Here is a 255,574-nt window from a genome sequence, read left to right on the forward strand (position 1 = left end):
TTGCACATGCGTCGTGCATGATGCGAGCACTGGCCATGAATCTGTTCAGGCGACAGCACAGCAGAAGCTGTTGCCGCCAAACATGGCAACCTTGTGGTGGGCGTACCGCACCAAAGGTTAGTACCGTACGGTACATGGTGTCGATGGGAGACACCTACACCACGGTTGTGTACCGTCACGGTACACGGTGTCGATGAAGGACACCTTCGCGCCGTTGGTATGGTGACCAAGACGCGAAGAGAGCGTGGCAAAAGCTCCGCCCGCAAGGATGAATCCTTGCTGGAGCCAAAGGCATGGCCCGAGGTGAGCTGAGAGCTCCCTCTAGTGCTGGGGAAGGTGTTGCCCTTCTCGGTGTCGTCCCTCGCGGGAGACACCATGCTCCGGACGCGTTTGCGAGGACTGTCGTGTCCTCTGGTGCGAACTGTGGGCGAATGTCACACGTTCGGATGCTATTGCACCCTGTGCCAAAGCACTGTGCGCGCGCTAGCGCAGGAGCTAATGCAGCTCTGAGTGTAGGCTTTGCGGCCAACACAGTTGTGAGCATAGGGATGCAAATCCCAATGAGCTTTGGCAGCACAAGTCACTGTGGGTGTGACTGAGAGCCGCGCCAGTCTCGTGGCTGCTCAGTGTGAGAATTCACCTGATGGTGTTTTAATTCTCTCACTTCTGATTGGAGAATCAGTTGTGATTGGAGAATCAGGTGATACTCAGTTAAGTGCGGGAGGATGTAACGGGGTACAATCCAGTGTGCCCCATGTTACATAAAGAGTGACCCGTCACTCTTGTGGACACCTGGTACACGGTACCAGGTGCTCTCGGAGCCAGTCAGTGCATGACTACTTAGCTCCACTATAGGTAACCTCTAGTTTGTATGAGACCCAAGCTTATCTTACTTATAAATACAACAGTCTTAAATCTACTCCTCTAAGTAGCAAACCGTTCCCACTGAGGCCGGGAACACGTGGACTTACGTTCACTCGGGTAGTTAATACCCTTAAGCACTTCCTCTGTGCAAGGTGCTGTGTGACCCCGTCACAGTTAGTGACAGGCTTGAGCAAAACTGACAAAGTAGAACGAGGGAAACGCAAACGACGTAACCGCCCTAAAGCATCTGTAACCGCTCCATATGTCTCTGAGGTGACACAGTTTTTTGATAATTGTGTAAATGACGTCATCCAACAGATAAGACCCAGTTTTTTTATCCCACCCACTTACAAAAAATTCATTACCCACCCACTCAAATCCGAAAAGCTGGGTTTTGGCGAACCCTGCATAGAGGACAACGCCGCCATTTCCAGTGATGTTTTTGTAGGTTATTGGGTCCCTGCCATTGGCTGAATTACCAAAATTTGCAGCCAATTATATCGCGAACATAGATGTCGCCCTGCCAATGTCCCTCCCTAAAATATGGAAAAAATCGAGATTTTTTGGATTTTGGTTCCCGCTCTTTGCGGCCACACAACCGAAGTCGCTTTGCCGCCAACAGAACGCCGCGTATCGGCCTTACTAAGCAAAGCTTATATCTAAACACTAGAGTCATCATGCCGGGCGAGGAGAACAAGGAGTTCGACGACGAATTGGTCGACTACGAGGAGGAAGAGGAGACGACGACGGATGCCTCCAAGGCCGCCGCTGAAGGCAAAGACGCCAAGAAGTAAGCAAAAAGATCTCGATATTGCGAAAAGGGGGGAGTGGGAGCCCGAGAGACGGGAGAGCAGCGCCGAGGAGAGAGAGCGACGCCTAGGGAGAAGACGGCGCTTTCTCGCTCGCCTGCCTGCGTGCGGAGGACCTCTTGAGAGGCCGACTATGCCGTCTTTTGACGCGATCGACGCTCTTACCGGCCGCTCATCCGCCCACCCAGCATCTCTCGGAGAGAGGAGGGTTAAAGCCCAGTTTTTTAACACCTTCTTCTGTATCTGTTCCGGGGGAATCGTGATCGCCGGGGAATCTTGTCAACAGGGGCCATTACGTCGGAATCCACAGTTCCGGTTTCCGTGACTTTATTTTGAAGCCTGAGTGCCTGCGCGCCGTCGTGGACTGCGGTTTTGAGCACCCTTCGGAAGGTGAGATCAGTTGCTTGCCTGGGATTACGGGAAAGATGGGATACCACTCGCTAACAAGTTATAATTCTTCTTTTTTGATACATACAGTCCAGCACGAGTGCATCCCCCAGGCCGTGCTCGGCATGGACATCATTTGCCAGGCCAAGTCGGGTATGGGCAAGACTGCTGTCTTCGTGCTTGCTACTCTGCACCAGGTACGAAACTGCTCTATAAGTCTAGCGGCAGTGCTTTTGCTAATACCATTTTTGCGCCCTAGATCGAGCCTGTCGACGGCCAGATCAGCGTCGTGGTCATGTGCCACACCCGTGAACTGGCATTCCAGATCGCCCACGAGTACGAGCGATTCAGCAAGTACCTGGTGGACGTCAAGACCGGCGTATTCTACGGCGGTACGCCCTGTGACCGTGACCTTCGATGGGTCAGTTGCTCACATTTCTGTTATGGTAGGTGTGCCTATTTCGCAGAACCGCGAGGCTCTGAAGAACAACCCGCCCCACATCCTTGTGGGCACTCCCGGTCGTATCCTCGGTCTGCTTCGTGAGAAGACCCTGAAGCTGGACAAGGTGAAACACTTTGTCATGGACGAATGTGACAAGATGCTTGAGGCCATCGGTAAGTCATGCGAGCAAGTTTGTGGAGTTATCGACTCAAACAGTTGATCCTAATGTGTTTTCCGGGCAGACATGCGTCGCGACATCCAGGAGATCTTCAAGGCCACCCCTCACGACAAGCAGGTGATGATGTTCTCGGCTACCCTGAGCAAGGAGATCCGCCCTGTGTGCCGCAAGTTCTGTCAGGACGTAAGTGAACGATTTGCGTTTGAATGCTCGATTGCACTGAACTAATCGATGCTATGTTGGACTGTTTTACTGTGCAGCCGATGGAGATCTACGTTGACGACGAGACGAAGTTGACGCTTCACGGCCTGCAGCAGTACTACATCAAGCTCGAGGAGTCGGAGAAGAATCGCAAGCTGAACGACCTGCTGGATGCGCTTGAGTTTAACCAGGTAGTGATCTTCGTATCCAAGAAGAACCGTGGACGCGAGCTCAACCGCCTGCTGAACGAGTGCAACTTCCCGTCGATCTGTATCACGGCTGACCTATCTCAGGAGGAACGTATCAAGCGCTACAAGAGCTTCAAGGACTTCCAGAAGCGTATCCTGGTAACTACGGACTTGTTTGGTCGTGGTATGGATATCGAGCGTGTCAACATCGTCGTGAACTACGACTTCCCGAACGACAGCGACCAGTACCTCCACCGTGTGGGCCGTGCCGGTCGTTTCGGTACCAAGGGTCTGTCGATTAGTTTCATCTCGTCGGAGGAGGACACGGAGATGCTGGCCAAGGTGCAGTCGCGTTTCGAGGTAAACATCCCGGAGCTTCCCGACCAAATCGATATCTCCACGTACATGAGCACTTAGGCGTACAGCTCTAGTCATGATGGGGGCGATGCAAAGGGAAGAAACTGGAGAAATAGGCAAGAGATTTGTTCAAACCAACCAACGTCGCGTTTTCAAAGCTTTGCTGCTGCTGCTGCGTGGCTGAATGAATATACCGACTGCGGACGGCGCTTTTAATGACTCGGCTTGCGCTGTTTCTACTGGCGTCGTCCCAAGTCGCCGGTTCCAAGTATTACTCTTTTCTCCGTCGCTTCGTCGACCCATCGATATCCTTCATGCCGCTGAGGTGGCTTTTATACTTTTCGCGAATGCCGTCATTGCGCGCCCACAGCGAATCACGACTGGACGTATCTTGGTCTGCCAGATGCGTGTATTTCGTGCTGTAAATCGAATTGTAAACATAACAAATTGGGGAACATTAGAAATGCTTGAAGCAGAAAGATGCATGGCGTTCGAATAATGTTCGTACCGGCCAGCGCGTCCGAAGTTCTTGACCTGCATCACCGTCGGGAGCATCTCCTTGTTGAACTTGTCTTCGAGCGTGGCTTCTGTGGCATCCCGTTTGCGCACATCGTTCTTTGAGCGGATGCTATCGTCGTCCACGTAAAAAGCACCCTTGTGGTAGTATTTCTGCATGAACTTGAGTTTTTTCTTCTCTTTGGGCTCGTTCTTTTTCAATTTACTGCAATTAAAAAAAAAGACTCAGGAACTGTTAGTCGCCGTGGGGTCTCGATGCCTAAACTGAATAGCAATCTTACGCATCCTCGACTGCACGCTCCTCTTCTGTCATGTTACGTCTTCTTTGAGTTTCTTCTTCCTCCTTTCTATGCTGCTCCTTCCGATCTAGGTCACTACAACGGCAAACACACAGGAAAAGTTTAGACTGCAATTACCAGCAATTACAAATCATCGAAAAAGCCGCATACCGTTTGATCCGACGCATTTCGCGGAGTTCCCAGTCGCGATATTCTTGAGCTGGGTCGAGGCCATCCGTATCATCAGGCATCTCCACGTCAGTCGAGTCATCCTTATCGGCCCCGTCCTGCCCGCGCCGAATTTCCTCTGCAACCAAACGACGAGACTCCATTTTTCGCGCCTCCGTCTTCTCCTGCTCCTGCTTCAGGCGGCGTTCCTCTTCTGCTGCCAGTTCTTCTTGACGTTTCACCGTCCCACGGGCCTTTTTAGGTACGAACACAGGCTTCATTAGCTCTTCACCAGGCTCTGAATCATCTGTGTCGGTCTCATACTCCGAGCTGCTACTGCCGCTGCTGCCAGACTCAGAATCACTGTTTTTGGCCTTAGCCACTGGGGCGGCCACTGTGCTACGCTTCACGATCTGTGGCTCCACAGGCTGCCGCATTCCCTTCTTATCAGATAAAATAGGCTGAGTCTCCTCTTCTTTCTGTGCTTCACGGGCCTTCGCCTTATTGCGTAACATGAGACGACGACGGTCAATGTCTGAGTCATCTTCCTCTTCCGAGCTAGAATCTTGCAACGCCTTGGCGACAGCATCGTCACTCGAACCTATTTCGTCTTCAGAAGATGATGGCGCTCTCTCTCTCCGGCTGTCGTTTGCTGCAGGTTTAGTGGCACTCAGGACCTGCGCCTCCACGCGTTTTCGTCCAGTGCTGATCACTGGAACAGCCTTTTGCTGTGCTTTGGTCTTTGAGAACGCACGCACCTTGCTGTTGGCCGTCACAAAACCGCGGTCTTCCTCATAGCCGTGTGCAAAGTTGGGTACCTGTCCTGCTCGATACCGTGTCACCTTTTTGGATGGATCCACCTTTGGCTTCAGTGGCTTGAACTCCTCGGTTTCCTCTCTTAGTAGAATATGAACAGTAGACAGCGGGTAAACACAGGCGGCAATTGCAAGTAGGAGTATGACGTAGGAGCACGTACTTTGTGTTCGTGTGACGCAGCGATTGCGGGTCGCCTGGAGTATCGTCCGGTAGCAGAAGCCCCAGGTCCTTCTTGGTGAAGAGCGACATTTGTGCAAATGCATGAAAATGTGGTATACATGAAAAACACAAATAACTCATATCAGTAAAGAAAATGAAATCCAAATCAGTGCATGAATTGAAAAGATTAATGATCAACAGGTAGTTTTGTATGTTGCAGAGATTCAATGTTAAGCTCTTAAAAGCTTACACCAGCCGCAGTAGCTTGTGAGGGTATTGCAACTTTGAGCATGGCTAACCAAAGAAATATGACTTGACCAATTGCTTTCTTCGATCGGCTGCCCGAAACGACCGTGATCTTGAAAGGACGCGGTGCGAAACGGAGCTCATCAAACCATATTCCGATAAAAAGCTTGAAGCATTAACGATTCAAACGGCAGCGGCAGCGATGGATGATGGCATGAGCGCAAGTGAACTGCGACAGCGCTACGAGCGCGGGGGAAGTGTCCGCGACAGCGACCTCAGTGCGGCCCAATTGCGGTCTAGATATGCTATCCCTGGCAACAGTACGGACACACAAGCGTGTCACGAACGCGCAGGCACACTTTGTAGTCGAGGCTAATCGGGTAATTTTTGTTGTTGTGTACCTGCAGCTTTCAAGGAGAAGCAGTCCGACTCAAACCCTATAATGATCATCGCGGCGGTTGTTGCTTTGGTGATCCTTGCTGGCGCCGCGTACGCATTCTCGGCTCATTAGCTAAGCAACCACCTATCTCTTTAGCCAAACAACGCAACGACGCTGCTGTGATGTACTTCATGAATATGCTTGAACGACTTCAAGAGTTGTTCACGTCGCAAGGTAGAAAAGAAAGAAGGCCGTTTAATATACCCCCAGCGACCTCAATATTTGTTCCCCAGTTTTCATGAAAGTTTTTTAAACAGCTTTTTTAAAACTGTTTTAAACACTTTTAGTATTTTTTTTTAGAAAAAGCAGATGTGTTTTTCTTAACCTCGTGGCAATTTTCAAGTTGCAAGATGGCGTTTCAGACGCCTACATGTATGTCAGCGCTGGGGCTTCCGCAATCGCGACTCCGTGACCGAGATGCCGCTTCTATGAGTGCCAAGGAAGCTGCGCTGTTCCGGCGGCGGCGTGCTATTGCCGGCGTGGTGCTCGTCGCACTGTGTCTGTGTGTCATGATGACCTGGCGCCTCTCCACGCAACTTCCATCGTCTGCGACGTCCGTGGCTTCTCCAAAGCCCACGCTGCATCATACTATATCGCACGAGGTAGACGAGCAAGAGGATTTGGCCATCAAGCACCAGCAGCGAACGACTCGCGGCTTTCGAGATGAGAAACAGATCGTAGTGGTGCTCACTCATTTTCGAGACAGCGACGCGTGCGCCCAAGCGATCGTTGATGCGCGCGCGACGGCATTCCTCCCGCGAGTCCACTTCCGCGTCTTTGAGGAGCTGTATTTGACGCAGGAGCAGACGTGCGTGCAGCGGCTCTGCGAGCTGAAGCCCAAAGACTGCAAGCAATTGCTTCGATCCGGACAGCTTCGCATGCAAAGGAGAGATGCGTCGGGCGCTCTTGGAACGACCGTTGCTCGATACATAGCAGAAGGGATGGTGGAGCACAAATTCGTGAATGACTTTTACCTTTCGGTGGACCCGGCGGTGGTAGTCTTCACAGAGAACTGGGATCTCGAGCTTCTCAAGGAATGGTATAGCGTGGGAAATGATATGGCTATCCTGAGCGTTGCCCCCAAGGCTATTCAACTGCGTGGTCTAACGAACTCGACTGTACTCGTGCAATGCTCAGCGCGCATCCACTCCAAGTCTTCAGACGCAGTGGTGGAATTTAATGCCCCCGAGCCAATGCCACGTCAAGGAGCTGCGCTTCTGTCGCCGGTGCTGCAGACGCAATACTCGGAAGTGTTTCACTTCGGTCCAACTCGAGCACTTTTCGACGTGCGCTCGGACCCCCACACGCCATTGATCTCGGTCGGCCACGAATACGCGCGAGCGACGCGCTTCTGGACTCGCGGCTACGACTTCTATGCACCTAACGAGGACGTACTGTTTGCTCGATACCAGTGGCAGGAGCCTCCACTTCCGATGGCCTCTGGGGCTATCGGCGACGATACAGACATGCAGCAGCAGAGCAGGAAGGACGAAGCCAACCGGCGTATTCGACGGCTGCTCGGACTGCCAGTGTCAGTCCAGGACAGGCAGCTGGAACAGTCCGATATTTTTGCTCTGGGCAGTCAACGATCTATGGAAGCATGGCAGCAGTTTTCCGGTGTGGATCCTCGCGCTGCCTACAATGAGTCCACGACCAACCAATTCTCGCTCTGCGGTGCAATTGCAAGTGGCAAAGTGCATTACGTGCCCTACTAAGTCATCTTGAAGCTGACAAGGATATGTATACATGTAGTAGACGCTCGTTCGTACTCTAAAACAAAAATATGTAATTGGTGGAAATTGAGGAATTCTATAGACTCAAGAGGTAGTGCTATGATTCGCTAAGAAAACGAAAAAGCTCAGTCATCAGCCAATGAGAATGCTTTCACTATGCCTTAAAGCCCAAACTCGAAATCCCGATCGGTGTGAAGGTGGCGGACGCCAAGGGACGACGATGAACGTCGACGTGGTGCGCCAGAAGCTGGTGGACGGTGACCCGGATGCCGTGCTTAAGGAGCTCGTGGACCTGTACCGGCGAGCTGAGATCCTGCACACGCCGCAGCTGGGACGCATCCTCGAGGCGCTTTTCCCTGTCTGGAAGGGACTACTGCAGACCAAGCTGCCGCCGCAGTTGCGTGCCACAACACAGAACCGCTGCCGCAAGGTGTTATTACAGATATTGAACCGATTGCCGAGCAATGAGGCTCTACGGCCGTACGTGGCACAGCTACTGCAGCTGCTCATGGATGTTTTGCAGAAGGACAACGAGGATAATGCACTCATCGCGCTCAAGACGCTGTTCGATCTGCACCGCAACTACCGCCCAGGCTTGCGCAACGAGGTACAACCGTTCCTGGAACTCGTTCAGCTAATGTACAAGAACTTGGAGCCGACTATGAAGAAGCAGTTCAGTGGCCCGCCAGAGACGCACAAGTCTAACAGTACCGTGTCGGCGGCGACAACACCTACTGCTACAAAAACTTCAGTGTCTTCAGCTGCAGCTAATACGGAAGAAGTGAAGGAAGCTGCAACAAGTGGGACAGAAGCCGCGAGTGCCGCTACGACGGAATCGACTCAATCTGAGGCACAGGCACCTCAAACAACGGAGAGTACAAGTGCTGATGAGACTAGCACAAAAACAGCAGCAACAGCAACAGCAACAACAACAGCGACCACGGCAGATCCAACGAAAACAACGCCAGAAGCGCCTGCTACCAGCGTTGCTACTGCTTCTGGTAGCGACGCCATGACGGATGAGCCCATCTGCAGCAACTTGGAATCATTCAAGACTATTTCTGAACTGCCGCTGATCATTATGCTGCTCTTCCAGTGCTATCCAAGCTACATTGAAAGCTATATCCCAGTGCTAGTGCCGTTGATGATGGCAGCTCTGGCATTACGCGCGCCCGACACAGCCGCTACTACCCATCCCTCTCGATATTTGGACTTTTTGGATTGCCAAGTGAAGACGCTGTCTTTTGTGACGTACTTGCTGCGTGGATGTGCTAACCTGATGCGTCCGTTCCAAGATGCTATCTGCGAAAACACTGTGAAGCTTCTTGTCGCCTGCCCAAAAGATGCCTTCGTGTTGCGGAAAGACATTTTTGTGGCTGCGAGACATATCATCTCGACGGATTTTCGGCGGGGATTTTATCCACAACTTGAGCTGCTCATGAATGACGACGTACTTATCGGCAAAGGACGTTGCAGCTTCTATCAGATTCGACCACTGGCATACTCCACGCTAGCAGATATGATTCATCACGTTCGAGACATGCTGACGCTGCCGCAGGTAAGCACCATTGTGGACTTTTACGGCAAGCGTATCCACGACCCGACGCTGCCAATCTCGATACAGACTACTAGTATTCGGCTTCTACTCAACCTCGTCGATATCAGTGCCAAGAATGAGGACACTGACGCATGGAAAGGACGCAATATTCTGTCTCGCATTTTGCTAATTATTTCCGGGAAGTTCGGCACGACACTTGCCAACCTGCCTGTGGCCCTCGCTACGACACTACGCAACAAGTCCAGCGGAGACCGAGGCGATCTATTGGAAGGAGGTGCAATGGATAAAATCAAGCAGTCTAGTCTGCTACCAAAAGAAGTTGTGCAAAAGACGCCGTACGAGAAGAAGCTGGAGAGTCTACTGCTGCCGTACATGCGAGTTCAGCGACCTGCGGATTCTATCTCGGAGGAAGAACCAACTATTCGTGACATTAAGTCACTGCTTCGGACGATGATCCTGGGTATTCGTGCTGTAATTTGGTGTACAGCTAATTATCGAAATCCTCTAGCAAAGGACCTGTCCACCGTTGACGCCACAATAGCAGACGGGAGTGGTATAGCCTCTTTATCGACTTCACAAGGGATTCGATCGGGGCTGAATGTACATTCTATGGACGTTGGAAGTGTTTCTGGTCGCTCGGCTGGAAGTGGAAGTGAACATGTGTATCCTCTGACTGATGACGAACGTCTGCTTATCGCGAAGGTGCTTCGAAACGGACTGCGCTGTTTTATTTTGTACACGTTATCGGAGAACACGTTGTCTGAGGAGAAACAAATGCTGGATCACTTCGCTGGTGCGTTCACCGTTTTAGAAGCAGCAGATTTCAGAGATCTGTTCATCGCAAACATCGAGCTGCTCTATGAGTGTATACTGCAAGATCATGCTATCCTGACGATTCCTCAGCATTTCTTGGCTAACTCAAACGTGAGCTGTTGGTTTGCTGAGATTCTACTAAAGTTTCTGATCACGCAGATGAAGGATCTAAGTGTTGAGGCCGCAGGAGACGTGCCTGATACGAAACGTGTGGATAAGGTGATGGCGATCGAGAACTTGCGGTTTGAAAAGATGCGGCCTGTGCCGCAAGTAGACCGTGCTTCTATCGTACTTCGGTTGTTCAAGATTGTCTTTGGTTCGGTCACATTGTTCAAGTCGAACGAGTCAGCGCTGTTTCCACATTTGCGTACGATTATCGAGTCGTGTTTGAAGCAAGCAACGTTTACGAAGCACTCCGACAATTACTTGTTACTGCTGCGCGCGCTGTTCCGGTCGATCTCGGGCGGAAAGTATGAAAACTTTTACAAGGAGGTCTTCCCGCTGCTGCCGGGTGTGCTATCGGCTTTGATGCGACTACAGAAACATATCGGCAAACCGGCGATGCAAGAAGTTCTTCTGGAGCTGTGCCTGACGATTCCTGCGCGCCTGAGCTCGCTGCTGCAGTACCTTCCGTCTCTTATGAAGTCAGTGGTGCGAGCAATATTGTCGCGTGGTGAACTGGCGTACTTAGGCCTGCGAACACTCGAGTTTTGGGTGGACAATCTGAATCCAGACTTTTTGTATCCGATCATGACTTCCCAGGACCGGCTGTTGACGGAAATAATCGAGGCGCTGAATACGCATCTCATCCCGCCGCCGTATCCGTACGGCGAATTGGCTATGCGGATTTTGGGTAAAATCGGTGGGCGAAATCGTCAGTATCTCATGGATCCGCTAAACCTCGACTACCATGAGCACTCGTTCACGGGGCTAACGTTCACGTTTCAGTGGGGTGGGGATGGTGACAGTATGGATGTTGACATGGAAGGTGATGGTGTCGCACTCGCTTCGGGCGGCAGATTTCCGATGAAGATGGATGTGTTAGTCGCGCAGGCCACCAAAGTACTTCGAACGTATCTGCGACATACATCTGCAGAGCGCAACAACGGCAGTAAAGCTTACTCGCGGCTTGCAGATGTCGATGAGTTTGAGGAAGGCGAAAACCTGGCGAGACCGTCGTTCTTGCTGGAAAAAGACGACAAGACGCTTCAGTTGGAGACAGATACGATGGCGAAAATCCGTGGATCAATTTTGCAGCACAAGCGCTGTGCATTTATGTTTGTTTCTCGCACGGCTGTAGTATCTCTCAATGTTAACTACGCTGATCATGAGGCGGTTGAAGCAGACGCTGGAGACGCAGGTGCTCACCATGTAGAGCCCATGCGGAAGGTGATGTCGCTAGAGGCTTTGCGAGCTACACGCTCGCAGTTACTGGAGGTCTTGTTCGAGACAGTAGTGGATGTTGACGTGGGTACGGAGGCGAGAAAAGTGCTAATGGCTATGGCGGGACACTTGACAGTGCTAGCCTTGGCCAATTGTTCACGCGATTCACCTGACTTCGCTGTGCTATCATCGCTGCATGCGTCAACACTGTATGCAGCGACAAGAGGTTTATCACCTGGACGGCATTTGGCGACAACGAAACGGATCGAAACACTGCGCCAAGCAGCGTACGGTACCTCGAAAATGATGGGAGCAGATGTGACGAACGACTTCTATTCGTTTGTGCAAGCTGTCTTGGATGCGCTGAGCTCGCCTGACCAACACGTCGTGGATGCAGCGAAAGAGGTTGCCACATTTATCGTCAAGACAACCATTGCTCGGTTCGACTCACTGCAGTTGGCCGTGGAGCGCGGAGGTGCATTGTTTAACTGCATGTGTGAAGTCTTTTCGCATGGATGCTACGATAAAGGAAGCTGGCGCCAGAAACTTGGTGGTGCGATTGGACTCCAGCTTCTTGTGAATTTGTTGGAACCTCAGTGGTGTCATGAAAATGAGCTTACTATTGTCAAGGCATTATTCTTCGTACTATCAGATCACCCCCCAGAAGTGAGTGCGACTGTTAGTTCTGAAACTGGTGAGACACTGGTGGATGTGGTGAGGACTGCTTGGAAGGTTCGTTCGGGATACGCGGAGCAGCTTGGTGACGATGATTCCAAGAAAAAAGACTTCATGTCATGCGTTGCCTTCCAGGATACAGAGGTGTTCCAGATGCTTGTGGTGGAGTTCCTGAGTCCAAAGGCGCCAACGCGACAGTATGCCAAGCAGTGCATTAATACGATTGCGTCACTCCAGGAAACTACGGCTTCAGCGTTGCTGTACCCGTACAACCAGCTGATCAGCAAACAGGTCACTGGGTGCAATCTCCGGATGCTGCCCAGCAACACTAGGACAGGTTATGTTGATTCCATGGCGTACGCGTTGTCACTGAAGCCACCAATCTTCTCGTTGACGAAAGAAATTATGGTATTCCTGCAAGAGGTATGGAAGCTGATTTCGGAGGACTCCCAACGCGACGGAGTAACGATGATAGGGGCTGAGAGTCCTAGTAATGCTGGAGGTGCGACGACAGGGATCCCAAGCTCAGGTGTATCGGCTCAGGAGTACCCGTTTGGGCTTTCACAAGCTTGTGAACTGCGTATTGCGGCTGCGAAGCTCCTTCGGTCAGCATTTCTTGCAGCACCCAACGACCTGAATCAGCACCCTGAGTACCGTAATCGCTTCGTGGGTGTGTTTTTCCGATACCTGACCGGTCAGCCCCCAGAACTGGTGCAGGTAGCTCAGGATGCGCTAACGGACGTCATTCAGCTGAACAAGCAGAACAAGGATGTGTTTCTTCCCAAGGAGCTTCTGCAGCAGTGCTTGCGGCCGGTGCTTCTTAATTTGGCAGACTATCGGAAGCTGAACTTGCCGCTACTAGAAGGATTGTCACGTTTGCTGACACTGCTCAGCAGTTGTTTCAACGTTACGCTTGGGGAGAAGCTGTTGGAGCACCTGAAGCAGTGGCGTGATCCAGAGCGTATCATTAAAGCTGGAATTTGGAAGCGAGGTGAGGAGCCTGCCGTTGCAGCAGCGATAGTGGATCTGTTTCACCTGCTACCTCCGAACGATGCGTTCTTGGAGCCACTCATTAATTGCGTGGTGGACCTGGAGGCTGTATTACCGAAGTATGGAAGCTACGGCAAGATGAGCTCACCGTATCGAATTCCTCTGACGCGTTTCTTGAATCGTTACGCGTCCATGACCGTATCATTCTTTCTGAAGCGCGAGCATTTGATTGAAGTAAAGTACTCGTCGCTCTTCCAGCAGCTCGTCAAGCTACCGGAAGCAGCCCCTCTTCACGCAGTCCTTATCGGCAACGGTGGAGCACAGTCGCTGGTAGACGCGACGTTTAATGCAGCGCTAAAGATTAATGCCTCTGGTGTCGGGGAAGTGAAGGGCGGCGTTGATGTGTCAAGTGACGCCAAGATGCAGGCTCAGATTCAACTGAATGCGCAGAAAGCGGCAGCGCAGGCAGTTGCGACCGCCCAAGCCCAAGGGATGACAGCATCTGCGGCGGAGGCTCGCGGTGTGCAAGCTCGTGCGGCGTATGTAGTGAAGGCGCAGGCCCAAGTGAACGCGCAGCAGGCATTGAAGGTGCAGTCTCAAGTTCAGATTCAGGCTAACGCGCAAAAGCTGCACGCGCAGACTCTAGCAGCAGCGCAGGCACAAGGATTGTCGCTGGTTCAAGCCCAAGCTAAAGCTCAGTTCGCCAGCAAAGACTACATCGCCAAAGCCCAGAGTCATATTTCGTCAGCAGCTATGCAAGCTCCGTTGCCTAATCCTGCGATGAGCTCGCTGGTCACGCAGCAGCAAGCCCAGCAGCTGCAAGCTCAAATTCAAGTGAATGCTCAGAAAGTGCATGCTCAAGCACTTGCGACGGCGCAAGCACAGGGATTGAAGCCGATACAAGCGCAGGAAAAGGCGAAGCAAGCGCAAGCGACGTACGTGCACCGTGCGAATGCTCAAGCTCAGGCAAAGATCGCTCGTGCGCAGAGCCAAGGCCTGACGCCATCGCTGGGTTTGGGAAGCAACACAGCTGCTACTAGCGGTGGGCCCTTCGCGTCTAAGGCTCAACAAGAAGCGCTGGAGCTGCATTACCAGGGATTGCGACTTGTTCGATCAATAAGCAAGCTGCATCCGACGTGGTTGGCGTCGCAGACTGTGATAGTCGATGCTTTGCGGAAGCTGTGGCGGTCGTCAGCTCGTGTTCAGCGACTTGTTGCTCAAGATCGCCTGCCGATCAAATTTCATCTCGAATCGAAACTGCTGATCAAGTGCATGATCACATACAGCCGTGCGAAACCAGAAGACGCGCAAGTGCTGTTGGACATGGTGTCTGTGTTCTTGCACCGAACACCCTTCGACTTCAGCTTCCTGCAAACATTCTATCGCGAGGAGGTTGCAACCAAGTACAGCGCTGCAAACAAATGCAACCTCATCCGGTTGTTCCTACGAATGCTTCGCGAACCTGGTGCGTCCGAGGAGCTCAAGGTGCATGCTGTTCAGCTGTTGATCATGCCCGTGCTGACTACATCGTTCGAAGACACGGGCGTGGACAATATCGACGTCATGGACCTCGACACAGTCATGTGGATGCTGCGAGAGATTTTGGCGAGCAAAGAGTATTCACCGGACGCGATGCAGAGTCTCCGAATTGAATTGCTTAAGCTTGGTACGTTGCTCATTCAGCACATGAGCAAATACGTTACGGACCACCGAAAGGAAGTCATCAAGTTTGCATGGAACCATTTGAAGGCACACGATCTGACGTCGAAGCTGTGGGCGTATGTGAATGTGTGTCGCTTCATCTCAGTGTATGATACTCCGCCCAAAATTGTGCTGCAAGTGTATGTCGCACTATTGCGCACACATGAGATGGATGCGCGTTTCCTCGTACGCAAGGCATTCGACATCCTTCTGCCCGCTTTGCCAAGTCGCTTACCGTCCAATGAGTTTATCAAGGCGATCAAGTGGACGAAGAAGATTGCTTACGAAGAAGGCCACGTACTTGGACAGCTTGTGCACATTTGGTTCTTGATTGTTCGACACCCAGCCCTGTTTTATCCGTTCCGCGGCCAGTTCGTTCCTTTGATGGTGAACTCGCTGAACCGCTTGGCGATTCCTCCTAGCAGTACGCCAGACAACCGGAGACTTGCTGTGAATATCGTGGATTTGGTCATTTCGTGGGAGCAGACGCGTCAGGACCGACTGGCGATACGGACAGCTTCTTCGACGCCCAAGACGACTACGCCAAGTGGAGAGTTAAAGCGAAGTCCGTCCGCCATGAGCGCAGCTTCAGAGAAATCCCCAGATGACCACGCTGCAAAGAAGAGGAAAGTAATGACAACTGAAGGAGCTGATACAGCGGAGGCAAAGGTGGTAGATACCCAGTCGAGTACTAAAACGGATGGGTCTACGTCGCTGCAGATTCAAGTGCCAGCACAGACCAGGTCTGGCCAACAGCAAGGACAAACGGCGGCGTCTCCTTCTTCGGAGGCCAATAGAGCTGCAAACAATGAGGACGACTTCGAGCTGAGTGGCGCGATGGTGGATCTGGTGATCAACTTTGCTTTCCGTTTTGCTCTTGCGTCTGCGGATAAGCAGGAGACGAGTCGATTGGCAAAAACTTGCGGTGAGCTGTTCGACAAGGCACTTCGTCTGTGGCCGTCTGCATCGATCCGCTTTTCGCTCTTCGACAAGCTTATCGCTGTCACCGCGGAGACAGTGATTCGGCAACAGCAACAGCTGCAGGCAAGTATGAGCGCTGCTGCGGCGGCTGCTGCTGGAGGAGCAGGACAACAAGTTTCAATTCCGGCACCACCGCCACCGACAGTGATGCCCCCGTTCTTTGTTGTTCCGAAGGGAGCGCCCTTGTCGTCGCTGGCGATTCTGGACGCTGTTCTGGGCATCTTGAACTCCTTAATCACCCCGGAGGTTGTTACCAAGTCTAAGCGTCCAGTACCGTATGTGATTCAGTACGCACCACGTATTATGAAGTTGCTGGAGCCGTGCTTCGACCGCCAGAACCATGAAATCCAAGCGAGCTTGATTAAGTTTCTACGGCGGATGGCGGAGGTACGCACTGCTTTATTGTTCAGGGAACATTCCCAATGTGCTAACCTCTTCATTGTTCTTACTATGCTTGATGTTTGTGCAGCTGTATCCTCCGTCTCGTGCTCCCCAACCTTTGGTTGTGTGCAAGTTCTATCCGTGGCTTCGCGAGATTGTCAACGAGCGACTTGTGAATGCGGCAATCTTCCAGCAAGATGTAGGCGCAGGTGGTGTGGCCTTGTCTGGGGGATCAGGTGCTTTAGCATCAAAGGCCAAGGGGAAAACCGCAACACAGGCTGCTGCTGGAATAAAATCTGAGAAGCAGGGAGGAGCAGGAAGCAATTCTGCGGCGGGTCATGCTGCAGACAAACATCAGAAGGACCCGAGTGGCATCAATCCGTTGATCAACCATGAGGCAGCACGTATGCGCTTGCTGTTTTCGCAACATCCGCGGGTGGTCGTGTCGCCTTCAAGTTTTCCTGGTGAATTTACTCTCAAGTTGCTGAGCGGTCTGGCCGAAATCACTCCTGAGTTCGTGGATCACTTTGCCCCAGCACTGCTAAAGCTGGCGCAGAGATTCACGCGTGAACATCTGATTCAATCGGCGGCTAGCTCGGGTGGAAGTTCTCACGGTGTAAAGCATGGAGGAACCAACGGTACTGCTATGGGTGTGGAAAGTGGACAAGCAGTTGTGGACTCGTTTGGACGCAATCGCGTGATGGCCACGCCGTCGTTGGCAATCGTAAACGAATGGAATCAAATGCAGGCGGGACGATCAAACCTAGCAGTGAATAATGTCGTGCGGCATGTCGTGAAGAAACGCGAGGTTCCAGTAGAGAAGGTTTTGTCGAAGAAGAAGGCCAGTGTCAACGATTCGCTAGGAAATGATGCGGCAAATTCTAAGCCTGGGAACGCGATGAAGAAGAAGTTGGGAACTGCTGTAAACCAAGTCGCAGTGCGAGGTGGGTTTGCTGGCGGCAGTGGCAAAAGGCCGATTGAACTACTTGTCTTGTGCTATGCGCTGTTGGCCAAGTGCACGTTTACAGCTGCTGAGCACCGTCGTCTGTACACGAACTTGCTGGTGCACTGCCTGGAAGGATCATACAACATCCCGCTTCTGCTGCAAATCACGAGGATTGTGGCGAAGATGATTGCTTCTACAGACCCACGTCACCAGGTTTTGTCAACAAAAGACAAGATGACTTTGCTGAGCAAGATGGCGACGTTCGACCGACTGAATGAGATCTCTGCTCTTTCTCTAAATGAGGAGTACTACCAGCTAGTTCTCAAGCTTTGCGAACCACCGTCTGGAGACACTAAACAGCAAGCGCCTCAGCTGCATCTGAGTCCTACGCCTCAGAGTCATAGCCTCACGACGCATTTCATGGCAGGCTTACTTGCTCCATATCCAGCGACACGGGAGAAGTTCCTGCAAATCTTCTTCGCGGTTACTGGTTCTGGGCCCGCCGCACGACTCCAGCTTGTGTTGCGTCAAGATTGGCAAGCTTGTGGAACTAGATACTGGCCTGTGATTGCGATTGAGACGGTAATGGCGGCAATCGCCCCGAGCGCGTCTCCTACTGTTACCACGATGCTGTCTTCAGAGAATGCAACTCGAGGAAACGCTCCAGACGACGGCGACTTCCTGGGGGCCTATGGCCAGGTGAAGACATCAGAGCTCACGTTGGCTTTGCGTGACTTAGCCCATATCGATTTGGAGCTAGCCAAGGAGCTGTGGGTGAATTTGTTCAGCGCAGCGTGGAGATTACTGAAGCAGGCGGATCAAACGCAAGTGTCTAGTCAACTGTTGAAGATTTTGGCCTCTAAGTACAACAAGCGCGATCTGAATGTGCCACTCGGTGCGTCTACGCCCCGTCGCACAAATGTGGTCCAAACTCTGATGAAGGGCATTGTGAGTACTAGCCCAACTGCTCCAGTAATGACACCGGAGCTTGTGCTGCACATTGCATCGGCCTACGACGTGTGGAGCTGTGCTACGAGATTGTGTGAGTTCCAGGTCGAGAAATCTGACTTGAGTGTTGAGAGCAGACTGCGGTGGATTGAGGCCCTCAGTGCTATCTACAAGCAGCTGAGTGAGGATGATCTTCGTATTGGATTGAGTCTTGAAAACATTGCACAGCCCGAGACGCGCACAGCGCTGACTCTGGAAGCGCTTGGCTGTGTGCACGAAGCACAGGAGGAGTATTTCCGCGCATTATCCAAAGCTCAAAGTGCTCGTGTAAGCGTCGAGGATGTGAACCTGTTCGAGCTGAGATTGTGGGAGGAGCGCTGGGTGGGGTGTGCCAAGCAGTTGTGCCAATGGCAGCTCATGAATGACTTTGCCAAGTCGACACAGAATCAAGAACTGCTATTGGACTGTGCGTGGAAACGCGGAGACTGGGCTTCAGCAAAGCAATTGCTATTGGCGCCATCGATGCAGTCGTCGGCAGAGCTCGGATGTCCTCAGACCCGTCTACAGCGGCTGTATATTTCGATCCTTGATGCAGATAAGCGCGGTGCAATCGACACGCTGGCTTCGCAAACTGCCGAGTTGGCGTTGCATCAATGGCAAGGACTGCCGCGTATCCTGTCTCGTGCGCACTTGCCGCTAATGCATTTGTTCCACAAGTTTGTGGAGGTGAAAGAGTCGATCCAGATGATGGAAGATATAAAGTCTGCAAGCGCACAGCACGCATCGCTGCCGAACCTCAAGCCGTCCATTAATACGTGGCGGGAGCGCTTGCCGAACAAGTGGGAGCCTATTCTTCTGTGGGATGATATCCTCACGTGGAGGTCGCACATGTTCCAAGTGGTCAAGACTACGTTTGCGTGGAGTGACGCTCAGGTACTTGCTTGCATGCATGACAGTCCGTGGTCTGTTATCAAGCTTGCGCACACTGCACGTAAGCAACGACTTCCCGATGTGTGCCTCGGTGCTCTAGCAAAGCTGTACTCGGTTCCAGCCATGGACGTACAGGACGCGTTCTCAAAGCTTCGCGAACAAGTGAGTATCTGCTACGAGAGTGCCACGGAGTACTCTGGCGGATTGAGTATTCTGAACACGACCAACCTGGACTACTTCAGCTTGCGACAAAAGGCGGAGATGTTCAGATTGAAGGCACTTTTCTTGGAGGCACAGGGATCTCTTGGTGAAGCCAACAAGACGTTCTCGCATTGCTTGCAGATTTGTGATAGTTACGGCAAAGGATGGCTTTCGTGGGGACATTACTGCTACCGACTGTTTCTCGTGCGGAAAGATCTCGCTTTGGCTTCGCAGACCATCGCATGCTACCTGCAGGCTATTCACCACCGCTGTAACTCAGCACGACTCATGATCGCGCGTGTGTTGTGGCTGCTGAACTTGGACGACCGACGAGGAGTACTTATTCAAGCCTTCGAGACGCACGGAAAGCAGTTGCCGATTTGGATTTGGATCATCTGGATCCCGCAGTTGCTTATGGCACTCGGTCGGCCAGAGGCACCCCAGATTCGAGGTTTGTTACGTGGCCTCTCTGCAAAATTCCCGCAGGCGCTGTATTATACAATGCGAGCATTCTTCCTGGAGAACCGTGACAACGCAATGCTTACCAACCAGCAGTTAGCGTCGGGTGTGTCGCCTTCTGCAAGTGCGTCGTCTCCGGCTGGATCGCGTACGTACTACAGGACCAAGTCGGGACATGTTGTTGGCGTTCCGATCACCATGCCAGTCGCTCAGGTTCAAGAAGTTCCAGGCCTCGTCGGACCCCCTCGACCATCTCCTGCTGCTTTCAACGCATCGCCTAGTGTTGTCTTGACACTGGAAGCTTGGACTGAAAAGATTCGAAGTAACGGCGGCGATGGACATTCGTTGAAGGCTGAAGTTGGTCCCGTGCAGTACACCGAAGACCTGTTGAACTTCTTGCGCAGATCACACGACTCGCTTACGTTTGAAATGGAGTGCATGCTGGAAGAGATGATCACCCGATTCCGACCAGAGCCTGAAGAAGAGCTTCTTACAGCTGTCCACGCGCTGTTATTAAAGTGTTATCAGCTACCGAGACTAACGAAGACGGAACCTGTACCGAAGATGTTGCGTGCTGCACTGGCGAGAGTCTGTCGCAAACTCTTCGTGCTGCTGCCTCACCAGAAGAACGAGAAACATGAGGCATTTGTGGAGGAATTCAAGGCGGCATTTGAACGCGACTTTACACCTCTCGAGGATGACGACACGCAGCAACACGACGGAGCTGCCACGACGCTCTATAATATCATGAACCGTTTGAAGAGATGGAAGGGTCTCTTGCAGTTGCGTGTTAAAAAGGTGGGCAAACGGAACGCTGGTAAGCTGTACCTGGAACAATGCAGCCGTCATTTGATGGAGCTTAGTAGCTCAAACATGGAGGTGCCGGGCCAGTACGTGTCGGACAGTGAGCCCATCAAGGATCTACATGCTCGCATCCAACACTTCAAGAGTACGGTGGATGTTCTACTGCGGAATGGATTTACTCAGCGACGTGTGGCGATGGGCGGTAGTGACGGTCGGACCTACTACTTCTTGGTGCAGTACGCGATGACACACATCACCCGCACAGATGAACGGATGATGCAGATGTATTTGCTACTGAATCGATTGCTACTCCGCCACAAGGAAACCAAGAAGCGCAATACGGTCTTCCACGTGCCAAAGGTGATTCCACTGACGCCGCGAGTACGACTGCTCGAGGACAACCGCGATTTCATCACGCTGGGAGAAATCTACGAGCTGGACTGCCAGATTGAGAACAAGGATCCAGATCTCCCGGTTGAACTCTATCGCGAGCGTGTTAGCGAGGCGTACGCTGCTGTGGGGGCAGGAAACGACTCCAGCAAGCAGGAAGAGGAACGTGTTGCGCAGGCTAAAGCTCGTGCTTTCCATGAAATCTGCAGCGAGCATGTACCTGAGACACTTTTGGCCAAGTACGTGCACGGCATTTCCGAGCACAGCGATGCGTATTTCCAGTTCCGCAGCGAGTTTACTAAGCATCTCGCGCTCTCGAGCTTCCTGTCGTATGCGCTGTTTGTTGGTGACCGCGCCCCACATCGTGTACTGTTCTCACGACGTACAGGTCGCGTGGTGAGCACTGAGTTGCGTCCGGGATATGCGAGTAGTGGAATCTTGGAAGCGGCGACGACGATGCCATTCCGTCTTACGCGTAACCTTCACAGTTTTATGACGCGAGCGGGTGTTCAGGGACCGTTTAGCGTGGGGATGACGGCAGCTGCAGAAGCTCTGATGAGCGAGGAGGACATCCTGAGCAACCAGCTGTGTCTCTTCTTCAGAGACGACTTGCTGTCGTGGCATGCGTCGAAAACCCGACTTCTCTCTCTTGATCCACAAGGCACTGGGCGCACGTCATCGTCTGGCGGATCGTCCGGTGCAGCTTCGCCTGCGCAGCGTCGCGTGGAGTCTCAGGTTCAACAGCGTGTGGAGGCCAATGTGAGTCTCGTGCTCGAGAGGATCCGCGGTGTCTCGCTCAAGAAGGAGAATGTCGAATCTCCGAGAGGAATGAACGTGCAAGAATTGTTGGAGATTGCTACGAGTCCAGAGCGCCAGCAGGATATGTATCCGACGTGGTCCCCATGGCTGTAAGTGATCAATTTGTAGGGTGCGTATTGCATGTGCACAGATTTAAGTTGTGAAAAGCACTTTGACAAACAACCGTGTTGGAATAAATACTACCTACCTCAACGTACAGAGAAATACAAACGCTGATAATCCTGTGCTCGAGCCGCAATCCTGTTGAGCATTGCGTGTGTAAGAGCGATCACAGTCGTCAAGAGCAAAAAGAAGAGAGCCATATCTGTTGGCTCACGCTGGAAAAGCCACCGAGAAAGCACCGCAACGAGAGAAAGAGCGGTCGTGTAACCCAGCGCTTCAGCTAACGAGATGGCACCTTGCACTGTACCAGTCCAACGGCGGGACGATGATCCGAAAGACCCTCGTACTAGATCATGGCATGCTTCCTGGAAGCTCACACGAAAGAGTGCGTCGGACGCACCTAGCAAGATCATGTATGGCGACGTCCAGATGAACGTAAATTCCGAGTGCACAGCTCCACAACTGCGTGACAACACGAAAGGGCTCACCAGTGCTTGACGACGGTAAAGTTCCACCACACTTGATAGAAACACGCTGACAAGGTAGAGCAGCATCGCGAAGCACATTCGTGTCACCGGTGGACACGACGCCAATGATGGAAGCAGCTGCAGAGAGAGCGATTGCTTCCAGGAATTCTGGACAGCGGTCACAGGCGTCCGTGGTGAGAATATATTGGCTTTAATCGACGCAAGTTCGGAGCCGATAGGCTCAGGATTTGGCGGAGTCTTGTTCAGCACTCGAAAGAGACCGATAAAAACCAGAGACGACGTTCCAACCGCAGTGCCCAGCAACTCCGGATTGAAGTATGTACTGATAGTGCCCGGAATCAATAACCGAGTTTGACAAACTTGAGCCAACATGGACGAGTACAGTTGCGCACGTAGGAATGCAACACATCCCGACACACAGATAAAGGCGACCGCAAAAATCGCCAAGTAAAGCTGACGGGAGCGTAAACCTAGACGACGGCTCACGCGAACAAGATGTTTTTTCGTTGGATTCAGTTGCCGTGAGCTCGCAACCATTGTAAGTAGCCAGCCCGTCACGGTAAGCAAGAACGCTACCAAACGAACAGGAAGTGAAAATCGGGTAGCCAGGAGCACCGCCACCAAGGAAAACCCGGCACCAATCAATGTCATTAGCACGAACGCTAGCAGCGCATAGCCCACCAACACGCGGTTGCACAGACGCACCAGATTCGTCCAGCTCCAGGTCCAAATAGTTTCATTTGAAGAGGTGAAACTCTGCTCCAAAGTAGCAAGCTTCCGCTCGAGTTTCTCTTCATCGGTGCAGCCCGTATGCATGTTAGACTCATCACTGTGACTGTAGTTCCACGATTGAAAGCAAAAGTAGATGAGAGATGCCATCAGGCCGAAGCTCATTAGAAGCAAACAGTGAAACCCACGCGAGTCCACAGTCGTCTGTTCATTGTCGGCTGAAAACGTTTCCACATCCACCAACACAAAGTAATATCCCTGCACAAGTGTAGAGCCCGCTAACCTCGCCGCAAAGCAGACAGTAAAGAAATTGTGACTTCCAGAGTCATAATGCTGCTGCTGCTCATCAGACATTGTACTTGAGACATCGGATAGGTATGACGCTTCACTTTCTGCTGAGCTTTCACTTTCTTCTTCGTCTTCGCTGCTACTGCTGCAGTATTCAGGTGAAAGAGGTGTGTGTACAGTCTCTAAGCCAAACAACTTTGATTCTACACCCAAAGCGATCACATTAGGGCACACGATACCGTGTGCGACTCCGGCACACAATAAGCCCGAGACCATACTTACTAGAGACACCAGCGACGACATCTGAAAGGCTGCAACATGAAACGCCAAAACAGCAATACCCCACAGCACAGCAGTGCGCCGTAAAAGTAGCACTCGATCTCGCACGAGATCACCGGCCAAACCGCCGAAGAAATGAATTAAACCAGCAAATGTCCAGCTTAGCAGCAACACTATTCCAAAGGGGTACATGTCGACTTGCAAGAACTGTCGTAGCTCCGAACTGAAGTTAAATATCGCACAATGCAGCACCGCAGTACTGGAAAACAGTATCAAATAGACCACAGACTCATTTATCTGGAAACCAAATTGTGCTTCACGGCTAGCAACGAGAGGACTGGATAATACTTCAAGTTCCAATTTGTGAGCCTCCTCCTCCATGTGCACTTTCAGCTCGAGTTGGCTCTCCGTGCTGCACAATTTGCTCTCAAAGTCTCGCTTTGGTCTGCTCGCGTTCATGCCAGGTACAAAGGAAGCCACGGGTTTTAACGGCGGTAATTTAGGTGTCGAGCTTGATTGGTGCTCAAACGCACTGGCTGCATTCACACCCACATCTACGTGCTCTTCGTCTTGTAATCGTCTCTCTAGATCCCATTTCCGTCTGTTCGCTTCCACTTCATCTGCAGACGGGATAACAGGATTAATTGCGAAAGGGTTCAAACTATCTAGCTTCCGTCTCAGACCACTTTTTAGCTGTACATTCATGGCACCGACTGACGCATCGTGTAGCCTCCTCTCTAGGTCCCATTTACGTCGATTAGCCTCCACCTCGGACGCCGGGGGATCAACAGGCTTGATCGCCATCGTACGAGGGTTCAAAGCCGGTAATTTTCTCGTTTGACAGCTTTGTTCAGATCCGCTAGCAGCATTTACTGGTGCATCGCTTCGGTGTGTTTCATTCAATCGTCGTTCAAGGTCCCATTTCAGTTGATTAGCCTCTACTTCAGCCACAGAGGGGACGGTGGGAGTCATCTTCATCGCAAAAGGATTCAAGCTCTGGAGCTTTCTTCTCAGATCACGTTTGCGATCGGAGCCGCCGATAGAATCCACCGATATTCCACTCGGCACTGAGTCCTGCAATCGTCTCTCCAGGTTCCATTTCCTTCGATTTGCTTTTACCTCAGCCGTGGTAGGAGCAACGGGTCTCACATTGTGCTTCCGTTCTAGTCCACTTGCTTCTTCTGAGTTAATTTTTCGATCGGCATCTTGTAACTTTCTCTCCAAATCCCATTTTCTTCGATTGGCTTCAATCTCACCCCTCGAAGGTGCGAACTCATTACCCGTGGTCTCGAACTCCGCGTCAATCTTGCACTTATCCTTCATCGTAGTACCACCACGCGTTATCTGCAAATGCTTACCTCCACTTTGTGATAACTGTGCTCGTAGCGCCTCAGCGTTCGAAAACCCAGAAAGGAGAGGCAATTTCCGCTTCCCCTTGCGAGCCGATAGTTCGGTTTGCGTTTTGGATACATTCTCCTTGAACTCACTCCAGGTATCTAACTCATCACTATCTCTCCTCTCCGCAAGCGTCATAATGAAGGGCACAGGTGTGTGCATTTGAGCCCAATTGCACGCGTCTGTATCATTGCGCTCGTCCTCCTCATTTGCGCATATAGTGGATCGACAAAGCCACGATTCGCGGTCATCAACGCTGCCATCAGCAGTAAAACTTGAGGCCGCCGAGAGCCTTTCGCTCGTACGGCGAGCCATTTTCCCGCCGTGGTTGAGATGGCCGCGTCGGAAGCGCACTGCTACCGAATTGAGGCTACGAGCCGGCGAGAGTTGTCGAATTTTCTTCTCTTTTTTTCAACTTCGAGATGCTGACTATCTGTTGATTCTCGACGCCACGGCACGACCGGCTAGCTAGTCAGCCGTTCAACAATGTTGCATAACGCTCATGAAGAGACGCGCACTTCATCAAGAAGACGCGACGAACTGCTCAGTTCAGTTCTTGATGAACACCTCCCAGTCGTCAGATATGAAGCAAGTTCGTGTCAAGTGATCTACCAGCACCAGTGGCCCCAGATGGCAATTGCCCACTCGGAGAAAAGCAACGTGTAAGCTTCTTCGGACGCTTATACCCGGACGTACCAGTCTGTTAAACCAGAAACAAATTAGTATCTCTCACTCATCAATCCTTTGACAACCCATTACACACAGCAACTTCTGAACTTACCCCAACCGATGAGAAGCCTCGAAACCCACGACATCAGGCGAAGTATCACGAACACCTCCTTTCTGTGAAGGGAGCACTAGGGTCAAGTCAAAATCGGTGCGTGTAGAGCGGTTCACTACCGTCACACACACCGTGACTGCGCTTCCAACCGCGATATTGGCAGAAAGCGGTGCTACTGCGACCTTCAACACCGAGTCTGGAAGAAGTCGCACGCATTTGAAATCCGCATAGGGTTTCGCGTTTTTCTTCGAGTTCCCCGCTTGCACATACGTCACAAGCTTTTGGACGTCGTCACTTGAGAGAGAGGAGAACGAGCGCGGTGGAGACCACATGATCGTACGATTCTCCGTGATTGTATCCATGGAAACAGCGGCCGCTTGCCAGGACATCGTTAATAAAGTAGTAGATACTGTCGAACGACGAGGTAGGGGCGACTTGTTTTTCTTCTGCGTATTGCTCTTCGCTTGCTTGATATCGTCACCTTCTGGCCCCTCAAGCGCCTCGTCTGGCGTTGTTATCTCTACTGGCTCCAACACGAAGAGAAAGTTGTAGCGTTCTTGAGGTTGCAGCACAACTGGAAACGGCACTTTATCGCCGCTCACGACGCGATAGCGTCTGCCTGACGCTTTTTGTCGTAACGACTGGTCCAGATGGAGATGCAAGTCTCGCACAGCTAACGCCAGCGTCGAGTGAGCGTTTAATACTCGAGCCAAGATTCCCACACGTCGTGTGGCCAGCTCCCGAGTCTCGACCTCAAGTTGCAACGGCTTTGCGACGACAATATGCTGCTCAACACGACGAGTCATTACGGGTGTCGGCTGAGCTTCTTCCCTAGTTAAGGACAATAATTGGGAGGTAGCCCACTCATCTCGAAGGAGTGAGGCCCCTATTGATTCTCTGGGATCGAAAGATCCATGTTTTCCATCATTACTGACGTCTCCAGGAGCGCCAACCACGCTTTTCTTGGGTGTGATGTGCACAATGAGGAGCACTTCTCTTCCCCAGAACTCGTGACGGATTTTAAGGTCGAATTGAGCCTTGAGCTTAGCGCTAGGCACACCTCCGTCCTCTAATTCGTCCACTGACACATGAGAAATCTGAGTTTCCTGTCGAAATAATGTAGTGGAGGACGGAGTGGAGCTACTCGCGTGAGGGTCCGATTCTGAGACTTCCACGACCTGAATTTGCACGCGAGCACCTTCACAATGTTCTCTCCATCGGTGTAGCAATCGTTCTGCAGTTTTGGGGGCTTGGTTCTTGGTAGAATGAGACTTTGAGCTACTGGATAGAGGCGTCACGTCTGCGATCACTTGCACGTTTACGCTCTCTCCTACCAACAGCAATACGATCGCTAATGTTATATAGGCCATACTATGACCTGCACTATCATTCCAGCTATCATAATACCCGCCACTTACCCTGGAAGAGCTCCTCGTCGCGGAGATATAGCTGCAACCGCGCACACCTCCATTCGTCACTCCACGCCTTCATTTATGTCAATTGTTGAAATGTATTCAAATAATGACAATACTATTTATTAGAATTAAAATAATGTCAAATGCTAAAGCTGACAATGCCGAAAATTGCAACTTATCTCCTGATGCTCCGCGTTCTGCTAATTCATTTTTGTTTAACTGTTGGTGACAGGATCCATCTCAATGCAACTACAGTAGCTAGCTATATGGCGTTTTAATCTGCATGATTGAGCTGCGTAGACGAAAAGCAAAAAATATATACTTCAAGTAGCTCCAGGTTGCAGCCCCCTCCCACTCCCTGCATCGTTGGCTTCTTCATTTTCCAGCCGCTTCTTTCGTATCTTCTGGAGATGCTGCAACGCTCACTATCCACCGTCGCACCGAGTGGAAGCGCGCCTTCTAAAGCAGCACACGCCCGCTGGTTACGATCGGTCTGCCCAAACGCCTTATAGGAAGTAGTCCGGAGCCGGCTTCTTTACAGGCACACCACGCGCGTCTTGCGGTGCAGCCTCGAAAATCTGTAGAAAATATCACCAAGCATATGCGTTATGGTTAGCTTCTGATTTTTCGTAAAAAGTCGCTCTATCTCACCTTGAATCGCTGCTCCAGGTTCTCATCGAGCTCCAAGATAGCCGCGACATTGCCGCATCGGTAGCAGTAGTTAGGCGCTGACCAGACCGTCACCAGTGCGTTGTTGAACATGGATTTGTGTCCCTCCATCACGAGCTGATGCGCTCTGCAAATCAGTTGTATATCGTTCGTTTGGTTGAACTGTCATGACACGAGAGTGTTAAATAACGTGTTAGATCACTTGAGATGCAGTGCTATAGGGTACTTTAGGTCCTTCTTTACCTTCTCCACGACGTCTCCGCCGAATAGGTATCCAGCACCACGAGGACTCAGTCCCCAACCGTCAATGTCCTCTGGGTCGGACCACATGAGGTCACACATAGCGCCATCGTGCGGCACTTCCTGCTTACGATCGATGATACGGATCTGGTCGAGCGTATTGATCGACGGAGACAACCCGCCGTGCACGCAGAAGATCTTGTCCTCGATAATAGCTGACAGACTTAAATAATCGAAGATTTCCGTGCAGTATCGCCACACGTTCACCGAGCCGTACTTGCGGAGACACTCGTCGTAGAAGCCATACACTTGCGTGATCTGACGGCTCTCGTGGTTGCCACGGATAAGCGTGATGCGGTCCGGGTACCGCACCTGAGGACACCAGCAGAATAATCCAATGTTAGAAACTTTTCATCACTGCGCGCTCTCTTCAGCTAAGACGCACCTTGAGTGCGAGAAGCAGCAGGAACGTTTCGACACTGTAGAAACCGCGGTCCACAAAGTCTCCCATAAACAGGTAGTTGGTCTCAGGACACTCGCCGCCCACATTAAAGAGCTCCTTGAGGTCGTAGAACTGGCCGTGAATGTCACCGCAGATCTGTTCCCACAGTGAAAAGTGCATGAAATATCAGTTCTCCCCCCTTGTTTTCTTCCTTAAAATCAAGATGTTCCCCCCTACCGTCACGGGGGCGTCGATACGCTGCACATTGCTCTCGTCCACGAGGATCTCGCGCGCCTTCTGGCACAACGCTTTGACCTCCGACTCCTTGAGGTACTCGCAGCGCTTGAGCTGCTCAATCTGCCGGTCCAGCTCGCTTTGACTCGCCGCCATGTTCTGCTGCTTCGTTTATTCGCAACTGTTTTGGTGGCGGGACTCTCCCCAATACAAAAACCGAAGGAAGCTCCCCTGCCCAGCTTTCTCACTGTCTTTGTCTGACCCAATGTCGACCGGTCGTTTTTGCCTATCGAAAAGAATGCAAAACTTTGGAAGAATATACAAAATCATGAAACAGAATAACGGTAACGTTATCGAAATGGGTACATTCTGACATGGTTATCCATGTCTTACGTTCTGGGCCAGAACTTCGAACATGCCAGATTCTGGCATCTTTCGAAGCTTAGTCTTTGGATCCATGCAGCGGCACCTTGACGTGCTCCATAAGGGCTGCCAACTTGAGCTCCGTCTTCTTCCGCTTGGTCTGCTCCTCGCGGATCCACCCCATGTACAAATCGTTGAGGCTCTTTAACTCACGCTCGAGCTTCAAGCGACGCTCCTTCTCCCGACTCAGCCATTCGTTCACGTCGGCCGCGGCAACTGCCTCTTGAGATATCGGAGCATTGATACTCTCATCGGCCTCGGACACTCGAGTCTGCATCAGCTGACGGGACGACAGCTCCACTTGAAGCGAGGCCTTCTTGCGGAGCCATGCTCGCTTCATGCGGCGCGCTTCAACCACTGCACCCGTCGTGTCGGGCACGAACATTTCCACGCACACCTTCACAGTCACCATTGCGTGTTCCATTATAGCCACGGCCACTAGCGACCCGGCAAACGACATTTTCGGGAAAAGTCTGTGCAGGAAACCTGAGTGAAGTCCGAAAATCGCACAATTCGTCATCACCGACAGGTAGCCCAGAGCACTGAAGGCATAGTACCAAGTGCCGATGCCTTGCGTGGACGTTCGATGGCTTCGGCGGAAGCTCACGCAGAGCTTAAAGCCGTCACTTCGGATCTCCATGATGTTGTTAAATAGACTCCACAGCGAGGCAAGAGGATACGCTGCTGCAAATAGCGTCACTTGTCTGCATCACAAAAGGACCAGCGGTCATGGTTAGTGGTGAAAAATACCCGTATCAATTCGCTTGGATACGTAACGTACCCAAACTGCACGAACATCTCCAAGTAGTCATCAAATGTCCCGTCGTAAGTTGGGAACAGGAGCTCCGCGTCAATCTTGTCGACAATCGCGTTCTTGTTGTGAGTTTCCTTAGCCAACTTTCCCGCCTCAGCCTTCAGCGATGACCTCTTGCTCATATAGGGCATCAGCTGCTCCTGCAGATTACCCAGAAGCTGTCTTGTGATCAGCAGAGAGCTTAGCGTTTGCTCCAACAAAACCATATCGCGAGTCTTGAATGCCACGTAGAACAGGAATCCAAAATTGTTCACAAAGTAGAACAACGCTAGCTTCAGCACGCGGGCGTTTGCAAACTACAAGCCAGTGAAAACACACAAGTCAGCCAGTGATTCTGCACAAAACGACATAAAAAATAATGATAACGTACATCACTCTCCGTGCGGTGGTTCTCGAACTGTGTCAGGTAAGACGCGAGCTCGGAATACTTTGCATCCACATACAGCACTACAATGGAGTAGATGATGGAGGGGACAAGGTACACATACTCCCAAAATCCATCCCACCCAGTAGCGGGAATAAACGCAATAGCGAACCATTCCTCCATATAGCAGTACAGGATCATCAACACCGTAACAACCGCCATCGCAGCCATTGTCGCCGAGATCGTCACGAAGTAGCGTTTAGCACGGTCCTTAGTTGAAAAGAAAGTGTAGTAGCATCCCTCGACGGGGTCGAATCGCTTTTCACCGAAAAAATCTGTGCGTGTAGGCTCCAGCGCCAAAGAGTCTGACGTAGAGATGCCCCACTCATTGCGAAGTGTGTTCTCGCGGCGCTTCCAGAACTTCAGAAACGCTGTCGCCCAACTTGTCACCAAAAGTGAATATAATCCACGGCCATAGGCTGCCCAGCTTGGGAAGAAATCAATCACAAAAGTCAACAGCCCCACCGCTGCCAGTGGCATCAGCCACTGTGTGTACATTCCTAGGAAACCGAAGTAAAATCCAACTTCATCACCAAAGTACGACCGCACAGTATTAATCGGTTGTGGCTTGGTCCACTCCTTCACCCACGTTTCTACCAACTCGCTGCGTTCCTTGTCGTCGTGCAATGGGAAGTGGTCCGTTAGGAGCTTCGAATGCATCGCTTGCTGAAGGAGAAGTCCATGTTCTTCATCTTGGAACGGCTCCGGCATCGTATCTACATCATCTCCCACCTTCTCATCTTTGCCATTAGGGCGATAGTAAGTGGGTTGCACTTTCAAGCGTCCCAGCTCAAACAGGAGGAGGTCGATCCGATCTCCGGAAACGAAGCACTCGGGCACCGGCTCCTCGCTCACGTCGCCATACAGAGCTCGCTCTTTCTTCTCCTTGATAGCAACCAACGTTTTGTGCTTGGCACCCAGCAAATAATACGTTTCTTCAGGTTTAGCGTCTTCCTCGGCTTCAACGTGTTCCTGGAGCACGTTCTTGGACTTGGGGACGATGATCAGGTGGCTCTGCTTCTCCACCATCTGCACGAAGAAGTCCACAGCATCCTGCGAGAATTTCTTCGTGTTGAAACACAGCACTACATCAAGATCGTGCTCGGCTTCTCCACGTGGCGCGATTTTCTACATTTCAACCAAGACACGTCAGTTGACATCAAAAGATCTGCTCCTGTTTCAGAATACTCACCACGGGCGTGGCCACGATGAACTTGGTGAGCGTGTAGGCGCTGGCGAGGAAGCCGGCACCTCCGATGGCGCCCTTGATCACAGCATCCGCCACCGTAGACATCGATATTCTGTCTGCGTCCGGTGTGTTGTCTTGTCAGCTGGTCGTTAGTTCGCTTGAGTTTTGGCGTGGGTAAACTTTATCAATTGCGGATCCGAAAGTTGAGGATTCCTTGTGGCAGCAATAACCGTGAAAGATTATGCTTCAATAAGGTTTTGACACCTTAGTGAAACCAAGTGTAGCAACTGGTGGACCAAGTTGCCTTTTTTCAACGCCGATCGGAAATGGCTGAAGTGCCTGGGTCAAGTGAGCAGCCGGAGCCGGAGCAGCTTGCGGCGGTGGACGAGAATCCCGTTGATGAGAGTGCCAATACACTTTCGAAGCGCGCAATGCGCAGGGAGAAGCGTCGTTTGCAGTATGAGGAGCGCAAGGTGGAGAAGAAACTCAAGCGCAAGGAACAGAAGCGCATTAAGAATGCCAGCGGACTTATTCCGCCGCCCAAAGAGCTGGACATGAGCGAAGAGGCCGTACTGCGCCGCAAGGAACGCGCAAACGCTAAACGCGAGGCGTATCTTATGGCTGCAGAAGAAGGCGTCAAGGTCGTGATCGACTGCGAATTCGAAGAGAAGATGACCGACAAGGAGAAGAAGAGCCTCTCGCAGCAGATCATGTGCGTGCGGGCCGTTGGATACAGAGTTTGAGTGGGCCAAGCTAACTTATTTACTTGTTTTTGGCAGGTTCTCCTACGGAGTGAACCGAAAGAGCCGCACACCCATGAAGTACGTGTGCATTTTGCAGTGATTACTTCTGAATATTGGTTCTAACACCGTTTGTGTCTTTTCCAGCGTGTATATTACCTCTTTGCACGGTGATACCAGAAATAATTTGGAGAATATCTGCGGCTTTCACGAGTGGCTGGCGGTACGACCAATGCTGTTTGTTGAAATGGTAAAATTATCCAATTGCTTATCATTGATTGTGCTTTGTAGTTCACTGAGTCGTCGAAGAGCTATATGGATTTCTTCAAGAAGGAATCGCTCGTGTATCTTACAGCAGACTCGCCTAACATCATTACGAAGCTGAGCCGTGACAAGGTGTACATCATTGGCGGTATTGTGGACCGCAACCGTTTGAAGGGTATCACGTACGAGAAGGCGGTGGAACAAGGCATCGAGACTGCTAAACTGCCGCTTGATGCTGTCGTCGAAATGGGCGCTGCTACACGCGTGCTGACTGTCAACCATGGTGCGTCTCGCTGATACTTGGTGTATTGAGCAGGTTCTAACGCTTAGAAAATGTTGTGCACTCCAGTATTCGAAATTCTGGCGCAATTTTCAGAGATAAAGGACTGGGCTCAAGCCACTTTAGCTACGCTTCCGTCGCGCAAGGGTGCCCATTTAAAGCAGGAGTAACAAGGAGTCTGTTAGACCTAAACTACCAAATACAAGTACGTGTAGATGAAGCGATGAACAATACGCATGCATTCTGAAAAATATCAAACTTGCGGCATGTGTCAACTGCGGCTACGCTCCTCTAATATTGCGCAGGGCCATTTCCAAACGCTCTTCTGCCAGCTTCATGTCTTTCACCTGTAAACCATACAAAAAGTGAGTAACCAGTTGCGCCAACAAGCTGTACTTAGTATTGCGTACCTTGAGGGCTGCAACGGCGAATTTGGCGTACTCAATCGCGTCATTGATCTCGTTCTGTGATACGGGAGTATTACGCGTGCAAGCAGGTGTGCTCTGAGGCGTATAACTGGGCGGAGGTTGATATGGCGGTGTTGGAGCAGAAGGAGGCTGGTAGGCTGGTGTTGGAGCAGGAGGTGGTTGGTAGGCTGGTGTTGGAGCAGGAGGTTGTTGGTAGGCTGCTTCTGAAGCAGCGGGTGGAGGTGGGGCTAAGGGGACTGAGTATGCCGGAGAAGGAGGAGCGGCCGGTGCAGAATGGCTCGGGGCTGATGGTGCGGGGGGCGAATGGGTGGCACTAGGTCCGGCCCATGTATTATCAAGTTCACTTGCACTCATCGCACCCGCCGATCTCACCGACTCAGTGAGTGAAGGAAATGATGTTGGGTTGTACGCTGGTTCTGATGGTTGCAGCGGTGGCGTTACCACGGCTGGCGCAGGTGGCTGTGAAGTAGAGGGCTCGGGCGTAGGTGCTGGCGCTGCATCCTCGCTTCCATCTTCTATCTAAATGAACGCACCAAAAATATGTCAGAGATTGAGTGCGTTCGGCGATGCATGTACTCACAATTTTCATGTCCAGACCCTCCGGCGGGCCGGGTGTTGGCGTTTTTCCTTCCTTAATAGCCTTCAATATTGTCGCTGCTTTAAATTTGCAATAGCGACGCTTCTCCACAACCTGAAAGCAACATTATGCATAAGATACCTCCATATCTAGCACTCCCAACAAAGTTCCCTTACGTCCTCGGACAGGTCCCCAAACTGGCTCAGAATGTCGAAAAACGTGCCAGCAGCGTAGAATGTGCGAGCAGTGCTCCTGTCACACTCAACAAAGTAAGCAAAACCAGCTCCGTCTAGTACTCAACATTGTTACTATCACCACGCACTTAGTTGCCATCCCCGCGCGATCCTCATCGTCCGCTTTTGAAAAAATTTCCATCGCAAAATCCTCGCAGATTTCCTATTGCCAGAGAATGCACTCAGCGCCATTGCCCATAACCTCCATATTGCGCTGCCCACTGACCTTCCCTTCCTCCTGCGTAAAGTCTGGCAGCTTGTTCTTCTCCTCTTCCAGGCGGTCCATTAGCGATAGCAAGTAATCTGTCGCCTCGTTGGAGGAGTCGTTCTCGCGCAGCTTAATGCCCAGCTCCATAGCATACTGGCGGCAGAAATACGCAATCAGCTTGGACTCTGGGCGTGATGTGTCCCTATCCAGCTCCTCGGCACGCCGGATGAATGGCAGCAGCGTCTTAAAAGTTGGTGGCACTTTGACGGGTTGCGGATCCATTGTCTTGTTCACGTCTTCTTCGACAAGGTTGAAATGCGGCACTGATTGACCCAGAGTTGTAAAGTTAAAAGCGCCGAAAATCCAGCCGAAATTTCAACCAAGTTTTTTTATTGAGATATTCGCTGCTCGTAACGAAGTTTGAAAGTCGTTTATCCCACATTTTGTCAAAGACTGTAAAAAGATCGGTTTCCAGCGTTTTTTTTCAATGAAGTAGCGCTTCCATTGACGAAATGAAACATATGTAGGCTTCGCACAAATACTTATGCTTTGTAAAGATACCCTAGCCCTACAGACGCCCCTGTACGAACTGCAAATCTCAGCTGCTTCCGACTTACTTGATTTTTGTAAAAGTCTCTGTCTGAAGTAACTTCCGCGTCCAGAAACAACAAAATATGCAACTCTCGATTGCATGTCCAATCGGAGCACTTTGTTCTATTCGTTTTCGCGAGCACAGAAAAGGTGAAAAAAATATTGCATGTGCAAAAAGTTCGAAGGTGAACAAAAATAAGTTGTAGAAGGCCTAAAGGAATTGACAAGATCAAAAGTACTATGTCGTTTTGACGAGACTGAGAGTACTATGTCAGGACTAAAAATACTACAGCAAGACCAAAAATACTGATGAAAGAATATATTACTTGCACTATAGGTGGGTATATTACGACTTAACAACCCGACGCTTCCTGTCCAGGCGAATGCACCATGCTAGCGTATCGATTGTAAGAACATTCAGGTTAAACTCGGCGGTGTCTTTCAGACAGTGCTTCGTGTAGTATGCATTATACATTGTCAGTATAGAATCGGTCGCGTTTTTGGCATCTGAAGCTCCCATTTGAACAGCAAAATCTCTCACATCACTCCCAATCAGCTTGGCAACACTCAGCCGGCTAGCCAAAACACCAATCCGCTTTCTCTCCAAAGCCGTCCACTCAATAACAGGCTTAAATAGGTGGCGGGCGGCGTCAGCGTTCCAGTACATTTTGTACATATCCCTCCAGTTCTTTGCCGGCGGAAGACTTGATATCGGCTCTTTGCAGGATTCACCGACCGTATATTCTTTTCTAGTGCATGCAGTGCGGTGCTCAGTCGGCTGAATCATGGCCACAAGCATGTCGATCTTGTCTTCAATAGCTTTTCTTGATTTTCTTAACGGTTTTTAGTCTCGTTTCGATTGATGAGGGGGGGGGGGGGGGGCGATGGAGCATGAGTCGCTTTGTTACGTTTGCGTCGAGAAAATGTAGTAAGGCGCCCTACATGAGCTTCGCGATCCGGGGCTAAGCTGTCGGCATTTTGGGTGTCTTCATCAGCTGCTGCTTGATCCAAGAGGTATCGCCTAAGGGTTTCTGCTGACTCGTTTTGAGTCCACCCAGTCCACCACTTTACCATGCGAAGTGACCATCGTCGTTTAGGCGGCGCGAACATAAATCTGTACTGGGTGCCAGCGCGGCGGAATGTGTGAGAAGTGAACCAGATACCTTGCCACTGTTGTCGAACGTAGCCCCGGGTGGTCACCCCATTGCGATTGATATCTCGAACTGCACAGTTAAGCAATGTGATGACTGCCTGTTCGGACATCTTCTTACCCCACTCGACCCGTGCATTCTCGCAATATGTATATACAGCGTCTGTTTTGATAACACTCTTCGATATTTTCGATACTGCAGGGAAAATGTAGTCGCCGTCGTCCCACTTGTGATCGACCTTTGTTTCAACGTACGTCAGCCATGTCGTCAGATGAATAAGTACATCCAGCGGACTCTCGCTGTCATCCAGATAATGCATGTTGTAACAGCGGCCTTCAGCAACTTCTGTCTTCCTTCCTTCCTTCAATTTTGTACACGCCATAGCTAATCGAAACTTCGGGATCGGAGGTACTCGGTCGTACAAGGCCCAATGTAACTTTCTTCCACTTGAGACTATGCACTTCATAATCCGGCACATACCGTAGAAAGCAAAAGCGGGGACAGCGAGGAACCACAAATGACTTGCATCCGTGAACCCGGGGGCGCTCTCCAAGTGGGAGTGGAGTACTCGGAGCATATCCACGAAATTGGTGTCGCTTGGCGCTGCGTGAATTCACTGTTCTTGCGCTTCTTCAGTCCGCGCATAAACTGACGGACAAACGCATTCTTGGCTGGATTACCAAGTCCATACTTGTTACCTTGATCGTCTGTGAGTACCATCCACTTGTCAGGTCCTGCTGCGTCTCGACGTTCGTAACCTCCGTAGTAGTATGCTACAGCTACGCGAATCTTCTCTGCGGTTTGGTTGGAAACCGAAGCGGATGCAGAGACACTTTCCATGAAGGCGACTAGTAGAGAAGGTAGCTCGTGATGTCGCGTAAGCGCTGGGTCGGGATACTCATTGGCGATACAAAACTCGCAGAACTTCCTGAAATATGATGCATACACATTCCTTGTGTCCTGCTTAATCACGTGTGTTGCTGTGTCGATACCGCCTTGTAACAGCTCTTGGAATGATGCGGGGTGTCCTGCCATAAATACGATAGACACTGGCTGGGTATATGCTTGTCGTCCAGCCAAAATAACAATGAGCTGCAGAACCAATCATTTAAAGATTCGTACTTTTAGTCTTGTTTAGTATTTAGAGTCTTGTTTAGTACTTAGAGTCTAGTTTAGTACTTAGAGTCTTGTTGTTAGGGGGTAAATCCGATTGGTTAAAATTAAAACAAAAAATATCCCTTAATCTTCTTTTCTTCACTATCCGAATCAAAACCAAACACCTCCCGAAAGCGACGCTCGTCCGTCAGATCCTTCTCCTTTTCCTTCATCTTGTTCTCATATATCTTGTCTTTCTCAATAAAGCCCGCCATATATATCCCTTCAAACTCAGTTAAACTTGCACAATTCTTGCCTTCTTTGAAGCTGTCAATTTCATTATGAATTGGAGCTCTGAGAGCTGCGTTTTGGGCCTGTATCTCATCACAACTGGTAAGCCACCGCTTGACGCGCTCGTTATACGTCGCTCGTAAATAGGCAAGATATTTTTGAAGGCGGACCCTCTCTCCAAAAATAGTATGGGCGTCTGCATCGAGCATTTGTGCCTTGTACTGACCGAATACTTTGCATGTTTCTTGAAGCAAACTCTCAGCAGGCTCTCCTTGAAAATCTGGTGGCATCGAATGGCGCTTGTCAGGATGCAGAAGAAGGTAGGCCTTTCGGAACCACGCCTTTGACAGCAAGTCGATTTCGACATCTAATAATAAAAGGCAGTCAGTGTAAGTGTTTAGCTGAAAGCTTACCGGAATATCTGTACCTGAGCAAAAATGTACTCAAACAGCGGTCCGTTTTGACTTAGCTTCTTAAGGGGGTGTTGTCTTAGCCCTTTCGGCTGTGGCTTGTCAGGGAGAGCGCTGTGCTCCACCTCTCTAAGCTCCTGTTGGAGCGCTGGCATTACTAGATACAAATAGTAAGTACCACAATTGTGTCTAAAATATAAGATACTCACGGAACCTTCGAGTTTCTGGAATAGTTGTGTAGCGCGGCGAGAACGCTGCTCGGAGACGCGCTTGGCGCGGTGCTTAACCCACGACCTCTTGCGAATATCAACCCTGGATTCACGCGCTTTTATCCCCTTGCACTTCTTCGCGTGCTTTGAGAAGTTCGTGCGAGATATCGATCTCTCACACTTCACGCATTCTTTTGTCGTGGCCCTGCCGTACGGCACCTTTGTCGTTTTGTTTTGGAGTATTTGCAGAAATTGCGTCCAGGCTGGCCATTGTTTTTTTAAATGTGATATTCGATGCTGATTGGCTAAAACTATGTTTGCTTGGGCTGTTTTTGAGTTGCGTCAGTGAAAGAAGTCAAGATAAAGCCATTGATACAAATATCAAGTCTAGTGATAGTCGAGGACCGGTTTTTGACCGATATTACTTGCTTCGAAAAACTCAGACGGACCAAGCACTTATGCGTGGACCACGTCATCTGGCTGCTACTTTTCTCCATGCAACTACAGTAGGACGATTCCTACAAGATAGTTGACGCGCCTGGCGGCTGCTGCTGGATCTCGCAGTATGTGACGGGGTCACACAGCACCTTGCCCTAGAGGAAACTGGCTTCCGAGAGTATACAAACTCTCGGTGAGAAGTAGTCTACTGGTCCCTATCGTCTAAGGGAGCGAAGTGACCAAGTTGTAAGCTGAATGTATTTAAAGGAATACTGTGACGGGGTCACACAGCACTTTGCACAGAGGAAGTGCTTAAGGGTATTAACTACCCGAGTGAACGTTAGTCCACGTGTTCCCGGCCTCAAAGAGAACAATTTGCTACTTAAAAGAGTAGATTGAAGACTGATGTTGTAACGGGGTACGTAGCCCTAAGTGTACCCTGGTTATATGAAGTGTGACACGTCATACTTCGGGATATTTGGTACAAAGTACCAAGGTCGTCCAAAGCCAACCATTGGTTTATGACATTGCATTTCTATAGGTGACTTATAGTTTGTATTAAACCCAAGCTTTATCTACCTATATATATACTCAGTTTACATTCTACCTTAAATAGGTCACTTCGCTCTCTTTTGATAAAGAGGGGACCTGTGAACTGCCGTTCACTGAGAGTTTGTATACTCTCGGAAGCTAACTTCCTCTAGCGCAAGGTGCTGTGTGACCCCGTCACACTTGGTGGCACTAGTAGTCAATCCACGCCACCGCAGGTAGACTACCTGAACCTCTCCGAAGCTCGTTGCCATGGATAGGAACGACTTCTCCCATATGAACGACTCTCAGTTCGAGTCGGTTCGGAAGATGGCAGGCATCTTCGGGATGGGGGCCCTGCAGAGCCTGGTGGTGTCAGCACCGGCCGAGCAGGGGCTCATCGCGCATGTGCGGGAGAACCTGCAGGCTCCGGCGGCGGAAGCAAATCCGCCTCACCCGAAGCCAATACGGCTGAAGGTTAAGCTGTATGAAGGGAAGGAAGGCGAGAACCTTCACTTCCGGGTCCGAGAAGTAGAGCTCGCGATGGACGCGGCTCTGATCTCGACCGAGCAATTTCGTGTTGCTTTTGCACTCTCCAACCTTAGCGGCCGTGCTAAGAGTTGGGTGTACACACGGGAGGCAACATCCCCTGGATGTTTCACATCCTGGGCTCAGCTGTGTGAACAGCTCCGAGCCGCGTTCCTACCCGCGAGCTACGAGTACCGCCAGCGTTCGCGCTTCCGCTCGTGCAAAAAAGGGAGGCGTGAGCTGCACGAGTACGTTCAAGAGATACGGGAGCTCACGGCGACCCTAGTGGGAAACCCACTCAACGAACACATCAAGATGACTGTGTTCATGGACGGCCTTCGAGTGGGCCCTGCACGCACTCAGCTGTTCCGGGTGCAGTCAAACACCCTTGAAGAGGCGATCCAAGAAGCTCTCAAAGAAGAGTACAGCCATGACCAGGCGCGTACGCCGGCCTCAGCGTGGCCTGGGAGTTCCTTGTCGGCTTCTGGTCGAACAAGCCCCAACGGACCAGTTCCCATGGAACTCGGGTCCGCCGAACAGCGTGACATCCGCTGCTTCGGCTGCGGGAAGATGGGCCACTTTAAGCGCGACTGTCCCGCTGAAAGACTCCGCAGACGGGCTTTCCCCAAGCCCGTTCTCAAGGGTCGCTGGCAGAAGCCAGGATCCCGGGGACAGGGGAGCGCCGGGAACCAGTAGGGGCGGGGAAGTACTAAGTCTTCGTGATGGGTGCGCGCGTGGCGCGTACGACGGGGACTTAGCCCCTGAGAGTCTTCGCACTCTCGAATCGGCGAAGAGCAGCGGCGGGTTGCTCGTAGTACACGGATGTGTACGGGGATACGATCATCCCTTTAGAATCTCGATCGATTCTGGGGCGTCGAAGAATTTCGCACACCGCCAGACGGCTGCTCGTAACAGCAACAAGTTGTCCGATGCTTTGAGAGAAAGCAAGGACAACGGGACGGTGTCAGTGCGACTGGCCGACGGGAAGGTCGTCACAGTCCCCAACGTCCAAGTGGATCTGGCCGTCAAGTTTGAAGACTTTGACAGCCTCGAACAGCTCACTGTTCTCGATATGGATTCATTTGATATGATTGAGCATGCCCTGGCTTGAGAAGCACGAGCCCTGGATCGACTGGCGAGGCAAGGCAATCGGTGCCAGCCGCCCTGCGCAGTCCGACAGAGCATTAGTGAGTCATGTTCCCACCTCTGTCAGGACCCGGGGCGCCGGCAAGGGTTGCGAGGGTACCAAAGCATCCGGCAGATGCTTGGGAGTCGTCGACGTATATGACGACTCCGAGGATGTTTTGATGGTGGCAGCGCCCAGAAGAGGCGCTGGCAAGGTGGGTAACTTAGGTCCACAAGCGGGTAACTTAGGTCCGCAGACAGCTGCAGCTGTCACGAACACCGAGAACAGCGTGTCCAGAGTGGGTAACAGAGCTCCACACACGGTCGCCCAGACCTTAGCTGAAGCGGAAGACGTCGGATACTCTTTCTTTGTGGGTAACATAGTGCCACACGCGGTCGCCCAGACCTTAACTGAAGAGGAAGGCGTCGAACACGCTTCCTGTGTGGGTACCACAGTCCCACACGAGGCCACGAGTGCCTCGGATGTCGGAGCGCCGACATCCCCAGACGTGAGTAGCAAAGCTCCACGTCACGGTCGCCGTCGACGACGACGCCGCCGCCGCCTCAAGTCGGATCCGAACTTCGTTCAGATCGACGTCGCTTTAAGCGACTCGGAGTCCAGGGCCCGGGCTCCTCCGACAAGGCCGGTGGAAGAGTGTTATCACATCTTCGATGGCGAGACCGGTTTACCCGTCAAGGCATCTGGTGTCCACTTGGAACCGTTGCCAGAGGTTGCAGAGATACTGAACCTCGAGGAAATGACGGTCGAGTCTTTCCTGGCCAACCTCAAGGCTGGAAAGGTTGCCGAGATGGTGCTCATGAGACCTGAGACCACTTGGGAGGAGCTGAACACCTCCTCTGTCTTGGACGAGAACGTCCTGGAAGACCTGAACAAGCAGCGTCAGACGCGCTTGGGTTCTGAGATCCTTAAGAACCCCAAGGATCCGGTGTATCCTTTGGTGACGGAGTATGCGGACGTGGTGAGCAAACACCCACCGACCCAACTCCCACCGGATCGAGGTGTACGGCATGAGATTGATCTCGTCCCTGGCAGGCAATGGCCTTTCCCGCGCGAACAGTGCGAGGTCATTGATGCCTTCTTTGCCGCGAAAGCAAAGGCAGGCATGGTGCGGGAGTCGAAATCTCCGCACTCGACGCCAACTTTCTGCGTTCGAAAAAACCGAACGGAAAGTGGCGTCTAGTTCATGCTTATAACAAGCGGAACGACGCGACGGTGCCGGCCCAAACACCAATCCCACGAAAGGATGTGTTGTTAAACAACATGGCCGGGAGCGTACTGTACAGTGCGCTGGATTTGGTAGACGGATACTGCCAGATCCTGATGCGAAAGAGCGACATCCCGCTCACCGCGGTGAACACTCCAAGCGGCATGCTTTGGGAATGGCTCGTCATGCCGCAGGGCTTGTCTAACGCCCCGGCGACGTTCAATCGCCTGGTGACGCAATTGTTCCGCCCTTTGCGTACCTTCGTACAGACGTACTTCGACGACATATTAGTCCATAGCCGTGCCGAGGGAGGCAAGACGGCCAGGGAGGTGCATCTAGGACACCTCCGTCGAGTGTTGGACGTAATGCGAGCAAACAAGCTCTACGCCAACATCGACAAGTGCGTTTCCGCGTCACCAGAGATTAAAGTTATCGGTTGCTTCGTAAGCAACGTGGGCGTTCGGGCTGACCCAGACAAGGTCAAGGCCATAGCAGCATGGCCAACGCCCCGATCCCAGAAGGATCTCCGAAAGTAATTGGGCTTGGCCAACTACCTTCACAGGTACAGCGCGGGGGTACGCGGGTTTTGCTAAGCCCTTGTCGGGCCTCCTTCAGAAGGACGTCGACTGGCACTGGGAGCGAGAGCATCAGGATGCATTTGACAGCATCAAGGCCAGTCTCCAAGAGGCCCCTGTCCTGGCCCTGCCGGACGAGACGAAGCCGTTTAGCGTCGTCTGCGATGTCTCCGACTATGTGCATTGCTGCAGGCCGACACGGCTGGACATGAACGAGTCATCTCGTTCCAGTCCAGGCAGCTCAAAGCCGCCGAACGGAACTACCCTGTCCACGACAAGGGGCTCCTGGCAATGAAATATGCCCTTGTGAAGTTCCGTGTTCACCTTCTGGGCTCCCGGCCCTTCGTGATCTACACAGACCTCGCATCCTTGAGGACGGCGACTAACTCGCCTCACCTCTCCCAAAGGATGGCGAGGTGGCTGTCCTTCTTCGCGGAATACAACTTCCGCGTCGAGTACAAGTCGGGCAAGCTCAACGTGCTTGCGGACGCCCTCTCTCGGCGTCCTGACTATGAGTTGGCCCACATCACACGGGTGACAACGAATCTATATGATCGGATACGCATGGCGTATCGGGACGATGAGGCTGTCGCGCCTATCGTCAAGTTCCTCACGGCAGGAACGAGCGCGAAGTCCGACTGGCTCTCGTCGCGACAGCGCTCACGGCTCCATCGGTATCAGTTGAAGGATGGCCTCTTCTATTACCGGGTGGAGCCCAATAAACCTCCACGGGTGGTTCGTACCCAACGACGAGGATCTGAAGTTCGACATCCTCGCGGAGGCGCACGACGCGCCCTCCAGCGGCCACTTGGGCCGCGAGAAGACCTTTCTGTCGGTCTCTCAGGCCTTCTGGTGGACCCACATGTACAAGTGGGTCGCTCCATACGTGAAGACATGTGAAACATGTCAGCGGGTCAAACCCGCAGGGCACTCTTCGGCTCCACTACAGAGCCTACCCGTCCCGGGTGACTGTTGAAAGTCGATGAGTCTTGACTTCATCTTTGGGCTTCCCGCCGACGGACACGGCAACACCGGAATTTTGGTGTTCGTGTGTCGGCTGAGCAAGATGGTACATCTTGCTCCGGTTTCCGTCACAGTTACGGGCGAACAAACCGCAAGGTTGTTCGTCGATGGCGTGTTCCGTTATCACGGTCTCCCGGAGACGATTGTCTCGGACCGAGACCCGCGGTTCACGGCTGCGTTTTGGAAAACGCTGTTTCCTTTACTGGGAACTCGTCTGCAGATGTCCACTGCGAACCATCCGCATACAGACGGCCAGACAGAGCGCGTCAATAGAGTGCTCGAAGACACTCTGCGCAGTATGTGCGCGGCAGCACCACGTACGTGGTCGATGCAGCTTCCAGTTGTTGAGTTTGCGCTCAACAACGCGGTGCACGCGTCCATGGAGCTCACGCCGTTCTACTTGAACGGCCTCCGTCACCCGAGAGTGCCTCTCACTCTTCGAGGAGACACTGGCTTCACTATTCTACGTGGGGGAGAGGCTCGGAAAGCCCTTTCCTCCCAGGCCTCGGTTGTGAGACCAGTTTCGCTGCGGAAACAAGTGGAATCCTTTATGGATACCAAGCGGAGCGTTGTCAGCAGGGTCCGCGACGCCATGGCAGCGGCCCAGGATAAACAAAAGGGGTACTCCGACAAACATGGAGGAGGAAACTTAAGTGTATTTAAAGTGGTGGACTTAGTGTTACTAGACACGAGGAGCCTACCTCTTGACACAGTCAGCTCTGTCGGCAGCAACAAGCTGAAGCACCGCTTCTTCGGGCCATTTGCAGTCCTGGCCAGACATGGTGCGTCGTAGATCATCGACCTGCCAAAGTCAATGATGACGCACCCGACGTTCTATGTTGGACGTCTTAAGCGGTACTTTGATCCGCAGGGGGTTGCTGACTCGCAGACCCACCTTGGCCCAGCTCCTCAAAGCGAGGGCGGGTCACAGACGTCGACGAGGGCGTCGGAGCAGGCGCCCAAGCCACGGTCGGGATGGCAAAGCTGCGATCAAGACCGTACGCAGAGGGGCTCCGTACGAACGGACCCCGGAGCCATACGCCGAGTATGCTGAGTACGCCGGGTACGCACCATACGCGTACGTCTGGGAGTGCGTCGAAGGCGGCTCCGGACGTGGCAACAGAGCCTCGATCCATCGGATGATGCGGAAGGCCTCGTCCAGATCGGTGGAAGAGGCCCGGCGATCCACCCGCAGATGCAGGCTCGCGACCTCACGCTCCAGCAGGTCCAGGCGGCCCGCAAGACGAGCGAGCTTGCCCTGATTCCCGGCCTGGGCGGCAGCATCACCGCCAGTCCCAAGGCCAAGTGCAATCTCAAGTACGGGAACATGCTGACGGAGGCGGTCAACCTCAAGGACCTGTATCACACCCGCACCGGGGCACTCGGACGAGAGTGGCGTTCAGGAGGCGCCGAGTACTCGTACTCGTACGAGGGCACCTCCGCCTCTGCTTGACCGGAATGGAGAAGTAGAGCTTACTCTTCTTGAAACAACATCCGAATAGTAGCCCGTATAGTCGCTTATCTATCTTTTTGTATTAAATTACACCTAGCCCTATAAAACAATGTTTTCGTGCCCCCAGACGCTGTTTCGGTACGAGGAAGCACCAACTCTATATTAGGAAGTATTTTCTTTGTGCTCGAACAACATTGTAAGGCTGTTTGATGTTATTTGACCAATCAACATCACGATTTTTCTACACATTTTTCACAAGATTTTCATTGTTTTAAAACTTTTGTCGTGGGTATTTATTGGAGAGTGAAGATTCATACTGAAAAGTACGAGTCATACCGAAGCGTACGCGTCAGATGTAAAAGTACGCGTTCATTCTAAAATGTACTAGACTGTCTCGTATCATTTGGTACGAACCCTTACTTTTTGGTATGACTGTCTCGTATTGTTTGGTATGAACCCGTACTTTTTGGTATGAACTCTTACTTTTTGGTATGACAGTCTCGTACTACTGCATACAAGCGCGTATTTTTTGGCATGTAAAAACTATCAGGCTACTGGTGAATCTCGCAGAATTCATCATTTTTATGTCAGGGGGGATAGACACTTCCCTACTCTTGCCTGGTTAAGCATGAGACCTACGATGCTTCTCGGACTCCTTGAACCCTTCAGCACGGCCCTTTACTCTCGAACTTCTCGATGACCTTTTTCAGCTTGGTGAGTTCCTCGTCTCGCGCGGCTTGAGCTTTCTTATGTTTCGCTTGAAAGTTGGCTGCAAGCAGAGCAACCGATGCGAGGTGCTTTTCCACTCGCTTGCGGTACATACGCAGCCGATCTTGGAAATGCTTAAACTTGGCTTCACCTTCTTCTTTGTCGCGTCGGGCCCTACGAATTCTGTTCATCTCACGCTCGTATGCTGCATCTGATAGGCCGTACACAACGTCAGCTTACCGCAAGAGGCGTATTCGCCCTTCGGTGCCTTGGTGGCGCCTCCTTCTATTCAGATGTTTTTCTACGACTATATGATTGACGTAGAAATGTGTCTGATCGGATGCATTTTTCTAGGTCGCTGATTGGCTGATATGTGTTTTTTCTCGCATTTGATTGGTCAATAAAAATGTTGTTTCACTGTTGTTTCAGGGAAAGAAGTCCACTTCCACGTGGAGCGGATCCTCTAGGAGAAAAGGCGTCGCGGTAAGCGACAGCTCCTCGTGAAGTGGAGGGGCTATGTCCACTCCGAGAACTCGTGAGCGCCGATTGAACGGCGCCTGATTGACTGCCCGAAGGCTGTCGCAATCTGGGAACAGAAGCGGCGGCAGCTTCATAAGTAGTCCGAGGCTTCTTACCCGAACGGGGTACGGACGTAGAAGACACTCCGTACCCGCGCTCATCATGAGCGCTAGAAGCTGCGCGCTTCAGAATGTCCCTTGGCAGCATACGCTTGCTGACCAAGTGGACAAAGCGAACACGAAGATCACGCTGGGCCAGGATGCGAGACAGCAGCTGATCTTCATGGAGTTCTCGTAACTCCGTGAGTGAGTACTTGAGAGATTCCACCCAAGTCCAGAACATGTCCTCACAAAAACTCTAAGTGGGGCAGTTCTCGGGCAGAGCCCAGGGGTAGCCCCAAAGAGGGTAGAGACCTCCCCGGTTCTCGGGCTTCTTGCGACAAGTCGTAAAGTCCTTAAGGGGGATGCAGTGTGGCGCGAGAAGCACACACCGATCAGCCTCCAAGTTATCAACGAACAACTGTTCCTTCTGAACAAGTGCACGTTCGTAAATGCCCCTAGAAGTGTGGCCGCCCACAAGGCCACGAGGAGCTACAAGAAGCTCTAGGAAGAGGTCAGCCCCAGAGCCTTCCTCGGGAGGCCAATACCCTCTTGAGTTGATGGCAGCTCCCTGGCTGACGGGTGCCACCACCGAACCCCCACGCACACGTTGGGCAGCTTGGATGCCCTCCTACTGCTAGTCGAGGTCATTCGCGACCTCCCGGGGCTCAGAGATAGTACCCTCCTCCTCCTCCTTCTCCTCCTCTTCATCCGAGGAGTCGATGAGGCCCCTATGGGAGTGCCGAGTTTCCTTCTCCTCGCGGAGTGGGGACTAAGAGGCCGTACGCTTCTTTGAGGGCTTGGCGCCTTCGGCTTTAGAGGCCTTAGCACGCGCAAGACCCTCGGCAAGCGAGAGACGTTTGCGAGGATTCTCTTCCTCATCGCCACCAGCTTTGGAAGTGCCCTTAGCCTTGCCGGCCGGACTCTCAGAGCGCACAGACGTCCTGGGACTGTGATCACCTTGATCACTAGCGAGCAACTGCACGCTGTCGTCCTTGTGCTCACTGGGCACTGGGTTGTGCCCTCCCGCAAAGCCCGCAGGAGCATCGTGTGTGCTCTCGGACTCGGCTTCGTCCTCACTGCCAGAGTCGAACTCACGTTCTACGAACCGAGGGTTCGGACGATTGTCTGGAGAGACCGAGGGTGACGGGCTGCGGCGCTTGCTAGTTCGCTTGCCCACAGCCTTGTCGCCCGATGTGCCGATCGCCTGGAGGCCACCTGAGTAGCCTCCTATAGTGCCGAGCCTTTGCCGTGAGGCTTAGTGCTCTTGGCTTACGCCTTTCCGGCAGCAGCCTTGGAGCGTGTTTTCGCACCGCTCTTTGCAGTGCCACGAGGCATAGAAAACGGTCGAAGTGGAGACCTATAAGAAGAGCGCACATACTGCTGCTCAAGGCCCTAACTGTGAAGTGAGCCTCCGCCGCGCTCGCGCGGCCAAGTCGATGGTTATCGACTTTGAGAATGAAAGTTTGTGACGAACACCTCTTCATTCTGATTGGGCGGTAAACCGACCCTAAGTGGGGGAGGATGTAACGGGGTACGTAGCCCTAAGTGTACCCTGGTTACATGAAGTGTGACACGTCATACTTCGGGATATTTGGTACAAAGTACCAAGGTCGTTCAAAGCCAACCATTGGGTTATGACATTGCATTTCTATAGGTGACTTATTGTTTGTATTAAACCCGAGCTTTATCTACCTATAAATATACTCAGTTTACATTCTACCTTAAATAGGTCACTTCGCTCTCTTTTGATAAAGAGGGGACCTGTGAACTGCGGTTCCCTGAGAGTTTGTATACTCTCGGAAGCTAACTTATTCTAGCGCAAGGTGCTGTGTGACCCAGTCCCAGATGTATTTATAAGTAAGGTTATCTTGGGTTCTATACAAACTAAAGGTTACCTATAGTGGAGCTAAGTAGTCATGCTCTGACTGGCTCCGAGAGCACCTGGTACCGCGTACCAGGTGTCCACAAGAGTGACGGGTCACTCTTTATGTAACCTGGGGAACACTGGATTGTACCCCGCTACATCCTCCCCCACTAAAATGAGAATCACCTGATTCCTCAATCACAAATGATTATCCAATCAGAAGTGAAAGAATTAAAAACTAAAAGGTGAATTCTCACACTGAGCAGCCACGAGACTGGCGCGGCTCTCAGTCACACCCACAGTGACTTGTGCTCCCAAAGCTCACTGGAATTTGCATCCCTATGCTCACAACTGTGTTGGCCGCAAAGCCTACACTGAGAGCTGCCTTAGCTCCTGCGCTAGCGCGCGTACAGTGCTTTGGCACAGGGTGCAATAGTATCCGAACGTGTGGCATTCGCCCGCAGTTCGCGCCAGAGGACACAATAGTCTTCGCGAACGCGTCCGGAGCATGGTGTCTCCCGCGAGGGACGACACCGAGAAGAGCAACACCTTCCCCAGCACTAGAGGGAGTTCTCCGCTCACCTCGGGTCATGCCTTTGGCTCCAGCAAGGATCCATCCTTGCGCACAGAGCTTCTGCCACGCTCTCTTCGCATCTTGGCCGTCATACCACCGGCGGGTAGGTGTCCTTCATCGACACCGTGTAGCGTGACGGTACACAGCCGTGGCGCAGGTGTCTCCCATCGACACCATGTACCGTACGTTACTAACCTTTGGTGCGGTACGCCCACCACAAGGTTGCCATGCTTGGCGGCAACAGATTCTGCTGTGCTGTCGCCTTAACTGAATCATAGCCAGTGCTCGCATCGTGCACGACGCATGTGCAAGCACAGTGTACAGGTCCATGGGCCCGTACACGAGGTACGCTGTGTACGACACGTACCACAGCTACCATAAGTGCTCCGTACACTTCATGTGTGTCATGCACGACGAGCTCATTACGTGAAACTCCCGGCCGCTGCTCAACAGCAACCAGTGCCGATGCACGGAGCGTACGTTGGATCACAGCGTATACGTCCAGCGCGCATCAGGTCGTGGTATGCTACATATCCTTTGCACCTATACCAGTGTCTGTCACAGACACCATGGTACTCGACCGTGGTGGGGCATATCTCACCATTATGCCACTGCGGCGTTGGCGTCTGATATTGACACCGAGTACTCACGGGTACCAAACCATGGTGAGGCAACCAGCCATCACCACGGTGTCATGCTCGGCGCGGCACCATTTACGGCTGCGTGCGTTGCCTCGACCACCACCTGGCCAGTTGTGTGTGCACTCGTGCACCACACTTGGGTTATGGCTTCACGGCCCATTATACCCGGCGCGTTGCGTACATCTTGTCCGGCAACCGCTTTGTCGGCGGGTGAGACGTTCCGTTCACCCTACTCGACAGGTCGTTCATGACCAAGGGACCAGTGCGGTGATTGCACTAGGTCCGCGCTTCGCCTCGTGTGTGGTTGCTTGTAACCCCAACACTGCTGATTCGCTCAGCGAATCCGAGGCACCTTGGGCCAGTGGCTTTCTTCGCCACTATGTCTTGTTCGGCTAGAGCTACCGCAGCTCTAGCCCAGCTGTTCACCTCCAGCCTGCAGTCGGTGTACATCGACGCCTGGTTCCGTAAGGAACTTGGTCTTACCTTAGGCTCTGTGTACCGACCAATCAGAATGAGAAAGTGTACGTCACAAACTTTCATTCTCAAATTTTGTGAAAATTCAGTGTGGAGCAAAAGTTGGTTTAGTATAAATATAAGCTCTACGCGCCGTTCTCCATGGGTTCCTCACGAATCGCTGACGCGACCGACAATGCGCAATGGCGAGCTATGAATTGATGAGACGCATATCCACGCAGGGCATACAGTGGTCTGCAGCACTCTTGAGTAAACGCTGTAAACTGCGAAGTCAAACCACAGCATCACTTGCATCTGCACAGTGTATACAAGCGGCTTTTCTACAAGCACTCCACTAGCGCCTCCTCCATCTCAGGTGTGCACTTCGTGCACGCTGCACGCCTTTAACCTCTGGTCTTGACGTCCGCTGCCCCACGCTCGACAATTTTGCGGGATGTGGTGGCTGGAATGCCGTTACAGTCCGCCACCAGCTCGTCCGCTCTTGTAAGCGTCTAGCACCCGCATTCGGGCGGCAAGCCTGTGCTTCGGTTGCTTGGCATAGTTGTGGCGCTCCGAAAGTCTGGTACTGGCTCGAAGTCAGTGGTTAGCGCTACACAAAATCTGCATTGCTCTAACGTCGTTTTTTACAAATATTTTAACATTCCTTTGTTACTTTAGTAGCTTCAGCCCATTCTGCTTTACGATCTCGCAGGTTATGATTGGCAAACCTGTACATGAGGGCGTATCTCGACGAAGAAGACGACAACGGAGAAGTCCCACACCAAATTGCAGAAGAAATCATCGACGATGTCGCTTTCCTTATCTACTAAATCTACTAATGACAGCACCACAAGAAGCGTCGCTCACAAATCTACAGTATTTCTTAGTATAGGCATTAGGTATAATTCAATCATTTTACTTTTAGATTCACTGTTCGCTCAATGTGATCCAAAACATTTTTAAGGTGCATTAATTTCGAAATGCTTCCGATTGAAGTGCAGGTTAACTCAAGATTTGTTGAAAGTTATGCGGGAAAAAATGTCACATCTTTTGCTGAAGCTTAAACATCTGTAATTTATGAATTAAGCCAATTCATTAGTGGGCGCCACTTAAAACTGTCACAAGGGCCGATGTGTCAAGGCTTTCGATAGTACATTGACCTGGCATATCCCGCCCCCCCCCTCCATCTGGACGTAAATAATGTTTCGCAGTAATACCACTCATGCACTGTAACTCTAGGCGACGGTACGAATTAAATCTTGGATTTTGTAGAAGAGGTACCTTGTGTCTATCACCTTCCCTTCAACTTGCTTCCTCGCATTATTTTTGAGAGCTCATTGACATTTTGTACCTTAGCCTTTTTTTTTATTATTGTGACCTAAATTAGCAATTGCAAATGAGGACCACTTGTAAGTTTTTTCCCTAGCCCGTAATGGCACGACGCGTCGCGGACAGCGAGTAGGAGAAGAGATGAAATGTATGACGGCCACATAGGCTGGTTCGCCTTTGATTCATGCTGGTGGACTGGCTGGTAGCTTCACGCTTACTTACGGCCAGTCAGGACCCGCGGCTCCCAAAGTTGCTTGGCACAAAGCACAATTTGTTGAGACCCAATTTATGTCTTCACAGTTTGTGAAGAATTTGATATTTTTTTGTAAGCTAGATAAGTCTGTAGCAACTCATGTATTTGTGTGACTTTTTAAAGATCTCCAGTCTTATTTTGCTGGCTATGTCAACTGTCGGATACAATGAATGCCCTGTAGCACTGATGATCACCTTTGCAATTACATCGGTTTCGGTTTCACCATTTGCAGAATCGGCCTCAAGTTTGAAACTGTCTTCAATTGCAATATCGTCTTCACTACAACTTCGAGGGTCTAGATTTGAATCGTTCTGCTCTAAACTCGTTCACATTGCTGTTGTGTTTGCTGCATTTGAAGACCACTGACAGGAAGCTGCTCATTTGCTTCTTCTTCGGTAGTCGGAAGTGTTGTCGCTTCATTTAGAGCAGATAAGCTCTCTTCAATTTTTTCTCCTCTTTGTAAATGGAGTTGTTACCTATTAGGTATTTGGGGGCCCGTCGAAATAATTTGCGGTTTTACTCTAAAGAAGAATACCCCTTGCTGTTTTTGTTTGCCTCAGCTTAACTAGGCCAGCTTTACCGAGCTCAAAATAGTGTTTGTGTCTGTTTGCTAAAGTAATTGCAGTAGTTAATGACACTCCCACGGGTAAACGCTTGCTGGTCTCTGTAAAGGTTAATGCATGTCGAAAATGGTATTCTTAGTCCAAATAATCTTGATTCGATTTAAAGCGTGGCACGGCGAGCGCGGTAGAAGATGTCACCAGCCAACCGATTGAGCCGACATCAGTCGCTAGCGTGGACAGACTGGGTAATTCCTCTCGGATCGGTCTCGCGCCCAAGCTCAGCGATTATGTAACATCTGGTACAGTAATCATTCATTTATGCAGTAAATACCCTAAATGGGGCTAGCGTAGGAAATACTCGTGTATTTTTTCTAGTGTCTGAAGCGGAAAATGAAGCACTTTACGAGCGCCGTCTCCACTTTTCATGCGTGACTACCCGTAGCCGAATAGAAATTAACAAAACAAATTTTTCACGGTTTCCGTCTTGTCGCCACATTCCACTCCACCATACAGTTAATAGCATTGACAAGAAGATGAAAGTATTGGTAACGTTATTCTGTAGGGAGAGTACAAGAGTGATGCATTGTAGGTTTCATTTCTCATTACAGTGTACATCACGTGTCAACAGGAATCATCGTGAATCAGGTTTAAGCTGGCCATTTCAACACTTCCCACCAGCGCTGAGCACGAAGTTCTTTTTGCTTGAATAGACCTCTTGAAAGCCGACCGCTGTTCTTAATCAAGGGAGTTGAGTAGTCCCGAGCGCTTTAGTTAATCCATCAGCCAGCAAGATGGGCGTCCGGCAGTAAGTAAGCTGGAGATCGCCAGAGCTAACAGCATTTCGAGTCGAAACAAAATGCCGCAGTCCACAGATTTTTGGGCTTCCGAGCTCTTCCCATTGGTAAGGAAGCTTAATTGCTGACTTGTTGTCGCGATCGCTGATAGGGCTTGAGTCTTCATAACATTATGAAGCAACTAAAGCGGTCATTGTGCTTCTTCGACGCCGTCATCAGATGCAAAGTACTCGGCGATCGTTGACGACTTAGAAACTAGACGTTGTCGCTTGGTTTGCCAATATACGACAATCCCGAGGTCTGAAGCTAGAATTTCGGAAACGGAGCGTTGGCCCTCCTCCTGATTCGCCCAGCGTGCATCACTTACGAGCCCGACAGGTACTTCTGACCCCTTTCGTTTGTAAACCAAACCGATGTTTTGTGTTCCTTCGCCATATCGTACGATATTATGCACGACTTAACAGTGTGGCGCGCTCGGAGCTGACGCATGACCCGCTACTTTATCGCGGCAAAGGCGATATAAGGTCGGGTCATACGGGCAAGATATAGCATAGCACCGACTGCTTGTGGGTATGCAACATCTTCAGCTTCATCCTCTCCTTCGTTTCTGCTGTATAGGAACACTCATTGGTCCAATTAAGTCTTTCTAGGATGACACTCGCTCACCTGGAAACGTTGAAGTAGGGCTGGTCATGCGTGGCTCTAAGTTGATTCTGCCGATAAACTATCAAACATCTCCTAGACCCTTAATTTGATACTTGGTGTACAGAGCGGTCATTAGTTTTCGAAGTGCATTTTCGCTATAAAAAAATGTCATCGACGTAGTCAAGGACAATAAGTAGATCGTAGGGGTGGATACGCACGGGTTCAATTTTGAAGGTCTTAGCCCGAATGCGAATAGGTACATGTTAAGCTCCATGATCCACTCTCGGCTTGTTTAAGGCCGTAATGTATTTTCTTCCGTTGCCACACGTGTGAGCGACTGACCTGTTCAATTCTGCGGGTCTGCCGGACATAGGTGACTTCAGTAACGTCTGTCTTGTAGGACGACGTGGGAACATCGCCTGATACACGCGCGTCCGTGCTTGGGTAGCCAACGCAAATAATACATAGATGGGGTTCATTTTGGCAACCGGGGCATACGTCTCGATGTAGTCTTGTAAGAATTCTTGAATGGAACCTTGTGCGCATATGTGCGCTTTCAATCGCTCTACTTTCGCATTTTCTCCCATTTTGACTCGGAAGACAATTGTGGATCCGATTGCGTGATTGCCCTTGGGGTGGCTCCACGGATTCGAGCGCGTCGTTTTCATATAGCGTCTCAAGTTCTTCCCGAATTGTTTTCGCCCATCGTAGCTATTTCTTCGAAGTCTTTGCTTCGCTCAGGTTGAGCTGTTCTCGGATGGGTTAATGCAACGTAACGTGGGCTGCACTCAATACTAGTCCAAACTATCTATTTGCCACTCGCTCAGAGCGTCGGAGCTATATCAGGACATCAGTGCCGTTGAGCGCGGCTACTTGATTAGGTGATAGCGCTGAGCCAATAGAGATGTTCTGGGTACCGCTGGAAATGGGTCTCTCGCTCATATGTCGCTAAATGAGCCTTTCACCGTGAGCGATCGGTACACTCATCAGGCTCGTCGACCCTGTCATGTTCGTCTCGTTAATGACCTCGTCACCCCCACCTGACTCGTTTACTCCGTCATCTTCTTTCTCATCTGTAACCACCCGCATTGGGCGTTCCCGTCGTTCAAGATTATCAGTGGTGGTTTTGAACAATCGAAGTCTAGTCTTCTAGGAAGACTACACTTTGGCTGTGTACATGTATCATTCAATTGCCATGCCCTGATACATAGACATAGTATCCATACCCCGATGACGACTTGGTGATGCACTTTGTAGGAACATATTGGATGATAAATAGATCTAGCTACCTGAGCAAACGAGATCGAGTACCTCGTGCCCCAGACATGATGGGGTTTTGGCTCAGACAACTTGACGCAGGGCGGTTTACACAGGGTTTTCGAGTGACCAGATTCCAATCAACGCAGATCGTGGAGCTCATTCAAGGCCACGCAGACGTCTCCAACAACCTTAACGATCCTCAAGCGCCAGCATGGTGCCAGCTCATGGTGGCACTGTATCGGTTTGGTTGCGACGGCAATGGCGCTTCAATTAGGAAGCTAGCGCGTCATTTTCGATGTTCTGCTGGAACAATCGAGATATTCACTAGCCGTTGTATAGAGATACTGCCGGTGCTTGAAGGGCGTGCTGTGATGTGGCCAGAAGTCCAAGAACGAGAAGAGGTAAGCTATCGAGCTGAAGAGGTGTCCGGATTTCGACAGTGTATCGGATCGTCGACGGAACTCTGTTTCCTTTTGCGTGAAACCAGAACCAGATGAATCCTACTTACACGTACTATGGAATGGCTGGAATCGTCGTTTGTGGTGATCACAAACGGATTAGGTATCTGTACACTGGTTGGGCAGGTTGGGCACGCGATGCACGCTTGATGGCAAACAGCGAGCTAAATTTATGCAAAAGAGAAATTTCGAAGGCGATCAATACCTCTTAGCAGGTTCTGGATTGCGCCATGTGTAACAATCGATCCAGTGTTTAAGAAGCCACGGAGCGCACACTTATCAGAGGCATATGGGGTATTTAACCGAGAGCTAAGCAAGAGCAAAGTGTGGAACGAGCACTGTATCGGCATTTTGAAGGGGCGGTTTTTAGTTTAAAAAAATTGCGACTTCGACTTCGCAATGAGCAGTGACGGATAGCGAGTAGTAGCCTGTATTTGACGTTCTCCACAACTTGCTGCTATATGTCTCTAGGGTTGGTGACTCTGAAGGTGATTACCCCAACGTGTGGATTCCTGTGGTCAAAGAGCTGCCATATTTCATCGAGGACGGTAGCTTCGATAATGCATTAACTAGAGCTGCTGATACTGCAGGAAAATTAAAACGCCTACGGGTAATGCAAGCTTGCTAGATCACTTGTCTAGTATCTAAATCAAACCTGAACCACGATCACTTGTCTAGTATCTAAATCAAACCTGAACCACGATCACTTTCTTTAAATTGAAATGCAATCATCGCTTTCACTTCGTCCGTGCTGTAGATGCCCAGCTCAACCAAGTTCTTCGTAAACTTAATTTTTGCCTCAGCAATTTCGATGGACGAGCGCGGCTTAGCTATGCTGGTACGCTCGCAGATCGAGTCGTCCATCACCTCGTCGATGTTTTTGCGTTTTTTCTGTGGTACTGACTTGAGCGCTAACGGCATGTCTCTCGTGAACTTACTTGCTTTCTTGCCATTTTTGTAGGCTTGCCAGTTGCTGTGATCGAACCACTAGTGGCCGTACTTCTTTGCGATGTTGATGGCCGGGATGTAGCAGCACCAGTCGTCTCAGAGCTAGTGGACCTAGGATTGGCATCAGAGCGTCTGTCACGTTCGGTACCCGACGCAGCAGTAGTATTTCTTGTCTCAATGACGGGTTCCACTTCCTCTTCATCGCTCTTCGGAAAGTCGTCGTCACCGAACCGAAAGTCGAAGTCAGGCTGCGCTCTGCCAAAACCTTCATCTTCTGTGCTGTCACGAGGGACTGATAGAGTGAAACACTTGGCAGAGCTATACGTTCCTGTCGGGGAAATAGATTTCGCCGACTTACGGTTATGAAACCCAGGACCCAGTAGATCCCAATTTTTGCATATGCTGACAAGTTTGTCTAAAACCAAAGTAAAATGATAACAAATATCAAAAACTAATTGTGCCTGCGCCGCTTCTTACCGTGAAATGGCTTGGTTTACATATTTATCCAGGATACCCTCGCCTGATTGATGCTTTAAATTCATCGCTTTGTTGAATGAGTCATGTATGTCATTTACCTTTTGAAGGACACCTGCAATCCTTACCATGAGCACAAGCAGGTAGCATAAATGGGCTTTAAGCGTACTCATAATTCTTTGTAAGTACTGCCAGAAATCCCCGCCGGCTCGATCAGCGCAGCGATCTCGGTCGCCAATGCCTTCTTTGTTTTGCTTTCAGCGGTATCGCCACACCAGCGTTGAAGGCTTCCGTCAGTATCAGCCACTTCAAGATGATGTCAGCGCTTGATGGCCCTCCATCAACGCCATTCTTTCCTGCAACTGACTGGTCGTCTTCGCTGGGCGGTCTTTGGCTCCATGGCTACTAGCGACTAGGACTCAAACGAGTATCTCGATTGGTGTCTCCGCGCGGTCGCTCTTCCAGGGAGGGGAAACCAAAAGGAATTTTTTGAAATGACCGATGAGAGGCAAGTCTTTAGGCTGGAGTTGTGCAGCAAGAGATTCTGAGATAATGACAAAGCACCCAATCGATATGATTGGCTGAAATTCAGTTTATGTGCTTAGGTCTACAAGCTGGCCTCAACTTTGAAATCCCTAGTATCAACCAGTAGTTCTGGACCGCGTCTGATGACCCCATCGAAAAATAACATATTTTTAGGTCCCCCCAATTTAGATGGGGGGTATTTTTTTAATCCCTCTGTTACCAAGGTCGTATCTTACGACTTCACAAAACTACAAAGTCGTAAGATACGACTTTAGCAGCACCAACAATAGCAAATGGCTCGATAAAAATGTTCCATTACTTTAATCAAGTGTAATTTCTGCTCCAAAAGGTATAAGGTCACACAGGTCAAACTTGCATGTGCACAAAACGGGCGGTGGAAAGGGTTATGCGGGAAATGCTGATCCGTACCCAGTGATGAGTGGCTCCACGGTTCCAGACGTGCTCATTTGGAAATTGGAGCTCTGTCACGCAAGTGGATAGATGGCGAGGTTGCGAACGAGTACGGTGACAAAAGATGCTGCGGTGGCGCGTTCGGTAGACTTCAGGCATCTTTGGCGGCAGCTCCGCGCGGTCGGGTGGACGTCGAAAAGACCGACGCGGCTTGCTACGGAGTGGATGTACTTCGCTCCGCTGGTAAGCAAATCTTTGGAAGGGTTTTATATCTAAGTACTAACTGTTAACATGCTCAAAGGCGAGGACGCGGTTGTTAGATATGCCATTTCGTCTGGGCTGATCAATCTGGACGAAAGCAGTGACGACAACGGACAGGAGTCAGATGAAAACGTCCGTCCTTCTCAAATTGACTGCTCTCTGATGTTGTCCGCGCCTACGCTGGATGCCCTGTTTGACGGCAGCAGTGATGCTAACGAGGAGAATGCCGGGCCTGATACAGGAGTGGCTGCACCGGCTGCGGACATAGCGCAACAATTACCTGGTCAGATCGGGTTATCAGACGAAGATGTCGTTGTTGGTGCGTTCCAGCGAATGCTGTCGGAAGCTGAATCAGAAGAACATGTCCAGTTCTCGGACAACGAGAGCAAGCAGGATGATGTGGAACGTGTGGATACGTCTCCACCCGCTGTCCACGTTAGAGCGGACGATATGAATGTACTACAAGAAGACGAACACTCCGATGACCTCGAGTGTATGGAATCTAGCACCAGCGATGATGGTGGTGATCACTGTGAAGAGGACGATGTGGTAGAGCGCAGAGAACATGTTGAAGACGACGACGAACTTCCGGATGATGAGCTGAAACTAGTTGACGAGGCATTTGTAGCTTCTCTTGGTGGGACTCTCGCCATTGCCAACATCGACAAGGATGCTTTGCGCCTGACGAAGTAAAGTGAACCGTCCTCTCTGTTCGAAAGTGGTAGACCTAGCTACCAGGGGCTTTCAAGTGACGAAGCAACTCCTACGCACGAGCTACGGGAAATGGCAACTACACCACTAGGGTTGCTGTTCTACTTCATGCCTAAGCAGTTGTGGGTCGACATCGCGACTGAAACCAACCGCTATCGAGCCCAGAACATTGACTCAGAAGCCAAGAAAATACGCTCAAGCCAGAGGCGTAACAACCGTATCGCGTCACCAGAAACACTTTTGCAGATACGACGGCGTTTGAGGGCTGCGAAGGCGTACGATACCTGCGAAATCTTGCACGTGATCGGGCTGCTTGTTGCGCACATGTTGTGCCCCCACAAGCAACGGTTTTCGAAGCACTGGGCGATGGCGTGTGACGGAGCTTTACCTGCTGGTACCTTTGGCAAATATATGCCACGCAACCGATGTACAGCTATCCTACGTGATCTACACTTCAATTAAACAACAATGCACCGCACCCTCGAGACAAACTGTGGAAACTGCGTCCGGTCGTCGATATCCTGCAGCAGCGCTTCCAATCTGGCTGGACATTGCCGGCAGTGTTTTCGTTCGATGAAGGTGTGTTACCAGCAACGTCTCGGCGGAACACTACGCGGATGTTTATGTCAGATAAACCTCATCGGTACGGTACCAAACTTTTTATGGTTTGCGACTCAAAGACAGCTTACTGCCACAGGTGCGTTAGTATCCTTTTTTCAAAGTCGTAGCTTCTGACATCTCTAGCAATTCCGAAAAGCTAACGTCGTAACTTACTGGTTTAGGTTTGAGGTCTATGTTGGAGCCCGTGAATCAACGGACGGAGAATCCACCACTATCGACAACAAGACGGGTGCGGCTGCCGTCATTCGCAACACGAAAATTTTACTTGGCGACTGCTCTAGTGGATTTCGAATGGTCGTTGTCGATCGGTATTATTCGTCCGTAGCGCTGGCTTTACAGCTCCTCGGTATGTCTATCTACGTCGTCGGAACTATCATGACGAACCGCATTGGATTTGACCGTCAAGTCGTTGAAGGCCGTCGGACGCGGCCTCGTGGAGTTGAGAGAGGAACCTTTACGTTCTCGCGCTGCGAGGCAGCACCTACAATGGTTGCGTGCCACTGGTGGGATAGAAAGCCAGTCCATTATTTGGCCACGGGTGCATCGATGGAGGAGGATACGATTCAGCGCAATGTGAAACAAATTGGGGCGATTACTGTGAAGTGTCCCAAGCTAGTGACCGATTATCAGCGGTGGATGGGCGGAGTTGATATTCATGATCAACTCCGCCTGCAGTCGTTCTCAATTCAAATGGCTTATCGGTTTCGAAAGTACTACAAGTCCTTATTTTTAGGCTTCCTAGATCTGGCGATCGTGAATGCTTTTATCACACACAAGGAGGTATGCCGGGCCGCGAGAATTGCGCCAATGTCTCGTGCTGCGTGGATGACTGTCCTCCACAACCAGCTCCTGCAGTTAAAACCCGAAGATTTCGACTTGGATCCTATAGCAACTCCACAGTCATCCGCTCCCTCCAGGCGAAAACGTCGTCGCCTCCCACAGCACATCTACAAACAGTACGATGACTGGGTCATTGTGTCCGGCGTTCAAAAGCGTAGACAGCGTGCGTGTAAGGTATGCGCACTTCTTCGCGGTGAAAGAAAAAAAATTTCCAGACGACATTCTACTGTGAAGACTGCTCCAGCGGCGAGGCCAAATTTTTCCTCTGCCCGAAAGCTCGGCGTGAGTACAATGGAATCGCGAAAACATGCTTCCAGATTTGGCATGAAGATTTTGAGTGTGGAAAATCAATTCCTGAGTCACTTGGGAAACGAGTTGTGTTTCGACGTCCGGCCAAGTTTGGAGCGCGCAAGAAAACACGCCGTGAGTTGTTGCGGGAAGAGGAGGACGATGCTGATGACGAGGGCGAAACTGCGTATGTAGCTAACGTTTGAAAACGCCATAAAACGGGGGTTTGATTGTAGTATCTCGAGTGTCGTTGTTTTATGTAATTGATTTTGTACGTGGGTAGTACATTTCTTGAATCAGGCTTTAGTAGAAGTCGTAAGTTGAGACTTCTCTATGCGTTGGCGTTTAGAAGAGGTCGTAAGTATACGACATGTGAAGACCAAACACTTCAAAACTTTATTCACCATCGCCGATGTATCCTACGGCAAAAGGGGCGCCCCTATACAATAATGCTGTTATTAGGACGTCGTAAGTTACGACGTAATGTTTGCACGTTCAGAGACTCCATTTGCGGTATCAGAGGGGTTAAGTAGCAATACCTACGTGAAAGTCTAAGTACCTTTAAAACGAAAGCTTGGGTCAGCGTGCTATTCGCAATATTTTTTGTGGTTTCATAACATCGAGCAGCAATTAAAGAACATCATGGATGTAAGCTCATATTTCAAGAAATTTTGACATTTTAGGATGGCGGCTGTTCGAGGCCAGGATTATCGACGTGGAATCATACATGTAAATATACAAGAATAATCTTGGCGATACAATCTAACTTAAATAAGTATCCATATGGGGAAGATACGAGAAGATTCGTTGAGGACGTGGGAAGATATAAATGTGTGGCTATCGTATAACCAGGATTTAATCCTGTTGAATCCAGGACTAAGTCCTGGTCACAGATTCGTACTGTAATGAATAGACCATTTAGCATGATTAATCAGGTTTTTTGTCCATGATTTAATCCTGGCAGCCGAGTTGAAGTCTGGATTCCTGTCTGCAAATGTAAGCGAAGAGTTCTTTACGCTTACAACGACGAGGTCCTATCAATGCTGCCTCTACGAAAAGCTCCATGTCAAATTTACTGAGTTGCAAGGTAAATCAAACTTGCATTCATGGAAGTTAAAAACATGTATTCAATGTAGTTAACGCAAGCGAGAATTACAACCAGCACAATTCGCTTGTCGACGTCGCGATAATGGTGGAAGGGATTTCTTCGTCATTGTCCCTACTGTCCTCATCGCTCGGGGCCTTCGTTTTTTCCTCGTCGTCGTCTGCGCCGGGTTGTGCAGCACCAGAAGCGTCATCCAAAGGAAGTAGACGACCCTTCAGCAAATAGAAGAATAACTCGACGCGACGTCTCGTGAGCGACTTGTTACTCATATCCAAGTGAAGTCCAGTAATGGCCTTACAGAGGAACATCCAGCACACGTACGCCCCGCAGCTGAACGCGTCGAACTGGATGGGGTTGTTTCGCGCGATCACATTGAAATCTTGCAATCCAGAGATCTAGAGATTCGTCGCGACACCCTTGGCAGTGTTCATGTATGGCTTGGTTTAGAGGGTCGTAGTAGTAGATATTCTTTTCCTTTACTACGACGCAGCACCAGTGAAAATTGTTGAAGTTCAGTGGCAGCAACACAGTTTCGACGGCGCTATCGGCTGCATGTTGTAGAGCAGCCGCTCGAATCGCTGCATCCACCGGATGCCCTTCGCTATTACGCGTCCGCTTCGATTTCATGAGCACGACTGGAACCCAGCAAACTTGCCTGTAGGGTAATCTTCCGATAAACGCCGGCACAACGCGCGTATAGCAGCGTCGGTGAGCCATGTGGGCGGGCTCGCGCTGTAGAGCATTGCGTAGGCGTAGAGCATTGCGTAGGCGTAGTTTGGAGGGTTCGGAAGCCCTGTGATTCGCTCATATGGGAAGGTCTCCATTACTTCGTCTGCCACCTGCTTCACAATGTCGTGCTGATCAGCAGGGAGTGCAGCAATTGCCTCCTCCACAAGCCACTTGTGCATTCCGATGCCGTTCTGCACAACGGTCTTCAAAGTGTGGATGCGCTTGAATATCTCAATTTGCCTGCGTGTAAAATTGCTAACATCCTTGATGGACACAACCTCCACAGTTCCTTGGTTTGTCGATCTCTGCGTACTGGAAGCTTCACTGGACTGCGAATCCACAATCGATATGGTCGACTAGCCAGTGTTCGACACAGGGGGGACCTTCACACACGCGTCCAGCAGGTTATTGGGGAGGATGTAGAAAGGATCCTAGATTAAAACAGGATTTTCTGTGTCTTGAACTTTGGCTTTTTATTCTCTGCTTCAGTGTGTCTGACGAGGACGCCTGATAAACGCCTCTGCGTTTCGATCAATCCAGGCTTCTAGTGTTCAAGCGCTTCTAGCAATGGAGTCAAAGCTACCTCTCCGGCCGTCTTTCTACCCGCCTCAGTAGCTTCGTACCATTTTCTGTCCTTCGTTTCGTAAGCGCTAGTAGCTTTCTTCTGTTTTTGAGGTCTCCCTACCTTCTTCGCTTTGGGATTCAATCGAATCGTCACTTCCGTGCTAGCAGCAGATTCTTCAGAAACATTATCTTTATTTTCACTTGAACTTATGCCAAATTCGACCTTGACTTTGTCAGAAGTACAGCTCTTCTCAGCATCCAACTGTTCTTCACCATCGCCATCTGTACCCCCCCCCCCCGCCGGAGCATTTACAGAAGTCATTTGATTCCGGCGAACATCACGCCATTGATCCAGGATAAACCGCAGCATGTCGTCAAGCTCATAGTCATCTTCAATATCCGCCATTTCGTTGGCGATAAGGTGTGTGGCTCTTACAGCCTCCCTGTAGCGTTCTGATTGTGTCCTCAGCTGCTTGACCCCAGATCCATTATCTTCATTAGTAAGTCTTTCGTACGAGAGCTACTTCACCTTCTTTAGAGAATGTGAAGTGGTGGTCCATCTACAAAACAGATACACAAATGTTAGATAGCAAATAATTCCTGGATAATCCTGGAGAAAATCCTGTATATTCCTGTATAATGCATACTGACCTCTCGTCAATCCCCCCAAGGAATACTTGAGCCCGGTGCCTTGATATATCTTCTGTACGCAATGGCGTGACGACATGGCAGCTTCATAGAACTTGAATATTCACAGTCGCATCGCCAATCCTCCAAATGCACCCTGTGCTCGGAAAAAATTCCATTCACAACCACAGTGTAGCCTCCACTTGAGTCCTTTGTATAGTAATACGTATCCACTTTAGCCAGAGCCGCCGCGTATTGCGTTTCGATCTGCTGGGCAACATAATGCGTAGTGAACCGTAAAAGTGCCATTATCTCTGCATCATAAGAATTGTTCACAAAACGTCCAATTCGGGACAGCCGATACTGGTATTCATTACTCATTCGGCGATCCTGGGCAACCAACGCTTTCACGCACATCGCCATGCTCGTAGATCCATCCAGGCCGTCTTTCAACTTTCCGAAGAAACCCTCCAAACGATTATTGGTATGATTCTTAACGTGCGGCAGCTTTGCGCGTAAATAGTAGACCCAACGATCTTGGCACGTATCCCAGTTCTTCTGGAAATATTCGTAAAATTCAGTAAGACCCAAACGTTCACAGATTCCATTGAGGGATGCATGCGCACTCTCGTAAAAATCTTCATAGGCAGCGTATACCATCTTGTGAATGGCTCCGACGATCTGACTTGCATCTTCAGCTGAAACTTTCCCGAATTCCGGTTTCGACTTCATTTCCTTGAGATACTTAACCACGTGTACGTGACAAATGAGAATTCTGGCGTCTGGAAAATTCGATTCCAACACGCGAATCTCATTCAGGTCCTTATCCACGACAATGATCCGCAGACACTGGATTCGTGTAGGATGAGAGCGCTTGAAGTGATCAATCGCCCTCTCTATGTTCCAATCTCCGTTTGTCTTTAACAGCGAATGCTGAACGACTGCACCCTCGCCGAATTCGTTCATTGCCATGAATGTGAGGAGCTGGTAGTTGTATCTGAAAAAATACATGGCGAATTCTGGTTAGAAGCATTGTAATCCTGGATGTTTAAAAAGGACGAACTGATTCGTCTTGCGGCTGCAATCGATTAGCAGAATCTCGCTGAAGCGGGAGTACATACGACGCATATGTGCCAAAGCTAACGCAATAACCCCCCGTCTCACCACAGGTCGTCTTCGCAACAGACGACACGTTTTCTGGGGTAGCAGCCGCGAAAACCGCGATCCCTCGTGCTGTTGCATCATTTTCGCCTGTGCTTGAAACAGAAGAAGCATGGCGGCGCACCAGATTGTCCACGTCGCGCTGAATGACATTCTCGTCATGCACCAGCAGGTGATCATAAATTCTGGACCTTTTTGCGCCAACAGCCAGCATTCCCTCGACCCGAGCACCAACAAGCGGATCCATAACCACGCGAGAAGCAGGATACGTAGCGAAGGCTGCAGCAGGAACTTGGTGATTGTGCCCAAAAAAACCATTCTTGACCTGTAATTCTCCACGAGCGAGATTCTACTGTACCACAAAACGAAATGGGCAATTTGTAAGACGGATATGCTGTCTGGGACGACTTCCTTCGCTGCGGGACTTCCTTTTCTTCCATCTACGAGTGCAAATATACGTCCGCTGGTACTTGGATTTGATAAATATCACCTTAACAAGCGGTAAAGCCGTCCCTTATCTAGTGCCTGTTACTGAGTGAAACACGTGGATAGCGATTACGCTGACGTGTATAGGATCACCAAATCATAATGAGCATTTACTGCAATATAAATGTTTTCTTCGCTAATATGCCCATTAAATCCTAAAACGGAACAGTTGCAGGCCAGGATTATTTACATGGAAACACACATGCTATTAATCATGGCTTCCTCCATGATTAAAATATAATACATTACCGCTCTCCTATTTCCGAAATTAAAAAATCGAAAGCATTTCATTTTATTTTGTGCCACCTCCAGATAAGATACCCCAGGACGCGGTTACCGCTAATGCAAACGGCGCTCGCGGACGCGCCGGCGAACGACGGCTCCTGCCCCGATGCCGAGGCCCGGGCCTTTCCAATACGCAGTGGGGAGGGCAAGTGGCGCCACCTGAACCTTAGGTCGGAGATAGCCCTTTGGAAGGTGGTGCGAGCAAAACCGGCGAGAATCGCAGCTGTGGCAGCGAAATGGATGAAGAGGAAGGTCAGGCAAGCGGTGGAGAGGTGAAGGAATATGTAGGGGCTGGGCGTCCGTCGGAAACAGATGGAGCGGACGCTGATGACGCTGCAATTACGTCTGTGGACCCGCCGGTGAAGTATCACGGCAGTTGGGAAGATTGGCAACTATATTTTGAGGGATACTGCCAACGGACGCTGCAAGTAATACTAGTCAAGGAGACCATGTCCAGAGCAGAACGCAACAAGAGGCTAAAGAAGACGGAGAAGAGTGAAGACGAGTCCCAGCTGGTGCCCGATGGCTACGACCCGGGAGGTGTCATCAAATCATCGTAGAAGCACTATATCAGCCAATGGGATCATTGTAGCAATTTTGCGTGCAACACACAAAACGACATCCCACTAAATTGGTGGGACAGAGAGTACGTATTTCTAAGTATTGCGCGTATTCAGCTGCCAGGCCCTACCAATCGAAATGAATACATTCCAGCCGATTGTGGTGACCTTCAACTTTCTCCCTCATTCCTGCTGCAGCTCACATAAACCTAATATGACCGACAATTTATCTCTAGCTGCGTCGATCGTAGAGGGACTTCAGCAAGCTGTGATAAGCGTGATGGCCCGCCACGTCGCATATCTGCTTGTAAAGACGATAAATTAGTACAAGAGAAAGCAGGACGACTTTAGCAAGTGGGGCGCTAACAAATGATTTCTGGGTAACTCTCTTGAATACGAATCAAAGTTGGTAGCCTATCTCGAAAGCCTCGTTATACTCTGTGGCAACAAAATAAAAAAAGCGGGGGACGGAAGTCCGATCCATCTTGGTTACGAGGCTGTTGACGCGTACGTCAAGACAGTCATTGATCTGTACCACTTTCAGAAGTCCTAAACGTGAACAAGCTCCAACACACAAGAGGTAAACACTGAGAGGCTTGATAATTATGTTAATGCGAACTGAGAACAGGCGAAAAAATGACATGTACGCAGATCGCGGCTTAGGAACAGTACTGGACGGCTATAACTTCGGGGACATGAAGGCACTCAGCACGCCATGGCTTAATCGGAACCTTACTGGATCTATAAGGAGCCGCGTAGACTTCTAAATCGGCCACGCGCTTTTAGCTCGCGGAGAGTCGAGGCGATTTATGCTATTTCCGGACGTGCTATCTCTCACCCTTTCTGACGTAGGACCCCAAGTTTGCATGCCACTCGTTGTGATAATGCAAAACGGAAAAGCTAATCAAGCGGGTCGTGTATAAAAGGGGCTGCAACACACTGCCAGTACACTCTGCTATGTCCGTTAAATGCTCTTTTTGTTGTATTTGTTTTGGCAATGGCACGTGGAGATAGAGCCGTTTCCTGATTTCACCGATCGCAGACGGTGTTGTAAAATTAGTCTTATGAAAGGGAAATCTGGTACTCAGTATATTGCTTATAACACGCAACCGGAAGAAGCCAAGCTTGCATTCACCGTTTGTAGAATTGATAGTTGTGTGTGGACGCACGCAAATCGCGGATCTGGGGCCAAAGTTGCAGAGGTGCAAGGAGCAGACGAAAATCCGATAATACGAGAATCCGATAATACGTGTTAGCAGATGGAATAGTGAGTGTATGGAGCACCGCTTTCTTACTATATTGCCTCGGAAGTCAATGCGAGCTCTTGCTGGATTCCCAACCAAGGACGGGGATTATTGGTTAGGCCGCGCTGCAATCACTCCCGATGCTACATTACAAACATTGATATTTCCTGGCTTGAATCTAGTTCAAACTGAGCTACATAAGTCCGGTAACAGGAAGATCGCTGCTAGTTGGTTTATCGGACTGCTTCACTACAGTCCGGTTGGTTTTCTTCAGGATTCAGTCCTGCTGCGTAAGTAGCTTCCCAAGCATTGAATGGCAAGACGCGCTATCTACCTCCAGCCAATACAGGGAAATTGAAATGAAAATAGTGCAGTCGCTGTCAGGAGCCCAGCCTTAGGATCAGCGACTTGAGGCAGCTGTACCGTCGGTTGTAAGAACATTGGACGCGGGTTCAAGGCTCCACATCATAATATCGACAAAGTGCGCCAAATGAAATTGCAGGGCGAGCTGGCAGCTAGCAAGAAGATTGTTATTTTGGTTGTCGACGCGGATCAAGAAACGCAAGTTTCTGAATCCATCTCGGTTCAGCCAAGAAAGAGACAACATCAAACGCTTCTGACGCAGACACGAGGTGCATCGTGCGGCTTAGTCGCTCGCTGCCAACTATTGTTGAGCTGTCGACCAAATACACCCGAGGTGTTGGGAGTCAAATATCGGTACAAGAAGCGGAGAGACGATTCAAGGACTTGTGGCGAGCCGAACCAACTGAGAGCCGTTTCTTATCAGGACGCAAAGCATTCTTTGAGGATACTGTGATCTGCCCATCAAAACGCAACCTCTCGCACGAGGCCGCTGCAGAGCAACTTGAGGTCAAAAGAAAATGTGCCTGTCAATCGCTCAATGCATTCGGTAAGCGTGTGTGCAAAGTGGTGCAAGATGCGTTGCGAATTGGAAACCTACTCGACATCTCGCGTCCTGCAAGTCAATCAAATCCAACAGCAAGTCAGTATCTCTTCGATTGTAAGTCGACCACCTTCCACAGAAAATCGACCGCCTTTCATAATTAATCGACCACCTTTCATCATTAGTTAAACGCCTTCCATAATAAGTCGGCCTATCATCATAAGTCGTCCGCCTTTAACTGTTAGCTGTATACCCAACTGTTTTCTAAAATTATAGAAATTATCTTAAAAGTATTTAAAAAAAAAATCAAGTCTAGCCTAGACCTTTCATTTTCGATCCTCCCCCTCAATCCGAAACATCGTCCAAGAAGAAGAGCTCACACAGTCGGAAGGTCGCATCAGAGCTAGGATTACCTCGGGGCACGTACTCGGGTGGAGCTAAGAGCTATGGCATGAGCTTGATGACCAAACGTTCGCGGAGGTTAACAACGGGCAATGTCGCGTCAAAGGCTCAAAGGAAAAGAAGAGAAATATTTCCTCCTACGAGCGGGACTTGCTGACATATTACGACACCTGTATTTGTGAGGGGCAGCCAACGACCCATGCTGGCCATATGAGATACGCGGGTAGGCTCCCTGATAAAGAAGGACGACTCGAAGCTATCTCGGATATCGCGTTTTGTAGTGCATTACGAAAGGCCTACGTCTAAGCAGCAGGTCCCCGACGCTGCTCAATCGACGGAGCCTAGTCATGTTCAAGGAGGGCCGGCTGAGAGCGTGCCCATCTAGGACATACCCGACGAAAGTGTATCTGCCGAGAGTGTATCCCCTCATAGTGTATACTCACATGGTGTACCCATAGCGAGTGTGCCCGAAGGCTTCAATGTGTCTGAACAAGGCGAAGAGGAGTTGTGTGACAAAGAATGTTTGACGAGAATTTAGGGAACGAAGATGTTGTAGAAAACGATGCTGACACTGCTGCCGAGTCCGCGGGTCGTGGGATTGCACAATATGGAAGTGACCGATCAAGAACGCTTAGAAAAAGTGACGAAATCCGGACGAGATTTGTTCGCCGTTGTGCGCAATATTAGGAAGGAACATAGGTCTGACGAGATTCTTTGATTTCCTTTACAGCAGATAGATCTGGATAGTTTGCGGCCTGGACAATGGATATCTAGTCACGTCATTGACGTATTGGGTACAAGCACATGATCAGAATGGAGGGTTTGGTATACCCAATCGGCGGTCTATTCTACTCTGAGATCGATAAGACATATTTTCGTCATGTCAATTGGTATGCACATCGTGTCATCCTGCTCCCAAAACAGGCGAAAGACATTACAGCTGGGTCGCCAACGAGAATCAGCTGTGCACTGAAAAAACGACGGAAATTCATTTCCTGCATTACACAATCCGAATCGTGTATTTGCTGTTCTCAAATCAGTTTTGGCTGCGAAGCAAAAAGAACAAACAAAAAACGACTTTTCAGCCGAGCCGCGGGGTTTTGATTATAAAACAAAGCCCGCCAGAGCACTTCCGAGGACTGTGGTGTTTACATGCTACACTACATGCGTAGAGTAGCGCGTCACGTCTCGGAGAAGAGACCGACTACTCTGCTGGTAGGAATGAACTTTTTAGAAAAAATCGCAGATAAGAAATTCAACATCAACAAGGCTACGAAGTGTCAAAACCTTTTTTTAAGTTTTAGAGAAAGTCAGATTAGAATTTCGTAAGTAAAACATTTCAATTCTAAACTTGTGATTTACCTCTGGGGGAAAGGGTACATATCGTATGACGCTTTCGTTATTCAAGTGTTGGTCATTGGCTTTTGTCGGTGCGTTCGAGTCGGTAATCGAGTTAATCACACCTAAAAAGAACCGAACCAGAGTCACGGTTCTGACAATAACGCAGAACCACTTAAAATCAGGAACTAGGTTCTGAGAATTTTTGGGCTAGGAGTTTAAAATGCGAAAGAACAAGAACCGCGACTTTTCAGCAAAAACCATTGAGAGGTTCTCTTTCGCGAGCAACACTTGGAAAGTTGCTATTTGAAACCGTGAGCCCAAGGGTTGAAGTTTCACATTTTGGGCTCAGTAAATTCTGCGAGAAGACACGTGAACCTACTATAACGCTACTACTGGTTCATACCGAATCCGTCCGAAACCAAGAACTGAATAAAAGGCGGTAATTAATTCTTAACCGGTAAGTTCCTTCAAGGCATGCAGTTAATGTCGAATGCGGTGATCGTATTTTGACAGGCCGGACAGATCGCCGAGTACTTACCGTGATCCTTTTCTCCTAAGCTCTGGGTTATCAGACCGAGCCGATTCGTGATCCAAAGTAGGTTGGCGTATGGTCGAATCTGGAAATCCCTACACCACAACTGCCCCGGTTATGATACGAGCCGAGCTGGTGAGTGTCTTAATCCTTCATTTGGTGCTGCCACCGTTGATCCGTACGCGGCTGATGACGTCTCGCGGCTCTCCACCACCTTCTTCGGTACGTTCGCTGCTTCCGCTGTTACTCACTTGGCAGTTCCTTACTCCTCGCATGCTACTCCAGCACAACTCGCGGCGCCACCACTCTCCTCCAACTCTCGTCGAGGTGAAGGTGTGCCAGCTGAGTCGATTCCTCGGCCCGACGTCACTCGTGGGGTCAGCGACCGGCATGAAGCTGGGTTGGTCGACGTGACGACTTCCCATGAGTCTGACGCGGAGTCGGCAGGGTCTTCTCGCGCGCGCCCTCGTGGTCCACCGAGCTTGCCGGGCGACACCACTTTGGACGCCAACAGTCAGTCATGCTCGGCTGCCCCAGTGAGCCTTGATTATCTAATGATCATGGCTACTCAGCAGGGATACGAGCGCCGGGAAGCGTTGACCTTCTTGGCAAGGTTCATGGCCTACGTGTTCACCTCTCTTGGAGTCCAGATTGCTTTCCTTTTTTTGTTTCTTCTTCCGACTGCGTATCGTTCATGACTCCATTTCGTAATTTTTCAGTATATGCAATTTCGACACAGTAGCATTCCATCTCAACTCGGCCTGTGTCGTCCGCTGAGTTGGTGTAACATTTGGTGCAATAACTGTTATTCCTCATCTGCAACTTGCACCATTTGCAGACGGTTTTCACGCTTCTTCTGTCGTAGATGGTCAAACAGGAGACCTCCACATGACAAATTCGACTGTGGTTCCCAAGTAGGCTCATCGTAGACGACCCACTTAACCTTAAACTTCCGTTGTGACCGGGACGTACTCGCGGATAATGGTAGCTCGTCGTCGAGGATTGCTTCGATTTCATACTGGTTCATACTTGTGTCTGGCTCCCAGCTATCTTCAGGCAGTAATTCCTCGTCAAAGTCAAATCGCTGAGTCTCTTCGAGGTCGGCGATTAGCCTCGTCTTTGGTCTTCCGCAGAGTTCGGTGACTGCCTTCAGACGTGATACATGGACCACTGGGTAAAACCTGTATCCACTCTTGACGGGTAACCCCAATTCATAGACGAATTCTTCCACCTTCTTCTTCACCCTGAATGGTCCATGCCATCGGTGGGCTAACTTCTTGGTCAGGCCCGACTTGACTCGCTCCATAAACAATTAGACTTGATCTCCTCCTTTGAACAAGGATTCGGTGGATTCATCGCCTGGTTCTGCAACTCCATCTTCGTCATCTGCTGTGTTGGGGATGGATCTTTTCTCCTTCTTGCTCAGTACTTCGTTGTGCTCTCGAGCTCGTCGTGCTTTCTCTCGCACTTGGAACTCAGCTGCTAATCGAAGGGCCACTTCTCGTTGTCTGTTCGCTTCTCGGCGCCACTCGACTGCGTCCGCCGAGTTGACTGGGCGTCCCTGTCCACGTCGTATTGAACTCGTCATAGCCTTGAGTGTAGACTTGGCGTCCCAACCATGTACCAGATAGAAAGGGGTTTCTCGCCGAGTCGAATCTCTTGAGTTGTTGATAGCGTGTACCATCTTCTCGGCGATGTCATCCCAGTCGGCTTGAAGTGGGTCTTTAACGTGGACCCGTATAGTCTGAGCCATTGTCTTGACTGACCTCTCTTGCTGACCGTTGGCTTGTGGTCGGTAACTCAGCGTAGCTCTTGATCTCGACTGCATCATCTCGGAGAACTTTTGAGATACTTCACTCATAAACCTTGGATCTCGGTCGTGCCGTATCAGAGACGGAGCCCCGAACTGCCTGAAGACGCATTCCTCAAATACCTTGGCCACTTCGAGTGCTCCGGTGTCATTCATAGCCTTAGCGATAACGAACCCCGTGAAGTGGTCCTGGAACAGCAGCAGTGCAGTATTGCCCCGCAGAGTTCGAGGAAGGGGAATCACGAAATCCATTGACAGGACTTGGAATGGATGGTCTGACACCACATTTCCCGGCGAGTAACCTCTCAACTGCGGCTTGCTCTTACTGGTATTGCAGTCCTCGCAGGCCCTAACATGTTTCACCACGTCGGCGTAAAGACCAATCCAGTAGTAGTCGGCCTTGACTCGGAGATAAGTTCTGACGATGCCTTGATGTCCTCCTTCGATCGAGTTGTGACAGTTACGAAGTATTTCGTCGACCATAGTTGACGGAATCACCAATCTCAATGAGAGGTTCGGTTCGCCGAGTTCGCCCAGTCGGCGAGCTTCATCTCGGCGGTATAACAGGCCGTCTTCGCTGAGTACAAAAACTTTTGCGACTTTGCCGGCATTCTGAGCTCGACGGTGTGTAAGGTCTTCAAATTCACCTCTCAGGTACGCCTTCAGATCGGCCCACCTGAGTTCTTCATCTTGTGCCTTCGCGATTCGTCGTCTCCGCTCAGTCTGTACTGTCACTGGATCAATGTCGTTGGCATTCTGAGCTGTCTGGGCTGACCCCATCTGCGACCCTGTTTCGACATTCGGGGTCGTGTGGTTAGTCCGCCGAGTCGACGCCCTGCTGACTTGTTCGAATTCATCTCCACTGCTTTCAAACGCAGATTCTCCAGGATTTGTTGATATGGCTTCGTGATCCTGACTGCCTCCTCTTGCTCTAGCCGAGTCTTCATCCAGCTCGTCCTCAAAGTGAACTCGGCGTACTCGGCTACGAGTGACTGCCGTGACAATCGGGGTTTCCGCTGGGTTGTCTGTGGCGTACAGTTCTTCGGCTACTCGGTTAATCATTCTCAGTTCTGCTTTCCTATCCGTCCCGAGAATTACTCGTCCAGCTTTAGCTTCAAGTGCTTCTGTAGCGAGAGAATCAGCCGCTGCGTTATAGTGTCGCGCTATGTGTCGATACCGGACCGAGTTGAGTTGCTTCGTGAGATCCTTGTGTCGAGCTAGCTCCACTTGCAACGTTCCCTTCTTGCATGCTATCACCCCCATGGATTGCTGGATTGCAAGCCGGGAGTCACCCTCAATAATCAGATCGGTTATCCCTCGGTCAATCGCCGCCAAGACTCCATTGTTCATGCCGGTGTACTCGAGGATGTTGCCTGTGGTGGACGACAGGTACGCACTCGCAGCGATCTCAATGTCCCAATTCGGAAAACGCCACAGTATCCACGAGTAACTTCCATACCCGCCGTATTTAGCTGTCTTCGCTGAGCCATCAAATGACAGCACGCATCCCGCCAAGTCAGCTGGTATTCGGGCGTATAGCAGCTCTGGGTCCACTCGAACTGTCGCCGAGTTCTTGGAGGAAGGCGCAAGGTGCTTCAAGGAATCATCGAGTCCGATAAACGGGGTTATCGACGCCTGGAGCAACTGGGCGAAGTCTACATCTCGTTCACGCACTCGCTTCACCTTCAAATCGTAGGGCGACAACATAACTGCGAAACTGACTGCGCGGCCGTACAGCGACTTTGACTTAAACACCCACTCCAGCGTGGAGAAACGGGTGTAGACGTGTAGCGTCTTCCCCGCCAAGAGAGTGTAGCACACTTTCAGCAATTGTAACAGCGCGACTACTTCTTTCTCAGCGGGATGATAGCCGAGTTCATTCTCCTTTAGTACGCGTCCGCAGAAGCGAACTGGGTGCAGCTTGTCGTCGTGCGGCTGCATCAATGTACTGCTCAGTGCCCAGTCATCGGCGTACAACATTATGTGGACTTCTTTCGCCGAGTTGAAATGGCGCAGAATTGGAGCTTCTGCTACCCGTCTTTTGAGCTCGGCGAATGACGCTTTTGCTGACGCCAAGTCACCCCCAGGACCAAAGTCCGTATCCTTTAGCTGATAGAGCACCGCTCCATAAACAGCCAAGTTCTGGATGAATCGGCCGTAATAGTTAAGGGCACCGAGGAAAGCTTGCACCCCCTTCTTTGATTTCGGGAAGGCGAGCTCGGCGATCGCGGATATCTTCTTCGCATCAGCGCGTATGCTACTTGGCGTAATCTCGTGCGACAGGAAATCAACCTTGCGTTGGACAAAGATACTCTTAGTAAAGCTGATGCTAATTCGACATTCTGTGAACCGGGCTAGTAATCGGTCGAGTGTCTCCAAGCAGGCGTCAAACGTCTCCCCTCCAAAACAGATATCATCGACAAACGACCTCCGCTTGAACACCGGAATCAAAGAAGACTGGTCTGGTTTTCCATTAGCGAACATGTCGCCGTCCGGTCCGTTGACCAGGTCTTGGACAGGATCGCAGTCAGCTTGTGATTGGTGGTCCGCTTCAAACTTCGTCAGCTGACCCTGCGTTGAATTGCTGACTCCGCCGAGCTCGACTCGCCGAGTTCCCGACTCGGCTTCAGCAATAGCCATTCGTTCAGCAAACAACTGCCATCCTCCCTTTGGTGAACGTATCCCCATAGAGCGTTGTCGATCAGTCGCTGGTAAATCATAGGCGCATTCTTCAATCCAAACGGCATGCGTAACCATTCAAAGTGTCCAAGTGCACAGACAAACGCTGAGATCTGCCGAGCTCGGCGTGTCATCAAGACTGCCCAGAATCCACTCGCAGCATCAAGCGAGCAAAACCACAAGTAACTCTCCAATTCGGTAAGCAGGCCATCGACTAGTGGCATAGCGTATTCCATCGGCGTCGTAATCGCATTAGCTAGTTTATAGTCAATGCATAGCCGAATATCCACACCATTTTCGTGAGCACTATCACCACTGGCGAGGTCCAAGGGCTGCCCGAGAATGATATCAACCCAGCTCGAAGCAGCCCCTTCAACAACTCGTACAGTTTGCTCAAGTGGCGGAGAGGTATCCGCCGAGCTCTCTGCTTAATGGGTGCGTGTCCTTGAACGACGATGTCGCACAATGCTCCGTACGCTGGAGGCGGCAGGGCATTACTACCTGAAATCATTATTCCTTCGTGCTTTTGCAGCTCTGCCACCAACCTAGCCGACTGTGCTGGCGTATGACTGCTCGACTTGACGTTTGGAGCGCCATAGTCGAGTTCTGTAAGCTCAACTTCAGTGAGGTCGGGAAGGAAAGCCAGCTCGTGAGCGTAGTCCGTCAACTCCAGATCTGTCCCACTCCGCTCAAAGATATCGGTCTTACCGTCGTCAACATCATCCTCTTGCTCGTCTTCGGTCGCTGCGATAGCCGAGTAGTGTTGTCTTAGAGTTTCCGTTGGGTCTCTCGTCGAGTTGCATTCATCATCTTCAGCTTGTCCTAAACCGTAGTCTATTCCGCCGGGGTCGAATACCGTCGCCGCTGAGTTCGTTACTCCGACCTCAGTTACAGTACCTCCCAACGGTGATACCCCTGATAAATCATAGGTGTCGTCCACGTCGGGGCCCGTATCCGCTGAGTTCACTGCGATGGCCGATCTGACTCCTGCGTGTTCAAACTTGTCTCCAAGGTAGATGGTATCATCGTCATCCCGTCTAACCACATCCTAACCGGTTTCAGCCTCCATAGTCTCCAACGCTGAGTCCGCCGTAGCCGGGTCGTCGTTCGGCTTTATTCCTTCATGTAGTAGTACCTCCCGACTTTCATAGTCCTCTGTTGCGTCGGAGAGCTGATCCGCTGAGTTGGCTGCGACGGCAGAACTAGCTTCCGTGCATGCAAATGCGTCTCCGGGATAGCAGACATCCTAACGACATGCTGTGGCCCCGTCCGAATCACTCTCGGTGTTTAGATCTGCTGACGCCGAGTCCACCGCCCCCGACTGTAAAATGCAGGCTTTTGGCGTACCCATCGCTGAGTTCACCACGGCTGCAGAACTTAATCCATCGACTCCAGACTCGGCTCGTGCCTCACCTTCATCACTGTTGCTACTGGTATTCACCGTCCAGCTCAGTCCTTCACTGTTAGCTTCAACATCTCTTGAAAGTAATACCTCCAGCTTGGAATTTGCAGTCGTCACGCTAGGGCGCTGTACCGCTGAGTCTGCTACGACGGCAGGACAGATATCCACGCGTCCACACTCGTCCCTCGCGTAGTCGGTTGTTCCATGGCACACCGGAACAGCTCCCAAGCCATTTCTTGCGGCTGGTTCTCCGAGCGCCGAGTTCGCCGTCACCACATGGTTAATCCCAGCACTTATAGTGGTCAGGGTGCTCACAGCTGAGTTCGCCTCGCCCACAATACTTGGTTTAATTATTTCAAACTTGGCTCGGTCGTCAATAACGGGTTGGGCGTCACGTAGGGCGTGTTCCGAGCGTTCTTCAAGGTCTCCTTCCGTTATAGCTGAGTCTTCAGTCGCCGACACGTCTTCCTTGGCCCTTACTGCACTTGTTCCTTCAACCGCTGAGTTCGCGTTGACGTCAGAAATGGCACCATCGTCTTTAAACTTGGACAGCTGATAGGAGATATCTTGGCCATCGTGTAGCCCCGGCGTACGATCCGCTCGGACGTCTTCCAGCTTGAACGCTGAGTTTATAGCCGGGTCACCCCTTGTCACCCCTGAAGTCGATATGGCGTCGGCGTTACCGCGACGCCTCTCGTCTTCGTCGGCTTCTGTATCAGCTTCAATCCTTCTCCAGCGTTCGGCGCATGTTAATTCGGGTCCATTTTCCACTGAAGGGGGTCGTTTTTCCACCGCCGTCGGAGTTGGGTATTTTCGTCTTTCCACAGCTGGCGGCTGGTGTGACAACCAGTCCTCGTACAGTCGTTGTTCTTTCTGCAGCAAATCTTTGTCCATCGCTGACTCAAATGCCAATATCTGCCAGTCACGGTATTTCGCCGAGTTCACGTGGACATATCCCTCATTCGCCAGTACTCCGTGTGGTTGCCATTTTATCACATAAAAGTGAGGTGGGCACCAGACTGACGTCGGTCGTACGTTCGTAATCAGGACATGGGTTGGTCTTCCTCGGCGATTAAAAACAACCGTTGGAATCCAACTCTTCGTCCGTCGCACCCACAAGTCATGCGTCGACTCTCTGGGTTGCCGCCTGGGCGATTTGAACTCAGCGGTCATTCGACTTTCGATTGTTAACCCGTCTGGTGGCCCGCATGGGACATTTGGTCCGAACTCGGTCTTGGTCCGCGCATTACTTTGGTCGGATGAGTGGGATCACCATCTCATCGGGTAGCTTGACGGCCGAGTTGTACAGATCCAGACGGATCCCAGCTGGGATCATGAAGTCAGTGCCGAGAATCAAATCGACTCCTGCATGATGAGGCATTATCCATACTTCAAACTCGTATGCCACTTCTTAGCCGAGTGTCACCTTCACAACTGCTCGTGACGTTGTCACCATTCTGTCTTTACTTATTCCTTGTATGTCGATTCGCTTATCTCGGCTGGCCACTCTCTTGAGACGCAGTTTCCTCGCGAAGTACTCACTAATCGCCAGGACATTTGCTCCGGTGTTCAATAATATCTTGGTCCTTCGGTCGCTCACTGCACCCAATACGAGAGCTCTCATTCTAACTCGGCGATCAAACGCCTGTGCTGACCACCATCCCAGCCGTTCTCCCAGAAGCAGCTTCATGATTCTGGTACGATGCACAGCCTGGTCTGACTGCCGAGTTACACTTGCAATCGCTCGGTTGTTATCATCTAACTCACCGAGCTCACGTTCAATTCCGTCGATTTCACACATCCAATTGCCATCCCCGCTTCTTCCCTCGGGCCGTCCTGCTTCGCCTACGAAGGCAAACAAGAAGTTCGCCTCAACTGCAGGTTCAGCTGACTGTGGCAGCCCGGCATATTCCAACCCAGTCAGTGTTGGCGGGCCGCCGAGTTTAAATCACTCGGCGCGTAAAGGTTTTGCAGGTCTTCTGGCACTTGCGACTTGTCGACAGAGTTCTTCACGAACGCAGCCAGCTTCTCATATTGACGGAACAGCTCACACTGGCCGCCTTCATGGACTTGTCTGCAGAATTTGCAGTGTCGTCGACAGTAGTGAGCCGAGTGCCCCATTCTTCCACAAGCTGCACAAGGTCCTCGTTGGGTGTTGTCGCGTGATCCATCTCCACGATTCGACTGTTCTCGTTGGTTGTACGGTCGCGGAGGTCGGTTCGCTGAGTTTCCCCAGCTTCGGTTCGAGCCTTTCTGGTCTCCCGCCGAGTTCTCTCGGCGGTCCGGTGTATTTCCCTTATCATTGGAAACGCCGGCGTCAATGTAGTCGTCGTCTTCCGCTGAGTCGTGTCCTCTGGACTGGTACTCATCATCCCATTCGTCTTCGGAGTTGTACGGACTCGGCGGGTTCTGATCGATGAGTTCCTCTCCGTCGGAGTCAGCGTCAACGACAGTGACTCGGCGGTCGCGGTTTTCTTCCTTGCGACTGCGCTTCTCATCTCGGCGGCTCTGATCCTTCCGCTTGTCATCTCGGCTTCGTGCGGTCACGAGTCGGTCGCGTTGCTTCTTACGCTTCTCGCCGAGGATCCGACGATTGATTATCTGTTCCACCTTACTGATGTCTTCCAACTGCAAGGGGTACATTAAATCCATCACATCGTCATCACCACAATGCAGCAAGAAGTGTTCGACATGGTCAGCTGCGTCGGCGCCACCCCTCTCGTACTGGATCTTGGCTGTCCGAGCGTACCCGTTGAGTCGGATCAGGAAGTCGCAGATCGGTTCGTTGACTTTACGTCTCGCCGAGTAGTAACGAGTGCGGGCGGATTGGTCGAACTGTGAGCAGTAATAATCCAGGAACGCCTCGCTGAGTAGTTTCCAACGTCGCTGAGTCTTCTTCGGCAGCTGCCTATACCAACACTTCGCCGCGCGTCCCAAGCATAGCGAGAAAGGTTCGCACCAGGCACTTTGGGGCATCCTGGTGCTCTTCATCTCGTAGATATAACGCTTGAGTCACTGGAGCGACGCGTCAGAACGGTAGCGCTTTCCTTCGAACTCGGCGATTTTGTCGAGTGAGTCGGACTTCTAGGTACTGCGTCGAGTCTTCTTCAGCCGCGTCAAAGCTCAAGTTTCGGATGTAGTCCTTCACGGTTTCTTCACGGTTTCCTCTCACGTCGAAGGCGTCGTCTTCTTCTTCATCCTCCTCGTAAGCCTCAGCCTCGTCTGCAGCGTCATACAATTCACGGTAACGACCAACATTCCGCTGTCCACAACTCGGCGCTCGCTGAGTCGAGTTTAGCTTCATTGGAGTCAGCATGTGGGAGTCTTCGAAGTACGAAGTCCCTTGCGTAGCGCGGAACACTTCACGTCTCTTCGTCTCCGGGGTCTTCAGCAAAGGAATTTTGCTTGGGTCTTCGCCGAGTGGTTTGAACTCGGCTACTCGGCTGTACACCTTCTTCGTTCCACCAGGGGCCTTCTCCAATCCAAACGTAACTCTCAACTTCTTCTTCCATTGCCAGAGCTCAGCTCCGCCACGGGTCAGACTCCAGTCGGACAGGATGAGGCTGTTTGGTCGGCTGTTGCATCGATAGCCCATCGCCTTCAAAAGCAACACAGTTTCTTCCACCAAGTGATTGATGTCGGCTGCACGCACCGGTTGCGCTAACTCGGGACCCAACATCGGCCACTTCGCCTGCGCCATCGCCACAGGCGCGAACATCATCATTCATTCCGATCTCGTTCTCATCTCCTCGCCGAGTCGAGCCAACACTTTATTAGCGATCGGCGTATCGGCGTTCCTCGTCGCTTCCGGAACAAGGGGCGGACGGTCCCCTTGAACAACGCCATGTTCTTTTTCATCTTCTTCTTCGTCCGCACCTTCGTCGATCTCGGCGGATAAGCTGCGCTCGACAGGACGTGGGGCTCCCATGCGTCCCCCCTGCAGCGTCAACTCTTCCACCTCGCCAAGTAGCTCGGCGGTAGTCTTCGTTTCTCCCAGCTCAGCGGTCTCGGCCTTCTCTTCATACTCTCCTTCACTTGCATCTCCGTTTTTGCTCTTCTGGTCTTGGTCATCCTCGTCGAACTGGACGGTTCGTCCCACCTCCATCGTCATGGCGATGAGTCGTTGATCCGCCGGGTCCGACCCCGCGAGAGGCGATCCTCCAGCCGTCGCTGGGCTTCCGTCGCTCGGAGTTGCTGATCCCTTGACCATCTTCACTCTTCTCTTTCTCTTCTCTTCCTCTTAACTTGGTTAGCTGGCACCTATAAAAACAAGCACACACTCCTGTTCCCGGGTCGCGGCACCAGTTGTGGTGTAGTAGAGCACACAAATACCGTCAGATGTGGATTCCTTACACAAACCACAACGAATCGCCGAGTTAAATCGGCGGTTGTATGGCCTGCGCAGAGGGTGGTCCCCTCGCGGTCCGGCCCTTCCGGGACAGACGAGTGGCTCGCTTCCACCCGGTTCCGACTAACCAAGTCAGATCACTTCCGAGGCTCCGCCGAGTTTCGTTCGGCTGAGCTCGTTCACAAACCCTATGCCCTCCACCAAAGGATGGACGACGGCGCGCGAGCGCTTTTACAGGTCACCGAGCGCAGAGGCTGCTCAGCTAGAAGTGTTACGGCACCCGGGCTATCCGACGTACCGGCCCGCTGAGTGTGCGGGGCTTTCTTTCGCGCGTAGCAAGACTTTGTCCTACCCGGACCGACCTAATCTCTTGGCGCTACCAGTCAATACCCTACAAGCTATGCCTCTCGAGTATTGACGGCAGGCATAATCCAGCCCTATGCAGGGACTTACCGGAAAAGTGTACACGTGTCTTGGACTAGGAAAATTCTGCTCTGTTATCTTCTGACGGGCCTTTTCGGCTCCCCCTATTTAATCATATGCTTTTTTACAAATATCTAGTGAAATGTAGTCGTTTCGGATCTCTACCGACCCTTCAGCTGAGTTCAGGCGACCGTTGAGCTCAGCGGCTATCCGGATAGCATATCCGGACAGATCGCCGAGTATTTACCGTGATCCTTTGTTCCTAAGCTCTGGGTTATCAGACCGAGCCGATTCTTGATCTAAAGTAGGTTGGCGTATGGTCGAATCTGGAAATCCCTACACCACACAGCCCTTAGATACGACCACATAATCTGCTGAGTATGATGACGTTCCCGCTGCTCATCTTTATACAAAGCAAAACTATTGGACGCCATTTAATTTGCACCCCACGTTGCTCACCAGTGCTGATAGTGCCACTATGCGGATTAGCCTTCCATGTAACCGATCCAAGATACGTCGGCACACCCATTGTACTCATACTGTAGCCTCACTAACGCTCAATATGATAAAGAACAAAACCGGACCCGGTCGCACATGCACACAAAATAGATTGTCGGATGTCTGAAAGGCGTAGTTGAGTCCCTTGATAAACGGGTGATGCACAGGTAGGCCAGAACGTGGCGCTCTGTGCTTGTGTCCTTCGCTTGGTTGCGCTGGCTAAGGTTTATTCTTCTTCTTCATGGTGTAGATGAGGTCAGTGTCTTGCTTACGGACCAGTAAAACCTTGCCAAAGTTAGACTGCCACCCCCTCGTTTTTACTTTCGATAGCAGCGCACGAACGTCGTCATTGCGAAGCTCGTCGTGAAGTCGTCAAACACATGCGACTGTTGAATTGGTGTGTAGTGTAGCAGCTACATCATCCAGCGCAGGCTACCCTGGGCAGCGCATTAGACACTCTTGGAGCGGAGCTGGGCATCACGGAGGACCTACTCGTGGTACTGTATAGAATGTGGGGTTTCTAATACAGTCATATTTGGTCTTACTCATTCGAAGTGTAAAAAAAACAGCTGTTTGATGTATACCGATCACATTAAATAATATAATTATTTTTTTTTCTTTTTCTTTTTCCTCATAAAAATAATTTAATATTTTATCGACTATCCCCTGCTCCACACAAGACTTTGTGATGTTGAGTCAATGCTGTTCTTCACCGAATGGGTCAACATCCACCCTGGATGGATTGATGAAGGACAAGTAATAAGGAGCTCCGTCTTTTTTTAACAAGACGGAATTCGAAATTAGCACACTGTCGCCAGAGAAAGCTCTGAGAAACTACAAATGACTCACATATATTTTAATTCCGGGCAAATTTGCCGATGGCTGCCTGGGTTGAATCTCCGATACGAAAATCAAGCTTTTTAAAAGTCGACAGACACAGTTTTGGATGGTACCCTGCCACTCCATATAATTCCGATGTCGTTCCTAATGAGAGAATAGTGAGATCAAGTGTTTAAGTCGATAAGATCGGTTTTTAGATCTACATGGCTCGGTTCATTTAATCAATCAATCTTGGAAACATCGACTAGAGCCCACAATATGTTGATACAGGAAATATGCTAAAAGTCGGTACTCTAAATATTTATATGGTAAATCTAGAGCTCATGTTTTCAGCAATATGTTTTCACCATGTTTTAAACTATGTTTGACCATGATTGTAATTTAAAATATATTTTAAGATTTAAATTACTGATTTTTTATCCATTTAACATTCTGCCACGCGTCAGAGATCCTTCGTCTCCTCAGCGGCCCTGTAGCCCATCAGTCCTCTCGACGGCCCCAGACACTCCTCCGACCACACGTTTCGCCTCTGTCCCCCCCCCCTCTCGTGCGTACGCAGGTACTTTACTTTGCCTCTCATATATGCATTTGCGTTGCTGAGCGCCTGCAACTGTAAATTTCACTGCATTTGGTAGTAGACTACGTCGCAAGCCATCTGTGTCTCAGTCGTTTGCCTGTCTTCGTCCTGCACTCCGTACGCAATACGGTTCACGTTTTCGTCGCCCTGGCAAAGGATCTGCGTCTCTGAGCAGGCCTTAAAGTAGTCAAGCCCCGAACTAGGAAAACATCAACCTGCGAGCGGTCGCCATCGAGTAACTACCTCGTACCTGCAAGCACGAAGTGTGTATTGCCTTTGCGTTTGTATCGCCGATGGTCCACGTTGTTTTACAAGGTTTGGGTCGCTGTTTGCTTATGATTTGTATACGCTTCTTTCAGCGAAGAGTCTGCTCTTTACATTCTCTCGGCTTTATGTGACGGCTGCGAGACGTGGCCTTTGCCAAGCAAGAGGAAGGCCTTGCCAAATTTGTTGTAGCTCTCCCCCATTTTCAATTTCAGTATCATGTTTCTGGCTATATTTTCATCATGTTTGCTGTAGCGTTTTGTCATTTTGCCGACATGGTTCGTACGAAAAATTCAGCCAATATTCTGCGTGTCCTCAATATTTCAACCCCTACAAGTAGCAGTGAAGATGAAGACGTCTTCGGCAGAGTCGAAGTACATCTCCTGGAAGTTATGTTGTCCTTAGGGCTAGTGTTGATGGGATATCCAACGCACAGAGCACAGAACAGATTGCTATACACTCTCCAGTGGAGGGTAACGAGACTCATGATCAATCGCAAGAGGAAATGAAGGATGAAGCAGGTATTTCGCTTAAGTCTAGTAGCGATACTAGCCAAAGAAGTGGAAGCTCAGACAATGAAGACGAGGGGAGCAGTGAGGTTGCGTCTACTGGTAGTCTGAAGCGTGAACATGCAGAGTGCGACGACGGGCTGTACTGCGTTCAACCACTGAGGAAGTATCACAAAAACGGGGGGGGTACGAAGAAACTTCTCAAGAAATATCAGAAAAAGCATTAACTGTTCTCGTCATTTTGGAGACTCAAAATGTCCGCCTGCAGAACCAAAAGATTTCATCCATGATGATCCATGCAGATAAGGATCCATCCGGTTTGCCGCTTGTTCCTGAGAATATGGATCCGTATCAAAGGGTGTACATTTGTACTCACGGCTGGAAGTAGCGGGTCCGGTCCAAAAGACAGAGGCCTCGGCACGTCTTGAAAGGCGTCGGGTGTTCAATGCACTTCAAAGCTCAATGGATCCTGCGCAGTAACGGAGTGTGGCGGTTTGAAATCAAGCAAGCATTCTACGGACACAACCAATTACTTTCGCAGGAAATCTATCGCGCGTATCCCTTCAGTTCGTCAATTACCTAAGGAGTCACCGTTCTTACCTGACGTGGAGTTGATGGCGGCAAGTGGCATTAAGGCCAGCACAATCAACGACTATTTTCGCGATACGATAAAACTCATTCTGGAACGTTTAAGCTCGTGTACATTAAATGTACAAATTTTGTAACTTGGGATTGGTCCACGACCGCCTTCACCCCCATGATGACTGACTGGTGTTGTATTTTCTTGGAGGCAGTCTAAGCGATAATGATCTTATGACAGACCTGTTCGTGAGCTTTGAGTTAGAGGCGCCAGGAAATGTTACCACTGAAGACGAGGATGGCGAAGGACATTCAGCAGTTGTGACGATTAGCTCGCAGCACATGTGGAAGCTATACAAGCGCTTTTCTGAGATCCTGCTGGTCGACTGTACGCACAAGACGAGCATGTCAGCATGATTTCCAGTATTTGTCCATGTCTTAAACATGTTCTCGCTTTAATTATATTGCTATGGTTGGCCATGTTTTCACTATGACCTGCAGATACAGCTATCAGCTTTGCACAATGATGGTTATGGATCAGTTCGGGAACGGACAAGCAGTCCCAAATTTCGTTCTAGAAAGGAATGCTGACTGGCACATGCGGAAGGCGGTGGGGCAGTTTCAAATTGCAAACGACTGAAGATGACGAAAGCGGTTATGGTGGATAAGGACCTGAGTGAAATTGGGGTTCTTCTGAGTATGCGTCCCGCCGCTCATATTCTCTTGAGTCACTTTCACATGTTAAAGGGGCTGCGTGGTGCCGTTTGAGATGCTAAGAACTTTGGCACATATCCGCGTGAAACACTAAAGCCGATTGACTTTTGTGTGGCGAATATGGTCTATTCGAAGAGAGACGACGAATTCGAACAACACGGAGATAAATTCAAACACCTAGCCGCCTACAATGACCGTACTTCTCTGTGGAGTCCTTCCGACAAAGCTGCAAGGATATGTGGTTATGCTACATTAGAGCGTTTTTGCCCCCGTACTTTACGTAACGAGAGTAGTCAGACCACCGAGGCCTACCCCTTTCCGTAGAATGCCAATTGTACATTCGTCTAAGCACGTTTACTTACGTATACGTTACACTTGTAACGTGCATCACAGTTTCAGAGGAAAGCCATCTCTAAAAAGATCCAAAGGAAACCAAACTAGCAGTGAGGACGATGGAGGAGCACGATCTGGAGGAAATTTTGGAGGACACCCCGTTCCGTGTTGATGATCCGGCTAAGCGGTCGCGCTTCCAAACGCGGGACCTTACCAAACTGATGCTCATTGTAACGCGTCGCAAGCCGTACGCTGCGCCTTACGGCAAGAATGACGCTGAGTGGCAAGCTGTAGCCAATGATCTCAACGCTGCTGTGAAAGGTTCTTTCTCGTCGAGGGCTTGTCGTGACAAGGTAGCTGCGTTGATAAGAAACCACAAGCAGGAGTCTGCTGCAAGCCGCCGAGCTAGCGGAATTGCCGAAGACCACATGACTATATTGAAGCTTACCTCCAGCTAAAGACTCGGTTTGAAGAGAAGCGACACGCTGAAGCAGAGAAGAAAAAGCGTAAGAAGAAGCGCATCGCGACAGCAGGATCTAAGGCCATGCGCAAGGCGGCAATGAGGTATGACTGCTTAATTTTATTTAACGCTATCCTAACGCGGAATGTAGGTTGAAACGACGTAGAACCTCTACAACAGCGAGTAGTTCATTAAGGTCAGCCCCCAGGGGCACGGACGAAGCCAAAAGCGACAGCGATAGTTTCGGTGATAACAGCAATGACGATGGTAACAGCAGCCGTCGCGCCAGACGTGATGACCGTCACGAACTCCGAGAGCTTCTTGGAAGTGAAGACAGCAGCGACGAAGAAGAAAAGCGTGAAGAAAACGAGGATGAAGCAGCTGATGAAAGTGACGACAGCAGTAGTAGCGATTCCACGGAGGCAGATGTGGATCAACCCACGTCTGGCAGAAAGCGGCTTCGAGTGGAAGAGATATGGGCAAAAGAAGAAGAGCTTATGGAGAAGGAGAAAGAAGCTCAAATCGCCCGAGACACGAAACTTACCCAAGCTTTCGAAACATTGGGCGTCCAGATACAAGCGCTAGTTCAGCATCTCGTCAACACTCATGAAAACCGCAACACCAACCAGTAATTGGTTACCAACTAAAGCCCGTATCAATAGCTGAGAGAGCCAAAAACAAACCTTTTTTTTTTTTTTTTTGACAGCACCAGTCTAGCACACTAATGAAATACTAGTTTTCTCTTCTTGCTTAACAAATAGACGTAAAGTACTCATTAAAACTTGGTGGCGCCACATCAAAGTAACTGCTGATCACGTTTTGGCCTCTGGAGATGGTCAAGCAGTTTGTCAGACATACTGCAACCTCGTAAAGCATACCAACAGGAACGCTTCCAATGTTCATCTTTATTTTGAAGTCGAGGAGCGCCCACTCGTTGATTACCTGTCCAAATCCCCATTCCACTGTTATACGCACGCGACTCATCGAAGCATTCACAGCTGACTCCTCTCTGGTAGCCCCGACTCTATCAAACGGAGACGCGAACACATCCGTCTGGCCGTAGGCGGGATCACCGTACAATAAGTAGCCGTGAAAACGCTGGTCGTTTTGAATAGTGCTCTCTAGCCCCGAGGCCTCCAATAATGTCAGATCATGTAATCGACCTTCAAAAGGACCAAATAGATGAGCAATCATCCCATCAGGCGTAGTGACAGACTGGTATTTGATGCCGTGGCAGCGCTTGTGGCCGTTGAACATTGATTGTTGTTCAGCACTATCCAAAGGTCTGCAGATACGACGAAGTGTACCGTCGATAAAGCCCCACACGTTTCGAAGTTCCCCTCCTTTTGCACGGACTGTAGCCGTATAGTCCTCCAGTCGACTACTGATACGATTCCAATCACCATCAAGAAGCGGAGCGCATCGCCGTGCGATATGCTCACAGACGTAGTAGAAAATTGAGCTCAAGTTGCTTTCGTGACGTCCATACCGGTCCTTGAGCTCTCTCCAGCGACTCGGGTACGATAGCCTCTCCAGAACAATACAAAGGCCTTCAATGCCAGAAGTACGATCGATACCCCTCCTCAGTCGAAAAGAAAGCTGGTAGTTGAAGTTTCCACAACAAAATTGCAAGGTGAGTCTTGCCAAATCGAAACCGGTCGATGCAGTTTCTCTCCGACATTTGGTTTATGTCGAAGCGAACATCAGGAATACTTGAGCGCAGCATTTCCTTCTCAATCTGTCGCATCTGAATAGCTAGTGCACACGCTACAGCTCGAAAAAGCATCCCCAGTCGCCGGTAACGACGACGTCTCCGATGAAGTACCCACAGATCGATGCTGTTTTCTGGCGTTTGACGTAACATTTTGCTGGCCGACTCTCGAATGTGGTCTTTGAACGCGCTAGTTAGCACTTCTCCACCAGAGGCAGCACTGTTGTCGCTACCACTGTCACTTTCACTGGGAATATCATCTCGGTTATCGTTCTCACCAAGCAGTAAAGCCACAAAGTTATTTTCTTCACCGGGAAGAGCGCCAGCATCATCCTATTGCGAGCCCAGACCGTGATTGCCATCCAAATTGTCATTATCCATGGGGAAATCATCGTCCAGTCCGTAAGAATAGTCGTAGTGGTCCTCCATTCCACCTATATTATGTGAATCAGCGCCTTCGCGTTGCTCACAGCCACGTAGCTGCGCGTTTTGTGTCTCTTGAACTTGTGGTCTCAACACCAAACGAGCAGAGCACTGAAACGTTTCTTGGACTGCGTGGTGCATCTCATTGCGCAAGCTGCGTCCTCCAACTAGCTGGGCGCCATACCCAGCTTCAGGGTACTCCATGTCGCCCACGACTAATGTCTCCCTGTGCGCTCTGCGGAATGTTGCTGCCTTGATCTGACGCAAGTGGAAATGGCTCGTGACAATCGCTGTGGGGATTACTTGAAAATTGCCCGTTTAATCGAATAGAACCTGCAATATTTAATGAAATATCATAATGACTGAATATATAGTTTGAAGACTTTCATCTTGATGAGGGTTTCGTCTGATACGTTATTTGAAGCGAAATAGCGTACTTGCATTCAACGGATTTCTCCATCTGTTCATCTTGCCCTGACCCTGGTGACCCTTTTACGTTTACGGCGTTGCTCGATTTTCACGTAAAATACGTGCGCAAAAACGCTCTATTGACTGACCCTGTCTCACTTTAGAAACAACACCAACAATCGACTCGGGAAACTTACGGTGGACTTAGACAGTACGATGTTCATGCGAGATCGCTTAGAGGTAACGATTCGCTACCGATGGCGAAAGGAGGACGATTACACTACACGTGTTATCATGCCTGGAACCTCCCGAAATCTCACGTACGATGACGACATGAACCGGCTTCTCGGTATGACTAGTGAGTGGCTGGCTGTGGTTTTCCCACCAGAGTATAATATTGCGGTGGATCCAAACGCGCGTACAAGCTACACTATCGATGACGAGGGTCTGTACGGAAGTTTGACACGCGACGAACGAAAACATCGCGCGGACAAGTATAGTTGGATGTCTTCCTGTGAATTCCCCACGACAATGAAGCTGCCGTGTAGACACGGAATGATATACCGCACACATTTGGCTTATTTGCTAACGATTGCGTATTCATCGATCCCTGACAGGTGCGCGCTGCGTGTAGCACGTTTCTATTATGGTTCGTAGAGCTAAGCATGGTTTGATATTTCTAACATGTGGTCACGTTTTCAACATGTTTCCTGTTCTTACGAACTGAAGGTGGCTGCGCGTGGGATCCCTTGACAAAGAGATTGCAGCTGTGGAAGTACCGATACGTATCTCCTGCTGGCGTCGATGTTCAGCGTGTCAAGCGCATGAGTGAGTAGGATAAGTACAGGGCTGCGCAAAGTGCATTCTGCAGAATCAGTTCAGATTTGTCGGATCTTCCTGACACAAAAATTTCGAGCCGCGCTTGAAAATCTGGAGAGGTGGCGCAGCCGCTTGCGACTGGGAGATGTCATGATGGAATCATCTGCACCAAGTGCCACCTACCCAAATTGCAGCTACGATCATCACATTAAATCCCGAAGAAAAGGACGAGAAGGTGCATGGGAACGTGTTGGATCAGAAGTCTAATGAAGCCGAGAAACAAAAGGAGGGTCCGAAAGAGAAAAAAGGGAAGTTAAGTGATTTGTCATCATTTTTTAACGCATTCGAGGTGCGGCACCTCCAATATTACCATAAGCAAATATCTGTTGCTTCATGTGTCCCGGAGGCCAGTATCGTCTACCAGAGAACCTCATACGGGAGGGCGTACGCATGGTCGTGGAGAAGACACCAAATGACGAGGCCTATCGGTCTATGTACTCCGGTGGATCCTACCTCAGAGTGCTGGGTACGTACAGTTGATAGCGTAGGATCCTTTTCCCAGAAACAGCTGATGATAATGCAGTACGTATGGAGTTTGATACACACGTGTGCGAAAGGGATGAAGTCCTACACGTGGCTTATGGGCATCACCGACGAGCATATTTTAAGGATGAGCCCGCAATCCCAGCCAAAAGATTGATAGATGCTTGGCCACAAGAGCATCTCCCTGGCTTGGGAGACGGCGTGGATATTTAATGAACACATTTGTATTGTTCGCGCAGTGAGAGTCGGTACAATGACAACTTGATTACAGCATTTACACAAACTTTGAAATAACGTATGGGAACAACACTATCATTTTCTCCCGGCAATGAAAGTACCAATGCGCAGGACAATCAGGAAAGGGCTGCGTATTTCCCCAGAACTCTGAGTGTGGTGGCAGCAGCTTGCAAGAAACTGATATGCTTACTATTAAACATTAACGCGTATCACTGAACCTGTCTCCTGGTGGATGGAGCTACAGACAGTATCTATTGTTACGATAGTATGGACAAACGTGCAAACCACAATTTGCTCTCTGATATGGCGGAGGGGCTCGTACAAAAGAGTATACCCCAGTCGTATACCATTACGTCTGTGCATACACCTATCCAGAAAGACAGCAGTAACTGTGGTCTATTTGTCTGCCTATATTTCTGGAGATGTTTCTGGGAGGAGGCAGAAAGTAACTACACGGAGACTGGGCTGTTGCGCCGGCGATGAGATCTTCTGAGAGCAATTGTGGACTTAAGCGACGAGAAGAAAGAAAAAGAGACCGTAGCTGAATAACCACAGCTTCTTAATCCCTTTTGCTTTTTTTTTTTACTTCGTATCCATGTCGGGCACGTTTTTTTTGTTTTAAATGTTTTGGGCATGTCCTGGCATGGTTTCAGGATCTAGGCTATGAAGATAAGTAGTTGGGCCATACCATTTAGTGGTGACACACCCACCCGATGCAACGATAGAGATGGCATTTTTTAATTTTTAAGTCGGACTATGATCTGCACATGACACAAACACGTGCACCGTAAATTACGCAGTCGCCGTATTTTTTTAGTGGAAATTCATGGCATGTTTACAACCCTAACCCCTTTAGAAAACATGGGCTTTAATAAAGCATTTGCCATATTTATATCCAGATAGCTTCTCTGTAGGAATCAGATAGTATTGATACTTAATGCGTACTCCGAGGGGTAAATTACGACGGTTCCAACAACAACCTGGTATTGTATCATGTTATGAAGTATATCGAAACTTCAGCCTCTGACTTGCTGGATCGGAGGTGGCAACGGTTCCGTTGTCACCTTCAGCTTTACGAGATTCTTTTCTCCGCGGCGCTTGACATGCACAGGGATGTGACGGCCGATGGTGTAGCCCACTGTGGTCAAAATGTCCTTGGTGCTGTGCACCTTCTTTCCGTCGAACGAGACGATCACGTCGCCTGGTAGCAATCCTCCTTTATGAGCAGGTGAGCCCGGGGCAACTGACTTGACGATAACACCCTCCTTCACATCAGGAAACATGCGGCCGATCTCTTGGAGCTCCCGAGTGTTAAAATTGATCATTTGCATGCCGATGTAAGGTCGTACGACCTTCTTGTGTTTGCGAAGCTGCTCGATTACCTGGACTGCAGTATCAGCCGGGATTGCAAAGGAAATTCCCACGCTGCCGTCCACTTTCATGGTATTGATTCCAATCACCTCGCCGTCAAGGTTTATGAGTGGACCACCAGAGTTACCAGCGTTGATGGCCGCATCCGTCTGGATGTACTCGCCGCCCTTTTGCGGAAAGCCAAGCTCGCTGCTGTGCCGTGCTACGGCGCTAATGATGCCAGCACTCACGCTGTTCTGCAAGGAGAAAGGACTGCCGAGAGCACACACCCACTCACCTGCACGCAGCTCAGACGATGAGCCAACCGATATCATAGGCCACTCCTTCACTTCTTCGGACTTTATCTGGAGAAGAGCGATATCTGATAGGGTGTCTGCGCTGTGGATCACAGCGGGGTAGTTCCTACCATCCGCGAAAGTCACCTGTAGCCGTGTTTCACATATTAATTAGTATGGTACAAACGCGGTATCTCGCGCCAGACGTCTGACCTGAATCTTGGAATAGCGATTGCATCGAGCAACTACATGGGCGTTCGTTACGATCAAACCTTCCTTCGTAATTATGAATCCCGATCCATTGCTAGCAAAGTAACCTTACAAGAGACGGTATCAAAAAACAAACCTCAGCGGGTAACTCGAATGCACTGATCAATTGGTGTTCAAGCTCACCTGAATCAACGGCAATATTCACCACCGCCGGAAACGCTTTCTCCACAGCATCAGCAATAAAATTCCGCGACAGCGTACTGCTCTGTCCGGGGCGTGCCTCTAACAGCGTCACCTCCTCTAGGAAATCGCAAACATAACGAACATAAAGTAAGTTGACAGTACCAAGCTGTGTCGAGTCTCACCTTGTTGACTGAAGTTGATGACTGCTGCTACCGCGACACCGGCGCCAGCGACAGCGTACGCAGCCGAAGGTGATGCTGCTACAAGCCTGCGCGTAGTCCCATCCGCGTTGCGGCTCAGACGGTGCCGCGCGCCTCCGCGGTATGCAGCGCTTGCCGCGGCACGCCAAGAGCTCCGCCACATATTTACGATAATTCTACGCAAGAGAAAATGACCAATCATCGTCAAACGTGTTTCGCATCCTCAAGTTTTTTATCACTTCAACACAGGTGAAGCGATATGCATCGAGCCTTTCGTTTAAGTTTTCATAGTTAGGACATCCTTGAACATGAATTATGTATGACAAGAGGCAAGATGGCGTGCAGAAAAGTTAAATTCAATTAGTGCGATTGCCACTTAAGCCTAAGCAAAGTTCATCACGAGGCATACGGCCGTTAGAACACCCGCCATGGAGACGGTTGCCACCGACGCCGAAGAGGAGCCACTGGAGGCACTTTCATCTTCAGCAGCACTGGCAACTTCATCGGCCGCCGAGCTCATCGTGCTCGCCGCGCTGTCGAGCGCGCTACCGGCCGAGTCGAGGGCAGTCCCAGTGGCACTTGACACAGTATCGACAGCTCCATCGACCCAGCTTCCGGTCGAATTTGCCGCGGCTTCAGCGGCACTGGAGACTGTGTCGACTGCACCACTAACCCAACTTCCCGTGGCTTCCACAGCAGGCGAGGCTGCGTTGGCTGCAGCGTTTGCTGCATTGGCCACCGCACTACCAGCAGTATTAGCGGCGGATGTCACGTCGCTCACAACGTCGGCATTGGTGACAGCAGCGAAGGCAGCGATGGCGAGACAGGAGAGGAGACGCATCATCTTGAGTAGCTGGAAAGGAGTTTGTTGTACTGCTCGCGCTTGGAGGCAAATGTGAAAGTGAGCTCATACGAGGGACACCGGTCGTCTTGCATCCGTCTACTAGGCGTCAGATGTACGCTGGATATCCACGGCAACACCCTGAAAACTCGCAGTATTTTGTGGACGCCGCATACTTGCTGGGCGCCTTTTGTGCTGAGACAAAAAAAGTGTAGTCTTTTTCGTCTGTGTAGCCACTTCTCGTCAACGGTTACTTCGACTGGTTCAGTAGTCGGTTATTTTACCATCACTTATTGGCCACTCTAGACGTGCGCGACGAATATGCATCGCGCGAATGTCCCTGACCTGTCCTTCCTATCTGTGGTCGGTAGTATGAGTATAGTTATAGTCTTTTGCGCACGCTGATGACCGTGCCTCGCAGCCGACGCAGCAGCAGCTCCAAAACATGATCGCCCATGTCCAATTTCAAAAAGAGCTGCGAAAACTGCCGCGCGTGGATGGGTAAGTTGGCGTTAGCCGTCTGTGAGAATCCAGAGCTATGTCTAACGCTCAGCTTTTACAACAGAATACGCATAGTTAGAACAGGGTCAGCGGACTGGAGTGGCGTTGATATTCAGCTCGCCGTGGTCAAGAAAAATGTAGATTCACATAGTGGATTTTATCCATGAAATTCGCAAGCTCACATTTCGCACATGCTGCGGTGTATACACTTTCTGGTATGCTGCTCAGTACAATGCTCATGAAGGTGTCGACGGGAGGATCGAGTTTGTAGTTCGCATCTCGCCTGCGTTTCCAGCCGAATCGCCTTTGATTTCCTGCACTGCAGGGGCTGAAGTAAGGATGTATTATACCATGTGCAGCTTTCAGCTCCATATCTATCTCATGTTTTCTTGCAGAAACTTCCCCACTCTTTGTTTCAAGATGGTCGACTCGATTTGTTGTCGCGGGGATGGCCACAGGGATACAGCTTACGTCTCCTGATAAAAGAGGTGTGCGCGAGGATAGATGGGTCGAGTAGTGCAGCTTGCGCCCCCGTGCAACCACTATACGATGTTAATGCACCGTTGCCAACGCCATCGGCACCGACGTTATACTCCGACAGGCCCGGAAAAGGTAAAAGCGCTGAATAACAACGCGATACGAGCGACTTGCTGCAACTTACTCCCGATCGACGTTGCATAGATGATTCTCGACAAATGTTTTTCCAATGCAAGTGGAAGGATACAGCGAAGCAGTTCCCCGTGCCAATGATTCGGACACTGTTAGAACTTCGACAAGTCATTGAGCCGCATTTTCCAGCCGCTATGCACCCTGGAGTTTCGTTGAAGCTCCTCAAAAGGTAGGCGCGCGTCGAGGATATTGGAATTCAGAGTACGATCTGACACTTTAATGATAAAAGTCCCCAAGAAGCGATGAAATTAAAATCGGATGAGGTATGCAATTGCTTTCCTCAGTTTAACGAAAAGAGTGGTAAATAACGGGTTTGCCCATTGACAGGATGTGCGGTGGCTATGCTCCAGCAATCTACCGGTCGTGTATATTCTTCTTCAAGGTAAGTCAAAGCACATACATGTACTACATGTGTGTTTCCTTTATATAGCTTCCTCTGGCTGTTGTCATTCAGCTGACGAGCTAAAAGCTGATGGCACCACAGCTACTGTGGATCTCCTAGGACTGAAGCGTCAAACTCCGAAGAAACCCGGAACTCTGTCTATTTCCCCTACGCGTACCCAGTTAAGCGCACCTACTGATGTCGCTACTGTGGATCTACTAGGATTGAACCAACAATCTCCGAAAAAATCCGTCGGAGTGGCCCAGCCTCCTTCACCTTCGCGGCTTGAATTGAGATCACTTTCCTTGAGTAAGATTCTTAAACCAGGGTGCACAGTTCGGGAAGTTGAGTGGAATGACCTTGCAATTCAAAAGCAAATTGGAATTGGCAGCAGGTGCGTGGTAAGAGTAGAAGCGCACAATAGAATGTAGTTTCTCAAGGTAAACTGCTAGCTGTCAAGTTTATAAAGGTAGCTGGCGAGGAGCAGAGGTTGCGGTCAAGTCGTAAGTACCTCTTACAAATCTTGTAGAAACTGAACTAACGACCTGCTTGTAGCTTCACCGGTATTGATCGCAGCGCCGTAGAACGTGAATTCGCAAATGAAGTGGACATGATGCAGCAACTCGGTCCCAATCCATCGTTGGTTTTGCTCCTCGCGGTGTGCTCTAACCCTCTTTCCCTCGTAGATATTAATCTCCCGTTTTCACTTTTGTACTTGCCACTTAAATGTAGCATGCTAGCATCTTGCGCTAACTTAATGTGTATTTTAGCGAGCTCATCAATGGTGTTCCAGACAGAACGCGGCGAGTACCACCGTTTCCGACTTCCTGGACTAAGCGAGTTCACATGATGGTACGGTTTGAAGCAACCCAAGTGGTATAAACCCTTGGTCTCAGTAGTTTTGTACGGTGTAGTTGGATATTGCTCGGGGACTGCAGTTTCTCCACTCCTTTGAAATCATCCACAGGTTTGTTCGCATCTCTATCTTCTGTGCACGTTTTTCAATGTGGTAATCAATATCTGCTTGTTTGTACGAAGGGATCTTAAATCTCTGTACGCGTCTGGTACCTTGGGAGGGATACTGTCATCTAAACGCTCTTTGTGAAACTAAAGGAACCTACTCATGACGGCTGAGGGGCGTGTGAAACTTGCCGGTATGCATGATTGTTGGCGTGTTGTGCTCCAGTAAAATTTATCTTTCACTGCACGCCTGACAGATTTTGGCATTTCGCGCTCTAACGATCAATCGGAGCTTATGACGGGATGCTGTGGCACATTTCAGTGGATGGCTCCGTACGTGCACCATCAATTCTGCCAATTTGCGGAGTATTATTGATAAGGGATCATTGGTTCAACAGTGAAGTGCTCACCAGCCAGAAATACTCCTTGTCCGCTGACGTGTACAGCTTTGGAGTCATTATGTGGGAAATTTGTGAAGAATCCGCACCCTTCAAAGGCCTAGCTCCAGCTCAGATCCCTATCGCAGTTGTCCAAGACCGACGGCGACCCATAATCTCACCTAAAACTCCGCCGGTACGAGAACAACACGCACTCACCAAGTTATCTTCTTTATTATAACTAAACTCCTTCCTCTGTTCGTGTCGCTCAGCCACTCCGTGATCTCATCCAGCGCTGCTGGCAACACGAACCAGCTCTCCGACCTAGTGCAGCTGATATAGTTGGCATCCTCCAGAGCTTTTTCCCAACCGCATAAACCAGAATACTTGCGAAATTTCGCGCTCAGAATGCTTCAGAAAACATTTTTTTTCGCTTTTGCGAGCATTGACCCTACCTATCTGAAACACGGTTGACTCTCGAGATACTGCGTGAGCTGCGAGCGGAAGAGCTGGCTAGTAATCGGTTTGCCGCTCTTGGTGTCACTTAGCGGGTTGCTTACTACCGTCTCCACGTAGATCTGTGAGTAGATATACCTGAGCGTGGGTGTCATGTCACCCGCCTGATTGTCCGTCATCATCACGAAGCGCAGGCCACTGGGCGTCTCGTACTGATGACACGTGTACGAGTTGGTCTGGTATCGGTGCATACTTTCTGGTACTGTGCTAGCGCCTGAACCAGCAGACTCTCCCGCTGCGAAAGGGTCTACGCTCGTTTGTGTTGTCGTCGTGGGAGCGATCTTCCCTACAAATTCCTTGAGCGAGAAGAGCAGGCCAAAGAGCAGACGCTTTTCCTCCTCTGGGTCCGAGTACGTCACACTTTTGCCGCCGGAAACATTCCACTTCTCTTGGTACAGGCATGACCCTCTGCGCGTGTAGATGTAAAAAGAGAAGATCATGATCGTCACTCTTCCTCAGCTCAAAGCAATAAAAACAATGTGTTCGAGTTTGGTGTGTCAACACATGTGGTTAAATCACTAGAGATTTGTATCAACACGGTTGCCAATGCAAATCTCACCCACCACAACAGCATTGGCGTCTCGGTGATAAGCAAGGTTGCATCGAAGGTATCTCATACTCGGCACCACCGCACATTCGGACATGGGAATGGCGCTGGAACAACTCTTCGTGCGCGTCTCGGACGCGCCGGAGGTCTCTCCCAACAGCGAGTCATGCGTACAGCAGGTGGCGCGTGTCTGCGGACTCTCTGCAGCCGCACGCGACGACGACGTCAACCTCTGCACGCTCTCGGGTTTCGCAGACGCCAAGCAGCAACTAGCGGTGGCGTGTATGCTGCACTGGCAGCTGCAACAAACCAAAGAGAGTGGTGCCACCGTCTCCGTAAGCGACTCTGCCATGGGCACGTGCTTCTCGCTGGCGGAGCTACTCAACTGTGACAAGACAGCGCTAGAGACACCCGATACCGACGCCGTGAAGGTTCTGGACGCAGCAGCATACGTCCAGCAGGTGCTAGAGCAACATGAGGAGGACACCACAGTACAGATCTTGGACTGCAGAGACGAAAAGGAGTTTTTGGGCCTCACTAGCGGCAAGGAAGTATCAGGACATCTCGAAGGTGCAAGAAACGTGCCATTTGCGTCCATTTTTACAGGCTACGAGACGGAGAAGAGTGGAGAGGAACCTGTTGCCGATAACAGTGGCGATGGAGCGTTCTTACTTCCTGTGGAGAAACTGCGAGAGTTGTTCGCAGTGAACGGCATTGATCTAGACAGACCTGTTGCAGTCATTGCCAGTGTACCATCTGAAGCTGCTGCGGTTGCCACTGCGTTGCTTCTGGCTGGTCATTATGGTTGGATCGCGTTTTGCTCTGAAGCACTCACGGACGCTTTGATTGCGTCATTCCCGTCTTCATTCACTGCCGACATTTTCCACGAAGGTCGACTGCTTTACAAAGACGACAAAGGAGGATTCGATCTCTCTTCGCAGTCGAATGAAGTTAATTTGACTCCAGAGGGCAAAAAGGAGGTGGAAGAACTGGAAAAGACCTACAAGGACGAGCTCAGTGGGAAAACAAGCAAGAAGAGCGCTCCTGGCGAGCAAGAAGAAGAAGAAAAAGTGGAGGAGACTGTGTGGATTAAGGATGGTCACCGTTTCTTTGACATGCCGTCGCCTGTCAGCAAGAGCGAGTTCTTGGACGCCTCCAGAACGATCTTCCGCGTGGTATCCTTCGTGCTGGCACCTTTCGGATTCCCTGCGTCGTTGCGCAAGAAGCGCTCGATCCAGGAGGTTAAAACGCAGTGCGGGTCGCTTTTTCAGGACGTGATCGAGGTATGCTCCGATCTCATCTACCAGGAGAAGGAACTGAATGAAGGCGCAATGGCTATGAGTGTGCACAAATGGGTGGAGGAAAAACATGATCACGAATGCACTGCGCAGGTTAAGGCTATCAACGAACTCTGGGAAGTCCTGTACACGCCACCTGCAGTGGTAGAAGTGCCAGACCTCAATGAAGATCATGTGTTGGAGCTTGCGACGAAACTAGAGCAGAAATTACGTGAGCTCGTGAGTCAACGAACGCCGTGGGCGTTTGATAGTGTATGTGAAGAAGAAGTAGAGTTTAGTGATGAGGAGAGCGAATTCGACCCTCAAGAGACGGTGATCGATCTGGAGGAAGAAGGTCTTAGCGGTGAAGACCTGGATGAGATGGACAAGAACGGTGGAAATGACGATGCTACCGAGGAAGGTGCTGCCGATAAAGATACTACAACTGAGGCGGAAGCAACCACCGAGCAAAGCTCGGTCCATGTAGAGCAAACGATCGAGAAGGAAGCCACGGTTAGTGAGTCGGCAGATGGCACAGATGAGTCTAATAAGGAGGAATTTACTCCTAAGAAGGAAGATATCCAGGAGGAGGAACCCGATTGCAAGGTTCACGGTGATAATGACGAAGAAGCTGATGTCGAGGAAGCCACACAATATGCAACGGACGAGGAGAAAAACAAGAATGAAATTGCTTCTGAACAGGAGAAACCACAGCTTGTGGACAAGTTAAGAGAGAGCTGGAAGCACACGTATCCGAGTGTCGTTTACGCGCTGGGTTTCATTCCTCAGGATGTGAGCACAAACCACAAGAAGTTGAGTACATTACAGATCAAGTCATTTATCCAGGCTGCAGCGGAGGCTTCGTGGGGTGTCATCAAGGACGAACCCAAGCAGCTCAGTCAGATTGAATTCCAGGCACTGTGCGACACCCTCCACGACGAGAAGCGAGAGCAGCTCGCAGAACGCGTGACGGAGGCGGAGAAGTCTCTCTATGTCCTCAAGCATTTCCTCACTCGCTCGTTAAAGACGGATGACTCCCTTGCTGACAAGCTGGTGAGTGTTCGTGAGGCCGTATTGGATGGTGACATTCGTCGGCGATCAGGACGCTACCAAGTCGCATTGGCAGCGTATTCCAAGGCCTTCGAGTACCTCCCGCTCTATCACAAGGACCTGGAGAACGCGATAGTTGGCCGGGCCAGGAGTTTCCTCGACTTGAACGAGTTGGGTCGTGCGAAGACTGAAGCTCTGATTGCACTGAAGTTAAACCCGTACTGTGTCGGTGCCTATGAGTGCTTGGGAATCGTCGAGGAGAAGGCTAAGCACTTTGAAACAGCCATGCAGCACTTTGTGACGTCCTTCATTCTCGATGGCTCGCGTTCGGCGGAACACGCCGAGTCCATTGATCGTGCGTCGCGTCAGGTGGGTCGTCGTGTGGCGAAGAATCTGTTCGCGAAGATGGAGAAGAAGCACGAACTTCCGTCGTCGTGGCTGGTGGACAGCTACTTTGAGGCATTTGAACACGACGCTGATTACACTGCGCGTGTGCCATTTGATATTGCGAAGAAGGAAGATGTGGAGCAGTCGGATCTGGACGCACTCACGCTACTCCATCGTGCGATTCATTTCAAGCGGAACAAAAACTACAGTGCAGCTCAGCGTGATATCTGGACGCTGGTCGCCAAAGACATGGAGGCTGAAGGCCTTACGGTAGAGGACCGCGCTTTGGCTTTCAACCTGCATGCATCTCTGCTGTATGTTGTGGGCGATGTACACACGGCTATCGAGGCCATCAACAAGAGTTTGGAGCTGCAACCAACGCTGGTGAACTCACTGGTAAAGAAGGGTGGTTTCCTGGCAGAACTTGGCGAGACGGACGAGGCCACGTCGTGCTTTTCCGAGGCCATGGAGCTGGACTCGAACGAGGCAGATGTGCATTTGCACTTGGGACAGATGGAGCTTCTGGACGGCAACTACTACAAGGCCGCGCAGTGTCTTCGTCGCTGCATCTCGCGGTCTGATGCTCTGCCAGTTACCCACGTGTCGTACGGCATGGCGCTCTACAAGAGTGGGTCGACGTACCAAGCCAAGGACGTGTTCGAGGAGGCCTCGAAGATGTTCCCGAAGTCTGCGGAAGTGCATTTGTTCTACGGCGAGGTGCTGGCTGACCAGGGCAACTATGCCAACGCCATGCGCCACTTTTTGACGGCGTGGGAGCTGTCGCCGCAGTGTCCGCTGCCGTTCTTGAACGCTGGGCGCGTGTATGTGGGCACCAACGACCCTATGCGTGCTATCGCTCACTTTAAGCAGGCGCTTGAAGTGGATCCTCGTTGCAGTTCGGCGCACCTGGACATTGCTCAGGTGCTTTTCGCACAGGGGCGCACAGATGAGGCGTTCGAGCACTTTGAGGTGGCTGCGTCCTGTTGCCGCTTCTTGCCCGAAGTAGAGGAAGTCTGTGCTTGCCAGGCGATGGCTAAGATGCAGCTCAAGGTCACGGAGATCCTAGGTGTTGAACTGCGCCACATCATGCGCAGCAAGTAGATGCATCTGCTGGCGTGGGAAGCTGAAGTTGCTTTGCCATTTCAAGTAGACATGGCTACATCCTCTGACAAGTTATATACAGTGCGAAAGGTTTTGAATTCATGCTTTGCTGTTTTCCATGGCAGGGGGAAAGCATCAAGCGTTCACGTACGCGACTGTCGTGGGCCTCACGGGCGGTGCTGGCTACGTGCTGAAGCGCCACATCCCGTCACTAGTTGGTGGCGTTGCGCTAAGCGTTGGATTTCTTGGCGCAGGGTTACTGGTTCTCACGGACACCATCACCGACCACCATTTCGAGCATGGGACGTCGCTGGCCATGTCAGGTATCATTGCGAGCGTAATGGGACGACGTGCAGCGCTCACGGGTCTGGCTGCGCCAGCGTTGATCGCCACGGCTGGCGCATTGTCGGCGGGCTACCACGTTCACCAGCTCAGTAATCCACCCCGCAGATTGCGCTACATCCCCGGCGCCCCACCCGTGCCGAGCAGCTACGACTAAGTGCCAGCCATTAAGTGTGTATATCCGTGCCACATTCATTTTTTTCAAGTAAAAGAAAGTGTCAGCTAGCCTCCGTAACTTTGTGCGGATCGCTCGTGAACTGATATCATTTACGCCGTGTTTTACGCAAAGCTTCGGCTTTTTGAATATTCACGAGGTACCAGTAGGACATCTTCATAGATGTCGGACTCCGTGTTTTCGTCAAGAAGAAGCTTCTGGCCTTACTTCAGCAATAAAAAATGAAATAACACGTACATGTATTAATACAATAAAAGGTTTTATTTTCTCGCTGTACTATTCAATATGCCAGTCTCGAGGTTTTTATGGAGTAAACACTCCGTTATACGGTATTATACATGTACCGCGAATTGTGAAGTGACATCCAACTCAATTCCGATTTCGATTGCTTAGGACGAAATGGCCCACCATGCTACATACACGATGGCAGGCGTGCTTACAGCGGGCGGCGTTTTCGGCTACCTGAAGACCAAGAGCGTTCCATCGTTGGTGGCGGGAGTGACACTCGGCGCGGGATTCGGCGTCGCGGGCTACTTACTCCAGAAGGGCGAGATGACCAACGGCCATGGTATGGGGCTACTTATGTCATCGATCACAATGGGCGCTATGGGTGTACGTGCTGTGCGCACAAAGAAGCCGCTCCCGGTATCGATTGCATCGCTCGGAGCGCTGTCAGCTGCGTATCACGCGCATCGCTTCACCGAGTGGCTCGGACAGGAGTAGAGAAGACCAAGTCAAACGTCTGACATCTTGCAAGCACTCACCGCTTGAATTCAAATGAAGTTGCCAATTGCCTTTTTTGTCGTCTTGCTTGTGTCCTTGAAAACTCAAGTTCTCTATTTTCATGAATAAATGTAAAATGTTGCCTAGATTCTCTAGACGGAGGTGCTCTGAACGGAGGACACACAGGCGGCTAGCATGTCTTCGAACATGACACCGGTCATATTTTTCGTAAGGTATATCGTATCCTCCACTCCTTCCGCGCCATCGGGGAACGCTGCAAGGCCATCTTTTACCCCTGGGGAGAAGGAGATTTCCACACGAAAGCGGTCCTCGCTGTCTTGAGGTAGCGATGGTGTTTCAAAGACACGGATCACGAGGTGGGCGAGGTAGTTGATCTCAGCGACGCGATCTAACGCACGTCGACTCCCGTCAGAGATGAGTTTGGACTCGCGAAAAACGTATTTGCGTTGCGTCATGTGGTCGTTGACGCTGATACCCATGCGCTTCAAGATTTCATTGCTGAATTTCTCTTGCTCAAGCGAAATATCGTACTCGTCGTCTTCACCGCCTTCATGCCGCGCACGCCACGAAGGACACTGGAAACGTAGCACATTTAATAGCGTGTGTAGATGGCTCTCGCTCGTAAAGTAAAGACGTGTGCGAACTTGAGTGCCGGGACTCTTAATACGCAGCTCCTTCGCGTACGACGGGTCCAAGCGGTATCCGTGATGCTCGACATCCTGATCAGCGAGGTCAACAGTGCCGTCTTCAACAGCATCTCCACTTCCGTACAGACTTCTCGAGGAAGAAGACGATTCTTCTTGTTCTGCTGATGCCGACATGACAGTCACGATATCGGCTCGGATTTTTGCGCAGAGTGCTTGCGAAACACGGTTGCCGATTGACTGCTTTTCCGCAATATCCATGCCATACTCTTGCGAAACATAACACCGTGCAAGCGCCTCAGCGAGCATGAATAGCTCAAGGCCGTATTTCCAGCCGACACTCGAATTGTGAAGAAGATCATACTTAATGCAATCATGCACGTCAGGGATTTTGCTCATGTTGAACGTGTCTGTCTTGGTCGAGTAGAAATCGCGATAGATCTTGTCCCAGCGCTCGAACATGAGCGAGAAGGTCTCACCCATGTACAGTGGAGTCGCTTCATCAGCCTCTGGATAATAACAAATAAATAACAAACATTAGTTTCGAGCACACGTTATCTATCAAATGGTCTGCAAACTCACGCTTGTCTTGCACACGCTCAGCAATTTCAGTTCGAAACTTGCGAACAAGCTCTAGCAGACGAACCAGCGCTTCCTTCGGGTTCTTTATAATGTCCAGCGCCTGGATGATAGATTCCGTCTTCAACGGTGCGATTACAGCCTTCATCTCTTCGATCGAAGAGTAATCTCGCTGCAGTAAAGCCCTCAGCTTGGTTTTTATTGTCATCATCTCCTCGTTAGCGTCAGCTTGTCCCGAGTGGTCCAGCATTTTATTGGCATCTAATCACATGAACATTTGCAGCACGTGAGATTAAATAAATTACGGCGACATGACATGAAGCAAAATAGACATTACCTCTTCCCAGAGTTGTGACGAGGCTCACGAGGATAGGTGTTAGATCGCCTTCGAGCTCCAAAAAGCCTTTAGCAAATGCTGCTGCAGTCATTTGCACACGACCTTCATCTGATGTGAAGATCTTTAAGTCGTGACGGAAAGTCGAATGCAAGCGAAGCAAACCTCCTTCTTCGACTTCAACAGGATACAAACTGTTTCTGAACGACTGTCCCAGCTCTTCTCCTTGCCGCTTACCTCTTTCTGTGAGGTCACCTCCCCACTTCAGGATCGTAAGGACTTTCGGTTTCTCAGCTCCTTCCGGGGCTTCAGCATACGCTGCAGCTGCAGCAGCGTAGCTCTTGTGCGGCTTAAACTGCACCTTGCGGTTGATGCCAGCAAATTTCCATCGCTCTAGCACGCGTTTCATCTGGAGTAGCTTCTCAAAACTGTCACCTCCTTCATCTTCCCACACCGCGTCCTTTGAGCCGACACCAGGCGCGTATGCCTTAATGAGGCTACGCACCAGATCTAATAGCTCTTGTAGATCTGCGACCGCCTTCACCTTCACCTCATCATATTTGCGTTCACTACGCCGCTTCTCGTAGAAGTTTACAAGATCCCTCTCCCATACAAGCGTTTTCAGCTTCTGTTTCGGTGTACGATCACCATGACGCACCACGGCGATGACACAGCGTAGCTCCTCACGATTCTCGTCGTCAGGTGGATAGCCAGCACTGCTGGCACTAGCTACGCTCGATTCGGAGACGTCCGACCCAGAACTTGGTCGTGTGTAGTTGTGCCAATCGTGACCTCCGTTGCTCATGACATTTGGCTCTGTCGCGTACTGAGGACACATCTGTGTACCCATCGAGGTTAACGAATTGGCACGGCGTTGGCGAAAGTACCGCGATCGCAGTGCCGACACCAAATAATTGTGCAAGATGAGTCCGCAATCATCGTAATATTTCTTTGAGTTCTTCACGAAACTCCAACCGTTCACATCGCACACGTACGAGCTGCCGCGAACACGCAGCAGGTCGAAGCCACACACCGTCTGATGGAAAGCCAGACACACTTTCCTCGCCATGTCCTTCTCCGTCGAGTTCAGGATGACAGGATAGCGGACTTCCTTGCCCGCAGAGTCTCGCACCACGCGACCATCGAGCACAGGAGACTTGCGGGCTTCTGCGTGGCCGTAGCTCGAGCCTACCGTGTACACCTTGACGTCGGTTCCTTGTGTATTCAGGAACTCCTCGTAGATATACGAGCTATCTCTTCGGACATGATTCACATCCGGGTAAAACTCGCTTGAGCGGTCCCCCACCTTACGAAAAAGACGTTTACTGCCTCCACCAGCACTGGTTGGGTAGTAAAGGTAGACGTTGTGGTCCTCCGCATCAGCTGGTTTCTCTACGAAAGGCTTGTTAATGCGCACGCCGTTGATCTCCACGTAGTTGTCGTGTTCAATGAGCTCGTCTTGTTTACCGCAGGGTAAATCTCGGTTCGCAATGACATGGCGCGGCACTTGGATGCCGTGTCGAGTGAGCAGTGCGTATACCTTGCGACGGTCGAACAGGACGTGTTGCATACCTAACTCGTTGACCAGTACGGGCCGAACACGGCGCACATACTCTTCGGCCTTCTGTAGTGGGAAGCCAGTTGAATAGAACGAGATGAGCGCGTCACACGCCGGCCAGGCCTCCACGGGGCGGTTGACAATCGTTTCGTCGTCGAACACGAACACGTCGAACTGCCGCTTTTTCTCAAGGCGCCGCAAGATCTCGCGCATGGGTTTGGAGCGCGTCTTCTTCTCCATGGCACATACACCCACCACGTACTTGGAGATGCTCGGCGGAGAGCACAGAGGCGGCGGTGAGCACGGAGGCGACATGGATGCCAGCACAGACGGCGGCGCCACTGGGAGCGACTGCGTGCGCTCCATGGTGAAAATACAGAGTGATGGTCCTGAAAGTCGAGATAGGTCTGCCTTTACTGTTCTAGTGACCAGCCGCCGTTGCCATGAAAATGGAGGGTCTCGCGGGTGGATCAAAAGCTAAAGTGGTGCTTTGAAGCGAGCACGCTGCGACAAGAAGAGAGAATTTGTCCAATGAACGCACGCGTCTATTTATAAATGAGACAGCGGGGTGACCGCTTCAAGTTGCAGATTGATGGCACAGCCATTTGCGTATAATACAGAGTGAATGTCCCGATGGCAACCAAACAGCAAGCCCGTGTCGATTTCGTTCGCGTTGCCTCGGCGAATTTTCGCTGAATCTCCATCTTGATGTCAATGAGAATCACGCACGTGGTGCTGTAGCAACGCTTCCGATGCGTCGGACTTGACATGTCAAGCGGTTATGGTGAGAATTCGATCATGGAATTCACGTACGAAGGGACGCGATGATAGACAGTGACATAGAGCTGGAGCTCGCAGCCGAGGTGCGAGCTCTGCGTGGGAAGCTCCGCGCTCGAGATGAGGAAGTCATTGCACTGCAGGATCAGGTGACAGCCGTGACGACGCAGCTCCACGAGACGTCAGAAGAGCTGGTGTGCCGCATGACCTTCGTGGCGGACGCTATGACACAAATCGAAACCCTCGAGGCACAGGTCGCCGAAGCCAAGCGCAGCATGTTGACCCGAGAAATGCAGCGACACGAAGGCGAACAGCGTGAAAAAGCGCTTGAAGCCGCGTTGCAAGGTAAAGAAAAACAGTGTGAGCATTGGGAGAGCGAATTTCACCGCGTCGACCGCGAGCTTTCAGTGCAAAAAGCTACAGAACGAGAACTCAACATCAAGCTTGAGGAGAAAACCGACGAAGTGTGTGCCTGGAAGGCCAAGCTTCAAGCTGTCGCAACGTCAGTTGACGAACTCAAGCTGCAAAACGCAAACTTTCGCCAGAAGGAGCGCGAACTGGTGTCCACTCTACGTCAGAACGTCGAGGCGGCGGAGGCGACTCAGCGGTCGTGGAAAACCCGGTTAGCGAAACGGGAGCTGAAGATTGAGGCACTTCGAAGACAGTGCCAAGATCGTCAGGATGAGCTGGAGCGTGTCGAGCGTGAGCGTATACAAGAGAATGAGGAACGTGAGCAGGATAAACTTGACGTAACAGAACAGCAACTCGACAAACAAAAGACCTTGGTAGCGCTGAGAGAGAAAGTGAGAAAACTGACTGCGGTCGCAGAGAAGGCTCAAGTAAAGGAAAAACTTTTCCGGAAGGAAATCTTCCGGTTACGTGAAGAACTTTTACTAAGTGAATCACAGCGCGAGACGGAGCATCGACGACAAGAGCAGCTTGTTGAGGGCAAAGAGAAAGAGGTGGCTTTTATTTGGCAAAAGTATGTCGACCTCATGCCCCTTGCAGACGATGATAGCTAAAACCTAAAAATGAAAAAGAAGTAACTAGTATGCGTGAGATAAGGTCATGCACTTACCATTAAGGCACAGATGCAGTGGTTTCGAGCACGCTAGGACTTCAAAAATAGCAGCAGCAATAGTCATGCCTTGACTGACTGGTTTGCGTTTCTATCTAGGGAGTAGGCGCACTCGGAGGGGAAAGCTTAAGCCGTGGCGGTATTAGGACGCGGCGGAAGAGGCTCGTCAACTTGGCGTGTGTGAATTTTGCGCACCCGGGGGATGAAGAGGGGCGTATTCAGTGTGCACAAGTCCGTCGCATTCTAAGATACCCTTCAGAATGGAAGATCTCGGTTTTTTTAATGAGCGCGAGGCGGAATGCTTCGAACGTGAAGACACGCTGGTACGTCTTGCTGAAAACAAATGCTTGCTTTTCGGACCACTGACATCACGCGACGCTCTTTAGTCCCAATCGGATCTCGAAAAACTCAATGTAGACGAAAACATGCCGGAGATGGAGAGAGCTGAGAAGCTTCTCAAGATGGGGTTAGACAAGCAGAAAATTAGCATCTTGAACTCGATACCGAAGATTTTGGCAAGCAACAACTCGAAGGCAAACCTCAGTCTTATTCTGGATTGCATGAAGGTGAGGATAGTTGCTTACAATTACAAACCCATTTTCTTACTTTTTTTCTCATTTTTCAAAGGGTGTGTGGCAAAAGTATGAATCGGAGATTAATGCGGACGCTGCAGTTCTTCTGGAGTTATTCAACGGACTGGCGAGCTTAGCATGCGCAACAGTCGATGGAAAAGTACTGAGCTATCCGACTGTCACATTACACGAGGAATATGCTCAGCAACTTGAGACTTGCTGGACGGAGAAGAAGAATGCGGTGTTTCTCCTTTCGGACGAACAGGTCACAAAGTTACTGGTTCCTTTTGCACTCGATATTATCGCCGACATCCAGCAAAAGGACTACGCTGAGGAAGCTAGCTCAGTCGTTGTTGCACTCCTTCCACGCATTGGCACTGCACTGAAGAAGACACAGGTATGGAACAAAGCAGAAGAAACTGTACTCTATTATGTTCTGACACTTTTGTTTGTTGTAGATTCTTCGAGTGGCTATAGAGAAGGGGGATGTTTCTCAAACCCCTGGCTCGAGGCTTATCTGTTGCCTCGTTCTAGGCGCCGTCACCGCTTTGAACCTCTTGTCTGCTCCAGATATCGAAGGGCTTTATTTCCAAAAGGTATGCTTTTGCGCTTAGATTTTAGTTTTATTTTATGATTCGTAACACTTCTTTTGTTGCTAGATGATGTCGTTATGCCAAGACACAGATGCGGAAGTCCGCAGATGTATGTGCATTCAACTAGACGGACTCGCCCGGGCAGTCGGGTAATAATTTCCTCCTGGTTTGTCAATGTGCTACCGCTTACGCATAGGTTGCTTTAAACAAACAGAGAGGAACATGCGTGTAAGGAGCTACTACCAGAGCTGTTGGAGCTGCTAAATGATGAAGAAGAACAGGTCCTGTATATATTTTTTTATTGAAAATCCTTGTGCTTGAGGTTGACACCCGCTACTTGCCCATCTCTGCAGGTCAAGCAAACAGCCTTTCTCACGCTACTGTCATTATTTGACTTTTTTCCAGCTCGCGACCGCACCAAGCAGATACTTCCCGAGTTTGTCGGGATAGCTGAGTCACTTCCAGACTACCTCATTCCATCTCTAGCCGAGCAGTATGGCCAGCTTGTCACAAAGCTAGCCACGCTTAATCATCTCGGAAACGACACGGGTCAAGTGCTTTTGCAAGGTTATTCGAAGCTATGTTCGCATGAAGAACTGGAGATACGACAATACTGCGCATATAATTTTCCTGCCCTCGTGAAAGCTTTTGGGTCTACGTATATATCAACGTTAATGGACGACTTGCTAACTAAGTTGGCAAGTGATCCCAGTGAAGAGGTACAGTGGGCTCAGCTCTGGATTATTAACGTATCAGCCTCATCTGGTTTTTCATTTGCAGGTTCGGCATCATATAGCTGCTGGAATCCATGAAGTTGCCACACTGTTAGGACAGCAACGAGCGATGCGGTACCTCAAAGCTTTAGTACTGAATTTGATGAACGATGAATCACCGTTCGTTCAGGGAATGGCAATATCTCGAGTGCCACAACTGCTAGCTGCTATGCTCAACCCCAGCGACGAGGATCAAAAGGTAGCATTTATTCTACTTTTGATGACATGTTTTAAAGCTAATCCTCTATGCACTTCTTAGACTGCGATCCTTGATTCGATAATCAAGTCGGTTGTCGAATACCATGCTATTTTACCACCAAGCCGTAATCGAGACCAGCTCGTGCTTCTTGAAACAGTGCATAGCTTTCCATCGTGGTTTTCGTCGACACAAATGTACGAAATGGTGATTCCGATTATATTCGATTGCATCGAAGATGGCGCTCGTCCAGTCCAGTTACTTGCTATGCAAGTAGTGCTCAAGTGTATTCGGTATAATGACACTGCCAACCATCGATACTCCCTACTCAGCAGGCTACGGACAGAATATGGTCACTCCAAAAGCTACTGGCGTCGAATTCTCTATCTCGACGCGTGCGTCTACGCGCTGACCGTGAATAGTAGACTTTATTGCCAACGCAATTTTCTCGAGGTAGCTATTGATTTGCTTGACGATCCCGTGCCCAATGTTCGATGGAAAGCAATATCTCTCGTGCCTCTTTGGAAAAACGCGCTTTGTTATTTATCAGACGAGAAGTGTCTAAACCGGATCCGACAATTCTTGGATGAATCAACTATCGATAGTGACCGAGATGTCGCGAATGCGCTTCAAGAGACTCGCCAAACTGTGGAAACCAGTAGTATCGGACAGCAACGTCGACCCCAAGACGATGCCGACGATAAGCGAAAGTTGAGTGAAGAGGAAAACTTGGGGTTGACGACAGATCATGAGGATTCCTCGGCAGACTCAAAGTGGTCAAGTATGCTTGAGTACACTTTAGTTGTAGGGAAAGACGGCCAAGTGGTTCGACGAGCTCGAGTTAAGTCATTCGACCTGGTGAACAAAATCGTCCGAGTGCCTGGGAAAGACACTGGGCGTTCAGGTACAATGAACATGAGTGGCGGATTGGGAGGCATGTCCAGTGGAAGCAGCTCTATGACCTTGGCGATGGGAATCGGATCCAAGTCTGACTCGAGCAAAATGAAGGCAACAGTCCCGAAAACGTCCAATAAACCCGCACCACCTATAACAACGCTTCCAAACTGTACAACAGCTCGACCTGGGCACGCAAAGATGCCACAAGCAGTCAAGGCTGTCAATTCGACGGGTAAAGTGATAACATCGGGGGGCAAGAACTCTGGACCCACCCGCTCGGGGACCGGTTTACCTAAGGACAGCGGTGTGATCACTAAGATCCCCATAATTAGGCCGTCGGCCCCTGTTAAACGTGAAACGAGTCCGTCAAGTGGAACGAAGCCCAGCAGTGCCACCTTGGTGTTGGCACCGGCACCATCAAGCAGATTAGGAACAATAGACAACGGCGCTCTCAAACAGCAGAAAGCCCCTGGTATACCAGGAACTCCTAAACGCTAGCAAAGCAAGTAACCTTATCGAGTCTTCATCTGAGTCTCTGTTGATTTAACACATGAGCTTCATTTACTCAACAAGATATTTAACATCTGCGTTAGGCTGTTCTCGCAACGTTTTCGCGATATTTGTCCATGAACTTAGCGTGGAACTTGGCGGTTTTCTCGATAACCTCGTCCACGGCTTCTTCAGGTGGTAGAATTGTTGAGCGGAAATGCCATGTGCCCGCTCTTTGGCCGAAACCCGATCCTGGGACGACCACAATTCCCGTCTCGTCCAGCATTTGCGTGCAGTAGAACGCATCAGGTGCCATACCAGCTACCTTAGCGGCTTCAACGGCCTTAGCTGGAATCGTGACACTCGGAAATGTATACAATGCGCCTTCTGTCTCATTGCACTTGACTCCTTCGAGCCCATTGAAGGCCTTCACGAGCTTCTTAGCTCGATGTTTTAGTGACCGAAGCGTCCTGTCCCGTTGCTCTGCATAGCGCTGGTACGATGCATCGCCAGGCTGTGGCGGGTTGGTCATCATCCCTACCATTAACTGGCCTTCGATGTTCGAACACAAGTTCACCGACATAAGCTTATAGAACTGGTCCTTGGCACCCTCGTCAATGTTGACCAGCTCCATGTAGCCACCACGGCGACCACACTCGCCCGTGAAGCCCTTGGAGGTCGAGTGGAACGAGATCAGCTCCACGTCATCGTATTCCTTGCCCATATCGCGCAGCACCTTCTTAAATGAGAAGAACTTCTTGTCCTCAGCGTACACATTCTCCTGGTACACTTCGTCTGCTAGGATCAGGATGTTTTCCTTCTGGCAGAACTTAATGATCTCTTTCATGGCATCTGCCGACAAACACTGGCCCGTTGGGTTGCCAGGATTGATAACAGCCATCGCACGCACTGTCTTGCCTGCGTCACGGGCCTCCTTCACAGCACGCGTTAGCTCGTCAACATCGAGACCCCACGCTTTAGCCTCGTCCAGGTAGTAGCCAACCAGAGTACCGCCGTTGATGGCGATGGCCGCCGAGTACAGAGGGTATTGTGGGATGGGGGCCAGGATGGCGTCATTCTCGTCGCGGATCAGAGCTAATAGCGAGTTTTGTACAGCTGGACTGGCGCCGTCTGTGAGATAAATGTCTTCTGGGTCGGCTGGGTGACCGTCGCGGCGCTTCAAGAAACGCGCAACCTCCTGACGGACTACTGCTGAGCCCTTGCTATGGCCATAAGCTCCAGTGCCACCCACAATGTTGTCCATGTAAAACTTGGCGCGTGCAATGGCATCCGGCGGAAAGAGCTTCTGTGCCTCCGGCTGGTCCACAAGGCCCGGCACGTTGACAAGCGCCAGCACCTGGCGATGAAACTCGATGGGCTCCTGCTTGAGCACCTGCGGGTTGCCAATGTTGCACGGAATGACCTTGTCGAAGGGGAGCGACTTGTCACCGTTGGCCAGACGGTTCTCGTACTCGTTGGAGCGCAGAACCAGAGCGCCACGGACAGCGTATTCGGCCTTGACAACGTTAGGGTTGAACGTGCCTCTTGTTAGAACTTTGGCGCCATTGTCGGGCATGGTTACGCAAGAGTTGCTTGGAGAATAATTCCGCTTGGTCGCCAGCGTGCAGGTTCAGGAATGACACCGAGGTTTTCCAGCGATCGTGCGCTCCATTGCAAATCTTACATGTTGAAGCTGTTATAATGGCGCATTTCGATTGGTTGCACGGTTATGTCACAAGCTGTGACAGAAGCAGAAATAAGTTGCCGCGAAGCTCGCGGTCATCCCGCATATTGCGTGGCATTATCGCGCAGATGCTGGGGGTCGGCAAATGGAGATCAAGGCAACACTTTCGTCTCTGCACTCGTGCTGTTGCGTGCCCCTGCACTTGATACTGGCTCCAAGGCGATCGAGCCGACGCCACTCTATTCGAAGATCCAGATTGGCACTGCTCTACGCATGCAGTATAATATGAATCAAGACGCTTCTCTTAAGTCAAGTCTAAATGCGTGTACTACTACAAGCACGAAGAATGAACTGGACACTGTACAGTGTACAGCATTGGAAGCGTTACCAGTTGCTAACAACGTCTCTGCCAACACTGTTTGCAAACAATAACACGCGTACACAAACATCCTTCCTAGTTTTATCTGCATTGGGCTGACAAGGACCTTTGCGATCACTTCACTTGGTGACCGTGTATCTGCTTAAAGCCCTGTAGTCCCCCCCAGGTCGCCCACGGTGTGGACTGCTTATCTAAAACGCTTCATGGAGATATGGATGAGCGACTTGAGTCCACGCAGCCAGTCCTTGTGCTGTGCCCAGTCCGAAGCCGTGAGAGCCACGTAGATGGTCTGTGCAGTGCCAAAATCGCGTTGTCCGAAGCACACCACCATCTCGTGCAGTCGTGACACAACCTCCGGCGATAGAGCGCCGATATTAAGCTTGGTAAACATTATCTCCTTGCCCTTTTGAGTCTCCTGTAGTTGCTTCTGTTCCATCTGCACAAAAAACAAAGAAGATCTAGTTAGACACATGCTGTCATCGAGATTCCAATGATCTTCAGCGTACCATAGTGAGAGGGAGACCCTGGAGTTGACTCACGAGGTCATTGAACGCGTTTACAATAGGGAGATCCTGCGGACCCACGTTCTCAGTGCTTCCAGGCACAACGTCCGGGGGGAAGTCACCGGCCTTTGGGGCGGAGTTAGCGACTGGCGAGAGAGAGGCTGTGGTAGCATTCCCATATTTCAGTGTCAGTTCCTTGTTGCCCACACTGCTTACGAATCCATCACGTTGGTGGGAACTCATATCAACAGAAGGCTTGGCAATACGCGATGACCCCATCGCAGCAGCAAGCGGGTTTACCCCCGTACCTTGAGGAATAGAGGGAGAAGCTGGAGTAGCAGGCGCACCGAAGCCCGTTCCAGGACGAGGAGCACCACCATAAGCCGGAGAAGGTCCTGGTATGTGGGGTGTACCGCCTGCTGATGGAGGACCCGAGTACATCTGCTGGCGGCTACCTGACGACGACGGAGGGCCCGACGGGAAACCTGGCTGGGGCGGGTGTTGGCCTGGAAAGCCTGGTTGTTGCGGACGGCCGTAACCAGGCTGCTGTGGGGGTACCTGGTACTGCTGGGTCTGGCCTGGGAACGCAGGAGCTGCTGATTGACCCGGGAAGGGCGTCGGTGCCGGGTTTCCTGGGTACGGAGACGGCGTAGACTGGCCTGGGTATGCGGCCTGTTGCTGGTTGGGGTATCCTCCGGGTTGTTGCACTTGAGGAGGTAGGCCAGGCGTGGCGTGGTATGCAGGTTGCTGAGGCGTCGACTGGTAGCCACCAGGCCCAGGACGACCAGGGAAAGCTGGTGTCGGTGCCGGTGTGTGCTGCTGCTGGTACCCTGCATTCTGGCCACCGTAGGCGCCAGGAGTAGGCATCGGAGCGGCGGCAGGTGCCGGTGTTGGCGCAGCAGGAGCACCAAACTGGTTCCTTCCAGCCCCATAGGCAGGCTTGTTGCCGTAGCCTCTCTGTTGCTGACCAGCTTGGCGTTGCTGTTGTTGCTGTTGCTGTTGCTGCTGTTGTTGCTGTTGTTGCTGTTGTTGCTGAATCTGTGCTTGCGTTTGAATCTGAACCACGTCGAACGGGAACGAAGGTGGCTGGTAGCCCTGAGTGGGGTACGCGTTGAAAATGCGGTCTTTCAAGATCGCGCAACTGAGATCCGGGAAGCGTGCGTACTTCGCAGCAATATCCAGACGTCCTTCCGCAGCCATCTACCAAGGCAAAACAACATAAGCTCATTGCACGTGCACCAATAGGTTCTGGGACTCCAGGTACGTACCAGAGAAGCATACTCAGCGAAACGCTGGGCCACCTCAGGGCCCATAGATTGGTCAGGTTGGTCCACAGCCATCGCGAAGACAGACACCTTCTCCACAAGACGGTGGAGCGCAAAGGTGTGGCCGTGGGTGCAAGCCTCGAACGCGCTTTCCTTGCACCAGGCACTCACAGTCTTCTCTACATTTACAGCACACATGAAGCACAACGTAGCCGAGTGCAAATCGCCAGCAGCCTCTAGTCGAACGGCCAGTTTGTCACAAAGCGACGGGAACTCTTCGCTTTTAGCGTAGGTGCTCAAGATGGCCAGAGTTTCACGCCATTCAGCAAGATCCGACACCTCCACGAGCTCAGTTAGCTCGTTCTTGATGATAGCAGATACCACACGCATCACAGGACGTTGCTGGTGAGCAAAGAACGCACGCTGGGTCTTCTCCCAGAGCTCAGGGCCGCCACAGGAAGCAAGTAGCAGCGCGTCTGCTAGCTGGTTGTACGCCAAGCAGCAGTTGACAGCCACTTCGAAGTTACCCACCAGCAGCGCCTGCATCAACGTGCTCTCGGATTCTTCAGTGTATACAGGTGCAGGAACTGCATCCAGACGCTTGCTCTTGTCCTCATCTAGCGCAGAGGGAAGTGCAGCAGCTAATGCAGAGACGTCCGACAACGGCGAAGCCGGAGTTGTAGCAGCAGTGTCGTCAGTCTTCGGGTGGAAGCCAGAAGCGAACACGTCGTCCGCTCCCATACCAGACTACACAAAACAATCAACAAGTGAGCTATACGAAATAGAAACTTGGTTACATCCGCAGCAAAAGCGTACATCGATCCGATCGCTGAGCAGCGCTCCCGTCACTGGGTCCACTTGCGCTCCAGGAGCCTGTGCGGCCGAGTTAGCAGCTTGAGCAGCAGCAGCTGCAGCTTGCTGTGCCGCCGCAGCCTCGGGGTTAAACTTGGCGTTCAGTTCGTTAATCTTTTCCGCATCCAACCCCAAATGAAGCAGCAGATGCTGACGCGCATCCTTCTCAAAGAGGATCTTCATGAAGCTCCACACACTACGCTCTTCAGCTGTTGCTGCCGAAGTAATCTTCTGCTCACAATGTCCCTTAAAGTCCTTCGTTTCCAGGGAACGATCCAAAGCCTCCGCTTCCGCCACCAGTCCAGTGTCACTGATCACGCGTTGCATGTGAATAATACGGCGGTGGTCGGTATTGGGTCCCGCAGGTTCCTGAGGGTTGGCAATAGTCACCAGCTTGCCACCAAAGCCAAACGAGGCGCCGGCCGGGCGACGCATCCACTTCGGGGGACGACAAGCCGGGTTCCCACCGCCGGAAAGACCCCAAATCTGCAGCTTTCCATCCAGTGTGCACGTTGACGCAACTGCAGGAACTTGAGGCGACCACTGAACATCCCAACGACGCTGGCCAGCGAGCCCGCCCCCGAAGAATTGGTCCGATCCCATAGGAGGTGCATTAGGCGCATCTGAGGGGAATTCGACCACTGTCTTGCGTGAAAACAAGTCCCACAGCAGCGTCCGGTTGTCCTTGCCGCACGATAAGATGAGACCAGGGTCGTTGGGACACCATGACATGGATAGAACGCCGGCGGTGTGGTCGTGGAACTCAGCTAGCGGAGTACTCGTCGAGTTACGCAAGTCCCAGAGCTTAACTGAGGGATGCTGGTCATCACCCGAGGCAGTAGCAATCTGTAGCCCCTCATTGGGGTTCCAGGCAATTGCAGTGGCTGCTCCACGCGCAGGATCACGCAGCTCGCACCACGGTTTCTTCTGCTTAAGATCCCAGACAACGACCGAACCGTTCTGGGAGCCTGTGGCTAAGATGTAGTTCACTTGAGTGTTCCATGCCACGCTGGTGATCTCGTTGGCTTGAGCTTGGGGCGTGGAAGGACCTCCAGGCGTAAAGACACCGGGGCTGGCCAGTTTCTCAAGCGACATAATGTACACTTCACCATCGCTGCCTCCAGATGCCAACAGGTGCGCGCTGTCCTCGTGTGGGTTGAATTGCAATGCGTTGACAGCACCTTTGTGGCGCGTGATGCGTCCGATCTCGCAGGATGCAGGCGCGTCAGTGCCAGGCTCGCGATCCAGCATAAGCGCCGGGTTCCAGAGCGATACAGAACCGTCCGCCATGCCGCCGGCGATGATGCCGTACGGACACGTGTCGTGGTGGCGAGGTACGTCGCGCCAGGCAAGCGACGTGAATCGCGACGCCGTCTTAACGGAACCTAGCGTAATCATCTCGCGACCTGGGTCGCTCAGGTCCATGGAAACGAGCTTGAACTCGCCGCCGGTGTTCTCAAAGCCGACGCCGCCGTCGCCCTTGGAGCCGAGCGCCAAGAGCTCAGCACGACGCTTCACGGGGCTCCACGCCACCGCTGCGTTTGCCTGAATCTCCTTCAGCAGCGACATATTTCTCTATCTGATAGTACGCGTGTCCTCCTCCCTGTCCAGAGAGGTCGTCCGTGTCTTGATCGGGCCGAGCGGTGACTGTATGATCGCGGGATCGCGAGGGGGGAAAGCAAAATGGATCGATATACGGCCAATTGGAGCAGCGGAAAAATCTGTTTTGACCAATAATACGAGGACACACGCCGCCCGATCCTGCATCGATTGCTAAGTGCGGATGAGTGTGATTGGACAAAACATACTGACAGCAATGATATGTCGATGAGCTCACCTGCATGATCGACCATCCACCGGACTTCAAAACCATCATCGTGATGCAGCTGACTTTGAAGGAAACTATTCATACTTTACTGCTTCTCGGCGCTCTTGATATCGGATAGCACGATACAGCTGATTAAGAGTTTAAACTTAACTCTTAAAGCAACATAAGCACTTCAACATGGCGAGCTTTTGATGGACTTCTGTTTCCGATTCGCAAGTGAAGATCGACAGTATTGATATGTACACGTAAATGTATATAGGCGGTAGAGAGGGGAGAAATTGCACCTCCGAACAGTAGAGGTCTGAGCTGAAGTCCACATCAACAACAGCTAAGCTGTTGTGCTTAAAAATAACCTTTATTTACATGTATTAATTTGTTTCTGTTGTATAATTTGAACGGTACTTCGAAGTTTTAGCTGAACTTGCAGTTTTGAATTGCACTGGGAGACTACTTAGCATGCGATGTGAGAATGCAGAGGCCTTCATCAGACGAGTCCAACGGTGAGATTATACATATTGCAATATATGTTGCTTTTGAGTGTTGTTGTGATCGCACTCGCACTCGAAGAAGACTTGCTCACAACAAACGAAAAAAAGACTAAATTATTTTTTCTTAGCAGCTTTGCTCAAGTTCCTACTTCGTCCCATAGCTTTCGCCGCTTCTCATATAGCGGTCTGATATCTGCATCAGTTTACCTGATACCATCATTTCATTATCCACCTCAATACTGAGCAGCAGACTTGCACTTCAACACGCCTTCCTCGAAGCGTAGCTTTGAAACCTCAGATGTGGCCTACGCCAACATTTTGCAGCAAATTGCACAGGCGACGGCTTCGCAAACGTGCCACCTGGGTTCACAGAGCCTTTCACCTTGTACAACTCCACCAACTTCTTTTCCACTTGAGTTCGCACATAGTGCCAACGCAACTCAATATGTCGAGTGCGTCGGCTGTAGCTTGGATCTGTAGCCATCCCCAATGCAGCTTGGTTATCAATTCCAATGCGAAGCTCTATCTCCACCTTCGGAACAATCTCCTCTTAGACATTACTCCCTGCGACAGCCTCCATCGTAGCCTCACAAGCAGCAACGTACTCAGCTTCAGCAGTGGAGAGAGCCACGATTGTCTAGCGTCTTGACCTTAATGACACGGCTCCACCATCAAACGTAAACACAAACATGTCGTGCTCTTCCGTGACTCAGCATCATTTGCCCAATCACTGTCGCAAAACCCTTGACAACATGGAGTTTCTTGGTCACTCACATACGTGATTCTGTAGTCAATAGTACCTGCCAGATATCGCAGTACTCGCTTTAAGGTCTCAACATGCTTTGCAGAAGGCTTTGCCACAAATTGGCTCAACTGTCCAATTTCATAGGCCAGATCAGGCCGTGTACCCGTAGCCAGATACATGAGCATCTCCACCACCTGCCGATACAGCAAACTCGTGTTAACCTCGTTACTCTCGCCAGTCGGCATCAATCTCGTAGTTGTTTTCATCGGATTCCCCCCTGGATGAGCATTTTCGAAGCCAAAAATACCCAAGATCTCCCGTGCATACTTGCTCTGGCAAATAGTGATACACGAATTTGTCTGGCTCACCTCAATGCTAAGATATTGCACTAGACGACCTTGATCCTTGATACCATACGCGTTGTTGATATCCTCAAACAGTTGGCACTTAGACTGCTCGTCATTCGTTGCGACGACAATGTCATTCACGTAGACCAAGACAAGCATAATCACATCTGCATCAGCTCGACAGTACAGGCACGGCTCAGTAAGTGAGCGCCGGTGACCATGCTCTAGAAGCCAGCGATTTAGCTCCATGCTCCACTCTCTCTTCGATTGGCGCAACCCCTACAATGCGTTCACGACCACGTACATGTGTTCGTCGATCTCACACGGAAATCCGTTTAGATATTGCCGAATACCCAGCAGCGCATTCAGGTATGCAGTATTCACGTCACCTCCGTAGAGCTGTAGATGTAACGCCGCTGCAAGGACTACCAACATTCGAAAAGAGGACATGCGGGCTACTGGCGCGAGCGTCTACAAGAAAAATTAGTTCCGGGTCTTTGGTGGTTGCCAAAAGCAACTATCCGCGCCTTGAAACGGATAACATATCCCTCGCGGTCTGACTTCAAAGAGTGTATCCATCTTGTGTTGATTGGCTTGGCATCTTCTGGTAGTTCGTCGCACGGAATCTCGTGCAGAACACCCTTTGCCTTCAATGCCGCCATTTCTTCCATTTCCGCCAGTAACCAGAAGTCCGCGTACTTAGATCTCAGCGCAGCTCAACGGTTTCTTGGTACTCTCACCGAACTTGCTCGGATGGGCTTTCCGTTCTTATCTATCATTCTCGATATCTTTTGCGTGGCGTTGGCAACATAGTCGTCAAGATAGCTCGGTCGTCGACGCTCTCGATCTTCTCGCAGACCCATTCACTTCCGTTTTGACTCTTGCTTCTCTGCACTTCGCTCCACTCGCGTCTCTTCCGACGGTGTTACATCACGGTGCGTTCTTTTACCAGTTTTCTTTGTGCGCAACAGTCCACTCACATCGATCACGTCGTGATTGGCTAGCCCAATGCTCGCTATTTCTTGATTCATTGCAGTTGCTGAAACAGCACCACAAGCCACCGTAACTTCATCATAATTCTCGACACTCCTTGCTTCTTAACTTAATTCAGTAGTTAACTTAGTAAACTGTGCCTTCGCTTCAGCTGTATCCTCGGGTTGATCCATATCCTCGGAGTCATCGGTCTCTGAGCCGCACAACCCAGTGACCGACTGAGTACTATCACAGGCTATATCACTAGCTTGACACGAAAAAACTTTGTAGAGATTGATTGCTTCCAGTGTGCACTTCACTTTCAGCCCCGCACTGACTGGGATCGCTATCCCCACCGACAGCTTCTTCATTTAGTTCTCTGAGAGCAGCTGCAATAGCACTGTCAACTGCACTATACGACCTGCTTCGTGTATCATATGAAGTCTCCCTCATTACCATATCATAAATTGCACTGTCATCCATATTTGCAGCACTAGTTCCAACACGATCGTTTGTTTAAGCAGATTATGTACTTGCACGACCCACACGATCCGGACAGTGAATCGCACGATCAGTATCACAATAGTAGTTGGGACGTCGCGCCAGAGAATGCTCATCGTATACTCCTTCATTTCCGATATCTTCCCCCTCGTCGAGTTCATAACTCATGGGCTCGTCAATCTTGGCACTATCGGTACTACCACTCACGTCAGATTCACTATTCTGCTCAAAATGGAGCGACTTCAAACTTTCATCATCGTCCTGAACTTCATGCCTTCTGCAACGCGGAGGTCCGACACGAATTTGGCAGTTCTGTCGTCAGGAAAGAACACTTTGCATCCAATGACATCTTCTGCGTACCCGAGAACAAAACCCACCCGGGCGTTGTCATGCTCCTTACGGCGCCCTGGTGCTACAGAAATGTGTACATAAGATTGGGACTTAAACGTTCTGATATGACGTAGATCGGGTTTCACACCAAACATCGTTTCATACGGCATGCCCTGTGTACCCCATGCTGTAAATACGGCTCCTGATATAAGCTGCATTTCGATAGCCTCAGGTCATGGACTGCGGGGAAAGCCGGCATGCTTCATCATTGCCTTGGTCATGCCCACAAGAGACTGGTGGGTTCGCTCGCAAAGATTCAACTGCGAACACTTCGGTCCGACCTTGACGTGCTCGATACCACGAGCGCAATATCAACTATCGATGCCACCATTGACAAATTCGCCGCCTTTGTCTGCCAGTACTTGTCGAACTTTGTGTGTCACTTGTCTGCCCTCACCCAAGTTACGACCAGCTTGCCTTTCAGTCCAGAGGCTGTACTCTTTTACGTACTTGTTCACTACATCACTCGATTTACTCGTAAGCATGCGAAAGGCAACGAAACGGGAGTGGTCATCCATCAAGACCAACACGGCCTCGAGCCGTGTTCCATTTTCCTTACTTGGAATCAATAGATCTGCATACACCACTTGGTTCGGTGCCGTCAATCCACGATCAAATTTCTTCCAATGTGGCTTTTTCTCTTGCTTTGCGAGATGACAAGCAACACAGACATCTTGCTGTCTCCGTGTCAGCATCATAATCATCACCCATTCTTGGTCGATCATCATCTTCAAGTATTGTGGGCACGTGTGAGCTAGACGCTCATGCCAGAGTGTCAAAGGCGCCATACCTTCAGCTGTAGTAAAATTACACAAGTGCCGGTCCTGACGTCCTAATATTCCTCCATTCAATGGGTGTGTAACATAGAAACCTTATGTCGCCTCGAATGGAACTGCCACCGCTACAAGAACGCCTTCATCGAGGATACGAAAACTGTGCGTCTCCGGTTCATGATCAAAGCTAAAGCCTTGCTCAACAGCTCGACCTGGTGAGAGTAATCCGTTCTGAGCACCTGGTACGTACAGTACACCATCTAGCACGAGTACGGCTTGCTGTCCAGCCACCGTTGTCACTAGCCGAACGCTTCCCACACCAGCTACTCGCGAAGCTAACTCGCCGGTAACCTCGTGTATACTTCGGGAATTACTAGTATCTTCTGTGAATACCACGTAGTAAAACCGATTAGCAGTCACGTGCGAGTTTGAAGCTGTGTCAAAATTCCACCAACCTCCACTCGTATCTGCTGCAACTTCGTCAGCTCCATTCTCTACGCTTGGCTCTCCAATCTCATTGCTATAAGTGGTTACTTCTAGTTTAATATCGCTACTGACCCCAAGAGATTCCATAGCTCCGGTGATTACCTCGATGTCCAACTCACCCGATTCTGGACTCGGTGCTTCCTGAGTAGCTCTGCGAAGTGTTACATTGGTACGCGGTTTCCGCCTCGGCTCATTTTCAGCAGCGTCGGCACTGCTATATTTCCTTGCTCGCTCTGGACAATCGTGCTTGAGATGATCAGGGCTTTTGCAGATGAAACACTTCTTATTTTTCTTCCACACAGCTCCCTGTTGCTGCTGACTTTCTGATGTGCCCTTCCCCCCACTCTTACTTCCAGTGTTTTTTTTTTTCCACCACTCTTTGCCCTCCACGTGATCTTCCACTATACTTGCCACGAAATTCTGCCTGTCTCGCTGCTGAAGAACGAATCATTTTCGTAGTTGAATCTGCACTGTAGAGGAATGCTGACTTCAAACTCTCGAATTCAGATTGGGGTGGTAGGCTCTCAAGCATCATCTCCACCATGTCAATATCCGTGAGGTCATACTGCAAAGTCCTCAGCTCAGTCCGGATATTAAACAGTTTACACAGATGCAAGTTGGCATCACCGCCAGGAAGAAGCTGCCTCGGATTCTACTCAGGATGGCTCAACCGCTCAAGTACAACAACGACGGGGTTCCCAAGAACTGGGACGGGAAGGACTGGTACACATACAAGTGGGACATGGAAGCTGTGTTTAGCGAGAAAGACACGCTCCGCATTGCAGATGGTTCGTTGCTGCGGAACACGCTTACAGCCGCTGAAGGCGAGGCGGACTTTGACTACAAGAAGCTCCAGATCACACGCTTGGTTGGTACGTCCGTTCCTCCGGACATTCTGCAGCAGATAAAAGAAAAGAAGACTGGGACGGAGATTTGGGCCGCATAAGTGGATCTGTTTGAGAATAAAACTAATGCAACAGTGAAAGTTCACACGACTCGGCGTTTGGTGAATGAGCTGTGGAGCATGAAGCTATAGTAGCGACTGTTGTGATCTGCACTCGCACTCGAAGAAGACTTGCTCACAACAAACGAAATAAAATACTAAATTAATTTTTCTTAGCAGCTTCTCTCGAGTTGTTTGTCTCATAGCTTTTGCCGCTTCTCGTATAACGGTCTGATACCTGCATCAGTTTACCTGATATCATCACGTCAATACTCAGCAGCAGACTTGCACTTCAACAGTGTAGCTTACACTATAAGCCGACAGTTTGCCGAGGCGGTGCCACCAATGGTGGAATTTTGAGATCGCCCCATGCCATGTGAAAACCATGCGAACGCACCCAACAAAAAATGCTACACAAATAATTGCTACAAACTTAGAGATCCATTTTAGAAACGGTCAGTTTGACCCCAATCTGCAAGTTCAAAAATGGATTTTGATGTGCTCATTTTTGATGCAATATTTGTCCGTAAGAGCCTGGACAATACTACAGTGTAGTTTAAGATGCGAACTTTTAAGCACATCCGCTAAAGTCGAGCAGTTCAAATAAACTTTGACAAACCTTGACAAAACCTTGACAAACGCTCCTACAAAATCCAAGATAGCCGAATAGTCGCGAGCTATCCACGTAGCCCCATTTACCAAATCTGCACCGTTTTTAGCCCATCTCTGAACAGTCGCCCCCCCACAATTTTATCGACTGTCTTGTCTCCAGATATGACTTTTAGTATTGTTCAAGCACTGCTATCGGTGACTAAAACTAGCAATCGTCAGCCATAAGACCTACTAATAGCCAAGTAAACTCAGTCCTATGTATCAGTGTAGGACAAAATAGTCAATTTAAAACGTTTTTTTAATAGTGACAGTTCTGACGATAATTTTGCGTGCAGAGTCAGAACCGATATCCGTTTTGGAACGGCCATCTTTTTTAGACCACCTCATTCTTCCAAGGTCGCAGCTCAGGAGAAATGCGCGGCTTCCGTCTCACCCCTGCGCTCATGCTCGCGGTACTGGCCACCGGGGCCATCACGGCCGATCAATCTTTTCCAAGGTGAGTTTCTTGTGCGTGTAAAACAACGGCGCTATGATCAGGACTGACCGATGATACAACGCTGTGTTGATGTTGATCAACCAATATAGTGATAGTGAGCTACGTCGCCTCGTGACGCTCTCTCGCCACGGCAGTCGTGCTCCAAACGACGTGGTGAAGGTCACATGTCCGCGCAACAAGGCCAACCTTGACGCGTACAAGGTTCCGCTCACGCAGCTCACGGAAATCGGTATGAAGCAACTGCAGGATGTAGGGGAGCACATCCGCGACACGTACATGGTGGACGAGCCACATCGCGAAGAAGCCTTCTTGTCGCGTTCGCTCAATGGTGTGAACCACTCGCACTTCGAGGCGTATTTCCGAGCCGACGCCGCAACTCGTTGCTCTCAGAGTGCGACAGCGGTGGGTTACGGTCTCTACCCGGATGGAACGGGACCACAAGGCTTCCCACGCCAGCCTGTTCCTATTACCATGCAGCTCGTAGAGAATGAGCATGCATTTGCTGCTCCCAAAGGTCCCTGCAAAAGTACATTGGACGAAGATCTCGCTGAGTACGCTGAAACCCGAGCCCCCGAACTGTTTGCCCAGTACCGTGACGTCCTCGACCAGCTTGGTGAGGTCTGCGGTGTCGCTGTCGAAGATATTCCCAGCTTACCTGATGGTGAGGATGTCGTACTGGGGGTCAAGGACTTGGCCGACATGTTTGTTTTTGATCGCGACGAAGGTCTGCCACTTACTGAAGGGATGACGGTTGAAGCGCGCGAGAAACTGGAGCAGTTGGCGTTCACAAACCTCATGGAGCGATACTACTCCACAGACCGTGAAATCACGTACTGGGTGGGTGGTTTTAGCGATTTACTTCTCAACACACTTCAGGAAGGAGCTATTTCGACGGCGCCATCACCTGCAGAGTATCGGTACTTCTCGTTCCATGGCCATCGTGAACTGCTTCACGGCTTGGGTATGATGTTGGGCTGGGAGTTCCACTTCAAGGGACTGCCAACAGCTCTCAACGTGTCGTCTCTTCACCCTGGAACTACCATGTTCTTTGAGCTACGTGCCCGTAAACTTACGACTGAAGAGACCGAGAAGCAGTCAGAAGCGAAGGAAACATACTTCGTGAGAACGTACATGTGGTCGCCTTACACTGAGCGTGAACAGATCAAGCTGACGAAGTGCTCAGTTGCGGATTGCCCACTGGATGAGTTCAACCAGATCATCACGAACCACATTGCTAAAACGGGCACTTGGGAGACGATCTGCAACTATCACAAGCCTACCCTGGGTCAAGACGAAGCACCACTGGCGCAAGGGGCCGTTGTGGAGAATAACCACGGCTTTGCGGGTTGCTCCTTCGTGACTATTATTGGTATTGCTATGGTGGTGGGGTTGGCGCTAGCAGCCTTCAAGGTCTACACTGCACGTCGCCGCGGATACACCATGGTGGGCTAAGCGATGAATTAGTGCTGCTTATGACAGCAAAACAGGAACAACTAGCTCCCCGAAGCTCTTTGTAACATCCTTAGAACAAAAATTCACGTCAGACCAGCTATACTGGCCACTCTACGCTGCTAAAGTCAAATTTGCTGAAGGCGCAATTTCTGTAGCTTCTCGACCAACATATCGACCTTGTTTAAGCCCTTCGCTTTGCCTTGAATGATACCGTTCTTGCCACCGCCGCCCTTTCCGTCGATAATAGGCAGCACAGACTTTCCGTGAGCGATGATGAACTCGGGAGGTCCAGCAACAAGGAACAAGCCTTCACCTCGCACATCACCAGCCGTGAGAACAAACACTGCATCCTTCTTCGTGTCTCCAAGCAGACCCAACAACGTCTGCAAGAAGCCGAGATCACCTTCATCACGGTGGTAAGTGACGACACCTTGGCTGGTCTGTGCTACCAGGTCACGCGCGATGGAGGCTGCAAGTTCCTTCTGCAGGCTTTTAAGTTCTTTCGTGGTGCTCTTCTGGAACTGCAGTAACTTCTCAACTCGAGAAGCGTGATCATCCGGTGCACTACTTAACAGCTTCGTTAGAGCGTGTTCATTTTTCAACCTGCAACACGAACAGAGAGATATTTTGATCAGCAAACCTCTCAGAATCCGTTCGCTCATATAACCCGGCACTTACATACGCGAAAACTCGCGGTTGACTCGTTCGCCAGCAACAAACCAGACGCGAGAAGCTCCACGAGCGAGCTCCGTACTCAGAACGCGCAGAGACCGGAGTTGTGCCAAGTTCTGAACATGTGTACCGCAGCAAGGGTTCACATCCAGACCATCGATGGTCACAATTCGCATCGCTTTTGGCATCTGTCCAGGGTCAAATTTCGCGGCAATCTTTTCCCACTCCTTCGTTCCCGGTTTGGCGAACGACGGGGTCATAGTAAGACTTGACACGATGGCTTGATTCACTTCCTCCTCGATCTTCTGTAGCGTCTCGGAGGGGATCACGTTCTTCTCCTTCTTGCCAGCCGTCAGCTCCGAAGATAAACTACCATTTCTCGGCACGAGCTCCACGTTGCAACGCTCCTCTCCAAGTGACCACGTAGTAGTATCATACCCATACCTCTCTGCGACTGCGCTGAAAAGGTGCTGCGCCGAGTGTTGCTGCATGTGGTCGAAGCGGCGAGCCCAGTCCACGACGGCGACAACCTCTTGACCCTCCACAAACGGAGCCTTGGCTCCATCCTTCACAGGAATGCGGTGCAGACAGCGGCCGTCCTGGACATATACCTGGTCCACTTGCACGCCATCGATGTTGCCGGTATCCCAAGGCTGGCCTCCGCCCTCGGGAAAGAGCACTACACAGCAATCGCCATAATCATTGTTTAGCCACCCTAAATCAGGAATCCTTTGATTCTCCCACACTGCACATGACTGCAATCTGACAAGTCGCACTGCGACTCGCAGCTGGGCAGCCAATCGCTTACGCACCAGTGTCGTGAAGCTCGAGCTCGTAGAAGCGCTGGGCCTTGGTCTTTTTGGTGGCAGGTACGACGTGTTCACGACAGGCGTGCACAGTTGTACGCAGTGAGCGCAGCGATGAATCCTGCTGGCAAGCGAGAGCCCCAGGCGGCGCGGGGGTAAGATCGATACGAGTCAATCTTGAGGCGATTGACGCCGCAGCAGCAGCGGAGGCAGCAGCTCCTGTCGGAGGCATCGGCGAGATTGCTCAAGTGATGTTGATGCGCAGCGGATGTCTCAGACAGCTCCGGTATGAATACTGTAAATACATGTACCGGAACGGACTGTATTTCAGCATTCCCTTCTTTTAGCATTCGGTGCTAAGCAACTACTACTACAGAACTGTAGTACTTCGAAGTACTTTGAGGTACTGTGTTGTAATATCACCCGATTTTTCCGGTACAGCTGCTAGATCTAAGAAACGAATATTCTACTTACTTTTCAAACCTACAGCAAAAGGCAGTTTAAGAGTGATACCAATATTAATATATAACGGTATTGATTAAGATCAGTCCTACATGTTCAGTAATACTGTAGCACTTCAAAGTGCGAACCTAAAATATAGAAATCGTACTTGAGTGGTGCTTGGTGTGACTGCGTGTTTTTGCACTACATGTAATCAGCAAGATCTTACTCCGCCTTGTGGCCATTGACGTATTAATACCCGGAGGAAGAGCAAGCAAGCGAGCGCTTCTGTACGTTTGACGTTTCTCCATCTGCACAATGAGTTTCCGTCGCGAGTCCGTGGACTCCTCGGCCGCGGCCTTCCAGGTCAGACACAAGGCTGCCCCTTTCGCCAGCAAGCACCCCAAAGGGTTCGGCGAGATGGTGCTGGTTGACGGCGTTAGTATCGAGAAGACGTATCTGCTACCTGTGCCGAACCTTCGCGAGTGGCTTCCTGAGCATGACAACCAAGTCTGCAACCGCCGCAAACTCGACACGCAAGCTGATGACTCGGTCGAACGTAAGAGCACTTACAACAAGATCATGGGCGAGACCGACGTGATCCTGGGCGATATCCGCCGCAATGACTCGCAGGAGGCCGTTTCGCGCGCTTATGTGCGTGCTGGTCCGCGCGGGAACACGTATTTCGACCCCGCCAAGGTCAAGGCCGCTGCTGTGACCTGCGGTGGTTTGTGCCCGGGCCTGAACAATGTTGTGCGCGATGTGACCCTCGCCTTGTGGAACCTGTACGGTGTCCGCGACATCTACGGTATCCGCATGGGCTTCGCCGGCTTCTACAACTGGACCTCAATGGACCAGAAGGAGGCCCCCATTATGCTGACCCCTAAGAGCGTAGCTAGCATCCACCACCACGGAGGCACGATCCTCGGCTCTAACCGTGGCGGCTTCGACCAGGACAAGATCATCGACTTCATGACTACGCATGGCGTCTCGCAGCTCTACGTGATTGGCGGTGATGGTACTCACCGTGCTGCCAACAAGATATCGGAGGAATGCCGTCGCCGCAAGCTGGCAATCGCTGTTGCCGGTGTGCCTAAGACCATCGATAACGATGTTGATCTTCTGGACCGCAGCTTCGGTTTTAACACTGCCGTCGAGGAAGCCCAGCGTGCCATTCGCTCGGCCAGCACGGAGGCTCGTTGCGTGCCCAACGGTATTGGGGTTGTCAAGCTCATGGGCCGTAGCGCCGGTTTCATTGCCGCACACGCCTCGCTCTCCAGTGGTGACGTTAACCTGTGCCTGATCCCCGAGATTCCGATCGAGCTGGAAGGCCCCCGCAGCTGCCTGGACCACCTTGAGCACGTTGTGGAGGAACAAGGTCATGGTGTGGTCGTCGTCGCTGAGGGCGCTGGTGAAGAGCTGCTAGGCACGTCGGTGGAGGCAGATGCCGGCGGCAACAAGAAGCTCCCGCCTATTGGCGCTTTCATGAAGGACCGCATCCAGGAACACTTCACCAAGAAGGGCAAGGAGTGCACCGTCAAGTACATTGACCCCTCGTACATGATTCGCTCCGTGCCAGCCAACGCCGCCGACAGTCTGTACTGCATGCTGCTGGGCCAGAACGCCGTACACGGCGCTATGGCCGGGTACACCGGTTTCACGGTCGGCCTTAGCGCCAATCGTGTCGTGTACTTCCCCATTGAGGCCATCACACGCAACTCACCGCGCTGCATGGACCCCTTCGGTCGCACGTGGGAGCGTGTGCTGTGCCTGACGCGCCAGCCCAACACGGCTCGCGAGGGAGACATCAAGGGCGCCAAGTCTTCTGACTAAGCCAACAAGAAGGCGAGTAGCGCCTGAACTAAGCGTCGTGCTTGGCAATATATCAACACCTTGTTCCAGTTCCTGTCTAAGGATGCACCGCTACAGTAATTAGCGGTCCGTTAACGACCGAAACATGAACACGTCAGTCGACTCAGTGTGGCCCACATTGTGGGAGGATGCTTGTCAATTGCCAAGCTCCAAAAAGTGACCATTTTATGGCCTTTTTTGGATGCTCTGAATTAGGCATTTCTGGCCCTCAATTAATAGTTACTGTAGTATTATTAATAGTAGCTGACAATTGTACGTACGCGATACAGTCTGGAAAATCTGCGATCCGCTTTCAGTCAACGTAAAGTGTGTTTCGCTTGAAGCGCTGAAGTGAATCGCTTCAACAACGCCAGCTTCACCTCGAGAAACCCAAAGAGAAAGAGCCTTTTTACATGCTTTTAAAAGAGGGTGGCGGCGAGAGCACTGCTGATTTGTTTCCCGGCCGTTGTAAACACCTGATTAGAGGACACTTCAACAAGGGCCCAGAATCCAGGATTCAATTCTGGGTCCTGACAGGATGTTTGCGCTTCGCTTTGATATTATTACTGTAAAGCCGGTTGCAGTCTGTCTGCTAAATAGTGCACCGGAAGGAGATAGACAGTCTTTTTACCCTTTGACTCTTTGCGTTACAGGTTGCAAGCTGCAAGTGCTTATCGAGGCATTCATAAAGATTTCAACCGTGCTGTAGCTTTTTTAGAAATACTACTTGTAGTAATATTTTATGAGTTTGTTCTTGGATTGTTATATAGTATTAATACATGTAGTGCTACGGAGTAAACAACGTCACGGAAAGTGGATTACCGTACTGTACAGCTTCGAAGTCCATGTACAAGTGGTGTGTTTTCTTTTTGACTGCGCTAAGCATTTCATGTGGCACGTCAAGCCTAATAGCCCCGAGTCACGACAATTTCAGCCTCTGCGCGTTTTCGCATTTTCACCAGCGACAGTAAACTTAAACGATCCTTTTAATTAAGGGTTGCTAGTATCATTATCATTTTACAAATCCCCACTCTACTACCTCAAATAGGCTATTTGAGATTACGTCGAATTCTGATTCCCAGAGCACCAGATTTGGGTACTAGGGCAGCCCTTTTTTGGCAAGGATACGAAAAGTGTGATACCGTATCACTGATACTGTCCGTGGCTAAATCTGCACCATACCGGTAACCTCATTCTTCAAGCCGCCGCCGGCCACGCAAGACCAGAGAAGCTAGCTCCGTTTCCTTCTCCGCAGACACGTAAGATGCTTGCTCGCCATGCCCTCAAGCAGCTGCGAGCCTCGTCATCCCAGGCCACCCGTGGTTTTGCTGTTCTAACGGCCGACACGATCAACCCTAACATCGTCAAGGCCGAGTACGCTGTCCGTGGCGCTCTGGTGCTGCGCTCCAACGAGTACGAGAACCGTCTGGCCAATGGTGACAAGTCACTCCCCTTCGACAAGGTCATCCCGTGCAATATTGGCAACCCACAGGTGCTCAAGCAGGAGCCCATCGAGTTCCAGCGCCAGGTGTTAGCGCTTGTTAACGTGCCGGGCCTTGTGGACCAGCCGGAGGCACAAAAACTTTTCCCGCCGGACGCTATTGCACGCGCCAAGTTCTACATCGACAACATCGTGGGTGGCACTGGCGCCTATGGCCACAGCAAGGGCTCTGCAGTTGTGCGTGAGGAGGTTGCGCGCTTCATGCAGCGCCGCGATGGTCACCCAGCCGACCCGGAGGACATTTATCTCACGGACGGTGCCAGTCCGGCTGTGCAGAACTCGCTGTTGTCTCTGATCCGTGACGAAAACGACGCCATCATGGCTCCTATCCCACAGTACCCGCTGTACTCGGCGGCCATCGCCATCAACGGCGGCACCTTGGTTGGCTACTACCTGGACGAGGCCAACGCTTGGGGTCTCGATGTTGACGAGCTGGCGCGTGCTGTGAAGGAGGCCCGTGATGCTGGCAAGTCAGTGCGTGCGATGGCTGTGATCAACCCTGGCAACCCCACGGGCCAGTGTCTGTCGGAGAAGAACATCGAAGAGATCATCAAGTTCTGCAAGAAGGAAGACATCTTGATCCTGGCTGACGAAGTGTACCAAGAAAATGTGTACGCTGAGGGAAAGAAGTTCTTCTCATTCAAGAAGGTACTGCGCGATATGGGCAAGGAATACGATGACGTGGAGCTGATCTCGTTCCACTCGACGTCCAAGGGCTTCACGGGCGAGTGTGGTCGCCGTGGTGGCTACATGGAGCTGGTCAACATTGACGAGGGTGCCAAGGACCAGTTCTATAAGCTCATGTCGGTGAACCTGTGCTCGAACATCGAAGGTCAGCTGGTTGTGGGCATGATGACCAACCCGCCACAGCCTGGTGACGCGTCCTACGAGCGCTACGCTGAGCAGCGTGACGGTACGCTTGGATCGCTCAAGCGCCGTGCGGAGAAGCTCGTGAAGGCCTTTAACGAGCTCGAGGGAGTGACTTGCAATGAGACGGAGGGCGCTATGTACACGTTCCCGAACCTGACGCTTCCACCCAAGGCTGTTGAAGCTGCTAAGGAAGCTGGCATGGCTCCCGATGCGTTCTACTGCACTCAAATGCTGGACGACACGGGAATTGTAGTTGTTCCTGGCTCGGGCTTCGGTCAGAAGGAAGGCACGTGGCACTTCCGCACCACGATCTTGCCGCCTGAGGACGCAGTGGACGATGTGATCGAGATGACGTCCAAGTTCCACGCCAAGTTCATGGACACGTACCGGTAGATCTGTCAGGTTTGAGACAACAGCAAGACGCGCTCGCAATGGACAACTGTAGGAATCACCATAGAAAAACCGCTGCTACATGTACTCCACTGCTTTTTGACAAGGCTGTTGTTGTTCATATAAGATTCCTTACTGCCTAGCTTTCGATGATCACCTTCTTTTCTGGCAATTTAACCGATTATCTGGAAATTTAGCTTAATTCGTGAATGTTAGCAGAAGCTTTAAACGTTTCGAAGCCCGCATCCAATGCTGTTCCTACCACTGGAAGAAGACTCTCTGGTCTTCCGCTTGTGCTTGTACTATGGGGCACTCGTGCTGCTGCTGGAGTTGTGCGTGCCGCTTCTATTCCAGCGTCGAGTACGCGTAGAGATCCCGCGTTTGCCGTTGCGAGCGCCAATCGTTCCGTTGACTACGCGAGTCTTTCAGCAACGGCGACTTGCGTTGAGGCAACAGGTGGCTGCGCTGCAACGAGATCTCGCCGAGACTCCACGTCGGCCGCCACAAAAAAGGAGGCAGCCATCGAGTGCTAGTGAAGCTAAGCAACGATCAATAGCATTGGCGCCGTTTGCATCGCCAACGTCTTCAGTGAAGAAGATACCGAAATCGTCACGAAAAACGAGTGAAACCAAGCGAAAAAGTGAAAGAAACCAAGAGCTACGAAATAAAAGACCCGCTGAAACGGTGATGCAAATGCCTATGGCGATGAGTGATTTTTTGGCGAACACTGCACCGCGCCGTGGTGGGTTCTCGTTTAACGAGATAAGAGAAGATGAAATAGTTGAAGAAAACAGAGAGGAGAAAGAAGATCGGACACACATGATGAATACGCGGCAGGCGAGACGAAGCGAATCGCCGACGTTCTCAGGAAGAAGACCAGTACGATTAGTGGAAGATGTGGAGACCGCAGCGTATACTGGGCCTAGTGAGGCTGCTACTCGGTTGGAAGCATTGATCGGAGCACGCAGGAGACGAAGAGAGTCCTATCAGCTGTCTTATGATCCACCACCTCCAGTTCCTGCTAGGAACCGTGCAGCAGTACCAGTTTCAGCTCCAGTGGAACCGGCAAGGATCTCAAACGTGGACTCATCGCTCGACGTGAAGACCACCGTTCCAGCTGCTAGTTTGGAAACGTCTTTGGAGCACGGTGCCTCCCAAGTGCCGAAGTTAGCACGACAGAAGGATCGTACGCCAATAGAGCAGCAAAATGAGCAGACGAGCATAGGTGCCAATGAAGAGACGAAAGAGTCCGAGCGAAGCGAACCTCAGACAGATTTCCAGACATTTTGCGCTTCATTTGCAAGCGGTGGCTCTGCTGCAGCTCAAGTTGCGACGAAGCGGAAGCACCACGAAGCGTTTGAATCGGACGCTGAGAAGACAAATGACAGCGTCAGAATAGCTCGGCAATCGGTTGAAAAGCGCAAGCATCCACGGATATTAGAAAAAAATATCGAGCAACCAGAGGGCAATGCTGCAACTGCAACTTCCCACCCTTTAGACAAGCGTTCACACTATGAAGCATTTGGATCGGATGACGAAAAGGAGATTGACGATGCGGTGGAGGCGCATCAGGTTTTAGAGAAGCGTAGCCACGACCAAGCCTTGGGAACAACTAAAGGACAGGAGCGACCACAGGAAAAGTAAGTATGCTGGACTGACAGACTTGTTGAAAGCAGCAACATTTCTAACTGTGAGTGGGATTCTGTTTGTAGAACACCTCGGATTAACAGGCGAATCTCTTTCGGTGACGAGGTTGACGCACTGATAGCGTCACCGCCGATGGGGGCTCCGGGCGAGTGTTCAACAGGAAAGCGTAAACACAAGCAAGCGTTTGGCATGTTAGATGACGAAGATGACGATGCAGAGTGGCGAGACTCTCTCGCATTTCGTCCTCATCGCGTGGATTGATTAAGTTGAAGGGGAGGTGGTGCTATCAGCGTTACAGCCAACGATTTTTGAAGCTGAGATGCCGTATTAGCTAGGTCAAGTTACTGGTGTTCTTCTTTCCCTGTCTTCACGATGTAGAAGAGTGCGTGGATATTGTTGTTCTTGATCGCCTTGCGACAAGCTGCGATGACCGTGGACTTTGCGTTACCGAAACGCAACCGCGCAGCAAGCTGGATCATGCTGTTAACCTCCTTGAGAGCATCAAGAAGTGCCTGGTGGTTCGTACTGCGCTTTGTGTACTCGCCCAAAAGCTGATTGTTCAGTGAGAACAACTCGGAGTAGAACCGCCGCATACGAGGCCTATTAACACAAGGATTCGAGTGAGTTTGCTCACCAAATATGCGCACTAGTGCATCACGTACATGTCGTTGAGAATACGCAAGTCTTCGACGCGGATGATGAGATTCTTGACCTGATTGGAATCGTCAGCCATTTCACCTGTGAGCTTGAGCCTAATAGCATTGCTCTCATCAACTCTCACGAGCAGGTTACGGAATTCCTCCATTTGTTGAGGAAAATCTGCCACTGATTCAAGGTCTCGCCATTCAAGGAATGCGCACATGTGCTGAACAAGTTCAGCTGCTAGCTCCATACTGTCCGTTCGGATCACAGTCTCCTGTGAATTCACGGAGATGTTGAGCCGCGAGTTGTTGCGAAGCGAACGGAACATTAAATGGGCTTGAGAACTATCTGGGATCAACTCGGCTAACACAAAGGCGTTGTCCAGCCATGAGTACATTTGCTGTGGCTTCACTGGCGTATTGAAACGCACCGATCCTTCCGGCGTCGTCTGTGGGCCTGGAGTTTCACCAGTGATGTGGTGAAACGCAGCAAACTTTGGCAGTTTGAAAGTGGATTCAAACACGTGAAAGGACGTGTGATGGCCACGTGAACCTACGAGCACCTTGAAATCGAGACGCGCTGCAGCATCTTTAGTCACATTCAGCGGAATTCGAACTGTCGAACTCATAGTTGCTGGACGAACGACCAAAGCCTCGCCCTCGAAGATACCCGCTTCGGACTCAAACACAATTACCATCTTGATAACTGCGTCGTTCTCGGTCGACACTTCGAGCTCAAAGTTTGGGGCGCTTTTACTTGCTAGTGAGCTTACCTTGAGGTTGGTGTCGGCTCGAATACGTAGCCCTTTTCCTGCTGTCGCAGTACCGGCCTGGTTTGCCTCTAACGACTTGATTTCCAGCTGTAGCGCTGCTCGATGTTTGGACAGTTTCGCTACCTCTTTCTCTTCCTGACTTGCCTTATCATTGGTACCAGTACTGGACACTCCTGGGGCAGGAAAATCACCCGTGGCAGTGAAATAGCCGCGAATCTCTCCGTCTGCTGAACAGCAGATAATCTCGTCTTTGCCATTCATGCGATAGTCTGCCGTCACAAGGGCCGCCACAGGCGATTTAAGCACTTCCTTATGCACGGCTTCTCCGTTCGCCAGCTTTCGCGCCTCGAACTTGCCGTTGCTCCAGCCCATAACGATCTCCTTCTCTCCATCACCGTCGATATCAAAGCTGTGGATTGCCGTTGGAACGTTCTTCGATTTAACACGCCATGCACGGTGCTTCCCTTTGTAGACGCCTACGGTGCCGTTCTGAAGAGCATAGCCGAACATTTGCTTCTTAATCGCTGTGAGTGCCAGCACTCGACTTGTCTCCGTGCACTCGAAAACTACTTCTTCATTCTGGAATGCTCGGATCTCAAAGTCATCTGATCCGGCAATGAGTTCATCGCGTCCATGGCCAGTCACATTCACTGTCAGTGCACGAACATGATCTCCAGTGACTGTCCAGAAGAGCTCACCACCGTCCCGACCGAAGCCTTGCAGCGAGCAGTTTCCGCCCACCACGACCATCTGAGACGGAGAGTTTACCAACGAGGCAGTGCGTGGTGCAGGTGCGAAGAGCATGGCACTCACGCCATCGGGAACATCCTTATAGAAGATGTCGGAGTTCTTCTCCACGTCGTAAGCCAGCAAGCTGGATTGTGTGCCCACTACGAGCGTGTCGCCCTGATCTGCGTTCTCGAACTTGCCGGCTGCCAGTGCCGTGACCTTGCGATTGATCTTGAGGAAACGCACGCTACTTTGGTCGCTGTCATCTGCCTCCGAGTTATCCCGAAAGGTGTTCTCGTTTGGCGAGTGGATGAATACTTTGCCCGCAGTAGTGCCGCATGCCAACGCGGGGTGGCGACCGTCGAACTTTCCTACTTGTGCTACACGCTCAAGAATCGGCTGGTGCAAATGTACTTGGAAAGCAGGTAACATGGCGAACGATCCAACTCCTCGGTGGGTCGAGTACAATCTGCTCGGAACACGGTCAAGTATTCAAGACTCGCGTCTTTTTAAGATCTCTTTTACATTCGTGCAACATTTACAGGTTGAAGCTGCGGGTGCAGTAGCCACTTGATGTTATGTTTGTAAACATTGCGCAACATTCCGTGTTAAATTAGTACATGGAAGCCCTTAAATCTGCAATCTTTTGTTATGTTTGAACATATTGTGCAACATTCCGTGAGCTAACGCTAAAATTAGTACATGGAAGCCCACTGCTGCATTGACAATCCTCAACAAAATGTCGAGTGCCAAGCCTGTGCTGACGTTCGTGACGGGCAACGCCAACAAACTGAAGGAGGTGGTGGCCATCCTGGGTGCCGACTTCCCTTTCGAGTTGCGAAACCAGGCTGTGGACCTTCCAGAGCTGCAGGGCGAGCCGGCTGATATCGCCAAGGAGAAGTGCCGCCTCGCAGCCAAGCAGGTGCAAGGTGCTGTGCTTGTGGAGGACACATCGCTCTGCTTCAACGCGCTCAAGGGTCTACCTGGCCCGTACATTAAGTGGTTTTTGGAGAAGACGGGTCACGACGGCCTTAATAATATGCTAGCTGCCTACGAGGACAAATCTGCGTATGCCCAGTGCATCTTCGCCTACGCACCAGCGGGTGCTGAGCCTCAGGTGTTCGTCGGCCAGACGCACGGCAAGATCGTTCCAGCTCGCGGTCCTACCACTTTCGGCTGGGACCCGGTCTTCCAACCGGACGGATTTGAACAAACGTACGCCGAGATGGAGAAGGTCACCAAGAACCAGATTTCGCACCGCTACAAGGCTCTGGAGGCACTTAAGACTCACCTTGTGAAGCCTGTTGACAAGTAAATCGTTGATGCTTTTAATCGACACTCAAATGATGGACAGCAGATCATTGACTTTTGATTGATTCTTGGAACGGCAATTACTTATTGAGGCAAAGTGACAGGCCCCAGCTACTTCATCTCATCCAGCCTCATTATTCAATTCCCTCCACCAACAACCGTCGCCATGAAGTCGTTCCAATTCATCTTTGCACTTTCCGTTGCCGTTCTACTAGAATCGATCTACGCCACTGCATTAGGGTGGGAACCGGAAGCTGATGTGGAGATTCCTGGTAATACTGTTATCCACTCGCAGAACTCGTTGCGACGCGTGCAAGCTACCACCGACCTGTCGAGCACAGGGTCTGCTACTAGTGCTAGCTCCACCTCTGCGATGGATGCATCTGCATCTGCTGCTGTCTCGGCAACTGATACAGAAACGCCAACGACGATCATGGTGCTTCTGCCCGACAACCTCGCTGCGAGCTACTCTGGCTCTGGCAGCGTCATGTTCTTCGATGGATCCTTAAACAATGACGGTAAGAGTGGAAGCAAGTCCGCTGGCTCAGACACCATCGGGGACGAAGCGTCTAACTCGGCCTCGGGACACAACTTTGCAATGGCGACGGCGCTGACCACATTTACGGCTCTGTTCGCTCTTGTGATGGTTTGATCATCAAAGTGCCGGCAAGTGACTTGGAAGCAGCTGCATACAAACCGGTAGTCTAGTGAAAAAATCGTAAATTTACCCCAAACAATAATAAAAACCAAGCTCGAAGCCGAAAAGTAGTCCTCAAATCCATCATTTTTGTACATGTAGTGGCCGAGACTGTAGTTTCAAGAGTTTATTTATTCAATGGCATCCACTGTTATACTACTGTAGTAATTTTTTATTTCCATGAAGGATGTCCGAGTTATCATGTCACTTTTGGAATTTTATTTTGAGTCACAAGAGAAACTTGTTTTACAAGACACATTTTGTTGTTCGTCTTTTCATCAAACCCAAAACGTATTCAGGTAGCAATGTCGATCCCGATCGGGTACATGGAGCCTCCACACTACATCCAACCTTCCGCGTTGGCTGAGATCCTGCGTGACCCCAACACGTCCAACAAGCGCCCAGTTATCATCGATGTGCGCGACACGGACTATGCCGGCGGCCACATTCGCTCAGCGGTGAACATCCCCGAGGACAATTTCATGGACGATGACGACGTCGACACCCTTGTGGAAAGGTACAAAGACGAAGATGCCATTGTTTTCCACTGCATGCTGAGTCAAGTACGCGGACCTTCATGTGCAAAGAGAGTTAAAGCTCGTATGGAGGTGGTGCTTGAAGGGACCAAGCACAAGCCCCGCGTACTCATTTTGCACGGCGGCTTCGAACGCTTCGGAAGGGTGAGAACTACTTCAAAATACTACACAATGGCTGGGATCATTCGTTATACAAGAACATATTGCTAAATATTCTCTGCATCTGCGATATTCGTGAACAGATCTACAAGGACGAGGCCGATCTCATCGAAATGGACGACTAAATTCTTGTACGCCGTCGCGCACTTCATTTGTGAGACCTACAGTAGACTCTAGAGACGGTAGTCTGTGCGCTTGACAGGCGGCGATTGCTTCTTGGTGATGTAGTCAATGAGGAAGGTCGCCTTGATACATTCGATGCTGTGGGTTTTGATCTTCTTCAACCACAAGTCTCGTGTTGGAACCTCAGGAGGAAACAGTGCCACAACAGGCGCCTCGGGGGAAGACTCTTTTGCCAAACTGTCAAAATCGACGGCCTTGGTAAGCGGGATCACGGAACCTCCGCCGGCGAGGACAATACGTTCACACATATCTCGGGGTGGGACGCACTTGGCATGGATGAAAAAGCGCCAGCCATGGAACGCACCAGCATGGCCACCTGCGCGCTCCTTTCGCCAAAATGCACACACCTCGGGCCAAATACGCCCATCAATATCCTTCTTATCAGTTTTGTGGCTTCCCCACTCATGCGCGGACTCATCGAGAAATTGTTTTGAGGCAGAGCAAGCTTCCAAGTACGAGGGCTTCAATATCCACTGCAGTGGATAATACGAACAAGACAATGTCAGTTAGAGACTTCTCCAGTTAGTACTGGACACGAATCTGTACTGTAGACGCACCTTGCCAGCTGCACATCCCGCAATAAACTTCTCCGTGCGCTTGAGTTCGCTGCAAATAATGTGCGTGCAGTTGCTGTCAAACTCACGACTAAACTCACTGACGCTCCCGCCCAAGGAAGAAATTATTGAAGTGTGCAGAGTGGCCTGGTCTCGATCGCCGGTCAAGAGGAACACTCGCTTGATCTTAGGTGGAGACGCTGCGCGTGTTTTCTTGGTAGCTGCTGGTTCATTCTTCTGCTTTTTCGAAGAAGCTCTTTTCGACTTCAACGTGGCCGATTCGTCCACGTCAGCAGCAACCTTTCGCTTTTTGGCTTTCGATTTCTTGGCAGGCGCCTTGGTCTCTTCTGGTTCCTGGTTGGCAACCTGGGTGGTTGCTGCCTCAATAGCACCGGACTCATCGGCGTTGCTGTCGCTGCTGATGCTAATCACCAGCGGGGGCTCCTTCGCGGCTTCGGCGTCGATTTTTACCGCCGGTTCTTTCTCCACTTCTTCCATATCCGCAGACACTTCCTCAGCAGCACTCCTGCGCGTCTTCCGTTTAGTACTTGAAGGGGCAGCGGCGTTTGTCGGTGTGTCGAAGAGCGTGCATGCAACATCTTTCGCCCGGCCAGAAGTCGTGGTGGATGATTTAGAGATTGCTGTCGGAGTCTTTTGGTTAGCTGGTGTCTTCTTCTCAGTTAGAGTAGGCACCTTATCAATCTCAGTGAGGATGCCGTCAACGTCAAATCGACCTTCGCCACCCTTTTTCGCCTTCTTCGCACTTCTCACGTTGGGTGTAATCGCTAGCTTCGTCTTGCTCACTATTTCGTCCGGATTGATATCTCCGCTGTCCTTCTTCTTGGAGCTGTGGTCCGATGCCGTGCTGTCTGTATCTCCTGACAGCTCCTTAATCGCATTGTATCGGAACGCAAGCTCAGGGACATATTCCCACTTGGACAGACATGCGAAGATCCACTAAAATAAAAACATGAGCAACAAATGAGATTTGAGGACAAGCCAGGGACAAGCACAACCACTTACCTCGTGACTCAAGACGTTATCGAATCTCCAGCTCAACGCCTTCTTGTACTTCTCTCCGGAGGCCTCATAGCACAGAAGGTGTGTGGAATGAGCTCGTGAAAGTACAGGAAGCAAGCACGCGCCAGTGGCATGAATAGCAATCTGGAGCTCTTCTCGAGTTGGGCTTGATTTGCTAGAATACCCGGACAGTGTAATAACAAAAGACTGCATTCCAGGGATACTTCCAAAAGACTGAACAGGACGCTGAATCGCCTCGTTGAAAGGAGTCGGCTTGCTGACTTGCGAAAGACCTGCTAGAACCCAGTAGATACTAACCACATTTTTGCCTTGACGCATGGCCTCGTTGTACTCGAAGCCACCGCGATAGCGACACACTACAAACGACGCATTTGTGACCACCTTACCCACAATATCCTGATACGAATCTCCAAATGGCACATTCGCCACCTTGGCATCGACCGTCTTCAACATGTCAGACAGTTTTTCTCGCAGCAGTGGCGCAATATGCTGAGCGAGGAGTACGATTGCCCCATGGAGAGTCTTCTTCATCGCCTCAAGTTTCTACGAGCAAAATAACCACACAAACTAACGATTACAATCATCCACCCCTCATATCCGAAGTAGATGAAAGCATTTACCTCGTTAGATAGCCTGCGAACCACAGAGAGATCACTTCCAAGCTCCGTCCTGCCCAGTTGATACACCTGTGCACACTTGCTGAGGTTCAAATCTTCCAACTGCACATTCGGTTGCGTTTTCCAGCTACGCCCCTTCTTTCCTGGCTTAATCTCAGCAGCTCCAGTCGGCTTGTGAGCGAAAGGGCCTTCCGGTACACGACTCTGGCGCGTCACGCACTCTTCAATCCATGTGAGTTTGACATGATATTGCTTGTCCAGTCCCGCTCGTTGTCCCATGTAGGCAACGACACAACTGGGCAGAGTATACGTTGATCCTTCTTGATGCGTCGACATGTGCAGTCTCCATGCATCGACACCACGCGCAACGTCTGCTTTTGAGTAGGTAAGCTGCAGCAGTTTCTGGAATTCGAGTTCTTCAGGCTCTGTAGTGTCTTTACTGCTGTCTTCGTGGTGCAGAATGTGTGTAGCTCCGGGATGAACTTCATTCTGATCAACGATTTGCCCGCCAAAGTGAGTGATGAGGCCGTTGGTGACCTTCCGAGGGTCTTTCCCCATGGTTCCCGCCGAGATCGCGAGTGTGGAGAAGACAAGCGCCGGGTTGGGACTGAAGCGGTCTACGGGAATCAGTCGCTGTAGCAAGAAGGTGCGGAAAACCCATTCAGGCCGCACAAGCGCCACGAAGCGCTCATTGCGCTGCTCCACGAAGTTCCGATAGGCCTTAGGGTGGCACACAATGTGCGTCACGACGCTGCTGCTCGCGGCGTTCGCGTCTTCCAATATCGTCGCTCCACCATCAATCAGACACAGCTCTAGCGCGAGAAGCTCAGGCACGTCCAACTCCGCCGGGTGCACGACACACCTCAGCGACGCGTACAGAGAGTGCTGCCGCATACCAACTGAGTACGTTCTGGCAAATAATTTACTGGCGCGCAATTTTAATGGATAAGAAACATCATAAAAACGTTTCTTTATTCTCCGCGCGAAATTCAAATCGAAAAATTAAACAACGCGCCAAATTTAATTTTGGCATCATTTGCCATATTTTAGCTGATTGCCATGACCAAGCTGAAAGTGGATCTGGTAATCTTCGCTGCGCACGTGATCCCGGTTCTTCCTCGCGACGTAGTGCTGCATGATGCTGCTATTGTGGTCAACAAGGCTCGGGTCGTGGCGCTGCTGCCACGAGTAGAAGCCCAGGAGCGCTTCATCGGTGCTGAGGAGCAGCATTTGGGCCGCCACATCGTGATGCCAGGGCTGATCAATCTGCATACGCACGCGCCTATGACGCTGTTCCGCGGTCTAGGGGACGACAAGATGCTGCACGACTGGCTGGCGGAGGACATTTGGCCAACGGAGAAGAAGTTTGTCAGTCCGGAGTTTGTGCGCGCTGGGATGACCCACGCCGTCGCCGAGATGATCCGCAGCGGGACCACGTGCTTCAACAACATGTATTTCTTCCCAAACGAAATTTGTGGCGTGCTAGAGAGTACAGGCATGCGTGGAGCAGTGGGTCAAGGTATTATGGATATGGCGTCGCCCTATGGCTCAGGTCCGGACGATTTTTTGTCAAAGGCGGAGCCAAATCTGGAAAAATTTGCTCCTGGGCGTCACGACCTCATCACGGTCACTATGGCGCCCCATTCTCCCTACACAGTAGGGGAACATACATTGCTTAAAGTGGACGCATTAGTGCGCAAGTATAACGCACGGATCCACATTCATCTGCACGAGACGGAGGCGGAATGCAATGACAGCGAGCAGTTGAACCGAGCCTCTATGTGTTGCCACAAAAGCGATCAAAAGCTGCGTCCACTTGCAAATTTCAAACGCTTGGGTCTACTATCAGATAGACTTATATGTGCGCATATGACTCAACTAACTGATGAGGAGATTGATGACGTTGCTCGTGCTGGGGCCCACGTCGTCCACTGTCCGTCGTCTAACCTCAAATTGGCATCTGGAATCGCACGAGTGACTGAAATGCTACGTCGAGGGGTGAATGTGACGCTCGGTACTGACGGCGCGGCCAGCAACAACTCGCTCGACATATTAGGAGAGATGAAACTGGCAGCAATGCTGGCGAAAGCAGAATCCCATGACTGCACGAGTGTTTCTGCTGCTGAAGCCCTGCAGATGGCTACATTGAATGGTGCACGAGCTCTTGGACTAGAGCATGAGATCGGGTCCATTGAGGTGGGCAAACGCGCAGATATTATCGCAATCGAGTGCGACAGCATCGAGATGCTACCTATGTACAATGCAGTGAATCATGTCGTCTACGTCGCTGGTCGCGAACACGTTTTGGACGTGTGGATCAACGGGAGACCAGTGCTACGCAGTCACCAACTCACTACAGGCAAGTCAAGAAACAAGTGCGAAAATGGGCTGAACGCATTTGCAACTACCACAACGAGGTTCAGACGCAGCAAAGTTAGTGCTTCTTTGCATTCTTGTACAATGGGCTCCGTACCGGTAGTTAATTATTGCTTAGCGCATAGCATCTCACTTCAGTACCAGCTTATTGATTGACGCATCAGCAAATTCGACACGACGTGAAAGTATTTCCTTGACTCGCGCAGCTGGTAGTGACCACGCTACACCACGACGTCGTCGACCGTACACGTCCAGTACATCTTGCGGAGAGTCCGCATTCAACACCTCGGATAGTTGCGTTAAGGTCGCAAATGCCTCGCGTACTTCTTCACCGGCCCCACCTTCACCGCTGAGGTATGTGCTGATGACACGAACATCCTTGTCAAATTGCAATGCACCCAGCTGGTTTACCCGTGTCGCCTTTGAGAGGAACCAAGACTCAAGTTGAGTAGCAGAGTACAAAGCCACCCCTTGAACGATAGCACGGTAGTTGCTGCGCGAGAGATTCCCGCGAAAAGCGGTCAGAAGGGAGCGAAGCCCACGTACAAAAGCATGGGCGAACGGATCGTTGGCCTCGTTGAATGTGAACATGGCCTCTGTGAGTTCATACCGGACAGGATTGCGTCGCGACGATGAAGCTCCAGCGGACGAAAGAGCAGTGGCGGAAGCAGCCAAAGCTGAGGCTGCAGAAGATGCCGACGATGACAGCAAACTGTTTAGATAAGTGGCAATTTTAGGCTCCAAGAGCTTGAGCAGCTTTTTTCTTGACGCTAGAAGAAGCTGTTTGAGCTCTGCTGATGCGTCTTCGAGCGCATTTAGACAAGTCATAATGTGCTGCGGTACCTCCGGGAAGGCTTCGGGCAGCTCGCGCTCGAACTCGCCCTTCAATTGTGCGATGTATCCCGAGGTAACCTCCAAACTGTTAAGCGTGACATCAGGAGTGTGTTCCTTTCGCTGCTCTGGTGTTTGACCAGCATTATCCCCAGTATTAGCGCCACCCACAGGTCCAACAGTTTTGCTGAGCTTGGCAAACTGCTGCTGCATCTGATCACGTAACTGCGCAGAGGATGCGGCCAACAAGCTCGCAGCATCCGCTCCTGCTGCACTGTCCATCTTGGCTGCTGTTGTCATATGTCGAATACGGCTTCGCATCGTGTCTCCAACGACATCACGTAGCACCGTATTAATCATGTTGAGAACGCCAGCAGCACAGTCGACATGGCCAGTTGCCAAAGCTCGCAATCCAGAGTTACGTGCCACGTAAAAGATTTCATCAACAGCCGATGAGATAGGAAAGCACGCCATTCCATCGTCGCTGTCGATTCCACCAAGCTCAGCACCTCCAGAGCTCCCGTCGCCGGATGAAAAGTGAAGCTCTTCCCACTGAAATGCTTTCCGAGCAGCCTGGTTCAACAGTGCATTCTCGAAGAAGCAGTAGAGACCTGCCAGTTCCTGGACAGTTCTCCCCAATTCACTTTCTTGGATAGGAGGCAATACTGGAACGACAAGACCTATATCATCATCAGCTTGCCCGCTCCTCTCAGCTTCCCCCGTGTCGTTTGCTTCAGCTTCCTCTTCTGACACCACCCTTGAGCGCATGAACCGCTCGTATGTCTGCGTGTGTTGAATGACCAGCGCCATTTCATTCAGTTGTTCGTTCATGACAGCGACACCATCATCTTTGGGACTTAAAGGTGCAGATTGCAACCCTCGAGTACTGCCACTCCGATTTGACGGCGATAGCGGGGTGACGTTAGTTGAAACCGGCGATTCTAGCTGCTCTCCGTTCGTAATCCGTTCGTGAAATTTACGCTGTACCATGTACGCGTTCAACACTGCGACCGCCGACTGCTCTCCCAACGTATACAACGTCGCCACGAATCGATTTGGGCCATAAACTCTCTCAAAACACTGCGACAGCAGACCAGCATGTTGTTGTGCTTCTTGTGCCACCTGATTAAACACCTCCGCAAGGTGAGTGATGAGTTCCTGAGTACTGAAGACCCCAACTCGTGGATCTCTTTCCCCCTTCAACGTCTGCTCCAGTGTCTTCTGTACATGGTCCAGTAACATCACCAGACCATGTTTTTCGTAGTCCTTACTCACCACCTTAAACAACGGCGCATATGTTTGCACTTGGCGAGTATCACCAGCTCGTAGACCATCCTCGAACGCGCCTTCAATGACAGCCTTAAGGTCATTTTCAATGGTATCCACTCGCAGTTTGTCCGCCACGTCCAGTGGCATTTGCTGTTCAATATTTTTCAGTGTCTGGAGAAACGTTGCGGCCTCCGGGTACCTCTGTTGCTGCATGGCGCGTCGGATACCTGCTAGCGCGTTACGCAGCGTCAGAAGCTGCGCGGATTGCTCCAAAGCTTCGCCTAAACGCAGCTGGATCACGTCCAGGCGTCGCACCTCTCGCGTCATCTTCTCGGCAACGTCATTAGCATTCGCGACGCGCTCCACAACTGCGCCAGTCTGCGCACAAAGGACGGTCACGTCGGGCGTAAGCTGTCGCAAGGAGCGTAGCGATCGCTGAGCCGCCGCCTTCTCAGGGGCCGCCGGTGCCTTGGCAAACGCAAGAGAATCCTCACGCAATGACTGCTGACTCTTCTTAATAGCCGCGAGCTGCGCTACGAGCGCCGCGTGTTGCTCTTGCTGCTTTCGACGCGGAGCCCCCATGAGTCAGATACAAAGCTGAAGAGTGATGATGGCAAGTTTGTAGTTTTCAAATACCTAAAAAAAAACTACAAAACAGGATAATTTTTCATGAGCCAAGTACAAAAACAAGTTGATTCTTCAAAAGTAGCGTTAATTCCAAGTTTCTATCACAAAAAGTTAAGCATTTCTAAACATCACTGACAAGCATGGCGGAGGTGGCGGTGTATGTGGAGCTGTGCACGCGTCTGTCACGTTTTGTGCAACTCCAGCCCAGTAGCGCTCATTGCAAGGAGCTTCAAGAGGTTCTAGACGAGTTGGTGGCTCTCTATGAACGCGTGGATGTGCCCGAGAAGCGAGCTGCTCATACGCCGATGGTGGGATTCGCGGCTATGGACGATCTGGTATTGCTCTCGCTGCACAAACTGCTTAGCTCCTTCGTGCTTAATGCCTCATCTGTGGCACTTCAAGAACGAGCATTTAGGGCGTTTGCTAGTGTGCTGCGGCGTTGTAAGCCTCGCATGCGAGGAGATAATCCTGGGCAGGTGCACCGCCGGCTGAGCTTCGTGCAAAGCTGTGTTTTCTATCTGCCACCACCACCGGAGGCTGATGATGATAACGAAGAAGTTCCGGGCAGTTTGACACTTGCTTCTCAGCCAGAGGAGTTGAGGCTTGCCATTCTGAAGAGTCTCCTGGAGTTATTGGAGGACGAAGGGCAAGAAAGGCAGGCAATGCTGCTTCAAGTGGACCAGCAGCACTTCTTCGCGTACTTAGTAGCGTCGCTGTTGCATGTAGCACGACGAGAACGGTGTCGAGAAGCTGCATTGCAAGCGATTCAGGTGCTTAAGTGCGTGTTGTTCTTCATTCGCGACCCCCACACCCTCCGACAATACTTGCCTGGTGTCGCTGCTGGTTTGTGGAAGAGCGCAAATGCACCGCAACAGGCATCCAAGGTAGTTGCTGCAGCATTAAACTGTTTATCTGCAGCATTGGATCTTTGCATCGGTGATGAACATTTGCCAGAAGATGGAGCAGTGAAGCAAGAACAGCAGAAATTCACGCTGGAAGCTATTCGACAGACCTTTGAAAAGACGAAAGACGATCCGACAGAGACAGATGAACCAACCGACTTGCCTTCAAGTGGAAGTGACGAGTGGCTGCAGACCACAGCTATAAATCTAGATTTACTGCTTTCCCGGATGTTCGCGGCCAGCGCCACAGCCGTTGCTGCTGGAACCAGCACTGGCTTACCGCGCTCTTCTTGGCGAGTTCGCTGTGCACTTGCACGACTGTGTGGTACAGTGATGCTCCAGTGTCGACAAGCGCTCCAAATCTCTTTCTTTCGATGTTACGATGAACTTCTAGTCCTTCGAGGTGATGCAATCGCAGAGGTTGCTAACGAAGCGGACAAGGTGCTTCAGAACTTACAAATGTCGGCGTTGTCTTCCGAAGAGCGTTTACGCGTGTTACCAGAAATGGCTGATCGTTTCCAAATGCTGCTTTCCACTCTTGTGCTCAAAGTTGCGACTGAGCACGAGGCAACTAAAGTTCATTTTGTGCGCACTCTTCGTGGCTACCTGGCATTTCTAGGATCGAGCTTGACCCCGTATCTCGACGCGTCTATGGAGAGTATCTACACCTCTCTGTGTCGTGTGGTATCATTTGCTGCGCTTGACATCGAGCTGGTTGTCCACCAAAAGTTTTCCAGTGAACCACAGGCGGACAAAGGCAACGGTAATAGTGTCGTGGTCTCACAATTCCAGAAGAGACTGCGCTACTTCAATGAGGAAGCGTCAGTTCAAGATGTGTTGGCGATGTTGCGCGACATCGGCGCTGTCTCAACCCCAGCGGGCTTCATTGACAGCGCTTTCATGTTATTATCTGGGGCTTCCACAGGATCGGGAAGAGCAGAAGTTGTGCTGGTTTTGAACGAGTTCTTACGCGCTTACTGCTCGAGCGAGGGGAGCAGCAATGAAACGATGGATGTCCATCTTATTGGCCGTATTTTGGAGGATTTACTGGCGCTGGAGGCTTGGGAAGAGCACAATTCGCCATCGATCCACAGCTCCAGTAGAGCACTTGTATCGCAGCGTGCGCTCATGGTTGAATGTGTCGGTGTGTGTGCCGAAATCCTTGGCGCTGAGTTTAGGATATTCCTGCTGTATGTGCTGTATCCGTTAGTTGAACAATTAGGATCACACAGTGTGGAAGTGGAGCGTGCCGCTTTAGCTGCGTTGGAGAAGGTCTACTTTTTCACGGGCTACGAATCCCTCGAGGCCCTTTTCCAGGCCAACATGGACTACTTCGTGGATTCTTTATGCGCTCGGCTTGAACAATTAGATGCGTATCCGATGACGGCGTACGTCGTGGAGGCATTACTGCGACACACTCGATTAGCGTCTTTGCCTCTGGTCCATGAAGTAGCATCGTCACTGCTACGTAGCGTTGATTTATACCAGGACTCGCCTTACGTCGATGGTTTATTACGCGCGCTCAAGAATCTGCTCGATAGTATTGCACGTGATGTCCGAGAGGCTGAAGTCAAGAAAATGCGAACACTTGGAGACGACGAGACTGAAAAACAGACTTCGTCTCGCTCTCTTCTGAGCAATTTCATTCACGAGATGAAGGTGTTGGCAAACGATGGTATAGATGCTCTCGATATTGAAGCCGACGAAGAGAACGAATCCGTCCCTGAAACACCAGAAATGCCAAGTGTGAAAGGTGCGATGCCGTTGGAGTATGATGCAATTCAGGCCAACACTCGAGAGGACAATCAAGACAACGATGAAGACACTTCAGGCTATCGAGCACTCGTCATCGATATCATGGACAGATGTGGCTATTTCCTGGTGGAATCCGATCCAATCGCGTGCTGTCTGGTGTTATCTTTGATCCGGGAGGGTGTGCGATTCCTCTCACAACACCAAAGACAGCTATTGCCTCTTGTCGCTCGGATGTGGCCCGAGTTACTACCTCGACTACGTGTTGAGAACCGCGCGATCGTAACTAGTACTGTCGGTGTCATCACCACGTTAGCAGAAACTGCTGGTGACTTTGTCGGAGAGCGCTTTGTGGAGAGCGTGTGGCCCGTGCTGCGGTCTCTAATGCAAGCTATCAATTTCGAGGCTGACGCAAAGTCTTCACGGCTTACGCGCTCCATGCTGCTGATATCAAAGCCACACGATGACGCGGTGAGTGAAGTAGAAGCACAAACTACTACGGACACTGAACTCAGCGCTGTGAGCGGGACGCGGAAAACGCAAGAGATTCGTCAACTGCTGACGATTCTGTCGTGTCTAACCACGGTATGCCGACAATCGGAGACGGTGACAAAACTTGTGCCTGAAATCACACGCGTCTGCAGTAAATACTTGAGTCGTGCAGCACCACGGGAGATTGTGGAGCAAACCTCGGAGCTCTTTGCAGCGTTAGTACAGCTGAATGGTGACGAAGTGTTCTGCACCGTAGCAGCACTAGCGGACTGGATGCCACCAGCACCTCCGAGTGCGCGTTTCTCGAGATATGAACCAGACGCAGTTCAGCGTTTCTATCGAGGTCAGTTGGCCGATCTTAGTGCAGAAATCAAGTATTGTCGAGACAACGCTAACATCTTGATGCAGCGTTTGTTCACTTAAGAGTACGCACCATCGTTCATTAGAACACGCATTATTCTGTTGAAGTCTGCTTGCTACGCTTTATCTGGACACCTCGCTTTAGTCTAGCCAAACATACCGCCCATGTTACCAGCATATGCCATCGGTCGAATCGGGGGGTGTTCCTGTAGAAATAAAAGCAATATCAACACAGTCAGAAGCGCATTCCTCGATACAAAACTCCCACATTGAACGTACAACTGCAACAAACTGCGTGAATCGGGGCTGCATGTCCCTCTCAAAGCGAATGAACGCGCCCTTGTTGCCCATCTGGTCGCAATAGTTCGGCGCACTGAAAACAGTGATGCACTTGCCGTCGTGCTCTACTAAGTAACCTTCGTCCTTGACCTCGTGTGAGCGCACCAACAAGTCTAGAATAACAACAGAGTGGCATGTTAGTTATCCGGACGACAACAAAACAGCCGCAGCAAAATCGTACCAAGGTTGTTCAGCTCCAAGAAAGCCTTGGTAACATCAGGACCGAAAGACAGACCGATGCCGCGTTTACTGGGGCCACGACCCGGGAAGGGCTGCGGGTCACTCCACATCAGGTCGCTCATGAGTCCACTCTCAGGAGGTTCACGGTTGCGGTCGATCTTCTCGATATCTGCCAGCGTCACGTTCTCGTCACTGAAAAGACCGCCGTGTACCACCAGCACCTTGTTTTCGATCACAGCCGCAAGAGGCAGCCAGTTGAACACCTCGGTAAAGAGCTGCATGACCGTCTCGTCATACTTGTGCTTCACCTCGCCCTCGAAACCGTAGATCTTGTTCATGTTCTTGGACTCGTGGTTGCCACGTAACAGGTGCACGTGCTGCGGATACACGAGCTTCATGGCGAACAGCGTCATAACCACTTCGAACGAGAACGAGCCTCGATCAACAAAGTCGCCATTGAATAAATACGGGTTGCTTTCGCTCGGCAGCCCGTTAAGCGAGAAGATATTGCACACGTCGTAGTATTGGCCGTGGGTGTCTCCACACACCGTAAAGTGCGCGTCCGGGTCGTCAGTCGGCAAAGAAACACGTAGCAACGACGGCAGAGCACACAGCATCTCCTTAAGCTTGAGTAGAATCTGGATCACGAACTTCCGGTGCAGCAGCTTGCCACGCTTAAAGCGATCCATCAACGCCACAATAAAGTCGGGTTTGGTCTTCGATACATCTTCTGGAAGACATGGCCCATCGTACGACGGATCTACGACCAGAGAATTGACGTCGATGGTCTCCGAGAGCGGCAGATTGCGCTCTGATTGGATTGCCGCCGCAAACGCCGCCTCCTTGATGATCTTCTCGCAAAGTTTGAGTTTAGCACGCGCGTCGCGGTCCTGGGGTTTTATGCGCACCACGAGACGGAAGTCCTTAATCGCCTTCTTATGGTGACCGAGTGCCAGCTCCGCGGAGCCACGACGGTAATACGCTGTGCAAAAAGTCACAAGCGCCGGTTAGAGTCTCTCAGTTGCAGTCAATCGCATGGTAACATCTCCATACCTTTAATGTAGCTGGCTTCCAGCTCAATAGCAGCCGACGCATCTTCGATGGCCAGGCCGTAGCTCTCACTCTTGACGTGTGCAGCTGCGCGGTTGGCGTAAAAGATCGCGGTGGGTACCAGCTCAATGGCCTTCGTGTACAGCTCCACGGCCTGCGCAAACTTGAAGTGCGACAGAGCCTCGTTGCCCTGCGCTTTCAGTGTGTCGGCAAGCGCGCGCGTCTCATCGGACACGGCGTGGGGTGCACCCTCCGTCAGCTGTCTGTTGGCCATCGCTTCCTTGGCTTGGGTGCTTTCAGAAATGGCTGTTGGGCACCCACCCAACTTGGGTGGGAGGATACTCTGGGTGACCCAAAAGACAAAATACCCTTTCATTCGTCATTTTACCTGCCATAAATCATGAAATCAGACCCGGATCGCGACTCAAATTACTGGAAAATCCGGCGATGGAGGCGCCGCTGCCCGTGACGGTGTCGGCCGTAGTGCCGTCAACAGCGAAAAAGAAGCGCTCGCTGGACCTGCGCGATATGATGGACGAGCTTCCGATGTTGGTGACACTGAAGGACCAGAAATGGATGGCCAGACTGCCCCGCAGTATGTTCCCAAAGCCCAAGAAGAGTCCGCGTGACAGCGATAGCTCCGACACGGACACAGCGCTGCTCTCACCTGGGTTTCTACCTACACCGCGGGTATGCTGTAGTGAGAAATGGTACTGTACAGTATGTCGGTATGACTGACAATACATACGTTGCAGACGGCCAGAGCCATGTCGGTGTTGGTGCCGCAGCCGAATGAGGAGGTACTGGAGGCCCTGGATGCGCGTTACTTTACTGAGAGCTTCGACCCAGTCGCACATATGCTGGTACGCTGTTTTTTATTGTGGAGGAGGTGGTGTGAACGGAGCGTTAAACTTGGTGAATTGAATAGGAAAATCTTCCCGAGAAAAAAGACGCGCTGAACGTGTTCATGCGCACCGAGATCAGTGCTGTAGATGTAGCCAAGGACGTTATTCTGACCAAGCTGCAGGACGAGGTGCGCGCGAACTACAACGCGCTGATTCAGGGCATGAAGGTGGTGCAGGACGTGGATCTCGACTTGGTTCGAGCTCAAATCCACGTTAAGAACGGACGTCGCCTGCTTGCAACAGCCAAGCACGACCTCATCATGAGGTAATATGTTTGCTGATTTTTCGCTACTCCATACACCTCAAGACTAAACCTGTATGCGTCTTGCTCGGTGTGAAGCTCGCTGGAAATCGTGAAAACGAAGCGAAATCGGGATCGTGTTAGCGAAGTGAGACCATAAATTGTCGCTCATTCTTGGTATATAAGTACTCAATTTTGTTTCTTTGATGATCAGATTGTCGGTTTGGGCTCGCAAATTGTGCACTTGTTTGAGGAAGAAGAGAAGATGAATCGTGCCCTTCAAGAGCATCACTTTATTACTGCTGTAGGTGCCTCGTGACCTTGACTTGCCAGCTCAAACTTTATACGCACCTAAGACGGTTGTTGTGACGATAACAGGTGGACATTTGCGTTGGTCTAAGGAAAGGATTGTCGCGCGAGGAGATGCAGGGTCTTACTATCTTGGATGAAATTCGACTTCGGATGCAAGACTTTATTCCAAAACTACGGGAACAATTCGACCAGGTGGGTTTAATGGCTTTGAAGATATCAGCTGGAGCGAGGGTCTATCTCACTCGTCTTGGTTTTGTTCGTGTCAGTCTTTGCGGAAAGTTGCCGGACATTTCGATCCTCTTGAATACAAGGAGCTGCTCCAAGCCTACATTACTCTAGCGGATCACTCTGAAAATCTGGGTTTCGAGTTTTCATCGTATACGCTGAACGACGTGCTCTCCAAAATTCCAGAAATCATCGTGCGCTCAATCGACGACATGACTAGTGAGTTTATGCGTCGGGTCTTTGACGCTGTGTCGCCAAAGAAGCTCAAGCAAGGAAACCAGAACGCCCATTTACAAGACAACAACGGAAACAAGAGCGGAGAAGCGGCGGATACAGCACTAACACCGGCGTCCCAAACAGTGGAAAACGTCAAGAGAGGCTATGAACATCTCACCGACTTGATGCACACGTATTATCTTCTGGTACAATGGCATCGGGATCCGTTTAACCCGCTGAACGATGGCATGGTGTACCTCCACCGTTGCGGAATTGACGATGATGACGACGACGACGACGATGACAGCGAAGAAGAAGATGCGCACGACGAGAAGGGGTATCGTCATACTCACTCGTCAAGGCACGGTCATGGAAGTGGAAGAGCGAAGAGACCAGAGTCTCCGTCGCAGCGCTCGAGAAATGGATCGCTTGGACATTCTGCCTCGCAAAGGTCTTTGTATGAGAAAGTGCTTTGTGATACTGGAATGACGTTGCTAAGATACCGCAAGATCGTGTGGGAAAACATTCAACACAACGTCCTGGAGATGGTTGAGAAGCTGGACATGACTTATAGTAATTGTCGAGGTGTGGAGATGAGGGTGGCTTGTGGCTCTAACTTTATTTTTCTCATTGTTTAGGCTACAAGATGGAGCATATTATTGCGCTTTCACTTGCGACGACGACGTTTTCTGAAATCGGGGAGGAGTTCACAGGCGCTGCATCGTCAAAGTGCGTTTTGTTGAATGCTTAATGGTTCGAGTTGTGCATCGAATAACGAGGCTGTCTGTAATTCACAGGATTCGATCCGTTCTTCGTGTCAAGTGTGAGCAGTATCTGCACGCCTTTCACGACGACAATATCGAGCTGGCTCGGATGCTTTTGGACACAGAAAACTGGCTTCGCGTCACTGGATCGACCACGGATGGTGACGATAATGCGGGTCTTCTTCGGCTCATCGAGAAGCGGAGTGGTTACTACTTTGAGCGAAAAGTTCGTGGAGATCTTGCGGTCAACCCTATTTATTCGAGACGCGTGTTTCCTTCTTTCCACAGCGAAGGGAACCCGTTCGGCGCCGCCAACTCGATGGAGTGGCTGTCGATGAAGCAAGGCATCCGCTTCCACCATGAAACTATTGGTGTAAATAGTGGTGAGAAAATGTCTCCGAACCAAGAGCTGCCTGTAATGGATCCGAACGAGTCCGAATTTGTGTTGACCTCATCCAGTCTCGCAGGTTTTGTCCGGTAAATGAAATTCTTTGAAGTGGAGCGCGCTGGTACCGAGAGGTCTAACTGTCGTTTGTGCTTGCTAGGCTCTGTGGTGTTTACCTGAAAATGATGGAGCATCTTCCTCATATTGCTTGGGATGTTTTCCGCTTATTGAACAATCTGTTCGAGTTCAACTTGTACGCTGTATTCACCAACTTCCTCGCTGCAGACGACATCGCCCAGTTATTCCGGGGTAAAGGTGGGGGGTTGATTAAGAAGGATGCTACGCGGTGGAATGGACTGCGCACTGGAATCTGTCGTATTGCGGATGAAGTCAACGCCGGGGAAGTGCTGCTTCAGTCGTCTGCTCTGATATACCCTGCTGCAAACTCGGATAAAGGAAGAATGGATCAGCAGAACTCGCCCATGTCGAGAAAAGTGACTTTACGCAAGATAACTCGAGTACCAGCAGCCATGGAAGATGCAGATGAAGGCAACTTGTACGCGCTGGCTGAGCGGTCTATTGCTTGTGAAGCGATTGTCGGACAGTCCAGACTGCTGAACGCAATTGAAGACCTCGCTCGATCTTATCTTCCGGACCGATATCTGTGTCTTATGGATGAGGTGTTCGAGCGAAATCGCACGATGGCACGAGAGCTCCGTAGCTTCATGTACAGCACGATTGCAGTGAGGCTTGTGGACGTTCCTGCTCTCATGGAGTCCGTTGCCGCAGTGTCGTGGGATATCCCGTACATCAGTGATCAACACAACGAGTATATTGTCCACTTAGTGCAGAAGTGTGGGGAAGCGTGGGGAGGGCTACAGATTCTGGCGGACGGATCCATCCCGATGGATGCACGGGAGGATATTTGGGCGGAAATGGTGCAGATTATCATGGATACATTGCTACAGGCTTTCTCGACGGTGTCCAAGCCCACTGCTCAAGGCCGTGCTCTGATGTTACTGGACTTACATGCACTTCAGAATGGTCTTGACCTGATTAACCACGTCAGCTCTCGGACAGTGCCTCGTGGGCGGGAGTACGTGGGTAATTACATCAAAGCATTTTACTACGACGAGGATGAACTTCTGGAATGGGTACAAGCTAACAAGGTGAGTAGTATCATCTGTCATGCAATTCTCCTCAGCTTTTAACCATGTTAAATGATAATTGCAGACGTTGTACTCGAAAGTTCAATTCGCTAACTTACTCAAAAACGGCATCGGATCGACGCTCGAGATCAAGAAACTGCGCGAGATCGTGTTGAAAATTGACGCGATGATTAGTTGATGCAATGGACACTATTTCTTATGAATATTTGTACAGTTAAAAATTGATGCGGCGGCTTCTATCGCCACCGTTCGTGTAGATGAATCTCGTGGGACGCGGCTCATTTGCAATGCTGCACTTGTCTATGCTGTGTTGGTCTGTGCTTCCCAGAGGATCCCAGGGCCTTGACTCTTCGTCACTCTTGCAAAACTGGGGCGAGGTAACTTGTTTACCGCGCCAAGGCGACACGTAGCTCTTGCTGCACCTGTGGCTGTGGAACAACCTCGACAACCAGATGGAGCAATTCTTCCGCTTCCTTTTTGCCGAAGGTTGAGCGCAGATAATCTACAAACGCCTGGCCACTCATCTCTTGGCTACCAAGTGCTTTGGCTGCATGCTTGAACTCGCTCACAGTGTGCACGCTGCCGTTCGAAAGAGCATTTACCCGCTCTAGAATTTGTCGGTTGGCTTTCTTCCGCGAGACGCGTCCAGGGATGGCAGGGTCACTGGCACGGCCACCTGAGCTGCGTTGACTGCTGGAAAAAATCTGCAGCTTTTGCTCTGCTGGCGGGGAATCCGCAAGAGCGAAACAATACGAGAGCAAGCAAATAAGTCTTCCGGTAGCCAGCAAACAACAACATCACTTTGCTAACGTACCATATTTCTTGGATCGTCGATCAGCGTCCTCGTCTTCTTGCACGCTAAAGCGGTGATTCTGTCGCTGTGGTCTGTTCTCCCCTGAGTCCTCAGCGTCGATCGATTCGGCCGAAATGCCACCGGCAGTACAGAGCGCCTCACGCTTCTCGATGCTCTTGATTGAGCGTACAAAGCGCTGCAGAATCCACATCGCGAATTCCGGATCATATTCCTCGTTTACAAACTCCACAAATGGGTTCGCAGCGGCAACGGGGTCGTTCTCCTTACGGAAGACACGTGCACGTTTCTTAAACCGCTTAAGCTCGTGTGCTCCTCCACGTAGAGCGAGCTCTTCCTCGATCTCCATCCTGCACATCTTACGTCGCGAGCTGATCTTATCTCCCGTTCCTGTAGCACTGGCATACGACGCGCGGGTGTCTGAATCCGTAGAGTCACGCAGCATTCCCCTCGACGACGAGAAAACTCCCGACATGTTCATACTAGGCGACACCAATCCACAGCAGTCCATGAGCTGGTCAGCCCCGATAAAGTCCGCCAGAACCTTGCAGCCTCCGCGCTTGGAGAACTCCACAACGTCTGGAAAGAGCATCACTCTTTGCATGTAAAAGTCCAGCTCAGCACGACGTTTCTCAAGGAAACTGGACGTCTGATCCTGGTGGAAGAAGGCGCGTACACGGTGAACGGGAGCAAATGCAACAGTGACCATCATCTTCGAGAAAGGCGAATTGCGAGTCGCACGCATCTGGTTGTCGAAAGCCTGGAACTCCTCGTACGTTTTCCAGAGACTCCACTGCGTCACCTCGACGGGCTCGTCCTGCTTCTCTCGCGTTTTATTGAGGCGACAGAATAGCTCGTACTGTGGCAAATCAAAGAGAAGAAGGTGGTTAGCGCAGTGTTTCGTGGGTTTGTATGGGGGTTGATTACCGGTAACGTACCACGGCTGGTTCCCCGTTGGTTTGAGTCGCGTTGCGCACATGGAGCTTAAGCGGCGGCACACGCAGTAGGAAGTCGGGCGGCGTCATTGCGGCAGGTGAGGAGGCGCAAGCGGTGCTGGGACTCTCCGAGACTCTCTGGGATCCGCTAGGACAGTCGCGTTATGAGCGGGAGCGGGCAAAGGAGACGGATGCGACCTGGGCGAGGTGGCGACAATGGATGATTCGGCGTGCGCCCGAAACTCTGCAAATTTGGTTTTGCTTAGAAAAAAAGAGTCAGAGTAGGATTTCGTAAGGAGATAAATTCAAAAACGTATTTTCTATGCGAAAGGAGCCCCACAAGAGGTTAAACTATGTCAGTACTGGTAGATTGTTGCCTTTCATCGAACAAGATACGGTCTGTAGCACTGACAAGTATGACAGCAACGGTAGTGTCTTCACTGAAACGCACCAGCTAGTATTATAGTACAAGCACTCACAAGGTCGACAATTATTGAATCGCTGTTATTTCTACCGGGGCGATTCCAGCAAGAATCACCCTGCACAGGGAACCCTGTAAGACAGGTTGCTACGAAGCAGGCCACAATAGCATGACTATCTCACAATAACTTAGTATCATGATAGACTTACCGGTTCCAGTAGTTTTAATGTGCTGGTCGTTCGTCAACCATAAGAACCATTTCACGTGTGGTTTGGCTTCAATATGTACTTATTTAAATTAGTTTCTTAATCGCCAGCGTGGCAGCCAGTGGCTAACGCAGTGGCTGGCAGCCACTGCGTTTGTCACAACAAAAACTTTGTGGCATCCCAGACCATGCAGTTTACCGCAGCACGGAGGTATCGGCGGACTGAGACGTTTCGAGGAATGCTATCACATGAATGGATGCATTTTCAGTGGTGCCACTAGCCGCTCTGTATCCATCTGCCTCGCGAACTTCGCGGCGAAGATCAAAGTTGTGCAGCATGAGCATCACCGGCGCTTGCGTGCCTCCGCGAAAACAGACCACGACTTTGTTGACTCAGGCAGGATTTCGTTTCTTTTTAAGATCTTTCAATCTATACACGATCTTCTGGATGACTGTAAAATGATTTCGAGCCAGCCACAATTCAGACTCGCTGTCAAACAAGGCAGGAGGAACCTTCGCATCGCTGTCCTGGTCACTTGTGATCAAACTCTCGCTTTTGATGATCGCGGATCCTTTCGTCGGCACCTTCACTCTGCTTCAACCACGCTCGCTGACAATGCAGACCTTGCGACAAGAAATTCGAGCACCAAGCTACTACTACTACAGTACTACTGTACTTCGCACTACGTAAAAGTCTTTAATACATGTAGTAGTTTTAGTGTGCTACTTCATACACTACTGTAGCACTTGTACTACTAGTACAGTAGTAGTAAATCTGCAGCTAGTTTTACAGTTTCACAACCTCTGTAGTACTAGTACTACTGTAGTACGTAGTAGTAAATCTGCAACCAGATTTACAGTTTCAGAACTCTGGAAAAGCAAAGTGCTTTTCCTCTTCTTCCCACAACTTCTACTACTTCTACGAGTGGTACACGTGTACACCGTAGTACTGTGACAGTACTGATGTGTCTGACGAGCGGACCCACACAAGCTGTCATAGTCGATTTCATCAAAACGCGAACACCTTTTCAAACAAATTACAAAAGCCCTTAAAACCTGCATAAACATCTCATCCAAATCGAAGACCGAATCTGTCTCGCTTTAAATATCTTTCACAAAAGGGTGGTGTTAATAAACACCAGAATGAATTGTGCGGTCCACGTTGCAATACCAGCGAAGGCACAGCAAACGAATTCCGACTAGATTTCGTCAACCACACTTTGTAAGTCGACAAGCTTCAGAGGCTCTTTAAAAGCCAGACCGAGCAGTTTACGCGTACGCTAAAGCGCTTAAGCAGACGTAAACTTGGTCACAGCCTTCGTGCCCTCCGACACGGCGTGCTTGGCAAGCTCACCAGGGAGCATAAGACGCACGGCCGTCTGGATCTCACGGCTGGAAAGCGTGGACTTCTTGTTGTAGCGGGAAAGCTTACCGGCCTCCGAAGCGATGCGCTCGAAAATGTCGTTGATGAACGAGTTCATGATCGACATGCCACGCTTGCTGATACCCGTGTCGGGGTGCACCTGACGCAGCACCTTGTAGATGTAGGTCGAGTACGACTCAACACGCTTCTTGCCCTTGCCCTTGCCCTTACCGGACTTAGCAACCGTCTTAGCGGCCTTCTTGGAGGGAGTCTTCGCCATTGCTGCTGATTGGGGTTTGAATTACTCGGTGAATTGAGGAATGATCGATCTGGTTGGGACCATATCCAGCTCAAAGTCCTCGTCCATCCCGTACACATCTGAGCAGATTCTTCTTGGGCTCATATAGCAGGTTTTGATTGGCGGAACACAGCGTCAAATAATTTAATTGGCTCAATCAAAATCTTGTCATAATCTATTGGTCTATAGCAAACCGTGGGTAGGTCTATTTTGGCGCGAATGAGTTTAAGGCATAACTGAAAATCTAAGCAGCCTCGTATTGACGGTGTCATTGCAATGCCAGCAAGAAGGTCATGGTCATGATGTGTATGCAATCTAGGCTAGACCAAGAGGTTAAATGGGAAAAGGTCAATGTATATAAATTGTTCTACGCAGTCCACCTCTTCCTACTACCTACGAGCCGGCGAAGGTGGGAAGCGCTGGGGTTATGCTAAGCTGGCGCTGAATTAGCTGCCTCGCTTCGCTTGACCACCAACTCCTCTACCTCACGGCGTGTCGTCCGTCAGTTACCTGGTCGACGTGCGTTTGTCATTGTCGTGTACAAGTCTTGCGCTTGCCTACATGAAGCCAGAGCCCTTGATATTCTGCTTTAAAATAATATCTTTGCAGGCGTTGAACACGACTTGGACGTTCTGCGAGTCCGTGGCACAAGTCACGTGGTGGTAGATCTCCTTCTCGGGCTGGCGGTTCATCTCCATAAACTTTCCTAGGAAATATTGCACACCCAGCTCGTAGTCACCAATGCCACCGGGGAAGTCTTTAAACACTTCGACGGTCTTCGGGTCCACCTTTTTGATCTTGTCCTGGAACAAGTCCTTCTTGTTGAGGAACAGGATCATAGCTGAGTTCAGGAAGAACTTGTTGTTGATGATCTCGTCGAACAAGGTGATGGCCTCGATCATACGGTTTGTGGACGCATCTTCGTACAAAGACTGATCGTACTCACTCAGTGCTGCCACGAAAATCACTGCTGTCACGTCCTCGAAGCAGTGGATCCACTTCTTACGCTCGTTACGCTGTCCACCGACATCGTACATGACGAAAGTGGCGCCATCGATCTGGTACCGTTCTTCTACGATACCGGATGTACGCACACGTGCGTACAGCATATCTTGTTGCGTCGCTGCGTAGTCGTCACGCATGATGCGATCCAGGTCATTGAAGTAGTATTTGACCGACTCAATGATCTGGAACTCTGCTCGTCGGTTCCAGGTAGCTACAATGCCAGGGTCCGACCACAAGTTTTTGATCTTCTGACCTATGACGAGGTTCACTTCTGCCTCATCGCTCAGCGTCCGAATGTCCTCGAAATCTTGTACGCACACCACGTCGCCTTTCAGTTTCATTTCCGCACACTGCTCGATCAGCATCTTCATGGACGTCACCACGTTGTTATATATAATTGGTGTGCAGTGCCGCTTCTCATCTTCAGTAAGAGCTGCGCCAAACAAAATCTTTCGTAGCAAATAAACGCAAGCAGTGTTAGAGTTCTAGTAGCATTCTTACAGCCTCAGTATTTCCGTAATAAGCGATCGACCCACCTTCATCTGCTTAAAGACCGTACTCTTGCCTGACTCGCCTGCACCTAGCAGCAACAGCTTAACCTTCTCCTGTTCCACGCGGTGAGCCTCCTCGTTCTTAGCTTCAATCTCACGGGACTTGGCCATCGCCTGCCGATCGTTATCGTTCATCTGGGAAGCACAGAGTCCCATGTTGACTCAGTGTTACCTTTGCTCACTGCCGAGGGCTGCCAAAGGGCTACTTCTTCGACGGTCGCGAACGATGTGGGGTAGCGCGCAAGCGAGCAGACGCGGGCGGCTCGGTTTCTGCTGCGCACGGAGGCTCTACTGCTGGAGTGGGAAGCTGCACACGTTTCACCAAATTGGAAGCGGAAGTTTAAAAATGAAACCCCGCCTCACCAATCTTCTTCTTCACACAGAAATAACTCCGTCCCTGCATACACGCAACGACGCCAGCTTCTCGGTCTCGTCGCTATTAATACTAGTGTCACGGCAACGCCCAATTGGCTTGAGCATCAGCTCTTGGCGTCAAAAGACTCGAGGCTGAGCAAGAACACAAAAACCACTACGCCCTCGAGTCTATGATTAGCATCAATCGCAACTTGTTTTGTAAGTGTCCAATGGCTGACGGATGTGACATTCATTCTCCCTCGCACGAGTGACCAGCGGATTGAAGGCATCTTTTTGGCGTTTCTTTGCGCCGAGTAGTGATGGGCTGTCATGCAAAGCCGCGTCATCCGCAATAATAATTGTGATTGGACGAAACACAATTATTGTACGCAATCGAGACGATCTTGGCCACCATGGCGGTCGAAGTGCTGATCTCTGTGGACGCTCACATATCGATCCGCGTGCGCACTTAAAGAAGATCTTTTTGCGCTATGTCGACGAACAAAGTCAACGAGAGCAGCATCAAGGAATGGCACTTCCACACGTGCTTCTACCACACCAATGAGCGCTCCAAGAAAGAGGCCCAGGCATTGCGCGACGCGCTAGTGGAGCAAGTCGCAGCTAACCCGAAGACCTTTATCGCTGTGTGCAATGGAATGACGAACAAGGAGCTCCCTGGCTTAGAGGGAAAGCCACCTCCGATGAACCTCGGACCCGTGGGCCCCCACCTCAGTGGCAGCTTTGAGACGTGGGCGCCGGCTGAGTCCTTCGCGCAGGTGTTGTCGTGGTTTACGCTTCACCGTGGATCGCTGAGCATCCTGGTGCACCCGTTGACTCGCTACGAGCGCGAGGACCACACCACTCATGCCATGTGGCTCGGAGCACCGTGGGTTATCGACCTGGATGCTCTTCGCGTGGACTTAGTTACGCCTCCACTTCAACACCCTGAGCTTGGATACGGATACAGCGCAAGTAGGAACGAACAATAAGAAGAATCAAAGTCGAGCGCAATTTCAAGCGTTAGAAAAAGTAACCGTCCTCAATATGAAGTATGCTGTTGAAGTGAGGTCCGCGGGTGCTGTGCAAGGCTTCAAAGGAATAATCCTTACTGAAGAAGGTGACGCATCACAGTGCGCACATTCAGCTTCTTGAGGTGCGTGTACTTCTGACCCGTACCGACAAACATGATGGGCTGGCCAGTCTTGTACACCATCGACACCGCAGCACCAACTGTAAGAGAGAAGAGCAGGTGAGTCCTGCACAACGCAATGCTTAAAAAAATTACTCAAGTTTACACCACAACGTACCCTTGTCATCAATCGTGTCGAACTTCGTGACGACAATGCCGTCAATGCGGTGCGGTTCACGGCGGTCCGAGTAGTCAGCAAGGGCCTAACAAACATTAGGAAACCGCAAGCTTAGAGCGCTACTAAGGTAGCAACGATCATATACCCAGCAACATACCCGGTCAAACATCGAAAGCTGGTCAATACCATCGTTGCCCACCAACGCTTCTCCGACGAATAGAACCAGATCAGGTTCGTTGTTCGATACCAGTTTGGCCAGCGCGCGCATGAGTGGCTCGTTGTTTTGCATACGCCCAGCAGTGTCAATAAGCACACAGTCGTAGCCGTTTTCCGTGCCATACTTGATAGCCTCCTTGGCTACCGAGGCGGGATCTTTCGCATAGCCCTTCTGGAATAGCTCCACGTCCAGAACCTTAGCATGCTGGTTCAACTGCTCCACAGCTCCAGAGCGGAACGTATCACAAGCAGCGATCATGACGTTGACACCCTTCGACTTAAGGTAGTAGCACACCTTGGACAAGCTGGTGGACTTGCCAACACCGTTTACACCCACGAAAACAATGCTGTACGCACGGCCCTCAGACTTAGCTTGGAGAATTTCACGCAGCACGTCGGTGGACTTCTTCGGCGTCAAAATACGCAGCAGCGCAGCCTCCAACGCCTTACGAACGACAGTGGAAATACGAGTGAAGCTCTCAAGTCTCTGGCCGACCACGGTAGTGATGACAGACTCACACAGCTCATCAGCGACTTCCGAAGCCACATTCTTACTGATTAACTGCAATTGGACGACACACAGCAGTCAATTAAATGCACGTGAGAGATGCATCTGGCACAGAGAGGTGCCTACCATTTGGTGCATCGGTGTGATCACAGGCTCCAAGTCTTCACGCTCGAGAATCTTGTTGCCAGACACTGTGCTCAGAAAGTTACCCAGACGCGTCTTGGAAAAGCTCCAACCCTGGCTCGAGTCGGACTCTGCCCCAGAGGAAGCCGCCGACTCATCGTCGGTGTCAGAGAAATCTTCCGACTCGCTGTCCTCCATTTCCTAGTAGTATAAAAGTACCATTAGATTACCGTAGCAACGACCGCTTGCCACATCGGGGGTAGTAGTTAAACAAGAAAGGCAAGCTTACTCCAATGTACGCTTCACGCTTCTCGCGGAGCTGCGCTTCTTCCTCCTCAGCTGTGGTCTGGCGGTATGATTTAGCACATACACGTAATTCGATTAGTGAGACCACTCGATTGCAGCAGCTCGACCACAGATGTCATGCTCACCGTCTTGGAGCGATCCAGCGCCTCGGCCTCCTTCTTGGAAACCTTCGTGTCGTCCCATTTGGTCATCTTTTTGCCGCTCTTCTTGGTCTCCTTCGCGGCCTTATCTTTTCCCTTACGACGTGGGCCCGTGCGCATCTTGCGCACCTTCGAGCGAAGAGCTGCTTCGTTCTCCAGCTCCTCCAGACTCTTGTCCTTCCCGTCGGACGTGGGGCTGTCACTGCCATCTTCACTTGACTGCTCCGATAATACACAAACAATGAGCTCATTAAAACACAAGGAAAAATCGCAATAACAACTGAGCAAGAAGCGTACATCTGCAGTCGTCGCTGAACGCGATGACGACGCTGTTTTGCCCGACGTATTGGACGTCACACCCTTGGCTTTGGCTTTCTTAGACGCATTGAATGCGCGAGGACCCTTGCGTGCTTGTTTCTCTGTAAACTTGAGTTCCGTGGCCTTGAGGATTTTGGTGAACTTGTCTTCGTACTTGACGGGCGTCTTGTTGGCGATCTGCTGCGGGAACATGGCCATGAAGTCCTTCTTGACGATTTCCAGTAGCTCTTCAATGTACAGCAGTCGCAGAATCTTCTGGTAAACCACCACGAAGACCAGATCCAGCTTGTTCTCGAACACCCACTGCATCGCGTACGCGTCGTCGATGAACTTCTTCTCACCGGCGCGGTCTTCCATTAGCACGCGGTTGATGAGGTTGTCCACTGGGTCGCCACCCAGCTTACATAGTGTGCGCGACCACAGCACTGTACCAGTCTTGCAAAAGATGACAAAGTGGTCGATCATAGCGAGGTGATGAAGGGGGCTTGGTGCGAGTTAGGTCGGTTTGGTTGTGGTGTTCTGTTGACCTTTGTTGCGTCACTTCTTTGACCGTGACATTTGAAACCGGTCTCTTTTAGTCAAACCACACCACGCGAACACCATCTTTCCCTGCACGATGGATGGCAAGTTTGCTGCGTACTGCAAGGCGCTACCCAAGGTGGAGCTGCACGCACACATCCACGGATCCATTAGGCCATCGACCTTGGAGGAACTGTTGCAAGATGAAGCGAACCTGAAGGGTACAGAGCCGCTGCGACTCCCGAAGAATCGCAGTTTGGAGGAGTGTTTCGAGATGTTCGGGCTGATCCACCAAGTCGTCACTAGTCGACGCGTGCTCCGCCGGATTGTCATTGAAGCAGTGGAAGATTTTGCCGCAGAGAATGTCAAGTATTTGGAGCTGCGCTCTACGCCGCGTGATATGCCGAGAGATCGTGCCACACGTGCAGACTATGTGGACGAAGTGGTGGCAGCGCTTGAGGAATGTCACGCGCGACGAGATCTGGATATTGAGGTGCGATTACTGCTCAGCATCAACAGGAACCAGCCGTTGCAGCTCGCAGAAGACACTGTTGATATGGCAATCAAGCGCAAGAGCGAGCAGCACTGCCCATTCATTGTGGGTATCGACCTCAGCGGAAACTCAGAGCGCCCAGATTCCGAATTCTATCGCTTCGAGAATGTGTTAGAGCGTGCGAGAGCCGGCGGCCTCAAGCTCGCTGTGCACTTCGCCGAACACTTCGACGACGATGAGTCCACTCGGATCCTCGACTTTCGACCGGACCGACTGGGCCACGCCTGTTGCCTACCGGAGCCTCTCTACGCCAAGATGCTGGAGCTACGAATACCCGTCGAGATATGCTTGACCTCCAACGTGCACACTCTAGCGAGATACCGCAACGAAGGGGACTGCATTTGTTCATCAGATGAAAAGCACGATGTCTCAGGGCTGTGTGTGTGCGGCTTTACCTCGCACCCGCACGGCAAGCTGCTCGCCAACGATCGCAACCAAGAGCAGCAGTTCGGTGTTTACCCCATGTGTATCTGCACAGATGACCACGGCGTCCTGGGCACGACCCTAACGATCGAGTACATGCGTGCCGCGCAGGCGTTCAAATTAAGCAAGACGCGACTTCTAGATATCGCACGATCACCCATAGAGGCAATCTTCGACCAGAGCCAAGTATCGAAATTGAAGAAGTTTTTCCACTGAATTGTCTGATTTGCGTCATCACTGGGACTAAAAATCGATTCCAAAGCATTTAACGCTTGATGGTCGTCACAATTGCTTTGGACAGCTAATTATCAACCCATGACAGCTCGCACTTATCTATCTGTTGCCATCCTTCTTCTTGTCTTTTTCGATGTTTCGGTGTATTCTGCCGTTGCCGTGTCGAATGGGACAGAAGAAGCTGGTGCTGTATATGAGATTCCGGGGTGTACCCAAGACCAGCTGAATCTCGGTGAAGCAATTCTCACCACGGAGCCGAGCACGCTGTTGTGTGAGAAGAAGGTCGACATCAAGTCCGGCATGATGCTGCAATCCGCCGACGCCGCTGGCGAGTTTTGCGCAGAGCAGATCTGCCTTAACGCGCTTCAAACGCTTTTCTCCACGTTGCCCAACTGCCGATATGAGCTGTGGGGGCTTAAGTACTCGGCTGCAAAGTTCCTCAACCACTGCGGCTTCGCAACCGACATAGCATATTAACTGGCGCATCATAGGTGCTCACCTGAGGTGCATGCACAGTTGACCGCTCTCGCTAATACGTTGAGGTACGCCATCTGTAGGACACATAAATTGAGTCTAAAAAGGAGTAAAAAGTGTTCCCGACTCTCCCTTGGTCACTTTGAAATATTCCTTGGACCTCTTCAGTAGCCGGTACAATGCGCACCTTCACGCCTGTCCTGCTAGTAGCCGCTGTCGCCGCCATCGCCTCGGCGCAGTCCAGCTCGACGACAACAACGGCCTCGCTGGCGTCTGCGCCGGGGTCGGGATCGGCGTCCATGTCGGCAGAGCTCGCGGCCATCCCCGAGTGCAACACGACACAGCTTAACGCGGGCGAAACAATTCTGACGTCGAACCAGCGCGCCGAGCAATGCGAGGAGGCGCTGGGCTTACAATCGGGCACAATGCTGCAAGTCACGACGGCCGATGCCACCCAGATTTGTGACACTACGTCCTGCAAGGCCGCGCTGCAAGAGCTGTACAACGAACTACCCAACTGTCGCTACAACCTCTGGGGTCTACAATACTCGGCCCAGAAGCTGCTCGAGTACTGCGGTATCACACCCTCCAGTACGACCGACTCATACGCCAACAGCGGCTCTGTTGGCTGGAGCGTCAGCTCGGGCTCGGCCTCATTCGCACCTGTGGGAGGAACGGACGCCCCCTCCACGGCCAGCAGCACAGCTTCGGACAGCTCCGCATCGACTGCGGGATCCAGTGCTGCGACTACAACGACCGCCGTCTCGACCGTATTGGCGGCCACCGTAAGCGTCGTCGCTGCTTACTTGGCCTAAGTCCTCAAGACGCATGACTGACGAGCATTTCGTCTGCTCCTTCGTGCTCTCATCAAGCAACATTTTCGTGATAGCAATGAGCACTGTTGGATTTTAAAACTAACACGAATAACTTTTATTGGGTTTGTCTTTCCAAGTTGCTTGTTTGTATTTGAAAGATCGGAGCTCGAGGGCAAGAAAGAAAAATAAAGTGAACAGTTTTGACATCTTACCGCTGCATTTCGTCATTGAGGAGCTCTTCAGTGAACTCGAGCGCGTCCAAAACTGAAGGCCGCTCCTCGGGGTTTGTGTGTAGCATGTCCCGGATAAAGTCGCAGAACTCGATCGTAAACTGAGTCCCGCGATGGAGCACAACGCCGCCTTGTTCTGGTGGGAACGACACTCGGCCGTTCAAGCAAGCCAGCTTCATAAAGCCCTGAGTATATCAAAATAATTCCACCATGAGAAGGCTTGCCGAGCAGTTGGGAAAACAATGAGCTTATACCTCTCGCGGGTGCTCAAATGGACTGGTTCCAAATGCCATCGTGTATCTGCAAGTCAGCAAAGCCGTAGTTAAACCCTTGTCCACATTAAATCACCCAGGTCAGCCAAAACAACACTGCACGATACTTACAATACGCAACCAAGAGACCACACGTCCGATTGACCATCCAGCGCTACGTCAACTGTTGGCTCGAAGAGTTCTGGAGCCCGATACGGAGCGGAGCTTTTTCGGTTTGCTTCATCTTGCAGCTCGAGTGAATTCCGACGTGAGTTGACTTCGACACGAATGGGGGCACAGCTACCAAAGTCTGTTACCACCGGGATGTAGGCAAGGAAATCTTCCCCGGTGGAGGACGAGGAGAGCAGAATGTTGTGTGGTTTGATATCTCTGTGGCAAAAGCCTGCACGATGGAGTGCAAGCACGCCCGCGCAAATACCGTGGAAGAGATGCAGTGCAGTGCGCTGCGTAAACGGCCACAGAGGTGACGACGACTGGCACGCGGCGTCAATCGCATCCCACAAACTTCCGCGCTCAAAGTACGGGACCAAAAAGTAAAACTAAAACGAGCAATGAACATGACCAAAAGTTAGCTTGTCTACGTACAGAAAATCAAACGCAAATTAGCTATTCGTACCTCCATTCCTTGCTGAACCCGTGCTTCAGAAAACTCTACAAGTGGCATGATATTTAGGTGCTTGACAGACTGGACGAAACAATAGAGGTAACATTAGTCATGATCTTAGAGAATGAAGCATCAGCAATAAAATTCGTACCCGGAAGACTTGAAGCTCCATCTGCACGTCATTTTCAACCTCTTGGGACTGGCAGAGGATTCGTTTTAGCGCAAAAGTTTCGTTGGTGGCAGATGACCGAACCAAAAGCACTTGAGCATAGGCCCCTTCGGCGAGTAGCCGCACGACTTGCACGGTGACACCGCCAACTTGGATGGTTTCACTCTGGCATTAACCGTGCATCTCATTAGAATCTTTCAATCCTTAGGAGAAAAAGTATGCAAACTTACCTTCGTAACATTGGCACTGGCACTAGAAATAGTTGCACTGATCGACGAAAGCAGGATCCACCCCATTTCTTCGCCTTCTTGGCTGTCTCTGACGCACCTTTCTTGGCATCCTCAATAGAAATCTTCTTGGCAAAATCGTATGCTTGCTCCGTTTGTTTCCGCAAATAAGCCTGTGCGTCTTTGCCTGCCTCAGTCCATTCTGATGATTGACGAGAGCCACTCGAGTCATATCGATCATCACGACCAAACTGCGAGCCGCGATTGTCATCACCCACGTTCTGGTATTCAGTGCCGCCGTTCTCGTAGTTATCGCGGTTCCATTCATTTCCCGTCTGATCCTTCCGCATTTTATCACGTGATTGCGAGCGTGCAACTGATGCTGGTGGTTCTTCATCTAAACACCAGAGCACATACATTAGAACTGGTACAACTAACATCCCTCTCCCATCCCTTACCTTGGGACTCGTACGTCGTCGACTCGAACTCCTCATAATCGTCGCGATGACGACGTTCTGTCGTGCTACTTCCATAGCTATCAGTGCGAACTTCCGTCTCTGTTAAGATATGTGCCTGTCCTGACGGCGGTACCGCTTCTCGAGACTCCTCGTAGTGTAGATACTCGACACTTATTTCCTCGTCCAAAGGCGTGATGCGAGCCAGGATCTTGCGGCCGCAGAACGGAACAGCCGAATCCGGATTTGTTAAGTCCAAGTAGGCACCATCCTCACAGCGGAAGGCGAAATGATAGTTGCTGCCTAGAGGGAACGCCTTCTGCACATCTGCAAGCCGCACTCGACCACCTGCGGACGGTAGCGGCAGAACGAAGGCGTTCCAGTTGGTGTCGGGTCCGCGCTGCGGTTTGCTTTCCTGTACGGGCTCCAATTCCTCGCCCATTAGCGAGTATAGCACGAAAATGTTCTTCAGTGACGGCGCTGTCATCGTCGTCCCGTTCACCGGATGCACCACCTCAGTTGCGCGCATTCGCTTGCCGAATTAGGTGCAAAACTCCTTCGATCCTCAGTAACATCATACGATTCTGAATAGAAGGTTTTGTATCGTGAATAGAGGGTTGAAGTTAAGTTTCATATTGAGAGGTTATCTAGCTTACACGAAGTTCGCAGGGCTCAGGACCGAGTCCTCACGTGATCTCACGGAGCATTCCTTGTCTGCAGATAAGTTCGAGTCATCGTTGGCTGAACGTGCTTTGGTCGGGAGATACGAGGGTGTTGGCGAAGTAGATGCGGGCTTCTCGTCCAGTGCTGCGAGCACTCGTGACGTAAGTTCGGCATCTTCGAGCTGGGAGCATGACGAGCTTCTTGATATACTTTCTAAGATATCCTCAAGTGGAGCTTCGTCGGCCACCGATGACGGGTAGAATCTGCCGGGTTCGTTCTCGATTGGACGCACAGAAGGTCTCGCGTTCGAGAGAGCCGTCTGTAGTGGAGCTGAAGCAGGTATGTTCACACCCACATTTCGATTTGATACTGGAGCTGACGACACAGAGGCAGTGACCCCCCAGGAGGACATGACGTTCCCAGAGTCCTCGTAGTTACCGATTAGGATCTTGTCGTAAAAAGCAGCAGCCGCCGGTTCCCGCAGATGAGGTTTCGTGACCAGTGTAGGTTGGAACGGGTGCGTCTTCTTAAACTCGCGCTGCTGCTGTTTACGGAACTGTTCCTTACGCTCAAGATAGTGGTCATAGTACTGATTGAGTGCCTCGAAGACCTTGGAACCTGCTACTCGGCCATGTTTGGTGGCGATTTCACGCGAGTTCTTGTCAATAACCGGGTGGAAGGTCAGCTCCTTTTCCTCAGCAAGAGCCGCTTCCCGTTCAGGATCCGAGTGGTGAAATTGGTGAGGATTCCGACCACTTTTACCGGTCTGGAGATGCTCGGATAGGAATATTATCTGCGAATAGGTAACACCTGGTACTTCCCGTACAAGTCGATCTATGTATCCCGAGAAGGCATCTCGCGAGATCGGCACGTGGTTTGCATACTCAAACACAATCGCAACGACACGAGAAATCTCAACTGGTAGCGCCGAGAGATCCACCCGGGCAGGTATCACCGCGTCACTACTTTCTCCGTTTACTTCTTCACAGCTTGAAAGCATTGTAGGTGCACTGGACTCCGAGGTTGTTGATGATTCACGAGACATGGCGAGGAGAGCGTTAAAAATCCGCAAGCAGGTGTCCGCTTTTCGTCGCTCCAGTGCTCGGCGCGATGCCTCCGACACAAATGTTTGCTGCGATTTCTTCTTTATTTCACGCTGATCCTTCTCCCGCAACTGGCGGTGATACGCTTGTTGTTCACTGTGAGCAGCATGCAAGAAGTCTCCAATGGGTAGTCCTTGCTTGTTGCGTGAAAAAGCAGGAGCTCGACCAGTTTCGGGCTGGAAGAGCTCTTTTCCTGTGTTAGGGTCCCGATCTGGAGCATACTTGTCGTAAAGTGCAACGCGTTTCCGCTCCAATTCGTGGTACTTGTCAACGGCGAGACGCTCCACAAAATCGCTCTGGGATTTGTCTGGCGAAACCCAGAGCGCGTTCACGCCAATATTAGGCTTGAAAGAAAACTGCTTAAAGTATTCTTCTTCTCGTTCTTCTCGCTTGGTTCGAACCTGGAAGGAGTTTTCATACAGCTCAAGATGAGGGTTTCGTGAGCGTCTAGCCTCGCCGTTCAACGCTGCAACAGCAGCAGCAGTCTCCTGTTTTTCTCGCACTATCTCCTTCGACACCTTGTTGATCTTCGGTTTAAACGGACACGTTTGCTGGAATTCCCCAGCGATCGCGCTTTGGTGTCTCTGGCGTCGCAAACTTGCCATCCGCGAGGACTTTTCTTTATTGGCGTGGACAGCTTTCATGGTGCTGGATGAATTGGTGATCAATGTTGGCTGAAAAAGCCGCTCAGGCTTGGGCTGTCCACAAAGCACCTCAGGCTGCGAACCAAACGAGCTGTTGGCGCTACTGGCAGTATCTCTTCGTGATACCGTCGAGGGTTTACCACGCTGGGCTCTTGTCTTTTGTGCCATTTTGTTCTGGCATCGAGCGTCGTTGTACTGGTTCACATAGCCACATTTGGGACACATCCAGCTTTGCTGCTGCTCACGCTCCACAACTCGGCGTTCGTGGCGTTGCACCTTTTTGGAAATATCCGACAATGCTTCGTCGTGGAGGCGCTCACCTATATGCGAATAGTTTCCGTTCGTACGATTAGCCACGAGCTCCCGAGACTTGGCCGCCATCAGCTCGACAGTTTGCAGTCGCTGCTCGTCTCGCATCTGTTCCAGTTCCTTCGCTCTCTGTGCGCGTTGAATCCACTTGTCTTTCGACTCGGCCAGAGCGTGCAGTCGCTCATACGCCGGTGCATCAACAAGATTGGTTTTCTTCTTCGAGTTGCTGCTGCGATTGCCTTGGACCGTAGTTGTGAAAGTTGGGGCTCTGGAAGACGCCGATACACGCTCACCAGTTCTTTTCGGATCCATTATCTGCATATTGAGTGGTGCACTCGGCGTTGCTCGACGCTCTCTACTTCCTTCGGGGTCCACCTTGCCACTTTGCTGCGAATAATGGCCATACCTAGCCAACAGATTGTTGTAGTTAAACTCACGATGATTTTCACGCTCGTATAGTTGATTTGGTGCACAGCTGTGAAGCTCGGGTTGGATCAAATGCGCCAGATTCATGTCTTCGTTTGTATGACTGATATCTTGGGCTGCTGAAGTGTATGTAGCATTCACAAATTGTTCCAGTTCGGTGTCGACGACCCATTCATCTTCAACAACCTGCTCCGAGTCTAACATTTCATCGGATTCTGCTTCATCGAGAGCGCTGAGCTGCTCTTGGATCAAATGTCTGAGTTTAGGAATTGAGTCAGGTTGCAGCGCGTACTTTTGTGCGAAAGCCGCAGCTAAAGCATCAGGATTGTCCCCATCGTGAATCTCAATCGTCTCAGTTCTGCCGTCGCCTATGACCACTTCCATCAGCAGCAAAAGATCGCCTTGTTCTGCTTCATCCGTGACGGCAAGATCAGCGATAGGCTGCACTTCCTGTTCACTTTGGACACCAAACTGTTCATCAGACACGTTGGCACGCCTCTCGAAATCATTTCCACCACTCGAAAACAGTTTTGAGGTCGCCGACGGCTTGTCTGTACTTGTTGCGGTCGGCGACCACATTGCGGCAGATCGTAACTCGCTGTTGAACTGCTCACGACGCCCAAGCTCTTGTTGGACCCGAGCGGCCGCTGAATCGACGGCGAAACGGATCTCTCCTTCGATCTGTTGAGGGGAACGCGCTGGCATCTTTGTCGTTGAGGCAGGTGGAGACAGAGTGGTTCGCCCTAGCAGCCAATCTGGGAGGTCATCTTCGTAGATGTCTGTCTTCTCTTCTGCCGGCAGCAGCTTGTTGCTCGGTGTTGGCGACAAAGGGCTTTTCGCTGTCAAATCCAAGCTGAGCTTTGACTGTAGCTCACTCTCAACTCCTTCCTGAGGTTTATTTTGACGGTCCATCGGCGAAGGCTCGCTCGCCTCACTGTGCAGCGTGTTGAACCCAGCTGGCTGCTCTCGATGCAACAGTGGCGAGCTCGAGGTGACAGATCCAGCCGACGACGGCGTAGGAGAATATTCGTCTTTTGAACAGACCGACGAGTACGCCGAACCGTCACTATCGTCATCGCTAAACCGGTCAGACTGACTTTTGATTTCAAGCGTGAACGTCACATCCTCGCTGGGGCTAACGGAAACTTGCTGATCGTCTGCAGTTTCTGCATTAGAAATTATTTGTTCTTGCACTCTTTCCTGCTGATCTGGTCGACGCTCATTCCAATAGCCCAGCGTGTCATGCGTACGTGTCATCGACGGAGACGAGAAAGCCTTGCGAGGGGATTTGTCGGGACTTGAATCATGCTTCCTCTACCACAATCACGCACCGTTAATATAGCTTGACTTGTCACTGGTAAAGCCATGCTTCTCACCTTTTCAATAGCTTCGACAGCTTCACGAGAAAAAGAGAAGCGTCGATGCATGCCTGTATTTCCATACGGGCGTTGTGTTGTTCTTGTTTCTTCCATCCTCGCACTTGGTTAAGTCCAATTCAAGGCTTCAGAGTGAAGGCGCCCGAACATTTGTGAGAAATAGCCTTGAAACGATCATAGAGCTATACGCGGCTCATTCCCATGTGCGATTGTGCAACAAAGGTTTGCTGCCCCATTTTGGTGACTTCATCGAAAATTATCTTGTTCATCTTCACAAACATCGCTGCCATCATTTCCGACAGACTTTCTTAACAGCGCCTCCAGCATTAGATCTCCCTACGTCATCCGACTTAGTGTACCGAAAGCGCTAGCTGCTTCTTCCAGATCAGAGCGCACTTGTCGACAAAGCTTTGCATTGCTTCACGTTCTGCTCGTGCTTCCTCTCGTTGTACCGAGAAATCCAGCACAGTGCCATCGTCCAGCTCCAGATCACGAAACAGTGGAAGCTGATCGGGAGAAAGGGTCCTCTTCTTCTTTGATGGGCGGGCGTTCGCTCTTGTTGGGGCAGTGGTTGTATCTGGCAACCGTGTCTCTCGTTTCTGTCGCTTGGAGCTTCGCTGCGACTCCTCCTTCTCATCACCCTCACCCTTGACCTTCTCTCCACCTGCCACACGTTTTGAGCTGCGCTTTGAATCTTGGCGAAGTCTATTGCTGTCAGCTTCCTTTACTGTTGTGGCTGCACTCTTGGAACTGACCTGCTCTTCATTTCCCACAGTAGCTTTTCTTTTCGAGTGAGATCTGTTAGGCTGAAAAGGATGTGAGAGCTTAGCACTGGATGTACTCTTCTCACTGGAAACTTTCTTCTTGTCGATGGGTTTTCTCCTAGAAGAACTTTGTGATAAAGTGGCCGTGGGGTCGCTCCCTGGTACTGGAATAGGAGTGAAGGTGGCTTCCTCAATCGTGCCCAACATGTCCTCAAAAAGATGCATGTCGCCATCCCAGCTCTTGACAGTCTCGTCCTTCGTACGAGCTGTAATAGAGCAGCAGAGGGGTCTATGTAAGATAAAAGTCTGTAAGGTACCGGTAAATATCGTCACGTACGAGCGTAGCGACCGTGAGCCGTAATTGACATGGCATCTGTCCAAAGGTCGTAGTTCTTGCTCCACCCCACGAAGTGCACCTTGATCTTCTGAGTGGTCAAATTGCACTGAATGATCCTGGCTTCTCCCCACAGCATCTTCTTGTCTAGAGCGTCCACGTAGTAGCCCACGGATTGCGCTGAGTGCTTCTTCTTGGGCTTTGGCTTTGGTTTGGAGCGTCTATCGCGGCGTCTCCTACTCTTGCTCAATACAGGCCTCTCGACAGAAGCTTCAGCTGGGTTTTCCACTTCTTCCTGCTCTAATGCTGGCACTGAGCCAGATTTTGCCGGTGGACTTGCTCCATGAATCCCCGTAGACGGCGTCATGGTCGGTTTTGATTCAGTGTTGAGATTGGAGCCGCTACTCACCGTAGAAAAGCAAACAGAAGGTCAGAATCGACACAATACAACATGGAAAATATCGGAAGGTAACACCATTTACCTGGGTGTTGCAGGAGTCGAGGGAATTGCAGGTGGGAGGCTCGCGGCCATGACAGGCTTGGACCTCTTCACGCGCGAAAATAAGTCTGGGTCAAAACTAGTGGCCTATTGAAGTGAATTTAGAACCTTTGGTATGCACTAAGAGAGGTTTGATCAAATTGAAGCTGTTATTGATCTCGTGCAGTTTTCACTTCTTCAACTGCAGAAATTTGAATATGCGCCGTGTCGACGTTGTTTTCGTCATCCACTGATAGAGATGGCTGCGATAACAAGGCAAAGCGATACTGCACGCGAATGTTATCGACGATCTGGTAGTTCACGTAGTCGGGGGACGTCCACCGACGTGTCTGGTACTTGCTGCGGACGTCGACTTGTAACACTTCTTCGATGGCAGCTACAAACTTCTCAGGAGTGTCACGGTAGTGTACAGACTTTGCAGACAGTCGGTGGATTGTTGGAATCAGATCACTCGCTTCCCACACAATTCTGGTAAAACACCGTTAGTCGAAGCCACAACGAGGACAGACTTTTGCACGTACTGGATAGGTGGTTGCGGAGTGGAGACCCAGCTTGCTGCGAGTGCACCCGGGAGGCTATCATACGCTGCATCAGATAGAAATATTTAGTTCAGTTCAGTGCTTTTTAATATCTTGATGCTTTTCTTACCTGCAATGTACGGTTTAATGTCAAGTATCGGGGTCTCGTCAAGTAAGTCCACTCCCGATAGATACACGGTGCGTTGGCGCAGATCAACGCGTTCAATTTTTGCCAGCGTGATTCCAATTGGGTTGGGCCGATGGGGTGAGCGAGTGCAAAAGATGCCTACGCGTTCCTTCAACATCGGAGGGGAGATCTTGGCCTGTTGAAAAATACCAGTTGGATAACAGTGACACCTGTCGATTAGCTTTCCACTCAACTCAACAAATGTTGAACCTGGCCATGTATACATACACGGAACGTGTGCCGATGGCTATCCGATCGGAGACCCTCGTGCGCTCGAGTATTTTTACCATTCGTATTTTGGTGGAAGACGAAAATGATCCACACATGGCTAAAATCCTCTAATCCAACCAATGTATCTGGAGAGATACTCCGCTGAAAGGTAATTTTCGCCCGTGTCGATGGTGCAAGTGAACCTTGACGCGGCGTGCCTACTCATGAAGCAAATATGTTAGCGAACATCCCTACTACTAGTAAAAAAATGTGTACGCACCCAAGCACACCTTGAAACACGAGTGAACTGTTCCTACAGGCTGTACGAAACACCCTTTGCTTGTATCCAGTTTCTCCTCCATCACACGTCGCAGCTCCTGGTACCGGTAAAACAGAATCACAAAGCTTATCGGTGTTACAGCCATTGCAATCAATGGCTCTCAATAACAATGACCTTCTCAGCAGCTACGCGTCCTCGTCTTTCGTCAAGTCGCGCCTTTTCTTTCTTGGCCGCATCGCGTTCCAGTTCCTGCAGTGGTCGGAAATTTGGGAATTTGATGAAAAAGACAACATTTTATTGATTACATCAAAAATGCGGAGCACCTTAAGCTTCTGGAAATCGCCAGAATGCGATTGTGATTGTCTCCACCAGAACCACAGGAATGCCGTGGCTTGCAGTGTCAGCGCTAGCGTCTCCAGTCTCAGACCAAAGGGCAACGTCATTGCTGGCCAGATAAATTGATGGCGAGCATCCTGCAACCCTCGCTCATTGGTCATTAGTAGCTCGCTTACGATTGGCCCGTTCTTTTTTACCGCCCAATGATTGGATAAAACTGAAGCGAATCTTTGAAAGGCGTTTGGCTCACCAGATCAAAAACGTTACGATGAGAAAGAACTCCGGCGACCGCACCATGTCTGCAGCCTTGCAGCACCGTAAGGTGCGCGTGACTGCTATTTGTACTAGCTTGTTTTATCAAATTAACTTGGTGCTTGCACGTCGTAGATATCGGGCTCTTTTGAGAAGTCGCAGGCGGAAAAATGCCAGTCGAATATGGTCAATCGACACACACCGGTGATGGCACGCCGTTCACGCGAGCGTCAGTGTGCCGCAGACACCAACGCTCTGAATGGCAGTAATGCCACGGGGTTGATGTCGACTTTGGCTATTGGCATCGCAGTTGCTGGCTCCTTGTTCGTCGTGAGCTACGCAGTTGTGCTGTCGGCGATGGCTGAGACGGCTTGAAGAAAAGATATTTAGTGGAGACAAGTAAAGAAAGGAGAGTAGCTATCCGTGATTGAGATTACGTCTAATTCTCACGCCGATGAAAATGAGGGTTAACGTCGTGTTTGCGCGCTTCTTCCCGTTTCAATCATGTTTCTCTCGTTTATTTGCCTTGCCCACCACTCTTTTAAACGCGAAATGGTCGCGGATGAGGTCCATCGAAGCCTTCTGCACGTAGGTGCAACCTATGCCGGTTCCAGCAGCTATCAAGAGCATCCATTTGAAAGGTTTCGCCTCATGGTTGTAAAAGATGTGCAAAAGGAACATGGGACACAGTGCTGCCGGAACAAGCCGAGATATCCAGGACGAGCAACGTGAGAAGAAGAGCGCCGTGATGGTGCCGAGCGCATAACCCACGATGGTAGGGTAGACACCCCCAGCTTCGTATGACATATCCATGAGGTCACGCCATGATACCTGCGCAGTGGCAGCGGTCAGCAGTTGAAACGAGGTAGGCATTTGTAGTTATAGCATCTCACCTCCTCCATAATGTGCTTGCTTCCTAGATGAGCCGCGCGCGCCAGTTCCTCCAACGTTAGCGCCATAACACGCTCTCGTTGTGCCGAAGCGTAGTGAGCCTTTTGCTTCGCGCTAGTCGGGGTCGTTTCGCTTTCTGTTTTTTTTGTGTTTGACGCTATTCTATTTGACGCAGGAAGCGGAGGGTTTTCACTAAAACGTTTTTTTGTGAAACGTAGGTACAGTATCGTGCGGCGCCCGCACTGCGCGCGCGCACAATATCTACAGAGATACAAAATATTTTATAGTGGAGTCCAAGAAGGTAAATTGAAACACTGCTTTTTGCCAAATCACAGAAATTCGATTCCAACAAAAGCAATAGCGGCGAGTAGCTGGCAACTAATGCAATGGAAGACCCGATGTGGGAGGAGGTACTTTTAATACCTGTAGCTCTCGTGTTGGGTTGTGCTGCTGGACGAGTCAGTATTTTTTTACCCTCGCTTTTCAATGAACAAGTTTTCCGACGGAGTGGGTGTCGCGACACCGTGTCGGATAATTGTCATTTCAGCTTTAGCGTCATTCGATGCAGGCTACGTGCTATTGCTTCCTTCAGCCCTAGCCATCTCGATAACCGACAATTCACCCATCGAGTTTCTGTGTGAGCTCGTTACATTCAGGTCTCGGTCTTCGCTCACAACTAAAAGAGCACCACTGCTGTTGCTGCTCGATTCGGTCAAACTTCCGAACTTGCACTATCACTGGTGCAGTCGCCATTTTTAATTACGTAAAACGTTGCGTATCGTTTAGCTGTCGAAGTAGCTGTTGGGAGCGTTTGTTGTCTTGTAGTTGATCCCGATCACACATTCCGGCAGAGTGCACAGGCGGCTCGTGACGAGAGTGGAAACGACACTGTTGGCTGCTCGGTAGAATAAGCTCCGTGTTCTGTTCACGCAGCTTGTTGGTGAGCTACTTCTAAATCCTGCGAACAGAACTTCGTGTTTTCGGCGCCATCAACAGCAACAGCAAATGACACGCACTTCAGATCGATGGCATGACTTCGGTATCGAAGATAACGATGGAGTTGGCAACGAAGACTCGAGCAGGTAAAATCGAAATGAGAAATGAGCCCAGCCACCAAACAGGTAGGCCCTTTGAAAAGGGTTTTTCGTCGCCATCTTGGCTCAAGATTCTTGAGTTGCCAACTTGCCAGCCCATCGCTACCCAATCTCTACAGTAGAAACCCGCTTTAACTTCTTCTTCTGGTCATCTCGTATCGAATCGTTAACCTCGGAGGTAACACGATTCGTGTACCTCGAGAGGCTAATGATTCAGTGGCAGGTTTCGTGTACCGAAACCGATACTCGTATACATGTAGTACACCACAAGCTCAAGCTGAATCCTTCCCCACATTTTTGCTGATCATAGTGCTAATTGATAAATAGACAATCGCCATCAATACCCTACAATGATACTTCACGTGAGCCAAACAGCTACGGTGCATGTATCATAAACTTACCAAATGTTACTGTCGTTGCCACATGAATGTTCCGTAAGTTTTCACTTGGTGAATGAATTACCGGTAATGGTCTCGATTATCCGCCAAAAGCAATTTTGTTTTTGCAAACACGATTTCCACTTGAGTTAACTCACAATCACAAGCAAACTTAGCAATGGACAAGCAGAGTGCCATCGCGCTGGGCGTGACTGCCGGACTGGGCGTTGGCTACCTCTTGGGTAAGGCTCAACCTCGCGCCAGGACGGTGAAGAAGCCCATCGAAGATCTCGATGAGGTAGAGCGTCTCATCCGACCCAACATCCTGGAACTGACCCCCTACCGCTGCGCCCGCGATGACTACGACCAAGGTAAAGTAGCTGTAATGTATCATAATGATTGGTGTGACTACGCTCTAAAAGCTATTTCTTGCAGGTATTCTGCTGGATGCCAACGAGAACAGCCTGGGACCACCTCTGCAAGGCCACGAGCAGCTCCAAGCAATGGAACTGGAGCGCTACCCGTGTCCGTACCAGCCTGAGCTGAAGAAGGTCATCACCGACTTCAGGTACGTCAACTAATGCTGTGACGTAGCGAGTTGACGTCGTGTTAACTCTAAAATTGCAGAAACCAGAACCCGACCGAGAAGATCAGCCAGGCGAATACGTTCCTGGGCGTTGGAAGCGACGAGGCCATCGACCTGATCATCCGCGTGGCATGCACGCCTCGTGTGGACAACATCATGATCACACCGCCTACCTACGGCATGTACAGTGTGTGTGCTAACATCCACGACGTTGGGATTGTCTCCGTGCCACTGCAAATTGAGGCCCCGTCCGAGAACCTGAAGGGACTGAAGCCGGATCTCTCGTTTCCAGCTTTCCACATTGACCCACAGGAGGTATGCCTTTATATATTGACCAAGTTGCGCTACTCTTCTGACCAATCTCTTTTGGATTCAGGTTCTAAACGCTGCCACCACGGCCACGAAGGTGATCTTCCTGTGCAGTCCAGGCAACCCTACGGCCAATGTGCTGCGCCTACAGGACGTGGAGACAATTTTGAACTCGAAGGTTGATAGCTGTTGCTGCACGCCTACCATATTTTTTGTCTCTCTCTAAACGTCTTCTTGGTGGTTCTGCATTTACAGAAATACAATGGATTTGTGGTAGTTGATGAAGCCTACATCGACTTCGCTGACACTCCCAGCCTGTGTTCACTCGTGAACAAGCACAGGAGGCTTATTGTGCTACAGACCCTCTCGAAGGGCTTTGGACTTGCTGGTATCCGTCTGGGTGTTGCTTTCGGTGACCCGAAGCTTATTCAAGTACTCAACAACGTGAAGGCGCCGTACAACATCAGCAAACTGACGTCTGATGTCGCGCGCAAGGCCTTTTCAAACTTGGATGAGCTGCGCAAGAATGTGAAGCTTATCAAGGAGGTATGTGTGCTACTTCCTCGAATGCTAGGACGCAATCGCTGATTTTTGTATCACAGGAGAAACACCGGGTGGTCAAGGAGTTGCAAAAATTGTCTTTCGTGCGTCGCATCTACGCGTCCGACTCCAACTTTGTGCTTTTCGAGGTAGGCTTACTCGCTCTGGTCTTGTATCTTGGCATCTTACTCAATCTCGCGCTTATCGTTGTCAGATCCCGCATGCGCTGACTGTGTATCGGCAAATGGCTGGCCGTGGCGTTGTAATTCGCTACCGTGGCAACCAGCACTTGCTCACTGACTGCCTTCGTGCTACGATCGGATCTCGCGAGGAGAACGACCGCATGCTTGAACTACTTGTGGAAGTATCGGGTGAACAGTAGAGAATGGAACACACAGTTCAGTTTGCTGTTCTTAGCCATTCAATGCGAAGCTTAGGTATATCCGAGTGCGCTCTGCTACTACCATGGGGCGGTAAACTCAAATCATGATGAGCTATGTTGGAGGTGCTACGATAGATTCTGCTTAACTGGGTCCTCCGATAACCCGACTTACACTGATAAAAACAAAATTTGTTGGTCGACATCCTTTCGGGAAATCTAGCTTCGTATCATGGCATTTGGTCTTCGCCATATCAAGCACACGGATCTGCTCCCATTGAATCTTTTTTTTGTAGCTAGTAGCACTTGCCCTTGTCGACGAATATTGTGCCGTGACTAAGGACACCCCGTTTTGAATGTTAACATTTAGGATAGCTGCAATGTAAAAAAATGATTTCAAGTCTAATACTTCGAAGTACTACGTAGTACACAATTACTACAGTATTAAACGTGCGTGCTAAGCACGACATTTACCCTCGAAGCAAACTTTTTCTCAACGGATCTCCTCCGTCGGATGCACTCTCAGCGCCCATACCTTTGCCAAAGAAAAGTCTGCCCCCTCGAATGGGACTTGACGTTGCCGAGAGACCACCAGGTCTTCGGCGAGGAGGAAGTCGGCGGTTAAAGTATAACACGGACAGCGCCGGCACAATCTCCAAGAGAGCGTAGTACACGACGACTACAAGCCACGTACTCTGATCGTGCAGCTGCTTCTTTTCCGTGGACAAGTAGATTTGCAGCCCACAGCGAGCCATGAAGCAGGACGTGCCGACGGATGTCATAAGCGAAAGCTCCTTGAGCTTTCTTGTTCGAATTCCAAGCTCCACCGGCACCGATCTACACGACAATGTGGTGTATCAGTTTAAAAAAGCAGAAGCGACTCAATCTTGTTATCAGGTACCCACCGCAGTTCAATGTAGGCCTTCCGTCCAAAGTAGATAAAGCCGGTGGCGATAATAAGGAAGAGCTCCATATTCAAGATTGCTTGTGATCGGGTAAAGAATGCACCTGCAAATAATACACACAAACAGACCTTAGTGGTTGGTAGTTACTCGTAACACTGCAACAGCCTAGTAAACACATACGCTCGTGACGCCACACGGAAGCATAGAACACCCAGAATAGTCCTTGAATGAGCAACACAATCTGTAGAGACGAAAATGCTATCATCAGTGCCACTACGTTCTATCCGCTATGCAGTATCTTTATAAGAAATAGCCGTACCACGATGAACCATCGGATCGCAGGCTTTACCACATCCGTCAGCGTCGATAGCTTATCCACCGCGTTGTAGTACACCTCCGCCCAGAATTGCACTAACAGTGCATAGATCGCGAAGAATGCCATAATTGGCACTTGATCCAAAATGTAGAACAGGTCTCGCTCGCCAGTAGAGCACTTGGATACGTTGACCTTTCCACTCAGCACGCCGCACCAATCGGAGCCCACCAACGCCAGGAAAATTGAGCGTACTGCGGCATGGAGACCCACACAGCGAGTTATAACATAACATTTCTGATGCAAAATTAAGCTCAGGGGTGCTCACCGAGCGTTGCGAAGAACATGAGCAGATGAATTATCTTCTGAACGGTCCAGGGGCGATAGCGGCAACAGTTGCGCACAAACTGGACGCCCGCCGCACCTCCCACGAGCGCGTAAACGATGCCATCGACAAGGAACGCCGCGCCAACGCCCAGTTCCTCGTCTGTCGAGCCGCTACCGTTATCGCTTCCGCTAGCGAGGCGAGAGACCCACATTGCCATTGAAGAAAGCTGTGATTAGGCCTGATTATTTGCCTCGTTTTAGTGACATCGTGTCAGATTTTGAATATAATGGCGGCAAGCAAAGCGCCGAGTGCGGAATTGCAGGCTGAAGATGTGCGGCAATTATGGAGCCTGGCGTGCTTAATGGCACAAAATAAGCTGACAATGCAGACTGCACAATGCCTGGAGGTGAGCGACCAGCTACGTATCCTCAATAAATGAGAGCGAGAGGCTAATTGTGTTTCTGTTCTGTAGCCCCTTTGCGCTCTCGATTGCAGCGTCCGCAGTGCTGAAGAACAAGGGATATTAGTGCAAGCGAACGTGCTTCTAGCTGAGATCTGCAGTGTAGCTTGTAGCAACAAAAGAAAGGCGGATCGAGATATGTGGACTCGCCGAGTGATTCAGACGGAGAAGTGCATCTATTCCGCTGACACTGCAATCACGCGAGGAGTTCCTTGCAGTGCAAGTAGTGGCTTTTTAACAATTGTATTGGATTTATCGTGTACTGATTGCTGTGCTGTGGTCTGATCTGTAGCATGAGGCCAAGCTACGGCTATTGAAGGCCAAGTTTTTGTTGCAGCAACAGTTGAAGGTCGACCGGACGGCGAAGAATCGGCGCATGCTGGAGATTCTTTGCGAAGGACTGAGGTGCTGTACTGAAGCTGAAGGCGAGCGTCATGAGCTGGCTGCCGAGTTTCGGAAGTATTTCGGAGTCAAGTTGAAGGCCTGTTTGGTGAAAATGCACGCTACAACCGTCATGGCAAAATACTCCAAAGACAATAGCGGTGCCAACATCTTTGCAGAGAACTTGAAATACCTGCGAGCAACACTGCCGAACTATGTCGACAAGAACTTTCTGGTGGGATATTGGCCTTGGCCCCAATTCTTGCATGCTGTGTGGTTTGCTGTGATATTTACCCATTTTTGCTGCTTGTCTAACAGTTGTGGCTGGTGGAAGTGACCTGCCATACCGCTATCACGTCTTTTCAACCTGATAGCACAGCTGAGATGCACCAATTGGTTGCATTTGGACAAGAATTCTTCGACAAGGTGGCCCTCGAGCACCCAGTTTCACGAGAATTTCGGATGCACCACCTAATCATCACTGGGTTCTACTACTTACGGTGAGGCCCGAGTACTGAAGCTAACACGCGATAACGTATTAAAAACGGCGTTGCTTGGTGTTGCTCTATAGGATCGGAAAGGTGACGAAAGTGGCGCCGTTGTTGGATCAAATCCAAGTCTTAGGTCGTGGCACTCGATGTGGTGACCAACCACTGACCGGTGCTGTGGAGGAGGCGTACCTGACTACAATTCTGGATTCAATGCGGGTGGCCGTACTGGCATATTCGGATCCAAAACAGGCTGTTGATCTTGCCACGAAAACCACGCTCGCAGCTCAAGCCAACTTGAAAAAATACGACAAGTACCGGGCAGTACGACTCATGCTCATAGCGACGCTGTTCGATACGCTTTATGTGTACTGTCGGCAACTAGGCGTGCAGTGTCGATACGCAGACATGGGAGCTGCCATCGTGCAGATGACTACTCTATTTGCCAAGTATAAGTCGGACTTGGAGCGTACCATCTTCTATCGCTATTTCCTCGCGAGGTGCCACACGCTGATCGCAAAGGTACGCTGTGATTGATGTTGGATTTGCAACCTACTAACTACTGAGCACGCTAACGTAATGCCTTCTATGTTCTTTTTTTTTCTTCTACTCTGCAGTATGCTACAGCTATCGGGAAGGGAAAAGACGCTCGTGCCCATTTGAATTTTGTTGTTGACAAGGTACTGCCTCCTCTCACAGAAGGGGACGCCATGTACCCCGATGCGTATCTAGCAGTGTTGGTCGATGTACTAGAAGTGGCGATGTATTGCTGCGGGGTAGCAACGCAACCATCTTCGGTAAACGACACTTCTACAGTTGTGCAGGTCAAGCAGATCTATCCGAGCCCGGTGCTGCTAGAATGGGTCACTCGTATTCTGAAATCGGACGGCTTGCGGCATCAGGTAAATCAGAGCTGTAGCGTTGACTTGCGAGCAAAGGTATGCACACTCATTTTTAAGTTTATAGTGCTTGTTTAACTACTTACGATGCCACTCTAAATTTGTAGTACAACCTTGCACTAGCCAAGTGGATGTGGGCAACAGAGAGACTGCCAGATGACGTCCAAGACAGCAACGCTGCTCGCTCTTTGCCCTACAATCAGCATGGTGAACTGGAAGAACTGCGTCCGAAGGCACTCACGCTTCTTCACGAGGCTCTCCTGCACATGAACACAAGCGTGATATGTTGCGAGACCACGTCCGAGATCATGGCGCTGTTTGGACCGCAGCTAGTGGCCTTCGGCAAGATGGAGGAAGGAGAGACGATGCTAATGAACGCCATCGGGACAAGTCTCCAGAGCAAGAATGTTCTGCTGCAGGCTCGACTTCTCGCCGATGTGTTCCAGCTCTACGCTACCAAGGGGCTGGTAGCAGCGCAGGCGACTGCAGCTTCCAAGTACGAGAAGAAGGTGGCTCTGCTTCAGCGACGAATTGCGGCGGCACAGGCTGAAAAGACCACGACTGCAGCGCTGTTGCGATGGACTGCTGTTGCGAAGGCATCGAAGCCATCGAGCGGATAAACCAATTGGACTGTCACGACAATAGGCCACAAGATGGACGAGTGGATGAGGATCGTGCCGGCATTGAAGTTGCCTACGTCGCTCACTTATATTATCCACAATGCGGCGATATCTTTTCATTCCTCCTTGCGCAACTTTCTTTTTCTCCAAGTCGTCGTAGCGTTCATCACACCTCCACTTCATTACAGACGTGCAACAGCGCCTGCCGTGTGCTTGACTGCTTGTGCCATCGGTACGCCCTGAGCCTTCATGGCTGTTGCGCATGAAGACCCCGCTGCCTCCGCCTGCATCGATACCAAATCTGCGTTAGCAGCTTTCTCACGCACCCACCAAATTAGCACAACGCTCTCACCATGAAGCGCAATTCGTTTTGGAAGGACACAGTGAAGTTTCCCACTAGCATGTCTGCCACGCGCTGTAGTGCCCGCAAAACTTCTTCCTTCATCGCGACCCTCCGAGTTTAACTGTCAACGCGACACAATTTTGCAGTGCAACAAAATGGGTACATCGTACCATTTTGCCGGCTGTCTCTGCATCCACAGACCAGACGCCAGGTCGCATCTTGAAGAAGAAACTGCGTTCTAAAGCCACAAAGCTTTTCTCAACGTCGAACGCGTCTTCATCGTAAGCTCTCGTAGCTGGCATTGGCCATCGCGTCGTCTATCTCCATGCGTCACCAGTACGTTGATTTCGACCGCCTTCTCAATTTTATCTTTGAAATTGCCCTTAATTTTGGTCCTTATCTCATTTCTGACGTGCCGCATTGATGGATAGGAAGCGACTGTGCGTGGAGGTGGTGGGTGCACGCAACCTCGAGAGCCCTCAGTCTGTAGACGCCTACTGCGTCGTGGAGCTATGCGATATCAAGCCCAAGACGGCGCGCGGACGTCCGCGTCTCGCCGCATCCCCCAGTTTTCGATCTTCGACGGTGACGGATTCGAAGAGTCCCACATGGAGTCATGTGGCCGAATTCGTGGTTCCTGCTCGACCTGCGAGTGTGAGACTTCGAGTGCAGCTCTTCAGTGAGAAGAACTTTTTCTTCGACATGTTCCCAACTAACAGCAGTTCGTTCGATGAAGAAGGCGAGAAAAACAGAAACCAAATTGACTATCCTGCGAAAGAACATTCAGTACTAAGGCCACAGATTTATATAAATGGGAGCAAAGGGATATACGACAGTGACAGTGACGATGTCGTCACGCTCTCAGAGGAGGAAGACGAAAATGACGAGTTTGCCGATGACGACGACGTCTGGCCTGTGATTGAAGAGAAAATTGCTGCGACGACGGAGAGTATTGATGATGAGATGCTAGGCGCTGTGGAGATTAACTCCAACTTATTATGTAAACCGTCGAGAGTCGCGACGGACTCGTGGTACAGTCTAGGTGGCACGAGAACGGGGGAGGTGCGGATTCGTACCGTGTGGTATGAGCGAGCGAAGAGAGCGCTCACAGCACAGGATCGAGAGGTGCTGTTTGAGGAGCATGTGAGTCATTTTATGGCCAAGCCTGTGAGTGACTTCTACGGGTTTAACATACCGGAATCTGCGCGCAAGGAATGGGTACACTTGCGTTCGTATCAAGATTGTCGAGAAGAGAGACGTGTTGAGGACTGGACTAAAATCTATGGCACTCAGTTTCCTGAGCGTCTTCGACGCTGCTCGTACAAGGAGAAAGACACAGAGGAGAAGGCGCTCCTTATACAGCTCGCTCGGGCTGGAATCCCGCGGCACTTACGAGAATGTGCATATGTGAACCTTTCTGGTGCGGGGGAGAAGCAGGCCAATGCAGGACCGAGTTATTACGCAGAGCTGGTGAAGAAAGCTGAGACGATGGAGACGGAGACGTTCCGTCAAATTGAGCTGGACATTGATCGTACATTTGGTCACTCGGGAACGAAACTTTGCTCCGAGTCAGGACGCGATCAGCTGCGCCGTATTCTCCAAGCTTATTCTCTTCGCAACCCGTCGGTTGGATACTGCCAAGGACTGAACTTTATTGTGGCGTTTCTGATGTTAATCGCGGATGAAGAAGTGGTTTTCTGGCTTTTGAGTGTCTTTTGCGAAGATTTATACCCTGGCTACTACTCCCCAGCGATGAGTGATATTCAGAGAGACATGCTGGTACTAAAGCAATTGATCGCTGAGGAGCTTCCTCAACTGGACGAGTTCGCGTTGGACGTTGGTCTACCGCTGGAGCTTCTGGGGTCGCAGTGGTTGCTGTGTTTGTTCACAACGACATTCCCGAGTGAGACGGTGTTCCGTATCTTCGACTGCATCTTCACCGAAGGTTCATCTTTTGTGTTCCCTGTCATCATGGCGCACTTGAGGCGGATGGAACCCAAATTACTGGACTTGGTTGAGTTCCATGACGTGCTTTCGTCGATTAAAGACACGGAGAGTGCCTGCATCGATGGCGATCTGTTCATGAGTGCGGTATTTAAGGAAACCGAAAGTATCACAGCTTTTCGAGTGCAAAGACTTCGGCAGCAACAGTGTGGGTCGGTACGCAGCGAAATGGAAAGAGCTGAACGCGCCCGTGCTTTTAACCAGCAACTCGCTGTCGTTTATCAGATCCCTGCGTTTTCGAGTTATGCTGCGGGATTGTTTCGCTTTTTTCACGAGGAAGCGGAAGGAGCTTCACGCTCGGATGTGGCCTTTGTATTGACGATGCTCTGTCATGGGCTCGTGTGGCTGGCAGAACACTCCAAGCGATGGAGCTAAGAAGACGTACGGGATCGTTTTCTTCGAGGCGTCCGAGAAGTCACCTCTTCTGTATAAGCCGTGCCGATAAGTATTTAATTTCTGACACACTTGTAGTAAGCGGGGCTGTCGTGTAGCGTAGCAGTCCCAGGCAGTAATGTATAAGGCAAGGACATTGTTTCGCTAGCAAATAGTGCAAAGGAGACGCAAGAAAATGTTCACTTTAGTTAGCTACAAATTACTACTACTAGTGAAAAGCGAAAAGGTTTTCAGCTCAAATTGTAAGTATGTGCCCTTATTTCTTTCCCTTTTTCGCGGTGGCAGCCTTCTTTCCACCCTTGGCTGCAGGTGCCTTACGCTTCTTAGCACCATTAGCGCTCGGCATCACCGTGAAAAAGCTGTCGAGTCGCTTCTGTGACTGCGTGCTCTTAGACTTTTTAAGTCGCGTGATGGCCGAGAGCACTCGGTCCTCCTGGAATCCGTGCTTCTTGACCAGGAAGTCCACTAGTTCGGTCTCCTGTGGGTCGCGCCACTTAATCTCCGTCTCTTTAGCATCCACAACTTCAGGCTTAATGAACATCTCGCGTGCGTTCTTGTAGATGGGGTTTTCTCCGAGCCACTCGTCGGGAATGACCACACCCTTGCTCTTGTTCTTCTGCAGAACCTCAAGGAAGTTCTCAATGCTCTTGTGCTCTTTGATACCAGCGTACGCCTTCTTGGGACCAACGCCACGAATCGAATCGCAGTAGTCGCACCCGCACAAGATGCACAAGTCCACGAACTGCTCATGTGTCATCTCCAGCTCTTGCAGTGCACGCTCCAGACGGATCTCCAGGATAGGGATCTTCTTAGCAGGTGAGACTGTCAGACGACGGTACAGCACGGGTACGCCGAACGTCAGAGCATCCATATCCTCCGTGCCAGCGGCATAAACTCGCCCGCCCTTGGCAAGTGCAGCACAAGAAGCTTCAGCCTCGCATGGGGCCGTGATGTGCGGTACGCCCATGAGTCTCAGTAGTTCCTTGCAGTCCTCGTTGTGCTGCGGCGTAGCTCGCACCAGACGCTTGTTAAAACGGTCTATGTCTTCGGCGTTGCCCTTCTCCGTGGCCTCCTCGAGCGCCTTCTGTGCCTCCTGGCGACGGTCGCTGCGCTTTGCCAGTTCACCGCTCTTCATGACGGGTGGTTTGCCGTCAAACACGTATACGGGCTTCAAACCATTCTCCATCATGCGAATGGTGCGACTAAACATACCCTGCAAGTGGGACGTCACCTCTCCGTCTGCATTTGTCAGTGCCTGGGAAGGTCCTCCCCCGTCGGCCGAACGAATGGCGATGAGAAACTGGTACAGCGCCATACTGGCATCGATGGCCACGGCGTGTCCAGCCAGAGCCGACATCTTCTCCACCTCCTTGATGCAGGATGGAGCCTCCTCCTGCAGCAGCTTCATCAGACCTTTAATTCCCATGCTAAGGCGCGTTTTCTGGAGCTGTTGGTTGTGCCTAAATTGAGTTAAAAGTCAACTGGCAGCAAATGTTTTCCCGCCAAAACCAACTGCTGTAATTTCAGCTATTCAAGTTTCTTAACAACCAATGCTGAAGTCACTATTTTGAGTCCTGTGCAAGCTCGGAACATATTAACTTCGAGGTGGTTCACGTTTTGCTGATCAACGGCAACACATGAAAGCTGAACAGCGATAATCATGGTGATAGGAGATGTCGCCGATGAATTTCATTCGGATCGCCAAGAACCTGCGAACCGCTGAACAGGTGCGAGAAGACCGATTTTGGCCTTCAGCGTCGGCAACCCATTTACAAAAAACACCATCGAAGCTGAAAGATGTTCGGAGCAAGTGTATTATACTCTAATTATGACCCCTCAATAGTTTCGTTTGACATGCCTTGCAGGCACATACGCGACTACTTTAAGACTACTTTCTTTATCATGAACGTCAGACCCCGACGATAACATACCAACTGCAAGTACAGCAGTAGGGCTCTGAGGTTTCCCGCGAATTGACTGGACGTGGCCACATCCAAATGGTGTGATAACGGGATCGCCGATACAGAATCCACAACGTAGTAACTGAATACGCAATTCCTCTTTGTTTGATGACGTTTCCAGCACCAATTCCTCGACCCGAACTTTGCCGTATCCAAACGAAAACCGAACGTCGCAGAAGCCCACATCGTAGCAAGTCTCGCGGATAATACCTACACCCCATTGTCGACACCGCACCAAACTACCAACAGACAGAATTGAAGAAGGTTCCAGATATGCTTCTCGACTCCAGGGAAACTTGACTTCAATGCGCTTATCACTAACTCGGAGTGCCGTTATGATCCCTGAGCCGAACTTGGTCGCCACGATACTCCCCACGTCTGTAACAAATCCGTAGCGCTAAAACATTAGTGACAGATTGTTACTGAGCTAAATACGCCCACTTACAAGCACGAGGAAGAAGTGCGTTCGCTTCACTGGCAAAATTGAGCCCCTTTCGGAAGAGCAGAGTTTTGGCGACTTTGACATCAAGTAGAAACCTGTTCAGCAGGCCGAACACGTACTCGGTGGACGATGCGCAAGAGTCTTCTGCTAAGTACCGAGCGGTGCCTTCCCACACTGAATGTAAAGCCTCCAAGTCCATCTCGATATCTTCAAATGCGGCCTTGATACTCATCAGTCGCTCTCTCATGATTGAGATAAATTTGCTCTCCATTTTGTATTGACGTGGTTCAAACTCTTCGTCTTCTTTACTGGAGTCACCAACACCATTACCGGTAGGCATTGAATCCATTGGCTTCTTTGCTTGCTGCCTGATCGCAGCTAACAGAGCAGCTTGTGGGTCTAGCGTGAATGCACCGTTTTGATCCGCCGCGCTGTCGCTATGGCGTTGCTTAATGGATGCCAGGAGAGCTGAGCGAGTACCAGCTGCATCAGATCGATTATGCTTAGTTTGTTCTGCGCTTGTTGCTTCATCTGCTCCACCCACACGCGTTAGATCATCTCCATTTAAGTCACTTGCATTATGCAGCTTTTGCGGTCGTTTACGAATGGCATTTAGCAGTGCTGCATGAGATGCACTCGCAGGCGATAGTGTATCACCTCGATCCAGCTTCGTCGAAATCGTATCACCTCCATTTCCACGGGTACGAATTGCAGCCAACATCGCAGCATGCTGATTACTCGCAGTGACTCCGTTCTTCCGGACTCGGGTTCCTGAATCAATCGCACCTCGCTGTCGAGTTGCATCAAGAACTGTATTTTGAGCCCCCGAACTTCCATCTCGCAGGTTGTTCAGCTCCCTGTTACTTTGAATCATCGCCGGACGATGCTGCTGAGCCTTTCGATGTTCAAATTGGCGCTTTCGAAGTGCCTCCGCGCCGTTGAATCGCTTCAAATCCTCCACTATGTCTTCCTTAATCTCTTGACCAAGCTTGATGATTTCGTGTTGCAATGCTCGCGCTTGTGAGTCGCAGATCACGTTAGAGTATCGTCTTGCCTCGGCCAGTGTACTGAGGTCGTTAGTGAACAATAAAACATCGCCTTCACCTCTGTCCTACAGCCGACAAAATCGCGCATACTTAGCACAATGAAATCAGTTGAAGTCAGCAGTAAACATACTTACGTGAATGAGTTTGATGCTGAACTGGAGAAGTGTCATACTTTGGTCAATGGCCTTGGTCTCTGACAGCTAACGTTGTCAATGTAAGTGCTCAAATAGCACACGTTGGAACGATCAAATGCTAAGATAGACGAGCATACCTTCAAGAGAGAAGCAAGCGTTATACCTTGAGCTCCTTCGAGCTCTGTACCAGTGTTCAGAAGGTTCCCAATCGCCAGTACTAATTCGAAGCACCGTGCAAGACGCTCACTCCTCAAGACTTCGTAACAAGCCTGTGTGATCACCCGGATACGGTTGCGCAGCTTTTGTTGCTGGTGCTTAAACTGGGAGGCAAACAACAGCGCCTTAATCTGCACTCAAAACAGCATACAGGTCAGTAAGCAATCGAAAGTCCATCAACAAAGGCGTTATCACTTTGACCTTTTCCGTCACACGAGAAATCTCACATATTTCCACCAAGAACTTTTCTGCGGGTTCCAATCGTGATCGAGATCCCTTGAAGTTTGTATATCGCTTCACTTCAACACTATTTGGTGCAATGTCTTGCAGATTTGTCAAGCGATCGACTGTGAGGAACTCGAAATCACAGCGCTGTAATGCCGACAATATGGCCTCAGCTCCGCCGACCGCCTTGAATTGGCTCAATCCAATGGAAATGTTGTTCGACCTTCGTGAATCAAGCGCCGAGAATTTGATCTTCTTCGCAGTTTTGTCTTTGGACTGGGAGGGTGATGCAGCTGTTGGGTTTCCAAAGAGAAACTCCAGTTCCTGGAAATCTTGTGGCGATAGTGTGATTGGAGCAGTCTTGCGTCTGGCCGTCACACGAGCCCAAATAGTTTCGTTGGCCTTCTTCGTGTCCAAACTAGTCCAGTAAACCTTACGAAATGTGCTGTCGCGTCGATTTAAACCACGACTGCCCGATCGCTCTTTTTTACTATGGACAACGCAAAACTGATATCAGCATTTCATACAGTAACGAAGTCATTAGAAAAAAAGTTTGCACAAACCTCGTTCGACCAATACGAGAAGCATTACTTCCATCAGGACCTGCAACAAAAACGGCAATTTTATCTGGAGGCATCTCATCTTGAGTCATTTTCTGAGCTACTCCGCTGGATGGAACGCCGAAGCTTAGCATCTTGAAGTACTTGTCCATACTAGGATCTCTACGAAGCGCAGCATACTCTGGTCGTTCGCCTCCATCGTCATCATGTTTGCGCTTCGTATTAGCAATGCGTGCTCGCTTCATGATGTATGTTAGTCGCATACTGTATACCCCAAACGAAGTCGACATCAACTACCCACCTCTTTGTCTTTTTCTTGAATAAAACACCTGTCGCAGACTTTCAATTGAGAGCCCTTCCCGTTGATTTGAACGTGATGACGACAGCACTGGATACACACGATCTTCTTGCAACAAGGGCATTCATGTTGTCTACTGAAGAAAGAGAATGGGGCAAGACACTGGTCGCAAGCTTCAGGACTGTCTTCACTTGAAAGTAATCCTCCAATATACGACACGGGGTTAGAGAGAAGTGAGGTGCGGATACCCATGATACCGTCATCCATTTCCTGGTCGCTGTCTCCTCTCTGTTTTCGCTGAAACATTACTTCAGTTTCCTCTTTCTGATGTTGTGACGCCATGTATTTGGCACAGCGTTCACCTCCAGTTCGAGACGCGTGATTCCAAGAAATAGATCGTGCCATTTCCAGACATCCTTCCCATGCCGCTACGTACGCAGCTGCATCGACAGACACGTAGCGAACCTGAACTTGCTTAGATCGAACAATTGAGTATGCGTTGTCCAACTTCAGCGCCAGACCACCAGCTGGGCTTGACTTGAAACGCATCACTAACTCAATCCACTCATCCGAAGCTGAGAAACGCGTTGGCTTCGTCAAGTCTTGACCATCACGGGTGGCAACGGAAAGTAGGATATCTTGCGTTTGAACTTGTACCTGCGCTAACACAACCGGGGCACCTTCAACCTCATCTATCGAGAGCAGCTCAACGGATGATCGCCTTAACATCACACGAAAGCACAGTTAAAACTTGATCGGATAAAAAATGCTCGTTAACGAACGACGCACCCAATCCCAATATCTTGAAAAGGTTCACCGTGAAGAATATACCGAGGCACACTGCAGTTCTGAAGTTGCTTAATTTCGTCAGGGTTTTCTTCCATGAACCTCACAACACTGCTGTCACCGTCCACATCGTTTTGAAAAGATATCTCGTTGCCAAGAAGTGGTGCCTCTGGAGCACACTGCTTGAGGTTCCGCGGAAACGGAGGTTGATCATCTTTGTCGCACTCATCATGAGGATACGCAGCTAGCAAAAATGTGACTCCATTCAATGCACTGAGAAACGAAGCGATTCTCCGGGCATCATCATACTTGTACAGAAGAGCTCTTGACTCGTAGTACTTCTCCACCACCGTCCTCCGTTTGGTTAAATTCTATCACCATATCGACAGAACATTAAAACGGTTAAAAATTGAGGTAGCTATGAAATATTTACGCATCGGATATGCACCTCGAACGCGCGCTGCAGAACCCCCTTGTTCAAAGCTAGTAGCAAAAAAGAACGGGACTTGTTCCATCCCAGATGCTGCAAGTTCGACGGAGGTTCTCCGGCTTGTACTCTCGCCACGATGCCCATGTCATCGCGTAGGACGTGTTGTGTCTCAATTAAAAACTCGTAGAACGGTGCCTCTGGCCACACATCCAGAAACTCTTCCTATACGAAAAAAAAATCAGTCTCACTATAACCCTTTGCGTACACGAAAGACACGTTGGACTTACTTTAATTCCATGGCACAGAACAGCTTCGAGCGCCAATATGAAAGGTCGAATGGCTCCTTCGTGCAGTGGACTGTCGGGTTTTGCGATGAAAATCGACACAATGTCCATCACCGTCTGCTCCAAATTCGCTGCCACTCTTTCATTTTCCACTTTCCTTTCTTCATCGTTCATTGCGCGTTCCTTCTCCAGTGTCTTCGCCAAATGCGCAAGTGGCAGCCCTGCCGCTGCTCTCCTCGCTCGTCTCTGCGAACGCGACTGTGACTCTTGCACCGCCAACTCAGCTGCTGCAACCACGCGGTTTGACGTCACTAGAAACCGATATTTCACCTCCTTGTGACGCACCAGCGAGTACGAATTGTCCCAACGCAAAGTGTAGACGCTTTCAGGTGTGACATCGTCGAATCTGCCTTCCATTGTCGGCTCCAACGCGTCAACATGCAGCGGATGTGGCACCACCATTGTATTTATAGTGGATTCAGTGTCTCCTTGTTCTGTCGCTTTGAACCGGCCAAACTCCTGAGCCACCGCCCCGTTCTCTAGCAATTGGAAGCCCACGTCGTACTCCTGTAGCTGGAATTGCCACAGCAAACAGTCTTGCGGGTCATCACTCTGCGCTGCAACCGATGGGATGGGTATCGATATATCTGCTACGCTTCCTCGACGTACATCCAGCGAGACCCATGGAGCTACTTGCAGCAGGAACGAGGCTGCCGTCAGAGGCATCGGCACGGTCCTCCCTTTCTCCACTTTTTTGACGCGAAAGAAATTGAGTTTGAAAAGCGACTTGTGAAACAAATGAATTTCAACCAATGAATAATCGATTAAGGAAGTTTTAGCCAATATACTGGGATCTTTGTTATCAGTTATCAAATGGCAATCACAATAACTGATAGCCACGACGATTCATGTACCGCTGGTAAGTTGTGGCACCGACTGCTCCAAAAGCAACAAGACCACCGGCCGTCAGAGCGGACCACAAAGCGCTCGCGTTTTCGGTTTGTGTCTCCTTCTTCGTTTCTACAATTGTCGCATCATTCACCACCAAGTTCGTGGGCTTGATTGTCTTGACGGTCTTGACGGCAGGCACGTTCACTGGATGGTATCCGCAGATATCCTGCCACGGACCGGTGGACTGGATGTGATTTTCAATTAGGGCAGTGAATTCGTTCAGCGGACAGTTAAGTTCGCATGTGTTGAGCTTGACTGCCATTCGAGGACTGAAGGGAGACCACACGAAGAGCTGCACGAAATGGTCGCCACCCTTGCGGTGTAGTTCAAAGAACAACGTCGATGCCGGGTGCAAAGGCGTCGAGCCATTGTACTGCGGTAGACCCTCGAAGTTAAATTTCATACCCATCATGAAGCCCAGACCATGCAGGAGCTCGCGGTGACCGTGATACGACAGGTATTTGGGACTCTCCGGGTTCCGGTTCGGCGCAGCGCCCTCACGCAAGTTTCGCACTAAAAGCTGTGGAAATCCGCCGATGGACACAGTGATCTTTGTGGGCGTCGAGTAGAGGCGCTCGATCAGATGCTGAAATGCAAGCTCAGAAACATCCCTCACCAGCTCGGGTGTGAGTCCCGGGGCTGGATTATGACCCTCATCCTGATCGAAGAGGAACATATCGTTGACATCCTTAATCGCCGTCACCGAATCATTACCAGTGTAAAACGCCTTCCCGCAGATGTCAGCAAGAGCTTCAAGTGTCTTTTTGTGCTTTCGAATTGCAACCGCGGCCCCTGCTTTAAGGTACGCCCTGTTATTCGCAGACATGACTGGCCAGCAAGGCCCGTTTGCAGTGAAGTCGTGCTCATTCTCGGATAACTGCATGTACACTGGGATCGGCTGTCGCGGGTATCCGTCAGGACCTGTGCCCTCGGGATATAATCCGTAGCCCATTGAAACTGCACTCTGGCCACATCGGTTTGCAGCGTCCGCGCGGAAGTATCCCTCGAAGTGTGGATCGTCTTCCGGTCCATTAAAGGTTGGTGACAGAAAGCCCTTCTCGTTCACGTACACCTCGCGGATGTGGTCCCCCACTTTCTCCATCTGCTCCATTCCACGCTTCGTAAGCTGCTCGAGTGGAACCGAGTAAGACTGGACGTTAGGCAAGTTGTTCGGACAATGAGCCCTGACCGTCGGGTTCGGTGCGCGACTACCATGACGCGAGAGTGAGATGAGCATCACAAGCTCAGAGTCACTATCGCTGTCTGCGCTGACGGCACTCAGCGCCATGGCAAGCGCAGCGAGGATGGCAGGGATCCGCATCTTTGCAAATAATGTACTTGTTGTCGTCTCGCTTGGAGTTGGCCTTGCAAAATTGGAAATGAGCTCGTTTAACGCAACGCCTTAAGCACCAACGGAGGAAAAAGAACCTTGCGAAACCCCCAGAACCGACTTCAACCGAACAAACGGTAACAGTCTTAGATGGCTACATTTTGTTTCGTGTTTCTTCATTTCCACCAATCAGATGTAACGATTTTTAACGGATTGGTCGCCAATAGCCCTTGTGTCGATTGACATGGAGGCAACCGCTGTGTACTCGAATACGGTGCCGGTGCTAGCCGCTAATGGACTCGGCGTGACACTAGCAGGCACAGATCCGGACCACATTCCGCTGGAACCTGATTTGATCAATGATGCGCGTCGACGATTCGCTCACGACGGTACCGCAGTGGACGCTAGGGGCGCGATGCGTCTGCACGTCCGCAATGCACTAGGCTACGCGTTCCTGCGACCACATCAACGCAACAAGCTGTTACCTAAGCAGGGAGGGACAAAATTTGGTATAAGGCATGATTGCAATGCGCAAGCTGCATTTTATCGAGCGAACTACCGCCACTTGGTGCCGCACGATCTGATGATGGACTTCTTGGAGAATGAATCCCCGTACGTTGGCTTTGTGGTGCAATTAGTACTGAATTACTGGCAGTGATCTTACGTATCTGTGCTTTGTAGGCCACAAGAAGATTGCTACAAATTGTCCAAATGGCAGGGCAATGCGATCGCTGGAGTTGACTGTGGCCAGGATGGTCACGTGGTTTTCTATCCTACAGGGCACGTACTGCAGCAAGCGTGTGCATGGTACAGCAGAGGCGAATTAGAGGACGACCCACCGTGCTCAAGCACTGTGATTGAGACTGGCTCTCCTATTCGACAATTTATAGTGATGGGAAGCAGAGATGCATACCATTCGACGAGTACGGCAAAGATACTTGCGGCTGCACGTGGCCACACGCACTGCACAATTATCGCTGCTCCGTCTCGTGTTACACGTGACAACGTTTGGAAGATACAAGCCAAAGTTAAGCTCTCTTTGCCGGGGGTTATCAAGCATATAACTGGAAGTCCACATGCAGAAGCGGAGTTGGCCGTGGTTACGGTCGATGGTACGGTTCGACGCTGGGATCCAGAGGGAGGGGTTCAAACTGTCAAAAAAGACTTGTATGTGTCGGACCGCGTTCTACGCTGCGAATACTCCAGGTATATACAAATGACCTGCTATATTTTTGAGGGTGTCACTAATGGAGCTGTGCCATTGTGTTGTAGTCACCCGTGCGTTCTTTGGGCAGCAAATCGAACTGCACTGTCAGTTTTAGATCTTCGACAGCCAGCCCAACACGCGACCAAGCTGTTTGATGTGGCAGGTGCAGGCACCTTCATTTCCATTTATGACGTGAAGCGTAGAACAAGGCAAGGACTAAAAAGGTGCCCTACGCATGCTTCAAACTCTTGACTTATTATGCTTGTGTCTTCAATATTCCAGCAACCCGTTCCAGTTTGTTGTTGGCACGGGCGTCTCCATTGAACTTCTCGATAGTCGAATGGCAAGGCAACCTCTAATGTCATGGACCCAACCGCAGAGCTATTCTGGCAAACAAGAGTTCTCGTTTGGAGCGATTGACGAAGTGGATTTGTCAAGTAGCTCCAACGATTCACGAGGTAGGCGAGCTCTTCATGAATCTAAGCCAAGCTCACGTGCTAATTTACTGCGTTTCTTGCGAAGGATACATCGTATCAAGCTTGAAAAGAGCGAAAGTGACGACACTTTTCCCGTTCGAGCGAAATCGAAAGAGAAAACGCAGTAAAGTGATATCACTGACTCCGTTACGCTCCAACGGGGATGAAGACGAGTATTCAGATATTTCTCGATCAAGCACAGAGCAACTTGTTGCGTCAGATGCAACATTGGATTTACGTATGGAAGATGGCGGAGAATATACCCATTTAACGGGCATTTGCGCATTGCGTAACGAGAACTCTGGATCTGCGAGTATTTACCAGCTCAATAGTCCGGGGGATTTGTTTTCTCATCAAGTATCATCCTCTCGTTCTCAGACCAAGTCATACCGCACCGCTGTCCAGTCCAAGTACGCTCACCTTAGCTATACTGATGTCTTTTAAACTTTCTTCTGGTATCTAACACCTCTGTTCTTGAATGTACAGCTTGCCTAGTGGAGTGACAGCACAGGATGATCCTACGGATGAATCAACCACAAGAGTACTCCCAATACCGGTGGATGCCATTCTACCTGAGCACGACACCGAGTCGCTGCAACTGTTCATGACACTTCCTGTCAAAGTTCTTCGCCGACAGTTTCCACGCCTGCCGAAGTATAAACAGACAGCTACAGTTGATGAGAACCAGGCCGAGACACTTGAAACAACTTCTATTAACGACCGATGCAAGGATGTCAGGACACTCTATGCAACCCCAAAGATTATCAGGAGATTCCGTTCGCGGAACGATAAGAACGGGAATGCAGTATCGGGCAGCCATTCAAGCCTTTCACGAAGGTTTGACAAGGATACGCTTGTTGAGAAACTCTTAAGTGTGTGTGACCCATCAGCATCACTGTACCGGCTCCACCGGTATGTGGTTGATGAGCTGAAGATCGAGATCTCGTCCTCCACATTGCTGCAGCTTCTCCGTTTGAGCACAGAGTTCCGGATACGAACGGTGCAGCACTCGCTTCCGACCGACACACTTCGCGTGCGAAACCCGTCTTTGTCTGGAGCTGACAACGTGCACTGCGAAAAGGACGATCCGCGTCTAACTGCGTGCATGTGTCGTCCACGCTCGGTCACCTCGCAGCTACCGTGCCAGTCCTGGTCCTGCGCTATCCCCCACGCAGTTATCGTGTCCAGCACTTCACCCGAGATACTCTTGGATGATACCGCTCCAACGTCGGCCGTGACGCAAGACTTGCCGCAAGATCTAGCTGATATCATTACTGCAGCACGTGCAGTATACGATGACATGTACGAATCCGAATAGAATGTAGTTCTTCTGTTGGTACGGCTCAACGGAGGTAAAGTTGCATTATCAGAGTGATTGTCACTTTGTTGCGGTCTAGAATTGTAAATATTGAAAGATTTGTGGTTTCCATGTCACCGTTTTGAGACCAACATGAGCAAGAAGGTGGTGTTAGAAGAGGACGAGTATGTGGAGGCGCTTGGCCAGATCATCGAGCGCGATTTCTTCCCAGACCTACCCAAGCTCAAGAAGCAGACAGAGGTGCGCTTCGCACAGCCACCAGTGCCCTGAATGCCGTCCATTGTGTCACTAAACATTTATGTTGCTGTTTTCCAATTGCAGCTGCTACGAGATGAAGAAGGATTGCCGTGGACCGACACAACATTACGTGCTGCTTCGACCTCTCGAGGCGTTGTATCTGTGCGTAGCAACGCTAATGAATCAGGATGGGATCAACCTACTCCAATGGTGGAGCAGTACGCACTTGATGAAGATGGACACGATAGTACGAAGGCATCCATGACGCTGAACCATTTCGTTGCGACCCATACTTCCGAGGACAACGAATCATTCAACGAACTGCAAGAAAAAGCGGTGAAAGATCATCAACGACGATACCATTGGGCGTTTGACGACGATAAGGACAAGGGCGACCCGAAGCTTCACTTGTTGACGAATGGGACGTGGATTTCGAAGGAACAGCGACAGATTGCAGACGCAGCTTGTGCTCCTAAAGGTTAGACACTGCTTTTATCTTGGTGATCGTGAAGCTTCGACTTATCAATGTCGATACTCCTTGTTGATACATCAGGTCCGAAGGACGATAGACCAAGTGCTCCGGAGACATGGACATATCGTGCAAGGAACCCACTACTCTTCCCTCCTGAGCTTGACGCAACGCGAGATATCTGTCAGGTAGGTATTGCTGGCAGTCATTAAAAATCCTTGCTTGTCCTATCGGTATTTCGCTAACTGACATTGCTTCAACGCATCAGGTTAAAGCTGAAGCAAGAGGTCAGTTGCTACTCGAAAACAGCTCAAAGTCACGCTTAAGATTGCCACCAAGGCCGGGAAAGAAGATTGTCTACGCAAACTCTAGGTTTTGTTCAGATGGTACAAAGGTATGCCCTTCATCTACCAGTTCATGTTTGCCGAGCTAACTGAACCCTGTGCTGTTTTGCCTAACCTTTAACAGATTATTCGATCCGATTCTGGAGGAGATTCAACGTCTGCACAGAAGGACTATTCATTGGTCCCGATGACACCGCTCATTGCTCCAGGTGTGGATGCAAGCCCACTGATGACTTGGGGGGATATCGAGGGCACACCAGCGATGCTAGGCTCACAAGCGACACCAGGTAGGTACAAGGACTGTTTGGAACACCAAATCCGAGCTAACACGTCCGCTATCTCCACTTCCATAGAACGCAGCCGGAGTACCCCCAGTTTCGAAGTGCAAGAAACTTCACAACGAGAAAAACTCGCCAATCGACTGGAGTCTCAAGCCGTGAGTATCCTCTCTTCATGCGAAAACGGTGTTATGTAACATCAGTTCTAACATTATTGCGGTGTTCGTTTTACTTTTTGAATAGCGCTATCGCAACTCTAACTCGCGGTTATCAGGGATAAAGAAGACGCCTTCAAGAAAGCGATCGGAAGTTGAGCGAACTCCAGAGTTGCGCAGTGTTCGCGCTCGCATATCCAGTGGTCGGTCTGTTTTGCGCACTCCACTTGGCTCGGATCCGCAGTTACGAGCTAGCTATTCTACACCGTTACGATCTTCGTCCAAGACACGGAAGACGAGATGAGACCAGAAAAGCAAAGTGCAGGTTTGTGGATGTCTAACACTTTTAGATTTCTATGTATATGCCTTCACTCTGCCCCTGCTGCTCAAGCTGACAGTTGTTTCTTTGGTGACACAGGAAGTCCGTCGAGCTACTGACGCCCTGCAAAACAATTCGAACTTGATGACTGTCAATGAAGAGGTTTACAAGGCTGTGGTTGTGGGCGGAGGCCCAGCAGGGATCGGTGTGTTTGTACGAGCGGCTCGAGGAGGTTTACTACCTCGATTGTTGAATCCGGATAAGCATGGAACGACAAAGGATACCGAGCTCAGCACTCAACTTGGATGTAAGCAAATGGGCGTCGCAATTCTCCATGCAGGCGATGTGAACACCTTTGGTGGTGGCAATTTAGGTGAATATATCATCAACTCGAATACTTTTGCATGCGGTTTGCTAGCTGGCGTTCTGGACGAGAAACCGGAACTAGACCCGCCGGAGAGTATTGTAAACACGTTCCTGGAGAAAGTGCGTGTCCACGGAAGCGCCAAGCGTCTGGAAGAAATCGGTGCAGCACCTGGGAATCTCACTGAAATCGGTCGCTTCCTGCGTCATGTCGGAGCGTGTGTGATTGAAGAAATCTCTGATAAAGCTCCTGATACCAGCAAAGTGCTGCTGAATACAGCTGCAACCAAGTACGTAGCTCTGGAGAGTGGTTTAATTCGTGTGGAAGCTCGAAACACTGCTAGTAGTGACGGCACCGTGGTACTTTACACTGAACACCTTATATTGGCAACGGGAGGCACACAAGAGCTGCCTTCCTTAGACAACCCCGCTTATCACTCCAAGCTGTTTGCCTCAGATTCTTGTCTACGGGAGGACGGGTTTGCAAAACTCAAGGAGCACCTTCTTGCTCTGCCTGTAGGAAAACGGAAAGTCTGCATTGTCGGTGGATCTCACAGTTCATTCTCGGTGGCATGGCTTCTGGTAAACAAGTTTATGGATCCAAAAGCAGCCGCTACGAGGCAAGGTTCACAGATTGCAGGAAGCCCAAAGAAGCAATCTCTACCAGATCCGCAAAAGAACATTAAGGAGACCGAAACACCATTAGCCACGCCCCAACTCGCCATCGGAGCTCCTGTGATAGCCACGGCGCCTGTATCGCCTCTCACCATTAAAAAATGTGAGCCCACTACTTCCGCTATTGTAAAGATGAAGCGCACGTCATTAGCAGGTACCAGCAACGATATTCCATCCCCGAAGTCGATTTTCAATCCGAAGGATATCATGATCTTGCATCGGTCTCCTATTCGATGCTATTATGGCTTCAAGAAGGAAGCTGAAGTCGACGGGGTCGATGCAAGTCGCGTTGATCGGTCTGGTTGCGTTAATACTTTTACGGGACTTCGAGAAGACGCCAAACGACTTTTTAAGAGCGTGAAGGCAGGTCGTGAGGTGCGTGTGAGGCTATTCCAAGTGAACCAACAAGGCTCACAGACACTCATCGACAAAGCATACGCGACAGCAGGAGCAATTGTCTGGGGTGCCGGCTACAAAACAAACATGCTTGCAGGCTTCGATGAAGCGGGAAATCCGCTCGTTTTCCACCAAGACAATGGCGTCGTCAAAGTCGATAATAAGGCGCGGTTGCAGATGCTTGGTCCTTTCAAAGGCAAGCGCCCTAGTGTTCTAGGCCTCGGTTTGGGGTTCAGTCTGCGTTCAGCTGTGGATGAAATGGGGACGGAAACGCGTGTCGACGGTGTGTCGATCTACCATCGCCGAGGTGCGATGTTGGTGTTAGAAGCGCTCTTCGGAACCGAGGTATATGGCTCCAGCACGAGCTTCGAAGAGATGGTGGAAAAGGTAGGCTTGACGCATCAGTAGCATCCGGCACTGACCATCTAACATTTTTCTGCCTATCTGAACTGCATGCAGAACGACAAGAAGAAGCGTGAGGTGCAGGCGATGAAGGCTGAGAAAATCGCTGAAAAGTACGTTCTGCTCTCTTCCTGGTTGCAATAAACTGGTTCTAGTACGGACTGATCAACACGCAGAGGAATTGCATCTTCCTTCTTTTCGTTTCTGCGAATATAGAGCACGAAATGCAAGTGGTGTCGCTGGAGAACAGAATTTGATGTCGCCTTCAAGAAGCCATATCTCCCGCAGTGGCAGCGTGACATCTCCGCTTTCTCCTGTACGTCTGCTGCACTGTGCAACGCAACTGTCATGGTATTTGATAACTACGTTGTGTTTTTGCTAGACGCCACCGACTGCCCGAGTGATACAAGTCCGACAGAGCCCGGCTAAAAAGTTGCAACAAAAGAAGACAGACTCTGCGCCAACCAACCCGCCCGTGAAGTTGCTGCTGCTACGGCGACGCGCCTCTATAGATGTACCTCGGGGCCCCTCTTCCGTCGCAGCTGAAGCTTCACCGGAGCCGGCAGCTGAGAGCTTCACAGCCACAGACGACACTGTAGATAGATGACGGACTTCACCGTTTCACAAAAACAACAGCGAAAAGTTCATGCGCATCGCTTTCCTTAGAATTCTTTGTCTACAAGTTGAAGATTGAAGTTTGGATACATTTTTTAAGACGATTGACTGCTGGAACGTCATGTGCCAAAATATCTGCGGCGGTGACTCGAAAAACAGAAAGTGAGAGTTGTATCTATGGAACGTCGCACTCGTCGAGAAAACTCAGGTCAAGAGTGCGGCAACTTACTTGCCTACACTGTGCTCAGACCGGAATCTCTCCGCTGCGTGGCACTTGCTCTTCCGCCGTCCATCGGCCGCAAGAGAGCGCGAGACTCGATTATGGAGATTGCGATGCGCCGTCGAACCTTCTGCGGCAAGGCACACCTGCACCGCATGAAAGCGGAGCGCTCGAGTCTCTCCAAACTCGAAGACGAGCAACAGCTCAAACCGTCGCTGCTCAGTCCGCGCCCCATCCGACTGCTCCACGAGAGCGCCATGGCCGAGCTCTTCCAGGAGCAGCAGCGTCCATCCTCCTATTCTCATTCGGGCCGTCGCCCGGCACCCTCTTCCGCCTCGTCCTTTTCATCTTCCGAGTCGTCGACGGCCTCATTGCGCCGACTACTTGAAGAGTCAGAGGAGCAACTTTCTCGAGCTCTCGCCCAAGCAGAAGAAGCTACAGTTGACGCCGCCCAGCTGGACGAGCTTAACGCTCGAGTCGCAGTCTTCTCCGCCGCGTCCTCTTTGCTTCGGGCGAGTATCTCCAGCAGTGCGTTGGTAGGAGGCGACGAACAGCCGCGAGCGGACGCCCCCATCATGAGTTTGTCCGCTCCTGCTACTATTGCCGGCGGTAGCCTCGCTGTTATGGATTCGAGTGAAGGCTTCGACATAATGCGACGGCGAGAGTGTCAGATCTGCTTCGACAAGTTGGACGCTCTTCAAGCGCATGTGTGTGTTTCATGCTGTGGATCTTTCTGCGCCAGCTGCACGCGCTGGTACATCGAGTACAAAGTGCTGGAAGGTGAAGTCTCCCAGAAGAAGATGGTGTGTCCAGCGCCGCAGTGCACACGACCGCTGTCCGAGGGGATCATTGAAGCCTTGGTGTCGCCTGATACGCTCGCAAAGTATAAGAAGTTCCTCAAGAACCAGAAGGTGGGAATCCGCTTCTGTCCGCGTGCTGGTTGCTGCGCTGTCTTGGAAGAACCACTCAACTCCACAGTACGAAGAGTTAAATGTCAGGCATGCAAACACGAGTCGTGCATGCGCTGCGGCGGAGACTTCCACAAGATCCCGACATGTCGTCGCGTGGAGAAGCGCTTTGGGCACTGGAAGAAACGACACAATGTTCGAGCGTGTCCTAGCTGCAAAGCTAGCATCGAAAAGCAGGGCGGCTGCTCGCATATGAAGTGCTTCCAGTGCGACCAAGAGTTTTGCTGGTCTTGTCTGTGTTCTTGGGACAACCATGACGAAACATTGTGTCTACCTTTGAGTTTCCTGCGCTCCAAGAGCCGCAAATATGGCTGCTGGTCGCCAATGCGCGTCGTTACTAAGACAGCGATCGTAGGAGTAGCAGCAGTCGTGGCAGTGGCCGGAGCAGGACTGGCAGTTGTCGTGCTGCCACCAGTGCTAGGATACCAGTACGCCAAGGACTCGTACCGACGTCACAAGTACGCACGTGCGTCGTATCTCCGCGTATTGGACGGAGACGCATATCTTCATTAACTCGTCGACGTTGCAGACTATTCATGCCAATTGTTGTGCCGTTTCAGCAGATCCGTCTTTCAACTGTTCGTGGTCTCGCTTCAGCTCGTCACTGTCTGCATCTCATCATTGCATGTTGCCTAAGTTAATTCAAATACACATCCACTTCACCTTTTTCTAGCCAGAGCAGGAATGAAGGAAACATGTACATCTGAAATATGTCGGCCCACAAAGAGCCTTTCAAAGCATTTATTTATCTGCCAAGAAACAAGAAAAGAGGAGGATCACCGTCGCCATTAAGGCACATAAAGACAGCTTTCGTCCTGGGTCTCCTTCTCGCTCCTTTGACGCTCGTTTTTATCTTTCAGCTAACGTACTCAACTGCTGTCCAACTACGCCGTCTTGAAAGCCTCGGCGATCTTCTTGATGGAGTCAATGTCCACGCGCTCGCCACGCTCGCCGTTGGCCCACTTGAAGCCGGCAAACTCAACGTTAGAACGAGCCTCCACGGTGCTCTTAACGGGCTCCTTCAGGGCAGCACGCAGCACACCAGCCGACTTGTTCACGTACTGCAGGTACGACACACCCGCCATGCGCCACAACGACGTTCCCTTGCTGGCCATTGTCTCTGAGGTCTCTGAAGTTTAGAGGATCTGAAGCGCTTGTTAGACGGTTGTGCGACTTGGGGGCAGATCAGCACAGCCACAGGCGGTGGCCACGATTCGAAATTGAATTGCGTACCAGATTTTTCCTGCACAAATTTAAGTCCAACCGAATCAGAAAATGTGTACCTTCTTTCAAATCTGATCCCGTTTAACCGTTCGGGTGGTGAGCAGCTAGCTCACTTCATTAAAAGCAGCTGGAAGATGTTGTCGCCTTCGGCTAGTGCTGGTGTGAGCCTGCTGCTTGTTGCAGTAGGTGTGCTGCTTTACCTTCAGACGCATCCACGTACTCTCCCTGGAAGTGACGCAGTCGTGACGTCGCCCAAGCGCAAGGCCAAGAAGAAGCCGCAACAGACTGCCAAGACCAACTCCGAGCCTAAGCCCATGACTGTGCGCATCTTGTACGGCACTCAGACTGGCGCATCCAAGACGATGGCCGAGACGCTGGAAAAGACGTTGTTCGCGCTCAACATTTCCGGTTTCCACTTCCAGACGAGCGTCGTGAACATGAAGGACTACGATCAAGACAATCTGGAGCAGGAGGCCATTGTGGTGGCTATTCTGTCCACATGGACGCACGGCGAGCCTCCTGAAGACGCCAAAATGTTTTGCAACTGGATCACAGACATGACGCAGGACTTCCGTGTGTCTAAGAACTGGTTAAATGGTGTACAACACGCCGTTTTCGGCCTGGGCAACGCTGAGTACGACGAGGACTACGGCACAGCTGCCAAAAATCTAGACCGTGATCTATCAGATCTAGGATCTCCGTCGCTTGTTTCTTTAGGTCTGGGCGACGACAATGTGGACCAGTTCAAGCAATTCGATGTCTGGATGGACAACCTAGTGGCTGCCATGTGCGAGCACAGCTCCGAGAAGGCCGTGGCTGCACTGAAGAAGTCAAGCAGCCCTGTGAAGGCTGATAAGGATGGCAAGAAGTGGCTGTCACAGAAAGAGTTCCGTCGTCAGAAGAGAGCTAAGAAGGCACAAGAGAACGGAGACAAAGTGGAGCTGAATGAAGAAGATATGATGAACGAGCAGTTCTTGGTGGATGAGTTCTCGGATGATGAAGAGCAGAGTAAACAAAACGCCAACGATGACAGCGGAATGGTGGATGTGGAGGATATCGGGAAGTCGATGAAGGAGTCGGAAGCTGCTAGCAAGTCTCGGGAGATGGTGACGCCGATGCAGCGCAAGGCTCTTACCAAGGAAGGCTACAAGATCATCGGTACCCACAGTGCTGTCAAGCTATGTCGCTGGACGAAGCACCAACTCCGTGGACGTGGAGGTTGCTACAAGCACGCGTTCTACGGGATCACGAGCTACCAGTGCATGGAGACGACGCCTAGTCTGGCTTGTGCCAACAAGTGTGTCTTTTGCTGGCGTCACCACAAGAACCCAGTGGGTCGTGTGTGGCGCTGGAAGACCGACGACGCTGAGACTCTCGTCAAGGGTTCGATAGAACGTCATCAGAACATGATCAAGGAACTCAAGGGACTGCCTGGGCTGATCCCTGCGCGATGGGATGAGGCGTTCACAGTGCGTCACTGCGCGCTGTCACTTGTGGGTGAAGCTATCATGTACCCGCAGATCAATGAGTTCTGCAAGCAGCTCCACAACCGCCACATCTCGTCCTTCCTAGTTACCAACGCTCAGTTCCCCGAGAAAATTGCCGCTCTGGACCCCATCACGCAACTGTATGTCAGTGTTGATGCCGCTACTAAGGAGTCACTACGTGCTGTGGATCGTCCGCTGTTTAAGGACTTCTGGGAACGTTTCCTGGCTTGTTTGGAAGAGCTCAAGCACAAGGGACAGCGTACCGTGTATCGCTTGACCCTGGTCAAGTCGTACAACATGGAAGAACTGGATAATTACGCAGAACTGATCAACATCGGTCAGCCCGACTTCATTGAGGTGAAGGCCGTGACGTACTGTGGAAAGTCAGATGGCTCCGATTTGACCATGAAGAATGTGCCCTGGCACGAGGAAGTGCGTGGCTTCTGCTCGGCTTTGTGCGACCGCGTGAGTGGTGACTACGCCCTGGCATCTGAGCACTCCCACTCCAACTGCGTGCTGATTGCTAAGAAGAAATTCTGCCGAGAAGGTGTGTGGCACACGTGGATTGACTACGAGCGCTTCCACGAACTCATCGCCAAGTACTACGAGGATGGCACGCCGTTCACTGCTGATGACTACACTGCTCCTACTCCATACTGGGCAGTGTACGACTCGAAGGAACAGGGTTTCGATCCCGTTGAAACTCGCTTCCGTCGTACAAAAGATGGCAAAGTTGTCGAGTTCGCGTACCAGTCTACGGAGTCGGGCTGTGGATAAACTTACTGAGAGAGTTAGAGACAAGAATTGATTGTTTTTTTTTCAATTTTCATCTTTGTGTCCTGGTGGTTGTGTCTATGAGAAGAGTGATTTGAAGACGAATTGGCATTCGAGAACTCCGTCCTCAGGGCAGTCGGTACAGTGGAGTGCGTTGTAAATGGCGGAGCGACCGAACTTGGCACGAAGACAGTCGGGTCGTAGCGCTCTCGCGACTTGGACGTCAAATGGGCCGCAAAACTCGCGGAATCGGCGCACCACGTCGTCACCACGAACTTCGAGAGCTAGACATGGCGACGAGCACATGTACTTGAGCATTTCCTACAAGAAATTAGTCAGTAGCAACCCAAAAAACCACGCAGAAGAGCCTGGAACCCGTACATGGTACTGACGGACGACACCTTTGTAGATCTTGAAAAGCTCGTCGACTTCGTTCATCTGGAAGTGCACCAGCTTTAAAGCTGATACCTCAAAGCCTGCTGCAATGATAGCATCCAGAATCTCACCCACGCAAGCTTCACGGACAATTCGTGGACGAATGAGACACAGAGTGCAATTATCCAGCACAGCCGTAGTTGGGAAGACATCCCTTCCGCTGAAAACTTCCAGTCCCGTTCTAACGACCAGCACTGTGTCTACAGACCCCAGTTTCATTTTAACATCCTCGATGGCCTTTGGATTAGGAAGTCTGACTTCTACCAGTACTGACACATCGTTGACCAGTGCTCGTTGCTGGTTATTGTCGGTGATTGCCAGTGTTGCTAGATGAGATTTCTGCAGATGCGCCATTCGGATATCGCGTACAGATACACCACTTTGTTCGATGAGCTGGATTATGCGTCCCATGTGAGCGTACCCGTCCGGTGTAATAACAAAAATTGCTTTGTCTTCTCGCTGCTGAAGCATTTTCCGTGTGAATTCGTTGGCAGGTTCTATGATTGTGAGCTGTCTAGAGTACCTGTATTATGGCAACGAATGGCAGAAAAATGAGTTCTCAAGTCAGTTCTTCGTTGGCTCTAAGCTTACACAGTGATAGAACTCCCGACGTAGAGATCGTCGAGACTGACTGTGGGTATCGGGATACGTTTCAAGAAGATCTTTCTTGTCTTCCGCTCCACCTGCAAAAATCAACAGCATAATGCGCCAATTATCGTGAAGACCAGCTATATTGCATTACAAATGTCAAGAAATGAACTCACGAGCTCGACGGTGTTGTCTCCGTGGTAGTGCATGATGTAGCCTTTCTTCAGACCCGACTGTGGGTCGTCCCATTCCAAGAAGAAAGCAAGCTTTTGTTCTTCATCCATTATTGCTATCGTGAGCAAGAAGAACCCTCTAAAAAAAATCGCCCCCACCAGACGCAAGTGGCACTCCCAAGTATTTCTGCCGCTTTAAAACGTCCCAAACACAATCAGCGACGCTTCTTCCCAAGGAATCTCAGCTCCACGTGAACCGACGCGTACTCTACTTGAAAAGTGACAACTACGTATCTGAAGCAATCAGTTGTTGCAATAGTTCGCTGCTGTGTAAATGCTAGGCTATGTTGCAGTGTAAAGCGATTATCAAACACAGCGGGGCAAAGTGCAAGATCCATGGTGAAACGAAGCTTGCAGGTATTTGTTGCCAATTAAAAATATTGTCAGTTTTTGTTTTACCTATGTTCTTCTTGCTTGGGGAAAAGAATTTAATTTAGCTTTTTTAGGCTTTACAAATTTTGTAAAGCCTATTTAATCTAGGTCGTCTTGTTTCAAATAAAGGCTCTTCCTTGGTGCGAGGCGACTCTTGATGAGCACCGGATCTTCCAGAAATCAACCGACGCCTTCATATCTCGATTTGAATTGCGTCCAAGTTTCCGTAGCAGGTGGCAATCAACTGAACAATGAGGTGCGTAAGCTATTCCCATCGATCGCTGTCGTTTAATTAATGCTTACCTTTGTATCCCACAGTGACGTATTCGGAGCGCAGTATTTAGTGCTGCCAACTGAGGCGGAGCAGATCGTGGAACGATTGGAAGGTCAAACACTGGAGCAAATTGGGCGATCCACCCAATGGCTCGAGCACCACCATGCCATGGAGAAGCTGAACCTGCAGGCGCATCAGTCTGCACAACGCAAGCAAGACAATTTTGTAGTGGAGAGTTTGTTGACTTTCGACAAGTTCCCAGCCGTAATCAGCAATTTGCTGTCCCTGGAGCTTTGGAAGGCGAACATCTTGCCACTTCTTCAGTGCCAAGATAAAGACGCTGCGTCCTTACGACTGTACTTCGTTGTGTATCACGAAGCGACCTTGACAAACCTTTTGGAGGTCGCATTCTTCCATGAGCACGTGGTGGAGAGTCTGACTGATGATCTACTACTCGAACTCGTCGACTACTGCATGCGCAAGCTTTCATGGCTGGTTGGTCTTCCTCGTGAACGTATTGCAGAAGCCACGAGCTTCCACAAATCTGGATCGGAACTGGTACAGATGATGAGAGCTCAAAGTCCTCGTGAAGAGCTGCAACGACAGCGAATGGAGATCGAGTTCCGTGTGGCTGTGCAGACTGTCACTATACTACGTTATGTGGCGGAGAGACTTCATGTTCTCCCACTGAGTGTTGTATCCCGTCTATTGGACAAACACGACGCTCTTCTCACATTCGTGGCGCTTGTTGAGAACCCTCCATGGACACACAAGGCTGTCGTCAAGTTACCACCAGCAAAAGACAGTGAAGATCAGAGACTGAGAACTGAAGTCAAGTGGAAGAAGTTTGTCGACCAGAAATGGGTACTTGTAGAGCCTAGTGATCTACTGGCACTGACGACAACGGAAGCACAGATTTGGCTAACGATCTACTATTTACTGTGCACCAAGTCGGCTCGTGAGCACTATGAGGTGACGCAGTATCGGAAGGATCAGCTCCTACGCATCCGCAAGTATTTGAATGAGCTACTGGTGGATCAACTTCCTCTTCTCGCAGACGTTCAGCGATATCTGGATGAACTCGCTATTGTACAGGTGGGTAGTACGTCTGTACTGGGCAAGAATGGTCTGGTCATGGAAGCGGTGCCGTATTTGCGCGACAGTATACTGCGTACATTTCGTTTAAGATACAAGGAATTAGCCCGTGAATTCGACGAGCGTAGTGTTAGCTTTAGCCGAGGAGAGGACCTCAAGGCGTTGGCTGAGTTGTATCAAATGGAAGGAGTCGAGGAACTTCTGGAAGGTGGAAACTCAGCAGCCAATGACGACGACGAAAATACTGAAGACAACAATGACAGTGAAAGAGATCTGGTGGATCTTGTGCCTACTCGCGTTAAGCTCGAGTTTTTAAACTCAGCACACAAACAATCTATTCCAGACAAGAATGCGTTGATTGTGGAGCTGGACAACAATGAGGAACCGGCTCAGAGTGAAGCTGACATGGTGGAAGTCGAGCTCATTGTAGACCAGGAGAGCCGAAAGACGATGGAATCTCGAACGCAGCGATACTATCGCTATCGTTTGCGCCAGGACGAAAAATCTAAAAAGACAGGCTTTATCCAGAGTCATGCTTCGGTGGAAGCACACGTATGGTTTACTGGTTCGGAGAAGTCTCGAGAGCACGAGCTGAGACTGTCGTGTGACGATCTTCAGCTTCCTGAAACCAAAGAAGCTGATTCATCCTCTGGTATGGCAAAACTGTGGAAGCAAATCGGGTCCTTTGAAGAATCGAGCCTTGTCGTCGTACAATGCCAGCTTATCACCGAGATACCACGAGGAAACAATGCTGATGAGGTGGGTTCTGGTGGATATCATCTTGGAGCACTGTACTTAGCAGTTTCATACTAGAAATTTGCACTTGTAAACTACATATGTAGGATCATTTTTTCTAAGATGCACCCATCCAATAACGGATTATATACGCCGTTCTACTCCCAAAAGCGCAATAGGGTGAGAATGGGTGAGATGGCTGACTTGTCTGCTACACATTGTCAAGCGTGCAGCATGTCCACGACGGCATCGAGTCTAATTCGCTCGCTAGGCTCATAGCAACACATGTGCTAGATCAGACTCCACTGAAAGTCGGTAAGCTTCTGGGGACGAGGTGGGAGTGCTTTACGCCTAGTCACATGGAACTCCACCGCAGCTTCAGATACCCAAGACTTGGTTGGCTCGCAGACGATGAAAGGAGTTCGACATGGCACGCTTCAAAAAGACGAACGACTATGATGGTACAGCATAAACCAGTGATCTATTTCACGTCGGAACAGCTCCATCACATCTTTTTCACTCGCTCCACTGGTCCTTGCTGGTGGCGAAGGACGCGTTTCTTAAAATTCTACTTGAGTCTGTAGCTAATCGGGATCTTTATCACAACTTCTGTATCGAACCATTTTTCGTAATACACTTCTTCGAAGTCATCATACCCAATGCACTTACTCAGAACCACCTCGTACGGAGGAATAAACCAGCTAGGAGCACTTTTGGCACCGCTACCTGTCGTCCTCGATACCGTAAGGGCCTTGGTAATTACCTCCAAAACAGAGTCCGGCTACGAACTTCGACGTTTATGCAACTCGAACTGAAGCAGCATTTGAGCCATAAGTCTGTCTTCTTTAAGGTTTCTCAGCTTTCCTCTGCGCCTTTGAAGCCTGCCTCAAGAAGGCCTTTGAAGCCTGCCTCAAGAACACAAAGTTGCTCGAGACGCAGTTTGTTCCACTTGATCTGCCAGTCATAAATATCTTCTCTGTTCTCGACTCATTCAGAACTTCTTCCGAATCCACTTTCACACTCAGATCCACGGATGGCATCTTGTCGGTTCCCTTGGGTTCTACATTCTTGACGAACGAGCGAAGTTGATGCATATACTGACTCTCCTATCCGGTATACTCGCGCACATTCGTGTCACCAAGTCCAATTCCTGTTCGTTTAGAAACAGTGGACGCTCATCTGGCAGCACGCGTCACTGTAGATGGAAACCCATTGGCGCGTGTTGTAGATGGCCAGTCCAAGGGCAAGAATGCCATTCGCCACACTAGCAGTATGCAGATCAGAGACTTGGTCGTCGTCGTCATTCTGTGAGAGTGTTGCAGCCAAGTCCCGCATGTTCAAAATATTTGATTCGCCCCGTTGCAACGAGGTTGACACTTCTCTTTTACAAGTCCAGTCCACTTAGCACTCCACTAGTTGTGAGTCACAACTAGTGGAGCTACGAATTTTCACAGTTTCGACGTCTTCAGCGGCGTCAGAGCGATCGTGGAGTATTTTCAAGTTTATTCACTCATCCGCTAAGCAATAGCAGGGTTTTTAAGCTGGCGTTCATTTACTCAAACCACGGGGCCAAGGACGCGAACGCACCCATCGTGTTCGATCCAGTCAACCTTGTTCGGACTTCAGAGAGCAACTCATCGAGCAGCACAGAGAGCGACTTTGCTAACAGCGTTGAGTTTTTGGAGAGCATTTGCTAACTGGAACGATTGGTTGCAGACCCTGCATCTCAAGAAGGATATGAGTGGTTTGACGGAACGCACTGGGCAGACGAAGATTTTCTACCTGTGGATGAAGAAATCGTAACAGAGTACATGATTTCTGTATAGTGCGAGGTCATGGCTCGCACTAAAGCGTGGCGTGATCGACGTCGAGGCTCCTGCGCTATGCAGGAAGCTTGGCTAGCGATAGGATTTTGGGTAATTTAAACACCATTTATTTCAGTCCACTAATAAATCCTATCACACGGATGAATATTCATCCGTGCCGGACGAATCGGGACGAATCGGGATGAATCACGGATGAACAACAGTAGTTGTGGCAAGGTGCCGAGCTACAGCCTCTTGTTATTAAAGTTTTACTTCAGTAGTATCCGAGCTCGCGTTCGTGGAGATATTGCAGTCATCTTTGCCACATGAGGGTGGTTCATATCTGCCCATATTGTTGCTTGACGCAGACACGCCTCCTCCTCGTCTTCCCAGCTCTGGTGGCTCCCTCGCACGACGTCCTCTGTTCACATTTGCTGAAGCGAACAGCGTCCAAGTAGCAGATGCCTCCTTGGTCACACATCAGGTCGTTTGATGACAAGAACCAGCTCGGAGGACCCCCCACTAGCACAAAATCAGAAGGTCACCACCGACATCCTGCTCCTCTCATAGTGGGCTAAGCCGTGCTTCAGCAAAGTCAGTAGCTTCATCTTCTGCGTCTCGTCCCCCATGGCTTCAACCAGCCGCTTCTCGTCGTCTAGATCTTCCTGACTAACTTGCAAGCGTTCTCGACGCTCGAGTTCCAGCTGAACTCTCCATTGTTGGATCTCGTCCGTCACCTCAATGCCCAATGCTCTCACGTACGACTCGACAACGCGACCGACGCAGGGTAGAAATTCTACGCTATAATGTCCATGACCCGTCCTGTACAACTCGCGCGTCTCCGTCTCGTAAGTGCTCAGCTCACCGGATAGATTCAAACCGCGACGACAAGTGCTGTTTGACGCCACGAAGTCATTGCGCAAGCCACCAAGTAGTCACCGAGGCGATCTGGCGTTCTTTATACGTTGGGCGGGTGGCTGCCTCGTTGCCACCGCTTAATGGGCCCTCGTACTCGACCTTCTTTATAACGCCCCTTTTAGTCTTCACTTTGTATTACCACCGGACGAATAATACCGTACTCCCTACGTATTGTTTCTCCACCGTTTTTATCGACCGCAGTTGGGTTGGCAACAACCACGCCCCGTCTAAAAGCTTGTGGCAGCCGCTCCAGCCATTGCAATCGCCATGCTCAATTTTTCAGCATAATAAACTTCAGCACGAACTTCGAAGCTCCCTATTGACTCAGGGTACCTGACTCAGGAATCAAGGTCCGTTGTCATCCTAAGCCGAGTCGATCTTGCCTACATTTCTGTTGGTTATTTGAAGTACTACTTCGACACCGGAATATCCATTTCAATTTTTCGGAAACTCCAACAGCGGAATCCTTTGCATCCATTTTGCTGTCAGTGGATACATTCAGCAAAACTGTACCGTGGTGATGACTCGCTCGCATTACCGTCGCCTTCGCTGGTCTCGCTGCTGTCGCCTCCGGTGCGTGCTCGACTCCCTCTTTCGGAAACTGTGGCTCCGATGCCGCCGGAGCGAGCTGTTGCCAGAGTTCGCAGTACTGCCAACCTTGGAATACCAACTATTACCAATGCCTCAATCTCCCCGCCAAGTGCACGCAGCAGTTCCCGAACGTCGACTTCTACGGGAACGACATCACGGCCATCTACGGCATTCAGCCCGGTGAGTGTTGCACGCGCTGCAGCCAGACTGCTGGTTGCAAGGCTTACACTTTCGTGAATAGCAATCCGGGTCAACCGGCATGCTATCTGAAGAGCGGAACCGGAACCAGAACACCCTCCGTTGGAGCAGTCTCGGGTATCTTGACGGGATCGTCAACGACCCCGACCCCGGCGCCGACGCCAACGCCAACGCCATCATCGCCGACCTGCACCACGGCACCATACGGCACCTGTGGTTCCAGTAACGGAGCTACGTGCTGCCCGAGCGGCTACTATTGCCAGCCGTGGAACGACACTTTTTACCAGTGCATCCAACCACCAGCTAAATGCTCCAAGCAACTCACTGACAAGGATTACTACGGAAATGACATTAAGACTGTCTACGTGAGCCTCCCATCGCTTTGCTGCGATACCTGCGCTAGCACGGCCGGGTGCAAGGCGTACACGTACATCAACAACAACCCCGGTCAGCCTGTGTGCTACTTGAAGAGTGCTGCAGGAACTGCCACCACCAAGGTCGGAGCTGTGTCGGGGACTCTCAACTAGATGTCGCGACACAAAGCAAGCAGCTTGTGGCCTTCAACCGTGAGCGAACTCATGGTTCCCTCGTAACGAGGATTTCTCTGTTTTAGCTGAAAACGAAGCCAACTCAAATGCATGCAGTTTTTACTTTCCTAATAGCTTCTCGTCCTGTGCAGTTTTCCTCTTTTTCACCAGACCAATGAACACCCCCACTAGTATAAATCATGGGGAGCTCAGTGAGCTGCTCATAGCCTTACTTGTTCCACCTCGCAAACACAAGGTTTACTAACTTGTTCAACCGTGAATCAATCACATGGCAACCCTGTCCTAACTTTTGATGCGGGTTGTATTTATACCACGATGATCTGACTACCTACGATTGCAGTAGTGACGCAGAAGATCTACCAAAAGTAAATCCGGTATCATTGAAATACACGTGCTATTTGAAGATACGGGATCGAAATAATCATTGTATTGGATTTTCAAAACAGTTTTTTTACAACTAATAAAATGGTTTTTTGAGAAGCCAGATATCAATTTCAATATTTAATTTTTACAGGTACTTTCCGATATACCGGTACTTAAAACTCATTTCTTTTTAATTTCATTGAAAAAAAAAATCATTTTCGCTTTGGTTATACATGTATACCCTGAAGGCATTGATAATATTATTGCAAAGTTATTATCGGAATACCCGTTAATAAGCGGATGAAATCCGCTTGGGGTGCCCTATTAAAGGAGTCGCGACTGTTGAAGGGATGATTTGACCAGGGTTATTAGGGCAGTACAGTATGGAGTGAAGACAAAATTAGAGTGGTCTAGGCGGCGATAGTGGAAAGGAAGTCTTGAGTGTAAAAGGAGAAGACGCTTGTGTGGTGAAGATGGTAAAAGAAGAAGTGATGAATTACTGTAGAGGGTCTGATGTTCTGGAGAGGTGTTATTCTCCACCAACCAGTCGAGTTAAATATGATTTCTCTATATGAAATAGCACAATTATATTCCACTAGATAGTCATCATCACGTCGTAGATGCTTACTTTAACAATGACCAAGGAGCCGGTATAGAGCAGCGGGTGGAGCATCAACGGACCAGAAAGCAGGACGAAAAGTCAGAGCCCGCCGAGAAGCCACCAACCCCTGGATTGGCAACCGGTTTGAGATCTTCTGGCGACATACAGAAGACGAGTCAAGTGTGCACTGCGATCTTCGCGTGAAGAATCGCAGTAGCTGCATGAGAGACGATGGGTCAAGTGTATATATAGGGAGAGAATAGCTCCCAGTTTCAGATTTGCGGCGCAGCGGATAAGCGCGGCATGTACCCTACGGTGTGTCTGAACTCGTACAGCATTGCCTTTTTCTACAGAGCGTGGAGCGTACAAGCGTCGCTCAACCGTATACCACTGCCGAACGCGATTGCGAGCCCTTCTTCTTGGGACACACGGCGTGACATACGCCTTGCTGACTATGCTGAGATTCCCATGAAGGTTAAGGCTGGCGTGGGGCTGATGGTGCAGCATCTACCTGATCGATGCGAGCTCTTACATCCAACGGTGAGTAAAGTTTTGGTTCCATAGCTAATAGTCGTTCCTCCAAGCGCTTGTTATGTAGGATTAGCTCGCTAATTTGGTTGGACTGGCGTTTAACGAGGTTTAGGACCTCTACTGATTGGGAATCAGTGCGACCATCCGTGCTTGGTCTGATGGGAGGGAGGGGGGTGAAAGCCCGACGGATCGGTTCGCTCCATGCGTGTACTTCCGCTTTCCCTATGGCTTGTGCCGACAGGACTTCTCGTACTCGCGCAACAAGGTAGCTGGCGGGCGATAACAGCAGCCTTTCTGGGTAATGCAAAATGAGAGTGGCCGTTAAGACCCCCGCATCGTCCTCATCGATATTCATAGGAATCTCGTCAAAGCCCAATGAGTGCGTGAAGAGCAAGTCATTGAGCTTTTCGGCGTGAGCTAGCACTGGATACTCCAAGGGACATAGAGACAGGAGGCGAGCGCCTTCCTTAGGTCGCCATCCTCTCAATGCTCGCGCTATGTTTTGGGGCAGCCTGTGTGGTACCTAATATGCACCCGGACGCCTTGTTTAGACCATCGAACTGCCAACCACCTCGCTCAATGATCCGGGTTTCGGGCAGACTTCCGGCGTCGGCGTTCATGGCAGATCATCGACGAAACGAGTGGGAGGTAAACCCATTCGTAAGGTTTTCTTGCTTCTTATCTGCAAACCGCTTTACTCTGATCAGCAAGCGGTTTACGTATGCTTGTGCTTCAGGGACTGACCTACTCCCCAGTGTTGGCTTAGTGTCTTCTAAGCTCGTGTGGATTTCGTCTACCTCAAGAAGCTCGACGAGGCTGAAGTCTTCAACGTCAGCCACAGCAGCCGCGGTATGCCTTGTTCTGAGAAACGGAGTAATAAACGTCGCGATGGAGGGTGCTGTTTGCATGATCAGAGCGGCAGCTTGGGAAAAACAAGGTACGGTAAGAAGTTGGACGGGACCTTGCTCGATGATATACTCTGCAATAAAGCCGTCTTAATATTTTAAATCGTGAAAACCACTTCCCCTAAAATCACTTTAGCCTGCATAGGTTAATGCATTACAATTGTATCACAGCGTACCAGGAAAAATTGAAAGCTGTCGCTTCTCGAGCTGCTCAGCATCGGGGCTGCGTCTATAAAAATACCACATCATCCCGACCACGGATAAACGAGTTGATCGCCGTCTCCCGGGTCTGATTACTGTTAGCTGGCGCCAGTGACACGATAGACATGGTCACAGCTCTGCTAACTGTTGTATTTTAGGAAACAACTGCCTACCGCCATCTCGGTTGGAAACTTCCTGGTAATTTTAAAATATGCAATTATATAAATATTTAAATGGAGTCCATCATATTCTGAAAAATTTAACTAAATATGGTCGGATGGTACGAATGGGATGGTTATTTTTAAGGCATTGTCAATAGATAAGAGCGTACTAATGGTGCAATCTAATTGGTGGATTAACCGATTAATTTTTTCTATGAACGAGACATGGATGGAATCTAAAGGGTATCATACCGTAAGGAGTCCAGCATATTCTGAAAAATCCAACTAAATATGGTCGGATGGTACGAAGGATGGTTATTTTTAAGGCTTTGTTATTGGATAAGAACGTACTAATTGTGCAATCTAATTGGTGGATTGACCGATTTATTTTTTCTATGAACGAGACGTGGATGGAATCTAAAGGGTATCATACCGTAAAATTCCAACTGTCCGACCGGGTTCCGACCAGTTTAAAAATCGGACTTTGACGAGACCAGTGATCTGTCCCGCGGGAATAAACACACAAAGTTTACAATTAAAATCTCCGCTCTTTAAGGTCACACAGTCATTTTCGACAACAGCCCAGCACCCCGACGGTAGTTAATATGGCGCGCCGATTGGCGACTCTCTTGCGACCACAAGGTTTCCACTAGAGCCCCACGCGCGCAATATAGATGCCCAAGATACGTCACCTGCCGCCTCTTGCCGTCGGCGAAAGCCGATCATGTGATGTAAAATGACCCGGGAGCGTGAACGGCACACCGCGGGAGCCCTGTACGCCCAGAGCGACGGTATCTGTATCCTGACTCGCGCACAAGATACCTTTTCGATTTGGTAAGTGTTTGTTTTGGAATCACTCGACTACGCTGGGGTCCACTTACTTGCTGTTGCAGCTTTGCTTGTAGTATATAGCGAATGCTTTGGTGATCGAAATGTATCAAGTGTACCAAGCTGCTTAATTACCTATAGTATGTATGCAATGGCCGCGGTGAAGTGTATGCTGTTTTTCTTCTGTAGGGTCTGCAAGCGAATACATACTGGTAAGGCAGAAGGTGGAGTGGAATCAACCACGTCTCCTCGCTCAATACGGTCGTGAATTTGAACAAACTGTGCGTCAAGCTTCCCTGCCTTACGGAGTTTACGATGAGCTTTCAGCGTCGTACCGCCTGCAGCTGCCGAGGACCCGTTTACCTTCAAGAATGTTAGAGCATTATCTTTGGTCTTCTTACCCAGGGCTAGCATCTTGCGTTTGAACGCCGGAGACGCAGCATCTAGCGCAAATCCAGTCGGTATTAAAGGCATCATGTGTGCCTAATCTCGTACAGCTTTGCCGTTTTGATGGATTGCGCGGCGTGTACACGAGACTCCGCAGTAAACCACTCAAACCACACAGCTGACAGCGACTGTTCGCCTTTCTTCTAAGTGCGGTCCGCTTTGGGTACGGGCTGTGGTAGATCTTGGGGTGTAAGTGCGGTAGATGAGTCCTCGGTGGTTGCTGCTTGCATCGTGGTGCAGCCTGTCGGTCAGAGTTAGCCTTCCACAACCACCAAGCGCTGCTCCAGCCGCTTGTTTTGCAAAATGAGCACGTCGATCCGCTGGGTTTGATGCTTCACCAGTTCCAGCGATTAAGCGAGACGGGGTTTTCGTCGGCTTTCGACGGATGTCACACCCCAGGCTAGCAGCTCTGATTCAGAGACGGATAGTGCCTTCATAGCGTCACACATGTTAGAGACAATGAGACTGAGATGGGAGAGGCGGAGCATGTCCGGATAGTGCAAGCCAAACGTGGCGGTTAGAACCTCGGCTGCGCCTTCGTCAAGGTTGAGGGTTTGACCAGCAAATTCCAACGCGTTCGAGAAAATTACAGCCTGTCGTTTGAACGCGTGACCAAGAACTGGTGTATCAGGTGCTGCGAGCGGCAGCTCCATCTTTAGGCTTCCATTCGCTTAGACATCGGGATACCTGCTGGCCCGCCTGTGTCGTCCCGCGAATGTAGCCAAACGCAGTGTTTACGCGATCGAGCTACCAGCCACCGCGCTTAATAATCCTGTTTTCGGCAACGCTTCCATCGTTTGTGTGCATACCCCACCGCGGCAAAACGAGTGGGAGGTGAGACCAGGTTTGACGCGGGCACTATGAATATTGGCATTCTCTTTGACCCTAGCTAACAACTTGTTAGCGTATGCATGTGCTCCAGGAAGTGACGTGGCTGTCAAGCTCGAGGAATTTTGCGCAGCCGTCTGGTCGTATTGGATTTCCAGGAGCTCGACAAGCGACAACTTCTGCAGATATTGAATGTTCACGGAGCTGCGCTTCTTGTTCAGAAACAAAGGAAACGTGGGCATACATGGTGAGATCTGGATCACTAAAGCTACTGCTAATATGTAAAGCGGACAAGTTAGGAAAGCCTTACTTGTCCGCTTTACATATTAGCAGGAAAGCCTAACTTGTCCGCTTTACATATTAGCAGGAAAGCCTAACTTGTCCGCTTTACATATTAGCGCTTTGACAAAATACGTGCCCTGAAACCCTGCAGTGTTAGCGCTCTTAAACCAAAGGAATAAATCACTTTCTTTACAATTGATAATATGCTAGAGTATTTAGTAAATGGTCAGTGTGAATATTAAGTACCCGGCACAGTTGTTGTTTTTCAACTTGTTCCGCGTCCAAAGTACAGCCGTACAATTGCCACATTATAGCGACTAGAGCGGAATCATGATATAGCTCTTGTCCGATGTCGTAGTGTACCGTCACACAATTGATTCCAAATCTTGATTTGAGCACGGTGGAGCGACTCACTCGCTGCCGCTTTCCTCTCGATTTGTGCAGTACCTACCGAGTCCCGGGAGAATCTTTTGTAGTTGGGGCCTGAGTAGCTCACTACGTTTCCATAGTACGCCAAAACAAGTATTGGTGACTAATACTTTGTCCGGCGACCTACCTAATCAATATGCGTACTTATCCAGCATAATACGCAACACTTTCCTTGTCTTATCAGCGCCAATGCGTTCGTGAGCGGCTAAAAGTGTCATACCTTCGGCTTCCAGAAACGAAACAGTCTAGAGCCGTCGTTCGATCCTTCTTACTCTTACCATGTATCAGGGACGCGATCGACATGGCTGCTACTCGGCAATTTTATCGGTGTAATGAAACCTCTCCTATCGGCTACCGTCGGAAACGTTTGAATATTTTTATCGTATGCATTTTCAAATAAGTTGTATCACACATAATTTTTTTTAAAATTCTATCTAAATATGGTCGGATTGGTTGAAAACCTGCTCCGATTTAGAGGGTGCTCCCATTGTCGTAAAAAAACGCCCGGCTTGTCTGTGAGTGGCTTAAATTATGAATAAGCTTTTTTGTACATTTGCGTAGCTAGGTACAGGTTTAAATTTTGTACCATATGATGCTGCTTGCAATATTTCCCACCCTGAGGAAGTACTTCGAAGTTAGTCCTAAACTAACACATAAATTACCAATTTGTCCATTTAAAACCTAAAGAAGAACTTGTTTTAGCAAGCGGATGTTCTTGCGGAAGCGAGCGCAGCGCGGAGCGGTGGTTTTAGGGTCTACAAATAATATCGTTCATTAAAAATCTCTTTTTTAACAGGGTTAATCTTAGGACAATAGGACATTTTTAGGACTCATTTAGGATTGACTCCAGCTCACAAACCTTGAGCGGGGGTATAGTATTATTATTCTGGGAGGACCCTAATCAATTTTATTACAGCGGTCGGGACCCCCCCCCCTGCTTTTATTTCGCGGATGTCGCCTGAGTCCATAGTCCACCGATTTTGGCTATCGAAACAAAATAACTTTTGTAAGCCTGGTGACTCGTGGTCTTCGAAAAGTCGCCTGAAGAATCGAATTTTCTACATGTATTTCGTTGAAATCGTTATGATGCTCCTTTTAATTTCCTTCTTTAAAAAGGTCTTTGGAGTAATACGGTGACTTTACAGGCCGACAGCGATGGTCGATGTATACACATCTTTCGAGTAAGAGTAACTATCCAATTTGTTTTGCTTGAGTTTGTAGTGTTGTCTACACTCGGCCAGCTCTATAAAGTTTTGTTCTGTCGGGGGTACCCCCGACAGAATTTTAGGATGTTTAGCTGGCGTCTTAAGCAATTACGACCATCACTCTTCAACTGATACAATTCACACGCAATGGGGTTGGCGTGTATTGCCCACGCGACTTACGAAGATCAAATGGGAGGAGGGTAAAAGAAACTGGTCGACCTCAACGCTAAATTCTGAGACGAGGTTTTTTTTTGTCGGAAAGTATGGAAACTTCTAGTTTTAGTTCTCAAGTAAAACAAGATCAAGAAGAAGAGATCTGCTCACCACCACAAATACATTTCGAGGCATCTAAGACTGTTGTATGCGCCGACCAACAAGTGCTACCTTAAACCTTGTACGTGTTTAAGGCTATGAGCCCAACGAGAGAGCATGGAAGGTCAGAGAGTTGATACTATTCGCTCGCTCAAGTTCGACGGCAATGATTTGCTTGCATACCAGGAAGGCCTTACGGCGGCATTACGTGCTCGGAAGTGCTGGAAGATCCTGATTGGAAGAGCGAGATACCCCGAGAAGGACGGCACGAGAGCTACAGAGCAGAAACGCAAATAGTATAGGAACAAGGTGCTGTTGCTGAACGATATCCTGACGAATACGTTGGATGATGGAACTCGAGTCCGATTAGCACATTTGAAGCGTCCTCAGGCCAAGTAAGCTGCACTGGTTGATAATTTCGAGAAGAAGTCCTTGCAGTAGGATTGTCCAAGCGTCGAGAGCTACCATGATTGAGGTCGTGGAGGACAAGTCACTACCGTGTTTTGCAAATCCTAATGCGGAAAAGAAGTCTGACAAAAGCTTTAACATTCCGTTTGTGTTGGATAGCGCATCGGGGGTGAATATCTGTGGATGTCGAGAGGCAGTTGTGTCTGTGACGTTGGATTGTAACACGGTGATGAAGTGGTTTGAGAATACCTATAAGAAGGCGCAGATGAAAGGTTTGGTGAAGTTTGCCATCGTTGATGCGGCGACAAAGATGAAAGTATGGATACCTGTTGAGGCTCTGTTTGTGGAAGGAACAACAAATCTGTTGTCGCAGCGTGTCCTCTACAAGGATAATGGCTTTTTCGCGCAGATAAGTGAGAGCCAGGAAGTGACTACGCTACCAAACAGGGTGAAACATATTATCTGGGATTTTGATATGGTCAGTGGACTCTATCAGACAATGGTGGGGCTACCACGCTCTCAGCTAGCTGTGTTGCAGACAGCTGCTCAGCCGGCAAGATCGCTGCGTTTATGGCATTACCGCCCGGAGCATGCAAACTGGCAAGTGATCCAAGAGATGGCTTCAAAGGGGTTCGTGCGAGGCTTGGAGCTGTCAAAGGAGGATCAGGGTAAGAAAGGACAATGCTACAATTGTGGGATATGCAAAGATGAAAAGGATGTCTTTTCGCCACACAATGGCAAGGAGAGCGACAAATCCATTTGATAGAGTACTGATAGACTTGAGCTTCATTCAGGAGAGTACAATGGATTGATATATGATGTAAATGCATCTCATGGACGAAGGCTCGAGATATCAATGGGTGTATGGGCAGAAAACGAAGGAGGAAACTGTGAACAAATTGAAGTGTTTTCAAAAGATGGTGCGAGCAAAACCCCATGCGGTGGTGAGCACGTTCCATTCTGATCAAGGCACTGAGTTCACGAACCAAGCAGTGGCTAAGATGTGCGCAGGAGAGACAATACAAATCTTCTCTCCCCCCATTCGCCCGAAGAAGTGTGTTTGATTGAAAATGCACATAAAGCATGATGGATAAAGCTCGATCAGTACTATTTAGCTGTGATCTTCCTGGTATGTTGTGGGGAGAAGCGGCTTGATACGTAGTTGAGATGATTAGCAGGACGAGTACTAAGGGCAATGCATAGAAGGTGACACCTCATGAAAAGATGTTTGGATCGAAACCGAGTGTTCGCCACCCTTGACCCTTTGGCTGTCTCGCTGTTAGGTTCGTTGATAAGGTCTATCGTAAGGACTAGTTGTCGGTGAAAGGGGCACCTAATTCTATGGTCGGGTATGCAACACAGACGAAAGGTTATCGGCTGCTGGACCTAACAACGGGTGTTATAAGTGAACATCGGCATGAAAATGTGAAGTTCTATGAAGAAACTACGGTAGATAGATGGTATGTGAAGAAACTTCTTATTAAAGTGTATCGAATGAGAAGAAGTCCATCCGTGGACCATATGAAGCTCCCGCTGGTTCCACTGCCGGTGGTAGAAGTACAAGATACGCACAAAGAACATGATAATGAGCGTTTGATTGGAATTGAGAGGAACAATGAGGCAAATATCGATGATCGGATGCAGGAAGAGATCGATCTACCACAAGCATCAAGATCAGAAGAGAGTATTGAAGATTAACCTCAGCCACAACGAAAACGACAATTTCCTGTTGAAGTGAAAACTCCACGACGATCCCATCGTTTCCGCAAGAAGTCGACACAACTGAAAGATTTTGTGTCCACTGTCTTCAGCTCCTCAGCTTCGGCAACTGCTTCGATGAAGATTGAAGTTCCGAGAACCTGGACCGAAATGATGGCTTCACCGCACAGAGTGAGCTGGATTGAAGCCACGAAGGAGGAGTCCTTGGCTCAGCTAGAAAATGAAACGTGGATACTAGTGCATAGACAAAAGAATGCTCACATCCTCAGATGCAAATGGGTGTGGACATTGAAGGAGAACGAACTAAGGATGTTACGATTCGAAGCCTGATTGGCTGTAACGGGTTGTTTCTAGACTTGGGGAATTGATTTTGATGAGACGTTCACCCCGGTTGTGAGGTTCGAAACTCTAAGACTCGTCTTTCTATGGGCTGGGTTGCCTATACAGTAGTGAAGCAGTTTGGGGTTTTAACTGCCTTCCTAAACGCCCCCACCGAACGCATCATTTTTATAGAGCAACCTGAAGGCTTTGTAAAGCGTGGATACGAAAACTGGGTGTGTCTACTGAAGAAGAGTATCTGTGGATTACGGCAGTTACCACGTAGCTGGAACAACACGCTACATATCGTGCTGATTGAGCTTGGCTTTCTTCATAGTTATAAGGATGAAGGTCTGTACTGGATTCGAAATGAGGGCAGACTTGTCCTTCTGCCAATCTATGGGAATGATATTCTGCTAGCAGGTAAGGAAGAGGATGTGGATTTTGTAGATGCGGAGCAGACGAAGCGTTTTAAGCTGAAGTGTCTCGATGATGTTAATTATCTATTGGGACTACAGATCCACTACGATCCCGAGACCCACGTTTCGTTCAGACAAACGAAGTACATCCATGCAAAATTTAACATGTAGTCCGCGTACCCAGTACGCATTCCGATGATAGTGGATGGGCTTGAAGTTGACAAATGCTAGCCCTGAAGAATACGAGAAAAGTGAACGGTTGCCGTATAGAAGTCTTGTTGGGTACCTACAGTATTAATAAGTGGTTCCCGGCCAGAATTGGGCACAGCAATTCGAATTTTGAGTAAAGTTTTGGACAAGTACGCTGTGACTCATTGGCGAGCAGCAAAGCGTGTTTTGCGGTACTTGATTGATACGCAGGGCATGGGGTTACATAACTTTAATGTGGCACGCCAGTTCGACAAATTGAAGATAGAGGTCTACACTGATGTAAATTTCGCCTCGGAAGAAGGAGATATGAAGTCCGTAACTGGTTTTACCGTGTTTTGTAACGGACAACTCATCTCGGCAAAATGTTGGAAACACGATACTTTTGCTGAGCGTACTTGTGAGACCGAGCCGATTGCAGCGAATACTGGTATTCATGAAGCAATTTGACTGGAGCAACTTGTGGATGAGCTAGGCTTGAAGAGAGAAGCTACAACACTATAATGTGACTCTAGTAGCGCTCGTGAGCTAATTAAGCATGCTAGAAAGCATCGCAGAGCCAAGCAGCTCAATATCAGTGACCTCAAGATTCGCGAGTACGTGAAAAAGCGGTGAGTAAAGCTAGAACCCGTTGCATCAAAAGCGACTGTGGCCGATATAATGACGAAACCTCTACCGCAGGAGGGTTTTCAAGGCCACACAGATACGAGGGGAGTAAGCACCGCAGGTGTGAACGCGAATGCAAGCCACGCTTTTCTTGATCCACTGAACAGTGAGGACAAGCATGGGATCAGAATGACCCCGAAGCCGACGAGCCCATGACAGAGAATGTCAATGAGAAACAGAAGGGTCATCGAGGAATCTCAGCTCGCTTTGAGAAGAGAGACCGAGCTAAGTGTTGGCCGAAACGGCTATGAGCGTCACGTAAGTGCCATGAGGATTTGGCAGCAAGGGCTTAGCGACTGGAAGAACTGAGACCAGATCCGCTCATGTGAGTTGAAGCTTGCATGTGATAATGTAACGGGGTACGTAGCCCTAAGTGTACCCTGGTTACATGAAGTGTGACACTTCACACTTTAGGAGTATGACACGTCATACTCCGGGATATTTGGTACAAGGTACCAAAGTCGTTCAAAGCCAACCATTGGTTAAATGACATTGCATTTCTATAGGTAACTTATAGTTTGTATTAAACCCAAACTTAACCTACCTATAAATATACTCAGTTTACAATCTACCTTATTTAGGTCACTTCGCTCTCTTTAATTAAAGAGGGGACCTGTGAACTGCCGTTCACTGAGAGTTTGTATACTCTCGGAAGATAACTTCCTCTAGCGCAAGGTGCTGTGTGACCCCGTCACACTTGGTAGCACTAGTAGTCAATCCACGCCACCGCGGGTAGACTACCTGAACCTCTCCGAAGTTCGTTGCCATGGATAGGAACGACTTCTCCCATATGAACGACTCTCAGTTCGAGTCGGTTCGGAAGATGGCAGGCATCTTCGGGATGGAGGCCCTGCAGAGCCTGGTGGTATCAACACCGGCTGAACAGCTCGAGCGCGTCAATGCATTCGACGCGTACGAGCAGGGCCTCATCGCGCATGTGCGGGAGAACCTGCAGGCTCCGGCGGCGGAAGCAAGTCCGCCTTACCCGAAGCCAATACGGCTGAAGGTAAAGCCGTATGAAGGGAAGGAAGGCGAGAACCTTCACTTCTGGGTCCGAGAAGTAGAGCTCGCGATGGACGCGGCTCTGATCTCGACCGAGCAACTGCGTGTTGCTTTTGCACTCTCCAACCTTAGCGGTCGTGCTAAGAGTTGGGTGTACACTCGGGAAGCAACATCCCCTGGATGTTTCACATCCTGGGCTCAGCTGTGCGAACAGCTCCGAGCCGCGTTCCTCCCGGCGAACTACGAGTACCGCCAGCGTTCGCGCTTCCTCGCGTGTAAACAAGGAAGGCGCGAACTGCACGAGTATGTGCAAGAGATACGGGAGCTCACGGCGTCCCTAGTGGGAAACCCACTTAACGAACGCATCAAGATGACTGTGTTCATGGATGGCCTTCGAGTGGGCCCCGCACGCACTCAGCTGTTCCGGGTGCAGTCAAGCACCCTTGAAGAGGCGATTCAAGATGCTCTTCAAGAAGAGTACAGCCATCGCCAGGCGCGTACGCCGGCCTCAGCGTGGCCTGGGAATTCCTTGTTGGCTGCCGGTCGAACAAGCCCCAACGGACCGGCTCCCATGGAACTCGGGTCCGCCGAACAGCGTGACATCCGCTGCTTCGGCTGTGGGAAGATGGGCCACTTCAAGCGTGACTGCCCCGCGGAAAGACTCCGCAGACGGTCCTTCTCCAAGCCCGTCCTCAAGGGTCGCTGGCAAAAGCCAGGATCCCGGGGACAGGGGAACGCAGGGAACCAGTAGGGGCGTACTGGGGAAGAACTAAGTGGTGCGCGGGTGGCGCGTACCACGGGGACTTAGCCCCTGAGAGTCTTCGCACTCTCGAATCGGCGAAGAGCAGCGGCGGGTTGCTCGTAGTACACGGATGTGTACGGGGAACGATCATCCCTTCAGAATCTTGATTGACTCTGGGGCGTCGAAGAATTTCGCACGCCGCCAGACGGTTGCTCGTTACAGCAACAAGTTGTCCGATGCTTTAAGAGAAAGCAAGGGCAACGGGACGGTGTCAGTGCGACTGGCCGGCGGGAACGTCGTCACTGTCCCCAACGTCCAAGTGGATCTGGCCGTCAAATTTGAAGACTTTGACAGCTTCGAACAGTTCACTGTTCTCGATATGGATCCATATGATATGATCCTGGGCATGCCCTGGATCGAGAAGCACGATCCCTGGATCGACTGGCGAGGCAAGGCAATCGGTGCCAGCCGCCCTGCGCAGTCCGACAGAGCATTGGTGAGTCATGTTCCCACCTCTGTCAGGACCCGGGGCGCCCGCAAGGGCTGCCAGGGTACCGAAGCATCCGGCAGATGCTTGGGAGTCGTCGACGTATATGACGACTCCGAGGATGTTTTGATGGTGGCAGCGCCCAGAAGAGGCGCTGGCCAAGTGGGTAACTTAGGTCCGCAGGCGGGTTACTTAGTTCCGCCGACAGCTGCAGCTGTCACTAACACTGAGAACAGCGTGTTCAGAGTGGGTAACAGAGTTCCACTTACGGTCGTCCAGACCTTAACTGAAGAGGAAGACGTCGGATACGCTTCCTGTGTGGGTAGCACAGTGCCACACGCGGTCGCCCAGACCTTAACTGAAGAGGAAGGCGTCGAACACGCTTCCTGTGTGGGTAATACAGTGCCACACGCGGTCATCCAGACCTTAACTGAAGAGGAAGACGTCGGATACGCTTCCTGTGTGGGTAACACAGTGCCACACGCGGTCGCCCAGACCTTAACTGAAGAGGAAGGCGTTGAACACGCTTCCTGTGTGGGTACAACAGTACCACACGAGGCCACGAGCGCCTCGGATGTCGTAGCGACGACATCCCTAGACGTGGGCAGCAAAGCTCCCCGTCACAGACGCCGTCGACAAAGACGCCGCCGCCGCCTCAAGTCGGATCCGAACTTCGTTCCGATCGACGTCGCTTCAAGCGACTCGAAGTCCAGGGCCCGGGCTCCTCCGATAAGGCCGGTGGAAGAGTGTTATCACATCTTCGATGGCGAGACAGGTTTACCCGTCAAGGCATCTGGTGTCCACTTGGAACCGTTGCCAGAGGTTGCAGAGATACTGCACCTCGAGGAAATGACGGCTGAGTCTTTCCTGACCAACCTCAAGGCTGGAGAGATTGCTGAGATGGTACTCATGAGACCTGAGAGCACTCAGGAGGAGCTGAACTCCTCCTCTGTCTTGGACGAGAACGTCCTGGAAGACATGAACAAGCAGCGTCAGGCGCGCTTGGGTTCTAAGATTCTCAAGAACCCCAAGGATCCGGTGTATCCTTTGGTGACGGAGTACGCGGACGTGGTGACAAACACCCACCAACCCAACTCCCACCGGATCGAGGAGTACGGCACGAGATTGATCTCGTGCCCGGCACAAAGTATTGTGTCACGAGGCAATGGCCTCTCCCGCGCGAACAGTGCGAGGTCATTGATGCCTTCTTCGCCGCGAAAGCGAAGGCAGGCATGGTGTGGGAGTCGAAATCCCCGCACTCGACGCCGACTTTCTGCGTTCGTAAGCCGAACGGAAAGTGGCGTCTGGTTCACGCTTATAACAAGCTGAACAACGCAACGGTGCCGGCCCAAACACCGATCCCACGAAAGGATGTATTGTTGAACAACATGGCCGGGAGCGTACTGTACAGTGCGCTGGATTTGCTAGACGGATACTTCCAAATCCTGATGCGAGAGAGCGACATCTCGCTCACCGCGGTAAGCACTCCAAGCGGCATGCTTTGGGAGTGGCTCGTCATGCCGCAGGGCTTGTCTAACGCCCCGGCGACGTTCAATCGCCTGGTGACGCAATTGTTCCGCCCTTTGCGTACCTTCGTACAGACGTACTTCGACGACATTTTTGTCCATAGCCGTGCCGAGGGAGGCAAGACGACCATGGAGGTGCATCTAGGACACCTCCGTCGAGTGTTGGACGTGATGCGAGCGAACAAGCTCTACGCCAACATCGACAAGTGCGTTTTCGCGTCACCAGAGATCAAAGTTCTCGGTTGCTTCGTAAGCAACGTGGGCGTTCGGGCTGACCCAGACAAGGTCAAGGCCATAGCAGCATGGCCGACGCCCCGATCCCAGAAGGATCTTCGAAAGTGGTTGGGCTTGGCCAACTACCTTCACAAGTACAGCGCTGGGTACGCGGACTTCGCTAAGCCCTTGTCGAGCCTCCTTCAGAAGGCCGTCGACTGGCGCTGGGAGCAAGAGCACCAGGATGCTTTTGACAGCATCAAGGCCAGTCTTCAAGAGGCCCCTGTCCTGGCCCTGCCGGACGAGACGAAGCCGTTTAGCGTCGTCTGCGATGCCTCCGATTACGCCGTCGGATGTGCATTGCTGCAGGCCGACACGGCTGGACAGGAACGAGTCATCTCGTTCTAGTCCAGGCAGCTCAAAGCCGCCGAGCGGAACTACCCTGTCCATGACAAGGAGCTCCTGGCAATGAAATATGCCCTTGTGAAGTTCCGTGTTCACCTTCTGGGCTCTAGGCCCTTTGTGATCTACACAAACCACGCGTCCTTGAGGACGGCGACTAACTCGCCTGACCTCTCCCAAAGGATGGCGAGGTGGCTGTCCTTCTTCGCGAAATACAACTTCCGCGTCGAATACAAGCCGGGCAAGCCCAACGTGCTTGCGGACGCCCTCTCTCGGCGTCCCGACTATGAGTTGGCCCACATCACGCGGGTGACAACGGATCTATATGATCGGATACGCATGGCGTATCGGGACGATGAGGCTGTCGCGCCTATCGTCAAGTTCCTTAAGGCCGGAACGAGCGCGAAGTCCGACTGGCTCTCGTCGCGACAGCGCTCACGGCTCCACCGATATGAGTTGAAGGAGGGCCTCCTCTATTACCGGGTGGAGCCCACTGATCCTCCACGGGTGGTCGTACCCAACGACGAGGATCTGAAGCTCGACATCCTCGCGGAGGCGCATGACGCGCCCTCCAGCGGCCACTTGGGCCGCGAGAAGACCTGTCTGTCGGTCTCTCAGTCCTTCTGGTGGACCCACATGTACAAGTGGGTCGCCCGGTACGTTAAGACATGTGAAACATGTCAGCGGGTCAAACCCGCAGGGCACTATTCGGCTCCACTACAGAGCCTGCCCGTACCGGCTGATTGTTGGAAGTCGATGAGTCTTGACTTCATCTTTGGGCTTCCCGCCGACGGACACGGCAACACCGGAATTTTGGTGTTCGTGTGTCGGCTGAGTAAGATGGTACATCTTGCTCCAGTTCCCGTCACTGTAACGGGCGAACAAACCGCACGGTTGTTCGTCGATGGCGTGTTCCGCTATCACGGTCTCTCGGAGACGATTGTCTCGGACTGAGATCCGCGGTTCACTGCCGCGTTTTGGAAAACGCTGTTCCCTTTACTGGGAACTCGTCTGCAGATGTCCACTGCGGACTATCCGCAGACAGACGGCCCAAACAGAGCGCGTCAATCGAGTGCTCGAGGACACTCTGCGCAGTGTGTGCGCGGCAGCAACACGTACGTGGTTCGACGCAGCTTCCAGTTGTTGAGTTTGCGCTCAACAACGCTGTGCACGCGTCCACCGGGGTTCACGTCGCTCTACTTGAACGGGTTCCGCCACCCCAGAGTGCCTCTCACTCTTCGAGGAAACACTGACTCCTCTATTCTAAGTGGGGGAAGAGGTTCGGAAAGCCTTTTCCTCCCAGGTCTCGAATGTGAGGCCAGTTTCGCTGCGGAAACAGGTGAAATCTTTTTATGAATACCAAGCTGAACATTGTCAGCAGGGTCCGCGATTGCCATGCAAGCGGCCCAAGATAAGCAAAAGGAGTACTCAGATCAAACAAGGAAGAGGAAACTTAAGTATATTTGAGGTTGGTGACTTAGTGTTGCTAGACACGAGGAACCTACCTCTAGACACTGTTAGCTCTGTCGGCAGCAACAAACTGAAGCACCGCTTCATCGGACTTTTGCAGTCCTGGCCAGACATGGTGCGTCGTACACCATCGACCTTCCAAAGTCAATGACGACGCACCCGACGTTCTATGTCGGACGTCTTAAGCGGTACTTTGACCCGCAGGGGGTTGCTGACTCGCAGTCCCCCCTGACCCAGCTCCTCGAAGCGAGGGCCGGTCACAGTCGTCGACGAGGGGCGTCGGAGCAGGCACCCAAGCCTCGGTCGGGACGGCAAGGCTGCGGTCAAGACCGTACGCCGGAGGGGCTCCATACGAACGGACCCCGGCGCCATGCGCCGAGTACGCTGAGTACGCCGGGTACGCACCATACGCGTACGTCTGGGAGTGTGCCGCAGGCGGCTCCGGACGTGGCAACAAAGCCTCGATCCGTCGGATCATTCGAAAGGCCTCGTCCAGATCGGACGAAGAGGCCCGGCGATCCACCCGCAGGTGCAGGCTCGCGACCTCTCGCTCCACCAGGTCCAGGCGACCCGCAAGACGAGCGAGCTCGCCCTGATTCCCGGTCTGGGCGGCAGCATTACCGCCAGTCCCAAGGCTAAGTGCAATCTCAAGCACGAGGACACGTTGACGGAGGCGGTCAACCTCAGGGTTCCGTGTCGGACCCGCAGTCGGAGCACTCGGACGAGAGTGGCTCTCGGGAGGCGCCGAGTACTCGTACTCGTACGAGGGCACCTCCGCCCCTGCTTGACCGGAATGGAGAAGTTCACTTCCACGTGGAGCGGATCCTCCAGAAGCAACGGTGTCGCGGTAAGCGACAGCTCCTCGTGAAGTGGAGGGGTTATGCCCACTCCGAGAACTCGTGGGAGCCGATTGAACGGCTCCTGATTGACTGCCCAAAGGCTGTCGCAATCTGGGAACAGAAGCGGCGGCAGCTTCATAAGTAGTCCGGGGCTTCTTGCCCGAACGGGGTACGGACGATGAATACATACCGTACCCGCGCTCATCGTGAGCGCTAGAAGCCGCGCGCTTCAGGATGTCCCTTGGCAGCATACGCTTGCTGATCAAGTGGGCAAACCTCACACGAAGATCACGCTGGTCCAGGATGTGGGACAGCTGCTGATCTTCATGGAGCTCCCATAACTCCGTGGGCGAGTACTTGAGAATCTCCACCCACGCCCAGAACATGTCCTCACAAGAACTCCACGTGGGACAGTTCTCGGGCATAACCCAGGGGTATCCCCAAACAGGATAGAGACCACCCCGGGTCTCGGGCTTCTTACGACAAGTCGTGAAGTCCTTAAGGGGAATGCGGTGTGGCGCGAGACGCACACACCGAGCAGCCTCCAAGTTGTCAACGAACAACTGTTCTTTCTGAACAAGGGCTCGTTCATAAATGCCCCTAGAAGTGTGGCCGCCCACAAGGCCACGAGGAGCGACGAGAACCTCCAAGAAGAGGTCAGCCCCAGAGCTCTCCTCGGGAGGCCAATACCCTCTTGAGTTGATGGCAGCTCCCTGGCTGACGGGTGCCGCCACCGAACCCCCACGCACACGCTGGGCAGCTTGGAAATCCTCCTGCTGCTGGTCGAGGTCATTCGAGACCTCCCGGGGCTCAACAATAGCACCCTCCTCATTCTCTTCTTCCTCCTTCTCCTTCTCTTCATCCGAGGAGCCGAAGAGACTCTGATAGGAGCGTCGAGTCTCCTTCTCCTCGCGGAGTGGAGACTTAGAGGCGGTACGCTTCTTTGAGGGCTTGGCGCCTTCGGCTTTAGAGACCTTAGCGCGCGCAAGACCCTCGGCAAGCGAGAGACGTTTGCGAGGATTCTCTTCCTCATCGCCACCGGCTTTGGGAGTGCCCTTAGCCTTAACGGCCGGACTCTCAGAGCGCACAGAGGTCCTGGGACTGTGATCACCGTGATCACTAGCGGGCGATTGCACGCTGTCATCTTTGTGCTCACTTGGCACTGGGCTGTGCCCTCCCACAGAGCCCGTAGGAGCATCATGAGTGCTCTCGGACTCGGCATCGTCTTCACTGCCCGAGTTGAACTCACGTTCTACGAACCGAGGGTTCGGACGATTGTCTGAAGACGAGGGCGACGGACTGCGGCGCCTGCTTGCGCGCTTGTCCACAGCCGCGTCACCCGAGGATCCGATCGCCTCGGAGGCCACCTGAGTAGCCTCCTTGAGTACAGAGCCTTTGCTGTGAGGCTTAGTGCTCTTGGCCTGCGCCTTACCGGCTGCAGCCTTGGAGCGTGTCTTAGCACCGCTCTTAGCAGTGCCACGAGGCATGTTAACGGTCGAAGTGGAGACCTAGACGAAGAGCGCACAGGTTGCTGCTCGAGGCTCTAACTGTGAAGTGAGCCTCCCCGCCGCGCTCGCGCGGCCAAGTCGATGGTTTTCGACTTTGAGAATGAGAGTTTGTGACGAACACCTCTTCATTCTGATTGGTCGGTAAACCGAACCTAAGTGGGGGAGGATGTAACGGGGTACGTAGCCCTAAGTGTACCCTGGCTACATGAAGTGTGACACTTCACACTTCAGGAGTATGACACGTCATACTCCGGGATATTTGGTACAAGGTACCAAAGTCGCTCAAAGCCAACCATTGGTTAAATGACATTGCATTTCTATAGGTAACTTATAGTTTGTATTAAACCCAAACTTAACCTACCTATAAATATACTCAGTTTACAATCTACCTTATTTAGGTCACTTTAATTAAAGAGGGGACCTGTGAACTGCCGTTCACTGAGAGTTTGTATACTCTCGGAAGATAACTTTCTCTAGCGCAAGGTGCTGTGTGACCCCGCCACAGATAATATCACAAGAGCTGAGACCAGATCCGCTCATGTGAGTTGAAGCTTGCATGTGATAATATCATATTATGATAAGAAGTACAGTGTGAGTGTGTGAACTTTTTGATAACTAATGGTGCTCATCTGTATATGTAGTTGTGATGATATGCAGATAAAGACCATTGACGACATAAAGTTGATGTCGAAAAGAGAGTAAAAAAACTGGTCGACCTCAACGCTAAATTCTGAGACGAGGGTTTGTCAGAAAGTAAGGAAACTTCTAGTTCTGGTTCTCACGTAAAAAGAGATCGAGAAGAAGAGATCTGCTTACCACCACACAAATACATTTCAAGGCATCTAAGAATGTTGTCTGCAACAAGTGCTACCTTAAACCTTGTACGTCTTTAAGAGGGGTCCATCTGCTTGGTGTTGATCGTGGCGAAAGAGGGCGATCGCATCCAAAAGCACTGACAGTGTGACAGGAGCAGGCTTATCAGGGCCGATCTACCGTCAAACCCTGCTTTATGGAACGACTTGGGAATGAATCAATGCTGCTAGCAACGATACTGCGTTTATTGTCGCAAGTGGATTTGACGTCGCGAGCTTTCACTTTCTGCTAAAGCTATTTGTCAGAACTTGTTGAGAGCGGATTTTGAGCGAGTCAGTAGTCACTACTGACTGTAGTGCGTACATCGGGTCCTTCAATTAGCAGCGTGACGTGTGGTGCTCACGTTTCGCACTCGATCCCAATCGTTGGCGCCGCGGGGAAGTACCTCGTTAATGATAGTTAGGAGCGCCATGGTATCCTCGCTGTATCCTTGAGCACCAACAGGGCGGCCGCCCTTCGTCTTGGATTTTCCGCTTAAATGTTTTTTTTCTGGGCCCTGTTGTTTGCGCGTGTCGCGTGATTTGGTTCTAGTGGCTCAGAATCCGTCGGATGCACTTCGATGCGTCGTCTGCCGCAGAACGAGCGATCAGTGGCGCTATTTCCGCTCTTAAGGGACAGCTTTCTTCATGCGTTTCGAGCCATAGTGTGTTGTCTCCCTAGACACGGTCTTCGCCGTGCGATGGATTGCAGATTTGGCGGCATTCTTGGTGCTCGTCGTGCTCGTGCTCGTCATGGTCCCTGCACTCAAGCTAAGTCTTGCCGTTGCTGTCAGAGATGCCGAAAAATAAATTGGTGCCACAATTACTGCAATAAGAAAGCACCAATTATCTATTGGAGGCTTTCAGGAGAGGAAGACCAATTATTTATTTTCGCTCCTGTTGTAGCACCAATAATCTATTGGGCGGTGTTCAACTAGCCATTCATTCTTTAGTACTTGTGCCCTCGCTGTGTACCAATATTGCTGCACCAATAATCTATTTTCTGAGCTGAGAAAGTTCAATAATCTATTTTGGTCTAGTCAACTCCCTAACCCAATTATTTATTTTCTGCTTTGATTAGCAATAGATAAAAATGCAATATTCGGCATCCCTGGTTGCTGTCGCTCTCGGCGGTGTCTGCGATGGGCTTGTAGAGTGCGGAGGAAGAGCGACGTTCAGTCAGTATGAGTGCCGGTCTCCTCAGCTCACATGTCGGAAACCATTCTGTACGATATTTAGCTCTAGAAGCAGCGGGCTGTACTCAATCTGGACACAGCGATTGTAAACCGAACATTTGACCGATAGTTCCTACCGTCTAAAAATTATGCCCTAATATTATCAATGCTCTCAGAAGTAGTAAATTATTTGTTTTTCGAAATCAAAAGCGAAAACAAATTATTGCATCCAAAACAATTTTTCATTGTCATGCACCGTTAGAAATGAATTTCAAGAAAGTACTTGTAAAAATCTAATATTGAAATTGATATCTGACAGCTTAGCCCATCATTCATTAAAACATCTGTAAAGCACTGTTTTGAAAATTCAAAACAATTATTATTTCGGAGCCCCTGATCTTGAAAGTCCAAATAGCACGTGTATTTCAATGATACCGGATTTACTTCTGGTCGATCTTCTGCGTCACTGTCAATCGTGGGTGGTCAGAAAGTTAGGCCATAGGTAAACCTTGTTTATACTAGTGGGGGTGTTCATTGGTCTGGTGAAAAAGAGGAAAACTGCACAGGACGAGAAGCTATTAGGAAAGTAAAAACTGCATGCATTTGAGTTGGCTTCGTTTTCAGCTAAAACAGAGAAATCCTCGTTACGAGGGAACCATGAGTTCGCTCACGGTTGAAGGCCACAAGCTGCTTGCTTTGTGTCGCGACATCTAGTTGAGAGTCCCCGACACAGCTCCGACCTTGGTGGTGGCAGTTCCTGCAGCACTCTTCAAGTAGCACACAGGCTGACCGGGGTTGTTGTTGATGTACGTGTACGCCTTGCACCCGGCCGTGCTAGCGCAGGTATCGCAGCAAAGCGATGGGAGGCTCACGTAGACAGTCTTAATGTCATTTCCGTAGTAATCCTTGTCAGTGAGTTGCTTGGAGCATTTCGCTGGTGGTTGGATGCACTGGTAAAAAGTGTCGTTCCACGGCTGGCAATAGTAGCCGCTCGGGCAGCACGTAGCTCCGTTACTGGAACCACAGGTGCCGTATGGTGCCGTGGTGCAGGTCGGCGATGATGGCGTTGGCGTCGGCGCCGGGGTCGGGGTCGTTGACGATCCCGTCAAGATACCCGAGACTGCTCCAACGGAGGGTGTTCTGGTTCCGGTTCCGCTCTTCAGATAGCATGCCGGTTGACCCGGATTGCTATTCACGAAAGTGTAAGCCTTGCAACCAGCAGTCTGGCTGCAGCGCGTGCAACACTCACCGGGCTGAATGCCGTAGATGGTCGTGATGTCGTTCCCGTAGAAGTCGACGTTCGGGAACTGCTGCGTGCACTTGGCGGGGAGATTGAGGCATTGGTAATAGTTGGTATTCCAAGGTTGGCAGTACTGCGAACTCTGGCAACAGCTCGCTCCGGCGGCATCGGAGCCACAGTTTCCGAAAGAGGGAGTCGAGCACGCACCGGAGGCGACAGCAGCGAGACCAGCGAAGGCGACGGTAATGCGAGCGAGCATTGTCTTAAGCAACTCTTGGATGGAGAGTGGAGAGGAGGTCGGTTTGATGCGTACGAGGCAAAACAGGAAGTGATCTGCCAAGTGAAGTGGCCTTCGACTACGAGCATTAATGGCCATCGTGAGCTTCATGCGGCTGCTGATCCAACCAGCTTCAACGCGTCATCACCACGGTACAGTTTTGCTGAATGTATCCACTGACAGCAAAATGGATGCAAAGGATTCCGCTGTTGGAGTTTCCGAAAAATTGAAATGGATATTCCGGTGTCGAAGTAGTACTTCAAATAACCAACAGAAATGTAGGCAAGATCGACTCGGCTTAGGATGACAACGGACCTTGATTTCTGAGTCAGGTACCCTGAGTCAATAGGGAGCTTCGAAGTTCGTGCTGAAGTTTATTATGCTGAAAAATTGAGCATGGCGATTGCAATGGCTGGAGCGGCTGCCACAAGCTTTTAGACGGGGCGTGGTTGTTGCCAACCCAACTGCGGTCGATAAAAACGGTGGAGAAACAATACGTAGGGAGTACGGTATTATTCGTCCAGCGTCCAAGTAGCAGATGCCTCCTTGGTCACACATCAGGTCGTTTGGTGACAAGAACCAGCTTGGAGGACCCCCACTAGCACAAAATCAGAAGGTCACCACCGACATCCTGCTCCTCTCATAGTGGACTAAGCCGTGCTTCAGCAAAGTCAGTAGCTCCATCTTCTGCGTCTCGTCCCCCATGGCTTCAACCAGCCGCTCCTCGTCGTCTAGATCTTCCTGACAAACTTGCAAGCGTTCTCGACGCTCGAGTTCTAGCTGATCTCTCCATTGTTGGATCTCGTCGTCACCTCAATGCCCAATACTCTCACGTACGACTCGACAACATGACCGACGCAGGGTAGAAATTCTACCCTTGAATGCCCACGACCCGTCCTGTACAACACGCGCGTCTCGTCTCGTAAGTGCTCAGCTCACCGGATAGATTCAAACCGCGACGACAAGTGCTGAATGACGCCACGAAGTCATTGCGCAAGCCACCAAGTAGTCACCGAGGCGATTTGGCGTTCTTTATACGTTGGGCGGGTGGTTGCCTCGTTGCCACGGCTTAATGGGCCCGCGTACTCGACCTTCTTTATAACGCCCCTTTTAGTCTTCACTTTGTATTACCACCGGCTGTTCGCTTCAGCAAATGTGAACAGAGGACGTCGTACGAGGGAGCCACCAGAGGTGAAGACAGGAGGAGGCGTGTCTGCGTCGAGCAACAATATGGGCAGATATGAACCACCCTCATGTGGCAAAGATGCTGGATGCGTGTCATATCGGTAAGAAGCCATTCGTCGCTCACAAACCAGCGGAACCTCTCGTTTCGAATCGAGCAAACGCTCAGTCTTGGGAACCTCTGCCTGGAGGGCTCTGGGACTGCAATATCTCCACGAACGCGAGCTCGGATACTAGAACTTTAATAACAAGAGGCTGTAGCTCGGCACCTTGTCACAACTAGTGGAGTGCTAAGTGGACTGAACTTGTAAAAGAGAAGTATCGGCCTCGTTGCAACGGGGCGAATCAAATAGTTTGAACATGCGGGACTTGGCTGCAACACTCTCACAGAATGACAACGACGACGGGGGGGGGGGGGGAGAATTGATCGCGTAGTGGTGAGCTTGTTCGTTGCCGCTCACTTCTTAAACTTTTTCGCCGACCAAACGACTTTCATCAGGTAAAAATGACCAAGTACCAGGTACCGGGGTCTTGGATGTCGTAGTTGGTAAACTACCGTGCGCACCGATCTAGAAACGGGAGACATTGGTAGTAGTTCGAGTTCCAGGGCTTGCTGTCCTGGCAACAGTATGTGATCATAATCTCGCTGGTTATTCTCTGCGGCAGAACCTAGCATAACGAAAAACAGCTATAATAGTAAAGCGAACAACCCACTGGAGTCTAAGCAGGCACCAACACGAAAGAGTTTTGGCAACGACTAGAGTCTTGCAGGCTTGCAAGCAGCAACCTTCACAGTAGAGTTCGGTGAAACAGCTGGAGCACCAGAACCTTTGCCGGTGTCGTATCAAACGACACCATACGACACCGGCACAGGTTCTAGTGCTCCAGTTGTTCCGCCATTTGTTGGCTTTGGGCGGTGTCGGTGCCTCGCACGTACCTGCTTCACCTCTGTATTTTGATGTAGAAGCCGGATTTTTAAGTCGGTTCTAAATTTCCAAGGTCTACTGACCTCCCGTATTCAATATCAAAAGGACACATGGTACCAGGTGCTCCATTTTGCGTCGTGGCCCCACAAGCTCACTCGTGGTTTTTCCTCCAAGTCCAAGCACTACTTGCCTACCACCTATCGATATAATAATGCGAGTGCTCACCGTTGCTGCTACCGCAATCGCTGTGGTTGTTGGAAAGTCTGACGCCGCATGCCCCAACACAAACCTCGGCAGATGTGGCGACGCCTCCAACCCTGAATGCTGCCCTGAGGGGAACTACTGCATGCCGTGGGCGGCCAACAACTATCAGTGCCTGCCTGCTCCCGCCCAGTGTTCTCGCCAGTTCACAGGCTACGATTTCTACGGTGGTGACATCAAGACGGTGTATGGTCTGCAACCGGGAGAATGTTGCGCAACGTGCCTGGCAACCAGCGGTTGCTTGGCGTACACTTTCATCAACGAAAACCAGGGTACAACTGCTTGCTTTCTCAAGGCGGGAATGGGACAGCCGAGGAAAGTTGTTGGTGCCATGTCGGCTGTCCTCGACAGCTACACAAGTGACCAGGACCACACCCCGAAGCGCCGTCTGCAAGGCGACAGCCCTCGCGTTGAGCTTCCGGGACTCTAGACAGTCGAAAGCTAAAGTAAGACCGAGACTCCTAACACTTAAAGTGTACACTGTGATTTTTCTGCGTTTGAAATATGTTGCGGCCAGGAAAAGCCTGGTCCGAACTCTGCAACCTTTACAAGCCAGCCATTGTCTTTTCGTGGCACGCTGTTCACGACTATAGTATGGTAGCCATGACGCATTTTGTTCGCATAAGCCATGTAAACAATGTCATAAGAACATGGCAATCTTTAGTGCGCATTCCATTAAATCGAAAATGAGTCGTTTGGAATGAGACCCATGAGGCGAAATAACCTTCGATCTGTACGCTCTTCTTCGCGACTGGAATCCTGATAGCTGTCACTGGGTTGGCTGACGCTATCTCGGGTTTTATCCGTACAACACAGAAGCTGAGCCTCAAACTTCTGGTTGGCATCCTCGACGAGAGCGTTGAGCAGTGAAGCCACAGCAGACGCTGCGTCGAACTGACGGCTTTCCATTAAAACTTGAGCTTCAATGTTTCCCACCATTTCCACAGTCGCTAGATTATCCACTTCGACTTGCACTCGTTCATTCCGCGAGTCTCGCAAAATCATTGAAAAGCGGCGATATCTCCAGCCACACGAGGCATCAACAGTGCTACCTCGACGAGTTTTGCATTTATTTGCACAAGCTCCAAAGCGAGTTTGGGCGGCGTTGTTTCGAGTAGAAATTTCCGGTAAAGCTTGATCACACCCGGTACAGTATCGCTCCGCTAATTGCGGTGCAAAGCTCGGCAAGACATGTGACTCATGTCCAAAATGGCGACCCAAACAAACCTGTTCTACACGGATATTTTCCAACGTGGCCAGTCCTTCAAACGTGCATCCTTCTAGCTCTTCTAGCGTCGCAAATGTAACTGGTGCACTAGCTTTCATTTGTAAGTTTTCTGCTTGGAAAGGTGCTCCCGAACATGACATTTGCTTCTCTAATTCGACCGACTCAAGGTCGTCTGGTTCCAAGAATCGGAACACCGAATGAGGCGTAGTATTCGCCAGCAGCCGGTTGGATAGCGCCTGAAGACTCACCACAATCCCATCAATTTCAATAGCACCGTGGTGTTCCAGTAATCGCGCAACAAATCGTTTATCAGCATGCTGATCCCAAAGGTTCACAGTCATGACATCTCTCGGCGAGTCATACATGATCAGTTCGCACAGCAGTACGCCATCCAGCTCCGAGGCAACAAGTCCTTCCCTTCCAGTCGATGCCATTGTATTATCTGTCCGAGGTCGCAGTTTGCAAACAACCGACACGACCATATTCTCCCTTAAATCCTTGATCATCGACCTGTTCTTCCTCCTCTTCGATGTCGTTTCTTCATCTACTACAAACTCTCGACAATGCTGCTTGTACCATTCGATCATTGGATATAGATCCTTTAGCGGAACATCCTGTGTACTGAAGTACCGGTCTTTCCGATACAACAACTGGACTGTAGACGACGTCGCAAATTCATCATTGCGCAGGATGAATTGCGCTTCCACATTGCCCCGATAGGATTTAATGCGGCAAAAAGAGAAGAGAACAATGTCCCCGACTCGGAGTACAGCGTCGGCGCTTAATAGCTGCATGGGGCCTGAGTCTTCGTTGGACGCTGGATGTATCAATGTGGGCGGGGCCTCTCCCCAACAAGTTATCTTGAAGAACTGACGACTGGCGTCGCCCACATGCAAGACATGACACGCCTGAACGCGCTGACGTCCCACCAGCACTCTCTTGCCTGTTGCAATCTGCTGCACGGCCGCAATAAAATGCACGCTCTCACCAACATGCGTCGCAGCCGTGTCCAGCGAGATGGTGGTCATTATCCGTGATATCGCTTCCTGATAAGTTGAATGTCCCTGTTGAAGTTATTCGGTTTCAGCCAATCAAATATTGAAAGAAAAGATATGGCCTTCGACCAATCACGAGCTGCGTGTTTCTGATTCCGTCACTTCAATTCCCCCACTCCAACGATGATGAGTAAGCTCCGCGCGGAAGCCGACGCAGCCTCGCCGCTTCAGGTGGCTGTTGACCTCGTGTACACTACCGACGCCTCGTGTCGCTCGGTTAGGGAGCTGCCGAGCTCGAGCGATGCACTGGCGACGCGTCTGATGCCCGCGAACGCGGGATTTCGAGGAAATTTGCAGCTGTCCAAAGCAGCCAGTGGTGACGGCTGTGCGCTGTATCTGACGGTGAAGGGCGCGGTATCAGCTACCTCCACCGATTTCCAAAACGGCTTCGATGTGACACGTAGTGTGCACCAGCAGCTGACGGAGCTACTGAGCGCCAAGTGGATTGAGAATGTTAATCTTGCTCGAGCGGCTGTAGCACTTGACGGCGACAAGCTTCTAGCCGTCTCTTTGACGGCCGAAGACGCGAATGCGACACCGGAGAGCATGCTGACTGTGCAACAAGGAGCGTGTACTGAGCTGCTGAACGCTTTAAAAAGAAAAGATGACGTCGATCTTCTGCCCAGACAGGTGGAGACTAGTCCGCTGGACGTCATTAAGCAGACGGATGCAGATGAAGCTGCGAGCTGTGCCGTAAGCTTAGATGTGGCGGGGTATACCCCACGTTTCAGCTCGGACGCCGAGGCGTTCCAGCTACTCAAGGCGGTGGACGAAAAGATGGAGAGCTTCTTCACTGGCCAACCCAGTGCGACACTCACCAGTGCCAATGTGCGACTACATGTGGCGTCAGTTGTAGCGCAAAATGTGTCAATGGAGATGGAGAGTGAGAACGTGTCGAGCCTTAAGTTCAATGCTCCATCGTATGAGGAGGCGCTGGGCATTTTTGCCCTCGTTGCGGTCCTTGTGGCCATGATGATGGGCGTCGTCGTTCAGAAGAAGCGTAACGACCAGCGCAGCCGTGAGCGCTATGACCGTGCTAACCGCGCCGCGCAAATCCGTCGTGTATCCATTCGTATGAGTCAGTATGATCAAGAGAACCAGGAGTACGAAGGCGAAGAAGACAATCTGCTGTGAGCATCGCACCCATTCGTCGCTTGGCAATTACGAGGAACCAAGAATGTGCAGCGCAACAAACAAAACAAAAACTTTATGAATCTGACGGCTCGCACAACCAAATTGAGTCGAGTGTCGTCAATGTTGGATTCTAATAAGCAGCAACGGTGTTAACCGGTATTTTTTTTTTGAAGTTAGTGAACGCTATCGTCTTGTTCAGTTCATGTACTTAGCACGCACTAATTTCAATCATTGCGTGCAGAGTTAACATTAATAGTAACCATTTCGGCTGCCAAGACTGTTTCTTGACCTTCTTCCTCGGGGGTGAGCAGGCTGTGCTTAGTTGCTCCGGTGATGGTGGGGCTGACGCTGACGCTGTCACTTGAGTGGTCAACGTGAATTGTCTTTGTGACGACTCCAGACTGGGACACCTTTGTGTGATGGATGACGCTCGAAACTCCTCCCAAGGGCGCTTTACATGCTACAACCTCGCACTTGTATTCATCTGCTCCTTCCTCGGATGCCTTCGTCACGATGCTGGTCACGTTATTGTTCGTTGAGTTTCCGCTCACCACTAGACACGCCTGACCATTTTTAATCATATCCCAGTATTTTTCTCGAAGCTGTTAAAATGGCGACAGACACGTTAGATTACAATTCAAGAGTTCATCAGTGCTAAGTACGCACCTGCTCTGGGATATTATTCGGTCCATCGTTGTTGGAGTCGCCTATTACCGTCGGAGAAAGAGAGTGGCCTGAAAAGACCACGGTGCCACGAGCACACAGTTTTCCGTTCTCCAGCTCCTTTTTCATCCATTCTGGGCAGAACAGTTAGATTCGGTTCAATGTACAATTCATGGTGGAAGCCACAATGCAATCCTGCTGACCTGTCTGTGCTGGTATTTCTTCTTCGAAGTCCTGTGCGTGACATAGCATTGCAGTGTTGATGACGATGCACTTAATACCCCCGAACCTAAATCGTGAAATGATCGGTTAGTGTCGTAACATTCCTTACAGAATCCGGGGTTCGATCTACCAAAAGCTGAAGCGGGAATCACCAAAGCGTTCTTGGTACTTCGCCAGTTCGTCTTTACTGTCAAACTCATCGGAACCTGCTGCAAAAACCTGACAAAGGTCAAGTTAATTAGCGCTAAGCTTAACCATATAGTTACGAAGTAGTGACCAAGAGACACCAAATACATACCAGACGGATTTGCGGCTTGATTTGATTCAGCAGCTCCTGGAAAGCTACGACTTGAGCAGTGTAGAATTCTTGACTTGGCTTAGCGTTAACAAAGTCTCCGCAAATCACAACGAAGGCTGGTTGTTGGTAGTTCAGAACTTTTACAGCTTCGAGGAATGTTGCGGATTCGGTCTCCCATACAGAGCCACCCCTGTTATCTGCTTCAGTCAAGGCAGCGGCATGTCCAAGTTTGGGTCCTGAGAGCTATAAAAAATCGGAAAACCAAGATGCATCCGACGGTGTTACTGGCACTTATGTCAACAAAATTTTCGTATCAGAACCAACCTGCATGAAGGAGAAGGTGTCACTCCATTGATTTTGAAGATCATGGGTAAGTCCTACGTATCCTTGGTTGCGGGCGTACAAGCACCTACCACGGCTGACCGAGCTAAAGAAGCGAGGGTATAGCCCTGTATTTGATCTAGTGGGTTAGTAACCTGCTTCCGAATGAGATTTAAAGTGCACTTACCCGGCAAATGCAGGATGTGCTTGCGGCGAAGAACATGCATCAAGATACTTGTGTCTCGTGACGAAAGTGCTTTGATTTGCTCTTGTAAGATGTCTCCGTCGAAGGTCAAAGAGTCTTGTGTATTACGAGCTTTCTCCATGGCAGCAAGGTTTTTCACGAGCGGGAATAGCTTTGGTCCACAAAAGTGGGAAGCAGGCTGTTGTGCTTGCACGTGGTTGTCAAAGTCGATGTCCTTGAAAAAAGGGTGTGCTGTACAAACAAACGGCATTCCACCCGTTAGAAGACAGTCTTCATGTCGAGCAGTGTTTAAATTACCTTTGACTGCACTCATAGCATTGCTTTCAGTGCCTCCTAGGCGGTCTGTGGGGACTTTTTGCAGCAGTTTGCTAATCAAATCCTTGGCGTCGTTAGAGAGGTAGTCTGGCAAGTAATAGCTTCCATCTTGAACACGGAGGAATGTGAGGTACGCGCTCCCGCCACTAAACGGTGTTTCTCCTGTCAGAATCTGATAAACGATGCAACCGAACGCCCACATGTCGCTAGCATAGGTAGGTTCCTTGTTGTCAATCGTCTCTGGAGGCATATATTCTGGCGTGCCAACGAAATTTGGTCCGTTCAGTTTGTTGTCAGCCAGGTTCTTGGCTGTTCCAAAGTCAATGAGCTTCAGGTGGCCACCCGTATCCTTACAAACCACCATGTTTTCTGGCTTCAGATCGCGATGAAGCATTTGGTTTGAGTGCATGTACTCGACGGCGTTCACGACATCAGCCAAGTAGAAGCGCGCGAGATCCTCATCCAGTCCGACTTGTCGGCCTTCGTGCAGTAAATGGCTGAGCAGCTCGCCACCGTTCAACAGCTCTAGCAGAAAATATAAATTGTTGTCATCCTGAAATGTCTGGTACAGGCGAATGATGTTCGGGTGGCGCAGGTGGTTGAGTGCCTCCTTCTCCATGTTGATCTCATTGAAGATGTTTTGGTGACGAAGGCGCAATCGTTTGATGCGCTGCTTCTCGATGACTTTCAAAGCAAACCTTTCTCCTGTCGCAGTGTGTGTGGCTTCCAGGATACGCGAAAAGTTGCCCTCGCCCAGTGATTTACCCTGCGCAAACTCTTCGATTTTCGGCTTGTCGGTCGCGTCCTTCGCTGCAACAACACAACAAATAATTATCATATCATGTAGAAATAACAGTCCTAGTTTAGGTGCTGTGTGGAGCGATCAAAAGATACAAATGGGTGAGCATGGGCGTACGGCTAATCGTCATGGTGGCGTCGTCTCGGTGCCTTGGTTCGTTTTTTGGCAACTGAATTCGAAGCCGGTGGCGCTTCAACCATTTCTAAATGGCCTTTAGAAATGAATGGAGAGACTAATGTTGCACCTGGTGTTGGCCACTCCAAGTTCGGTGGCTACTAATAGAAACCCTTTTATATGCGTTACGTAAGGCTGTGGGGGGAGACGGAAAATAACTCAACAACCGACGAGCGCAGTGAGAGAACTCCGAGCCGCCGCCTTGCCATCTCACGCTTCTAGCTCTCATCAGAAAGCAGCCACCTATCCCAAAGCCTCCGTTTGTGCAGGTACAGCGTGCGTTCCTGTCAATTCCGTGCTCCTTGCCCTCTGGTTGCTGCAGCGACATCAGAGGATACCTTTTTCTCTCTGTCGACGACTCGTCCGGACTCTTTTTTTCCACCCTCTTTTGCGCCGTCAGCACTCAGAGTATCTGCTCAACGCGCACATTGGGATAAGACAAGTGGCCGGGCGGACCATAGGCAGCCGGGGCGGTAGCGACTGGAGAAATAGCTTATCAAAATCCTTGTACTGACTGATGCGGTGGGGTTTCTGCTTGGTAATAACGACAGATCTGTAGCTCTTCAGCATAATGGCTCGTCATGAAAACCCTTTCGACATGCAGATCAAGCTGCTGATGATCGGCGACAGTGGTGCGTGCAGAGATAAAGAAAAAAATGCTTAGCTGAGACGGTGGGTCGTTGACGATCGTTTGTTGGGTTGAAACCTTAGGTGTGGGCAAGACGTGCTTGCTGCTGCGCTACGCTAATGACTCGTTCTCTCCGACGTTTATCACAACCATCGGCATCGACTTCAAGATCAAGAACATAGAGCTGGACAACAAGAAGGTCAAGTTGCAGATCTGGGACACAGCCGGCCAGGAGCGCTTCCGCACCATTACGACGTCGTACTTCCGCGGTGCACAGGGTATTTTATTGGTGTATGACGTCACAGACCGCGCATCATTCCAGAGCATTCGCAACTGGGTGGGCCAGATCCAGCAACACGCCGACGTGCATGTGAACAAGATCCTCATTGGCAACAAGTGTGATATGACGGACGACAAGGTCGTAAGCACGGAGGAGGGTCAGGCATTAGCGGACGAGTACGGAGTCAAGTTCTTTGAGACAAGTGCGAAGAACAATATCAACGTGGAAGGCGGCTTCATCGAGATCGCGCGTGAAGTGAAGAACAGGCTCATGGAAGAGGGCGGACCGCACAAGAAGGACAGCGTCAACCTCAACGCAAAACCAGCACCCGTGAAGAAAAGCTGTTGCTAAGCCTCACAGTCAGTTTGCTTGGGTTCAGTGGCGTCGCAGCTTGATAACGCTCGCTCGCTGCTCCTCCACATATGCATTCTGCCTTACTATAGCTACAACTTCTACTCATATACTTTTTTCATCAATTATGTTGTACAGCTTTGCATGGTGTCCTGTGTTTCTTAAACGCATTTAATGGCGCTCATACGAGCTCTAATCTGTCTGGCGCTCCCACACACGTACTGAGTTGTCAATGGATGCAGTTAGAGCAATTTTACCATCGTAACTAAAACTGCAGTCGAAGACCTCAGCATCGTGACCGCGTAGTACTTGTAGACACTCTCCGGAGAAAGCGTTCCAGACACGAGCTGTTCCGTCGGTACTTGCTGTGAGAACTTGAAGTCCCTGCATGCTAAAGCAGATCTTATTAACTGCATTTTGGTGACCAGACAGCACGCATCGCCTGGTTCCCGTGAGAGTGTCATATATGAAAGCGTTGCCATCAGTGCCGCAGGACACCACTAATGCTCCAGTTGCATTGAATGTGGCGTGGGTTACTTCATGCCCTTGATGATCCTCCCAGTCATAGAGACACTTGCCTGTCCGTGCATCCCACAACTTGCACGTCCCGTCGGAAGACGACGATAGTAAAGTATTAGCTTGGTAGTCGAATGAGACGCTTAATATGTCGGCGTCGTGATGCTCGATACAGCGAAAACAGCTACCATAACGAGTGTCCCAAAGTCTCACCGTGGAGTCACAAGAGCCTGTGGCAATGAGCTTTTTATCATCCGAATCAAATGCCAAGCAGGACACTTCTGCAGAATGACTTGATAACATTAGCTGAGGGCTTTCGGTCGGGACATCCCAAACAACAGCAGTGCCATCAACCGAGTGACTACCAAAGCATTCACTGTTGCTGGACCCTGGCGCAAACACAACGCCCACGACCTCTCCAGCATGAGCGCGATAGACTCCAATGGATGTTTTTGTTTGTACATCCCATAAGCGGCAAGTCTTGTCGAATGACCCAGACAGCAATCGCGTGGCATGAGGTTTGTTGAAAGCTAAGTTAAACACAACTCCGTCATGGCCTACCAACGTGGCAACTTCTTTCTCGCAGTGTTTGTTATGAAGTGACGACATCGTGGGCGGACATGGCGGGTCAAAAGGCCGCAATAATCGGATAGTCTTGTCGTAGCTACTAGTGGCTACTAGTTTGGCGCTCTTGCTACAGGCCATGTTGGTCATCGGTAGTTGATGAGGTCGCAACGTGGAATGCTGCCGGAATGCACTGCCTTGTTGGTGACCTGCGTGCACAAGGTGCTTGTCCAAGAGTCGGTGAAGAAGTTCCTTAATCTTGGACAGGGTTGCCCTCGTAAGCAATCGCTCTTTATCCACAAGCTGTTGAGCCAACAGTGCAATGTTGGACTCCGCATTAAGGTGGGGTAAGTCGATGGTCTTGAGATTTATCTGGCCATTGGAGTGGACATATTCCAAACGCAATGCTGGCGGGTAGTATCTCAGAGGAGCTGCATGGGTCGCTACGGTAGCTCATACGTGTCAGCCCCCGACGAGTCGCTTGAGACGGAAGCTCCATTCATTGGAGCCTACAAACCGTAAGTCAAGCGCCCAAATTCGGAAAAGGTACCCCCTCGAAAGTGATATGGGTCCCCTTACCGCAATGATTACTCCCGTCACGTGGCATCCTCTCAGAATGTATAATATATATCATGCTTCAAAATTCAATTGAATCCAGCCGCAACTTCGTTCGTACTATGAGCGAGGCGTCGTCTTCTCCGCGCTCCGTTAGCTCCATTGCGCCCACATCTGCCTCTGGGTCGCGGAGCAACAGACACCATGGAAACCAGGCATTTGCTAACATCTCTGCGATGGATCTACTGCAAAGTACGCGCTCACAGCATCAACCTTCTTCTGTCTAACAAGATTTTGAAAAAAGTCATTACAACCTCGTCTCATTTTTGTGTCTGCAGCGCTACCGCTCACCGCCGCCGGTCGTCCCGCGCTCTTCGGCAACGAGGTGGAGATTTACAGCGAGGAGCACATCGGTCTGTATGACCGCACTTTCAAGACGCCGCACTTGCACGGCCGCTGCTCGGTCACCACACACCGCCTTTTCTACATGGACGAGACAAGTTCTCCACCCGTGGCGTTTTTCGTGCCGCTGGAGTGGATCACACGCATTACGAAGGAGGCAGGCTTCTTGCAACGCTCCGCTAAAGTGCGGGTGGACTTGACAGCGCGCACACAGCCACAAGCTACGTCGTTCTTGAAGTTGTCGTTTAAAGATGGAGGACGAGACGACTTTTTCAGTCCCTTAGAAGCCTCGTTGAAGCGGAAAGCTTGGAAAGATATGCAACCAAGTCATTTGGCTGATAGACGACTGGTAAAGCGGCAGTTCAACGCTGCGGATGCAGGGATTGCTGGCATTATGCGTCGCCAACAGGAGGCACAGAAAGAGACAACGGAATTGGCCGCCACAGCGTTCTCTGACTTGGCTAACCTGATGCTTAAGGCTAGAGATATGGTAAGTCTGATTGAACGGTATGTGGACGCCCAGAAAGGCGTGGAAACGAATGGAGAAGACGGAAATACGACGTCTAGGGAGGACGATATCAACAAGCTCAGCTCGTTGATGCTGGATATGGGTATCACCAGTCCAGTGACGCGAGAGAACTCAGGTGGAGCGTACTACGAACAACTTGCACGGCAACTTGCAGAGTATCTTAGCGATCATATGCCGAAGCATGGAGGGATCATGACTCTGTCGGACATCTACTGTATGTTCAATCGAGCACGCGGTGTAGAGCTGGTGTCTCCGGATGATCTGTATCATGCAGCACTGCTGCAAAGAAAGCTGAAACTCGGGTACAGTGTGCGCAAGTTCCCTGGTGGACTGATCGTGCTGCAAACAGACTCACATCGCGAAGACAAAGTGGCTGATCGCCTCGCCAAGATGGCACAGAAGTCCAGTTCCGGCTACATCACTTCAACTGACGTGTCCGTGGAGATGCATACGTCCTTCCCGTTAGCTTGGGAATACCTGAAGGTAAGGAGAATAACAGAGCGCGGCTTACAGGGGTTTGTAACGAGACTGACCCGATGTGGTGGTGCTTTCCGCTTACAGGTAGCAGAAGAGCTGGGGAAACTCTGTCGAGATGAAACATTTGAGGAAACCAACTTCTATCCCAACAACTTTGAACAGTTTGTGCAAGATACAAAGGTAGAGTAGCCAACGACGTAACTTTTTTGTTGGGGATAATGTCTGGATATCAGTAGAGATGGAAGATGCTTGCTAGATTAACATGTGGAAGATAGACGTGGCGAAGTATGCTGTAACTTCGAGCTTTCTGTTGCTGTTTCTGTGAGCTCATGCTTCAATGTTCCGTCTGGTTCTCGTGCTGCACAGGCTTCATCGCGCGCTGTATATGGATGTACCGCACAGTCTTTAGCACGCCGCCCACCTGGACTTTCGAGCTTTTCGGAATGACAGGCTCTCCATCCGTCACCTTGACCATTTTGGACACACAAACGAGCTCTTCTTCGTCTTCGCTTTGCGTGTTATTCATATCTTCTTCCTGATTGCTCAAGCTTGTGGGGTGCTGTAGCTTACGATCAAGCACTTCTAGCATTCTCGACTCGGAAAGCTGGTCATGAAGTCGTCGCTGAAACACTTTTTTCCGCCTCGGAATCTTGGTGGCCAAAGCTGCATCACTCTCGGGATTCATCTCGAAAGCTCGGACGTTGGAATGTAAAACAAATTTAAAAAGGCGAAACAAACTTAAATCGACTTTTACCACTGGGATAGGAAAGCAACATAGCCGTCCGTCCACAGAGACCGGTAGAAAACCGGTATAGCGTGCATGAGTGGTTTGTTCCTGCGAGATGGATGCGGGGCGACTGAGGCTCGAATGATGGTTCCGGACGCTTTCGGCCGCTGCGTGGTTAGCGCTCTCATTGGGAGACAGCTCCTCGACGACAGCGCCGGGCTGCTGAGACACCGATCGTGCGGGACGCGCGTCTGCAAAAGGAACGCTGAAACGCGCGAAGGAACGTGCGGAGGAGACTCCAGCCGCGCGGAAAACGCGCCTTGCAGAAGAACGTCAGAAGAGAGCAAGAAAATGCGCAGAGGGGACCCCTCTAGTGCGCATAGAACGTCTCGAGAAGGATCGAGCGAGAAGAGCGAAAGTGATAGCTGGGCGCGGGCAAGCAGCTCGAGAAATACTTCTTGCGGAGAGGCGAGCTGGTGACAGGGCTCGTCGAAGTGGCCAGCGCCGTGAAACCGGGGCTGTGGTTAGCGTCGCTATGGAGGACCTGGGAGCTCGAGCTTTGAGTTGTGGAAACTTTTCGGGCGAGAAAATTGCATTTATAGGCTCGTCTTCCTCCCGGCCACACACGGAATCCACAGGCACCTCGACGATGCCAAGAGGCAAGAAACTGTCTGAGAAGGAGATTGGACGGGTAAAAGCGCACGTTAAGGATGGAAAAAGCAAGCGCTGGATACACGAGAGATTGGCCGAAGTCCGAACGCTGCCTGCAACGTATTGAAAGCTCCAAATCGTGCAAAACTCAGCAAACGACTCGGAAGACGACCAAAATCGACCAAGCGCCTGATCCGACAAGTTGTTCGACTCGCTGCCGCAAAACAACTATCGTCTTAAGGTATTTCGGAGGCGGTTGGCTAGGCTCTACGACCCAGTACCGTCCGTAAGATACTAAGCTCGTCTAAAATTGCCAAGTCAATCAAAAAAACGGAAACCGGCTTTGGCCATCAAGCCTCACCACAAGGTGGCTCGGGCGGCCTTTGCCGCTAAATAGCAAGTAAAACGCACATCTGGCGTCGAGTAATCTTTAGTGATGAGAAAAAGTTTAGCTTGGATGGCCCAGATACGTACTTGGTTCCTTTCCTCGAAAACTTTCGTGAAAAACATGGTGTTCGGATGCCTATTTTCAGCAAGATAATGCCTCTATTCACGAATCTAGGTTCACAAAAGCCCAAATTGGGGGCCTTGGAATCAGGAAACGAAAGTGGCCTGCCAAAAGCACCGATTTAAACCCAATTGAGAATGTCTGGGGCCAACTAGCCTGGTCGGTCTACGAAGGAGGACGTCAATTCGACACCAGGGACGAGCTGAAGACTCCGATCAAACGAAGCTGGCCGCAACTCAGCAGAGCTATCTACAAGGTCTCGTCAAAGGTATGCCAACGCGGATGGCGCAAGTAGTTCTCAAAAATGGAAGTGCTATTGATAAATAGAACAACTTCTAGGTGGTGTCCCTATAGATAAGAACACCCCTAAAATGGCAATTTCACTTAAGAATTTGCAATACGTGCATTTTTTAAAAAAGGGTTGCCGTTAGTTGTTAGACATTAGGCAAGCGTTTCTTGGACCAAGCGGCATCATCCCTCGTATTGTGAGTACAGTTTGAAAAATCTAGTGTCCCTATAATTAATAGCAACACTGTATGGAAACACACTACAAACATTATTTTTTATTTCAGGAATCACCTTTGACGTTGCCTTCCTGGAGGGATCCACTTGAAGATAAGCTGTTTTACTTGCTAACAATAAGCGACAACAAGCTAGTTTTCTGTAATTTCATCAGAAACAGGCGTATCAGCTCAATTTTGTTTGGATTTGAGCTCTCCGCGAGGCAAATTAAATCACCTGATACGGGAAAGGAAGATGAGAGGTATCCAGCAGCAAGGCTAGAATTTGAAAAGGTTAGTTATAGAGCACCAGAATCCTCATAAATAAAAATCCGTAATGGCATAATTTATTTCGGCTGATGTATTAATTCCATTATTTATTGAGCCACTTCATCGAATAATTTATCGCGGAGTTTTATTCTCAAAAATAAAAATGCCATATTCGGAGGCCCTGACTGCACCCGCTCTGGGCATGACGTAAGCCGTCGAAAAACACTGTCAGCGGCCATCAAGCGGAGTGTAACGGGGTACGTAGCACTAAGTGTACCCTGGTTACATGAAGTGTGACACTTCACACTTCAGGAGTATGACATGTCATACTCCGGGATATTTGGTACAAGGTACCAAGGTCATTCAAAACCAACCATTGGTTAAATGACATTGCATTTCTATAGGTAACTGATAGTTTGTATTAACCTCAAACTTAACCTACCTATAAATATACTCAGTTTACAATCTACCTTATTTAGGTCACTTCGCTCTCTTTAATTAAAGAGGGGACCTGTGAACTGCCGTTCACTGAGAGTTTGTATACTCTCGGAAGATAACTTCCTCTAGCGCAAGGTGCTGTGTGACCCCGTCACACTTGGTAGCACTTGTAGTCAATCCACGCCATCGCGGGTAGACTACCTGAACCTCCGAAGTTCGTTGCCATGGATAGGAACGACTTCTCCCATATGAACGACTCTCAGTTCGAGTCGGTTCGGAAGATGGCAGGCATCTTCGGGATGGAGGCCCTGCAGAGCCTGGTGGTATCAACACCGGCTGAGCAGCTCGAGCGCGTCAATGCATTCGACGCGTACGAGCAGGGCCTCATCGCGCATGTGCGGGAGAACCTGCAGGCTCCGGCGGCGGAAGCAAACCCGCCTCACCCGAAGCCAATACGGCTGAAGGTAAAGCCG

General features: G+C 50.6%; 78 protein-coding genes across 78 annotated transcripts; 40 read left to right on the forward strand and 38 right to left on the reverse strand.

The window, feature by feature from the left end:
• Positions 1–1,541: 1,541 nt before the first annotated feature.
• PITG_03568 (DEAD/DEAH box RNA helicase, putative) lies at positions 1,542–3,486 on the forward strand (the record flags this gene model as incomplete). The annotated part of the gene is made up of 8 exons (XM_002906582.1): positions 1,542–1,654; positions 1,731–1,811; positions 1,960–2,063; positions 2,151–2,257; positions 2,320–2,452; positions 2,511–2,675; positions 2,745–2,863; positions 2,941–3,486. The coding sequence occupies 8 exons, from the start codon at positions 1,542–1,544 to the stop codon at positions 3,484–3,486; spliced, it is 1,368 nt and encodes a 455-aa protein (XP_002906628.1).
• A 314-nt stretch (positions 3,487–3,800) lies between these two features.
• Positions 3,801–5,453, reverse strand: PITG_03569 (uncharacterized protein; the record flags this gene model as incomplete). The annotated part of the gene is made up of 4 exons (XM_002906583.1): positions 3,801–3,822; positions 3,935–4,147; positions 4,392–5,285; positions 5,365–5,453. 4 exons carry the CDS (start codon positions 5,451–5,453, stop codon positions 3,801–3,803), a joined length of 1,218 nt encoding a protein of 405 aa, XP_002906629.1.
• A 945-nt stretch (positions 5,454–6,398) lies between these two features.
• On the forward strand, positions 6,399–7,763 carry PITG_03570 (uncharacterized protein; the record flags this gene model as incomplete). The annotated part of the gene is made up of 2 exons (XM_002906584.1): positions 6,399–6,605; positions 6,690–7,763. 2 exons carry the CDS (start codon positions 6,399–6,401, stop codon positions 7,761–7,763), a joined length of 1,281 nt encoding a protein of 426 aa, XP_002906630.1.
• A 238-nt stretch (positions 7,764–8,001) lies between these two features.
• Positions 8,002–21,853, forward strand: PITG_03571 (phosphatidylinositol kinase (PIK-L3); the record flags this gene model as incomplete). The annotated part of the gene is made up of 2 exons (XM_002906585.1): positions 8,002–16,269; positions 16,352–21,853. 2 exons carry the CDS (start codon positions 8,002–8,004, stop codon positions 21,851–21,853), a joined length of 13,770 nt encoding a protein of 4,589 aa, XP_002906631.1.
• Positions 21,854–21,948: 95 nt separating this feature from the next.
• On the reverse strand, positions 21,949–24,027 carry PITG_03572 (uncharacterized protein; the record flags this gene model as incomplete). Its single annotated transcript, XM_002906586.1, has 4 exons — positions 21,949–22,467; positions 22,600–23,104; positions 23,174–23,479; positions 23,561–24,027. The coding sequence occupies 4 exons, from the start codon at positions 24,025–24,027 to the stop codon at positions 21,949–21,951; spliced, it is 1,797 nt and encodes a 598-aa protein (XP_002906632.1).
• A 1,563-nt stretch (positions 24,028–25,590) lies between these two features.
• PITG_03573 (uncharacterized protein) lies at positions 25,591–27,313 on the reverse strand (the record flags this gene model as incomplete). Its single annotated transcript, XM_002906587.1, has 3 exons — positions 25,591–25,741; positions 25,823–27,152; positions 27,241–27,313. The coding sequence occupies 3 exons, from the start codon at positions 27,311–27,313 to the stop codon at positions 25,591–25,593; spliced, it is 1,554 nt and encodes a 517-aa protein (XP_002906633.1).
• A 99-nt stretch (positions 27,314–27,412) lies between these two features.
• Positions 27,413–29,041, reverse strand: PITG_03574 (serine/threonine-protein phosphatase 4 catalytic subunit; the record flags this gene model as incomplete). The annotated part of the gene is made up of 5 exons (XM_002906588.1): positions 27,413–27,815; positions 27,889–28,068; positions 28,150–28,518; positions 28,592–28,744; positions 28,826–29,041. 5 exons carry the CDS (start codon positions 28,976–28,978, stop codon positions 27,744–27,746), a joined length of 927 nt encoding a protein of 308 aa, XP_002906634.1.
• Positions 29,042–29,264: 223 nt separating this feature from the next.
• On the reverse strand, positions 29,265–31,846 carry PITG_03575 (anoctamin-like protein; the record flags this gene model as incomplete). The annotated part of the gene is made up of 4 exons (XM_002906589.1): positions 29,265–29,949; positions 30,027–30,355; positions 30,430–31,611; positions 31,676–31,846. The coding sequence occupies 4 exons, from the start codon at positions 31,775–31,777 to the stop codon at positions 29,265–29,267; spliced, it is 2,298 nt and encodes a 765-aa protein (XP_002906635.1).
• A 257-nt stretch (positions 31,847–32,103) lies between these two features.
• PITG_03576 (RNA (guanine-9-)-methyltransferase domain-containing protein, putative) lies at positions 32,104–33,126 on the forward strand (the record flags this gene model as incomplete). The annotated part of the gene is made up of 5 exons (XM_002906590.1): positions 32,104–32,384; positions 32,452–32,499; positions 32,560–32,635; positions 32,704–32,959; positions 33,026–33,126. 5 exons carry the CDS (start codon positions 32,104–32,106, stop codon positions 33,124–33,126), a joined length of 762 nt encoding a protein of 253 aa, XP_002906636.1.
• A 46-nt stretch (positions 33,127–33,172) lies between these two features.
• PITG_03577 (vacuolar protein sorting-associated protein VTA1) lies at positions 33,173–34,696 on the reverse strand (the record flags this gene model as incomplete). The annotated part of the gene is made up of 6 exons (XM_002906591.1): positions 33,173–33,303; positions 33,367–33,830; positions 33,961–34,075; positions 34,138–34,213; positions 34,284–34,357; positions 34,421–34,696. 6 exons carry the CDS (start codon positions 34,682–34,684, stop codon positions 33,238–33,240), a joined length of 1,059 nt encoding a protein of 352 aa, XP_002906637.1.
• A 1,141-nt stretch (positions 34,697–35,837) lies between these two features.
• PITG_03578 (uncharacterized protein) lies at positions 35,838–36,610 on the reverse strand (the record flags this gene model as incomplete). Its single annotated transcript, XM_002906592.1, has 3 exons — positions 35,838–35,842; positions 35,902–36,497; positions 36,606–36,610. 3 exons carry the CDS (start codon positions 36,608–36,610, stop codon positions 35,838–35,840), a joined length of 606 nt encoding a protein of 201 aa, XP_002906638.1.
• A 46,962-nt stretch (positions 36,611–83,572) lies between these two features.
• On the forward strand, positions 83,573–84,572 carry PITG_03580 (uncharacterized protein; the record flags this gene model as incomplete). The annotated part of the gene is made up of 2 exons (XM_002906593.1): positions 83,573–83,762; positions 84,397–84,572. The coding sequence occupies 2 exons, from the start codon at positions 83,573–83,575 to the stop codon at positions 84,570–84,572; spliced, it is 366 nt and encodes a 121-aa protein (XP_002906639.1).
• A 6,247-nt stretch (positions 84,573–90,819) lies between these two features.
• On the reverse strand, positions 90,820–92,205 carry PITG_03582 (serine protease family S01B, putative; the record flags this gene model as incomplete). Its single annotated transcript, XM_002906594.1, has 4 exons — positions 90,820–91,596; positions 91,663–91,766; positions 91,843–91,959; positions 92,025–92,205. The coding sequence occupies 4 exons, from the start codon at positions 92,203–92,205 to the stop codon at positions 90,820–90,822; spliced, it is 1,179 nt and encodes a 392-aa protein (XP_002906640.1).
• A 219-nt stretch (positions 92,206–92,424) lies between these two features.
• On the reverse strand, positions 92,425–92,886 carry PITG_03583 (uncharacterized protein; the record flags this gene model as incomplete). Its single annotated transcript, XM_002906595.1, has 1 exon — positions 92,425–92,886. One exon carries the CDS (start codon positions 92,884–92,886, stop codon positions 92,425–92,427), a length of 462 nt encoding a protein of 153 aa, XP_002906641.1.
• A 276-nt stretch (positions 92,887–93,162) lies between these two features.
• Positions 93,163–95,448, forward strand: PITG_03584 (uncharacterized protein; the record flags this gene model as incomplete). The annotated part of the gene is made up of 13 exons (XM_002906596.1): positions 93,163–93,246; positions 93,317–93,384; positions 93,449–93,521; positions 93,613–93,717; positions 93,780–93,996; positions 94,066–94,222; positions 94,283–94,316; positions 94,381–94,435; positions 94,556–94,829; positions 94,888–94,938; positions 94,991–95,146; positions 95,206–95,287; positions 95,374–95,448. 12 exons carry the CDS (start codon positions 93,329–93,331, stop codon positions 95,446–95,448), a joined length of 1,335 nt encoding a protein of 444 aa, XP_002906642.1.
• Positions 95,449–95,690: 242 nt separating this feature from the next.
• PITG_03585 (uncharacterized protein) lies at positions 95,691–96,149 on the forward strand (the record flags this gene model as incomplete). Its single annotated transcript, XM_002906597.1, has 3 exons — positions 95,691–95,728; positions 95,794–95,968; positions 96,045–96,149. 3 exons carry the CDS (start codon positions 95,691–95,693, stop codon positions 96,147–96,149), a joined length of 318 nt encoding a protein of 105 aa, XP_002906643.1.
• Positions 96,150–96,227: 78 nt separating this feature from the next.
• On the reverse strand, positions 96,228–96,728 carry PITG_03586 (trafficking protein particle complex subunit, putative; the record flags this gene model as incomplete). The annotated part of the gene is made up of 1 exon (XM_002906598.1): positions 96,228–96,728. The coding sequence occupies one exon, from the start codon at positions 96,726–96,728 to the stop codon at positions 96,228–96,230; it is 501 nt and encodes a 166-aa protein (XP_002906644.1).
• A 202-nt stretch (positions 96,729–96,930) lies between these two features.
• PITG_03587 (Mitochondrial Protein Translocase (MPT) Family) lies at positions 96,931–100,650 on the forward strand (the record flags this gene model as incomplete). Its single annotated transcript, XM_002906599.1, has 4 exons — positions 96,931–97,427; positions 97,488–98,476; positions 98,744–98,748; positions 98,827–100,650. The coding sequence occupies 4 exons, from the start codon at positions 96,931–96,933 to the stop codon at positions 100,648–100,650; spliced, it is 3,315 nt and encodes a 1,104-aa protein (XP_002906645.1).
• A 118-nt stretch (positions 100,651–100,768) lies between these two features.
• Positions 100,769–101,249, forward strand: PITG_03588 (uncharacterized protein; the record flags this gene model as incomplete). The annotated part of the gene is made up of 1 exon (XM_002906600.1): positions 100,769–101,249. The coding sequence occupies one exon, from the start codon at positions 100,769–100,771 to the stop codon at positions 101,147–101,149; it is 381 nt and encodes a 126-aa protein (XP_002906646.1).
• A 300-nt stretch (positions 101,250–101,549) lies between these two features.
• PITG_03589 (uncharacterized protein) lies at positions 101,550–101,970 on the forward strand (the record flags this gene model as incomplete). Its single annotated transcript, XM_002906601.1, has 1 exon — positions 101,550–101,970. The coding sequence occupies one exon, from the start codon at positions 101,567–101,569 to the stop codon at positions 101,888–101,890; it is 324 nt and encodes a 107-aa protein (XP_002906647.1).
• A 72-nt stretch (positions 101,971–102,042) lies between these two features.
• PITG_03590 (inositol hexakisphosphate and diphosphoinositol-pentakisphosphate kinase, putative) lies at positions 102,043–105,392 on the reverse strand (the record flags this gene model as incomplete). The annotated part of the gene is made up of 3 exons (XM_002906602.1): positions 102,043–103,064; positions 103,138–103,395; positions 103,472–105,392. The coding sequence occupies 3 exons, from the start codon at positions 105,390–105,392 to the stop codon at positions 102,043–102,045; spliced, it is 3,201 nt and encodes a 1,066-aa protein (XP_002906648.1).
• Positions 105,393–105,850: 458 nt separating this feature from the next.
• On the forward strand, positions 105,851–106,825 carry PITG_03591 (uncharacterized protein; the record flags this gene model as incomplete). The annotated part of the gene is made up of 1 exon (XM_002906603.1): positions 105,851–106,825. One exon carries the CDS (start codon positions 105,851–105,853, stop codon positions 106,823–106,825), a length of 975 nt encoding a protein of 324 aa, XP_002906649.1.
• Positions 106,826–107,141: 316 nt separating this feature from the next.
• On the forward strand, positions 107,142–110,410 carry PITG_03592 (uncharacterized protein; the record flags this gene model as incomplete). The annotated part of the gene is made up of 9 exons (XM_002906604.1): positions 107,142–107,204; positions 107,268–107,447; positions 107,509–107,850; positions 107,912–108,049; positions 108,113–108,195; positions 108,261–108,327; positions 108,400–108,765; positions 108,827–109,018; positions 109,079–110,410. The coding sequence occupies 9 exons, from the start codon at positions 107,142–107,144 to the stop codon at positions 110,408–110,410; spliced, it is 2,763 nt and encodes a 920-aa protein (XP_002906650.1).
• PITG_03593 (alanine aminotransferase 2) lies at positions 110,288–112,026 on the reverse strand (the record flags this gene model as incomplete). Its single annotated transcript, XM_002906605.1, has 1 exon — positions 110,288–112,026. One exon carries the CDS (start codon positions 111,975–111,977, stop codon positions 110,502–110,504), a length of 1,476 nt encoding a protein of 491 aa, XP_002906651.1.
• A 172-nt stretch (positions 112,027–112,198) lies between these two features.
• Positions 112,199–116,680, reverse strand: PITG_03594 (protein transporter Sec31A, putative; the record flags this gene model as incomplete). Its single annotated transcript, XM_002906606.1, has 4 exons — positions 112,199–112,900; positions 112,971–114,167; positions 114,236–114,979; positions 115,049–116,680. The coding sequence occupies 4 exons, from the start codon at positions 116,651–116,653 to the stop codon at positions 112,652–112,654; spliced, it is 3,795 nt and encodes a 1,264-aa protein (XP_002906652.1).
• A 6,902-nt stretch (positions 116,681–123,582) lies between these two features.
• On the forward strand, positions 123,583–125,475 carry PITG_03596 (uncharacterized protein; the record flags this gene model as incomplete). The annotated part of the gene is made up of 2 exons (XM_002906607.1): positions 123,583–123,665; positions 123,761–125,475. 2 exons carry the CDS (start codon positions 123,583–123,585, stop codon positions 125,115–125,117), a joined length of 1,440 nt encoding a protein of 479 aa, XP_002906653.1.
• On the reverse strand, positions 125,243–126,827 carry PITG_03597 (alanyl-tRNA synthetase domain-containing protein 1, putative; the record flags this gene model as incomplete). Its single annotated transcript, XM_002906608.1, has 4 exons — positions 125,243–125,720; positions 125,796–126,127; positions 126,176–126,468; positions 126,602–126,827. The coding sequence occupies 4 exons, from the start codon at positions 126,825–126,827 to the stop codon at positions 125,243–125,245; spliced, it is 1,329 nt and encodes a 442-aa protein (XP_002906654.1).
• A 479-nt stretch (positions 126,828–127,306) lies between these two features.
• PITG_03598 (6-phosphofructokinase, putative) lies at positions 127,307–128,942 on the forward strand (the record flags this gene model as incomplete). The annotated part of the gene is made up of 1 exon (XM_002906609.1): positions 127,307–128,942. The coding sequence occupies one exon, from the start codon at positions 127,355–127,357 to the stop codon at positions 128,867–128,869; it is 1,515 nt and encodes a 504-aa protein (XP_002906655.1).
• Positions 128,943–130,151: 1,209 nt separating this feature from the next.
• PITG_03599 (alanine aminotransferase 2) lies at positions 130,152–131,651 on the forward strand (the record flags this gene model as incomplete). The annotated part of the gene is made up of 1 exon (XM_002906610.1): positions 130,152–131,651. One exon carries the CDS (start codon positions 130,152–130,154, stop codon positions 131,649–131,651), a length of 1,500 nt encoding a protein of 499 aa, XP_002906656.1.
• A 1,985-nt stretch (positions 131,652–133,636) lies between these two features.
• Positions 133,637–135,870, reverse strand: PITG_03600 (bardet-Biedl syndrome 2 protein; the record flags this gene model as incomplete). Its single annotated transcript, XM_002906611.1, has 2 exons — positions 133,637–133,895; positions 133,958–135,870. 2 exons carry the CDS (start codon positions 135,868–135,870, stop codon positions 133,637–133,639), a joined length of 2,172 nt encoding a protein of 723 aa, XP_002906657.1.
• A 307-nt stretch (positions 135,871–136,177) lies between these two features.
• Positions 136,178–136,753, forward strand: PITG_03601 (inosine triphosphate pyrophosphatase; the record flags this gene model as incomplete). Its single annotated transcript, XM_002906612.1, has 1 exon — positions 136,178–136,753. The coding sequence occupies one exon, from the start codon at positions 136,178–136,180 to the stop codon at positions 136,751–136,753; it is 576 nt and encodes a 191-aa protein (XP_002906658.1).
• A 429-nt stretch (positions 136,754–137,182) lies between these two features.
• On the forward strand, positions 137,183–137,401 carry PITG_03602 (uncharacterized protein; the record flags this gene model as incomplete). Its single annotated transcript, XM_002906613.1, has 1 exon — positions 137,183–137,401. The coding sequence occupies one exon, from the start codon at positions 137,183–137,185 to the stop codon at positions 137,399–137,401; it is 219 nt and encodes a 72-aa protein (XP_002906659.1).
• Positions 137,402–137,751: 350 nt separating this feature from the next.
• On the forward strand, positions 137,752–138,398 carry PITG_03603 (uncharacterized protein; the record flags this gene model as incomplete). Its single annotated transcript, XM_002906614.1, has 2 exons — positions 137,752–138,126; positions 138,225–138,398. The coding sequence occupies 2 exons, from the start codon at positions 137,752–137,754 to the stop codon at positions 138,264–138,266; spliced, it is 417 nt and encodes a 138-aa protein (XP_002906660.1).
• Positions 138,315–141,430, reverse strand: PITG_03604 (uncharacterized protein; the record flags this gene model as incomplete). Its single annotated transcript, XM_002906615.1, has 5 exons — positions 138,315–138,797; positions 138,882–139,835; positions 139,902–140,462; positions 140,540–140,938; positions 141,020–141,430. 5 exons carry the CDS (start codon positions 141,428–141,430, stop codon positions 138,315–138,317), a joined length of 2,808 nt encoding a protein of 935 aa, XP_002906661.1.
• A 165-nt stretch (positions 141,431–141,595) lies between these two features.
• On the forward strand, positions 141,596–142,805 carry PITG_03605 (5-methylthioadenosine/S-adenosylhomocysteine deaminase, putative; the record flags this gene model as incomplete). The annotated part of the gene is made up of 4 exons (XM_002906616.1): positions 141,596–141,900; positions 141,964–142,045; positions 142,118–142,732; positions 142,803–142,805. The coding sequence occupies 4 exons, from the start codon at positions 141,596–141,598 to the stop codon at positions 142,803–142,805; spliced, it is 1,005 nt and encodes a 334-aa protein (XP_002906662.1).
• A 236-nt stretch (positions 142,806–143,041) lies between these two features.
• Positions 143,042–145,594, reverse strand: PITG_03606 (conserved oligomeric Golgi complex subunit, putative; the record flags this gene model as incomplete). The annotated part of the gene is made up of 2 exons (XM_002906617.1): positions 143,042–144,386; positions 144,495–145,594. 2 exons carry the CDS (start codon positions 145,592–145,594, stop codon positions 143,042–143,044), a joined length of 2,445 nt encoding a protein of 814 aa, XP_002906663.1.
• A 185-nt stretch (positions 145,595–145,779) lies between these two features.
• PITG_03607 (uncharacterized protein) lies at positions 145,780–149,208 on the forward strand (the record flags this gene model as incomplete). The annotated part of the gene is made up of 3 exons (XM_002906618.1): positions 145,780–146,604; positions 146,725–148,081; positions 148,136–149,208. 3 exons carry the CDS (start codon positions 145,780–145,782, stop codon positions 149,206–149,208), a joined length of 3,255 nt encoding a protein of 1,084 aa, XP_002906664.1.
• An 83-nt stretch (positions 149,209–149,291) lies between these two features.
• On the reverse strand, positions 149,292–151,007 carry PITG_03608 (serine/threonine-protein phosphatase 5; the record flags this gene model as incomplete). Its single annotated transcript, XM_002906619.1, has 4 exons — positions 149,292–149,351; positions 149,425–149,597; positions 149,666–150,646; positions 150,718–151,007. The coding sequence occupies 4 exons, from the start codon at positions 150,986–150,988 to the stop codon at positions 149,292–149,294; spliced, it is 1,485 nt and encodes a 494-aa protein (XP_002906665.1).
• Positions 151,008–151,161: 154 nt separating this feature from the next.
• PITG_03609 (uncharacterized protein) lies at positions 151,162–155,109 on the forward strand (the record flags this gene model as incomplete). The annotated part of the gene is made up of 13 exons (XM_002906620.1): positions 151,162–151,404; positions 151,470–151,577; positions 151,643–151,884; positions 151,960–152,008; positions 152,075–152,164; positions 152,239–152,364; positions 152,439–152,645; positions 152,712–152,988; positions 153,082–153,186; positions 153,252–153,342; positions 153,411–153,854; positions 153,923–154,931; positions 154,996–155,109. 13 exons carry the CDS (start codon positions 151,162–151,164, stop codon positions 155,107–155,109), a joined length of 3,105 nt encoding a protein of 1,034 aa, XP_002906666.1.
• A 619-nt stretch (positions 155,110–155,728) lies between these two features.
• Positions 155,729–156,918, reverse strand: PITG_03610 (uncharacterized protein; the record flags this gene model as incomplete). The annotated part of the gene is made up of 2 exons (XM_002906621.1): positions 155,729–156,601; positions 156,681–156,918. The coding sequence occupies 2 exons, from the start codon at positions 156,765–156,767 to the stop codon at positions 155,729–155,731; spliced, it is 960 nt and encodes a 319-aa protein (XP_002906667.1).
• Positions 156,919–158,376: 1,458 nt separating this feature from the next.
• On the reverse strand, positions 158,377–158,970 carry PITG_03611 (histone H2B; the record flags this gene model as incomplete). Its single annotated transcript, XM_002906622.1, has 1 exon — positions 158,377–158,970. The coding sequence occupies one exon, from the start codon at positions 158,944–158,946 to the stop codon at positions 158,593–158,595; it is 354 nt and encodes a 117-aa protein (XP_002906668.1).
• A 500-nt stretch (positions 158,971–159,470) lies between these two features.
• Positions 159,471–161,078, reverse strand: PITG_03612 (G-protein alpha subunit 1; the record flags this gene model as incomplete). Its single annotated transcript, XM_002906623.1, has 2 exons — positions 159,471–160,418; positions 160,506–161,078. The coding sequence occupies 2 exons, from the start codon at positions 160,674–160,676 to the stop codon at positions 159,522–159,524; spliced, it is 1,068 nt and encodes a 355-aa protein (XP_002906669.1).
• Positions 161,079–161,365: 287 nt separating this feature from the next.
• On the forward strand, positions 161,366–161,863 carry PITG_03613 (uncharacterized protein; the record flags this gene model as incomplete). The annotated part of the gene is made up of 1 exon (XM_002906624.1): positions 161,366–161,863. One exon carries the CDS (start codon positions 161,366–161,368, stop codon positions 161,861–161,863), a length of 498 nt encoding a protein of 165 aa, XP_002906670.1.
• A 116-nt stretch (positions 161,864–161,979) lies between these two features.
• Positions 161,980–164,101, reverse strand: PITG_03614 (signal recognition particle receptor subunit alpha; the record flags this gene model as incomplete). The annotated part of the gene is made up of 7 exons (XM_002906625.1): positions 161,980–162,104; positions 162,182–162,266; positions 162,339–162,959; positions 163,032–163,229; positions 163,318–163,374; positions 163,460–163,693; positions 163,772–164,101. 7 exons carry the CDS (start codon positions 164,099–164,101, stop codon positions 161,980–161,982), a joined length of 1,650 nt encoding a protein of 549 aa, XP_002906671.1.
• Positions 164,102–164,408: 307 nt separating this feature from the next.
• PITG_03615 (adenosine deaminase-like protein, putative) lies at positions 164,409–165,503 on the forward strand (the record flags this gene model as incomplete). The annotated part of the gene is made up of 1 exon (XM_002906626.1): positions 164,409–165,503. One exon carries the CDS (start codon positions 164,409–164,411, stop codon positions 165,501–165,503), a length of 1,095 nt encoding a protein of 364 aa, XP_002906672.1.
• Positions 165,504–166,145: 642 nt separating this feature from the next.
• Positions 166,146–166,934, forward strand: PITG_03616 (uncharacterized protein; the record flags this gene model as incomplete). The annotated part of the gene is made up of 1 exon (XM_002906627.1): positions 166,146–166,934. The coding sequence occupies one exon, from the start codon at positions 166,175–166,177 to the stop codon at positions 166,808–166,810; it is 636 nt and encodes a 211-aa protein (XP_002906673.1).
• Positions 166,935–167,018: 84 nt separating this feature from the next.
• PITG_03617 (protein kinase) lies at positions 167,019–169,296 on the reverse strand (the record flags this gene model as incomplete). The annotated part of the gene is made up of 8 exons (XM_002906628.1): positions 167,019–167,225; positions 167,295–167,340; positions 167,424–167,851; positions 167,929–167,997; positions 168,068–168,250; positions 168,377–168,709; positions 168,771–168,860; positions 168,904–169,296. The coding sequence occupies 8 exons, from the start codon at positions 169,294–169,296 to the stop codon at positions 167,019–167,021; spliced, it is 1,749 nt and encodes a 582-aa protein (XP_002906674.1).
• Positions 169,297–169,419: 123 nt separating this feature from the next.
• Positions 169,420–171,558, reverse strand: PITG_03618 (uncharacterized protein; the record flags this gene model as incomplete). The annotated part of the gene is made up of 2 exons (XM_002906629.1): positions 169,420–170,348; positions 170,469–171,558. The coding sequence occupies 2 exons, from the start codon at positions 171,556–171,558 to the stop codon at positions 169,420–169,422; spliced, it is 2,019 nt and encodes a 672-aa protein (XP_002906675.1).
• Positions 171,559–174,864: 3,306 nt separating this feature from the next.
• On the reverse strand, positions 174,865–176,523 carry PITG_03619 (uncharacterized protein; the record flags this gene model as incomplete). The annotated part of the gene is made up of 8 exons (XM_002906630.1): positions 174,865–174,933; positions 175,059–175,353; positions 175,407–175,470; positions 175,534–175,726; positions 175,819–176,018; positions 176,081–176,177; positions 176,255–176,329; positions 176,404–176,523. The coding sequence occupies 8 exons, from the start codon at positions 176,521–176,523 to the stop codon at positions 174,865–174,867; spliced, it is 1,113 nt and encodes a 370-aa protein (XP_002906676.1).
• A 2,662-nt stretch (positions 176,524–179,185) lies between these two features.
• PITG_03620 (histidinol-phosphate aminotransferase, putative) lies at positions 179,186–181,044 on the forward strand (the record flags this gene model as incomplete). Its single annotated transcript, XM_002906631.1, has 7 exons — positions 179,186–179,401; positions 179,466–179,598; positions 179,658–179,931; positions 179,993–180,103; positions 180,181–180,471; positions 180,528–180,614; positions 180,680–181,044. 7 exons carry the CDS (start codon positions 179,209–179,211, stop codon positions 180,845–180,847), a joined length of 1,257 nt encoding a protein of 418 aa, XP_002906677.1.
• A 96-nt stretch (positions 181,045–181,140) lies between these two features.
• On the reverse strand, positions 181,141–182,607 carry PITG_03621 (uncharacterized protein; the record flags this gene model as incomplete). The annotated part of the gene is made up of 6 exons (XM_002906632.1): positions 181,141–181,180; positions 181,319–181,681; positions 181,750–181,852; positions 181,930–181,990; positions 182,069–182,316; positions 182,391–182,607. 6 exons carry the CDS (start codon positions 182,605–182,607, stop codon positions 181,141–181,143), a joined length of 1,032 nt encoding a protein of 343 aa, XP_002906678.1.
• Positions 182,608–182,988: 381 nt separating this feature from the next.
• PITG_03622 (uncharacterized protein) lies at positions 182,989–185,238 on the forward strand (the record flags this gene model as incomplete). The annotated part of the gene is made up of 5 exons (XM_002906633.1): positions 182,989–183,003; positions 183,143–183,466; positions 183,550–183,731; positions 183,803–184,241; positions 184,726–185,238. 5 exons carry the CDS (start codon positions 182,989–182,991, stop codon positions 185,236–185,238), a joined length of 1,473 nt encoding a protein of 490 aa, XP_002906679.1.
• Positions 185,239–185,487: 249 nt separating this feature from the next.
• On the forward strand, positions 185,488–187,960 carry PITG_03623 (uncharacterized protein; the record flags this gene model as incomplete). The annotated part of the gene is made up of 3 exons (XM_002906634.1): positions 185,488–185,543; positions 185,728–185,862; positions 186,013–187,960. The coding sequence occupies 3 exons, from the start codon at positions 185,488–185,490 to the stop codon at positions 187,958–187,960; spliced, it is 2,139 nt and encodes a 712-aa protein (XP_002906680.1).
• Positions 187,961–188,234: 274 nt separating this feature from the next.
• Positions 188,235–189,424, reverse strand: PITG_03624 (flap endonuclease 1; the record flags this gene model as incomplete). Its single annotated transcript, XM_002906635.1, has 1 exon — positions 188,235–189,424. One exon carries the CDS (start codon positions 189,402–189,404, stop codon positions 188,235–188,237), a length of 1,170 nt encoding a protein of 389 aa, XP_002906681.1.
• Positions 189,425–189,814: 390 nt separating this feature from the next.
• On the reverse strand, positions 189,815–190,628 carry PITG_03625 (uncharacterized protein; the record flags this gene model as incomplete). Its single annotated transcript, XM_002906636.1, has 3 exons — positions 189,815–189,836; positions 189,906–190,317; positions 190,385–190,628. The coding sequence occupies 3 exons, from the start codon at positions 190,626–190,628 to the stop codon at positions 189,815–189,817; spliced, it is 678 nt and encodes a 225-aa protein (XP_002906682.1).
• Positions 190,629–191,593: 965 nt separating this feature from the next.
• On the reverse strand, positions 191,594–195,086 carry PITG_03626 (uncharacterized protein; the record flags this gene model as incomplete). Its single annotated transcript, XM_002906637.1, has 9 exons — positions 191,594–191,627; positions 191,691–191,908; positions 191,979–192,484; positions 192,594–192,755; positions 192,860–193,462; positions 193,639–194,017; positions 194,095–194,298; positions 194,364–194,783; positions 194,889–195,086. The coding sequence occupies 9 exons, from the start codon at positions 195,084–195,086 to the stop codon at positions 191,594–191,596; spliced, it is 2,724 nt and encodes a 907-aa protein (XP_002906683.1).
• Positions 195,087–195,240: 154 nt separating this feature from the next.
• On the reverse strand, positions 195,241–196,674 carry PITG_03627 (uncharacterized protein; the record flags this gene model as incomplete). The annotated part of the gene is made up of 1 exon (XM_002906638.1): positions 195,241–196,674. The coding sequence occupies one exon, from the start codon at positions 196,546–196,548 to the stop codon at positions 195,241–195,243; it is 1,308 nt and encodes a 435-aa protein (XP_002906684.1).
• Positions 196,675–197,224: 550 nt separating this feature from the next.
• Positions 197,225–198,840, forward strand: PITG_03628 (uncharacterized protein; the record flags this gene model as incomplete). Its single annotated transcript, XM_002906639.1, has 6 exons — positions 197,225–197,253; positions 197,323–197,847; positions 197,914–198,040; positions 198,144–198,306; positions 198,371–198,734; positions 198,825–198,840. The coding sequence occupies 6 exons, from the start codon at positions 197,225–197,227 to the stop codon at positions 198,838–198,840; spliced, it is 1,224 nt and encodes a 407-aa protein (XP_002906685.1).
• Positions 198,841–199,774: 934 nt separating this feature from the next.
• On the forward strand, positions 199,775–201,429 carry PITG_03629 (uncharacterized protein; the record flags this gene model as incomplete). The annotated part of the gene is made up of 7 exons (XM_002906640.1): positions 199,775–199,882; positions 199,964–200,357; positions 200,433–200,540; positions 200,636–200,742; positions 200,862–200,979; positions 201,046–201,128; positions 201,214–201,429. 7 exons carry the CDS (start codon positions 199,775–199,777, stop codon positions 201,427–201,429), a joined length of 1,134 nt encoding a protein of 377 aa, XP_002906686.1.
• Positions 201,430–201,588: 159 nt separating this feature from the next.
• PITG_03630 (uncharacterized protein) lies at positions 201,589–203,496 on the forward strand (the record flags this gene model as incomplete). Its single annotated transcript, XM_002906641.1, has 3 exons — positions 201,589–203,265; positions 203,338–203,393; positions 203,457–203,496. 3 exons carry the CDS (start codon positions 201,589–201,591, stop codon positions 203,494–203,496), a joined length of 1,773 nt encoding a protein of 590 aa, XP_002906687.1.
• Positions 203,497–204,072: 576 nt separating this feature from the next.
• PITG_03631 (uncharacterized protein) lies at positions 204,073–205,742 on the forward strand (the record flags this gene model as incomplete). Its single annotated transcript, XM_002906642.1, has 1 exon — positions 204,073–205,742. The coding sequence occupies one exon, from the start codon at positions 204,073–204,075 to the stop codon at positions 205,594–205,596; it is 1,524 nt and encodes a 507-aa protein (XP_002906688.1).
• A 225-nt stretch (positions 205,743–205,967) lies between these two features.
• PITG_03632 (H - or Na -translocating F-type, V-type and A-type ATPase (F-ATPase) Superfamily) lies at positions 205,968–206,168 on the reverse strand (the record flags this gene model as incomplete). The annotated part of the gene is made up of 1 exon (XM_002906643.1): positions 205,968–206,168. The coding sequence occupies one exon, from the start codon at positions 206,166–206,168 to the stop codon at positions 205,968–205,970; it is 201 nt and encodes a 66-aa protein (XP_002906689.1).
• A 273-nt stretch (positions 206,169–206,441) lies between these two features.
• On the forward strand, positions 206,442–208,571 carry PITG_03633 (tRNA wybutosine-synthesizing protein, putative; the record flags this gene model as incomplete). The annotated part of the gene is made up of 1 exon (XM_002906644.1): positions 206,442–208,571. The coding sequence occupies one exon, from the start codon at positions 206,442–206,444 to the stop codon at positions 208,569–208,571; it is 2,130 nt and encodes a 709-aa protein (XP_002906690.1).
• Positions 208,572–208,646: 75 nt separating this feature from the next.
• PITG_03634 (nucleoside diphosphate kinase, putative) lies at positions 208,647–209,875 on the reverse strand (the record flags this gene model as incomplete). Its single annotated transcript, XM_002906645.1, has 4 exons — positions 208,647–208,889; positions 208,950–209,526; positions 209,595–209,686; positions 209,768–209,875. The coding sequence occupies 4 exons, from the start codon at positions 209,873–209,875 to the stop codon at positions 208,647–208,649; spliced, it is 1,020 nt and encodes a 339-aa protein (XP_002906691.1).
• A 485-nt stretch (positions 209,876–210,360) lies between these two features.
• Positions 210,361–214,103, forward strand: PITG_03635 (uncharacterized protein; the record flags this gene model as incomplete). Its single annotated transcript, XM_002906646.1, has 7 exons — positions 210,361–210,452; positions 210,515–212,217; positions 212,595–212,615; positions 213,002–213,055; positions 213,502–213,607; positions 213,832–213,913; positions 214,017–214,103. The coding sequence occupies 7 exons, from the start codon at positions 210,448–210,450 to the stop codon at positions 214,101–214,103; spliced, it is 2,058 nt and encodes a 685-aa protein (XP_002906692.1).
• Positions 214,104–214,638: 535 nt separating this feature from the next.
• On the reverse strand, positions 214,639–215,021 carry PITG_03636 (uncharacterized protein; the record flags this gene model as incomplete). The annotated part of the gene is made up of 2 exons (XM_002906647.1): positions 214,639–214,927; positions 215,014–215,021. 2 exons carry the CDS (start codon positions 215,019–215,021, stop codon positions 214,639–214,641), a joined length of 297 nt encoding a protein of 98 aa, XP_002906693.1.
• Positions 215,022–215,635: 614 nt separating this feature from the next.
• Positions 215,636–216,339, forward strand: PITG_03637 (cellulose binding elicitor lectin (CBEL), putative; the record flags this gene model as incomplete). The annotated part of the gene is made up of 3 exons (XM_002906648.1): positions 215,636–215,662; positions 215,734–215,794; positions 215,924–216,339. 3 exons carry the CDS (start codon positions 215,636–215,638, stop codon positions 216,337–216,339), a joined length of 504 nt encoding a protein of 167 aa, XP_002906694.1.
• Positions 216,340–224,090: 7,751 nt separating this feature from the next.
• PITG_03638 (uncharacterized protein) lies at positions 224,091–227,700 on the forward strand (the record flags this gene model as incomplete). The annotated part of the gene is made up of 6 exons (XM_002906649.1): positions 224,091–224,529; positions 224,958–224,990; positions 225,597–225,751; positions 226,417–226,460; positions 227,082–227,135; positions 227,697–227,700. The coding sequence occupies 6 exons, from the start codon at positions 224,091–224,093 to the stop codon at positions 227,698–227,700; spliced, it is 729 nt and encodes a 242-aa protein (XP_002906695.1).
• A 10,234-nt stretch (positions 227,701–237,934) lies between these two features.
• PITG_03639 (cellulose binding elicitor lectin (CBEL), putative) lies at positions 237,935–238,964 on the reverse strand (the record flags this gene model as incomplete). The annotated part of the gene is made up of 1 exon (XM_002906650.1): positions 237,935–238,964. The coding sequence occupies one exon, from the start codon at positions 238,902–238,904 to the stop codon at positions 238,116–238,118; it is 789 nt and encodes a 262-aa protein (XP_002906696.1).
• Positions 238,965–241,200: 2,236 nt separating this feature from the next.
• Positions 241,201–241,775, forward strand: PITG_03640 (cellulose binding elicitor lectin (CBEL), putative; the record flags this gene model as incomplete). The annotated part of the gene is made up of 1 exon (XM_002906651.1): positions 241,201–241,775. One exon carries the CDS (start codon positions 241,242–241,244, stop codon positions 241,719–241,721), a length of 480 nt encoding a protein of 159 aa, XP_002906697.1.
• Positions 241,776–241,966: 191 nt separating this feature from the next.
• PITG_03641 (uncharacterized protein) lies at positions 241,967–243,547 on the reverse strand (the record flags this gene model as incomplete). Its single annotated transcript, XM_002906652.1, has 4 exons — positions 241,967–242,606; positions 242,682–242,914; positions 242,999–243,016; positions 243,071–243,547. 4 exons carry the CDS (start codon positions 243,545–243,547, stop codon positions 241,967–241,969), a joined length of 1,368 nt encoding a protein of 455 aa, XP_002906698.1.
• A 148-nt stretch (positions 243,548–243,695) lies between these two features.
• Positions 243,696–244,756, forward strand: PITG_03642 (uncharacterized protein; the record flags this gene model as incomplete). Its single annotated transcript, XM_002906653.1, has 1 exon — positions 243,696–244,756. The coding sequence occupies one exon, from the start codon at positions 243,698–243,700 to the stop codon at positions 244,706–244,708; it is 1,011 nt and encodes a 336-aa protein (XP_002906699.1).
• Positions 244,757–244,932: 176 nt separating this feature from the next.
• On the reverse strand, positions 244,933–247,661 carry PITG_03643 (3-phosphoinositide-dependent protein kinase, putative; the record flags this gene model as incomplete). Its single annotated transcript, XM_002906654.1, has 10 exons — positions 244,933–245,025; positions 245,101–245,310; positions 245,375–245,505; positions 245,575–245,660; positions 245,724–245,812; positions 245,892–246,134; positions 246,216–246,340; positions 246,400–246,648; positions 246,715–247,542; positions 247,649–247,661. The coding sequence occupies 10 exons, from the start codon at positions 247,659–247,661 to the stop codon at positions 244,933–244,935; spliced, it is 2,067 nt and encodes a 688-aa protein (XP_002906700.1).
• A 615-nt stretch (positions 247,662–248,276) lies between these two features.
• Positions 248,277–248,964, forward strand: PITG_03644 (Rab8 family GTPase, putative; the record flags this gene model as incomplete). Its single annotated transcript, XM_002906655.1, has 2 exons — positions 248,277–248,337; positions 248,417–248,964. 2 exons carry the CDS (start codon positions 248,277–248,279, stop codon positions 248,962–248,964), a joined length of 609 nt encoding a protein of 202 aa, XP_002906701.1.
• Positions 248,965–249,156: 192 nt separating this feature from the next.
• PITG_03645 (WD domain-containing protein) lies at positions 249,157–250,501 on the reverse strand (the record flags this gene model as incomplete). Its single annotated transcript, XM_002906656.1, has 2 exons — positions 249,157–250,451; positions 250,492–250,501. 2 exons carry the CDS (start codon positions 250,499–250,501, stop codon positions 249,157–249,159), a joined length of 1,305 nt encoding a protein of 434 aa, XP_002906702.1.
• A 220-nt stretch (positions 250,502–250,721) lies between these two features.
• On the forward strand, positions 250,722–252,196 carry PITG_03646 (vacuolar protein-sorting-associated protein, putative; the record flags this gene model as incomplete). The annotated part of the gene is made up of 3 exons (XM_002906657.1): positions 250,722–250,851; positions 250,938–252,013; positions 252,092–252,196. 3 exons carry the CDS (start codon positions 250,722–250,724, stop codon positions 252,194–252,196), a joined length of 1,311 nt encoding a protein of 436 aa, XP_002906703.1.
• A 145-nt stretch (positions 252,197–252,341) lies between these two features.
• PITG_03647 (uncharacterized protein) lies at positions 252,342–252,692 on the reverse strand (the record flags this gene model as incomplete). The annotated part of the gene is made up of 2 exons (XM_002906658.1): positions 252,342–252,542; positions 252,588–252,692. The coding sequence occupies 2 exons, from the start codon at positions 252,690–252,692 to the stop codon at positions 252,342–252,344; spliced, it is 306 nt and encodes a 101-aa protein (XP_002906704.1).
• Positions 252,693–253,269: 577 nt separating this feature from the next.
• Positions 253,270–254,188, forward strand: PITG_03648 (uncharacterized protein; the record flags this gene model as incomplete). The annotated part of the gene is made up of 2 exons (XM_002906659.1): positions 253,270–253,425; positions 253,994–254,188. The coding sequence occupies 2 exons, from the start codon at positions 253,270–253,272 to the stop codon at positions 254,186–254,188; spliced, it is 351 nt and encodes a 116-aa protein (XP_002906705.1).
• Between the last annotated feature and the right edge of the window lie 1,386 nt (positions 254,189–255,574).

Source organism: Phytophthora infestans, genomic scaffold (genome assembly GCF_000142945.1).
Source record: "Phytophthora infestans T30-4 supercont1.4 genomic scaffold, whole genome shotgun sequence".
In the NCBI taxonomy this organism is placed as follows: domain Eukaryota; phylum Oomycota; class Peronosporomycetes; order Peronosporales; family Peronosporaceae; genus Phytophthora; species Phytophthora infestans.